At 38.4% G+C, this 288,358-nt stretch overlaps 1 pseudogene; it reads right to left on the minus strand.

The window, feature by feature from the left end:
• Positions 1–35,495: 35,495 nt before the first annotated feature.
• On the minus strand, positions 35,496–231,701 carry LOC149187355 (uncharacterized; annotated as a pseudogene).
• Between the last annotated feature and the right edge of the window lie 56,657 nt (positions 231,702–288,358).

Genomic DNA, 288,358 nt, shown 5'->3' on the forward strand with positions numbered 1-288,358 from the left:
ATTGGACCTCTCATGGTTGTATCACCGCCTGAACCTTACTTCCATATATTAATAAAGCTTTTGAGGTTCTTCTATTCACATGTGTTTCAATGGTGTATTGTCTTACTTGCGTCTTTGATTTATGCTAATCCTTGAATCGATTATGAATGCATGCTTCTTGTAGTTCCCTTTCTTCGTCTTGTTTGCAGGATCTCGTGTAGCTGGGCCCGTGAAAAGACTTGGAGCTGGGAGCAAGCGGCAATCAAAGGAGATTGGATCGACCATTTGCGCAAGACATCGGTAAGTGGATCTCTTCCTTTTATCTCTTGCATGTCATAAAGAAGAAACTTTAGATAGCTTTGCTTTCAGCTGTCGCTAAGGAACTGTCACCCTTAGAGTGGGTTAGGGTCATTCCGAGTTGGATACTTTCCCCCACAACAATCCATTCTTCAAGGAATGTTTTATGAACGGTCTTAAAGAATCCATCAAAGCTCAAGTTCTACTTCACCACCCTCCCACGTGGAAGGAGGCTTGCCAGTTAGCTCGTCGGGTCACATTGCCTAGCAAAGATTTTATTTTTACAGAAAAGAAGGAAACTATGGAACCTAAAGGGTTATTTCCTACTGGTATATCCTCATTGCAGATTCATGGATTGATTCAGAAAGAGAATATCATTGTTTCTATCAATCCTAGTTGTCAACATAATTTTATCAGTGTTAATTTGGCACAAAAATTGCAAGTCCCAGTAAAACAAATTGAACATACACAGGTTGATGATAAGGATGTTCAAATCTATAAGGATTTGAAGCTTTCTATGGATAAGTATGTGTTTCAAGGTGATTTTTATGCTTCAGATATGAATAACATGGATGTTGTTTTGGGATACCCTTGGATGGAATTAGTGGGTACTACCAATATTAATGTGCAGAAGAAATTCCTGAAGCTCTGGTATAAAACGAAGAAAATTACATTACAGGATATTTCCATTAACAAGCAGGTAGAGTCCAAGGAGGCTGAAGCAGAAGATGTTCAAGGGACTGACACGTCAGATGATGAGCCTTTGATGATCAACAATCAAACACAAACAAAGGCTACAGGTGATGATACATCAGAGGAGGGCTCAGTAGTTGAAGTCATATTGAAAAAGAAGACACCACAACAGGCACCACAGCAAGGTGAAGTCAAGCAAAAGCCATCGTGGGTTAAAACTTCAACATATCATCACCCACATCACCCCACAAGACAACCATCATGGAAACCAAGTAGTCACATGATGGATAGAAAGGAGAGACAAACCACCCACAACACATCAACACATAAGAGCTGCCACGGTCAACTTCCATCTCAAGCGAGCGAAGCACCAGCAAGATCGAGGGTTCACCTTTCTCTTGGATGGCTAGATGCACGTGCATGGTATCAGTGGACTACTCTTTTGAGTAGATCTTATTATTTGTGTTCTTCCCATGTTTCAGGGACGAAACATGCTTAGGGGGGTGGAATGTTATATACCTAGGGGGGATAATATGGGGTACCAAGGGAGGTACCCAAGGTAATAATGTAATAATGGGATGGGCCATAGTAATAAATAAGGTGGTTAACCCATGTCATGTAAGGGACCACAAGTAGTTAATAATAATGTAATGGGCCCATGGTATTAGTTGATGGTATGAGGAAACCATGGTAATGATGCATGGTATTGTATGTATGAAGCCTATATAAGGGCTAGAGACTCCATATGAAGATGAAGAGAATTATTATTGTATGAACAGGCATATGGCTTGTGGAGTGTTCTCCTTCCTTAAGGAGTGAATGTATGGTGTTGCCCTACCTTAAGGGTTTTGATAATAAAGAAGCATTTCTATCTATTTGATCTTGTTATTCTTGGGTTATTGCTATTATCTTATATTCTTGGGTTAGATCTATAACAATTGGTATCAGAGCTACAACAATTGGTATTAGATCTACAACAAAGAGAGATTGATAGAAGGGTTCTTTCATCCTCAAATTGGCGTGATAAAGCATCATCTACTACATTGTCATGCCCTTTCTTGTAGATTATCTCATACTCATCTCCCAGCATTTTGGCCAGCCATTTATTTTGCTGTGGCGATGATAAATGTTTCTCCACAAAATATTTTAGGTTTTGATGGTCTGTGTGGATTTGAAAATGTTACCCCAACAAGTATGTTCTCCAGGTGTCTACTGTATTTGAGATGGTCATTATTTCTTTCTCATAAGTAGATTGACCTAGAAGTTTTCCACTCAGTTGTTGGCTACTGAAGGCCAATGGTTGACCATCTTGCATTAATACAAAACCAATACTAGTATCGGAAGCATCACATTCAATCACAAAATATTTGGTGAAGTCTGGTAGGGCTAATACGAGAGTGGAGTGCATCGCTTGTTTGAGAGCCACGAAAACCCACTGAGCTGCATCATCCCAGAGTAATGAATTTTTCTTGATAATATTAGTGAGGGGTCTAGCAATGCGACCATAATTTTGGAAAAATTTATGATATTAGCTAGTGAGACCCAAGAATCCCCTCAAACTCTTCAAGGTTTTTGGTTGGGGCCAATCTTGTATTGCCTATATATTTTTAGGATCAACCCTCACTCCTTCACGACCCACAATGTGTCCCAAATACTTGACTTCTTCCACACCAAAAGAGGACTTGGAAAATTTGACAAATAATTTGTGATTTCAGAGTAGTTGCAAGATCAGGTCTACATGTTGAAGATGTTTTTCCCAGGTTAGGCTATAGATGAGAATGTCATCAAAGAAGACAAGGAAAAAGTTTCAGAGATAGGGTTTTAGTAGGTGGTTCATGAGGCTTTTAAAAGTATATGGAGCATTACAAAGACCAAATGGCATGACCAAGAATTCATAATGACCTTCATGAGTTTTGAAGGTAGTCTTGGGAATGTCTACTTCCTTCATGCATATTTGGTGATAGCCAGAGTGAAGATATAGTTTGGTAAATAATGGAGCACTATGTAGTTTTCGGAAGATCATCAACAACCAGAATAGGAAATTTGTCTTTGACAGTGAGCTTGTTGTGGGCCCAAAAGTCTGGACACATGTGTCATTCTCCATCTTTCTTTAGCACCATGACCACTGGTGATGAATAAGGACTGATGTTGGGATGAATAACACCGGTTTTGAGGAATTCCTTGATGATTTTTCCAATTTCATTCTTTTGGGAAAAAATATGTTAGTATAGGTGCACATTAGGCGGTTGGGTGCCTGGGACCAAAGGGATGTTATGATGATGTTCACCCCTAGTGGGTGGAAGCTCTTTAGGCTTGTCAAATACCTATCGGTGACAGTCTAAGACCTGTTGCATCTCAGGATGAATATGAGGAGCAGTGGATTCAATGGCTTGGATGGAATTAAATTAGGTGATGACTCCGTGATCACCCTTTTTCAAAATATTTTTCATTTGATGCAAGCTGATGATAATAGGAACACTTGCCTGGAGTCCATGTAATGTATGAATGTGGTCGTTCTACTTAAAGCTCATATAGAACTCCTAGAAATCCATTGTGATCAGGCCTAGTGTGCGAAGCCATTGAGAACCCAAGACAATTCCACAACCACCCATTTCAATAGAAAACATGTGGGGCTTTAGGTGGTAGTCTCCCATATGAAGTTTAATATTTTCACAACGGCCTTCACAGTTCATGGTCCCCCCATCAACGATAAGGACTTGGAAATTGGGGATTACCCACACAAAATAGTGAACAACTTTAGCGATTCCCTTATGGATAAAGTTATGAGTGCTGCCACTATCAATCAATACCACTACTGGTCAATGTTTAAGAAAGCCTTCGATTTTGAGAGTTTGAGGCGAAGAAATGTCCGCTAAAGCATGTAGTGAAATAACTGGTTCATCTGTTATAACTATGATATCATTTTCACGCTAGTTTTCCTAAACTTCGTCCTCGACCCACCCAACGGAAGGTGCTTCCTCAGATGAGCTGTTGTTAGTAGCTTCAATTTGAAATAATTTTGGTTCCTTGAATTTATACCTCAGGGAGTATTTGTCATCATAGTAGTTGTTAGCCTCCTCTTGCAACAGGTGTTCATATTTCATGATCGACATTTTCACATGCCAAATATGTCATACTTTGCATGCTGCAGTGTTCCATATTTGCTACAGAGGCCAATGAAGTGTCCATGAGAGTGTGCTAGTTTAAGTGCCATTGTTGTGTTCCATTTTTTGATGACTTGATCCATTTTTTATTAGTTTTCAGTTAAGGGAGCGCCAAACAGCTTAATCTTGACCTCCCTAGGTTTCAATTTCTTGTTTTAGAATATAGAGAATAAACATCTGTCCAAACTGTTTAATCTTGGCAGATTTGTAGATAAGTAGAGAATCTTGGGCGCTCAACAGCTTAATCTGAGCCCCTGGAAGCTATAAGGGCAGATTTAGATGGGAGGATAGCCAAAACAAAAGTCATAAAGTCGGGTTTGCTAGTTCAAGTGCACCCAAACCAAAAGGAAGATAAAATGCTAGGTAAGTAGGCCGGATAGGTAGTTTTGAGGTTGCAGAACCAATGATTGTGATCAATTTTGTGTTTCAAAGTGATATTTTACTTCGGATCACAAGTATGAGGTAGTTTTCCATTTGGAGGAGCTCAAGCGAGGCATGTCTAACTTCCCCCTTCCTCCTCTTCCCCAAATCACTCACCAACTTCCCCTAAAGAGATCAAGATCTTCTTGATATCTCTCAGTCTCGTCATTTTCATATTAGTTGCCTTGGTAAAGCTCTGCTTTACTCAAGGAATGTCCATACTTCCTCTACAAGTCTCTTTTCCCCCTTAATAGCCTAAGAAATCATACTTAGCCCTTTCTCTTATCATTAACATGTTAGCTACTAAATTTACTATGTAACTCCCTATCTATTTCCCCTCCCCCTACTAAAACTATGCTAAATAGCTCCCTTATATACTTATCCCATCCCCCTGGTTGAAAAATAACCATAAGTACACTTGGGAATTACTAAGTTTGCCTGAAGCTTAGTAAGAGCCCTCATTTCACTCATTTAGCCATCTTTCAATGCATTTGGACTTCTTCCATTGCATAAATCCCTCCTTTGATGCATAAAACCCCTCCCAAAGCATAAAACCCTTCCTCCGATGCACTTGGACTCCTTCCATATGCATATAAAACTCCCTCTGATCAAAGAAACCCTTTCCAAAGCACCAAAACTCTTCTCCGATCATTAGAACCCCCCTCCGATTTCCTCTTCCCCTCCTCCGACGCGATATCGCTGTCGGAGGTCTCAAATAGCATTGTTGGCCCTTTTTATAAGTGCTCTGATCCATCTTTGCCGATAGCGATTTCGCAATCAGCAATCGCATTGCTTGTTGGCCCATATAACATGCCCCCGACCCCTCCGCGATGCGATATCACTATTGCACCCGAAAGCGATATCGCTATCAGAATCCATTCATTATCGTATTTCTATCGCATTCCATCTTTCTACCGCAAATGCATGTTTTTCATATATTTTCCCTTTAACTGCAAATACATATATCTCCGCCATATCGCAATTTCCCCGCTTTACCGTTAAACTTAAGTTTTTATAAAACTTAAGTTATAATGTAAAAACCCCACATTTCATATAGCACAAGCCTTATAAAAAATAATCCCGTTGGTAAAGCCCCGATGTAATCATGGCTGCCCATCATCCCGCCCAGATCAAAGGTCCACATTATTTCGGCGATCGCCCATTTCGTCGATCGCACATATGTATATACCATCCGCCCCGCCGACTGCCGAAGTGCCGAAATAATCTCAGCCGCCCATTCAGGCCTGCAGATCAATGGCTCATGTTCTATCACATCGTTCCCATATATATGGCTCCAACCAGCGGAGCCGAAATATTATAAAGGCACGACATATATATTTTTCAGGTCCGTAGAGGCCCTTTGTACAGCGAAAACGGACTGCTCCAATATGGCGGAGCCGAAATAACAATAAAGCAGGCCTAATGTATGTCGGGTCAGAAGAAGGGTGGTATTGTACCCTCCATTTTGTGACCCGAAAAGTAATGAAAAATAGTGTTAAAGGATTTCGGGTCCGCGGACCCGTTCCATTATAAAACCACCAATTTGGGTTCCACCGATGGACCGGACCCGATTTCAAATAAAAAGGGCCTTAATGCAATGGAACACATAAAATATTGCAGAAATATTAACACAGAAAATGCACAAAACAAGAGAGACACAAATATACGTGGTTCACCCAGTTTGGGCTACGTCCACCCCGAATAGCTAGTCCTTCCTTTCTATTATCCAGCAAAATGAAGAGATACAACCTACAACAAAGCCGCTGTAATATACTTTGTTTTCTCTCACAGTCTCACCTCTCTATTTCTCGCTCACACAGAATAAACATCTATCTCACAGCCTCAAATACAATGCCCTCATATAAAGAGAGGGGTTGCCTTCTAGGGCAACAAACCCTAAACTAAACATAAGTTCTACCGTCAGATCATCCGCCTAATGAATGGCCCAGATTGACTAGAAATTACTATACTTTTACAAGGCAATTTTACAGCTGTTTTTAGCTTCGGGGGCACTGCCCCCGAAACCCCCCGCCAAGGGGGGGCTTCCAAAGGTCGTAGCCACCCCCCCCTGGACCCCCCCTGCAACGAATATTTTACGGGTTTCGAACTGGGGTCCTATGTGGCGATACCTTTGAATATAGAAGATAATCAGGCTCCACACCCAACAATCTCCCACTTGGAGACTGATTGTAGCAACTCCACCGCTGCTCCATTTGCTGGACAATGACTCCTCTTTGGACCTGGCTGTTTCTCATCTTCATCGTCATCCTTGAAGACCAACTGAAACTGAGCATATTCTCAGTTTCTCCCTGGTTACAACTTTTGTTAGCATATCTGCAGGATTCTGGCTAGTGTGTATCTTTTCCAGCTTCAAATCTCCATCTTCCAACACTGATCGTATGAAATGGTACTTGAGCTGTATGTGTTTTGTCCTGGAATGAAATGCTGAGTTCTTTGCAAGATGAATGGAACTTTGACTATCACTGTATAACGTGCCCATATCATTCTCCTTACCCAATTCACCCATAAACCTTTGTAACCAAATCATTTCTTTACTAGCCTCTGTAGCAGCAACATACTCTGCTTCTGTTGTTGAAAGTGCAACAACACTTTGGATTTTTGAAACCCCACTGACAGCTGTTCCTCTGACAGTAAATACATATCCTGTAGTGCTCCTCCTATTATCTCTGTCACCTGCCATATCTGCATCAACATATCCTTGTAGGGATATGTTTGAACCACCAAAGCATAATGCCTGATTTGTGGTACCTCTCAAATATCTGAGAATCCATTTCACTGCCATCCAATGTTCCTTTCCTGGATTGTTCATGTACCTACTTACAACTCCCACTGCATGTGCAATATCAGGCCTTGTGCAGACCATTGCATACATTAAACTTCCAACTGCTGATGCATATGGAACTTTAGACATATAATCCATGTCTTCTTGGGTCTTTGGGCACATTTCTTCGCTAAGTTTGAAATGGCTAGCAAAAGGTGTACTAACTGGTTTTGCATTTTGCATGTTAAATCTTTTCAACACCTTTTGTATGTACTCATTCTAAGACAATGTTAATTTTCTATTTTTCCTGTCTCTAGTTATTCTCATACCAAGGATTTGTTTTGCAGCACCCAAATCCTTCATTGCAAATGAATTTGCCAATTTTCTTTTGAGCACATTTATTTCCTGCATGTTAGATCCTGCAACAAGCATGTCATCTACATACAATAACAATATAATATAGCTGCCATCATTTTTCTTTTTCAGATAAACACAATGATCAGAGTGACATCTAGTATAACCTTGTTCAGACATAAACTTGTCAAATTTTAGATACCACTGCCTTGGAGCCTGTTTTAAGCCATACAAGCTCTTCTTCAACCTGCACACTAGTTTCTCCTTCCCTTTCACCTCATATCCTTGTGGCTGCTGCATATATATCTCTTCCTCCAAATCCCCATGGAGAAAGGCTGTCTTTACATCTAACTGCTCAAGATGCAAATCTTCAGCTGCTACAAGACTTAAAATAGTTCTGATTGAAGTCATTTTAACAACAGGAGAAAATATTTCATCAAAATCAATACCTTTCTTCTGTGCAAACCCCTTCACCACAAGTCTAGCTTTATACCTCTGTTTTCCTCCATCTTCTTCCTTCAGCCTGTAAACCCATTTATTCTTCAATGTAGTTTTTCCTACAGGCAACCTGACTAAATCCCAAGTCTGGTTATGCATTAAGGAGTCCATCTCTTCTTCCATGGATACCTCCCACTTCTTCCTGCTTTCAACCCGCATTGCTTCTTCATAACATTCGGGTTCACCAGAATCAGTCAGCAATAAATAATATAATGAAGGAGAGTATCGTTCAGGGGGTCTACTTATCCTGGTAGATCTTCTAACACCACTTTCAGGTGTTTCGGGTGCCTGTCGTTGTTGTGGTGGTTGTTGTTGTTGTGGTTGTTGATTATTATTATTTTTAGGCACCTTTACTTTTTCAGTGATTTCATCAAAAACTGCGTATTCCTTGTTTTCCTTTTCCTATTTCTTTTCCTGCAACTAATTCTTATACAAGACCTTTTCATTGAATATTACATCTCTACTCCTAATGATTTTGTGATTTTCGTAATCATATAAGCGATAACCAAAATCATTAACACCATATCCAATAAAGGTACATTTATTTGACTTTGCCTCAAGCTTTGTTCTATTTTCTTTATCAATATGGACAAAGGCCTCACAACCAAAAGGCTTTAAAATAGAGTAGTTTACCTTTTTACCTGTCCATGCTTCCTCTGGAACACCACCATCCAAGGAACTTGAAGGCCCTCTGTTTATCAGATAAACAGCAATATCTACAGCATCTGCCCAAAACTGTAAAGGCAATCCTGCATGCAATCTCATGCACCTTGCACGCTCCATGATTGTTCTGTTCATCCTTTCTGACACACCATTTTCTTGTGGTGTTCTTGGAACTGTCTTCTCTCTGTGAATTCCATGCTCTGAACAGTACCTATCAAACTCTTTGCTGCAATATTCACCTCCATTGTCTGATCTAAGACACTTCAATTTCTTTCCTGTCTCAATCTCAACCAAAGCTTTCCATTTCTTGAAAGTATCAAATACATCAGATTTATTCTTAATACAATAAATCCAAGTTTTTCTAGTTGCATCATCAATAAAAGTAACATAATAACGAGAGCCACCGAGAGATGATACCTGAGCAGGTCCCCATACATCTGTATGCACAAGCTCTAATTTTTCATTCTTCTTTTCTTTCCCAAATCTGAGAAATCTGACTCTCTTTTGTTTTCCATAAATGCAATTTTCACAGAAGTCCAAATCAACATTCTTCAAACCTGGCAACAAATTCCTTGAGTGAAGAATCTTCATCCCCTTTTCACTCATGTGTCCGAGCCTATGATGCCATAATGCTGCATCTGCTCCTTTGGAAGTTAAAGCATTAACAGAGTTAGAAATACCATTGCATAAATACAATGTACCAACCTTTTCACCTTTTGCTATTACCAGGGCTCCTTTTGTGACCTTCCAAGCTTTATCTGTGAAAGTTGTCACACAACCTTCACTGCCTAACTACCCTATTGAAATCAGATTTTTCTTTAGATCTAGAACATGCCTTACCTCCTTTAATAGCCATTGGTTTCCATTCTGCTGTTTTACAAGAACCTTACCCATTCCAACGATTTTACAGGGTTTATCATCACCTAGACGAACTTGTCCAAAATCTCCTTGAACATAGTCATGAAAGTATTTCTTATCAGGTGTGGCATGGAATGAAGCCCCTGAATCTACCACCCAGGAATCAGTAATATTTTCGAAAGAAAGAATCAAAGCATCTTGTAACACCTCACCTGTCACGTTTGCTTCATGATTGTTTTCTTGCTGTGCATCTCCTTCTTTTCCCTTCCGAGATCTACAGTCTTTCTTTAGGTGTCCTTTCTTTCCACATTTCCAGCACACTATCCCCGATCTGGACTTGGATCTGCCTTTCCTTGATTTACTACGATATCCTGAGCTCTTTCCTCTTTCCATTTTTCTTCCTCTAGACTCTGCACTCAAAGCATTTCCCGATGTCTCACCGAAGCTTTTCCATCGCATTTCCTCGCTAAGGATAGCACCGACAACATCATCAAACTTTAAAGTACTAGATCCAGAAACGGAGTTACTAATGGCCATTACCAAACCATTCCAACTTTCTGGTAATGAGCACAAGAATAACAGAGCTCTAACTTCATCATCAAAGTTTACCCCTACAGAACTTAACTGACTTGTAACTGTATTAAAATCATTTAAATGGTTTGCAACAAATCCACCTTCCGACATATTCATATTAAATAACCGTTTCATAAGAAATACCTTGTTTGAGGCCGAGGGTTTTTCATATAGTTTCGACAACGTCTGCATCAAACCCTCTGTCGTGGTTTCCTTTAAATGTTGAAGGCGACTGACGCAGCAAGGCACAACCGTATTGTTCCGAGTGCCTTTCTATCGAGAAGGTTCTATTCTTTGTCTTTCATACCCGTCGGCATCTTTGTTTTTCCGCCCAATGGTAGGTATAGATCTTTCTGATATAGATAATCTTCCATCTGCATCTTCCACAGCGAGAAGTTTTGGCCGTTAAATTTCTCGACCCTAAACTTACCATCTTCCGCCATTGCTCCCACTCGAACCAGGAACCCTTCTTTCCTGCGCGTTTATTAGCCAAATAGACCTTCGGCTCTGATACCAGTTGTTAGAAAATTATATATTACGGAGCAATGGAACACATAAAATATTGCAGAAATATTAACACAGAAAACGCACAAAACAAGAGAGACACAGATATACGTGGTTCACCCAGTTTGGGCTACGTCCACCCCGAACAGCCAGTCCTTCCTTTCTATTATCCAGCAAAATGAAGAGATACAACCTACAGCAAAACCGCTGTAATATCCTCTGTTTTCTCTCATAATCTCACCTCTCTATTTCTCGCTCACACAGAATACACATCTATCTCACAACCTCAAATACAATGCCCTCATATAAAGAGGGGGGTTGCCTTCTAGGGAAAAAAACCCTAAACTAAACATAAGTTCTACCGTCAGATCATCCGCCTAATGAACGGCCCAGATTGACTAGAAATTACTATACTTTTACAAGGCAATTTTACAGCTGTTTTTAGCTTCGGGGGCACTGCCCCCGAAACCCCCCGCCAGGGGGGGGGCTACCAAAGGTTGCAGCCGCCCCCCCCTGGACCCCCCCTACAGCGAATATTTTACGGGCAGCGTTGCCGCCCCCATTTTGAACTGGGGTCCTATGTGGCGATACCTTTGAATATAGAAGATAATCAGGCTCCACACCCTACAGTATGCCCTCTATATCGCTCATCGCAGGTTTTTATGTGTTGGGACTGCCGATCCGCCGATCGCCGAGTTAGCGCCAGCCATTGGATCGGCCCGCACCGGATCCAACGGCCCAGATTTAATCCAATGAACAGTGATTGCTCTCACCCCGGATTTTTGCGATTTTTGCGTATAAATGGGTTTTTTTCCTGTTTTAAAGGAAATGGCCATTTTCTCACAGGATTTCTTCCAACACCCACGCCCGCACTCCCGATAAAGGAATTCATGCATCCTTTAGCCATTTGTGGATTGCTCCAAGCCCTGTTCTGCTCCAGAAGACCAGTTTCGGCCCGACACAGTTATCAGCATGCAGTCCTCCCCCTGTTTTGCAGTTTTCTTCAGATAAAGCATTATTTTGATCAGCCAAAGTGGCGATAGCATTCCAAAGGCCACGAAAACCTTTGCAGTAGCTATTCTTGCCTTAAAGGGCAGATAAAGGGGGTGATGGGACAGTCAAAGTATATCAATCGAGGGAAAAGGCCCAGATTGAATGCCAAAGTGTATCAGGATGCAGCAGAGAGTATCAGTAAAGGTTTTCAGTGGAAGACTTTAATTCTGAAACGGATAAACATTAGAGAGCCCCCAACAAAGTCAATAATGCAGCTCTGAGCCATAAAGGCTCACCAACTCACAATTTTGGCCACTTAAGGTAGCAGAACCACTTGCAGGTGCAGAAGAATGAATTTAAAGCACAGTTACGGATAAAAGAGCCAGCACAGAGCCATAAGGACTGTATTAATCCATTTTTGAGGCTGTTGCCCCCCAGCGCACCTCATGTAGATATTTTAGGGATTTATTTCAAGCATATGATAGATTAAAGCACTCATTTTCCTCAGATCTGCTTAAGATCTGCTGTAATAGATATTTTGGGATGCCAGCTGCCCTAGCGCAGTTGTCATATAGATATTTCCTGCATTTATTTCTGTAAAAATTAGGTTAAAGACATTTATTTCATGAGATCTATCCCAGATCTGTTGTTTGTAGATATTTTGCCTATATAAACCACCCTCTACATTGTTTAAAGGGTCGGTTGGTTAATATGCTTCAAGAGAGACTCGCACTGTATGTTTGAGAACTACTATAATCAAAGATAGCTGAAGAGCTTGTTGGTGGACCTTCTTTTGGATGTTTTAATGGCTGAAGAGTGACTACAGGATCCTCGTGCTCCCACATAGCTCAATAAGTCTTCCTTGTCTCTGTTTTTCAATTTATATATGTTATATCATCTATATATCATGATCCAAGTTGCAGAAAGAAATATTAGTTTAGAATTTGCCTAGCAGCACTCTATGCTCAGTTTTTGTTATTTATATATGTTTTCTTCTGATTTAGGCATAAATATGAATACCTCATGGCTCATATTTAATCTATTTCATCCATTTATGACTGTTATTTAGGAATCCTTGACTGCTCCTAGATAAATTTCATTCACCTTTCCCTCTGTTAGTTGGATGAAAGATCCTTAATTGCCTCTCATTCCCTAACCTCCATTTCATCCTTGTTCCAGCATTTAACATTGTGCCATGTGTAGCTATCCTGCTCTGTATTCCCCTCTTTCTGCCAAAGAAAACACCCGTTCAGTTCACATTCATTGACTCCATGCCCAATGGTCTGAACTTCTCATCCTTTGCAGGCCAGCTCTATCTAAAGCATCAACTGTCCGACCAAACTTAAATCAAACTGATGCACTCATATCTAGCCTAAAATCACCCCTAAACAAAGCTAAATCCTAAAGAGAGAGCCCTCTCTGACTGCTGGTAGGCTAGGATCTGCAGTCCAAAGATTGGTTTGTGGTTACCTCGGCCATATCCCTTAAGGAGCCAAGGGACAACCTGAGTGTTAACATAATGGTGACTCCGCTGGGGAAAATCCTCAGATAATTTCACAAATCAAGTTGGAAAGCTCCACTCGGAAAGAACCAGACCTTCAAAAGTTTCTTTCTAACCCATATAATCTTCAGAAAATTCCAAAAATAGGCCAGAAGCCGACTCCAAAGAGGAAATCTCGTTTTCTGAAGAAGGTGCTCCTTCCTTTTCTTCAGAACTTTTTCACGTTCAGTTCTGATCTTTTATGGTGGACAGGGATCAGACATACCAAGGTTAAATTATCCACCTGGTGACTCCACATCATTTTTGCAATCAAGACTCCATTGGAGGAACGAACCTGAAAGAGAAGTGGCAGAATATTTTTGTTCAAAAATCCAGAGCTTCGAGTTTCAGAGCAATTCTACAGCCCAGTAATCCATATTCCGAAGCATTGATAGTAGGGCAGGATGATCGGGTTTGTGGAAGATCTTTCATTAGATAAAGCTTTAGATGAATACAGCAAGTTGTTATCCGAATATGAGCTTGATGAAGATTTTTTTAGATTGGTATTGTTAAAAGTTAAAGTGATAGAACAGCCTCAAATCAAAATGTGTTTTCTTGATTTAGTTGTTGAAGAACATGAAAATGAGATTGAACTTTTGCATTCTCAAATTCAGTCATTTGATTTTCATGATCCTAAGGAATTCTTACAACATCTTCCTTCTCCAAGTCATGTGGAAATTGTACTACCTTATGACTTACAGATTGAGGATAATCATGCTTTCAAGACAAAGACTAAAGAATTGGTTGTAGGGTTTATTACTGAGGATACAGTTGTTAAATTAGACCAAGAAGGCCCAGAAGAAACTATCCCAGAGGATGCTTTTATTGATCCTATATCAGATTACATGGAGGATCTTCCCAACTCAAAATTTGTAACATGTTTTCTCTATGAGGACCAAATACATCAGCAGTGGCCTTTCTATGTCACAATTTTGATTATGGGGGCACATAACCGAATTATGCTTCCGATTTCACTGACAAATAGTCAAGCAGTTTATTTGTTTCTATAGTTGCTTAAATGGTTGCACTGGTTGTTTCACTTTACCTAACCATCAAACAAAAGGCTGATTAGAGTAGGTAGGTAGGTAGGATTTTGGTTTTTTGTTTGAACAGCAGCTTGCTGTAGTTGAAGCCCGAAGCGAAGGCCCTAAGCTCCTCAGGTATGCTGTCATGTTCATAAATAAAGCATCACTGTTATATCAAATCAAATTCAGTTAGAAGTGCTACAATCAAGCTTCCAACTTCAGCCAATAATATCAAAAGAAAGAAGCATTTTTAGTTTCACATCTACAACTTTTTCTAGACAGAAGCAAAGGAGTGTACACCAGTTTGTTCCCTATTTTGTGTCTATTTCAAAAGCACATTCTCAGGAAATTGTACATAATATTAAGCACACAGAAGAAAGTAGGCAGTGCTGCTATTGTAAAAAAATTCAATTTTGAGAGTGTTGTGTTCAGGTTTCAAAGTTTCAATCATTTAAACAGCCAGCACAGGAAAATTTTCAGTCTACAGCAACAATAGAAGATCAAGGCAGTGAGACCTGCTGTTCTTGGCTTTTCACAAGGAAAAGCCATCCCCAAGTGGAGCCACTGTTAGCCTCCTATTGCAACAGGTGTTCATTTTTCATGATCGACCTTTTTACATGCCAAATATGTCATACTTTGCATGCTGCAATGTTCCATATTTGCTACAAAGGCCAATGAAGTGTCCATGAGAGTATGCTAGTCTAAGTGCCATTGTTGTTGTTATGAAACCAGCTCAAGAAAAGATAGAAAAGATAGATCAACGCCTTAGAATTCAGCCTCTTCGAGGGGGCAACCTCCTTTACATTACATAAATGAACAATTCTTTGATGATACAAATGAAAAAACCTCATTTCTATATATAGGAGTCTAAGGGGTCACAATATAATCCAGCCGACCTAACAATAATAATATAAAACCACAAAAATAACAATAGAGGGATCCTATGGGGCACAGAAATAACAACATGGGGGTAATAGGGGCACAACAATATAAATAAGGGGTATAACTACAATAGTAATGGGGTAATCACTAGTATTATAGGGACCCAACATGCCCCTCTCCTTCAAAAAAGTGTTGTTCTCAACGCTTGAGTAGTTTTGGATACTTATGCATAAAATTCTCATCCTCCCATGTGGAATCTTCAGCAGATAAGTTCTTCCACTTGATAAGATACTCTGAAATTGATCGATTTAGTAGCTGTCGAGTTCTTGTTTCTGTGACTGCTTCCGGTTCCAATATAATTTTTCCTTCCTCGTCAAGTTCTGACAATATTGTTTGAACTGGGAGCTTGTCACTTATAACCTTCTTTAAACATGAAACATGGAAAACTGGGTGCAATCGAGAAGCTGCAGGAAACTCCAATTTGTATGCCATAGTACCAATCTTTTGCAACACCTTGTACAGACTATAATACTTTGGTGATAATTTATTATCCTTCTTAGATTGCTTTAGGGACATTTTCTTATATGGTTGTAGCCGTAGGAATAACCAATCACCTACATCAAAACTTCTTTCACTGCGATGTTGATCTGCCTGTTGTTTCATTCTATTTTGTGCCAACACGAGGTTATCCTTTAAGAGTTGGAGGACTTGTTGTTGATGTTAGATGTGATGTTCCACTGCCTGAACCTTAGAATTTTCTCTTAAATATGATGTGATGGATGGTGGTTGATACCCATAAAATGCCATAAATGGGGTCATTTTTGTTGATGTATGGAAGGAAGTGTTATACCACCATTTCGCCAGAGGAAACCATTTGACCCATTGTGTCTGTTTATCAGATACAAAGCAACGAAGATATCCTTCCAAACATTTGTTTACTATCTCAGTTTGCCCATCTGATTGAGGATGATAAGATGAGCTATGAGCTAACTAAGTACCAAGACAAGAAAATAATTCTGTCCAAAAAATTCCAGTGAAAATGGGATCTCTGTCACTTACAATAATCTTTGGGTTTCCATGTAGCTTTTGAAATGTTTTCGTAAATGCAGTAGAAATTGTACTGGCTTTAAATGGATGTGATAATGCACAAAAATGTGCATACTTGGTAAGTCTGTCAACTACCACCATGATGACACTCTTTCCCTCAGACTTGGGTAAACCTGTGATAAAATCCATTGAAACCTCCTCCCAACGTTGGCTTGGAATGGATAAAGGTTGTAATAGACCCAATGTCTTAATTGTTTCAACTTTATTTTGTTGGCAAACCAAACATTCCGCCACAAACTTTTGAATATCTGATTTAAGGCCATCCCAAAAAAATTCCTTCTTAACCCTGTGGTAAGTTTTTAAAAATCCTGAGTGCCCTCCTAAGGGAGAAGTGTGCAATTCCATAAGAATCTTTTGTTTTAGCTGGGAATTCTTACAGAGGTATAAGCGATCTTTGTACCATAACGAATCATTTTGCCAGCTAAATGTATCAGAAGTACTGGAATCTTGTTGTAACTTTCGAATAAGTGCCCACACTTCTTCGTCATTCTTCCATTCCTCCCTTGCTTCGTTTATCCAATCTGGTTGGATAATAGAAATGGCACACAACAATGCTTCCACATCCTCATCCTTTCTTGAGAGTGCATCTGCCACCACATTTTGCTTCCCTTTTTTGTAGATGATTTCAAAGTCATAACCCAACATCTTTGTGACCCACTTTTGTTGCTCTTCAGAGGATAATCTTTGTTCTAAAAAGTATTTAAGGCTATCATGATCCGTTTTTACCTTGAAGTGTCTTCCCATTAGGTAGGGTCGCCATTTCTTAAGTGCATGGAGTATTGCCAACATTTCCTTCTCATAAATAGCTTTGCTTAAAAACTTTCCCTTGATTGGACGACTTTCAAAAGCAATGGGTCTTTCATCTTGCATTAGAACAGCACCAATTCCATTTCCTGAAGCATCACATTCCACAATAAAGGTTTTTGTGAAGTCCGGTGTAGCTAAGACCGGTGCTTGGCACATTGCCTCTTTAAGATGTTCAAAGGCCTTTGTTGCTTCCGGAGTCCATGAAAATGAATCTTTCTTCAATAATGTTGTTAGAGGTGCTGCTATTCTCCCATAATTCTTAACAAACTTGCGATAATACCCTGTCAACCCAAGAAATCCTCGCAGATGCTTTATGGATGTGGGGATTTTCCATTCCTTAATGGCTTTAATTTTGCTAGGGTCTACCTTAACTCCTTCATGAGATACAATATGACCCAAATATTCCACCTCCTGGACTCCAAAGAAACATTTGGATCTTTTTGCATATAATTGTTTCTCCTCCAATAGTTGTAGCACCCTGTCAACATGTTCAACATGATCCTTCCAAGACTTGTTGTAGATTAGTATATCATCAAAAAATACTAACACAAATTTTCTAAGGAATGGTTTGAAAATTGAATTCATCAAACCTTGAAATGTTGAAGGTGCATTGGTAAGGCCAAAAGGCATGACCAAAAATTCATAATGACCCTCATGAGTTCTAAATGCCGTTTTCAGAATGTCTTCAATCTTCATTCTGATTTGATGATATCCCGAACGAAGATCCAACTTGGTGAAGTAAATTGATCCATGCAATTCATCCAGTAATTCATCAATAACAGGAATGGGGAACTTATCTTTAATAGTGAGCTTGTTGAGCTCCCTATAATCCGGACACATGCGCCATGATCCATCCTTCTTGTGCACCAATACTACTGGAGCTGAGAAAGAACTTTGACTCGGTTGAATTATACCAGCCTCTAGCATTTCTGCAACCATACGTTCAATTTCACTTTTTTGGACATAGGGATATCTGTACGGCCTGATGTTTGGAGGAACACTTCCTGGAATCAGATGAATAGCATGATCATGATCACACATAGGTGGGAGACCTTTGGGAGTCTCAAATACCTTGGAATGATTGTCCAGGACTTTTTGGAGATCTGGAGAAATAGATGATTCCAATGTGGAAACATCTAGCGAACATAATTGTGCAATTACACCTCTTTGCTCCTTTTTTAGAAGCTTTGTCATGCCATTAGAGCTGATTATCTTTCCTGGTTTCCCTGCAATACCCCTTAATTCAACTTCCTTTCCTTCCACAGAAAATTTCATGAAAAGTTCTTGAAAATTAAAAGCTATTGTACCCAAGGATTGTAGCCATTGGACTCCTAGTACAACATCAGCACCTCCCATTGGAATGGAAAGCATTGGGCTAGTCAATACATATTCTCCCATGGATAGCTTGATATTATGGCACTTTCCAGAACAATTTATTGTTCCTCCATTTGCAATCATCACTTGACACTCTGGTGCTGGATATAGGAAGCAATTCAATTCTTTTGCTACCCTACAATGAATAAAATTGTGGGTGCTTCCTGAATCAATCAACACTATTACCTTTTTCTTCTTGATTTGTCCTTCTATCTTGATGGTTTGAGGAGTGGTAATTCCTGCCAATGCATTACAAGATATGGTCGGATTTATTTGTTCTTCATCTAGGCTTTGTTCCTGGAATATATCCTCTTCTTTTGACCTTTCTTGCTCCTTTTCTTCTTCCTCTTCACAATCTATGTAGAATAATTTCTTCTCAGCACACTTATGACCTTTTGTGTATTTGCTATCACAATTGTAACAAAGCCCTTTTGCTCTTTTTTCTTCCAATTGTTGTGGTGTCAACCTTGTAGGTTGTGGAAGACTATGGGCAACAACACTTCCATCTTTATAGTTGTGAACAGTATGCTTCCTAGTTGCCATAATTTTGCTTTCCATTTTTCTTGCTAACCTGAATGCCTTCTCTAATGAATCAGGTTCCCAAAGGCGCACATCATGTTGGATATTATCCTTTAAAGACCCTATGAACACATCAATCCTATGCTCCTCTGGAATATCTTTTACCCTTATGTTCAATTTTTGGAACTCCTCAATGTGCTCCATTATTGAACCCTTTTGTTTGAGACTTATCAATTGGCTAAAAAAAGTGTTGCTTTTTGTATCCTCATAATGTGCTATCAATTCTTCCGTAAAAATTGCCCAAGTGATAAATTGTTTACGAGAACAAAGCCATTGATACCATACAAACTGATTTGGTTCCAAATATAAAGTTGCCATACGTACCTTTTGTGTGTTTTGCACATTATTGAGATCGAAGAATTGCTCCATCTGTAATATCCATGTGGCGGGATCCTTGCCATCAAACTTCCTCATATCGATTTTTGGAACATGGTGAGTCTTCGATCCAACATTAGAGTCTATGGAATCATGATTAACATTTCTTTTATTCTCATCATGAGTTTCCTTTACTACCTTTTCACCATTAGTGACCCTTTCTTGTAACAACTTCTTCAATTCATCCATCTTATCATCCATGCCATCAAATTTAGCGTCAATCTTAGCTTCCATGCCATCCATCTTAGCTTCCATTCCCTTAATCTTAGATTCCATGCCATTTACCTTAGATTCCACGCCACTTATCTTAGCTTCTGTTAGCTTTTGTGAGCGTGACATTTGTTGCACTTGTTCTTGTAATTTTGATATATCATGTAGCATTTCTTCCTCTTCTTCATGAGTCATGCTAGAGCTTTCAGGTTTCTTACTAGGTGTTTGCATTTTCTTTGCTCGGGGCATCAGTTACTGATAATAAAGTTTTACTATGCCCTTTGAATCCGTTGAACCAAGCTTACACAAAAATTAAAAAAAAAACTACACACCTTTTTTCACTTTATAGAAGCCTGATATTGAATCTGATGTATCTCTGTAATTTCGGATCCTCCAATTCTGAAATTGCTACCTGTAGTAGCCTTCTACGTCCTCTTTCCAATGCCACAAGTCTGAGCCAAATTGGATTCTCCAAGGAAGCGTTATGTGAAATCTCCCACAGTGACTTGCTTTTAGACTGGTTCAGTAGAGCGAACTTGTACGACGTGCCACGAGTCACTGTTTCAACCTTTGAATCTGAAACACACAAAAAAGAAACTACAGTCCGTCCTCTTTTTGTACCTTTTTACGAAATTTCAATCCGATCCTCAGAGAGAGAGTTATGACGATTTTCCCCAGGTCACCTGTTTTGAATGTAATTCAGGAGTCTGCAAAAAGACCAACTTCCTCAGATCATATCTCCGAAAATATCGCGAGAAAAGCTCTGAAATTTGGACCCAAGGTTCAGCGCCAATTCTTCTCAAATGGGTTTTTTTTGCGACTTCTGAAACGTCACAGAAAACAAGTTATAGCGAACATGCCACGATGACCTGTTTGGAGCAGCGAAACCCTAGAATCCAAAGCTCTGATACCAAATGTTATGAAACCAGCTCACAAAAAGATAGAAAAGAGAGATCCACGCCTTAGAATTCAGCCTCTTCGAGGGGGCAACCTCCTTTACATTACATAAATGAACAATTCTTGGATGATACAAATGACAAAACCTCCTTTCTATATATAGGAGTCTAGGGAGTCACAATATAATCCAGCCGACCTAACAATAATAATATAAAGCCACAAAAATAACAATAGAGGGATTCTATGGGGCACAGAAATAACAATATGGGGGTAATAGGGGCACAACAATATAAATAAGGGGTATAACTACAATAGTAATGGGGTAATCACTAGTATTATAGGGACCCAACAGTCGCCATTTCTTAAGTGCATGGAGTATTGCCAACATTTCCTTCTCATAAATAGCTTTGCTTAAAAACTTTCCCTTGATTGGACGACTTTCAAAAGCAATGGGTCTTTCATATTGCATTAGAACAACACCAATTCCATTTCCTGAAGCATCACATTCCACAATAAAGGTTTTTGTGAAGTCGGGTGTAGCTAAGACCGGTGCTTGGCACATTGCCTCTTTATGATGTTCAAAGGCCTTTGTTGCTTCTGGAGTCCATGAAAATGTATCTTTCTTCAATAATGTTGTTAGAGGTGCTGCTATGCTCCCATAATTCTTAAAAAACTTGCGATAATACCCTGTCAACCCAAGAAATCCTTGCAGATGCTTTATGGATGTGGGGATTTTCCATTCCTTAATGGCTTTAATTTTGCTAGGGTCTACCTTAACTCCTTCATGAGATACAATATGACCCAAATATTCCACCTCCTGGACTCCAAAGAAACATTTGGATCTTTTTGCATATAATTGTTTCTCCTCCAATAGTTGTAGCACCCTGTCAACATATTCAACATGATCCTTCCAAGACTTGCTGTAGATTAGTATATCATCAAAAAATACTAACACAAATTTTCTAAGGAATGGTTTGAAAATTGAATTCATCAAACCTTGAAATGTTGAAGGTGCATTAGTAAGGCCAAAAGGCATGACCAAAAATTCATAATGACCCTCATGAGTTCTAAATGTCGTTTTTGGAATTTCTTCAATCTTCATTCTAATTTGATGATATCCCGAATGAAGATCCAACTTGGTGAAGTAAATTGATCCATGCAGTTCATCCAGTAATTCATCAATGACTGGAATGGGGAACTTATCTTTAATAGTGAGATTGTTGAGCTCCCTATAATCCAGACACATGCGCCATGATCCATCCTTCTTGTGTACCAATACTACTGGAGCAGAGAAAGAACTTTGACTTGGTTGAGTTATACTAGCTTCTAGCATTTCTGCAACCATACGTTCAATTTCACTTTTTTGGACATAGGGGTATTTGTACGGCCTGATGTTTGGAGGAACACTTCCTGGAATCAGATGAATAGCATGATCATGATCACGCATAGGTGGGAGACCTTTGGGAGTCTCAAATACCTTGGAATGATTGTCCAGGACTTTTTGGAGATCTGGAGAAATAGATGATTCTGATGTCGAAACATCTAGCGAACATAATTGTGCAATTACACCTCTTTGCTCCTTTTTTCAAAGCTTTGCCATACCATTAGAGCTGATTATCTTTCTTGGTTTCCCTGCAATACAACTTAATTCAACTTCCTTTCCTTCCGTAGAAAATTTGATGAAAATTTCTTGAAAATTAAAAGCTATTGTACCCAAGGATTGTAGCCATTGGACTCCTAGTACAACATCAGCACCTCCCATTGGAATTGAAAGCATTGGGCTAGTCAATACATATTCTCCCATGGATAGCTTGATATTATGGCACCTTCCAGAGCAATTTTTTGTTCCTCCATTTGCAATCATCACTTGACACTCTGGTGTTGGATATAGGAAGCAATTCAATTCTCTTGCTACCCTACAATGAATAAAATTGTGGGTGCTTCCTGAATCAATCAACACTATTACCTTTTTCTTCTTGATTTGTCCTTCTATCTTGATGGTTTGAGGAGTGGTAATTCCCGCCAATGCATTACAAGATATGGTCAGATTTATTTGTTCTTCATCTAGGCTTTGTTCCTGGAGTATATCTTCTTCTTTTGACCTTTCTTGCTCCTTTTCTTCTTCCTCTTCACAATCTATGTAGAATAATTTCTTCTCAGCACGCTTATGACCTTTAGTGTATTTACTATCACAACTGTAACAAAGCCCTTTTGCTCTTTTTTCTTCCAATTGTTGTGGTGTCAACCTTATAGGTTGTGGAAGACTAGGGGCAACCACACTTCCGTCTTTATAGTTGTGGGTGGTATGCTTCCTGGTTGCCATAATTTTTCTTTCCATTTTTCTTGCTAACCTGAATGCCTTCTCTAATGAATCAGGTTCCCAAAGGCCAACATCATGTTGGATATTAGCCTTTAAAGACCCTATGAACACATCAATCCTATGCTCCTCTAGAATATCTTTACCCTTATGTTCAATTTTTGGAACTCCTCAATGTGCTCCATTACTGAACCCTTTTGTTTGAGACTTATCAATTGGCTAAAAAAAGTCTTTCTTTTTGTATCTTCATAATGTGCTATCAATTCTTTCGTAAAAATTGCCCAAGTGATAATGTTTTTATGATATCAAAGCCATTGATACCATACAAACTGATTTGGTTCCAAATATAGAGTTGCCATACGTACCTTTTGTGTGTTTTGCACATTATTGAGATTGAATAATTGCTCCATCTGTAATATCCATGTGGCAGGATCCTTGCCATCAAACTTCCTCATATCAATTTTTGGAATATGGTGAGTCTTCGATCCAACATTAGCATCTATGGAATCATGATTAACATTTCTTTTATTCTCATCGTGAGTTTCCTTTAGTACCCTTTCATCCTTAGTGCCCATTTCTTGTAGCAACTTATTCATATTTATCTTCAATTCGTCCATGTATGTCTTCAAATCTGTCTTCAAATCTACCATGTCTCTCTTCAAATCTGTGTTAGAATCATCCATCTTAGCTTCCATTCCCTTTATCTTATATTCCACGCCATTTATCTTAGATTCCATGCCATTTATCTTAGCTTTTGTTAGCTTTTGTGAGCGTGACATTTGTTGCACTTGTTCTTGTAATTTTGATATATCATGTAGCATTTCTTCCTCTTCTTCATGAGTCATGCTAGAGATTTCAGGTTCCTTACAAGGTGTTTGCATTTTCTTTCCTCAGGGCATTAGTTACCGATAATAATGATTTACTATGCCATTTGAATTCCGTTAAACCAAGCTTACACAAAAATTTAAAAAAAACTACACACCTTTTTTCACTTTATAGAAGCCTGATATTGAATCTGATGTATCTCTGTAATTTTGGATCATCCAATTCTGAAATTGTGACCTATAGTATCCTTTTGTGTCCTCTTTCCAATGCCACCAGTCTGACCCAAATTGGATTCTCCAAGGAAGAGTTATGTGAAATCTCCCACAGTGACTTGCTTTTAGACTAGTTTAGTAGAGCGAACTTGTATGACGTTCCACAAGTCACTGTTTCAACCTTTCAATCTGAAGCACACATACAAGAAACTATAGTCCATCCTCTTTCTATACATTCTTATGAAATTTCAATCCGATCTCCAGAGAGAAAGTTATGACGATTCTCCCCAGGTCACCTGTTTTGAATGTAATTCAGGAGTTTGCAAAAAGACCAACTTCCTCAGATCATATCTCCGCAAATATCGCACGAAAATCTCTGAAATTCAGACCCAAGGTTCAGTGTGATTTCTTCTCAAATAAGTTTTTTTTGAAACTTCTGAAACATCACAGAAAAAAATTTATAGCGAAAATTCCACGATGACCTGTTTGGAGCAGTGAAACTCTAGAATCCAAAGCTCTGATACCAAATGTTATGAACCCATCTCAAGAAAAGATAGAAAAGATAGATCGACGCCTTAGAATTCAGCCTCTTCGAGGGGGCAACCTCCTTTACATTACATAAATGAACAATTCTTTGATGATACAAATGACAAAACATCATTTCTATATATAGGAGTCTAAGGAGTCACAATCCAGCCGACCTAAGAATAATAATATAAAGCCACAAAAATAACAATAGAGGGATTATATGGGGCACAAAAATAACAACATGGGGGTAATAGGGGCACAATAATATAAATAAGTGGTATAACTACAATAGTAATGGGGTAATCACTAGTATTAAGGGACCCAACAGCTGTGTTCCATTTTTTGATGAGTTTTCAGTTAAGGGAGGGCCAAACAGCTTAATCTTGGCCTCGCTAGGTTTCAATTTCTTGTTTTAGAATATAGAGAATAAACATCTGTCCAAACTGTTTAATCTTGGTAGATTTGTAGATAGGTAGAGAATCTTGGGTGCTCAACAGCTTAATCTGAGCCCCTGGAAGCTATAAGGGCAGATTTAGATAGGAGGATAGCCAAAAGAAAAGTTGTAAAGCTGGGTTTGCTAGTTCAAGTGCACCCAAACCAAAAAGAAGAGAAAATGCTAGGTAAGTAGGCTGGGTAGGTAGTTTTGAGGTTACAGAATCAATGATTGTGATCAATTTTGTGTTTCAAAGTGATATTTACTTTGGAATCATCACAAGTATGAGGTAGTTTTCCATTTGGAGGAGCTCAAGCGAGGCATGTCTAACTTCCCCCTTCCTCCTCTTCCCCAAATCACTCACTAACTTCCCCTAAAGAGATCAAGATTTTCTTGATATCTCTTAGCCTCATCATTTTCATATCAGTTGCCTTGGTAAAGATCTGCTTTACTCAAGGAATGTTCATACTTCCTCTACAAGTCTCTTTTCCCCCTTAATAGCATAAGATCTCATACTTAGCACTTTTTCTTATCATTATCATGTTAGCTACTAACTTTACTATGTAACTCCCTATCTATTTCCCCTCCCCCTACTAAAACTATGCTAAATAACTCCCTTATATACTTATCCCCTCCCCCTGGTTGAAAAATAACCATAAGTACACTTGGGAATTACTAAGTTTGCATGAAACTTAGTAAGAGCCCTCATTTCACTCATTTAGCCATCTTTCAATGCATTTGGACTTCTTCCATTGCATAAATCCCTCCTTTGATGGATAAAACCCCTCCCAAAGCATAAAACCCTTCCTCCGATGCACTTGGACTCCTTCCATATGCATATAAAACTCCCTCCGATCAAAGAAACCCTTTCCAAAGCACAAAAACTCTTCTCCGATCACTAGAACCCCCCTCCAATTGCCTCTTTCCCTCCTCCAACGCGATATCACTGTCAGAGGTCTCAAATAGCATTGTTGGCCCTTTTTATAAGTGCTCTGATCCATCTCCGCCGTTAGCGATTTCGCAATCAGCAATCGCATTGCTTGTTGACCCATATAACATGCCCCCGGCCCCTTCACTGATGTGATATCGCTATCGCACCTGAAAGCGATATCGCTATCGGAATCCATTCATTATCACATTTCTATCGCATTCCATATTTCTACCGTAAACGCATGTTTTTCATATATTTTCCCTTTAACTACAAATACATATATCTCCACCATATTGCAATTTCCCCGCTTTACCGTTAAACTTAAGTTTTTATAAAACTTAAGTTATAACGTAAAAACCCCACATTTCATATATCACAAGCCTTATCGCAAATAATCCCGTTGGTAAAGCCCCGATGTAATCATGGCTGTCCATCATCCCGCCCAGATCAACGGTCCACATCGTTTCGGCGATCGCCGAAATGTATATACCATCTGCCCCGCTGACTGCCAAAGTGCCGAAATAATCTCAGCCGCCCATTCAAGCCTGCAAATCAATGACTCATGTTCTATCGCATCGTTCCCATATATATGGCTCCGACTAGCGGAGCAGAAATATTATAAAGGCACGGAATATATATTTTTCGGGTCCATAGAGGCCCTTTGTACAGCAAAAACGGATTGCTCCGATATGGCGGAGCCGAAATAACAATAAAGCAGGCCTAATGTGTGTTGGGTCCGAAGACGGATGGTACTGTACCCTCCATTTCATGACCCGAAAAGTAATGAAAAACAGTGTTAAATGATTTCGAGTCTGTGGACCCGTTCCATTATAAAACCGCCAATTTGGGTTCCACCGATGGGCCGAACCCGATTTCAAATAAAAAGGGCCTTAATGCAATTTCGGGTCCGCCCTCTATATCGCTCATTGCAGGTTTTTATGTGTTGGGACTGCCGATCACCGATCGTCGAGTTAGCGCCAGCCGTTAAATCGGCCCGCGCCAGATCCAACGGCCTAGATTTAATCCAATGAATAGTGATTGCTCCCGCCCCATATTTTTGCGATTTTTGCGTATAAATGGGTTTTTCTCCTGTTTTAAAGGAAATGGCCATTTTCTCACAGAATTTCTTCCAGCACCCACGCCCGCACTCCCGATAAAGGAATTCATGCATCCTTTAGCCATTTGTGGATTTCTCCAAGCCCTGTTTTGCTCCAGAAGACCAGTCTCGGCCCGACACAGTTATCAGCATGCAGTCCTCCCCCTGTTTTGTAGTTTTCTTGAGATAAAGCATTATTTTGATCGGCCAGAGTGCCGATAGCATTCCAAAGGCCACAAAAACCTTTGCAGCAGTTATTCTTGCCTTAAAGGGCAAATAAAGGGGGCGATGGGACAGTCAAAGTATATCAGCCGAGGGAAAAGGCCCAGATTGAATGCCAAAGTGTATGAGGATGCGGCAAAGAGTATCAGTGAAGGTTTTCAGTGGAAGACTTTAATTCTGAAGTGGATGAACATTAAAGAGCCCCCAACAAAGTCGATAAAGCAGCTCTGAGCCATAAAGGCTCACCAACTCACAATTTTGGCCACTTAAGGCAATAGAACCACTTGCAGGCACATATGAATGAATTTAAAGCACAGTTATGGCTAAAAGAGCCAGCACAGAGCCATAAGGACTGTATTAATCCATTTTTGAGGCTGCTGCCCCCCAGCGCACCTCATGTAGATATTTTACGCATGTATTTCAAGCATATGATAGATTAAAGCACTCATTTTCCTCAGACCTGCTTAAGATCTGCTGTAATAGATATTTTGGGATGCCAGCTACCCCAACGCAGCTGTTAAATAGATATTTCCTGCATTTATTTCTGTAAAAATTAGGTTAAAGACATTTATTTCATGAGATCTGTCCCAGATCTTTTGTTTGTAGATATTTTCCCTATATAAACCACCCTCTGCATTGTTTAAAGGGTTGGTTGGTTAATATGATTCAAGAGAGACTCGCACTGTATGTTTGAGAACTACTATAATCAAAGATAGCTGAAGAGCTTGTTGATGGACCTTCTGTTGGATGTTTTAATGGCTGAAGAGTGACTACAGGATCCTCGTGCTCCCACATAGTTCAATAAGTCTTCCTTGTCTCTAATTTTCAATTTATATATGTTATATCATCTATATGTCATGATCCAAGTTGCAGAAAAAAAGATTAGTTTATAATTTGCCTAGCAGCACTCTATGCTCAATTTTTGTGATTTCTATATGTTTTCTTCTGATTTAGGCATAAATATGAATACCTCATGGCTCATATTTACTCTATTTCATCCATGTATGACTGTTATTTAGGAATCCTTGACTGCTCCTAGATAAATTTCATTCACCTTTCCCTCTGTTAGTTGGATGAAAGATCCTTAATTGCCTCTCATTCCCTAACCTCCATTTCATCATTGTTCCAACATTTAACAATGTGCCATGTGTAGCTATCCTGCTCTATATTCCCCTCTTTTTGCCAAAGAAAACATCCGTTCAGTTCACATTCATTGACTCCATGCCCAATGGTATGAAATTCTCATCCTTTGCAGGCCAACTCTGTCTGAAGCATCAACTATCCCACCAAACGTAAATCAAACTCATGCACTCATATCTAGCCTAAAATCACCCCTAAACAAAGCTAAATCCTAAAGAGAGAGCCCTCTCTGACTCCTGGTAGGCTAGGACTTGTAGTCCAAAGATTGGTTTGTGGTTACCTCGGCCATATCCCTTAAGGAGCCAAGGGACAACCTGAGTGTTAACAGTAGTATCACAATCCTTGTCTTCTTGTTTCATCCATTTCTACTGGAGACACCTTTTGAACCTTAAGTGTTTGGGTAGGGACCTGAGCTTGGGTGGGACTCCCCTTGGCTACAAAATTTGGACGAATGGACCGGGAAGATAAGGAAATTTCCACCTCGATGACCTTTTTGCAGGCGTCCATCCACGTAGTTGGTTGGTGCATCTGGACATGGACTTGGATTTCTTCTTTGAGACCACTGATGAAACACTCCAATTAGAAGTCATCCCCTAGACCATCAGTTATGATGGCCAATGTCTCAAAGGCTACAATGTAGTCTTTTACTATGCTTGTCTATTGGAGCTTAGCGAGACAACTCAAAAAATTAGATTCCCTATCAAAGTGGTCACATAGGGATTTTGAGAACATGTGCCAAGTTATGTTCCCAGGATAACATTTTTTATGCCACTATCACCATTTCCATCTCTCGTGGTCCAAGTAAAGGGCTCCCACATGTACTTTAGTTTGATCTTAGTAGATATTATTAAGGGATAAATATTGTTCCATTTGTGCTACCCATACTCTAGGATTAGAGCCATCAAATTTGTACATGTCCAACTTGGGTGGCCAAGGGTAGGAATGTTGGTGATTTCTATGGAAGTGAATGTGATGGCTAGATTCTACTTCAAGGTGTTCATCAACACTATTCTCCTCCTGATGAGACCTTTGCATCATATTGGTGAGCAGTGAAAGCTATGTGGAAATTTGGTCCATATTGCCCTAGAACTCATCCAACCTTTTTTCAAGGCTCTCAATCTTCTCATAGGCCATGACCTAAGATCTAGTACCTACCATACAAAAATCATAGTCAATTACTTAAGAGTAGTCTTCTTTTAATGAGTGTGAGCTCAGGAATCTATTGGTGGGGGTCACTTCGAAAAAATTTGGGGCCGTCGGAAAATTGAGGTTGACAAGTGAATGGTACCACTATGATCATCTTGTCATCTTGAAGCTTATGGGCTAAGTCTCTTGCAAGCATCCCGGGATGGTCTCAGACTCTACTATCATGAATTTATGCACTATATGCATTGATTTCAGTGTATAATCTATGCACTATCATGAATCTACTATCTCTCAAAGGAGTTTTACTCCCTGCTGATCAAGACCGTGGTGGACGAATTACAGAAAACTTGATCCTTCCCAATGTCTTATGAAAATAGGGCTCGAGTTGTAGTAGCAACAAGTATCAATGCACAGAGAGTTTGACCAACACTATGAAACCCAAATTGTTGAATGTGAGTGTCATGGCAGTGGAAGAAACCCAACTGTTGGATATGATTTGTACAACGGTGATAGAACCCCAATTGATAGATCTAATTTTCACTGTGGCAACAAAACCCCAACTACTGGATCTGATTTGCACTGCGGTGGTGGAACCCCAACTGCTGGATCTCAATTTCACTACGGCGGTAGAACCCCAACTGTTGGATCATATTTTCACTGCGGTGGAATTATCCCCACTGTTGGATCTAATCTGGAAGATAAGCTAGTGGGCGATCTTTAGATAAGAGAGGGAATTATGGTCACAAAGGAGTGTGAGGTGCTATAGATCGTAATATACACAGGGATCCAATAATAGTACTTGGCCCAATATTTCAGGGCACTAACTAAGGAGGATCAATTGTACCCTTAGCCATACTACTTGACTACCCTATCGTATGTGTGAGTAATCTTCCCAAGTGTTGTTCTCAATGTATTGTAGCAGCAAGACGACTGATGGCTTATCTAAGACTAGGTTTCAGGTGAGGCTAGGGGTCTTTTGATATATCCAAGGGTATGTGGAAGTGCAGTCCATGCCCTGTTCTATCTAATGCGCTACTACTCAAAGGGGTACCCATAGGGATTACAAGGGAGTCAAACAAGCGTGACCACCACTTGTAGTTCCTGCATGCATGCCTCCCTAAATCTGCAGGTTTATGCACTCAACAACAGATCTTGTGGTTTAAAGATGTCGGAACACATCTCTAGCCTAAAAACCATTATGCAAAAATTGGAGGTACGACCGGCCCTGCAAAGTGATATGATACCACTTGTTATGATCTTGACCTACAAGAAATTCTAGAATAGCAAAAATGCGAAGAAATATAGCCCGGAACACAGAATAAAATGAGAAAAATAGCAAGTATTTTGTTATTCAGAAATAGATTCAATGTTCACTTTCCTCTTTGACGGGGAAACATCCAACAGAGAAGAGCTCGATTACAATAAGACTCGATGATATTTCCTTTACTAAGACTATTTATAGCTAAATGACATACAAAACCCTAACTACTAGTGGTCCCTTGCACAACACTGGTTAACCATTTTATTTATTAACTATGGCCCGTTTAGAACTAATTATGGTACCTTTTCTCTGATGCGGGTCAACCACTTACAATTATTAATGCGAGATTTATTTACTCTCTAACTAACTGTGAATATGACTTGGACCATTGGGATTATTACATAAATAAATTGGTTAGGGTTGGATCCGAACACCTCTTCTCTTTTTGCCAAGAAATTCATGAACTAAGTCTCAAAAATTTCAATCGACTAACAGTTCTATATTATGAACATATATATTTATAGATAAATTTGTATCTATTTGTATTCCTATCCATCGATTTGAAGTTATTTTTTCTTCCTTTCAAGCTTGATCCAAGTGGATGTTACTGGCCACCCGCCTATCCCACTTGGATCCCCACAACTGTCTCTTTCAGTTTTTCAGTTTCCTTATTTGTAGCACAATTTACTATTTTTTGTCGTTTTTCGGGTCCTAAAATTCGAGAGTTGTTTTGAGGCCCTAAACGACGTTTTTTTTTGCGAAAACAGGGACCAATATTAATGATAAATAGATGTTGGTCACTTGAAAGTTGTACTCCTTGGATAGATCTTTCTAACGAGTTATTGTATGCGTCAAACCAAGATTGTACGCAAAATTTACGACCCCGGGAAGTTGATGTACCAATTTACCCAAATGAGGCCCATAATTTGGTGCTTAATCTCCTAGGGTTAGGTTTATAGATGTTTAGGGTTTACCATTGTTTCTCAACAATAAATATGCCTTCAAACCTCATTGTAACGTAGTTCAGAGGCATGCAGCCGTGACATATCTTCTTAGAGATAAGCTACCATCACCCTAGCTAGTTTATTTCCATTTCTGTTTCTAAGCATATTTCAATATTTGATATTAATGGAATGAAGTATTATTTCTACTGCATCTCTGTATTTATGATTATCTCTATGATTTTCTGCATTCCTTTTGAATTCTGGATCAATGGTATCAGAGCGGTCTGCTTGTTCTCTATTTTTCTTTGCATGTCCCCAACGAGGTCTGGATATAAGGAGTTAGGGATTGAACTAGTCGAAGCCTTGCAAGACCAACCTTGCAAATCCTGACAGCCTCCCATGGTGGATGAAAAGAAATATGAGGGGGCATGAGATCCTATCAAAATCTTGCTCAAAGAAGCCCTCGAGCGATAAAGGGATGTGATGATGGACAACTTTGCCTAGATCCTTTATTGGCTACCCATGGGCGACACATCTACTTCCAGCAACTACTCTAGAAATGCCACACCATTTAAGGTACAAATTAACTTTGACATTGCCATATTTTAGGGTCAGATAGATGCAGATGCCATAGATAAATGGTTAAATCTGCTAGAAGGATATTTTTTTGTTCATGATTTTTCCATCTAGGAAAATATTACTTTCGCTCTTCTCGAAGTCACCCCCCACATCAAGGACTGGTGGGAAACCTACTGCAAGCAGAAGGATGAAAGTAGGGCCTCATTGTTTTCATTTGCACCCACTTGGAATTCGTTCCGGGATGCCATCAAGTAGTAGTACTACCCTGTCGGAAGCTATGAGGATAAATACATAAAGTGGACCATGTTGTGGCAGGGAAGGGACCAAGACGTACCAGAGTTTACCAATATTTTTTATACCCTTCACACAAAGTTAGGTATCAAGGATTTTGAGCAGAATTTGGTAGTCAAATACCTCAACTTCCTACACAGTTACATCTAGGACGAGATGGAGTTCCTGGACATCTCCATGCTCGACATGGCGTACCAATACGCTGTCAAGATCGAGCATAATTTTAAATAGAAGAAGTGAGACTTCGGATCCGTGAATTTGAAGCATGAGAAAGGCTTCCCCAAACTGAAAAACCAAGGACAAATCAAGGACGTTGTGATCCAAGAGGGCACATCGAAGCTGCAAGAGAATAACAAGACCACGAAGTCAAAGTGTGAGTTCCATAAGAACCCCACTCATAGCACAAGTGAGTGTTGGGCTAAGCACTCATTGGCAGCCGAGTTGAAGGCTTCAGAATCATATGCATGTTCTAACCATGAGTCAGAACCCGAAAAGATGAATGAAAAAGGGCAGAAGATCATTGATGTGAATCCTAGTGCCACTGTTGCCACCGCCAAGATCTAGAAGAATGACCCCGAAGATCTAGAGGAGGGGGAGCATATTTTCCACTCACAAATGTGGGTGAAGGGTTCGCCACTACAATTCATTGTCGATAGTGGCAGCCAAAAGAACCTCATTTTAGCAGATTTCATTAAGCAGCTGGGCCTACCGACCACACCACACCCGCAGTCATACAACATCGGGTGGCTTCACGAAGGACGAGATGTCGGGTGGCTTCACATATGAGGTATTGTGTGATGTTGCACCTATTGATTTTTGTGATGTATTATTAGGCTGACCATATTTGTGGAAGTGACATGCTGTGTATGAGTCAAGTCCTTGGACTGTTATTATTTCTTTGGGTAATTCATTATACAGGATACCAGAGGTAGCCCCACCTACCACCACCTCTTTGATCTATGCTAAGAAATGTAGTAAGAACATCTCCCAGACAAGGAAAATTAATTTTCTTTCTAGTTCTCTCTCAAAGTAAGGGGAAGATCGTAGCCACATCCATGCCCCCTAGGAAGGGTTCCTCCACGGAGCAGAATTAGTTGGGCATGGTCACGAAAGAAGATAGGAACATCTTCTCCTTACCAATAGGGGTACCATTGAACTATCAGGTCCAGCACTCGTTCGATATAACTGTCAGAGAACCTCTACCCAATGGGCTGATATATCATCTCTACATTGTGGAAAATGCCAAGTACAAGCAACAACATGATCAACATTAGGTTCCACACAAGTTTCAGGTGGGCAACAAAGTTCGGTTGCATTTGCAGAAAGAACACCTTACAAGAGCCCTTTAGAAGCTCAGACCACTCTCATATGGTCCTTAGACCATTATCAGGGTTGTAAGAAACAATTCTTTGGGGAAAAAAATTCTCCCATTCCTTGGCTTGCACTGAGTGTTCAATTTGGACCACTCTCGACTATGCTTCCCACCATTATTGGACACATCAGAGATTGCAGAACAACTCACCAAGGACCAAGTTTAGCAGAAGTTTCCCCATCTCATGGAGGCACTCAACGCAATGGGGGCCATTGCTTCCTAAGGGGGGAGGAATGATCTAGGTGGAAGTTGGTGGCCACCCACCTATCGCACTTGGACCCCCACAACTGTGTCTTTCATTTTTTCAGTTTCCTTATTTGTAGCAGAATTTACTATTATTGGCATTTTTTTGGGTCCTAAACTTCCGGAGCTATTTGGAGGCCCTAAATGATGTTTTTTTGGAAACAAATGCGACCAACATGGGTCTTTGACCCATATTGGTGACTCAAAAGTTGTACACAGATAGATCTTTCTAACGAGGTATTGTGTGCATCAAACAGAGATCATATGCCAAAGTTACGACCCCAGGAAGTTGATGTACCAATTTACCCAAGTGGGGCCCATAGTTTGGTGCTTCAACTCCTAGGGTTAGGTTTTTGGATGTTTAGGGTTTTCTATAGTTTCCAAATAATAAATAGGCCTTCGGGCCTCATTGTAACACACTTCAGAGGCATGTAGTTGTCACATCACTTCTCAGAGATAAGCTACCATCGCCCTAGCTAGTTTATTTCCATTTTTGTTTGTAAGCATATTTCAGTATTTGATATTAACGGAATGAAGTAATGTTTCTATTGCATCTCTATATTTATGGTTATCTCATTGATTATTTGCATTCCTATTTAAATCAGGATCAAAGCTTCACTTAGTCCATTCGTTTCACATACTTCTCAAATTTGGAATCGACATTTCCATAAACAACTTCCTAGCAAGGAAATGGAAATTATTTCAAATGAATAGTATTCCAAAATTATGTTTTTCTTCTATTATGGCTCCTACTTGATGCAGGGATTCAAATTCTATTCAAAAATCTCAAAATTGGTTCTACATGTCAAACATTGTTAATATGTCTCTGCTTCATCATCTCTTAGATGACAACCCTCAGATCCGTCATGAAAAATGCTACATGATTTTCATTCAGTATTGATATGGATGTATAGGGTTTCAAATCACAAATTTTGGTGTTCTCTCTAAGCCTCTGAACTCATGCTGCTGAAGTAATTTTTCTTCAACATCACTCCTTATGCATGACCTAAGATATACATCACTGCCAGACTCCATTGTTAGAAGAAACAACTAATAAAAGCAATATTCTTTACCACAACATGTATCATGGAGTTGTTACTTGCACTACAAGTATATGCATTATCCATAATATCTGAAAACTATGTATAATAAAAATTAACATATATAGAGATGGTTTCTATATGACTAGTTTCATCACCACAAGGCAGAGCCTCATGGGAAATTGATTCAGAGGTCTCAATATGACTAGCATTTTCACCACTAGGCATAAATTCGTTTTCAAATGATTCTCCTTCTAAATCATCTTCAAAATATGAACTTGGGGCATTATTACTATCTTCCTTCCGAAAAGCAGACTTTTCCAAATCATTGTAATTTTTTTCTATGAACCACTTGGTAAAAGTTCCTTATCAAAGAAACTAATGGATTTAGGAATTGATTCAAAGCATGGCTTCATATCATCATTCGAATCTATATTTGATTCTTCTAGCATATCTAACCCCTCAACTATACAGGAATAAAATCCCTTTTCAATGAACTTGAATGTGCAATATACATCTCTATAAAAATACATTTTTGCATTGTGATGAGAGACAAAAACCATTTGTCGAAGGTCAAATATTATGAAATTTTCCTTATAATCAATCATAATAATGAACTCATTGAAATCGAAATGGATGAGGCCATGTTCTTCTAGTTGAACAATTAGGTGAATTATAGTATTAAATGTTTTTTTGGATGTTGTAGCTACTTAAATTGGACCACAGGATAACATGGAACAAGAGACATCAAAACATAATGTTGATTATAGTCTATTGCACTAGGAATTCAGAAATTGTGTTCTTCAAGAGCCTTCAATAAAGGAAAATTCTTTAAGAGCGTCAATTCTTGGTAGGTAGATCCAATTATAGTTGTTTCTATGTCTCAAATATTCATGCTTATATTTAACAATTCTAAATGATGTCCAACCTGATAAGTGAAATTTCATTTCCAATGTTCTACCATCATTTGTGGAAACCTTGAAAATATTTGATTCTTTCCCAACACTTATTTGAAAGACAACAATTAAAATCATGTCTTGGTTTATAAATGTCTTAGTTGCAAGAAGTTCATATCCCATGTCAATTAAGATATAGCTATCATATTTGTATGATTGATTATGTACAAGCTCATGCTTAAGAAATGTCCTCAAATTCTTGTAAGTTCCCCCAGGCTTTAATGAAACATAAATGACCAAACTGATTACAAATATAATACTCTATTTCCTACAATTCCTTAGGTCTTGTTGAAGCCTTGAAAATTGTTGCGACAGCACGAGGGAAAAACACCCGGTGTGGACCTTCGTTAGAAGCTCCTTTTCTGTTTGGTGTAGTGGCTATGACTAGGGATAATGGGACCAGTTTCCCAGAAAAGAGTTTGATAGTGTTGGTGGGTGATATATGATGTAACAAGAAAAACGATTCAGATAAGTGTAATCTAATCTAACTACTAAACACATGCATATATCCTATTTTAATACTATTTAACTATAAATATACCCAGGAATTAAATACAATATGTGATCTACAATGATATCTTACATTAGTTGGTAATAAAGATAATCCAACTACAATAAGAGGATAAAATGTTTAACAATAATCGTTTTGGATAAATAATTATACAAAACGATTGAGAAAAATATATCACATATAAAATCATTCATGTATTCAAAACGGAATCAAAGCTAACATCATACACAAGTGTAATAATGCTAAACTATAATTAAGACTTTTATACATAAAACAATTGAAAGAAGAAGTATTTCTTGATACATAAATAAAACATGATCATAAGATAAAAGTACCATATATGACAAGTCCTGCTCATGTGCTTCAGCAATATTGACCCAATTTCAATCAATCCAACACATTCTAAGAGTACAAAAGTGCATTTCAGTAGAGAATGCTAGATATTTAAAATAAAATAGATCATGTTCCATTCATTTCATCAAAACCTCCTCAAAAGTAAAAGGTGCAATGTTTTGAAAAGTGTTTTTGATAAAAATTTTGGACCCCTCTCTAAATGCATGAGAGGGGTTTAAATACTAAATTATATGTCTTAAAATAGAATATTACAAAAATAGCCGAGGAAGTTTCTGACAACCTTCCTCAGAATATGCAAAAATAAAAATAAAATAAAAACTAAATTAAATGACTAACTCCTTTGAACTTGATCTGTAAGGTCACAAATATCATCCATCGGCTTGAGTTGAGGTGGTTGGTTGATTGTATATTTTAACTGCCCAACAAATATGGCATCTTTTAGTGTTTTCACTATCTTCTATGTAGAGGTTGTTAAACACCTCAAGGTCATCCACTTGCTATGTGGTTTCTGCATGTTTCAATCGAGAACTCCAATCCGTGAACAAAATGTCTTTATGAGATTCCTCCAACTTTGGTAGGTCAACCTTTCTCCCATCCTCTAATTCTTGCGATGTGATAAAGTTAGAAATCCTTTTATGGATTTTGTCATACTTGACCCTCATGTCAATAACCTGGTTTGTTAACTTATCACTGGTCTCATAATAATGACTTGTTTATGAGATTTTATGGCAAAGTACTTCCTTCTGCTGCAGTATTAGGGAATTAAGGTCAAATGCTTCCTTGATGAATTCATCAATTTCTGGATTATCCTTAAACTTATCTGTCATAGCTTGTATTCGTGAATCTCTTTCTGCTAAGCTGGCTTGATGTTGTATTCTCATATGTTCAAATTCCTTTTGGAGTTGGACTAGTAATTCTGCTTATTGATTGGATTTTTCCGGAGTTAATTGTTGTTCTAGTAGCAAAATTTTCTGATACCTTTTCCTTGAGCAGAATTTGGACCTATGTCACTTTTTCAATAGTTGCATGACATAGGCTCCTATGAATTGCAATAGCTTTGTGATATTTTCAGATGGGTCCATGGGCAAGTCCTTCCATATGATGTCCATTGGTTCATTTTCCATAGTCGTAACAGCTACAACATCTAGCTTCCTTTTCTTCCTTTCTCTCTTGACTACAACTTTGTTGGTAGGACTATAAAATACATCTAGCGGAGGTATATCCTCAATTCTCAAAACAATTTCTGAAGTGGGAGTAGCAGGAATGATCCTAACGTCCTGAGTTCCTGTAGCTCCTTCCACTGTCATTCCTGGATTTGACTTGTGTTGGGTTGATTAGGATTTTGTATCTTAGATGTTTTCTCAGGGTTTGTATCTGTGTGGAGATTTTTGTTGAATTGTTCCCATTCTTGTTCCAAGTCAATAATTGGGGTTTTACTTGACTGGGTTGATGTAGAGGAAACTTCTGCTTGTTTCTTTACTAAGGTTTGCTCGGATGACTCTTTTGTAGTTCCAGTTGTTTCCTTTTTGTACTCTTCATTTGTGTTTCCTCCCCCATTTTGAGACTACTTCTCTAAGTGTTATGACTCATGCGTAGATCTCTCTTGGGTTTCTTCTTTAGAGTTTTCTTTGGAGCTGCCTTCCAAGCTTACGTTGGGACTTGGCTCCCTTATTGGTTCAGTCTGCAGTAGTCCAATGGGACCTTAAATAATCTCATTTTCATATATACATGGAAGGATTTAACATCTTTCGAGGTCAAAAGTGCTGATTCCAAAGGTAAAACTTGTGAAAATATTTCTACTTGTAAGAAGATGTCATCAAAGGCATCTTCTTCATGGGTAAACTGCTTTACTTTTACCATAGTAGTAAATTCCTTAGCAGTGCCATTTGGGTCGTATTGCATTCCCCGAACTATAGCTAGTTTTAGATACTTAATTATCTCTTCTTCTTTGCATGCATGTCCAAAATCATGTAGCACAAATGCACCACATTATAATGGAAATGTAGGCCAAATTGCCTTCTTCTTCTCTTTCAATCCTCTGCTTAATTTGCCTTCCCCTACTGTTTGGTAGGCTATTTCTCTGGCCATTAATTTGTCAAGGACATAATATGGGAGAACATGTTGTGAAGAAATTCTCCCAAAAACTCTGATGTAGGTGAATGTCTCTTCCCCAAACCATCTATCTACTGGTAGGATATCTACTTTTGCCTCTTTAGAAAACCTAGGGGAGGTCTAGTTGTACACTTCTTTATGAATGGGTAGCATAAATCCTAGACATATTTTATAAAAATGGGGGTGAAATTGATATTCCATAAAAGCTAATGGTACATATGGATGGGAAGCGAGTCTTGTACAATCCACTTCCATCCTATATTGGGAAATTTAGAACTAAAACAGATTTCATCCATTACAAAAGCACTCATGAAGAAGGGGGGAAATATTCTTAGAGAAGAACTTCTCTTCCTTCTATGTTCTATAATGGCCTTAGCCAAATTGTCCAATAGAATTTGTGCCCAATTCATTATTGTTGCATTTGCTACTGCATCTATTAATGGGAGCCATTCTAGGGAAAACTTTGTGTTATCATGTTTTTCGAACGACCTACATATCATTGCTGCTACGAAACAATGAGGATGATAAATGGATGTCATAGAGTACATACCATTTTATCCCATTTGAGCTTGCCTTCACTTGATTTCCAGGTCTGCGTGACATCTGTCGGGCCCTCATTTTCCTTGGAAAATTGCTCAAGGAACAATTTGTTGTAGAGCTTTTGTGGCTCTGGTAACTAGTACATTAGTCGCAGGTTTTCTGTTGAAAAATACCCCATGACCTCATGTCTGCGATTCTTGAAGGTTTTGTCTATGATGTCTACCTTGTCGATTATCCATTTGACCATATTCGTGTATGGGATTATCTTTGGTCTAGCAGCTATGTGGTGCAGGAATGAACATGTTGTTTCGAAATAGGAGCTGTCAAATGACTATTGAGCATCAATCGTGGCCTTTGTTACTAGTGGCCTTGGGTTTTATTCTTCTAACACATTATACATGGCCTCCGATGTTGAAGTTCCTCCTTCATTGTTGCAAGTAGTATCAGAGAAAAGAGGGATCATTTCTGATTTCTCAAACGCATCTGCCTTTCCCTTCTTCCCCATTATTTGTAACGATGCTCCCTATGGATTTTTCCTAAAATGGAGAAATGTGGAATATATCAGATAAACACATGCAATAATGATAATGAGAATGAATGATACAGATAACCTTAAAAGGTGACAAGAAAGGAGTTTTAAACAAATGCAGGTGGAAAGATATCGTATCACGTCGAGCCACTTTTTAACATAAATGTCATTAACCTATATTAAATAACTACTAATGGTTCCTTATCACTGCCTTTATTACTCATTAATGTATTGCATCACAAAATGGGAAGGAAAAATTTTAAGGTGGCGGTCTGAAGTTGCGAGAATATCAATTTTGCGATTGTGATGCAATATCGCAAATCACATTATCGCACATTTGATTGTGCACTTTCTAAAAGTTATTAAAGATTATACATGATGTGAGATAAGAAGTATATCCTTTATCATTTAGGGCATATATTGTCTGATGGAGTAATTACCTTAGAAAGCTCTTTTCACTATGTGGCAGACTTACTTACAATTTATGAAATTGGCTTCTATCGGGTCTGGGCTTTTATCACATTTCACAAGATCATACAGTTCATAACATTTATAATTTTAAGTATTCTAATGTGATGCAATAAGGTTGACTTGTTCCATCGCAATATCACATCTCACATGTTTCAACATGCTTTGCAAGTTTGTGTCCTTTGTAAATGACGATAGGCGATTTGCGATAAAGGCTTTATTTTATATGAAATGCCTTAGGTCTTAGCTTTTGAATAAAAATTCCAATGATATCTAAGTTAAGTGGAATGATCCAGTTGATCGTAATTCGCAGGTTTTGTTTATTAATAAGGCTTTTAACACACTTAGTCTAGGGGTATGTGAAAAGGCGAGAATTGCTAGTTTTCAAAGGGTTTTGACTTGATATCTTGTTTTATTGTTTAAAAGTTTTAAGAGAAAGCGCTAAGTGCTAAATTTTCTTGGAGGGTTTTTATCAAGGATCCCCATTTATTAAGATAATATTAGTTGTTAAACCAATAAATGGGGGTGGGGGAAATTGTTTAATATCACAACAGTTGGCGATTCGTTGGAAGAACCAATTATTTCTAACGGTTTTTTGAAATTTCTATAAACTTCCAAAATAAAGGTAGTTCAAAAAATAAAAATACATGAAATATAATATAAGTAACATTTATCTAAATAATAAAAGAACAAAATCTACCTAATTATCATCCATTTGACTATCCTCTCCAATATGAAAATTTGTTTTTCTACATCAGTCATTACTTGGTTTTAAATATAAAAACATGGGGCTCTCGCAAATTAGCTTTTAGATGTACTCATTTGTCATAGGTAGGGCCTCTGCGACCAGCAGGCGTCCATAGCCTCGACAAGGTTACCTTTTAACCAACAATGATTCAGTATCCCATCTAGATAAGAGTGCAATTTTTAGAGATAAATTTAGATTCATATACTTAATTTTTTTATATTCTTTTCTAAACAATTCCTCTTTCTTAAAAATTTTATTTCTTCTTCTTAAAAGTCTGTGTCTTGGTTTGGTGGCCAAAATTGACAATGCCATTCACATGTTGTAATTTCACTGAACAAGATGGCTCGTGATGAGACCCCTTGTCTTTTGATTAACATAATTTCAAGCCATCTCCCTGTTTTGATATGCAGTATTGGTAATTTCAGTTTGTTACTTCCCTGTGATCATGGTAAGTTATCTATTAAGGAGACCTCTTATCCTTTAAGTTTAAGCATATTTTAGAATTACACTCTAAAAAGAGAAAAGTTTACTAGATGGGGAGAATAATTGACTCCTTAAGAGTTTCTGGATGACAATTATAGAGTTAAGAATTCTTCTTTGTAGAGATTCCTTGTTTTGTTATAGATACTTTTCTTGACTAATGGTAGAACAGAGGTTTCTTGGCAAAGTTGAGGTTTAGCAAAGGACAAGTAATTTTGGTAGAGAACAAGAAGATTTCAGAGTAATAGAACTTAGCTTATGTTTCAAATGTGAAAATCATCTTCTTAACAGTCCCTACTTATACAAGCGAACAATCAAAATATAGAAGAGATTATTATTGTAAAGGCCAAAAGTAAGTTCTATTTAATTTTTACTTTCCTAAAAATTAAAATCAATGGTGTACAAGGGATAGAAGAGGTTATCTTCTATGAAAAATATTTATTCATAATCTTCCCATTAATAGGCAAAGAATATCTCTTGCAATAAAAGGGTTGATGGGCTAATTTGTTACACAATCTGAAATGGGTCAAGCCACATTATTTGGAATTTGGTATGCTTACCCTCTTCCTCTTGTTCTTTATCCCACCTCAATACCAGGTCTTCAAGCTGAAAGGATTTTGAACTTACATAATTCACATCAAATGATGATTTGACTAACTATTGATGATGTGCATGTGTGATTTTGGCTTTATCTCTTTCTTCTTTGAGCTTAAGGATTTGTGATTGTCTTAATTGCATAAAAGAGGAAGGAGTTTCTTCAATAACTTTCACCAGGGCTAGAGAGGGAATAACTACATTTGTAGTGAGAACAACCTCTTTCCCATAGACCAAATTAAATGATGAAGTGCCTATTGAGGCCTTCTGTGTTATTTGATCTTCCCATAGAGAAAATGTTAAAGATTTGTGCCAGTTTTTCTGACTTTGATCAACGGTTCGTTTGATGATTCTTATGAGATTTTTGTTCATAGATTTGGCCAATCCATTTCCGTGAGTATAATCGTTAGTTGAATATTTAAGTTTAAAACCTCTTTTAAGAGAATATGTTGTCATAGCATTTCTTGTAAAATAATATGCATTGTCAAACATGAGGGCAGATGGTAGACCAAATATGGTAATAATAAACTGGTCAATAAATTCAATGATGTTTTCATAATTGGCTACCTTAAGTGGAATTTCCTCCACCCATTTTTTGAAGTAATCATTTGTTGTAGGGATATCCTTATGCTGCTTTGAAGAGTGAGGAATGATCTTACGTATTATATCCAGTACCCATTGTTCAAATGGTAGTTCAATGTTGACTGGTTGCAATGGTAATGCCGGGTTCCTCTGTCTTCTAGCAACTATTTGACAAATTTTGGATTTCCTTACATATTCGTGTGCATGTTTGAATAAGGTTGTCCAATAACAGCCAACATGCAGGATTTTATGTGTGGTTGTGTCCCCTCCAAAATGCCCACTAGCTGGTTCATCATGGAGTTCCTGAAAACCTTATCTGCCTCATATTTTTCAAGGCATCTAGGCAAAATAGAATCATAATTCTTTCTAAAAAACACATTATTGATGAACTCATATTGTTTAGCTTTCATCCTCAAAGCCCTTTTTCTTTTGTAACTTAGTTGCATAGGGTAATATCCATTTTTCAAATAAAAGATGATATCAACATATTTGGATTCAGCGTTGTTGAGGATTACCTCATATACTTGTATATAATCACTTGAATCTTGTAGTGCTGGTAATTTGGATGCTACTGCTAACATTCTGCAAAAACCTTGACCTTTAACAATTTTAGCTGGTATGATATCAATATCATTTTCTTGCAGTGTTGTTATCTAATTTGCTCTTTTCTCATTTACATCTCTTTGCATTAATAGATTTCTCACTGCTAAGAATGGGACTACTACCTTGGTGTGAGTTTTGAGGAGAAAGGGTCTAAAACGCTTTATTGATTTGAAAATAGTGAAATCTTGTTTTCAATATATGAATAATTTAATTCAGCCCCCTATAAATTGGAGCTAAAGAAGTAAATTGCTGCTTCGTCTTTGTTATCATTGACCTATGTCAATATAGCTACATATGATGTCTCAGAAGCAAAAGTATATAACATGAAATGATTAGAAAAATTCAGAGTCACTAAAGAGGGAGCATTTATGATTGCTTGTTTAATTAAATTAAAGGCTTCATGCTTAGTATGTCCCCATTTAAAAACATATTTTTTCTTAATCATAGATTGGAGAGGTAAGACAATCTGTGAGAAGTCAAGGAATTTTTTTTGACAAAATTTATGTGAGCTAGGAAAGATTGCACGGATTTTTTATTATGAGGTAAGGAGATTTCAGAAATTTCTCTTATCCTATCAGGATCAATGTAAATTCCTTTTTTGGATACAATAAATCCAAGGAGTTTTCCTTGTTGGAAATAATATTGAGAGGGGGGGGGGGGGGGGGGGGGTGAATCAGTATTAGTCAACTCAATAATCTTTTTACAGTTTCTTACTATATACGCTACTTCAATAAAGGAAACCCATGTGTGTACGCAACTATGTTTAAGGAAACAAGCGTATATCCAACAAACTAAAGATTTAGTTAATTCTTCATATGTTGATATCTAATCTTTGCATCAGAACCATATAAATAGTAACCAGGAGCAATAAAAACAGAACAGACAATCACACACATGAACACAAGATATAAGGTGGAAACCCAATGTGGGTGAAAACCACCTACTGCAATCATCTCTATCTTCCTTTTAATAAGAAACTTCTTTTTACAATATTTTGTAATGGTGCAGTCTTATACCAGCACGCAGGCTTCTACCTGTAGAAGGCTACAACCTTCTCTTGTTCTCCAACTTCTTCTAGAAGGGAGCTACAAGCCCCTAGCTCTTGTACTAGCTGATGTATAGTACGTAGGTGCTAACCTACAGAAGGCTACGACCTTCTCTTTCCTTCCAGGGACCACGTTTCATAAATTTTCATACTGGATCCATGAATAACATCAATCAAACGTCAAATATATCTGCATCAACCAATCTCCTTTGCACCAACCAAAACTGAATCAAACAATTACTTCTCTAAATGTTGTAACCAGAATACAATAACAGTAACCATAACCCAAGCCAGAACCCAGAACACTGCAACAACAATTAGAAGTAGCTAAAGCATATTTTATGAGGTGTACGCTACTTCAATATGACGAACCTACGTGCATACTCACTTGTATCAAGGCAAACTTGCGTATATGCACTTTTGAAATGCAGAATTGGCGTGTATACGCACCTTTGATATAATGAACCTACGTAAAGATCTGTAAATAATGATTTTAACCATTACAATTATTCAAACATGAGTTATACCTAGATCATCATATTCACATATTACGACATGCCCCAATTATTAAGATACAAGATCAAAAACCACACAAAGATACTTCTATTCAAGCCTTAAGATCTTGACCCATCAATAGAACTTATCCTTCATCAAGCGCTCACGTTCATCCTTGATTCAGATCCAGCTATGCACCATAACCCAATAACCTATAATCTTAGATCTTACTCTTAATTAGATATGCAATACTTGAGTGCCTTTGCCTAAAGATCTGTTGGAAATAATACTGAGGGGGGGGGGAATCAGTATTATCTAGCAATTTACCAAATCTTCCTTATTTGATCTTTTGAAATATTCTTGCATATCAGTACCATAAAACAATGAGCATGAATAAAGAAAATAGACAGTCACACCAAAGAACACAAGATGTAAGGTGGAAACCCAATGCGGGAGAAAAACCACCTGCTGCAATAATGTCTCTATCTTCTTTCAAGAAAATCTTTTTACAATGATTTTGTACTGGTGCAGTCCTTTACCAGCACGCAGGCTGCAACCTGCAAAGAGCTACAACTCTTTCTCGTTTTCCAGACTTCTCCTGGAAGGGAGCTACAACCCCCTACTTCTTTTCAAAATGATCAACAAGTATACAACAGATACAGTCTACAACAGATATCAGATCAGTAATTACAGAAACAACCCAGAACACCTTATGAACAGAAATATACAGTTAACAGATCATCTTGAGACAGGGACGCATATTTTCTTTCTGTGGCCTGCGACTGGACGCAGTATACCTTATGCTGTTCTGCGTGCAGACGCACTGTTCCTTTTGCTTGTCTGCGACCGACGCACACATCAACACTATCGCGCCGCGTCTTTCGCTTCAGAGACGCACCTAATACCACAGTCGCGCCGCGTCCTTCGCTTCAGAGACGCACCTGATCCTTTACTGTACTGCGTCCCGGCGCACTTTCCCTTCACTGAATCTGCGTCCCTTTAGATATAGAAGATAAGAGGACTTCAGAACCAACCCAAACACTCAGATCCACAGATCTGATCATGCGCCATATAGATCGTAGTCCATTAGAAGATTTACCCTTAAAGATATGGACTAGATCACACCAAGAGATGATCAACCAAGATGATACTTAATCCAAATGAACTCCTTTGCTTTATATAGGCAAGCTTCTCCCCAAAGCGTGGAACAATACCACGAGCCGACACCAGAGAAACACGCAACCGTCGGCTAGATACCACACAAGAAGCCCCCACGAGCTTTTCTCTACCTTGAAATGTGTGCACTGGGCGGACGCACCTTCTGAACGGCTGGCCGGCGTCCCTAGACGCGGGTTCTGTATGGAATACCTGCGGGGACGCGCTTGCTGAACAAAATTTCCTGCGTCCTTCTTGATTTACCACCTGAAGGCGTTTGCCATCAAGTACAACACCTGAATCATAATGCCAACAAACTCCCCCTTTGGACTTGATGGCAACCACATAAACTTTCAGCTTCATCATTCTCCCCCTTTGACATCAAGAGCAAAGGGTATGCTCCCCCTATGCTCATGCTTCTCCAGAATTGTAACCAGAAATCCATCATGAAGAAGACAGAGACATATTGCAGCTATTTCCAAGATCTCCTTCTCCATAATGCCAACAATGCATTATGTGCTCCCCCTGAGCCTATACCATCAATAGGAAGATGGTCAACAGTGAGATGATGCATCAACAACCCCCAGCTTTTGCCTGAGGTATTCAAAAGTGTCCCTGGGCAACGGTTTGGTGAAAATATCAGCAACTTGTTCCTTAGAAGGAACATACTCCAACTTGACCTTCTGTTCAAGTACTTGTTCCCGGAGAAAATGGTACTTGATTGGTATGTGCTTGGTTTTTGAATGCATAACCGGATTCTTTGAGATGCTGATTGCACTTGTGTTGTCACATAAGATAGGAATAGGAGGTGTACAAGTGATTTGATAATCCTGCAAAGTCTGCATCATCCAAAGAAGTTGGGTGCAACAAGATGCAGCCGCAACATATTCCGCTTCAGCTGTAGACAAGGCAATTGAACTCTGTTTCTTGCTGAACCAAGATACCAGTCTAGAACCCATAAAGAATGCACCACCACTTGTGCTTTTCCTGTCATCCACGCTTCCGGCCCAATCTGCATCTGTATAAGCATGAAGAGTGAGATCTGTATCTCTAGGATACCATAGGCCATAATTTTGAGTCCCTTGAAGATATTTGAAGATTCTCTTTACTGCTTGAAGATGAGTCTCCTTTGGATTTGCCTGAAACCTTCCAACTATTCCAACTGCATGCATGATGTCTGGTCGGGTACCTGTCAAATATAGTAGACTTCCAATCATAGATCTGTAGGTTGGTTGATGAACTGCTGCAGATTCGTCATTTGCACTGAGACTACATCCTGTGACCATGGGTGTACATACTGGTTTTGCATCTTCCATGCCATATTTCTTCAAAATCTGCTTGAGATACTTGGTTTGAGATAAAAGGATTCCTCCTTTCTTTTGTTGGATTTGCAAACCAAGAAAGTATGTCAGTTCTCCTAGCAAGGACATCTCAAATTCTTTCTGCATGACTGAGGCAAAGCTTTGACTCATAGCTTCTTCATTACTGCCAAAAATAATGTCATCTACATACACAACAAGTATTAGTAATTTGTCATTTTCAACTTTTATATAAAGATTGCTATCTGCTGAACCTTTTGAGAAACCTTGTTGATGAAGATATTTGTCCAACCGGTAGTACCAAGCCCTTGGAGCTTGTTTGAGACCATAGAGAGCCTTTTTTAATCGGCATACAAGATTTGGATCGTTTCCAAGAATGAAACCATCTGGCTGTTCAATGTACACTTCTTCATCCAAGTCTCCATTCAGAAAAGCTGATTTCACATCCATTTGAAATACTTTGAAGTTCTGACAACTTGAGAGAGCAAGAAACATTCGGATGGCCTCAAGTCTTGCAACAGGAGCAAAAGTTTCTTCAAAGTCTATTCCTTCTTGCTGTGCATACCCTTTACAAACAAGTCTGGCTTTGTTTCTAATTACTTCTCCATTTTCATTCAATTTATTTTTGAACACCCATTTTGTTCCGATAACATTCTTATCCTTTGGTCTAGGAACCAGCTCCCAAGTATTGTTCTTTTCGATTTGCTCAAGTTCTTCATCCATTGCTTTCACCCAACATTCATCTTTGCATGCTTCTTTCACATTTTGTGGTTCAGTAGAGGAGAGTAATGCCAAATAACTTGAAGCTTCTGCAACTGTTCTTCTAGTTTGTATACCTGCTTCCTTTTGTCCCATGATCTGAGATTCTGGATGGTTCTTTTGAACATATCTGGATGGAGTCTTTTTTTCTATTCTTGTTCTTTCTTCTGCTTCTTCGTGAGGTCCGTCTTGAAATTGTTCTTGCGGTTCTTCTTCTTCATCATTCTGTCTTTGAGGGTAGCTTTCATCTTCTTCAATGTCTTCACGATGTATTTGCCTAGGAATGTATCCTTTCTCATCAACCACTACATCAATGCTTTCAACAATTCTGCCAAGTCTTTTATTGTAGCATTTGTATGCTTTGCTATGTGGAGAGTAGCCAAGAAGAATTCCTTCATCTGCTCTAGGATCAAGTTTGCCAAGCTGCTCCTCAGTATTTTTGATATAGCATTTGCTCCCAAAGATTTTGAAGTGCTTTACTGAAGGAGTTTTACCACTCCAGAGCTCATGAGGAGTTTGAGTGCTGTTCACTCGAACATTTGTCTTGTTGAGAATAATAACTGCCGCATGTGCAGCTTCACCCCAGAAGGTTGCAGGAGTTCCTGATTCATCAAGCATAGCACGAGCCATTTGCTGGACTGTTCTGTTCATTCTTTCCACTACTCCATTTTGCTGAGGAGTTCTAGCTGTAGAAAATTCTCTCCTTATTCCATGTTCATCACAGAAATCGAAAAATTCATTTGAAGTAAATTCTCCACCTCTGTCGGATCTGAGGCACTTAATCTTGTGACCTGATTCATTTTCAGCCAAGGCTTTGAAGGATTTGAATTTTTCGAAAGCTTCATCTTTGTGCTTCATAAGTCCCAACCAAACAAACCTGGAGAAATCGTCAATAAATAATATCAAGTATTCCTCTCCTCTAGGTGTTATTTTTCTGAATGGTCCACATACATCTGTATGTACTAGCTCCAGAGGCATACTGGCTGATCCTTCTTTCTCTGGAAAGTTAGTTCTAGTCTGTTTTCCAAACTGACATGATCTGCACATGGTGTTGTCAGGAATTTTGATATCTGGAAGATCGCGAACTGCCTGATATTTGCAAGCTTTCCTTATTTGTGAGAAGCTTAGATGTCCCAATCTTCGATGCCATAACCAGTGCTCTTCATCCTTGCTTAAATAGCATTGTTGTTGTTCTTCATCAAAAATGTATAAATTATTTGAAGTTCTTTTTCCTTTGAGAACTGTTTTACCTGTATCAAGATCACGAACAAGACATCCATTTGATCTGAATATAACCTCGGTTCTTTGATCACACATCTGGCTTACACTTAGAAGATTATGCTTTAGTCCATCAACAAACAAAACATTTCCAGCCTTAACATCTTCTTTTAAAGGAGCAATACCTTTTCCTTTTATAGTTGCAGGAGTATCATTTCCAAAAGAGACTTTCTTTCCCTTTTCTAAATTAGAATAAGATTCAAGTTTTTCTTTATCACCTGTCATGTGCTTTGAACATCCACTGTCAATGTACCATAGATTTTCTTGTCCTTCTGCATAGAATGCTATCCCACATCTTTCTGTTTGAGGTTCCTTTATTTTCCATGTTTTGGTGCCTGAGGTTTGTTCCCTTTTTTGTTCTTGAACCTTTCTTTCCGGAAACCTGCTTCTGCATTCAACATCTTCATGTCCAAAATTATTGCAAATAGAGCATTCAACTTCATTTTCAAGAGCTGAAAAATTGTTATAGGTCCTTTTTGTATTCCCTGTCATGCTTCTTTGTTTTTGAGCTTCCCTAGTCATGATTGTTTTATACGCAACACATTGGGCTGCTTTGTGACCAAAGTTATGGCAAGAAAAGCATTGTCCATTGAAGAAGTTTCTGCGATTATTGAATCTACCAGCCGACTGATTGTAATTTCTATTTTCATCTATTCTTGAACCAAATTGAGAAGGTTTTACCTGTGGCTGGTTGTGACTTTTGTTCACCCTTAAGCTGGATTGCCCCTGATAGTTTGAAGTTTGTCCCTGCTTTACCTGATGATCTTCCTTGTGTTCTTGCTCATTTCTTCTTGCGGCATCAAGATAACTTTTTGAAGTGGAAGCTTGAGAAGTTTCTCCATTGTAGCCCAGACCTGTCTTATTTAGAGGAGATCGCTGCACACTGATAATCTCATTCAACGTTTCAGATCCTTTGACAAACTTGAGATTAATAGTTTTTGTTTTCTCAATTTCTTTTCTAAGACCAACAATTTCACCTTCTAATTTTTCAAGATGTTTTTCCTTTTCATCAATCTGAAATTGTAGAGTATCAATAATCATGTTCTTTTCTTCTATACATCTCTTGAGTCTAGTAATTTCATCATAAAGGTTATCCACATCTATAGCATCCTCATAATTATCATCTTCAAATGCCATTAACAATCTATATTTGTTACCTTGTTCATCTTCATCACTGTTTGATAAGCCATCGCTATCTTCATGGGTGTAGTAGCTTTTCTTATTTGTACCCTGTCTCTTGTTCCATCTAACTGGTTCCTTTCCTTTATCCTTATAAGAGCATTTTGCAGCATAATGACCTACTCTTCCACAAGCAAAACATTTGAAAGGTAGCTTACCTCTGAACCTTCCAGAACCCCTTTGAAGATTTCTGACAAAGTTTGATTCTTCTTCCTCTTCTTCTGGAACATGACATGCTTCATAGTGATCTTCTTTGCCTGATGCTTTAAAAGCAGCTTCCCTTCTATCTGATGGACCTCCCTTTCTCATTTCATAAGCAGTTAGAATTCCATGCAGCTGAGACATAGTGAGAACACGGAGATTTTCCTTTTCTTCTACTGCAGATACTTTAGATTCAAACTTGGGAGATAAAGATCTTAGAATCTTTTGAACTACTATAGTCTCTTTTATTTCTTCACCCAAATTTTTCATACAATTAACAATCTCATCTACTCGAAGAAAATAATTAGCCACACTTTCATCATTATACATCTTGAGAGTCTCATATTGAATCCTGAGAGTTTGAAGTTTAGCTTCTTTTACCTGTTCATCTCCTTCATAGCTAGTGATCATTTTGTCCCATATCTCTTTTGCTGATTTGAAGTGCATGACCTTCATGAACTCTGTTTGAGATATACTTCCTAATAGAGTGCTGACTGCTTTTGCATTTGTTTCATACTGCTTTTTCTCAGCTGGATCTGTAGGAGTAACTGAAGGAAAGGCATAGCCTGATTCTACAATGTTCCAAACTTCTGTACCAAGAGATTGAAGATATGCAGTAACTCTTACCTTCCAATAATTGAAGTTTGTTCCATCGAAGACGGGTGGCCTGATTGATGCTTCTCTCTCGTAGTTGCTCATGATGAACGATCTACCTTCAAGCGATCAAGCTGTTCTGAAGGACCTGCTCTGATACCAATTGTTGGAAATAATACTGAGGGGGGGGGAATCAGTATTATCTAGCAATTTACCAAATCTTCCTTATTTGATCTTTTGAAATATTCTTGCATATCAGTACCATAAAACAATGAGCATGAATAAAGAAAATAGACAGTCACACCAAAGAACACAAGATGTAAGGTGGAAACCCAATGCGGGAGAAAAACCACCTGCTGCAATAATGTCTCTATCTTCTTTCAAGAAAATCTTTTTACAATGATTTTGTACTGGTGCAGTCCTTTACCAGCACGCAGGCTGCAACCTGCAAAGAGCTACAACTCTTTCTCGTTTTCCAGACTTCTCCTGGAAGGGAGCTACAACCCCCTACTTCTTTTCAAAATGATCAACAAGTATACAACAGATACAGTCTACAACAGATATCAGATCAGTAATTACAGAAACAACCCAGAACACCTTATGAACAGAAATATACAGTTAACAGATCATCTTGAGACAGGGACGCATATTTTCTTTCTGTGGCCTGCGACTGGACGCAGTATACCTTATGTTGTTCTGCGTGCAGACGCACTGTTCCTTTTGCTTGTCTGCGACCGACGCACACATCAACACTATCGCGCCGCGTCTTTCGCTTCAGAGACGCACCTAATACCACAGTCGCGCCGCGTCCTTCGCTTCAGAGACGCACCTGATCCTTTACTGTACTGCGTCCCGGCGCACTTTCCCTTCACTGAATCTGCGTCCCTTTAGATATAGAAGATAAGAGGACTTCAGAACCAACCCAAACACTCAGATCCACAGATCTGATCATGCGCCATATAGATCGTAGTCCATTAGAAGATTTACCCTTAAAGATATGGACTAGATCACACCAAGAGATGATCAACCAAGATGATACTTAATCCAAATGAACTCCTTTGCTTTATATAGGCAAGCTTCTCCCCAAAGCGTGGAACAATACCACGAGCCGACACCAGAGAAACACGCAACCGTCGGCTAGATACCACACAAGAAGCCCCCACGAGCTTTTCTCTACCTTGAAATGTGTGCACTGGGCGGACGCACCTTCTGAACGGCTGGCCGGCGTCCCTAGACGCGGGTTCTGTATGGAATACCTGCGGGGACGCGCTTGCTGAACAAAATTTCCTGCGTCCTTCTTGATTTACCACCTGAAGGCGTTTGCCATCAAGTACAACACCTGAATCATAATGCCAACAAGATCTTCGCCTCCTTTTATAGTCTTAGGCCTTGTTCAATACCATTGTCCAAAACCACTTAGAATCAATACCTTGGACCAAATACCTGGGGTCAACACGTCGGACAAGATACCTTGGACCAATACCATGGATCAAAATACCATGGACCAAATACCACAGACCAAAACCAAGCTTTCCAACATGTACGCACCTTTCCTTTCATGAAAGTGCGTGTGTACGCATATGCGCCTTTTGGTCTGCGAACCCATGTGTACATGCAGTTTGATCAAAGGGAACCTGTGTATACCTCTCTTTCTTCCTTCTATGAGCCTGAATTGTGATCTTTCATCTGTGAGAGTTACCATCAAGGACAACACGTGTGTCATAGTGCCAAATCTGTGTCATATTGCCAACATTCCTTCACTTAAAGCAAAGAAATATTTCTTGGGATTGAGAAAAATTCCATACCTTTGACAACATTCAAATATTTGTTTTAAATCCTTTAAATCATTATTGCACTTTTTTGAGTACATAGTTATATCATCCAAATAGATTACCTCTGATTTATTCACCAAAAATTTGAAATCTATGTCCATGTCTCTCTGAAATGTTGGACCAGCATTGATTAACCCAAATGGAATTTTTTGGTAAGCATAGGTTTCCCATTTGGTCTGAAATGTGGTCTTTAGACGATCATCTAGATGTACAAGAATTTGATTATATCCTAAAAATCCATCCACGAAAGACATTAGTTCTGAGCCTGCAATTGATTTCAGTATTTTTTCCATAGGAGGTAATGGGAAGTTATCCTTCTGAAAAGCTTTGTTGAGATTGTGAAAGTCTATACATATTCGAATAGCACCATTGTTTTTCCTAACTGAAACAAGGTTGGAAACCCAACTTGAATGTCTAATAGGAAAAAATATTTTGGCCTTGAGCAACTTATTCAATTTAGATTTGATCTGATTTTCTAAATTCGGGTGAATTTTTCTCAACTTCTGCTACACAGGCTCTTCATCGGATATCATGGGAATGGTATGTTGAATTATGGAAGTATCATATGTCTTAAGATCTTCATAGTTCCAAGTAAAGACATTTTTTTACTCCTTCAACAAATGGATAAAGGTTGATTTTTCATCTAGTGTAAGACCAAGTCCTAGATTGATATTTTGAGGTTTAAGGTCAGTTCCAAGATTAACTAATTCAATCCTCAAAGTTGAACTTTGAAGTTTTGAGTTAGTGGGTTTCTTGAACCTTTCCTTAAGATCATATAAGTATTCCATCTTGACCACAGATTTAGGTATGGAATTTACAGTTGTCTCTTGCTTAAGCTAGCTGTCATGTTGATCTTCATCTATTATCTGGTCATCGTAAGAGCCTTGAGATGTTAGAACACTTATGATATCTAGATCATTATTAAAGACTCTCCAATTGGGGATATTGTTGGGAATAGAAGGCCTAAAAATTAATTCAATATAAAAGCTATCGAGGCTATAATCTCCAGGTGGAATGAGCTTGGATGCAACATTAGCCAAAATATCGGCACTTGCATTTTGAAACCTTGGGATCGGGGAAATCGTAAACGCTGTAAAATGAGAAGTGAGATTCTGGACGAATGATTGATAATGCTTCAAATGTCTATAAAGATAGTGTATAGTATTTCTCACATGTTTAATTACAATTTCTGAATCTCCAAACAATTGAAGATGTTTGATATCAAGGCCAATGGCTTTATACATCCCTTGAAGTAATGCTTCATATTCAACAATGTTGTTTGTGCATTCAAATTCAAGTCTGCATGCTAACATATCTTTTTCCCCTTCTGGGCTAACTAATATGCATCCTGCTCCAGCTCCATTGTTAGATTCAGATCCATCAAAAAATAATTTCCAAAATAAAGAGATAACTACAGGCTTATCTACAAAATTCACATACTTAGAAGCATATATTTGAGAATGATTTTCAATTTGAGGTATAACAAAATTTTCCAAGAAGGGTGAAGTATTTTCATTAAAGTTACCTAAAAATGACTTGACTAAATAATTTCCAATGATGTTGATGCTATATGCAACTAGCTCATTCTCTCCCTCTAGTTCTGTAACGATATACTTTTGATGTCTTTCACGGTCAACCCTTATTTGATTTGGCTTGCCATTATAGGGAAGCCACATATGGGAACATTCGCTTGCAAAATATCCATGAAGTTATTTAGACCAGTCTCTACTAAGGATTAAGCGGTAGAATTTTGGGATATCAGCTACAAGAATGTCAATGACTTGACATACTTTTGGGTTTGATGAGAGTCTAATATTGACTTGATTGAGTTCTCCTATAACTTCGACTAGAGATTGATCTAACTGCACAATGCGAACAACAAATTTTTGGGGCTCCACATTCAATTTCACACAAACTCTTCTTCGTAAAATGTTGGATGAAGCTCCAGAAGCAACTAAACAATTGTGTATATTTTTATTGAAAACTTGAAATGTAAAAAGAAATGGAGGTGTATGGGATTTGGATCTCCCTCCTATTAGAGAAATATCAGTAGGACCAATTCTGTTGAATGAGGTAGTAGGAGGCCTTCCCAATTCCTTAGCAGTCTGTGAGATTACAGCAGCGGGAAGAGGAGAATTAGGGACTGCTTTTAGTTCTTTGAGAAATAGCTTCTGTTGATGTTTTAATTTTCTAATCTCATGGAACGTAATGTTTTCCCTAGTCTTTTTCATATCTTCAATGACGTTGTATTCCATTTCATCAAATACTAGCAGTGTTTTAGCTGGAGGTGAAGAATTTGATTGTGGAGGAGTGGTTTGAGTGGATTTTGGGGAATATTTCTTACCTATTGCTTTGTCTTTGGGAGAAGGAATTGATGTTTTTTGGTTTGGATTTGTTTGTGGAAAATTTACAGTTCTTCTACTCCTAGTTGTGACACGTAATGCTCCTTGTGTTTCTTCATTAGGAAGAATGAAATCCTGCATTCCTTGTAATTCAACTACTTCTTCATCCTCAGTTTGTTCTTCAGTCATTGAGACTTCTTCTTCCTCCACATATAATTCAGCATTTTATATTGCGCTTGGAGTCTTAGGATTAGAGGAAGAATTTCTTTTATAAGGTATGTAGGCTTTCCTTGAGGAAGTCTCAGCTACCTATTTTTTGATGTAAACCATTTCAGTGGACATGGTTTTAAGGACTTTCTGTAGACCTTCAAGATCAAAAGGATCTTTAGGTTATTTTTTCTTGGATACATCCCTAAAATTTACCTTCTTGGATTTTCGTTCTTCTAATGCATTCTTCTTATCTAAAGATAAAATGTGTTTTTCTACAACTATGGCTTCTTTCATGTTTTCTCCAAAAGTTAGTTTGGTAGCCCTAACGACAAAAATAACTATGTTTGAGGGAAGAGAAGAAATGCACCATTCATTTTGGACTTCATCACTGGGCTTGGATGTCATTGGGATTTTATTTAATAATTTATTAGAACATGAATTGAGTTATTCAATCGATTCTCTGGGTTCAACTTTCAAGCTATAGAGATCATTGATAAGAGTAGCCATTGACCAGTCATCTCCAAACTTGGTTAGGAACTGCTCATGAAAGGCATCCCAACTATTATCGAACCAGATGGTAATGAGAAATACCACGATCTTGCTTATCCTTGCAAGATATAAGGGAATAATATTACAACTGCATCTTCTTCTACCACTTCATTGGGATTTATGGACAACATAAAGTTGTGTATGTGTTCTTCATCTGGTAGGCCATCATCAAGGTTGAATTTTGGTAACCACTTTTCTGGATGGGTGGGCAATGGATGTAATGTTCCTGCCATTCAAGAAACTCCTAGATTTGTCCATGGTCTTTGAGCCATTGTGGGTATGTGTGTAGAGGAAGATGTTCCAGTAGTTGAAGGTGATTGGGTAGAGGAGGCTTGGGCTCGAGTACCAGTGCAAATCACGATATAGAGTTGTGAGGTGGATGATTGATTTTGTGATGAAGTGGATGGAATGAATAAAGGTGTTTCAGGTGATGATGAGAGAACCTCACTATGAGCTTCATAGTTTGCTTTCTTAGTTTTCCTTTGGTTTGGTAGAAGGAATTCAAATGGGCGGATCCAAAACATTTCATCTTGTGATCTAGTTAACGTTTGAGAGGAAGGAAACTGAGAAGAAACACTAGCTCTGGATAACTCAGATTCTTATTGAGATAAAGAAATCCCATGTAATTTATGTATCAAAGATTGAACTTCAGGGGTTTATATAGAAGAATATTGATCTGATTTCTTTGAGATCATAGTAGTGGATTCTAAAGGTTTCTTTACAACTTCTCGCTTAGAATTTGGGGATTTAGAATGCGACCGAGAAGTTGGAGGTGATGGTGAGGGATTTATACTCTTAGAAATGCCTTCTTATTTAAATTTATTCGACATTCATAGTTAGGCGCGCCAAAATGTTGAAGCCTCGAAAATAATTATGACAACATGTGGGAAAACCACCCAGTATAGACATTGGTTAGCAGCTGCTTTTCAGTTTGGTGTAGTGGCTCTCACTGGGGATAATGGGACTAGTTTCCCAGAAACGATTTTGATAGTGTTCGTGGGTGATATATGATGTAACATGAAAAATGATTGAGCTAACTGTAATCTAATCTAAATACTAAACACATGAATATATCCTATTTTAACACTATTTAACTATAAATAGACCCAAGAATTAAATACAATGTGTGATCTACAATGATATCTTACAATAATTGGTAATAAAGATCATTCAACTGAAATAAGAAGTTAAATCATTTAACAATAATCGTTTTGGATAAATAGTTAGACAAAATGATTGAGAAAGATATATCATATATAAAATCATTCATGTATTCAAAACGGAATCAAAGCTACTATCATAAAGAAGTGAAATAATGTTAAACTATAATTGGTACTTTTATACATAAAATAATTGAAAGAGGAAGTATTTCTAGATACATAAATAAAACATGATCATAATATGAAAGTACCATATATGACAAGTCCTACTCATGTGCTTTAGCAATATTGACCCAATTTCAATCAATCCAACAAATTATAAGAGTACAAAAGTGCATTTCAGTAGAGCATGCTAGATATTTAAAAGAAAATAGATCCCATTCCATTCATTTCATGAAAACCTCCTCAAAAGTACGAAAGTGCAATGTTTTGAAAAGTGTTTTTGATAAATTTTCTTGACCCCTCTCTAAATGCATGAGAGAGGTTTATATACTAAAATATATGTCTTAAAATAGATTATTACAAAAATAGCTGAGGAGGTTTCAAACAACCTTCCTCAGAATATGAAAAAATAAAACTAAAATAAAAATTAAATTAAATGACCAACTCCTTTGAACTTGATCTCTAAGGTCGCAAATATCATTCATGGGCTTGAGCTGAGGTAGTTGGTTGATTGCAGATTTTAACTACCCAACAAATATGACATTTGTTATTGCTAGCACCATATTTTGTGTAGACGTTGCTAAACACCTCAAGGTCATCCACTGGCTATGTGGTTTCACTAAAAAATGCCAGTACTCTTCCCAATTCAGCCTTTTTATCTTTTTGATTGCCTACTCCTTTTCCTGCGCTTCCTATCTCCACTGCTACTCTAACTGTTTAGCATTCAGAAGAAATTCTGGTATACATTCCGTAGAAAGATTGGCACCTTTAATATTTTCATTGATGGCTTATATTATGATATTTGTTGTTGTCATTGATATAGTTGTTTCCCTTTCTACTTGTTTCAACTGAGAATCCCAATCCGTGAACATAATGTCTTTACGAGATTCCTCTAGCTTCGATAGGTCAGCCTTTCTCCCATCCTCTGATTCTTGCCAGGTGATAAAGTCAGAAATCCTTTTATGGATTTCGTTGTACTCGAGCCTTATGTGAATAACCTGGTTTGTTAGCTTATCACTGGTCTCACAATAAGGACATATCTATGAGATTTTATGGCAAAGTACTTCATTCTGCTGCATTAGTAGGGAATTAAGGCCAAGTGCTTCCTTGATGAATTCATTGATTTGCGATTATCCTTAAACTTATTTATCATAGCTTGTATCTGCAAATATATTTATGCTAAACTGGCTTGATGTTGTATTCTCATCTGTTCAAATTCCTTTTGGAGATGGGCTACTTGTAATTCTGCTTGTTGATTGGATTTTTCCTGTGCTAAGTGTTGTTCTAGGAGTAAAATTTTATGTTCGTTTTCCTTGAGCAGAATTTGGACCTTTGTTTCTTTGTCAATATTTTTTGTGGCATAGGCTCCTATGAATTACGACAAATTTGTGAGATTTTCAGATGGGTCCATGGGCGAGTCCTTCCATATTATGTCCACTGGTTCATTTTCCAGAGTCGTAACAGCTACAATGTTGAACTTTCTTTTCTTCCTTTGTCTCTTGACTACAGATTTGTGGGTAGGACTATAAAATACATCTAGCGGAGGCATTTCCTCAATTATCAAAAAAATTTCTGAAGTGGGAGTATCAGGAATGATCTCAACATCCTAAGTGCTTGTAGCTCCTTCCCTTGTCGTTTTTGGATTTGACTTATGCTGGGTTTGCTTAGGAGTCTATATCTCATTTGTTTGCTTAGGGTTTGTATATGTGTGGAGATTTTTGTTGAACTCTTCCCATTCCTATTCCAAGTCAATAATTGCGGTTTTACCTGACTGATTTGATGTAGAGGAAACTCTTGCTTGTTTCTTTGCTGAGGTTTTCTTTGTCATCTCTTATGTAGTTCCAACTGTGTCATTTTTAGACTCTTTATTTGTGTTTCCTCCCCCATTTTGAGACTTCTTCTCTGAGTGCTCTAACTCATGTGTAGATCTCTCTTGGGTTTCTTCTTCTGAGTTTTCGTTAGAGCTTCCATCCAAGATTAAGCTGGGAGTTGGCTCCCTTATTGGTTCAATCTACAGTAGGTCCAATGGGACCTTCAATAATCTCTGTTTCCTATATACATGGAAAGCTTTAACATATTTCGGGGTCAAAAGTATTGATGCCAAACGAAAAGCTTGTGAAAATGTGTCTGCCTGTAGGAAAAGGTCATCAAAGGTGTCCTCTTCATGGGTAAACTACTTTACTTTTACCAAAGTAGTAAATTAGTTAACAATTCCATTTGGGTCGTATTGCCTTCCTGGGACTGTAGCTAGTTTCAAAGACTTAATGACCTCTTCTTCTTTGCATGCATGTCCAAAATCATGTAGCACAAATGCACCACATTGTAATGGAAATGTAGGCCAAATGGCCTTCTTCTACTCTTTTAGTCCTCTGCTTAATCTTCTTTCCCCTACTGTTTGGTAGGCTATTTCTCTGGCCATTAATTTTTCGGGGACATAATATGGGAGAACATGCAGTGAAGCAATGCTCCCAAAAAATCTGATGTAGGTGAATTTCTATTCCCTAAACCATCCAGCTACTGGGAAGATATCTACTTCGGCTTCTTTAGAAAACCTAGGGGCGATCCTGTTGTACACTTCTTTATGAATGGGTAACATAAATCCTTGACAAATTTTATAAAAATGGGGGTGAAATTGAGATTCCCACAAAATCATATGGTGCATATGGATGGTAAGCGGGTCCTGTATAGTTCACTTCCATCCCATATGGGGAAATTTAGAACTAAATCATATTGCATCCATTACAAAATCACTCATGAAAAAGGGTGGAAATATTCTTCGAGAAGAACTTCTCTTCCTTCTATATTCTATAATGGCCTTAGCCAAATTATTTGATAGAATTTGAGTCCAATTCATTATTGTTTCATTTACTTCTGCATCTATTAACAGGAGCCATTCTGGTGAAAACTTAGCGTTATTGAGTTTTTAAAACAACCTACATATCATTGCTACAGCGAAACTATGATGGGGAGAAATGGATGTCATAGAGTACATACCAGTTTTATCCCATTTGAACTTGCCTTCATTTGATTTCTAGGTCCACGTGACATCTCTCAGGTCCTAATTTTCCTTGGCAAATTACTCAAGGAACTTTTTGTTCTAGAGATTTTGTAGCTTTAGTAACTAGTACATTAGTCCTAGGTTGTGCGCTGAAAAGGACACCATGACCTCATGTCTGTGATTCTTGAAGGTTTTGTCTATGATTTCTACCTCGTCGATTATCCATTTGACCATATCCATGTATGGGACTATCTTTGGTCTGGCAGTTATGCGGTGCAAGAATGAACATTCTGTTTTGAAATAGGAGGCGTCAAATGACTCTTGAGCATCAACCATGGCCTTTATTACCAATGGCCTCGTGTTTTCTTCTTCTAACAAGTTATACATGGCCTCCCATGTTGAAGTTCCTCCTCCCTTGTTGCACGTAGTACCAAAGAAAAGAGGGATCATTTTTTATTTCTCGGATGCAGCTGCATTTCCCTTCTTCCCCATTATTTCTAACGATGCTCCCTACAGATATTTCATAAAATGGAGCAAAGTGGAAGCTATTGGATAAACACAAGCAATAATGAGAATGAGAATGAATGATATAGATAACCTCAAAAGGTGACAAGAAATGAGTTTTAATCAAACGCAGGTAAAAAGATATTGTATCACGTCGAGCTGATTTTTAACATAAATTCCATTAACCTATATTAAATAGCCACTAATGGTTCCTTATGTAAAATGGGAAGGAAAAATTTTAAGGTGGCAGGTGGAAGCTGCAAGAATGTCGATTTTGCGATTGCGATGCAATATCGCAAATCACATTATCGCACATTTAATTGTGCGCTTTGATAGGACCCTATAATACTAGTGATTACCCCATTAATATTGTAGTTGTATCCCTTATTAATATTGTTGTGCCCTTATTGTCCCCATATTTTTATTATTGTGCCCCATAGAATCCCTCTATTGTTATTTTTGTGGCTTTATATTATCATTGTTAGGTCGGCTGGGTTATATTGTGACTCCTTAGACTCCTATATATAGAAAGGAAGTTTTGTCATTTCAATCATCCAAGAATTGTTCATTTATGTAATGTAAAGGAGGTTTTCCCCTCGAAGAGGCTGAATTATAAAGTGTTGATCTATCTTTTCTATCTTTTTATTGAGCTGGTTTCATAACATTTGGTATCAGAGCTTTGGATTCTAGGGTTTCACTGCTCCAAACAGGTCATCATGGCATTTTTGCTATACCTTTTTTTGTGACGTTTCAGAAGATAAAAAAAAAACCCATTTGAGAATAAATCGTGCTAAATCTCGGGTCTGAATTTCAGAGCTTTTTGCGCTATATTTATGGAGATATGATCTGAGGAAGTTGGTCTCTTTGCAGACTCCTAAATTACATTCCAAACAGGTGACCTGGGGAAAATCGTCATAACTTTCTTTTTGAGAATTGGATTGAAATTTTGTAAGAAGGTACAGAAATAGGACGGAATTAGTTTCTTTTATATATTGTTTAGAGCCAAAATTCAAAACAGTGACTCGTGGCACGTCGTACAAGTTCGCTCTACTGAACTAGTCTATAATCAGGTCATTGTGGGAGATTGTGCATAAGTATTTTTTGGAGAATCCAATTTGGATAAAACTGGTGGCATTGGAAAGAGGACACAGAGGGCTACTACAGATCACAATTTTAGAACTGGATGACCCAACATTACAGAGATACATCAGATTCAATATCAAGCTTCTACAAAGTGAAAAAAGGTGTGCAATTTTTATTAAATTTTTGCATAAGCTTAGTTTGAAAAATTAGTTTGAAGGAATTCAAAGGGCATAGTAAAGAATTATTATCAGTAATTGATGCCCCGAGGAAAGAAAATGAAAACACCTAGTAGGAAACCTGAAAGCTCTAGCATGACTCATGAAGAAGAGGAAGAAATGCAACATGATATATCAAAATTATGAGACCAAGTGCAACAAGTGTCACTTGCACAAAAAGGAACAAAATATAAGATGGATGGTTTAAAGAAAGATGTAGAAGCTAAGATGGATGGTTTAAAGAAAGGCATAGAAGTTAAGATGGATTGTTTAAAGAAAGGCATAGAAGCTAAGATGAATGAAGTGGAAGCTAAGATGGACGATTTGAAGATAGATTTGAAGACAGACATGGAAGAATTGAAGATAAATATGAATAAGTTGCTACAAGAAATGGTCACTAATGGTGAAAGGGTAGTAAAGGAAACTCATGATGAGAGAAAAATAAATGCTAATCATGATTCCATAGACTCTAATGTTGGATCAAAGACCCACCATATTCCAAAAATAAATATGAGGAAGTTTGATGGCAAGGATCCCGCAACATGGATATTACAGATGGAGCAATTTTTCGATCTCAATAATGTGAAAAACACACAAAAGGTACGTATTGCAACTTTATATTTGGAACCACATCAGTTTGTATGGTATCAATGGCTTTTCTCTCGTAAACAAATTATCACTTGGGAAATTTTTACGGAAGAATTGAAAGCACATTATGATGATACAAAAAGCAACACTTTTTTTAGCCAATTGATAAGTCTCAAAAAAAGGGTTCAATAATGGAGCACATTGAGGAGTTCCAAAAATTGAACATAAGGGTAAAAAATATTCCAGAGGAGCATAGGATTGATGTGTTCATAGGGACTTTAAAGGATAATATCCAACATGATGTTCGCCTTTGGGAACCTGATTCATTAGAGAAGGCATTTAGGTTAGCAAGAAAAATGGAAAGAAAAATTATGGCAACCAGGAAGCATACCAGTCACAACTATAAATATGGAAGTGTTGTTACCCCTATCCTTCCACAACCTATAAGGTTGACACCACAACAATTGGAAGAAAAAAGAGCAAAAAGGCTTTGTTACAGTTGTGATAGCAAATACACTAAAGGTCATAAGTGTGCTGAGAAGAAATTATTCTACATAGATTGTGAAGAGGAAGAAGAAAAGGAGCAAGAAAGGTCAAAGGAAGAGGATATACTCCAGGAAAAAAGCCTAGATAAAGAAGAAATGAATCCGACCATATCTTGTAATGCATTGGCTGGAATTACCACTCCTCAAACCATCAAAATAGAAGGACAAATCAAGAAGAAAAAGGTAATAGTGTTGATTGATTTAGGAAGTACCCATAATTTTATTCATTGTAAGGTAGCAAAGGAATTGAATTGCTTCCTATATCTAGCACGAGAGTGTCAAGTAATGATTGCAAATGGAGGAACGATAAATTTCTCTGGAAAGTGCCATAATATCAAGCTATCCATGGGAGAATATGTATTGACTAGCCCAATTCTTTCCATTCCAATGGGAGGTGCTGATGTTGTACTAGGAGTCCAATGGCTATAATCCTTGGGTACATTAACTTTTAATTTTCAAGAACGTTTCATGAAATTTTTTGTGGAAGGAAAGGAAGTTGAATTAAGGGGTATTGCAGGGAAACCGTGAAAGATAATCAGCTCTAATGGTATGAAAAAGCTTCTAAAAAAGGAAAAAAGAGGTTTAATTGCACAAGTATGTTCACTAGATGTTTCCACATCAGAATCATCTATTTCTCCAGATCTCCAAAAAGTCTTGGACAATCATTCCAAGGTATTTGAGACTCCCAAAGGTCTCCCACCTATTCGTGATCATGATCATGCTGTTCATCTAATTCCTGGAAGTGTTCCTCCAAACATCAGGTCGTACAGATATCCCTATGCCCAAAAGAGTGAAATTGAATGTATGGTTGCAGAAATGCTAGACGCTGGTATAATTCAACCTAGTCAAAGTTCTTTCTCTGCTCCAGTAGTATTGGTGCACAAGAAGGATGGATCATGGTGCATGTTTCCGGATTATAGGGTGCTCAACAAGCTCACTATTAAAGATAAGTTTCCCATTCCTGTCATTGATGAATTATTGGATGAATTGCATGGATCAATTTACTTCACCAAGTTGGATCTTCATTCAGGATATCATCAAATCAGAATGAAGACTGACGAAATTCCAAAAACAGCATTTAGAACTCATGAGGGTCATTATGAATTTTTGGTCATGCCTTTTGGCCTTACCAATGCACCTTCTAGATTTCAAGGTTTGATGAATTCCATTTTTAAACTGTTCCTTAGAAAATTTGTGTTAGTATTTTTTGATGATATACTAATCTACAACAAGTCTTGGAAGGATCATGTGGAATATGTTGATAGGGTGCTACAACTATTGGAGGAGAAAAAATTATATGCAAAAAGATCCAAATGTTTCTTTGGAGTAAAAGAGGTGGAATATCTGGGTCATATTGTATCTCATGAAGGAGTTAAGGTAGACCCTAGCAAAATTAAAGCCATTAAGGAATGGAAAATCACCACATCCATAAAGCATCTGCGAGGATTTCTCAGGTTGACAGGGTATTATCGCAAGTTTGTTAAGAATTATGGGAGAATAGCAGCACCTCTAACAACATTATTGAAGAAAGATGCATTTTCATGGACTCCAAAAGTAACAAAGGCCTTCGAACATCTTAAAGAGGCAATGTGCCAAGCACCGGTCTTAGCTACACTGGACTTCACAAAAACCTTTATTGTGGAATGTGATGCTTGAGGAAATGGAATTGGTGCTGTTTTAATGCAAGATGAAAGACCCATTTCTTTTGAAGGTCGTCCAATCAAGGGAAAGTTTTTACACAAAGCTATTTATGAGAAGGAAATGTTGGAAATACTACATGCACTTAAGAAATGGCTACCCTACCTAATGGGAAGACACTTCAAGGTAAAAACGGATCATGATAGCCTTAAATACTTTTTAGAACAAAGATTATCCTCTGAAGAGAAACAAAAGTGGATCACAAAGATGTTTGGTTATGACTTTGAAATCATCTACAAAAAAGGGAAGCAAAATATGGTGGCAGATGCACTCTCAAGAAAGGATGAGGATGTGGGAGTGTTGTTGTGCGCCATTTCTATTATCCAACCATATTGGATAAATGAAGCAAGGGAGGAGTGGAAGAATGATGAAGAAGTGTGGGCACTTATTCAAAAGTTACAACAAGATTCCAGTACATCTGATACATTTAGCTGGAAAAATGATTCGTTATGGTACAAAGATCGCTTATACCTCTGTAAGAATTCGTAACTCAAACAAAAGATTCTTATGGAATTGCACACTTCTACCTTAGGGGGGCACTTAGGATTTTTAAAAACTTACCACAGAGTTAAGAAGGAATTTTTTTGGGATGGCATTAAATCAGATATTCAAAAGTTTGTGGCGGATTGCTTGGTTTGCCAACAAAATAAAGTTGAAACAATTAAGACCCTGGGTCTATTACAACCTTTATCCATTCCAAGCCAATGTTGGGAGGAGGTTTCAATGGATTTTATCACAGGTTTACCCAAGTTTGAGGGAAAGAGTGTCATCATGGTGGTAGTTGACAGACTTACTAATTATGCACACTTTTGTGCATTATCACATCCATTGAAAGCTAGTACAGTGTCTACTGCATTTATGGAAATAATTCAAAAGCTACATGGAAACCCAAAGATTATTGTAAGTGATAGAGATCCCATTTTCACAGGAAATTTTTGGATATAATTATTTTCTTGTCTTGGTACTCAGTTAGCTCATAGCTCATCTTATCATCCTCAATCTGATGGGAAAACTGAGATAGTAAAGAAATGTTTGGAAGGATATCTTCGTTGCTTTGTATCTGATAAACAGACACAATGGGTCAAATGGTTGCCTCTGTCTAAATGGTGGTATAACACTTTCTTCCATACAGCAACAAAAATGACCCCATTTATGGCACTTTATGGATATCAGCCACCATCCATCACATCATATTTAAGAGAAAATTCTAAGGTTCAAGCTGTGGAACATCACATTGAACATCAACAACAAGTCCTCCAACTCTTAAAGGATAACCTCGTGTTGGCACAGAATAGAATGAAACAACAGGCAGATCAACATCACAGCGAAAGAAGTTTTGATGTAGGCGATTGGGTATTCCTACAGTTACAACCATATAAACAAATGTCCCTCAAGCAAGCTAAGAAGGATAATAAATTATCAACAAAGTATTATGGTCCGTACAAGGTGTTGCAAAAGATTGGTACTATGGCATACAAATTGGAGCTTCCTGCAGCGTCTCGAGTGCAGCTAGTTTTCCATGTTTCATGTTTAAAGAAGGTTATAGGCGACAAGCTCCCAGTTCAAACAATATTGCCAGAACTTGACGAGGAAGGAAAAATTATACTAGAACTGGAAGCAGTCACAGAAACAAGAACTCGATAGCTACGAAATCGATCAATCTCGGAGTATCTCATCAAGTGGAAGAATTTATCCGCTGAAGATTCCACATGGGAGGATGAGAATTTTATACATAAGCATCTAGAACTACTCAAGCGTTGAGGACAACACCTTTTTTGAAGGAGAGGGGCATGATAGGACCCTATAATACTAGTGATTACCCCATTATTATTGTAGTTGTATCCCTTATTAATATTTTTGTGCCCCTATTGTCCCCATATTTTTATTACTGTGCCCCATAGAATCCCTCTATTGTTATTTTTGTGGCTTTATATTATTATTGTTAGGTCAGCTGGGTTATATTGTGACTCCTCAGAATCCTATATATAGAAAGGAGGTTTTGTCATTTGAATCATCCAAGAATTGCTCATTTATGTAATGTAAAGGAGGTTGCCCCCTTGAAGTGGCTAAATTCTAAGGTGTTGATCTATCTTTTCTATATTTTTCTTGAGCTGGTTTCATAACACGCTTTCTCAAAGTCCTTAAATATTCTGTGGGATGCGAGATAAGCAATATATCCTTTGTCGTTTAATGTATAGTTTTTCTAATGGAGTAATTACCTTATAAAGCGTTGTTCACTACATGGTGGACTTACTTATAATTTATGACATTGGCTATTATCGGGTCTGGGATTTTATCGCATTTTGCAAGAGCACACACTTCATAAGATTTAAACTCTTAAATATTTTGATGCGATGCGATAAGGTTGACTTGTTCCATTACAATATCACATCTCGCATGTTTCAACATGCTTTGCAGGTTTGCATCCATTGTAGATGTCGATGTGTGCTTTGCGATAAGGGCTTTATTTTATATGAAATGCCTTAGGTCTTAGCTTTTGAATAAAAAGTCCAATGATATCTAAGTTAAGTGCAGTGATCCTTTTGATTGAAATTCACGAGATTTTTTCATTAATAAGGCTTTTAACACACTTGGTCCAGTGGTATGCGAAAAGGTGAGAATTGCTAGTTTTAAAAGGGTTTTGACTTGATATCTTGCTTTATTCTTTAAAAGTTTTAAGAGAAAGTACCTAAGTGATAAATTTTCTTTGAGGGTTTTTGTCAAGGGTCCCCATTTATTAAGAGAATATTAGTTATTAAACCAATAAATGGGGGGGTTGTTGAATAGCACAACAGGTCTCTAGCCAACAAAGCTCTGGTTGATAAATGTATTTAGAAAGAAATTATACTATAATTCTATGGTAGAATAGGGAATTCGACAAACCTTTGGCGTTAATGATGAAACCGCCAAAAAAACTAATCTAATATATTCAAAGTTCATTGCTTTCAAATAAGAGAGAAGAAACACACAGTTCCTCACATATATCAGGAACTAAATATTAAACATCATAGTCAATACGTTCCTAAACATTCATAGACACACAAGATTTCACACCAGTCATAAGAATAAAAATGAATATCAAAACTAATGATTCAAATACAAAAATGCAACATGCTTATCTATATCACTTAAACTAGTTGGAAACTACAAGAAGGAGTTACACTCTCCACCCCACCATAGGTTTCCATTTCATTACCTCACCATTCCCAGAGAGACCATTGATGATTAGTTTTACGTTTCTAAACTCTTTGATTCTCTTTGCATAGGTTAGGCCCACCAAAATGGAACTAGATGCATACCCTTTAAGGCAGTCATTCATTAAGTTGAATTTCATTTTCATTTCTCAAATGTTCATTAAATACTTAAAGATGTTGAGCTCATTCTTATCCATCTATCATTCTTGTTAAATTATGAGAAGGATATTAAGCATATTTTTATATCTTTTTCAATATAGCGAAACTGTACGAAAAAGAAAACCTATATGGAAAGGGCCCTCTAGAAAAATAACTTATACTAATCTTAGTTAGGTTTTTTATGCGGTTTTAAGTGATTTGGTGTGTCACCAAATGACATACGTGTTGGAGGGATTAGGTGGTAAAGGTAAAAACCCCTTTGAGTAGTGTACTCTTCAAATAAGGATGTAATTCCCTCTTATCATGATGCCCGAGAAAATGATATGAATACTCATTTTAAACAAGTGATGATAATAGGAAAGGAATGTTCTTCATAAAGAAGGATCCCATGGAAAACGTATGATCCATGCCGAAGAGAAGAGCTCTATGATGGGAAAGAAGATTAATGCACTAGAAATATTCGAGACATTTCTCACCAACAGAAGAGATATGGGAAAACCAAAACGAAAAATAACATTGAAAATCCATTGCTAAAAGCTTACTAAAAGAACTATACGGTTGCATGGAAATCCATATAAATTGAATATGGTTAAGAAACACAATTTTTAAAAATACTAAATTGTAAACTAAAACTTCATAAAAGAGGATCTCATTACATATGAACATATTCAAAACAGGAATTCCCTATATGTCAAATAACTAAACGTCATTTCCATTGTTTCTCAATACGAGGTTCACTTTGTACTAAAGAAATTCATCACTTTATGAAACTCATGTTTATCTTCTGGGTATGATTTAGCACATCTAATAGATATTACACCCTTTACTAATGTTAGTATGTAAAATTCATTGGGGGCTTCACCTGGTTAAACAATATCTTATCATGTTGATTCATGAAGGGAGTTTTAAAATTATGAAAGTATACTCAATATATTTTAGGTGTTAACGTGCGGAGGAGATGTGGGATATGTAGGTTATATAGGTATTGGGGGTATACCAAAGGGTATTTGATAAAAATAGGGGATATTAATTAAGAATACAAACTACGTTTATTAGAAAAATTTATTAGTAAGGGGTTCAAAGAAGGACCTTTTAAGGTTTTATCACATATCTAGTGGGATAGGAAGTGTTCTTTAGTATCCCACAAACACATTTACTATGATATGGATTGACTAATGAAAACTAGATACTCAAATTACAAAAATTTGTACCCGATTCACACAATAAATATGTCTTTTAAATAAATTCTATAATATAAAGTTAATTAAGAAAATATTGACAATTGGATGAGAGACATAAAACCTTGAAAAGTGCAATTGGAAAATGTGATAGAGATATTTAGTTGCATATCTCAAAAATTCCAATTCCCTATATCTCTTAGTAAGAGGTTAAAACATTCATAATAACACAAACAACAATTTCATGTTAACACACATTGGGTTTTGCAAATCAACATAACATTTCAACAACATATTTTAAATTTCATAAAAAACTAAAATACAACTTAATTATTTGATGTTTTTAACGTAGATTAGGAAAACTTACAAATTTTACACTCAATGTACTTCGAAATAAAAGCCCACTAATTTTCCTCTCTTAATTTATGCATGGTATATTTATTTATATAATTTACAATCTTATATGCTTTCTTACTACACTATAATACACACAATCGGTAAACCCTATCCCTAAATAATAAGAACTACCCATTATTTTTCCTCTTTTCCTCTTTATACTTTGTTTTCTTTATATAAATTTTAAAAATAATAAATTATACTAATTGCAAAATCAAAATGTTTGCTACATTAATAAAATTCATTTTCATTTTTTCATATTTATTTAGGAAATAAAATTTTAAGAATTTTCTCTTTAAATAATATGGAAAGATATAATATAATATAATATTTTTCTTGTTGTTTTGAGGCTTTTGCGATTTATACTATGTAGAATTTTCTTCCTGAATTATCACATCCATTGTTTTTAGAATCAATGTTTCGAGCTATCCACCGTGACTCATCATCAGGATAGATCTATAAATGTGAAGGACAGATCTGGGAGTCGGATAAATAGAGAAGTGAGCTATGTGGAGAGTGAAATTTTGTGAGCCAACCATGCCATTATAATTTTAACTAATTTAAATTTTTATTAATTTTTATTAATTTTTCAATAAATTTAAATAATTTTAATTAATGATAATCTTAATAATTTTAATTAATTTTTCTTTTTCCACTTATTAGTTTTGTTTTTAATTATTTTTGTTTTAGAGTTTCGATTAATTCTAATTAATTTTAATTTTATTTTAAAATTTTAATAGGGATGTTTAGATTTCTTTTTAAGATTTTAAAATTATTCATAATGTTAATGTTCACAAATCATATAATTTATGTTGAATTTTGATTTTGAAAAATTCCTTAAAAATTAATGGTAAAGTTGATATTGATTTTAATGTAATTTTGATTGAGATTATTTTAACTAATTTTAATTTAGTTAATTAATGTTAATTTTTATTTTAGACGAATTCTTAAATTTTTAGAATAAATTTGTCTTTCCAATTGATTTTTTGAATTGATTTCTAATTTTGTTAGATTAAGAAATAATTTTTAATTTGCAATAAATTTATAGAATAAATTTTGTCTTTTTTTTTTTAATTTTAAAATTATTAATAGTGTTAATATTCATAATTGTCAGACCAAGCAGTAACTCCTCAAAAACAATTCGTTGATATTCATTCAGGTTGGTCTTTATTATATACATGAGGGAGAGACTGTTCATTTCATCTCCCGGTGACTATTCCTATTCTCTATTATTTATTTACATTAATTTCACTTATTCACCCAATCCTGATGATTATGTGTCAACATTCATCCCCTTAATCTGAAGGGATGTTGGTGAGTCCAAGCATCGTTCTGAATCATTCAAGTGTTTCTCTTCCAAGCGCTTTGGTGAAGATGTCTGCAATTTGCTCATTAGTGGAACAATGGCAGAGATGGATTTTTTTGGCCTCAACATGATGTCGAATTAGATGATATTTAGTATTGATGTGCTTCATTTGATCATGGAACTTTGGTTTCTTGGCCAACTTTATTGTCGAGGTATTTTCAACCATGAGTGGAGTCGATTGTTCTTGTTTTACGTGCAAATCTTCAAGAATTTTCCTGAGCCACACAGTTTCTTTTGTTGCCTCAGCTGCTGCCACATATTCTACTTCTATTGTGGAATCTGGTGGAACTGATTGTTTGCATGATCTCCAAGAGACAACTCTTGATCCAAGACTCATAGCATAACCTGAAGTAGATACCCCAGTTTCTTTGTCTCCATCGAAGTTTGAATTAGAGTATCCAATCAAGCTGAAGTCGTCCACCTGTGTATGCTTGATTCCAAAGTCTTGAGTTCCCTTCAAGTACCTTAGAACTCTTTTTGCAGCATACCAATGTCCCTCACAAGGTTTTTGCATAAACCTGGAGAGGATTCCAATAGCAAACGAAATGTCTGGACTGGTAGTAGTTAGGTAGTTGAGACTTCCTACAAGATGTCTATACTTTGTTGCATCCTCAAATTCTTTTCCTTCAATGGATGTGAGATTTAAGTTTTGTTCCATTGGAGTAGTAAGAGGATTGCATTCTGTCATGCTATTGCTAAAGCTATTCAACAGATCTCCAATGTACTTCTTTTGAGAAAGGAATATGGACTTTGGATGTTGAATTACTTCAATACCAAGATAGTAATGAACATAGCCCAAATCAGTCATTTCAAAACCTTTCCTCAATTCCTTCTTTATGGATGTAATGTAGCTTTCATTATTCCCTGTCATCAAAATATCATCTACATATACCACAAGATATACAATTGTTTTGCCAACTTTCTTGACAAATAAAGTTGCATCATCAAGATCATAATGTTTGAAATTGAGTTTCAGAAGATGCTCAGTTAGTTTTTCATACCAGGCTCATCGTGCTTATTTGAGGCCATACAAGGATTTCACAAGTTTGCATACTTTATGTTCATGTCCTTTCATAGCAAATCCTTCAAGTTGGTACATAAAAACATTCTCTTTTAGATCTCCATTCAATAAAGAAGTTTTTACATCCATTTGATGGACTTTCCAAACGTTCTGGGCTGCTAGGGTAAAGGGTGTTCGAATGGTAGCCCATTTTGCTGTGGGGGAAAAATCTCCTCATAATCGACCCCTTCCTTCTATGCAAAACCTTTTGCCAAAAGCCTGGCTTTGTGCTTATCAAGTGAGCCATTAGCTTTATACTTGTTCTTGTAGACCCACTTGCATCCAATAGGTTTGGTTCCTAATGGAGGATCAACCAACTTCCAAGTGCCATTCTTTATCATGGCATCATACTCCTTTTGCATTGGTTCTTTCCATTCATCATGAGAAGCAACTTCTTTGAAGGAAGTTGGTTCAAAATCTGTAGACACATTCAATTCACAATCATAAGAAACATCCATATCAACAAGTGAATCAGACTCATCTACATCACCTCCATTTTGTCGGTTTGAATTTCTAGTTCTTGTCTCTCCAACCTCATCAGAATGAACACTTTCAAGTGTCTTTATCAGCCACTTTGGAGGACCTTTCTCAGATGGTCCAGGTTGCTCCGTTGATTGAGTTGGGACTGAAAAAAGATTGAGTCTCCCAATTCTATCAATCACATCACTTAAAGCATCATCCGTTGTTGGAGTTTCATGCGGGGGAGGGAGTTCTTTAGAAGAATATTCCACATGTTGATCTAGTACAGGAATCCCCCCTTCAAGATGTGGAATCTGATTATCAAATTCTTGAAATGATTTTTCATTTGTGATTCTATCCAAGCGATCAAGTTGCCGCTCAACAACATTGTCAGTTTTGGATGATTCAAGAAAGATTACATCTCTAGATACAACAAAATTTTTATTGATTTCATCCTAGAGACGGTATGCTTTGGAGGTGTTTGAATACCCCAGGAAGATACACTTACGACTTCTTGCACCAAGTTTGTTTCTATGTACCTTTGGTATCAAGGCATAATAGGTGGAACCAAAGACCCTAAGATTCTTTACCGAAGGAATGTGGCCATACCACATTTCATATGGAGTCTTGTTTCTAATAGCATTAGATGGACATCTATGCTTTATATATACAGAACATAGAACTACGTCAACCCAAAACATCAACTTTATATTTTTGAAAAACATCATCGAGCGTACCATATTTAAGATTGTTTTATTCATTCTTTCAGCTACACTGTTCTGTTGGGGATTATAAGGCACAGTTGTTTTATGTTTGATCCCATGTTGGCGAAGATAGTTTTCAAATTCATTTGAAGTGTATTCTTTTCCATTATCAGTGTGAATAGAGCCAATATGAGATTGTGCATCATTTTCAATCCATGTATGAAAGTTCTTGAATGTTTGAAAAGCATCAGATTTGTTCTTCAATAAATAAACCCAACACATTCTGGTGTAGTCATCAATAAATGTCATCATATATTTATTTCAATTTGCAGAAGGAATAGGCATTGGACCACATAAATCTGAATGAATGAGTTCAAGTTTTCAATGTGCTCTTGAATGTGAATCATGAAAAGGCTGTTTGCTATGCTTTCCTAGAATGCAAGCATCACATTGCTTAAGTTTCCTAGGAATTGTAGGCAAACCAGCAACACCATTTTTCTTCAACAAGTAGAGGTTGTCATAGTTCAAATTTCCAAATCTAGCATGCCATAATAAACTTGATGGAAGTGTACCTTCTTCATAATGAGAATTGTATGAGAAATGTTGTGCACGAGTAGAGGTACCTTGTAGCTTGAGAAGCCTTTATTCTTCTATTCCCCTCATGACAAGTGAGTGGTTAGATGCTTTTCTCACCTCAATCTTGCCATCAAACATATGAATGGAGTGACCTTGCTGGTGGATGTGGACCAAGGACAACAATTTTCTCTTGAATCAGCTGTGGGAGATATATAACATGATGCAGAAGGAAGTCTATAAGACTAGGCAATTTAAACTTGATTGTGCCAAGCCCTGATGGCTTGATTTTTGATTGGTCTGCTCCATTAATACTGCTCCAGGCACACAGTTCTGCTAACTGTCCTCAATTCCATGTTGCTCGGTGTGCTGATAAACTGAGAGCGATGGCTCATTATGTTCAATACTGTGTTGATTGGTATGTTGCAGCCTAACGGTGCTCCCTTTCGACCCTGTGCGCTTGCGCTACTGCCATCCTCCAACGACATCACACCTATCTGCGACGCTTTCCCAGAATACTACGCTGTCCCATTCAAAACAAAAAAACATCGATGTATTAAAATGGATGTGGACAGAGGATAGTATAGCGCTGTTGGTCTCATAACAGCTGTGGACATGAACTCATATGGCCTACAATGTTGAAATGGTGCACCACTCTGAACTCTGTGTACTCACGTGAACCAGTGGAATTTTTTGAAGGGATTCATTTGGTAAACCCAAATACATTGGATTTTTTTAATGATTGGTCCAAAATATTACCGTTCTCTGAATGATTTTTTAATATAATTGTGGTGTAATATTACACATACCACCTGTTCTCTCACATAACTTTTATGACAACATTTTTCTGACATGGTATGAGAGTACTATTTTGAAATAGAGTATTAAAATGAAACGCAGTGGGTATTCAAACGCACTTTGATATCCGCTTTAATACCTCTATCAGAATCATTTTTTTTAGCAACAGAAGTTTTTTTTTATAGTATGCATTCAATCATATCTATTGTGGGAATAGTTCTCACTGGCAAGGAGAATTATCCTGAGTGGTCTCGGATGATAAAACACACCCTCATTTTCAATGAGTTGTGGAAAGGAGTGTGTATTGGAGACAGAGACAAAGAGCCAGAACAGCCTACCTCAGACAAAGAGCTCGCCATTTGGGAAAATAAGAACAACAAATCCTATGAATTAATTGCAGTATCTATAAGTGAAGAGGTGAGTCGCCATATTTCGCCCAATCCTAATGATTAGGTGTAAAAAATAATCATATAATATATGTTGAATTACAATTTGGAAAAATTCCTTAGCAATTAATGGTAAAGTTAATTTTAATATTAATATACTTTGGGTTGAGTTTATTTTAACTAATTTTTCTAATTTAGTTAATTAATGTTAATTTTAATTTAGAATAAATTTTTAAATTTTTTTAGAATAGATTTTTCATTCAAAATGATTGATTTTAATTTTGTTAGTTTAAGAAATAATTTTTAATAATAATATTAATCACTAATAATATTATTAATATTAATCTAAATTTTGAGATTATCTAGTTTAAAAATAATTTTACTCAATTTTAATTTTTAATTTTAAATTTTTTGCTAATAAAACCTTATATTTACAGTTGAAATCTAAATTAAAAACATTTAGATTAGGGTTAGTGATTATTTAGGATGTGAGGTGTAGGGGTTGAAAAGTAAGGATAGGAATGGAGGTGACCAGTTTAGTGAAAAGAGGGGAGGGGGAGATGACAAGAGAGGGCAATCTAGGAGGTTAAAGCAGGAATCCAGCTGTCACTTATTTTCCATCCTTCATCCCGATTGAGGTTGTTTGGGTGTTTACCTATTTCTATGGCTTCTCTAAATTTTCTATGGTGATAATGATCGATTTTAGCCACCACATTGTAGTTTTCTATACAGAAATGATGATTGGTTTTGATGGAAGGTTTAGCTAGGTCTGAGGTGTTAGAGAAGTTGTGTTTTATGTCGGCAGCATGTTCTTGAATCCTGGTAAGTATGGATCGGCTAGTTTCCCCTATGTAAGTTTTTCCACATGAACAAGGAACCATGTACACTCCTTTGTGGCATTTGGGATCAACTGGATATTTGACAAATTTTAGGCAATTCATGATGGTATTCATGGGTTTAAAGGTGGTTCTAATATTGTTCTCTTTCAAAATATACGCAATTTTGTCTGTTGTCCCTGATATGTAAGGGAGGTGAACTTTACCTACATGGTCATTTAGTGGTTGTTTGTTTTTTTGTTTCTCAACATTCTTAAAGGCCGTGATCACTTGTTGTCTATTTTATCCATTCTTTTCGAATACATTCATAAGGTGGTTCTTCTCCTTTTCTAAGTGATCCTGATCCGAAATACGTACAACCCTGGTCGCCAGAGTGTTGAGAACACCAATTTTTTGGGATGGATGGTGGTGGGAGTTGGCATGTAGGTAATGTTTCGTGTCGATTTTCTTACAATAGAACTGGTGGGACAATGTAACATCTTGGTTTCTATTGATTAGGATGTCAAGAAAGGGGGGGCTGCCATTTTCCTCCATTTCCATCGTAAACTTGATGGAATCAGATTGATTGTTTAGGTGCTGTAAGAAATTGATTAATTTTTCTATACCATGAGGCCAAATAATGAAGGTGTCATCTACAAATCTCTTCCAGAGTTTGGGTTTTAATGGGGAAGATTCAATGGCTTTGGTTTCAAAATCCTCCATAAAGAGATTAGCAATGATAGGGGATAGAGGAGATCCCATGGCTACACCGCAGGTTTGTTCATAAATTTCATTTTTAAAGCTGAAGAAAGTTGATTTGAGACAGACTTCAATTAATTTGGCTGTGTCAGGGTTTGTGATTTTTTGGACCACTTTCATGGCTTCGTCTATGGGAATGTTGGTGTAGAGATATTTAACATCAAAATTGACTAATATGTCACCTGAATCAAGGTTTAAATGTTTAATCTCATTGATGAAGTGGGTGGAGTCTTTGACAAAGGAACTTGTGTTACCAACTAGAGGTTTGAGTTTCTTGGCCAGGTATTTTGCAAGATGGTAAGTGGGACCCCCTATGGTATTGACGATGGGTCTTATGGGGATATCTTCTTTGTGTATTTTTGGGGCTCCATAGATCCTAGGGGTGTAGGGGTTGTTTTCTATTAGGTTTTTAATGTTATGTTCTCTACCTATTTTTATCAGATTTTTTATATTTCTGGAGATATTTTTTATGGGATTCTTTTTTAATTTAATGTAACAACCACTGTTGGTGAGGTGGTCTATCATCTTTTCATTGTAATCATTTGTGTTCATGATGACTGTTGCACCACCTTTGTTAAATTTCAGAACCACAATATCAGGGTTTTGGTTTAAGGTTTTGAGCGCTAGATGTTCTTGTTTAGAAATTTTTTTTTGGGAGGGCAGGATTTTTCTTAAGGAGTGTCATGTTTGATAGAGCTGCTTGTTAATTTTTAACTAGACCAACAGTCACTATTTGAAGTTTAACTTCTTCGATAAAGATCGGATCAATGTGATTACACTTGGAGATTAAATTAGATTTAGTTTTATCTTTCCAGTAGAAACATGTTTTAAAAATTCTTAGGCTTGATATCACAAAATTAGTGATGAACAGACCTAGGAGACAGAGTTCTAGTATGTTGTTTTGAAGACATGCAGTCATTAAATGTGGCATAACTTTTTCATTTCACCTCCAAATGGGATGATTTAAGTTGTTTCTTAAACTAGACTTGAGTATATATCTCCCATATAAACATTTTTTGAAAATAAGATGATTTGGTATGTCAAATATGCCAAAGAACAATCAAGACCTAGAATTGTCACCATGCAGATTTTTCGAGACACAGTTAGTATTTCAAGAATAACATTTTCATATGATACCTGATTGAAGTGATTCAAATTGATCTGGAAACTAGATTAAAAGGGTATCTTCCCTATAAATATCAAGTAAAAATGTTTCCATTAGACACCTCAAATATAGGCAGTATTAACTCTGTCCTCAACATTTCACTTGAGACCTAGTTTTGATTTTGATCACATTTTTATTTATGATATAAATTGAAAATTTCAAAATGGATTCCAAAACTAGATTTCAATAGATATGTAAAAAACATGATTTAAACATGATCCTATATGGTTACCCAAAATAGGATTGTTCTTACTCCATTTTTCCATGTAGTCCTTTCAAATGAATATTGAACAATGATTTGAAGAAATATTCATGATAGTTTGAAACAAAATTATTATGGAAGTCTTATTGTGAATTCATTCTACTCATTTATTTATTCTATTATATCCTATTTTATTTTAGAAAAATAGTTCAGTCTCTCAAGTATAAGAGAATTTCCAATGCATCCATTTTCATAACAAGATCATAAGTAAACTCACATCCAAGTTTGAAAAATATACTTTAATGAGTGTTTGGACATGAAAATTTATCTAATCATAAATATTTGATGAGAAAGAATGTTGAAAAATGGAGTAGTGTTGTAAGCTAATGACTAGTTGAAACAAAGTTTTAAGATGATCTTTATTTGCTTGGATCTCATTAATTGTCATAGCACAAAACTCTTCTTGCGGTACTTGTTCAAAAAAAATTATGCACAGGGGATCTTGTGATATACATGCTAGAAATTATTCAATTTCTGGCTCTAATGTTGGATCTTTATTGCATATGATCCATGACTCATTCACGTCCTCACAAAGATAGCTAGAAGAAAGTTCTAGATTCTCTTCCTGTGGATCATCTTCATGGATGTTTTGTTGCTCTTCTATCCTTTGACATAAAAATTCATCCCTAGTGAGCACTCTAAATTGAGGACAAGGACTTGAGAATAGTTTTGTGGTGGCATACCCTCCTTCTCTAAATGATTTCTTTAGCATCATTTTTTTTAGATCTTGTGTTGCAAAAGGATTTTGTAGTTATTTTTTATTTTATTTTTTTGTTGGGGTTTTTTTTTTGGGAATCTACTTTTAGGATCTCTATTTCTAGGCATAAAGAAACATAACTAAGAGAAATGTATCTTAACTAAAAAAATTTATCAAATTTTTAGTGTTTTTGTTTATCTTCTATTTGACTATGTGATCCGAATTGGATCCATAGAAGACTTTCAAAGAACCATGACTGTATCAGGTGGGAAAAAATCTCTAAAGAATTCAAAACAACGATCAAAAACACCCTGAACCAGTGGCCATGGTAGCCATCAAGGAACGATGAGGACCTCGGTCAAAGCACGTTGACCGAGGCCCATGGAGACTACACAGGAGGTCAAAGTAGCCCCTGGGAGCCTCGAATTGGGAAAATAAGGAGTTTTTTGATGCGCGCTCAGCACTAATCAAGCATCGCTAGGCGAACAGGGCCATAATGGAGGAAGCTCGAGCACATGGACACATGGGAAGCTAGAGAACTGCGGGCGAAAATTGAAAGGCACTAAAAGTACAAAGGCAGGACACACGCTCTGGAGAACCGGTGGTATTGATCATGGCACCCTCAAATGCTAAGAGGTTTTGGAGGAGAGAGGAGCGATTCCATTCATCGATCGATGGGTGGCAAGTGGAGGTGAGATAAAACTACCATTGATCGCGTGCTATTAGTTGAGAAAGTCAATCGCGCGAAATGTGCATATGGCGTCGGATCTAGAGGCCCCAGATCGAACGGCTGAGATCGCGCCCGATGGAGGAAGCGGAATTGACGAAGGAATGAGCCGCGATTTAGAAGGATTTGGAATCCGTTTGACCGCCACGGTGGAGGAAAGACTCATCCATGATGTAACTAAAGAAACGAACCGATGAAGCAGGCTGGTGACGTTTAGAGGAGGACATGTGCCCACTCCCTGAGCGCTGATGATGACGCCGAATAGGGAACTCCAAGCGCAACTGCAAAAGGTGAATCGACAGAGGTGGAAGAGGAACCGAATAGGCCTTGGAACGGATGGCTAAAATCCATGAACAGAGATAGAATACACAGTTAGTCGAAGTCGAGTGATGGAGAAGTGGAACAGTGAACCTCGAGAGGAGGACTGAACACAAAAAGATAGAAACAAAAAGAAGGTAGTAAAGCAAAGCAGAAGAAGACAGAGGGCTGAGCTGACCAAAGGCAGCATTGAGCACCAGAGAGCTTGAGAGATTCAAGCCATCCCATAGAGGATTTTTCCGGACTAAGCACAACATTTGGCTCTTTCCACTATAGACCAGAAGGTCACAGAGCTGGTAGGAAGAAGAAGTTTGTGTACTCAAGTGGCTTGGGGAATCCAAGAACCACCCTGCCAAGCAAATTTTTTTCAGGAGAACTCACATGGAGCCCCTGTATTGTAATTCTCTGCTTAATACACAATAAAGCAAGGCCAGCATTGAAAGCTGGACTAGAGATATAGCCCTGGAGAATAGGGTGAACTCCTTATTAATTTCTTGTGTCTTGGCATTTTCTTACTGTATTTCTCTGTTGTCTTTCCATTTAAATGTCTGTGTATTGGCAATCTGATCAATCTGTTGTTTCAATAACACAGAATACACACCAGCACATGAGTCTGTAGTACCTTTATTCAATAACTTCTTAATTGATGTCACTCATAGGGTGAATATCAGATGAAGTGGTATCAGAGCTCTAGGCTGTAAGGTTAGACAAGCTTGTGTTGGCTTAGCTGGTGAATGCTAACAAGATCAAAGCTCAAATTAGGAGAAGGAGAGTTGGTGGAAACTAATCCTAAAATTGGGAGAGTCTATCCTCGGAAGACAATGTCAGAGGAAGGTTCTATGGGACCAGACCCTCAATTCATAGAAAGTTTCCTAGCTATAAAGTCTATGGTAGAAGAAATGTACAAGGACTTCAAAAAGCATAGGAATGAAGATTCATCAGGTTCTAAGCAAGATAAAGAAGATGATGAGTCTCACTTCCATGACCACTGCAAAGGAAAGGGGAAAGAGGAAAGATTTCTCACACCTCCTAATAGCCCTATACATAATAAGAAAGCATATTTGATTAAGCTAGATGTTAAATTTGATTTGCCTATATATGATGGAGAGCTAAATGCTGAAAAGTTGGACAATTGGATTAGACAAATTGATGTGTATTGCAGAGTACAGAACATAAACTTAGACAAGAGTAAGATTCAGCTGGAAAGCCTACGCCTAGGAGGCACTGCCTTGGTTTGGTGGGAAGGTAGAACCCAAGCTAATATGAAAAGACATGGTAAGACCATCTCTGTCTGGAGTGAATTTGTTGCTGCAATAAAAAAGCAGTTCTATCCATTGGCCTACATGCAACAAGCCATGATGAGTTGGCAAACTCTTCGACAGTGGAAAGGGCAAAGTGTGCAAGGGTATACTCAACAGTTCAGAAAGAGAGCATTGATGTTGGGTATCTCATTAGACTCACCAGCGACTCTTTTGAAGTACATTGGTGGTCTACACAACTAAATGAGGCATACCATCCTCATGTTTAATCCCACTAGTATAGATGAGGTATATGTACAAGCTACTCATCTAGAAGCTAGAGGAATGAATGGAAATCCAGAAGTTGGGGGACCATCCCAATCCACTGTAAGCAAGAGAAAGGAGAAAAGAAAGCAGAAGTGGAAATCAAGGAAGACTAACACTGCACAAAAAAGCAAAGCTTCATGCACTCACTGTAAAAAGGATGGGCATGATGATGAGCATTGTTGGATTCTGCATCCAGAGCTGAGACCTAAGAAGTCCGAGGGCAAGAAGAAGAAGACTGCTGCAGCTATTCAAAAATATTTGGGGTCAGACTCAGGAGATGAAACAACTATAGCAACCAAAGGTATAAAAGGTAAGAATTTTGAAGCATCTACTAGTAATTCTACTCAATCTGTTACTGATGAAGAAAATGAGAGAAAAAGACATGAGATTTTCCATATTCAAGTTATTTCCAAAAATCAAAAGATTGATACTTTGTTTGATAGTGTCTCACAAGTAAATATAATTTCTAAAGCAATTGTAAAGAAATTGGGATTAGCAACTACACCTCACAAGATACCATACCCATTAGGATGGTCGAATGATAAAGCACAACTACAAGTGACTAGACAGTGCAAACTCAAGTTTTCTTTTGGGTCAGAATTCGTAGAGAAGGTTGAGTTAGACATAATTCCTTTGGATATATGTGGAATTGTTTTAGGAAGTCCTTACTTGTATGATAGAAAGGCTCTTTTCTATACAGCTGAAAACAAGTATCTACTTGTTAAAGATGGAATCGAATACTTTGTAAGAGCTCATAAGCTCAAAAATAATTATACTCTCATAAACTCAAGACAGATGAAAAGAATGATAAATTGATGCAAACAATTCTTACTAATGGTTGTAAAGGGAAAGAAACTTGATAAAACCAATGTATTTGAGGGTTGTAATGCTGAACAACAAGCTAATATAGATTAGGTTGTTTTAGAGTATGATGTTTTATTTGAGGAACCTAAAGGTCTGCCACCCAAAAAGGGAATAGTACATGATATTATTTTGCAGCATGATGTTCCTTTCCCTAACATTGGGATGTACAGGTGTTTGATTTAGAGAATGCTAAAATCAAGAAGCAAGTGCAGGAGTTGCTCGAGAAGGGCTTCATCAGGCCTAGCACATCACCATGTGGATCACTAATCGTTTTGGTGAGAAATAAAGATGACTCGTGGAGAATGTGCATTGACTACCAAGCACTGAATAAGATAACAATAAAAAATCGTTATCCCCTTCCTCACATAGATGATCTTTTAGGTCAATTAAAAGAAGCTGTTTATTTCACCAAGCTGGATTTGCATAATGCATACCATCAGGTCAGAGTTGCAGAGTAAGATGCATGGAAGACTGCTTTCAAAACAAAGTGGGGATTGTATGAATGGGGGGTTATGCCTTTTGGCTTAACTAATGCTCCTGCTACTTTCATGAGATTAATGAATGATGTACTCAGACCTTTTCTTGATGATTTTGTTATTGTGTATCTGGATGACATTTTGATTTTTAGTAAAATGTGGGGAGAACATTTAAAGCATGTTAAGCAAACATTAGATGTTTTGAAAAGAGAAAAAATTTATGTTAAACTCTCAAAATGTGAATTTGGCAAAACATCTGTAAACTACTTGGGTCATATAGTAGGGGCAGGTGAATTAAAAATAGATCCCTCTAAAGTGGCAGTCATTGTGAACTGGCCTAAACCTAGGTTTGCTACAGAAGTAAGAAGCTTCTTAGGAGCAACACAATATTGGAGGAAGTTCATTTCTAACTTTTCCTCAATTGTAGCTCCCTTACATGCTTTAACAGGATTGGATAAGGTGTTTCAGTAGGGAGGCAAACATCAGAAAGCCTTCGACACCTTGAAAGAAAAGATTAGTACAACACCTATACTAGCACTACCAGGTCTACAAACACCATTTGAGATCCAAACTGATGCCAGTGACTATGCCATGGGAGCAGTGTTGACACAGCATGGTAAACCCATATGTTATCATTCTGAGACTTTTAGTCCTGCAGTAGTTAACTATCCTACATGTGATAAAGAATTGTATGCATTAGTTCAGAGTGTGAAAAAGTGGAAACATTACTTAATGGGCAAAGAGACAGTAATACATACTAATCATCAACCACTTCAATATCTACACTCCCAAACTAAGTTCCAACAATCAAGACATTACAGATGGATGGGTTTTCTACAACATTTTCATTTAGTCATCAGATATAAAAAGGGCATACATAACAAGGTTGCAGACATGTTATCTAGACCCATTATAAATGCATCTACCATACTTAAGCATAATTCAGTGCTACATGAAAGCTACATTGAACAATATGCTCAGGATATTGACTTTAAATATGTATATGAAACTTTGAGTCAAGCCAAAAGAATAGAAGAATTGGACTATCATGTAAAGGACCGACTCTTATATCATTGTGGGAAACTCTGCATTCCACAAACTGAGAGAGTAAAGATAATTAGGGAAGCACACACTTCTCCGATATCAGGTCACTTTGGGGTAAGTAAAACAGTTGCACAGCTGCAAAGATTCTGCTATTGGCTAAAAATGAATGAGACAATTTATAGATACGTAAGAGGGTGTGCCATGTGTGCTAAAAGCAAGCCCAGTAATAGAAAACTAGGCTTGTACACTCCATTGCCCGTTCCTTCTCACCCTTGGGAAAGTGTATCCATGGATTTTGTTGGAGGACTGCCGAAATCTAGGAAAGGTAATGATTATCTATATGCTGTTGTGGATAGGTTCAGCAAAATGTGTATTTTGATACCGTGTAATAAATAGATTACAGCTGAACGAACTACACAATTGTTCTTTGAACATGTATGGGTTCATTTTGGATTACCCACTTCCATTGTATTTGATCGAGACACCCGATTTGTGGGGAAGTTTTGGTCGAGTCTATGGGAACTGATGGACACCAAACTAAAGAAAAGCACAACCTTTCATCCACAAATAGATGGCTAGACAGAAGTAGTAAACAGGACAATGATCCAGTTACTGAGAGGTTATTACAGCAAACATCCTAGGCTTTGGGATGAACACTTGTGTTATGTGCAGCATTCTTACAACAAATAAAAACACTCTTCTACACAGAGATCTCCTTTTGAGACCTGTTTTGGTTTTACACCAAGGTCTCCTTTGGATTTTGTCTCTAGTAAAGATACCATGGTTGATGGACACAGTGATGTGGACAAGGAAACTAGGTTCATTGAACAGATCCAGAAGATCCACCAGGCAATACAGGAACAACTGGAAAGGATCTAGGCCGAGTACAAGGCTAGGCATGATAAGCATCGGATGGAGCATAGTTTTCAAGTTGAGACTAAGTCTGGATGTATATCAGCAAGGACCGAATGCAAGGTGAAGGTAAAATGCTAAAGCCTATCAGGTATGTACCCTTTAGGATACTTGAGAAGATTGGTGAAAATTCTTCTTTCCTTGATCTATCAGCTTACATGCACATCTACTCAGTCGTAAATGCAAATTGCTTAAGATTTTTTGAACCTTCAATGATTGAGGACCCTGAACAGCAAAGTCAATTGCCTTCTATTGATGACCTGCTACCTGAATATCTTAATGAGTTGCAGGAAGACACAGTGCTAGACAAGAAGGTGAGGACGACGCACAGGGGATATGTTGAATACCTCAGGATTGGGCTCAAAGGTTCAAAGCCGAGCAGTGCAAAGTGGATTGAGATTGGACAAGTGAGAAAGCAATACCCTCACTTAGTCGACACTTAAAAACCAACTTTTGGTGGTCCAAAAGCTTTTTCAGTGGGAAGGTCGTAATTCGAATTGGATCCATAGAAGACTTTCAAAGAACCATGACTGTATCAGGTCAGAAAAATCTCTAAAGAATCCAAAACAGTGATCAAAAACACCCTGAACCAGTGGCAATGGTAGCCAACAAGGAACGACGAGGACCTCGGTCAAAGAACGCTCACCGAGGCCCATGGAGATTGTACAGGAGGTCAAAGTAGCCCCTGGGAACCCCGGATCGGGAAAATAAGGAGGTTTTTGATGCGTGATTATTGCTGGGTGAATACGGCCATAATGGGGGAAGCACGAGCACATGGATTCATGGGAAGCCAAAGAACCACGGGTGAAAAGCGAAAGGTGCTCAAAGTACAAAGGCAGGACCCGCGCTTTGGAAGGTTGGCAGTATTGATTGAGGTGCCCTCAAACGGTAAGAGGTTTCGGAGGAGAGTGGAGCGATTTCCATTCATCAATCTATACGTGGCAAGCGGAGGTGAGAGAAAACTGTCGTTGATCACGCACTATCGGTCGAGCAAGTCAATCGCGCGAAATGTGTGTATGGCGTCAGATCTGGAGGCCCCAAATCGGATGGTTGAGATCACGCTTGATGGAGGAAGCGAAATCGACGAAGGAATGAGCTACGATTTATAAGGATTGGGAATCCGTTTGACCGCCACTGTGGAGGAAAGACTAATCCACAATGTAACTGAAGAAACGAACTTACGAAGTAGGCTGGCGACGTTTAGAGGAGAACATGTAGCCACTCCCTGAGCGCTGATGATGACGTCGAACAGGGAACTCCAAGCGTAGTTGCAGAAGGTGAATCGACAGAGGTGGAAGAGGAACCGAACAAGCCTTGGAACGGATGGCTAAAAGCCATGAATAGAGATAGAATACATAGTTAGTCGAAATCGAGAGATGGAGAAGTGGAACAGTGAACCCCGAGAGGAGGACTGAACACAAAAAGACAGAAACAGAGAAGAAGGCAGTAAAGAAAAGCAGAAGAAGACAGAGGACCAAGCTGACCAAAGGCAGCATCAAGCACTAGAGAGCTTGAGAGATTCAAGCCATCCCATAGAGGATCTGTCCAGACTGAGCACCACATTTGGCTTTTTCCACTATAGACCAGAAGGCCACAGAGCTGGTAGGAAGAAGAAGTTTGTGTACTCAAGTGGCTTGGGGAATCCAAGAACCACCCTGCCAAGCAAATCTTATTCAGGAGAACTCACATTGAGTCCTTGTATTGTAGTTCTCTGCTTAAGACATAATAAATCAAGACCACCACTGAAAGCTGGACCAGAGATGTAGCCTTGGAGAATAGGGTGAACTCCTTATTAATTTCTTATGTCTTGGTCTTTGCTTACTGTATTTCTTTGCTGTCTTTCCATTTAAATGTCTGTGTATTGGCAATCTAATCGATCCGTTGTTTCAATAACATAGAACACACACCAACACATGAGTTTGTAATACCTTTATTCAATAAATTCTTAACTGATGTCACTCATAGGGTGAATATCATATCACTATGTTGATAATTGCCTCCTCGGAAATAGCACCAAAATGTTGAGCTAATTTATTAACATAAATTAACACAAGTATTTAATTATCAATCCGAGTTTGTAAAAACTTGGAGGCAAGTCCACAGTATATCGATATCAGATGTAGCCAAACTTAGAAGATAAAATTTGAAGAGTTAAGGAAGTACATATTACATATATAAACCTATTTTAACAATTTCTAATTCACTTATGTAATATGTGAGGGATGAGGCTCCTAACTTAGGAGAACCAGGTTGTCCTTCCCTACAATACTACTTTCATGAAGAGAAATCTAAAAGCACTAATTAACAACGGTTTATGATGCAGAATATGTAAAAGAAGAGGCTCCTAACTAAGGAGGACCAGATTGTCCTTCTTCACAATTCTACTCTATCATAATCACCATTGCTTCAAACCAGAAATGCATGAATAACTTCAAATAAGAAAAGGAAAATGAAATTCAGTTTTAGTTCAAGATAAAATAGAAGGGCAATTTAACTTAAATTCTTGTGTGTCCCTTCATATGTAGATTAGAATTAAACCAATATCCATTAAACGATCATCACACATTAATTCAAATAAGCAAATCTGAAACAAAACAAGTAAACAAATCTAAAGCAACTAGTTCATGAAAATTAAGCCAGTTTAACAATGAAGTGTACTTAGCTTGGAGTGGGGGTCGTCCACCCTTTCCTTTCACACTTGAGGTTTCTATCAAATTTTGAAACTTCAAGCACTCATCCACACTAATGAACAAAAAAATGGAAGTAGAACAAGTTCTATTTAATCTCGAATATTCAGATGTCTCAGCATAAAGTTATATAAAAATTACAAACATAAGCCTTCAAAGTTTTGGCTTAAATAGAATATCATGAAACAAAATGTTCTAAAGTCTCTCTAACAACTATATCTATTCATATCCATCTATCCAAGTCAAATCCATTCAATCCATCACTAAAAATATGGAAAATCACATGAAATCATAAAACTTCCCTATTTCCTAGGGATTTTCTAGATGACTAGTCATGTTTGACCAGCCTTGACCGGGCCTGATTTAGCTTGTTTTGACCGAACCAATTGGAATTTGTTTAGTCCTAGTTCCCAAGCTTTCCATTCATGTATCTAGCTCTAGCCCATGTGTCCTACAAATATGTCATCCACATAGCCATTACGGGAATTTCTGATTCTGTCCAAAAATACTCTTAAAACCCAATATTTGCAAAAATATCTAAAAATTGAAAAACATAATTTATTTGCTTGAATATGCATAATAAGGTCAAAATAATGTGTATATGGATGGTATATGGTGGAAAATCATGGAAATTAGGTGGATTTTAATAAGAAAAATTTGATAAAAAATGAGGGCCAACAATGTAATTTTCTTCTTTTTATATCAACACTTCACGAATTTCTTCTGCACATTAATATTGATAGTACCCACAGATTCAAATTTTGCTAACATCACATAATTAAAATATCTTGGTTAATTGCACTTTCATCGAGGAAGCTAGTGACCATGGCGGGTCATGGAGGAGGGAGTTCTGCTCCCTGCTACAATCACATAGTTGCGAACATAAATAAGGAAATTGATCTGCATCACTTCAAGAAACCAACAAAGGGGATTACTGAGGACACTAACACGGAAAAAATTAAAACTCACAAACAAAGAGAAAATTATGAGGAAGATAGTAGGGAGAAGAGGAAATAGGGCAGCAGTCAGAAATATGCACCTTTGAGGGTGACAAGGGGCTGCAAACCCAAGTCGACTATCACTCCCCAGGTCATTTTAAGTGACCCAGTGCTACATGTGCACAGAGATCACATGGTGTAACATGCAATCATATGAAAATTTATGGGGACCTGGCCAACGGAGAAGGCCTTACATGCATGGATAAGGTACCATTGGAAACGGAAAGGAGAAATAAACCTTCACCTTGGATCCAAGGGTTTCTTCACAGTGGTGTTCGTGAGCTTAGAAGATAAAGACAAAGTGTTCGAGGGAGGACCCTATTTTTACGCTGTTGTAGGCCTATACATGAGGCCTTGGGTGATGAACTCTGTCCCAGAACGAGACACGTTCACTTCAATACCAGTATGGATAATACTTTACTCCCTTCCTTTAGATTATTGGCTGTTGGAGTCTCTAAAGGCTATTGGCAATAAACTAGGGCATTTTGTAAAGATATTAGATGCAACATTAAGAGGCAAATACACTTCCTTTCCCCAAATCTGTGTGAAAATGGACCTATTTGGGGCACTCCTTGATGAGATCATTTTAGAAGTTTATGATAAGGAAGGGTGCAGGCGGTGGACTATGAGCATTTCCCATTTAGGTGCCACAAGTGCCATGAACATGGGAACCTATACAAAGATTTCCCATTAAAAAAACTGGAAACCAACAAAAAAACCACCACAAGAAAAGATCCCGAAGGTTTCACTAAGGTGGAGGGTAAGGGGAAATGAGGAAAGCGGCACCAAAATGAAGTCAACGAGGACGGACCACTAAGCCATAATAGTTTCAAAATCTTAGAAGAAGAAATTGGAAACAACGGGGAAAACCGGAAATCAGAGACTAAGATCAATGAGAAGGATAGGGATACCGGCATGGAGGACATACCAAAAAACAACCAGCAATAGGATGATCTACCGAGCAGTGTGGAGCTCAGTAGGGACAATGAGATGACCCTAAGTGAGGCAGCAACAGAGGATCATGAACTACATGAGATTCTTGAGAAGGAAAACTTGGATCTAGAAACGTTTCTAGAGCAGGGCATTACCAAAGGAGTTGACTCCCTGCCAAAATTGGAGTTTGATAGGATTCAACAAATCTTCCTATGGAGATCCCAATCGAAAATCTCTGGAGTCAAAAGAAACCATGAAAGCCAAGAAAATAGAGGGGTGAAGACAATGGAGGATACACCAGGGCACTCTTCCAAGAACCTGGGTAGGAAAAGAGGAAGGAAAAGATAGAATGAGTTGCTAACAGAATGTGGAAAACTCATGATCAACTTAGGTAAGATGATATATCTCACCAGTTACTCTTTTACAATCCTTTCTTAATGAATTTCACAACTTGGAATATTAGGGGCCTAGGAAGTAAAAGGAAACAAAGAAATCTCAGCAGTAGAATAAAAGAAGGAAAACTAGACATGGTTTTCATTCATGAAACAAAATGCTTGATGGATAAAATCAGAGAATTACATAGCAAATGGTTGAGCATGTATGTGTATCTAGAGGTTAAGGCAGACAACTCGGTAGGAGGGATACTTACACTTTGGGATCCCTAAAAACTTGTAACCCTGGACGCGGAAGCGTCCAAGAATTGTCTTTCACCGGTAATACAACCTGTGGGTGATAAGGAGCATTACATGACTACAAATGTCTATGGACCTGAAAAAATAGAAGACAAACTCAAGCTTCTCACTTCCCTTGAGAAGCTGAAAGAGAGATATCTTGATATTCCCTAGATTCTGGTAGGGGATTTCAATATGATCAAATCTCTTACAGAGAAAAAAGGGGGTACCAGAACACTAGGCAGAGACTCGATTGCCTTCCAGAACTTCTTAAATAACATGAGATTAGTGGATTCTGAAACAATAAATGGCACCTTTACCTGGAACAACAAGAGAGGAGGGGTTTCTCAAGTTTCCTCCAAACTAGACAAATTCATGATCTCAGAGGACCTATTTCTCACAGGCCCTAACATGCGAGCTTCAATCCTTCCTTTTGGAGGCTCAGACCAATAGCCAGTCCAACTTGAAGCCAATTTTATGGGCATACCGAGGAACAGACCTTTCAGGTTTGAAAATGTCTGGCTCTCTCACCCTGACTTCACCAACAATATTGATAAATGGTGGATGGAAGAGTTGCCCTTTCAAGGCACCAAAATGTTCATGCTACAACAAAGACTTAAACACATCAAAGTTAAACTCAAAGATTGGAACAAAAAATAGTTTGGTAACATTTTTGAAGCCAAAAAATACGTTGAACAAAAACTTTAGGGGATTAATCAGCTTATGATCAAAGAGGACTTTAACAAGGAAAGGCAATCTCAAGCAGATAATCTTCGGAAGGAATGGGATGACAGGTGTAGGAAAGAGGATATTTTCTGGAGACGGAAATCGAGAGTATAGTGGATTAAATAAGGGGAAAGAAACACAAAGTATTTTCACAATTAAAATTTGAGTCACAGGTCACACCACATAATTCTAAAACTCAAAGATTCTCAAGGGAAAGAGCTTGTCACCCACAAAGAAATGGAATTTGTCCTAGTACAACACTTCCTCAGCATTGCGAAGGAGCCTCTCTTAGACAGGTCATAGTTCATTAACAAATTCAAAAGGTATATTCCCAAGCTTGTCACAAGGGAAGACAATCATAATCTCAATAGGCCAGTATCCGAAGATGAGATAAGGGAAGTTATCAATGAGATGCAAAATGGGAAAGATCCTGGCTCGGATGGTTTCAATGTGGACTTTTTCAAAGCATGCTGGAAAGCAGTCAAACAAGACATCCTTGAGGTGGTGGAAGACTCAAGAAGATCTAGATCGGTCCTGAAGGCTCTCAATGCCTCTTTTATAGCTTTGATTCCAAAGCAGGAGAAAGCCATCACACGGGACAGATTCAGACCCATAGCTTTATGTAATGTGGTGTACAAAATTATTTCAAAAATAATTGCTAATAGACTCAAGCCCCTTCTTCCAGCTCTCATATCAGAGGAGAAAACTGGTTATGTGGAAGGAATATAGATTCTCAATAATATCATATAAGCTCATGAGACAGTACACTGTATGAAAAGCAACAAGCAAGCTGGTATGATCATACAACTTGACCTAGCGAAAGCTTATGAAAAGCTAAGCTGGTCTTACATCAGGGAAATGTTGAAAGCTTATGGTTCTGACCAGAATTGAATTAGATGGGTTATGACCCTTGTATCCATAGCCAGTTTCTAAATCCTGCTTAATGGATCACCCTCAATAACCTTCATGCCTTTTAGGGGACTAAGGCAAGGAGATCTGATCCCCCCCTTTCTCTTTGTGCTCATGATGGAAGGGCTAGGCAGAGTGATAAAAATGGCAAGTGTTGAGGGAAGAATCAAGGGTTTGAAACTCACCACAGATGGAGTGACCTCAACACACCAACAATTTGTAGGTGAAAATATGTTGCAGGGCATTCCCAAAATCAAGGAAGCCAAAGCTTTCAAACAAATATTGAATGACTTGTTTGTGGCCGCTAGTACAGAGGTAAGCCTTGACAAATCAAAAGTTTTCTTTTTTAACACTAACATTGCTATTCAGAGAAATCTTACCAGAATTCTAAGGTTCCAAAGGGATCAACTACCCTCTAAGTACATGGGAGTGCCCCTCACAGACAAACCTCTAAGAAAAGGAGTGTGGGAGCCAGTCATTAACAAACTTCAGGATAAGTTCAGGAAATGAACATGTAGATCTTTAAATTTAGCAGGGCGCCTTGTGCTCACAAAAGCTATACTGTAGGCCATACCCATTTTCGTAATGTCCACTCTTCCTGTTCCTAAAGGAGTTTTACAACAGATTAGGAAAATCCAAAGAGATTTTCTCTGGGGCAAAGGGGAAGAAAAAAAGAAGTGGGCTTTGATAGCTTGGGAAGAGCTATGCAAACCTAAGGCCCATGGGGGTTTGGGGCTTCATGACCCTGAAACCCTCAGAAGAGTTTCAGGTGCAAATCTTTGGTGGAAGTGGCTCAAGGAGTCGGCTACCCCATGGGCCAAGATTTGGAAATAGAAATATGCAAGAAATTAGAAAGAAATGGATCATATTCAAATGTCTGGGCTTATCAAGGGCTCCCACATTTGGAATCTTTCTTGGGAAAATAAAGGCATTGTCCAGCAGCATAGCTTCTAGGAGATACAAGATGTGAACCTGGAAAGATTATGGGAGGACAACTGGTAGCAAGAACCAAACCTGTTCAGGGAAGAACTAACTGATCTCAAGAATGACACTTAAAACAAAGGTTTATGAATGCTCAGTTACTTCTGGGAGCAGGTAAGGAACAATAGAAAATGGAAAATATGGAAGGATCTAGGTTACAGGGAAGAGAGCCCTTTGAAAGCACAAGTAAACTCTCTTGCTGTGGACTTGGAACAAAGGAAGATTTTGGTTTGATCCTCGCCTGACCAACTAAGATGGGGAAGAAACATAGAAGGTAACTTTAACCTAAAATAAGCCAAACAAATAGCCCAAGGGTTCGATCATCAAAACCCTGATAAGGCATGGAATAACCTTTGGCAGCACCCGCATTGGCTGAAGATAAAGTTGTTCATGTGGTTAGTTCAACATAAGAAAATTCTAACTTGGGAAAATCTTTTGGAGAAAGGCTTTGTTGGCCCATCCAAATGCTATCTGTGTGGCACAGAAGAGGAGATGATGGAATACTTACTCAACCTTTTCCCTTTCACCTCAAAATTGCGGGATTGGGTGGCCTCAATCTTTACGAAAACTGATAGGGATGGCCTCAGTATCACCAACACTTTGATGAATTGGAGAAGGAACTTCTCAAGCAATGAGATCATGAACAATGCTTGGACTATGGTTCTAGGCTTCTTAAGCTAGGATGTCTGGAAAGAACGCAATGGCAAGATTTTGAAGGGAAAAATAGGCTCAACCCAAAACACTATTGAATAGATATCAAGACAACTCAAAGACACATTTGGTGCCTTGTTAGGGAGACCTCCTGAGAACCCGACTCTACCCTAGGACACTCGTATATTGCTGCAGTTGGCTCTCCATTTGATAGTTCTCCAGAGCACACATAGGGATGTGAGCTGGATAAACGTTGGTAAAGACTTTTGGCAACCTCCCCCTCATGGTTTCTTGAAAATTAACATATATGGAGCCTCTAAAGGAAACCCAGGGAAGGTAGGTTTTGGTGGGGTCATTAGAGATGAGCAAGGGTGCATAAAGGACACCTTTTATAGTAATCTGGGAACTACCACAAATAACATGGCAAAGATCATGGCCTTAGAGCAGTGCTTGGAAATACTAATTGAGTCAAATTATCATAAAGTCACGAAGCAGACTCGGAATTGGTTATTAATACGGCCAAGAAGATCTGCAATGGGAAAGCACCTAGAAAAGTATCAAAACATTGGAAACTTTTGCAGGTATTTTAGTTTATTCATTCCCACCTACAAACCCTAAGAACACCTAGCTTCGTTCATATGCAGAGAAAAGCCAATATGCTAGCTGACCATTTGGCGAATGGAGTGATTTGCAAAGAAATTTACAACAGGTATGCATGGGACTCGATACCCTCGGGGAAATTACGCGAGGATTGTCAAAGACAAGCAGACAAATACATGGAAACCTTCCAAACTATCAGGACTGAACAAGAAGGAAGACCAGTGGAAGCAGGAGAAAGCGGAAGTGTAAATTCAAAAAAAAGAAGAAAAGGAGAAAATGGAGAAGATAAATGCTGAAAACAGAGCTTTCCATAGGGGAGAAGCACTGGGTAAACAACAGGTTTCTTCGTGGGTCATTAGCCACAGATATTGACAGCTTGATAAATCTAATGGCCATCAGGTGGAAAAGAAATCGTTGGTTAACCACCAAAGTGGACCTGATGCTCTTTAGTCTAACGATTATAATCCTCATCGACTCCGAAAAGGAAATTATAGACCGTGCAGGTTTCTTCTCCGAAATCGCAAAGGACCGTTAGATCAATCGCCAGGCTCCACAAGTAATTGAAGCTTAAGTTTCAAAACGGACCCGAACTTTCATAAACCAATGGCTCACAATCATTTCGGGTCCGTGAACAGGGTAAAAGGGGCGCATGTTGCCAAGATGAGAGTGTTGATGATCGTTAGATCTCATGAAATCTTAGATGGTTTTGGGTTAGTTTCAGGTTATGTATTTGGTTACCCTTCATAGGGTGAGCCTTGTTGAACCTTACTTTGTAAAACCATGTAACATATGTAATCTTTCTTGCAGTTAATAGAAGGCTCCACTCTTATTTGACCAAAAAAAAAGATAGTACCCATAGATTCCATCCAAGGGTATCCCAAAACAACATCCACATTAGCGATATCTGAAGCATAAAAATCAGAATGCAATACATACTTTTCCATATAGATCTTCAAATATTTACAAACTTGCAGTGCCTCATTATTAACCTGTGTGTGCTCCATTTGTTTTGCTGGAACTTGAAATTTTTTTGCCAAATTGACATTTATAAGATTTTTCTTGCAACTAGGATTTATAAACACAATGATCTTCTCCTTCCGAATATATCCATGAACCTGTAATAAGGAGATACCAGTAGAAAATAACCTCTTACATGTCTCATTCCCCTGTTTTCTATTATGAGACCATTTGTCCAAAAGGACTTTTTCGAATTCTTCATCTGAAAATTTGAACTGTTGGGTTCCAAGTGAGTGCCACCATATGTTAGCCTCTTCTTTCAAAGTAAGCCATAGGAAACTTGTCAAATATTTTGAATGGTTTTTCTTAAGATATTTTCTTAATTCTTCAATAGTAGGACCATTATCTTTTCCTATAAAAATAAGATCTTTGCTAGGTTTTTTGGTTGTCTTGTTTCCAGTATGAGACTATTTGTCAAACAATAGTTTTTCAATTTCATCAGCACTACATAACTCCAAAAACTCATTGTCAAGTGATTTCCACCATATAGCAGCCTCATCTTTCAAATAATACCCTATTTTTTCTGTCCAATACCCTGGAAAGTCACTCTTCTTCTCTCGTATAAAATTTTCAATAGCCGACCCATCATTTTTTCCTAAAAACATATTGTTCATGAAAATTTAAAATGGCCATAGTTCGGTCAATATTTCTTAGAATCCTTATTATGACATGCTTTCGGAAAAAAAATTCTGAAAAAAAAAAAAAGAATTGATTGTAAATCAGCAATATCTCCCTCATCCGAACTCCGATTCGACCGATATTTTTTTTAATTGGGTATTTTTTGCAATGAACCCAGATCTGCAATTAGATTCTACAAATATTGCCCCAGAACATACAAATATGATCTTCAAACTCGTTGTCCCAAAAAATGTCAACAACACAGTTGATTTTTAAATCAGCGATATCTCCCTCATCCGGACTCCGATTCGGCCGATTTCTTTTTCAAATTGGGTATTTCGCAAAAACCCGGATATCCAATTAGATTATGAAAATTTTGCACTAGAACATACAGATCTGATCTGCAAACTCGTTGCCCTGAAAAATGTCTGCAACACAACTAATTTTTAAATCAGTGATATCTCGCTCATCCGGACTCCGATTCGGCCGATTTTTTTTTTTTTAATTGGGTATTTTTTTGCATAGAAACCAGAAATTTAATTAGATTTTACAAATTTTGCACCAGAAATTATAGATCTAGTATGAAAACTCGCCGCCCCAAAAAGTTCCTCCAAAAAAAAAAATCTCTGCTTTGCCCAAGAAAGTGCTCTGATACCACATGTTATAGATTTGACCTAAAAAAAAAATATGAAACGATACCAATATACCCAATAACTATAAATAATCACCAAAAATAACAAGATCTGAATATAGATAGAAATTCTTATTTGTTGATCAAACCCTTGAGGTAGGGTAACACCATACAATCACTCCTTAAGGGAGGAGAACACTCCATAAGCCATATGCTTGTCCATACAATATTCGTTCACCTCTCTCAATTAGGAGTCTCTAGCCTCTATATAGGCCTCAGACATACAATACCATCTATATAATACAATGGACTTATTACATTATTGCTAACTACTTGTGGTCCCTTACATGATACTGGTTAACCACTTTATTTATTACTATGGCCCATCCCACTATTACATTATTCCCTTGGGTACCTCCCTCTGTACCCCACACTATCCCCCCTAAGTATATTACATGGTCCCTCACCCATCTGTCATGATTGTATGTTTGAAGGTGGGCCTCGCGAACCTAGAGTTATGCCTTGTCATTTGGTACTTGAGTATTGTAGTTTTCTTATGATGGATACTTCTGGGCATGAATTAATAGAAGGATTCGGTGGAAAGAATGGGCTAGGCCTATGCTCTTATTGCCTATACAACTTTTGGATGCTAACCTTGGGCCTTAGTACCATGAGATCCCTTTTACTCACTTTTGGGCTCTAGGGATGGTACTACATGGGAAACACTCATCCACACATATCACTCCCCTTCCACTCATTATAACCCCATTCATCATTTATCCCACCTAGGTCCACATAGGGTTAGCCTTCCCCCTCCCCTTTCCCACACCTTGGGTAAGGCCTAGAATGATGCCCCAGAGGTTGATGCAACTAAAAAGAAAAGTAAAATCATAATTCACCACATTCAATAGGAAAATGTACCACAAATGCAGAAGATGGTCAGGACAAACACATTTAGTACGTTGGAAAAAACCAATACATGAGCTCCACCCCATTATCATGATCATCACCCTGGTTGCTATAGGCCCTAGATGAGCCTCCTTTATCATTCAAGGACCATGATTATCCAAACCCCTGGTGAGTAATGAAGAACCCTAACTTAAAGGGGATATCCACTGATATACCTGACACATCATGCTCTTATCCTTTGAGCCCCAAGCAGTTAATCAAAGAAAAATTATAAAAGTCGAAAGGCATATAAAGAAGGGTGGAAAATCAAGGTTAGGGAACCTCATGCCACGATTTCTCCCTCCTATACATTATATACGAGATTCCCTTTTATTAGCTACCCTTGTACCTGAGAATGTAGAAACCCTTATTTCCTTTAAAGGTAGAAACCACCTAATAGGATACTTGGTGAATCCCATTTGGAGGTTGGTGACATTAGCACATGCCAAAGCCCACTGTGGAAGGGCATGCCATTATGATGTGCCCACCTATTTTCCATGGTTGTGTAAGCTCTTTAACTCAATTTCATTAGATGACTTGTTTTACTGGAAGGCTAGGGGATGCGTTCAATCTTATGCAGGATTGCAGATGGTCTCCATTTTGGGTTTGGTCTCCCTATACAAGGTCCTAACCATCCAGAGGGATACATTGACACATATAGTGTGTGTGTAAAGAGACACGGGTCTTCATAGTAGCAAACAACACTCCATGAATCCCCATAGATGGTCAAATATTTTTCTACATTCACCTATTGGATGAGGAAGATGCACCTGGTTCACCATGACGATTCGACCCCACAGTTGTGCCATGCACTTGGAAGATGACCCATGACTTGTATGCTAATTGGACAACACTTATACCATCATCTGGCACCTTACAGATGGTCTACATGCACCTTCGATATACATGGAGAGCCATGAGGTTACTTGTGAGACCTCACACCCATTAGGAGAACCACAAGTTTATTATTTAGAGAACAAGGGGCCAACCCATTATCCACTACTTTTGGGAGTCCTATTCATCATTGTGGCACTTGTGGACTTTATCAAGCTTCTTAAAAGGCCAACGATATGTATTATTGATCATTTGACCTCTTGAGAGGCTTATTATTTTGTTTATGCTCTAGATTGGTGGGCTTGTCACCAAAAGGTAGTTGTTTTGCACATTATTTTATCTTAGGGGATAATGTAGTCCCAAGTAGCTCAATCAAACTCATTAGAAGTGTATAAATAGAAGCGATGATGATTCATTTTACCATCATCACTTGGATTTGAAACTTGTATCTCTTTAGATATTTTTGTTATCTTTCAGGGAGGACGAATTTTTGGAGCATGTGTTATAGACATATGTGGGAACTGCAACCCCAATCACATATGTCCATAAACCAAGGGCTTCTAAACCCCTAAAAGTGTTGTTTCATACCCTAAAGGAATAAGGTCAGCTGATTACATCATCTCCCAGAAGCTCTCCATGAAAAACTACTCAGAACTGGTCAAAACTGGACCATACAGACTGCTCCATGCATAGGGTGCGATGCATCTCACCTATCACACATGGGGGGTGCGATGCATACTGGAAAGCCCTTTTGCACGGTGTAATGAGCGAGAGTAGACAAATGGTAGAAGCAGTGTGCTAGGTGGAAACCCAAATAATCTTCTAGAAACTGCTCATATGACACTTGCCTCTCTGAGTTCGCCTAGGGATGAGTAAGAGATCTAAAATATCCAAGTGGAACCAAGAAATATTAATGAAATGACACTAATCAAAATCACAGAAGCTGACTCACTCTCCTGAAAACATCTATATATGCATCCCTCATCCAAGAGATCCAGAGGCTGGAATTTTGTAATTTGCAAGGAAGTGTTGTTGGTTTCTCTTTGAAGACATTGTTGGGTGATCTTGCTTTGTATGAGGTGAAGAGGGCTTTCATGCTGGGAGGATGATACTGGATTGGACAGGCTGGTTGTAATCCTCTCTTCTACTACTTCTATCAATAAAGCTATTTGATTTTTCCTCCATATGCTTGTATATCTCTGAATCTTGTTTGTATATGCATCTATATGGTTAATGTACATCTGATCCTATATTATTTATGGTTATAGATCTCTATGCTTTGATGGTATTTTGCTGCCTTGACTCTACACGTGTTCTTTGAAGCGGGACAAGCGAGAAAGGAGTGGTGAAAGCTCTATCAAAGGAGAGGGGGAACAAGCAAGGAGACTAGTGAAATAATAAGGTTTCTAATCTCTGCTTCTCTCTCATCTATCTCTCATAAAGGAAAACACAAGTAACTTTAATCTGCTTGTTTCTAAGATAGCTACCTGTCTTAGTGGGACTAGCAGCTCTGAATGGACACTAGTTTTCCCAATAACAAAATGGCGACTCCACTGGGAGTGAATAGTTTGTTTGTTTTGTTACTGTTGTTTTCTTTATAAACCACAGACGGAGCCTGAAGTCAAGCCAGCTAGCCTTCGAACTGTTTTTGCTATGCAACTGCAATGTAGATCAATGCTGCTTCAGTCAATCTCTGGGTTGGTTTATGAACTAAACATCTAGCTTGCAAACATCCTAAGTGCCCTGGTGGTAGCTCAATTAACCTCATTAGATCGGCCCCTATACTTTGTGTTTACTGACAATCATTAGCTTAGCCTGAACCCCTGAATTTAGCTGCAAACTGTGAGTAAAAACCAAGCTCAGTCGTGTCCCTGGACCATCGCACTGTCTCTTCTTAGCAGTCTGGATGCATCGCACCTCCCGTGTGTTGTAGGTGAGATGCATCCTTGTTTCCATGTGTTACAGGTGCGATGATCAGATGAGACTATTTATGCCTCCAGATTTTGGTTTTTCTTCATTGTCTTCAGCTTTATTCAGTAGTTTTACTGTCTTTGATCAGTATATCTCTGTTGAAACCATATTCCTTTGCATTATTCAGCCTCCATCAGAAGGAATTGTGAATGTTTTTTTATGTATTTTTCATCATCTACAGTTCTCCTTTGCAAATAGTAGCTTAATTGAATTATCCTCTTTTGATTTGAAAGTGTCGCAAGTGTCATTTTCAGTAAAGAAAAAGAGTATGACAAATCATTCCTCTTTTAGACAGTCAATTACACTTTTTCCATTGTATTTGATTTGAATCATTAGTATTTCAATTGTCGAAAGCAGTTTAAATTCAAAATCTCAAAGTGTCGTCTTGACCCTACTTTCATTTTTGAAAAGAAAATTGTTAGTACTGTCGCTTTGAAAGAAAATAGTTCAGGTCTATACTTTGTTTTCTTTTTGTCATTCTCACATTAAGGAAACTAAAAAACAATACATGCATGTGCATTTGCATTAAGACTGCATGCTGAAGTTGATTTAGTAAAAGTGCATCTAGTGTGTGCTCTCTGCTCTATGTTGAAAGAATTTCATCTCTCTTTCCTTAGTAGCTAGGATTTTCATTGCAAAAAGAAAGTAAATGATTGTTTATCATCTTATATTGCATATTTAGGAATTATATATCTACATCATGTGGTGAACCTTAAAGGAAAACTTCTTAAGAAAGATCAACTATAAAATAAACCTCAATGAACATAAAAACGCTTTGGAACCTAACACACAACATTTAGAAGTCTAGGCCAGAGACGTATTCCGGCGTCGTCAAGCCTGGTAACTATCGCTTTCATCGTAGGTTGGGTGATTCCTCCTCTTTGAGACGACAAGTGCCAGTACGGACTTGTGCTCCCACGTACTGTCAAGTATATATTGGGAGACCACAATAGGCTACATCATTTATCCTTAGGAAGCTGTATCTGCCGCCCTATCAATCAAAATGCACTGAACAGAACATTCAGGAAGATTGACTTCCGTACTGTAAAAAGTATTCTGCAGTTTTGTGATTGGTTTGGTAATCCCTCTATCTAGATTTCTAGAGTAGTCACTTTCATTCCCTTTCAGACTCCTTAAAAGAAAAGGTCCATTTGAGTGCTTGTCACTTCAGGCTCATTAAAAATCGAAGGTGACTAGAGTCATCTTTAGCTTTTTCTCGACTCTTAAAAATTGAAAAAGCAAGTTGTGTCAAAGCGTCATAAAATTCATTTAATTCGGAATAGATTTTTCCCCTTTTTATTTTGAGTTGATCAAGTAATCTGCAGTCGTGGAAGAAAGTCAATCAAAACCCCATCGTTTGCAGAGAATAACGAGTCAACCGTCTTTGACTCTGGAAATGAAACCATTCCGGGCCAAGAGATCTCATTTAACTGGATCAAAGTCTCCTGGTTTGTTTGAAACTTGTGTTTCGACATCCTTAGAAACTCCAGTTACTCCAACTATTTCTGGTATCCCTGCCCCTAAAGAAGAAGTTCCACAGTTACAAGAGAACACTATAACTGATCCTACTGTAATGGTAAACACATCTATTCCTCAACCAGTTCCATCTAGGATTGATTCGAAAAGTGCTAACCCTCCCACATCTGTCGCTGGAGAGTGTGCACCTTCTTCGGCACCAAAAATATTTTATGGACCTGATGGTCTACCTCTTCCACCTAGACTGATTGTGATAGAAGAGATTGTGGAGGATCTTCCATCCAGTACCCCATTACATTTTGGAACTGGGACCCACCTATATCCTTCTAATTCAGAAGATAGTCAACCTTCATCACAAGTTCCTGTAGAATCGCTAGGAAGTATTTTGGATAGACTCAATATGTCTGAACAACCATCGATATCTAGGACTGTGTCATTCGATACAGCAGTAACAAAAATTCCTACCACTACTTCGACAATGTTTGCTGGTGTACCATCTGTCCCAACTAGCTCTCAACCACTAGATGGAGTCCACCCAGGGACTGTTTCGACAGTATGGTATGTTCCCATTTGTTTCGTCTGGAGTAACATCTGGAATTTTTTATGTTGAGTCTCAGCAAATTGATCCTCCACAACAGTATCAATTTGGGCAGTCCAGTCTACAAGGACCATTTTTTCCTTTGAACACTGGATTGCTGCCATATGGAGGGCAGTATAATTTTTCATTGTTCCCTTGAGGAGAACAACCATATGAGATTTCACAACAAAATTCGGGTCAAGCTGGAATTGCATCCAGTGGTTGGGTGCCAATACTGCCTCAACAGCCAAGAGTTGTATATTCAATGCAACCAAATCTACCTATGTCGAATATCCCCACTATACCAGCTATTGTAACGGTGTCGCAAGTACAAGCGTTGCCTGTTGTATGTCAACCTCAAGTCTCTCAGGTCCCAATACAACAGCCTCTTGTCTCAGTGACTCAACCACAATCACCGATTAATGGCTCCTTAACTGAAGAGACTGAGGCTCAAACGGGTACTATCACCCCTCATCTTGGTCAAGCATCTAGTATTGGGCAACAGCAAATGGCTTCACAACCATGGCTGGTGCAATATCAACAACCGCAATTCCAGCAAGCTTACCTAGGACCTGAGAAACAAAGATTTGCGGGTAATGGGCAACCGTATATTCAAAACGGCTACCATCCATCATATCATAATGGTTATGCCCATCAACCTTATCAAAGTTTTCAGCATCAAGTACATTATGCTGGTATGAAAAGACACACTGCTTAGGTGATCCCATCTTATCCTGGGTATGCTTCGCCAAACTTGAATCAACAGTTTCCCTTCATCGCAATGTTGGAATTACCATATTTAAATCGGCTAAAAAATTATCCAATTGCTTATGCCCCTTGGTGGCCAGCGATTCCTCATAAACTTCCGTCGGATATTCATAAATTCAATGGAAATTCGGGTGAAGATCCATCAAATCATGTGATGACTTTTCATCTATGGTGTTCATCCAAGACTCTCAACGACGATTCGATTAGGCTTCGCCTTTTTTAGAAAACATTAACTAGTCCAGCAGCAAAATGGTACATCGAATTGCCTAGAGCTTCATTCGATAACTTCAGTACCCTTGCCACAACCTTTTTAACCCATTTTCAGATACCGATAAGGTATGAAATAGGAACAAAGCTTCTTACCAATGTTAAGCATACAACAGCCACTCACATATTTGATCATATTCATGAGTGGCGACGTTGTTTCCGAATGGTAAAAACATATGTTCCTGATCAGCTGCTAGTTGAATGGTTTATTAAGTCATTGTTACCTTCTATTACAGAATATGTGGCTAAAGGGGGGGTTGTCACTGAAGAGCAAGTCATTGCTCGTGCGCAATATCTAGACTTGATTTAGACTTAGTCTGGCACGCTCTATGACAAAATCCCTGATGCTCCTAGACTAGAGTTTTCTGTTCCTCCTCCTCCTAAATCAAACAAAGACTCTCATGCCGGTGATGGCCTGATAGGTACAACCATCACAAAAACTGCCAAGGCTACATCTAAGAAAGCTTGCACGGTTTCGGGTCAAAATGAAAATGAAGAACTTCTTGCCTCAAAGGTTAATATTGTGTCAACTGACAAAGGCAAAGAACCAAGCAGCCAAGGGGAAAGAAGAAAGTGAAAAGCAGAAAGAAGAAACAGGATGATTTGTCTGCTAAAAAATCTTCTGCAAACCCTTCTGGGAAAAAGAAACCTCCTTCACCGTGTCACATTTGTGACGAAGACCATCGGATGATTGATTGTCCACATAGAGCTAAGATTAAGAAGTTATTTAAGACCTCAAAAACCTCAACAGTCTTAACGGATCCATTTCCAAACCTAGAAACCAATATGGTTGCTAGCGACAATGCTTCCCCATCCCAAGTGCTTATGTTGTCCATTTCGAAACAGAAAAACGATGCTTTGATATCGACAAGGAATAAAGATTACAGGAATCCACAGGTGTCGAACAACAAGGCTACATATCAACCTAGTAGTTCTACAACAACTTCAATCGAAGTGCCACCCATCGTTCTTGATCTAACAATAAAGCTGCCAAAAGGAGTAGTACACAAATCGACATTTAATCCTCGTTCCCGAGCAACACAGAATTATAATATAGTAGAGGATCTGGCCCAATCGCCATCTGCTATGTCGACACTTAAAGTACTGCAAAATTTCCCCTCCCAAAAGCAGGCTCCATTATCGGCATTAGGTGGGATTGACCCAGTGGATTCAAATCTAGTGGCATTTAACCATAAATGATTTGAACCTCAATTACCAGCTCAACTCGCTTTCCTCATACAAGTGAAAGCCCTCAACAAAATTGTTCATTGAATAATCATTGATGAGGGGGCATATACCTGCATTATGTCAATGAGTTGCTGGAATACTTTAGGATCACCACCCTTGTCAAGATCATCAACGACATTAAAAGCATTCGATGGATGAACATACACCTTGTACGGGATTTTAAGTAAGTTACAAGTTGAACTGGGGGGCAAGACAGTAGAAATTGACATCTAAGTTATCGATGGAAACCTTGATTACAATATCTTACTAGGAAGGCCCTGGATTTATGCCATGGCTGTTGTTATATCAACCTACTTTAGAAAGATTTCATTTCCTTTCCAAGGAGGAATTACAATCGTTGATCAACAAAACTTTCTCCCCAACATTTCACAAGTTACAGGAAGCATTCCAATGATCCATGGAAGCACTCATTCACTTCAAAATGTTAGAGTAGGCCTACTGAAAGACCCTACCTTGATGGTTACTTTTTCCCTACCACCTCCTAATAATCTGGCGGAAGTGGCAATAGTAGGAACTTGCAATATGATATCTTCCATTCAGAAGATTTCTAAACATTTTGTTAGCATGGATCACCTACAGCTTTTTCCTCCAAACCCAATAGAGATTTTGTAATAATCAATTTTCTCAGCCTGGGAGGTAAACCCAAATCAACGCTCATCAAGTGTTTGGGTGGATAGGTCAAAAGAATATGGCACCTCTTCAGATCCTTGGTCACATGTACATTTTGCAGATGAAGGAATTATTCAGTAGATGATGATTGAAGAGGCGCCATGGGAAGATTACCACCATCGTTCCCATCTTCCGGATTACAATGAAGATTATTCCAACGACCTTGATCATCCTTCAGTTTTTTATTTCCTATCAAATACTGTAAATATGGTGGATTCTGAGCGAAATCTATCCAATATTGAAGAAAATATCACCATAAATATCTCAATCAAACCTAATATTGTAGAGAATATTCATGTCACCAAATCTTGTTCTTCTTCAGAACTAGAAATATATAGCGCTCTCCTTCGTGAATTCGGAGATGTTTTTGCATGGTCATACGAAGAAATTCCTGGCATTGACTCGAGCATAGTTGAACACGAAATCAAGCTGTATCCAGATGTCAAACCAGTACGACAATGGCTTCGGCAGGTGCACCCGAAGAAAGTTGTTGCTATCAAGGCAGAAGTTCAAAAACTTTTACATGTTGGTTTCATTTACCCGGTTCCTCTAACTGATTGGGTATTGAATATTGTTCCTATGATGAAAAAGCAAGGAACCATTAGGGTGTGTGTTGATTACAGGGATGTGAATCAATCTTGTCCAAAGGAAAACTACCCTACACCCTTCATCGACCAGATAATTGATGAATGCGTCGGATGCGAAATATTTTCATTTATGGATGGATTTTCTGGGTATAATCAAATAAATATCTGCCCACAGGACCAGTCGAAGACTGCGTTTATATGTCCATGAGGCACATTCGCGTACTGCAAATTACCTTTCGGTTTAAAGAACGTAGGGGCAACCTTTCAGAGGGCTATGAATTATGCCTTCCATGACATCAAGAACATCGTTCAACCATATCTCGACGATCTTCCGGCTCATTCGCAAAAGTGGACTGATCATCTGTGACATTTGAGAGCCATGTTTCTACGTTGCCGACACTACAAGATACGACTCAATCCACACAACTGTCTATTTTGTGTCAGTTCTGGTTGTTTACTTGGCTTCATAGTTTCTAAGGACGGAATTCGACTCAACCCATGTAAGGTTCAGGCAATCATCGATATGCCTCCACCTTCAAATTTTCTTCAGATTCAGAAACTCCAAGGGAAAGCAAACTTTCTGAGGAGGTTCATTCCGAATTATGCCGAACTTGATAAAGGTTATACACGTCTTTTGAAAAAAGAAGTACCCTTCAACTAGGATCAGGTTGCGCAAGCTTCCTTTGATGCTCTAAAGGAATCCCTAATAAAAGCATCATTAATGTATGCTCCTGATTATCAAAAAGACTCTAACCTATATCTAGCTGCAACAGATACAACCATCGCAATGGTTTTAGTTCAAGAAGGCAATGGAATCGAACATCCTGTCTATTATTTAAGCCGAAACTTAAATGATACAGAAAGCAAGTACTCCTATGTTGAAAAGCTCGCTCTTGCAGCTATTCAAGCAGTACAGAGATTTCGACACTATATCCTCTTTTGCAAAATTACCATTTTGTCAAATTGCAACCCTATGACTTACATTATGTCGCGTCAGTTACTTGGCGGCAAATATTCGAAATGGATAGCTATTTTCAAGAGTTTGATCTAGAATTCGTAAAATCAAAATCAAATAAATGTCTAGTTTTCGCGGAGTTATTATGCGACTTCCCATCGTCGTCCAACGATTCAACATCCAAAGCAACAATCGTGGATGAATCTTTGTTTCTAATATCATCAAGCGATCCATGGTACAGAGATATAATCATTTATCTCCAAACCCAAACATACAAGCCTAATGCCTCTCGCGTTGAACAACGACATGCTTGATAACAAACAAAATACTACGTGATCGTCAGTGATACTCTTTATCATCGCGATATCGTTACAGTTCTACAAAGGTGCCTCACCCATGAGGAGGCCGAAAAAGTCCTGAATGATTGTCATTCAGGCATGTGTTGGGGGCATCAATCTGGTTACGCTACATGACAAAAGATTTTATGAGCAGGATATTATTGGCCAACAATGTTCAAAGATTGCATAACCGCAGTCAGAAGTTGCCATGCTTGTCAAATCTTCGATCGCAAAACCAGAATACCACCTGCACCTTTGCAACCAGTAGTTGCTATTGGACCATTCGCCAAATGGGGCATAGATTTCATGACATGTAACCCCACCTCGGCCGGGGGGGCATGGGTATATCATAGTCGCAGTTGACTATTTTATGAAATGGGCCGAGGCGATGCCTACATTAAACAACAACGGTGAAATGACTGCTTTTTTCTTTTTCAATCATGTAGTCTCCAGGTTCGATGTTCCACAGACTATAGTCTCAGATCATGGATCACATTTTCGCAATCACATGATGGTCGAATTGGCTGCCAAACTAGGATTGTCCCACGACAGTTCTACTCTGTATTATCCGCAAGCTAACGGATAGGTTGAGGCCATCAACAAGGTCCTAAAGCGCATGCTGCAAAGGATGATCGGAGTCCACAAACGGAGTTGGCACCTAATCTTGTACTCAACCTTGTGGGTGTACAGAACCTCGGTAAGAAATGCGACCAGGTTTACACCCTTTCAGTTGGGGTATGGCCTAGAAGCCATCTTACCAATTCAGTGTGATATTTCATCTCCCGTCCTGATGTCGCCTTGGCTAACGAAGCCCATAAGAAACGAGTTAAGGTGCAGTTTGAAAAAAATGTCCAACCTCGTGTCTTCTCAGAAGGTGACCTGGTCTTGCTTTACGATCAGGAATCCGATAAATTAGGAGTAGGTAAGTTCCAATATTTGTGGATGGGTCCCTATATTGTTAAATGAGTGTTAGCAAAAGGAGCCTACGAGCTAGTAGATTACAATGGAATTCCATTGGTGCAACCCCGAAACAGGTTGTACCTTAAGAGTTACTATGCTTGACTAAGTATAGTGACCTCTTCATATGCTTTTGTTACATTTTTGTTTTCGTCGAGAGTAATCATTTTGGTTAGGTAATCCATCTTTTGCATTTGTTGCAGATGTCAAGCCTATTGGAATCATTGATTGGATATGCCGACGGAGCTAGTCGTAATACGCGAAACCTATCTTCTGCGTCCTGGGCCATTTTTTATCCAAGCAGCGAGTTAGTGAGTTTCAGAGGAATGTATATTGGTCGATCAATGAATAACATTGCTGAGTATAGCACGTTGATATAAATTCTCTCTAATTCCATCGCACGTGGTATACATTGACCTTTTGTCAGGCTAGACTCACAACTTGTCATCCTACAGCTTACTGGCATATATTCTATTTGGAATCCAGCTATCTATCTATGTTCCTAAGGTTCAGGATTTTGGAAAGGCAGTTTGGTTCTATTCAATATCAACACATTTCCAGAAACTTAAACACATTAACTGATTCATTAACAAATTATGTGTTAGATAGACATTTGCAACATTTATAAAAGAAGTCATTTCAATCAACATTTGCATCAGGATCATATAACTTAACCAAAATAAAGCTCCGAAAATCAAAAATATATATAATTGTTTATAGTTTATCAAAGATGTTTTGTGTCTAAGACAAAATCGGTCACATGACCAAAAAACCCAAAAATATAGAAAAGCACCCTAGACTAATGGTGCTGATGATAAAAAGTCATCGCCTATGCGATCATACATAAGAGCCTAGTCCATCGAATTGGCATGCCAATAGTATGGCACTATAATCTCAGAGGTAACTCGTCGTTCCTCACATCCTAGATACCAAGGGTGAGACCCTCGATATGATCTTGCAAGATTGCAAGGGTCTCGGCTACGTCTAGATCGTGGAGGACAACCCTCCCTACAACCTCTCCTGCTGGAATGGCAGCTGCTACCCTCGAGCACACTGCTTGTCGCACGGGTCCAATATCTGCATGAATATATGAGTTGATTAGTCTTGATAGAATTTAAAAGACATAAGAACATTATAAAAACAATAAACATGCATATGGTCAGATCTTTTACCTATAACACCCCACTGCTCACCAGCTGGCAGCACCAAGTCGTGGTCACCCCAAAAATCCATCCCAGCATATGGATACTCAGCAAAGACCATCTCCTGACGGTCAAACCACTCAAATAAGGCATCAGAGAATGAAATCAGCGACTGACCAGCATGTCTGGCCATAAGATTGACCCATCTATGCATCCGTGGTTCCGTAGGTACTAGCGGTTCGAGTGATATGTACTGTGGCTGCATCAGTGGGATCTTCTCCAAGGCAAAAGTTGTCAGAATAGAACCATAACCAAAGTTCTTAGATCTTCTGTTCTTCACCTTGGTGAGTTGTTATTTTATAACCAGGAGTACTACATCACACCAGTTGAATACCTTTGGTTCAAGGCATTCCAGAGCATATTGCATATAGGACCTGTTGGCCAAATGAAGAGCTGCACTACCACCAATCTAGCAAAGGTGAATAAGATAGTCCTCAAGGACCAATCAGTGACATCTCGAATACTGATCCTGCCATCCCTGCTCGGCTGAGATCCATCTCTACAAAATTGGCGAATATAATCCCTCACGTATTCACCTCCACAGGCGGATCCTGATAGTGAGAGAGGGGCACCGCGCCTCGATAAACCGGTCAAGAAGTAGATATCCTCAACTATCAAAGGGATGGATTTACCTCGAATCTGGAACACTTGGTTGGTAGGATCCCATGCATTGAGGAAATATTGCAACAAATTGATTTGTTGCCTCATGCTGGATATGCAGAAGAATTTGAGCAAACCACAGTTCCGCAAAGCATTCATTGTACCCAGATCATGTAAAGCAGCCATGTCCTCTTCTTCATGCTCACATTCACACCATGTAACAACCATCTTGATCCAATGAATCTATGAAAAATAGACAAGAGAAGAATTAGGATCCTGATTCAGGCAAAAATAGGAAAAATTTCCATGAAAAAATAGTGCATTAACTTTCCTTCTTGCGCCCATCGCAGCCCAGCTGTGTACTCTATGAGATGCATCCTAACTGGCCAATGGCCAGCTCAGTATGCATCACACCTTTCGATGTACATTAGGTGTGATGGGGAGACAACGAATTGTTCAAACCCCAGAGGCCTAGAAGAACAGGAAAACATGCTCAAAATCATATAAAAAAAATGCAATTGAAGAGCTCAAGGTTAGCTCCTACCTGGTCTAGACGGCACCGAAAATAGTCCACAGAATCTCCCGGAATCAGCTGGTGAAAATCAAGGGGGAAAACACCTCCAGAGCTCAAAAAATCCCAAATTTGAATGAAATGGTAAAAATGAGAGGTAAAAACTATCTTTATGTTACTATTCATGTAGTTCGGATAAAATATGGTTGTTTAACTCATTTTTCAAGCATGTATTCACATTTCTAATCAATTTGATCGAGTAATTGAACAGGCAGCATGACCGTCAAAAGAATATAGTGTTAATGGCGAAATCAACATCTCTGACTATTATCACGAGCAGTTTTACGCAAAGTTCAAGCTTGTTAAAAAATAAACCTCGCCATGAGTAGTTTTACGCAAAGTTCAAGCTCGTCAAAAAATAAACCTAGCAATGAGAAAATGTTCCCATAGAGTTTAAGCTCATTAAAAAATGAACACCACCTTCAGTAAATAATCTCTGCGATTGCATAATTATCAGCTTTTGAACCTTGGTCGTGTTCTTAGCATCACCTCCACTCTTTTTAGCCGACCATACGCCTCCATTTGATTGTTTACCCTTTTGAAGAACAGCTGCGACGAGTGATTCTATTAGCCACCTTCTTTACACTGCCATGATTAGAATGTTCCAAACCTTACCTGGAACCAGTTGCTATCCAAAACATCACTCATTCTTTAAAAAATGAGTCTCCTTTAAGCTCTTTTCATCTGACTCATAAAATATGAAAATATTGCCAAGCAATTGGCCTCTCTAGCTTGTTAAAGTGACCAAAAGTGCTATCCCTCCTCTAGATTTTAATCTTTTTGGACCTGAGGGATTGTTACACAAAACGATCAAGTGCTTGTCTTGTTCAGCTCATTAAAACTATCGAAAAGTCATCCCTTTCATATTATTTTACACTTTTTCAGACTTAAGGGATTACATTACGAAAAAGGACCACTGGAGTTGCTTTTCCATCCCTTTTAGACTCTCTAAAATTGAAAAGGACAGAGTTATCTTTGTCGTTAAACTCATTAAAACAATAGCGACAAACTTGTCCATTGTTAAGGGAGATTTTCTCCTCCTTTAGGCCTTCCCATTGAAGCCTTTTTATACTTCTCCCAAGGTAGTTTTTTAGTTGGGAATTCGTTGGGAATAGTTGGGCCACGGGCACTAACAAGTAATCAGCAGATAAAACTTGGGATCTTCGCCCGAAATTAAGGAGTTCTAATTTTTTTAAGTGTTTTAATACATATACGTGGGTTCGGTATACACATACCCGCGTATACACGCATTTAGCTCAGGGCAATGTCACGTATAGGGAATAAAACATTGTTTTTTAAATTTTGGACCAGGTTTGGAAGGAGGGGTTGCCCTAGGCCATGAGTGCAGCATCACAAGCATCAAGAGTGATATTTGGAGCTATAATAAATGCCCCCTAATATATGAGGTCAGAAGGGGTACATGATGGCCGAAATGTATTAAGCAAGTACATGGAAAGGAAATCTGTAAAAAACTGAGAAGGACTTCACCAGAGTTCAGCCTGCCAAGCCACAAAAGGAGATCAGAAAGAAACACTGTATGAGGCGGGCATACCCATGCTCAGAGAAAGTAAAGCATGTCCGCATATCAACTATAAGCGGATCCACTAAGTATACAAGTATAAAGAATTGGAAAATACATAATGGATCATCTGATCATGATCGAACAAGTACATGTCTGAATATCACATATAAGAATGTCAAAGATGCTGAAAGATGTAACGGATCACTAATAACAAAGACTGATCCCAAAAGGTACCAAATGAACATGATGGAGTAAGATAGTACAACACTGCAAACTCAGGTGCCAGCATATAGAATGTCGCCATGAATGACTGCAACATATAGAGTGGAGTGGTATCAACTAGCAGCAACAGGAGCAACTGTCAAGTGAACCAATGAATGTTGATGCAACCTGAGGTCTTCACCGACCGCCATGGTACATTTCTACACCATGGGAATAAATGATCTGAAGTCGACCATGTGAGAAATCATTTGATTATCGGTCATTGATGTATATTATTAACACACGCGAGACTACTCACCGATAATGATAATGAGCGTCAAGGTACCCAGTACAATCTAACAAGTGTGAATAAATGAGCTGGAGTTGAACACTTGTAAGAATCTATCAATCAGGAGAAAATTATGGTTTCCCATTGTCGATAGTGAAGGATCTGCCACTAATGACTGCAAACCCCAAGGTACTGCCAAATGGACTCTAGATCTTTGCCCTAGAGCAATGAGTCGTAGTCGATAGGGAAAGATCCACTAGAAGGAAGGCATTAAGGCATCCTTCATCAATCTAGTGCGAGTGTAACCCGTAGGCCAATAATGTGGAAGGAATCGAACGAAAAAGATGTAGTAACCCGATCGAAGCACATTTCTGGCATACACAAGATGTGGCTAGCGCACGACAGAAACCCTCTGAACCAACCAATAATGAAAGTTGACACAAAGGCAAGGTATCCACCAATAGGGTCAAGTGGAAACCAAGGTACTGCACAAATCCCAATGTGTGATAATGTAAGCTGATGTCGAACACAAGGGAAACCACTCAGTCAAAGACCCATGATATTGATCGATGCTGGGCACAAAGTGACCTATCAAAAATGAAAATAGGGACAGGGTGCAACTCTAGGCCTACCCTCAGAGCAAGATGTCGTCGTCGATAAGGACAAGACCACCAACAAGAAGTCAATGGGGACCTTCTCAAACCAGCACGAGTAAAGGACCAATATAACTGATGTGATGATAGAAAAGACACTGACAACTAGGGATGGCCGACTGAAAAATGAGTCAATAGACACCGCAAAGAGGCCAACTCAGGCTAACTTCCCTTAAACAAAAGCACGACTCAATGTGACTATGTGGTAGCATATGATGACTTTGTATAAGTTCGTCATGCAGGAGGCACAAACGAACCCTCCATATGATTGGAACAGATAACCAATCGCGGGAGAACTGACTCAATAACAAGGTTAAGGTGTACCTAAGTCAAACTAAATCCCACCCAAATGGAGGAGACTTTGTTTTTGAGTGCTTTTTTCAAGGGCAACACGAATGACTCTAGCTACCAACAATAAATGGAAATCTTGTCATGTTCCCGCTCTTTTTAGAATATATAATTTTTTTGTCTTTTTCTTTAAGCTAGAAAAAGAATAAAAGAATGCTATAGTATAGCGGAAAGAACGAGTGTCGGTGAAGCAGATGATCTAGTTCCTGGGATGGGAACATTCCTATGCTCAATGCAGGGAGGCGAAACTAATCAAAGACACTCAAAGGCGTGTTCCTTCCACAGGTTAGGGTGCGTCAAGTTGCAGAAAGCAAGGGCATGCAAGGTTGATTTTGCAGTAGTCATGGTCAAAAGTTGGCTTAAACACGAGTCCAAGTGAAACCGGCTCAAGGCCAAAAGGTGCAAATGGTAGAAATGCAATGCAGTAGTACAATTCAAGACAAAGGAGCCTCTAGGGTATAAGGCCAGAACGAAGCGAAGAAGCAAAGAGGAATGAGTCTTCATCGCATAAGTCATGGCGAGACTACAGAGGACTCCTGAGCCTACTCAAATCGGAGCAGCATGGGCAACAAATGTTAGTGAAGTGCTAACTACAATGCCCATGAAAAGCATGACTCTACCATCGTGTCATGATTAAAAAAAATCGGCGAGTGAAGATGGTTTACTGACCATAACACGATGGGATCAACCCTATGGCAGATGTATCGACAAATGGAGGCTAGTATGCATGATGCAGCAGAAAAAATGGCTTTCCTAACCTCTATGCCAGTGAGAAAATGATACCTGCCATGACGGGTCAGCAGTCATGGGACCGCCTCGAAACTGTCGAAAGAGCGTCGAAAATGACCCGAAAAATCAAACCATTCTCGACATTCCAAGCTCTCAAGGTAAAAGTTACATGAGACCAAACAAAATCAAGTTTTGAAAAAATTTTGCATTTTCAAAGCCTATAAAATAGTTTTTTGGACTCACCATTTTCACCATTTGAGTTTGAGAGCAAAATATTGGAGCAAAAGAAGCAAACTTTCCATACGCCAATTTCAACCATTCAGATCCTTCGAAAATCACCAGGTAACCTCTATACTTGACTTGGATTCAATTGTGACTAGTTTTAGAATTTTTAATCTAAGTTTTACTGTTGAACCTTTTGCCAAAATTTCACCGCGGCGTATACGCGGGTTGGTTTTATGAAACCCACGTACACACGGGCCCTACACATGACTGTGTGTAAAGAGACCCGCATATACGCCGCGAACATTTCAAACAAAAAAACTAACGGTTCAAAATCATTTTTTCTTTAGGATGCCAATCACATGGCGAGAAAGAGAGCATACCTCAGTGGATGATGAGGTCATGAATGATCCCAACGCTTTGGATGCCTTGCGGGGATGTGGTTTTCTAAAATTCTTCAAATTGCCAAATATGAAAGCAAACACACGATTGCTTGAGATGCTCCTTCACTATTGGAGTATCGAGGATGATGCATTTATGATTGACCAGATGCCACTCAGGATGGAAGTGGAAGACATTTATTTCATCACAGGTCTTTCTCGGAGGGGAGAGATAGTACATTCCAGGGCAAGACACGAAGTAGTCTCTCGATCGAGGACTACGTACATATATATTGCTCGGGACATCCGAAAAAGGTTGGAAGACAGATTTCAATCAAACATGTGGCGAGTTTATTGCTGAGGATAATCCTATTCACTATAGCTAGAGTGAACGGATCAGCATCTATGCACAAGGCATAATGGCCAGCCATGAGCCTGGCGGTAGATTGTCTCACTACTGTATTTGACTGGTGTACTCCTCTTCTGACTAGCCTGAAAAGCCAGCTTACTTCCATCAAGAGAGGGCAGACCAAAAACTTTGGATACGGGACCATCTTTTGCTCTTTCTTCTTTGAAAGAGTCGCAGCACTTCATCTTAGAGTGCCAGTTTCAATCAGCACCCCACGAGATCCATGAATGGGTAGGTGGGCTGACCTAATGAAACGTCTAGGAGGTGGGGATGTCCCACGGACTGCATTTGACGATGACTTTCTCTCCTGGTGGGAGCAGCAGACCATTGCCATAGATGAATACCCTTATGCTGGGTTGGATTTTCGAGGAGATTCCGATCTAGTATTACCATCGACCACAGCATGGGGCAACATAGGTAAGTGATTTTTGATTTTATGAATTTTTTTGTGATTTTTCAAATATAATAATGAATTTTAAAAAATATTTTTGATAGGATTCAAATGATTAATATGACGATCATGTTCCAGATATTGGGTCGGCATGACCAGATGGGTTCCCGCGGCATGGACAGCGCGGCTGAGGAGCTGAAGAGGTGGTTACTGATACAGAGTGACTTCTACACACAGTCCAGTGACACTTGGTGAGACTCACTCATGGAGTACCGATGGCGACGGTAGAGGATCTTCCTGAGGATATGCAACGACATGTGGTTGGCATGCCATGTGACTGGGTCCGCACTTTTAGGCGTGTAGCCAATGCGATAGTTACCTACTTAGTTGCTCATCCTGAGCCAGGCCATTAGATATACCGGACATGATTATGGGCATTTGAGTCCCAATTTTGTATATTATTTTTGGATAGACTTAGGTACACTCGAGATGTTTTATGATATATATATATATATATATAGTTCGACTTTTTGATATTTGATTTTATTGTGATGAATGATTGATATGCCAGTCTAATGCTTGATTAGAGATAGAATCAGCTAACCAATTATGAGATCTTGGAATGTGCAAATAATTAATATAAGTAAATAATCTTTGCAACAACCTCACCCTCAAATATTGGCGATATAAACATGGATCCCTTACCCGATAAATGTTATTTAATTGTGACACTATCAATTGTGAATCAGGATAAACTACCAACGAGTTGATTCCGTGAGAAATTTCCTCAGATAGTAAATTAATGATGGCAGTTTACTCAGCCATATTGTTTGAAGTGGGACCAATGCATACTCCCCTTGACACCATCAATTGACCAGTTAGATAGTAGAGTACCCAAGCAGTGGAAGCGAGGTTCCGAGTGTGCCAACTAGCACCATCGACGAATCCAAAATAGACCATGTCATCCATCAACACCTACCATAGCAGACCAAAAGTGTCGATTTTAACAAACTCTCGATGCGATATGTACAAATATACAAAATTTACAAAGAAGCCATTGCCTAATGGCTAAGCAAAGCACTTCTTAAGGTAGAACCCATCAGGGGGCTCCGCCCGCTTTCTCCTAGGGATGTTTATCAGTACAATTATCAAACCAATCAATATATTTCCTTTAGTGAATAATTGTGTTGGAGCCAAAGGGATCGTACAAACATTGCTAGTCAAACTAGAGGACCTAGATTCGACTTCATGCAAAGGAGAACAAAAATGTGAACGATGATGTAAATCTTCCAAAGGTCGATCTACAATCGTCATTGCTTCGAATACCGCTTCGTCAGATGGGAAAACAATATCCAAGCAATCCAACACAGAAGTGGAATCGAGTGTCCGAGTATGAGCCACATCACCATCTAACCCTTTCTCTGAGGAAGGAGTAGGATAATCGTCTGTAGGGTCGTTAGTAGATTCACATCTAAAGTCTGCTGCAGATGTAGAAGATTCTATTTCACCCACCTTGCCACCATCCGATGTGGTCACAGATGGAGATAAGCGTCCAGGATCCAAAAAATAATGAGCTTGAACAAACTCTTTCCGTAAAGGGTCCCTAGAGGATGAAATTGTATCTATTCTAGCTGTAGGAGGGGGAAGGTCAAACGTACCCATCAATGAAGAGTACATCCCGTCTCTTAGATTCTGAGTAGGCAGACGGGGGTTATCCACTAATGGAACAATAGAGTCTGAAGTTGCACAAGGATCAACTGAAGAATAATCCAATTGATCAACCTTAACTATTTTCCCTTCATGAGGAAAGCAAATGACACGAAACAAAGTCGAAACAATGGCGTCCATTTCGTATACCCAGTTCCTTCCTAAGAGGGGATTGTAATCTAGGTTAGCATCAATGACTTCTACTTCGATATCAACGACATTCCCTCCAAAACATATATGGAAGGTTGGGATAATCCCGTATGGCTTATGAGAATGGCCATCAAACGCCGTCAAGAGGGTAGGTGAAGGAACAACCGAAGGTGATCCAATGGCCTTCCAACATGACATAGACATGACACATGTGGAAGCTCCCTCATCTATAACTATTCGAAAAATATTAGTTTTTCAGTAGGTAGACTTTATCTGGAAAGCCATATGATGAGGAAGTCTCTTTTTGACATTATTCATATCAAAAGTGAGAGCTAAGGAATTGTTTGGATCCATTGCCCCCATTTCCGATAGCAAGGCACTTCTTTGAGCAGGACATGACTGGAGAAAATCTAAAGCGGACATAGCACATGGAATCTGAGCCAGATCCTAAACAATGGAGTAATTCTGGGCTGCCCTAAGATTAGGGTTGATAGTCGTGCGTTTAGCGGAACCTTTTGGTATCCATGGTATAGTATCGACAGAAGGTCGCTCAATATGAAGTGGGTTGGTAGTTTCAGGAACTGATTTATGCTTGGAAGTTCCATCTTCACCATAATCGCGTGACCGAGTGGCCACATTAGCGTGAGAAACCATCATGAAAACATTTGATGATTTATCCCCTTCCTGGCTGCCCCCTACAGAGGTACCAGGATTTGAACTCGCACCAGCAAGCATTTGCTGCCCTTGGGGAAAGGGTTGGCTAACACAGCTTGAGAACTAGAAGTCCCTTGCTACCCTAACAAGCGCTGAGCGTCTTGAATCTTTGGGCAGAGATGAGTTAAATGGTCTCCGTTGCATAACTTGCATGGAAACTTGACTTCCTTTTTAGACTCATTTCCACCATCACCAGAATTATTGCCAGTGTTATTTGCATCAGTCTTCCCATCCTGATCCTTTTTCTTACCTCGTCCTTCCTTCTTCCCATTGGAATTTTGATTTCCTTTGGGGTTGGTAGATTGGACGGCATTAACTGAAGAGGGTTGGGAAGATGAAGTGTTAGACGATGTGACTTGGTTGTTAGAAGTAGTTTGTAAAGACAACTATTGCAGTTGACTCAACAGGTTCACTTCATTTGTGTCTATCGATCCAACGATACCATCTGCATGGGGACCTGGCTTCGACTTTGCTATATCAACCTTAGTCCTGGGAGCATCAAGCAAGATTTTTTGTAGAATCCCAGATTGAGAATAAATCAACTCTAATTGCTGGGCCCTAAAAATAGCTTGCTCCTCAGAATGGACTCCGGACAGGGAGACATCCTTAGAGATTTCAGATTGTAAATATTTCAAAAACCATTCGAGATAGTAATCAGGGGCAATTTCGGCCTTAATGAGCCTCTTTCTCCGTCTCCATTCCTGAATGTGGTCAGAAATGTGAGTTGTCGTGTCCTGACGGAAATTGGCCAGAAGTTCAGTTCCGGCATCATAACGGATGGGCAACTGGAAATGATTTAAGAAAATATTAGCTAAGTCGGCAAAAGATGTAAAGCTACCCTAGGCAACTCTATATACCACTTGGCCGCATTATCAATCAAGGTGCGTTGACACAGTCTCAACCTAATCGAGTCATCGATAAGGGAGTTTGATGAGCACCACAAATGGAATGTGGTCACGTGGTCGCCCGGGTCTTCACCGCCGTTTCCCTCGAACTTTGGAATGTTCAAAGGGAGTTTGGTTGGGACCAGAGGCCAGGCTGAATTGTATTTGATTGGATCGTTTGTTAATTTCGTGAGATCTAGCAAGTCCAATGTTGCCAGAAAAGGAAGTCTTGGAGGACCTTGGCAAATCCACCTACACTAGGCGGAGTTCTCAAAGCCCTGAAAAGATTGGTATGGATTTTGGAAGGCACCAGGCTGCCCGAAGTAACCCGCAGAATGAGTTGAACCAAAAGGAAAACCTTGTGATCCAACATAACTTAGAGTTTGACCAACTCTGACCGAAAAACCTCCATAACCGGCAAAGCTCCCTCCTAAAGGATTATAAGGAGTTGATAACCGCTGATAAGGATTCCAAGTAGAAGCTAAGGGAGGAATACTTCGAAACATGCTAACTGTGGAGTATGGCCTATTCCCTTGTTGGCCTAAAAATGGATTCCCAGTTCCTATGCCACTAACCGCAGGGTTAGTCTAACCTTGACAGGGATTATTGCTTTGTCCTGTGGCGGAAAAAGGCATAGATCCTATTGTCGAGTTGGAATGTGGTATATGACCACTTCCAAAAGGAAAACCCTGAAATGAAGCCGATCCACCCATCATGGATGTGGCGGCACTAAATGGAACTGACGGAATACCCTATGAATGGGTGCCAAAAGGGAAAAATCCAGTACTAAAAGCATTGGCTTGGGAATTTCCACTCGTAGAAGGAATGGAGGTAGACCCAACTAAAGATGTGCTAGCAAAAGACCCAATTAAAGGTGTAGAGGGGATGGAAATAGTTCCTCCCCCTTGTACTGATGTTGGAGTCTGCATAGTTGTAGCACTTGTTGTGGAAGCCATGCTTCCAGTAGCAGCCATCGATGGCAAGTGTGTAATATGACCTGGACTTGATGGTCGATGCGTCAGAGATCTAATGTATTGTAATACTTTTGGATGACTAGAAGGTCGGGGAGAATTTGGAGCTGCTAACGACTCTGAAAATTCTTCTACCTCAATGTTATCTTTCGATTGAAAGAGAACTCGAGAAAGAACTGGAGTGTTCCTCTCTTGTTCTGCGGAAGTACCAGGCCTATCTTGAACACTAATGTCCCATGCGAGGAAGACCAATCCCTGATGCGTCAGCTGCCTCGGGTTGAAACCCACCGGCAGTATTACCTCTGTGCCTTCTAGGAGAAGGCTCTAAACTTGGTGGTGCAAGACCACGAAGTCTTCGAGATCTTCTAGGTGATCGGTCAGCCACTTTGAATGTTTTATTAAGATCTAGCTAAAGGCTCAAAAAATTGAAAGCTAGGCCAACTAAGAGCACAGAGCACACACTAAAAAAGATGTCAGCCAGTCAAACAAATTTTGAGTATTTCCACTCCGGGTGATGAGGACCGGACACCAAAATAGAAGAAAGTGAAATAAGGGGCCTTCCGAAGATATTCTAGGATAATGATGGCCCAGTCCTACCAGCGAAGGTAACAGAAGAAGTTACGCTGACCTCCTAACAACAAATTGCACCGATGCAAGCCCCCAAGCTTCGCAAGGGTGCCCTCCAGTAGTATCGTTGAGAGTGATGCAACGTCTACCTCAGGTGCCACACAATTCCCCTCCGCAGCCACCTATGTAGATCCCTAGGAGTAGCAACTAAGGTTACCAACTCGCATCAGAAGTCAGGAGGAACAGTTGTGAGGTTGGATCTGACAAGTAGGAGAGGGGGTATCTCTCTTCCTTATCTTCACGAACCCTCATGCTTAACTCCTAGATCCAGAGCTTTCCTGGTCTTCCTAATGCTATTGGATTTTCACTCACTATTCAGACTCCTATGTTTGACAATTTGAATGGCCTTGGAGAGTTTTCTCTCCACTCACCTAATCCAAGGCCCTAAAATCCTAAAACTTGTTGGTGTGTCTAACTTGACAAAAAAAAAAGTTTTAGTGTATTTTAATTAGCCCTTGATTTTAAATGGGTTGTTCTTTAAGTCAAGGGATTTGTAGAAATGAAACTTGTGGTGTTTTGACACAAAAGAAATTAATAAAAAACAAACTACATGCAAATGCACTTGTTTTCGTTTTTTCGATGAAAGAAATTTCTATTAGGTTAAGAGGAACTTCAAAGAAAGCAACAAATTTTTCTTTTCTTTTCTTTTACTCAAGCTTCACACTCACAAAATTTAACAAAACTATGGATGCCTAAAAAGATGTGCAAATTTATCCTAATGCAACAAGTACATGCTGATGCAAAGCTCAAAACCACTCTTAAATGAAGAAATGAAAGTTACTTGTTTATCAATTTTTAATTTTCCACTTAAAATTCTTAGATGGAATATGAGTTGCTAATGCTCATTTTCTTCTCTACACTAAAAGAAATTTTCAAGACAAACAAAACAATGCACTTTCATTCATTAAAAGAAACTAAATCAAGCACAAAGTTCAAGAAAGAAAAACCAAGTTTTTCAAGAAGTTTTCTTCAAAAGAAAAAACAAAAACGTCTTTTCAAAAGTACTCCCAACAAAACTGAAACTTTATGATTGAGGAATAGGCAACAAAAAATTTTGCAAGTTGACGACACAAAAAGGGATGAAAACTCAAGAAAAACAAATGTGTTTCAAGATGCTCTTAACAATCAAAAACAACAATGAGAGTTTGGCAACAAAGAACAAAAGATCAAAAAGACAATTTTCAAGAAAGTGTCAATCAACGACTTTCATGAAACAAGAAAAGTAGATGGTCACAATGTAGTTTCAACAAGAAAACAAAATGGTCACCAAAACAAGATTTGACACAAATATTGAGATCAATCTTCCTACCCTGATGAATCAGAGCAGCCAAGATTCCAAGCAAGAAATCTTGTGTGCTTAAACAAAAATGATGACGCTTGCAAAAACAAAAACAAGACCAACACTTCTCACAGTTAGAGAGAATTTGAAATCAAATACTTGTTGTAAAAATACAGACTGACACAGAAAAGTAACTGTTCAGGATTGAATCATATTAGCAGAAAGACCTTTAGAAACAAAAAGATTTGAAAAATCTTAAAAATTATAAGATATATTCAACTGTACTCATGTACAGCTACATGTATACGCCACTGTGCCTAAGGAAACCTGTGTATACATGGGTTCAATTAAGGAAACATGCGTATATGCGCTTCTGTAAACATGAAAAACAGTGTATATAACAGACTTCAAGGAAAACAAGAAAAACAGTCTGAAGAAACTGATCAAACTTTCAATGCAGGTTCCTACATGAACAGACTACTTAGTGACAGCAAGCAAACAGACAACTGAGCCCTGATTGGCTTGAACAAACCAAAACTAGGAACAACAATAGTGTTGTCCCCAGTGGAGTTGCCAATTCTGTTAAGGGAGATTTTCCCCTAGGGTCTTAGGTTTATACCCTCGCAGATCGGAGGTTATTTACATAGAGAAACACACATTCCATACAGCCATGATGCTAATATAAATAAAATATAGGAAGAAGGGGTGCACCTTAGGTCCTTCGTTTGAGAAGATCCAATTAGGGTTCAAACCCTCTTTGAGTTTCTTTTAGTCCTTCAACCTGCAAAACCACCAATTCCAAAAAGTGGAGCAGTATATTGACCAAGCATCATAAAGAAATCATCTTCATAGTATATAGAAAGGTCGTTAGTTATATGATTAAAAACAACCATTCACATGTGAATCATAACATTGATATCATAAACATGAAGAAGATTTATATCAGGAACAAGACAAGTGTTTCTTTTATTAGAAATAACTAAAGTACAGAAAGGAATAATTTCACCTGATTCGTCCTTTCGCATGCTCCAAGTGGAACCGTCCTCCGAATTTGTCTAGTCTCAAGCCTTTCACAAACTCCTTCCATGACTTACTCCATGATATCTCAAATGTTATATAGAAATCAACACACAAGGAAACAAGGGCTTCCTGCAAATGGGGGAAGTGCTGGAAGCACTAGGGACTTCAGACCTGGTACAGGGATTATCTCAGCAGCGTGATCTTTCTCTCTATTCTCTCCTCCTTTAGGCCTTCCCATTGAAGCCTTTTTATACTTCTTCCAAGGTAGTTTTTTAGTTGGGAATAGTTGGGCCACGGGCACTAACAGGTAATCAGCAGGTAAAACCCGCGATCTCCACCCGAAATTAAGGAGTTTTAATTTATTTAAGTGTTTTAATACATATACACGGGTTGGGTATACACAGACCCACGTATACACGCATTTAGCTCAGGGCAATGTCGCGTATAGGGAATAAAACACTATTTTTTAAATTTTGGACCAGGTCTGGAAGGAGGGGTTGCCTTAGGCCATGAGTGTAGCATCACAAACATCAAGAGTGATATTTGGAGCTATAACATCCGTGCAGACAAGAGCGAGTTTCACTATTGCTAGGCTTGTTAAAACATAGCGACGGGTTTGCCCGGAGGGCAAATTATAGAACAAGCATATGTTATCCTCCTCAAGCTTGACAAAAATAAAGAGGTACTGGTCAGTAATGACTGGGGAAAAAGGGAAGAAAACTTGAATAGCTTCATTGGTAGCAGGTCACTCTTGAACATGACACTTTCACTTCGTCACCATGATTGAGTCGGGTTGGGTTATTCCGTTCACCAGTCACATCACCATTAGTCCACCGTACCATCCACCTTGGGGTCAATGCTACCAATCCATTTCAGTGTCACCGATATGTTCAAGAGAAGTCGCTCAGAGGATTCACCAACCTAGCTAACGTCTCATCCGCTGCAATACCTTCACTCTCCATTTTTCATGACCGCCACGCTGAACCTTGTATCATCAGATCGTTTTCACCTCCACAAAATCATTTGCTCTGTTCCATGTCGTGGATGTGGGATTCATTAAGGCCCTCCTACGACGAGTCACTTCTTGTCGACATCAGCTCATTATCCAAGAAGTTGACTTAGGGACAACCCTTTCAGTACTTTGAAGCTTGCATGCCTCAATGGCAAGTTTCTCACTTCCGGCGACAGGTTTACATCAATGGCCTTCGACCAAAAGATTTTACGTGGTGTTTGACATCAGATCATGTATTCACACCACGTGAATTTTACTGTAGTGCCTTGAGATTCATCATCATTATCGGTGATTCCTCTTGCGCTTGTTAACAACTTACATCATTGGCTGGTAATCAGGCAATGTCTTTCCATGTTCGACATCAGAACATCTTTTCACATGGATCGACTTGTACTTCGGGAAAAGATTGAACGAGTTTGAAGACCCTGGATCTAGTTTCATCCATCCGGGCTACGATATATTCAGGAAAATAAAGACATCAAATGTACATCATAGCTGCACAGATAATCATCCTAACTAAAGGATGATGGCTCTACCAAAATCATCAGTCTGCCACATAGATGATTGTCTGTCTTATGTACATGAGTATGAATTTATAAAGTCGAGCATGGGAATGGTTGCCTCAACTAGATCATGAAAATATTATGAAGATAATGTATTATGTTGTATCTTATTACTGGTCACCTTTCAGTTTGAAAAACCTCAGATCCTCATTATAAAGCATTTCATCCGACATCAAAAGGATTTACAACCTCATGCTTTAGGGGGCAACTGTTATAGACATATTTGGGTACTGCAACCCCAATCACCTATGTCCATAAACCAAGGGCTTCTAAGCCCCTAAAAGTGTTGTTTCATACCCTAAAGGAACAAGGTCAGCTGATTACATCATCTCCCAGAAGTTCTTCATGAAACACTACTCCGAACTGGTCAAAACTGGACCATACAGACTACTCCATGCATAGGGTGCGATGCATCTCACCTATTACACACGGGGGGTGTGATGCATACTGGAAAGCCCTTTTGTAGGGTGCGATGAGTGAGAGCAGACAAATTGCAGAAGCAGTGTGCTAGGTGGAAACCCAGAGAATCTTCTAGAAACTGCTCATATGACACTTGCCTCTCTGAGTTCGCCTCGGGATGAGTAAGAGATCTAAAATCTCCAAGTGGAACCAAGAACTGTCAGTGAAATGACACTAATCAAAATCTTAGAAGCTCACTCACTCTCCTGAAAACATCTATATATGGATCCCTCATCCAAGAGATCCAGAGGCTAAAATTTTGTAATTTGCAAAGAAGTGTTGTTGGTTTCTCTTTGAAGACATTGTTGGGTGATCTTGCTTTGTATGAGGTGAAGAGGGCTTTCATGCAGGGAGGATGATGCTGGATCGGACAGGCTGGTTGTAATCCTCTCTTCTACTACTTCTATCAATAAAGCTATTTCAGTTTTCCTCCATATGCTTGTATATCTCTGAATCTTGTTTGTATATGCATCTATATGGTTAATGTACATCTGATCCTACATTATTTATGGTTATAGATCTCTATGCTTTGATGGTATTTTTCTGCCTTGACTCTATAGGTGTTCTTTGAAGTGGGACAAGCAAGAAAGGAGTGGCGAAAGCTCTATCAAAGGAGAGGGGGAATAAGCAAGGAGACTAGTGAAAAACTGAGCTTGGTGCTCTCTGCTTCTCTCTCATCTATCTCTCATAAAGGAAAACACAAGTAACTTTAATCTGTTTGTTTCTAAGATAGCTACCCATCTTAGTGGGACTAGTAGCTCTGAATGGACACTAGTTTTCCCGATAACAACATGGTATGAATTTTGATGTTTGGATAATTTTCATCTGTCTTGGAGCTTCTTGGTGGAAAGCTTTTAGATGGTTGGATATATTCTTATACATGTAAGTACATTTTAATTATATTCTTTCTTTCTAATTTTTTTACATACATTGTTGTTGGGATTTCACTATAGTAAGGCTTATTTGTTGCATCTCTTATTCGAAGTTCTGGAAATTTTGTTTCTGGATAGTGAATGCTTCATGTATGGGCCATATATAATGAATGAATGTTCATATTTATGTTTCATTACTAAAATTCATCTTCATAGGACATTTATATTGCAAAATGAAGTATAAAGTCTTTCAAGTTGCTTTTGTTGTTGCCCTAGTGCCAAGCGAAGCTGTCTTTGAGGCCTCCTTGACCTAGAAAATTCGAAGGTCAATAGTCATAATTCTACTTGACCCCATTTCTCCCCAAAGTATTAGGCACTAGTCGACCCAAAGGTGATCACCTTAAACCATTTTCATCTTACTCCCTCTCTTTTTTTAGGTCTCGCCCCATTAGGTATATTAGGGCATCATTTATCTTATAAACCACCCATAAAAAAAGTTTCATCTCTTGACCCCTATTGGGCTGGTGTGTCTCATAGGTACCCTCCAATTTTGAAGTATTTCCAACATTGGAATCTTGAGATATCTCAAGCCCTAGCCTCAACATTGAATCTCGCCCTTGGTTTCCTTAGGCTAGAAGCCTCATTAGGACCCTGACATTGTATTTCATTAAAAAATATTTCTTTGGTCTCTTTTCGCCTCTGGAATAGGTCAAGCATGTCATTGGTTGATAAAACCTACCTCCTTGACCTACCCCGAGGGTCCACTTGGCTCTGTGTGGTCCCATACACTATTAAGGGTAATTCTTTAAGGATCACTAGGAATCCAAGCTTTCACACTAACTTCAAGGCCTAGTAACCTCCATTATAAGATACATACCCTAAACCTAAAGCCTTTAGTTTCCCCTCAAGCCCTTCCTATAGAGCTTTAAACCTTGCCTCCAAAGCAAGTAAGCCACATATTTTAGCCTCTATGCTGAATAGGCTTCTAGGATCACATCTCACCCTATCATTGGTTTATCCATTTAGTTACCTTCATCCTAATGGGTCTTCTCCCATTAGTGAATGTATGTAAAGAGTAGGGAACCTTAGCTAAGGTGACAATGGGCTATTGCTACATTGCTTCCCTTATCCTAGAAAACTGTAGATAGTGTGTTATTTTTATTAGAAAATTGTATTAGCAAAGTGGTTCAATAAAGAGATTTTTTTGAAGGTTTTAACAATATCTAGTGAAATAAAAAATGTTCTTTACTATGCCACAAACACATGTGCTATGACATGGATTCGCTCATGAAAATGAGTAGTAAATTTACAGAAATATATACACAATTCTCTTCATAAACATGTAATTTTAAATAATAATCATAATATATACTTAACCAAGAAAATATTTGACAGTTAGATGCGAGATATAAAGACTTGACAAGTGTAAATAGACAATGTGTTAGAGATATTTAGTTATATATATCAAAATTTTCAGTTACTTATATGTCTAATTAATAAGTTAAAATGTTCGTAGCAACATAAACAACAATTTCATGTTAACACAGTTAACTTATTTATATTTTGTTTTACAAATCAACATAATATTTTAACATATTTCATATTTAACATAAAATAAAATACAACTTAATAATTTCGTATTTTTAACCTACACTTTCCTCCCTTACTTTACGCATGATATAGAGTAAATAACATTCTAGAAATTATAAATTACGGTAATTACAAATCAAAATTTTTTATACATTAAAAGATTATCTTTCATATTTAGTTTAGAAATAAGGTATTTCAAAAATTACTTTTATAAATAATTGAAAAATATAATATAATATAATATTTTTTCATTATTTTTTGGTCATAAATATAAATTTTACACAATAAAATAAAATTATATTTTCTCATTATTTTCTCACATGCATCATAAATGCATATTAGCTTAGATATATTTTAACTCGTGATTTATCAAGGGCTTGGAGGGATCAAATTTCTTTTTACTTTAAAAGAGGTTTGCATCTCAAGAAATTTGATCCTTTTAGATCTTTCTAGATCTCTAGATCTCGAGTTAAAATGGGTCTAGGTTGGTTTAATCATCCCTTTAAATAAGATATATTCCACATGAATACCATGGGACAATACTATAAGTTCACAATACCATGGACATTTTTATTTTATTTTTATACGATTATTTATATTTATATTTTAAATTATTTTATTTTATTTTGACTTAGCTAAAATGTTTGCATTACATTACATTAATCCTTTTAGAGTTTTGATCTGTCTAAGTGCTTAGTAGATTTGGAGTTAAGATGGATCTAGGTTGGTTTAACTTCCCCTTTAAAAGACTATATTCCACATGAATAGCATGGATCAATACTATGGGTTCTCAATACCGTGGGTTGTTTTTGTTTTTATTATTATTGTATTTTTAGTGTTATTTTTATTTTTTTGGGCTGAGAGGTGGTGTCTAGCCCATTATAGAAGAGATGTTGGGATGACCTGTTATGTTATGTAAACATTTTGACTGAGTAAAATAATATAAAAATTAAAATTAAAAGTTAAAAATAAAATAAAATTAGTAACTAAAATAAAATTGATTGTAAAATAGTCAATTTACCCTTGGTGGTTTTTTGGCTACAAGTTTTGACAACCTATGGTTTTCCCCATCATATCCTTATTTATAAAAGATATATATATATATATATATATATATATATATATATATATATATATATATATTTTCCATTATAGGTGGGAAAACCCATCATAACTAAGTTGCCAAACCAGCAGTGACGACAACCATCTCTAGTTGTTATTCGTGAATCCAGACTGACTCATCACCGTTATTCAAGGAAAGCTCATGCTCACTAATCGTCCTTATTCAAGGAAAACCACAACCCAGTGGTGATCCATAAAGGGGCAGGGTTTCACTCGTGTCATCACCCTTATTCAAGGAAAACCACATCCTAGTGGTGATCCATAGAGGGGCAGGGTTTCACTCATGCCAAATGTCTCTTGGTCTTGGGCCGTTAACCTATTTCCTTATGTCCTAAGAAGACCCCTATTTCCTTATGTCCTAAGAAGAATGTCTCTTGGTCTTGGGCCGTTAACCTATTTCCTTATGTCCTAAGAAGACCCCTATTTCCTTATGTCCTAAGAAGACCACCGTTTAACCACAAAAAAGAAACTTTAAAACACACTCTAAACCTATTAAAATGTTTATATTAATGTGAATTTATTTTTATGTAATTTAAATTTGACCAAATATTAAGGATATATTACATTACACTATAGCTTCTATGGACACAATAATTTTGACCCATCAAACTAACTAGTGAGGCTAACCCTACCAATAGGGTCAAGTCATAGTATAAAAAGCTCTTAAATGTTTGATATGAAAACATGAGATGCCCTTCAAAATCCTAGTTGTGTACTTAGAAAGTGTACTAAGGTGAGGGAGTTACTTGTTGTGAGTGAGCCATGGCCGCTGAGAACATACGAAAGAAGGCAAAGTATGACAAAACACAAGATGAGATGTCATCGCTACAATCAGACACAACTATCCACGAGGAAATAGAAGGGGAGATGTCATCGCTGCAACCTGCCCATGAACTCCTTCCACTGGAGGGGACCATGACATCTCTAGAAAATCATTATGAAGATGAAGATGAAGATAAAGTTGAAGAGGAAGAGGAGGAGGAGGAGCGCATGCCAACTACTCCCATTCATTACCTCCAGGGGCTACGCATGAGAGAAATGTGTGAGACACCCAAATTAAGATGGATACCCTAGAGCGCCCAAATATTTTTCGGAATTATCATTGTCGAGCGTACGTCCCTACGCGTGACAATTATCTTTTCTTCATTAAGGATCGCGACATCATATTCATTATGTTTAACGATTTCTATCTTATACCAATCTACTATGATGAGGAATTGTCGCACCTTAGAGATGGGGATGGGTCACAATTCATTGATAACTGTTGTGATGGACACGGAGTTTCATCAGATAATTATTGTAAGCCTGGACATTGAATCGATAAGAGCAGGGGTAACTATCCACAGAAGAAATATTTTTCCACAAGACGCCAACACAATTTCTCTTTGGGATTTTGATATTCGAAATAGCAGAGGCATGATTTGCAATAAGAATGAGAAATCGTTCAATTTTTTGAATTGAAAAATTATGTTTAATGAAAAATTATGTCCAACTATTTACAATACCCAACCGCGATGAGAACTTTGGTTTAAGTGTAGATTTTGGAAGTCTAGGAAATATGGATTTGTCAGTGGTAATGGAAAATAAGAGCTTATCAAGGGAAGAAGTATTTATGAGAATTTATGCGGAACACAGTGGAAAAATACGCAAGCGAATTTCCTTACCTGTTTCTCCACAGCATGAGATTCAGTACTTGGTACTGTGCGACACTGATAGAATTATTATGCAACAATTGGAATGATGTATGCAGATCCTGGATATATCTGGTGAAAAGTCCAAAATAATAAAAGCAACTGATATGGAGATGTTATGTCACCCTTATTATTTATACAGGAGAAATTTTTTCATTTGTGTGACCCAAATTGCGGTCACATTTCAAGACCACCCAATGTGTGTGCACAAGATATTACCTTTCAGATCGGTTCGTACATTACAACTGCACACGATATTCTGATATCTATTTGCTGTGACCCAGAAAATAGTTTGATAGTATCAAATTTATGGAGCATCAATATTAGTAACATTTTAACAGGAAACTGCATCGCCAAGATTACAATGGGTGATGATAATATAAGAAGGATTGCACTGAGATCTTTGGAGCCCAGAGCGTTTACATATGATGAAACAACTCATCAAGTTTTCGTGGGAGATATTGACGGCCATATTTTTATTTGGTCCTATAAATGGCATACCGACCAATGGGTTGGTAGTTCGTATAACCAAATACACAACACAAGCTCTGAGGATGACCACGATGAAGAGGGCTTCGAGGACGACGACGACAACGAAGAGGCATGAGAAAGTAGAGGTTTCAATTCATTTCTTGTTTTGTAACGGTTGACCGAGAGATTCACTCCGTGGGATCCATCCTGTGAGCCTGGCGTTTTTTATTTTCATGTTCCTTTGAATTTTATTATGGTTATTCAATTTATAGTCAAGTTTGTCTTAGTTCTGATATTAATATAAAATACCTCTTGTGTTATGCTCAATATTGCACTGTTAAGAGAATCCATTTTTATAAACTATAATGGTTATATTAATTATTTAAAAACCTGTTGGGCCGAAACCAAAACAACCATCATTACAATATTCAGAAGTATTTTTAGTTGCCGCTATCCATTTCTTTACAAAGGTGTAGATATACTCTAGATTACTGGATGAGGGTCCATGTAGGTTGTTCATCAGTCTTGCTAAATCCTCCTTGACGCACTAGGCATGCCAGGTTTGCTTTTGTGTCTGCTTCTTATTTGAACCATGTAGGATATGGAAAAGAAGGTAGGAGGAGAAATCTAGAAGCACGTATCGCAACCTTTGAAGTGTCTTGTTAAGCGTCGGATTTCTGAAGTGGTCCTCCAAATTTAATATCTTTATCAGAATTTCTAAATCCCCGAAGACTTGTATTTCCTTATTTCCTTTTTCATGTGCTATCTAATAGGAATTTAGCAGCCCAAGGATTTCTGCCTAGTTGTTGGTTCTCTATCCAAGACCCCAGCTGAAGTTATCTTCTCGGATACCATCCAGGGAGTAAATCACTCTGCTTCTGCTCTCCCTGGATTGCCTTTGGAGGCACCATAAAAAAAGATTGTTGTTTTACCCTGTTTCCTCCACCAAGCTTGAAAGTTTGTGTCTGTATCTCGAATCTCCATACAAGAGTTTTACTGGGGCGAGTAATGTCCTTTATCCTGTCTTAGAATATATAAGTTCCCAACCATTTCTTTTCTTCAGGGAGGACCGAGTTATCATTTTTAAAGGGGTGATTGGCCACAGTCTCAAGGAGTAGTGCTTTTGCTTTTGTTGCCACCTTCAAAGGGGAATTCAGAATGTTGTTGAAGATCTAATCATTTCTGGCAAGCCATATTTTCCAGCAGATGTATTTAGGTAATGCTTTCCAGATTCTATTCCATGCTGTCTTTCTTTGGGTCACGTGGGGGTATCACATTCTCTAGGTGCTGAAGAGGGTTACTACTATGACTTGCGATGGGGCAGAGACATTGAGGCCTTGAAGGATGCAGTCCCAAACTTCTTGAGCAAATGAGCAATCCACGAAAAAGTGCTCCATGGTTTCCTAGGCTTTGTAGCAAAGAGAACACCAATGTGGCCTGTAAATACCTCTTTTACTCAGATTGTCGCTAGTTAGCACTTTCCTATGCATTAAAACCCAGGTGAAGAAGTTTATTTTGGGGAGACCAAGAGGGTCCCAGACCTGTTTCCACAACGCTGCAGTGTGGATCAGAGATTGGTGAGCTTGAAGAGAGGCAAATCCATGCATTGCCTTGTACATTCCAGTCTTTCCCCATCCCCATTTTTTCGTCGAATACAAGTGGGCCGGTGCTAGACCCGTTAAAACTTCTTCCAAGAGTATCCTTTAAATGTGCAGTTGCGGAGATCATGGAATATTCCAATCTCTCTAGTTTCCAGAGTTGTCCCATGTTGAAATGTCTGCCAAGGTGAGAATTCCTTGTTGCATGAGCCAATTCATGACTTCTTTGATTACTTCAGACTTTCCAAGAGGTGACTGACCCATTATACTATCTTACCATAGCATCGTGTTTTTTACATTTCCAAGGATATGATACAAGTGCTTTTGGAAGAAATCAATCCCACGATGACAGAGATGCCATATCATCGTCCCTTTGATGCTTTATCAATATGAAGGTTTCTTAGTATGGAGTCATTTAGATATTTTTTCTTTATAACCTGACTGACAGGGTGTTTACTGTTTGAGAAGAGGTTCTAGAGGATTTTGCCTCCCAGAGCCAAACTGGCAAGACCTGGGTCTCTTATCTACAGACCTCCTTCAAAGATAGGGTGCTTGACTATTTCCCAGTTAAAAAAGTGAAATTTTCTTTGATTTCCTCTTCCTCCTCTCCATAGAAAGTCCCTGATCAGTTTGGAGATCTAGTCCATGATCTTCTTTGGAGCCAAAAGAAAGAAAGCCTGATAAATTGGCAGGGAGGATAAAACATATTTAATAAGGATGAGTTTTCTAGCATTGGTGAGCCATTTCCCTCCCCAAGCTGTAATATTGGACTTAATTTTTCTTATTACATCTATCCATAACGAATATTTGTTAGAACCCAAGGTTATTGGTAACCTGAGGTATTTGATTTTATCCCAAGAAGAGAAACCCAAGAAGCGTAATAAGAGGGCTATTCTCTCGATTGAATGTTGATCCACATTCCACCAGTATATTGCACTTTTCCTTTTATTTATAAGAGCTCCTGATATGTTGCAGAATTTTTGGAGAATTCCACTGTAGACTTTGGCTATCTTAATGGAGGCTCTACCCAGAAGAAGAGAGTCATCTGCAAATAAGGAATGGTTGAGAGGCTCTATCCCCTTCATCATCCTGATGCCTGGCACCGTCCCTGTGTTCTTCTCAGCTGTTATTTTTCTACTTAACGAGTCTACCATCAGGATGTACAAGAAAGGGGAAAGATGGCAGCCTTTCCATATTCCCCTCGAGGCTTGAAAATATTTTGCTAGCCCTCCATTAACTAACGGAGCTATCCATGGCTTTTCAGTACAAGATTTAATCCAATTGACAAAGTTAGAGCTGAAACCAAAGGAAAGGATGACTTTGTACAGGAAAGAAAGAATTACCTGATTGAATGCATTTTCCATGTCTAGTTTTATAAGCATATCTTGCTCCTGTCGAAGATAAGTGGAGTGTATGACTTCTTGCACGTGTATTACATTTTCTAGGATATGTCTCCCTTTGACAAAGCCACCTTGGGTGGGAGAAATGAGTTTCCCAAGAAATGGCTTGATGATGTTTGCCAGCAGCTTTTTCAGGATTTTGTATGCTGCATTGCAGAGCAATATTTGCCTAAAATTGTCAAATTTCCTGGATTCACTTCTTTTGGTATTAATGCAAGAAAGGTAGAATTAGTACTGCCTCCCACTTTAGCTTTTTGGTGAAAAGCTTTAATCATCCTCAGTAAATCAATTTTTATTATTTCCCAGCAGATTCTATAAAAATGAATTGAGAAGCCATTTGGTCCTCATGCCTTGTCTAGCTCCATGGACCAAATTACTTTGCAGATTTCTTCCTTGGAGAAAGGTTTCAAGAGACCAGTGTTGTCCTCCTTGCTTACCAAAGATGGAATATGAGAGAGAAAGTTAGAGATGAATTTTTCACAACCATTCCCACCCTCTTTATAAAGATTCAGAAAATGATCTTTTGCTGCCTCTTTAAGCTGTTCTTGACCTTGAGAACAATCCCATCTGAAGAAGTGATTTCAGAGATATGATTTCAGGATAGACGAGCTCTATATTTCTTGTGGAAGAATGAGGTGTTTCGGTCTCCAGATTTTAGCCACAAGATATGAGACTTGAGCCTCCAAAACTATTCTTCTTGGTGAAAAGCGTGGAATGATTTGATTTGGGCAACTTGTTCTTTTTCTAAATTTGAAGAAGAGGTCTCCTTACTTTCCAAATCCATTTGCACATATGATAAAAGCTAAACCGTCTCCTTTCTGTTGCTGGTAGGAGATTTTGAGGGCTTTTTAATCCATTTTTTTGAGCTCTCTTGGTTGCTTTTATTTTCTGCTCCCACATGAAGCTGGGAGATCGTATCACAGGTGTGGACCATGCCCTCAGAACAATTTCCATGAACCCTTCTTTCCCTCAAAGTGGGTTGAATCTAAAAGGGATAGGGTCCAAATTTTCTTCCTCTTCCAGCAGTAAGAGGATAGGTTTGTGGTATGATGCCAGCTTTGGGAGAATTTTCGAGGAGATCAACCTTTTTTCTAGCAACAAAGAGCTTTGCGCTAGGAATCAATCTAGGCGAGCAGAGATGTGATCTACCCCAACTCTATTATTTGTCCAAGTTTAAAGAAATTTCATAGGTTTGAAGTCAAGAAGATCCCAATGAAGTATTAGCTCCTCTACAAATGGAAGCATTTGGTCCCTACCACTATTTCCACCTCGCTTTTCTTTTGGATCAAAGGTGAGGTTGACATCTCTAGCCACTATTATATTCTGAGGGGAGTAAATGTCTAAGAAATCATACGAGGTCTACCAACATTCTCTCTTCTCGATAAGGAGGACTGGAACATAAAGTTTGAAGAGAGAGATGGTGAGATGACTAAAGAGGTGTCAGAGTTCGATGTAAATCTAGTGTTGGGTCTCAAAGGAACTTTCTAACTGAAACTTGTCCTCCAACCACAATGTTTTGAGACCACCAAAGGAACCTCTTGCACTAATGGCCTTTCTTGTATTTTTTTTTTCCATTTTAATTTTCTAATCTCAAGAAGGGTTTCCCCTTCAATATTAGTCTCTTGGAGCATGAGGATCTCAGGATTTTCTATTTTCAAAAGGTCTCTAACTACTTCATCTTTCGTATGGTTCCCCAAACCTCTGCAATTCCAAGAGACTAATCTCATTATTTTATAGGAGTGGAGTGGGTTGGGCCCCCCTTAGGGAGCCTTGCTCTGGTGTTTCTCTCGATGGACATTTCAATGGTGGATTGGCTACCTTGCATTTTTTGCCTCTCCACTTCTTCTTCCCTAGCTTCCTTATGAGAATTCCTCCTAACTGTTTTCGAGGGTATCTCGAATGTCGCATCTTCCGATGACCCAGAGGTATCCGGAGGTTTTTTCCCTATCATTTCTACATAGGTAGGTAGGTGAGGAGGAGGTTCCTGCTGGGGAGTTAAGATGGGTTACTTCTACATTATCCTTTTCTACTTCGGGTGGAGGAACTTGGTGTTCAATCTCCTCTATCACTAATTCTGGAATTTTTGTTGATGTGCTGAGGGTTTCGAATGGGTTTATTGAAGCTCTTGTCCTTGGCTATTCTCCTCTTCCTTCCACTTGTACCATTCCTATCAAGGGATCTCCAGACTCTGATGGTACCTCTTTCCATTTATACTTGTTTCTCGCCTTGGCCAAGACTGTTTTCTATACCTGGGTCCATTTTTCTCCTTTCGACCTCTCTAGGTCTTCCTTCGCCTTTTTTTTTTTGGAGTATCTTGCGAAATTCCCATAGTCATGGCAATGCTTGCATTTGAATGGAGGCTTCTCGTAGTCTAAATCATGAATATAAGACCAGTTTGATATTGTTAGCTTTATGGCTTCAGGTAACCCTATTTCCAAGTCGAGTTTGACGCATATTCTTGCACATGAGTACTGATCCCTTCTCTCTGCTTGGTCTAAGTATTTTCCCAGGGTGTTTGATCCAAAATGGATCCTAAAACTCGCTAAGTCTTCATGAAATCTCTATAACTTATGCCAAAGAGTAAAAATCTTGTGAAGATCAAGCTTATCAGAGGAATCCTCATGAAAGTTACTAACTGCGATCAGCGCGGATCAACAATTGTCGTCGATCAAGCGCATAGAGCGACGGAGCATGGTAATGTGCATTGCCACGAATTAGCAAAGTCAGTGATGGTTTGAGTCAACAAGGTAGGAATCTGATATCGCAGGGCAAACCCCTCGAAGAAGGAGAGCCACATGTGCCTAGACCTGAAAAATCCTAAAATGCAGTGGAAAGTGTTTCAGTTCCATCCGTGGCTGGATTCCACAGAAACCAACAGGATATCGGAAGGGCTTCGAGCGATAAGCGGTTTAGACCCAGTCCCGCCCAATGCCACATAGCGAGTGACACGAGTCCGGCAGAAGAGAGAGAAAACCGCTCACATCAGATAGGTAAACGTCGAGCAAGTTATCTGCCCGATATGTGCGATGACCGCACGATCTAGAGGGTCTAAATCAAAGGCGGAGATGCGACCCGATGGATGACCGGATTTGACGAAGTTATAAAGTAGATTGTGTGGGATTTTGAAGTTCGACATCGACGATGAGTTGGCAGAGATTCGTGTTTCACGGGAATTCTTGGAGTAGACGGAAATAATGACCATTTCAAATGATTGAGTTTTTCCGGTGAACCTGACACACTCATCCGTTAAAGGAATAGGTGGCCACCTCCCCATAAGGCATTATGCAGTTACTATAACCGCCGAAAGAAGGGATTTGAACAGATAAAGGTGGGGAACCAGAAAGCTAAGAAGTGGAAACGAACAGTCAAGAAGCAGATTGGCTTTAAAGCCATAGACTGACAGAGAGGAGAGAGGGCAGCGTAGGAAGTATAAGTAGACCTAGAAGCAGAGAAACTAGATCTGAGTTGACCTGAAGAATCAAAGGCAGCAAGTGAGCCAGTATTAAGACAGAGGCAAAGAGAGTTAGAGAGTCTATGTACTCCAGAGAGACTTGGGGGATCCAAGCACAGTCCTACTGATTGTATCTATTGTGTGAGGCAGAGCCATCAGAGGTTGGAGGTAGAGCCACAAAGCCAGAGAGCTCTAATATACTTCTAAAGAGCCACGAGGCTGCAGTGAAGTTGTAGCACAACAGGAGATCGAATGATCGAGATGTGTCTAGTTGTCTGAGGTGTGTCAAAGACAGGAGAGGGAGTTCCAAAGACAAATGCAAAATTCTGAGGGAGTCAGAGAAGCCAGGAGCTCGAGAAGCTCAGAGCACTAACTGAAGGATTCAAGTCCAGAGAAGCCTCGACCTGTCTACAGAAGAAGGACAGCCAGGGGTAAGATGGCATTCTAATCCCATTGGTTCAGTTGTAAACCAATGGAGTTAAGTGTAGCACTTGTAAGAGAATTGAAGCCATAATCCCAAAGAACCTAATCAAGTTGATTAGAGCTCAAGGAGATGTAGTCCAAGCTATTAGGGTGAACTCCATATTATATTGTTGTCTTATGGTTTTGTTGAATTGCTGCTTTATTTACTGTTATTTGTGTTTCACATCAGCATAAGAAAATGAACATAAGCACTCAACAGTAAAAAACAAATACAAGAATAAACCTATATTTTCAAGCATTTCTTAATTCCGCATTGGTTAATCATTAAGACTTGGGAAAATTTAAAGCTTTAGAAGTGGGAGAGGTTCTTGTAAGTTAGACAAGAAGCCTAAGAGCCCCATTTTCAGAACAGGTGGTATCAGACCTTAATATTGATTAACTCCACCTTCAAAGAAGGTTGTATCAGAATGCTTGATTGACAGGGAAAAGATTGCTTGTCTGAAAGGTGTTTGGACAGTCAAGGATTGATTGCCTCCTTGATTGTATGCTTGGTTGCAGACTGACTATTGTTTGAGTTTGCAGAGGTGAAGAGAAAGCTATTGATAGCTCAGTGCAGGAAGGATAAGAAGGAAGAAAGGCTGAAGGCATTCTTCTATCCCAAAGGACCTCAGGGCAATCCTTGAAGCACAGAAGGATGTTGCAAGAGGTTACCGAATAAGCTCTTTAATAATCATGTTTTAAGTTCTTTTGTGCATTTTGAAAATGACAACTTCTACAAGTGAGTTCACAAATTCTTCTTGTTCCCCAAGTTCCTTTGATGGAGACATGAAGCAAGACTTGTCCACCATGATGGATATGGTGAGAGAAATGTATGAAGATGGAAGGAAAAGCAGCATACTTAGAGAGCAGTTGAATTCTGTGGTGGAAGAGAAGCAGATGCTTTCTGGAAAATTGCAGGAAATGGAGAGGCAACTTCATATTACAAATATGAACCTGAAAAGGATGCATGAGTTGGAGTCACAACTCTTTGTTTCCAAAGAAGCCTTGGCCAAGTATTAGCTTGAAGAAGAGGTAAACCATTCCTATTTGTCTTCAAATTCTTCTAAGAATACTTATATTGGTTCTTTTGAAAAACATACCGAAGGCATAGGTTCCAAGCTAATGTCCAAGATGGGCTATGAAGGAAAAGGATTGGGCAAACATGCACAAGGTATTGTTGAGCCAATAATGGTTTAGGAAAGGCCTAAGTATTTGGATCTTGGTTATGGACAGTCTTATGGAGAGAGTTCCAAAGCTGCCATGAAGGCCATTGAAATAGTTCCAAAAGGTAGTTTCATTGCAGGCCCTATACCTCAAAAGTGTGAGGATTGTATTCAGGAGGAATGCAATAGCTCAAAATATCATTTGCAGGATGCAGGTGTTCAGAAGCACACACTTGAACCAGAGAGTTGTGGAAACTCTGACAACCTTGAAGAAAGTGATGGTGTTGCAAAGGGAGCCACTTCTTCATTTGCTTCACCTCCTCATTAAGGCAATAAAGGTGAAAGAGGCAAGTATAAATCTCGTTCTAAAAACATTCCTTTTGATTTTGTAAGGCATGGAAAAAGAGTTGCATGTTCCTTTTGTGGTTTGGATAACCATTATGTTTGTATATGTTGGAAGAGGATGGCCACATATAGGAAACTTTTGAATGAAAAGAAGCAAGCAGCCAAAGGTCCACAGGACAAGGCAAATCATGCTATCAAAAGGATGCACATGTGCTGCACTTATTACCATAAGCAAGGGCATCTTGCTGAAAGGTGTTGGATTTTGAATCCAGAACTGCTTCCACCAAAGCTGAAGCAGAAGGTGGAAAAAGAAAATGGTAGGGATGGAAATAAAGATTATGTGATTGATGTGTTTTAGGATGATTCACATATTGATGTTGATGTACAAACAAAGGAGGGACCTTTGAAATGGATTGGTAAGAAATGGTTAGAATTCTTATCCAATTAAGACTGCATGCCTATTGATGCATCTGTTTGCATTTCTTTGTGGAATAAATGAAATTTGCAGGATCTTACCAAAATGGTAAATGGAAAGAAGTTGAGTAGGAAACTCACTTTATTACTGCAACAATATGTTCATTTCAGCTTCTAAAGTACAGTGTACTTAAGTGAAAGTTGAAAGATGGAATGCATGCATGAGCATGAGATGCATGTGATGTTGGCTTGAGAGAAGTTAACTTGGTCTCCAAAATGGAGATAATGATGAAGTGTCTCATCTTTTGGAAAAGATTCCTAAAGGTATTTTTCCTACATGCTTGACTTAAAGAGTCATTTGTTGTAAAGGCATGTTTTATTGGGTTGTTATCTAGTCAATCATTTGTATGCAGATATAAGACATGGAAGGGTTCACAAGATGTGAAATCTGTTTCTTTGTTGAAGTAGGAGTTACTCCATCTAGTTGTTGTCTGTATTCCTGCTATTGTTAACAGTTGTTTTTGGCAGCTTTTCAAACAGGTACAAATGAAATTTTTATGGAGTAGATGTACTTCACATTTGTTTGAGTCACCTTGGATCAAGGATCAAGGCAAAGAAGTTCAAACTACCTTCTATAAACTTCACAGCAGAAGTTCTTCATGAAGTCAAGAAGGAAAACAGTTCTTCCCGAGACGACCAACCCATCCAAGAAGGGAAGTGGTCAGAGATTTTGGTTCAGAGGCACTATGCAAAGGCAAGTGTAGGGGGGCTGAAAGAACAGGGGGTTGTTACTCTCATTTACTGATCAGATCAGTATATTAGTCTTTTGTGGACCAAAAGTTCTTTTAATGGAAAGGCATGATCCAAAATGGATCCTGAAACTCGCTAAGTATTCATGAACTCTCTATAATTTATGCCAAAGATTAAAGATCTTGTGAATATCAACCTTATCAGAGGAATCCTCATGACGGTTGCTAACTGCGATTAGCGGGGATCAACGATTGTCGTCGATCAAGCACGCAGTGTGGTGGACCATGGTAACACGACCTGTCATGAATTAGCAAAGTCAGTGATGGTTTGAGTCAACGGGGGAGGAATCTGATATGCGATAAGTTGCTAATCGCATATCGCAGGGCAAACCCCTCGAAGAAGGAGAGCCACATGCTCCCGGACCCAAAAAATCATGAAATGTAGTGGAAAGTGTTTCAGTTCCATCCGAGGTGGGATTCCACAGAAACTGGTAGGACATCGGAAGGGTTTCAAGTGGTAAGCAGTTTATACCGAGTCTCACCCGATGCCACACAACAAGTGATAAGCATCTGGCGCAAGAGAGAGAAAACCACTCACATCGGACGGGTAAACATCGAGCAAGTTATCCACCTGATATATGTGATGACCGTAGGATCTGGAGGGTCTAGATCAACAACAGAGATGAGACCTGATGGATGACCGGATTTGACGAAATTATAAAGTGGATTATGTCGGATTTTGAAGTCCAACGTGGACGATGAGTTGGGAGAGATTCATGTTTCGTGGGCATTCTTGGAGTAAACAGAAATAACGACCATTTCAAACAATCGAGTGTTTCCGGTGAACTTGACGCGCTCATCCGTTAAAGGAATAGGTGGCCACCTCCCCATAAGGCGTTATGTAGTTATTGTAGCCATCGAAAGAAAGGATTCAAATGGATAGAGGCAAGGAACTAGAAAACCGAGAAGTGGAAACGAACAGTCATGAAGCAGATTGGCTTTAAAGCCACAGACTGACAGAGAGGAGAGAGGGTAGCCCAGGAAGTAGTAAGTATACCTAGAAGCAGAGAAACCAGATCTGAGCTGACCTGAAGAATCTGTTGGATACCTATACCAATAGGTTTCATATTTCATGATTGGCAAAGAGAAAGGCCAAATATGCTCTGCTTTGAGTTCACAAAGATCCCATATTTCCTAGAAAGCAAGAGGTGGGTAAAGTGTTTCAAGTATTGAGGACCTTATTTCAATTTTGTGGATGATTCAACAGTCTAATCTGGATCATGCCATCTTTCAATTTTGAGTTATAGAATAGAGAAAGAAGTCTGTCCAAACTGCTTAATCTTGGCAGACAACTAGTTTAGGTAGAGAAGCAAAGGTTCCCAACAGTTTAATCTGGGACCTTGGAAGAGATAAGGGTAGAAGTAGATAGAAAGGAAAAAGAAAAAGCCAAAGAAAAGAAAAGGCAAGTAAGGGTTTGCAAGTCCAAATGCACCCTCTATGGAGAAACAAAAAATGCTAGGAAAATAGCTGGGTAGGCAGTTGTGGTTGCAGAAAGGGTATTTTCATCATTACACATATGTCAAGAGGTGTTTTGCCAAAGCAAAATCTATCAATGAACAAAGTGGTTAATCCCATCATATTACAGCAAGGAGCATAACTAACCTCCCTCTTCCCCTCTATTCCATTACTAACACTCCCTTTCTTTAGCTGAGATTTATGAAGAGAGATCATGGTTTTATGGTGGTTCTAGTTCATTCAGAATCCACATTTCTTGTCTAAGATCTTTTCATTTTGATCTACTCTCAAAACCAAGTCAATTTCAGATAAACTCAGTAAAAACCCCTTCATTTGCTCCCTTCATTCATATTAACCTCTAATTGTACTATATAGCTCCCCTATTTTACCCTTTCCCCTAATAATACTAACACTATGGTGTATAAAGCCCCAAATCTTATAAATACTCCTTCCCCCTGGCATTATAGCCATATGTTCTTGAAAAGGGACCAAACTGACATCTGGTCACTTTGGTGAACCTGTCCCATCCCATTCCCCCTTGCTGCAAGTCAAACTGCTCCTCAAACCACCATTTGCATTGGAAAACCCTTATAAAACCCTCTTCCGCCTTTAAATCCTTTGCAAAAGTTACCAAAGCCAAAAAACCCGCCTCTGGCGCATTTCCAAAGGTTAGCGCATTGTTTGTTTTAAATAATAAACAATGAATAAACAATGAAAAACCAACAAAAACCCTCTACCCAAAGTTTTCCGCCCGCATACAACCCGAGCATCTTCCTGTTCCGCCCACCGTCGGATCAAGGCCCGAAGATCCGACGATCCACGTCAATATCGGAGCGGCTCCCACTGCTGTCCTTTACCGCCCGAGAAGGTGACGTTGCGTCACGTCAGTACCTCTCCACGTGTCAAACGCTAAAGCCTCTCGGAGCAAGGCCTGACACATTCAGCGTCGTACCTAAACCGCCCCGAGAAACCGTAGCGGTTAACCCTAACCGTAACCGCTATGGTCCTAACCGCCACCTGTTTTCCGCCAACGGATCGCCACGTCACATCCACCTGTACTCGCTCCCGCTATTCGTCCACCTGGCCGCTGACATGGCTGCCACCTCATCGCCCCCTTGGACCAATAGTCTACCGCCACGTCACCCGATGACGTCAGCTGACGTCACCTCACCTTGACCCACCAATGACGTCATGCTGACGTCATCACTAAAAAGCACCAAAATGGTAAAAAAGTCTATATTTACCCAAAAAACGTGTTTTTTCCCACTTTTCACTCCTGTCGCTATTGTTCTCTCTGCATGACCGTTTACGTTCGAATTTCCGCCAACCTGTTGATTTAACCCGGGCGACCTCCTCAGCAGCAACCGTGCACACCTGCGCAACCTCTGTTCGTCAATTAACAGGTATTTACCATTGTTCTGCCCTCCATACGACTGTTATTGAAATTTAAGTTGCTCAGAAGGCTTAAGACACCTTGAAACTACATTTATACCGCCCATTTCCCTCTGCACGTCCACCATTGTAACTGTGAAGTCCAAAAAACACCGGCCGAGCCTTAATACCTGTATTTTCGCCCAGAAAGCAACACTCACTGCGTATTCTCGGCTAATTCCTAGTTGGTCTCAATTTACCCGCAAAAAGAGGACATAGTCAGACCTTAGAGAAGCTCTGCTCCTAAAAAACAAACAGTATTTCAATTGCTGTTGAGTAAATTCCCCTCTGGTATCCAAAATACAAACTGTCTTTACAGAGAATCACCTCTATTCTGTGTTGCTTCCATTTTGACTATTCACCTACAACTGTTGCACTTTGAAGAACTATGGAGACTCCTATTGCTCTAAATATCAAGCCCCTCAATGCTCCTCACCAGGAATTAGCATGGAAATCCCTGGGAGACATGGATTACCAAATGCTGGACTGGTTCCCTATGGGAACCAAATACAATATCCAGATGATGAATGAGTTAAAAGCCCAGCACCTGAGTGGGGCAGACATCTTGGGAATTTGGGACTCAAATTTGCCCATCTACAACCTTCCCCAAGTAAATCCTATGCCAGAACTGATCTACAGCTGCCAGGAATGCTATGACCCAAGCCAAAGAGCTGTCATCAGCCCCACAGGCTCAATCCTGTTCCAGATTACCCCAGAGAGTATAAATGGAATGCTGCACTTCCAAACTGCCAAGCAATTGACTCCCCTCTTTATGCAGAATTTGATAAACAAAGGGACCAAGCTGTCAAATGACCAAATCATTAAAATCAATCAGTTGTTTGTAAGACCAGGCTCTGAATCAGTCAGAACCCCTCCTATTGGGTATCACTATTTGAATGAATTGGGCAGGATGTTAGTGGATTTAATCAGTTATGTCCTAGGATTCAGGGGGATAGAGGATGTGGATGATAGCCTAATGGCAATGCTGTCTATATTCTCTCCTGGTAAACCCCCAGCTGTACATTATGACTATGCAACCTACATTGCAGATAAAATCCATGAGCAGTTTATGAGCTTGAAGAGGGAAAGACTATTCAGGTATACTTCATATATATACCATCTATTCTTGTTCTATCAGCCAGCCACCTTCTCTGTTCCTTTGAAGCCACTCAATGCCCAGGGAATTCCAAGGTCAGTTGTGTTCTGGACTTCTGTTTTTCATCATACCTCTGTATCACCTTACACATACACTGAGTTCATTGACTTATTCATCTATCCAGTCATGACAGTATTGCATGGTACTCCTCCTCCTAGACTAACTGATGACATGAGGAGAATTCTCCATTTGAATAAGTCCTACAGCATTGGTAATTGGTACTTCTACCAAAACCACACAGTCATCAGGATATATGGCTGTGAGTTGAACCCATTTGGGTTGCCAAGGTATGTCCCCATGAGGCTTTTTGCCTTGGAATATTTCAGACAGTTTGGGAACTCAGACTATCTTCATTTTCAGAGCAACAACAAGAAGTCACAGTTGAAGGTAAGGAACCAGCTGGGTCCTTTCCTATATAACAAGAAAGAAGAGGGATGGAAAGAGGCAAACACTATCCTGGAAGGCCTCAGACTGCAAACCAGCTTTGAATGGATACCCTATGACCCCAATCATGCTATCTCCCTCAGGAGGATTAGATACAAATTGGGTAGCTATGCACACAAGAGAGAACCCGAGATTGAACAGTATGCCAATGCATCAAATTGGGAAGAGGGTACCCTAGAGGAGGAAATTACTAATGAAGAGTTACTTGAGAGAGAGGCTAGAAATATGCAAAAGGAAGCTGACTTGGAAACTTGTGGACAGGTGCCCCTCTCCTACAAAAAGCAACTTGGAGCAGCTGCTACATCATCAACAGCACAACAGCAAACTGCCGAGAAAGCACCACAGACAGCAAGCAAGGATAAAGGGAAGCAGGTGGAACAGCCACCTCCATTGACAGAAGAACAAGTGGACACATTGCTACAGCAGCAAGAAGAGATGGAGCAGCAGGAACTTGGGCAGCAACAAGAAGAGGAACAGTTTAGTGAACAGCAGCCCTTGCAGCAAGAAAAAGTGACTGATCCTCCAAGCTCCACTGAGCAACAGGCTCAGACAATGGTGCCTCCTAGAGCAGAAACTACTGTTGATACCTCGGTCCTCCAAACCCCACAAAAGGAGGACTTTACCAGAAAAAGGGATAGAGAGACTCCCCTGACTTCATCCATTAATCGGGGAGAGAAAAGACAAAGACTAAATGACTCCCAAGAGGATGACATAGCAGTGAGGCAAGCAATGGGTATGGGCCCACCCAGTGGAGAAGTTCCAGCCAGTTCATTTCAGCATGAACATGATAGAACTATAGGAGGAGAGGTCAGCTCCTCCAGCCAGCATAGAGAAGGACAGTCAAGCATCAAACAGCAATTTATTGACATTAAGAGGAGGAGTGATCCTATTAAAATACAGCTGTACGATCATTTGCTGAACCTGGCTCCTACCAATCAGCAAAGACTCATGTCCGCCTTTGATGTAAGTGAAGGCAAGATGATCATGAGTCACTTCATGCCCACAACGCTGCATCCTCAATCTACCTCGGATTACCTAAGAACCAACATGGAGGTTCTGGCCAAAGACATACACCCTATGGATAAGATTGAATTACATAAACAAACTGGTGAAATGGTGTATGCCTCCTTGGCAGGTGAGACATTGGAGAACTACAAATTGAAGAGCAGCCTTGATAATACAGCCTCTCAGCTGGAATTGGAGAGAGCATCATCACAAGCCAAGGACAACAGGATCAAGTCCTTGGAAGAGGTAATTATAGAAATAGGACATGATCCTAAAGATGTTAAGGGTATCCAAGAACTCCTGAAGATAAGGGATGCAGACATGGCGGCTTTAAGAAAGAAAATCAAGCTCCCAGCCACCATCCACCCACAAACAGACGAGGTTGCCCAGCAAAGGCAGGAAAAGGATGCTACAGACCTGCTGGTATCCCTGTACAAGGAGCTGGTTAGGACTCAAGACCAGCTAGGACAATCAGAAGCTGCAAAGGCAGCACTACAAACAGCAATGAAGCAAAGAGAAGAGGGCCAACCCTCCCAGCCTCCTCCTGTGATAATTAATCTTGAGGAAGTCCCTCCAACAACTACTCCTCCTCCTCAGCAAACGGGAACTACAGCACCATCTACAGCAACAACTACACCAACACCAGGACAGACTCCCAGTCTGGATATGCAGAAGCTACAAGCTGAGATCCAAGTTCTTGAGTCCCAAATGAAAGAGCTTGATGAAGTCAAGAAGACTTTGGCCAAGGTGAATGAAAAATTTGACAAAAGCAAGCAGAATGAAGCAACAAAGGAGAGAGAGATAAAAGCTCTAAAAAAGAGAATAGCTGAACTAGAAAAGGAGCTTGCACTAGAGAAGGTAACAACAGAACTAAAAGCAGTCCTCTGGAGTAACATCGGTCGATCCATCACCAATCAGTGGCAGTACATTGAGACTATGGATGAGCAGATAGTACTCATCACAAAGGCAAACAAGGAAATACACAGAGCAAGAGCAAGCCTTGGCCACATGCCAGATGCTGCCAGCAGAATGGTCAATGTTTTAAATAACAAAACTAGCTCTCAACTAGCTGCCATGGGAATTACTAACAGGACTGAAACAATCTCAGTAGTTAAACGAGTCCTGACACTAAGAAGCCTAGTTGGAACACTGGAGAGGAGAACACAAGACATGCAGACTGGAATCAACAAATTCCTGGACAGATTCCTGGCATTACAGAACAGGGGCCTCCCCAGCATTTTAAGCAGTGTAGGAAGACTGCTCACCCTAGAAAATTACAACAAAAGGATTGATGCCCATGCAGTAGCACAAATTGCAAAACAGCCCAGTACTTCAGCAGACACAGGGCCAGCATCGGGGCAGAATCTGTATGATAGGGTGGATAATCTGTTTTTTATTATGAATGAAATTGATCATCTGTTTGATACACCACCGAATTTCTTTAAGTATACTGAGGCAGATGAGACTATGGGGGCAATCATAAATCATCAATTGCCCACACAGGAAGTATGGAGGAATTTGACACAGATAATTTTGTCAGGCCAGAACCTGTAGCGCTAATTTTCTCCAGTACATGAGCAGTCATGCGCAGGCACAATTTTGATGAATAAAATCTACAAGGAAGAGGCAGAGGCTGAGCCAACTCAGCAGAGCTATTCTCTCACCACAGCAGCAGTCACAATCACAGGTGACAAACACAGCATACAGCGCACAAGCCATAAAGTCGGGTTCTCCAGCATTTAATCAAAGTATCTCAACCGACTCAGCAGATCCCAAAGGCCAAAATATCTTCTGACAGAACATTAAAGCGCCTTTATCTTGTATTCAATGCTGTAATAAATTTCTGATAATAATATCTCAAAGTTGGTAAGAACATTAAGTCTGAGATAACTCAGGACTCAGATATTTTTGTAAACAACCGCAAGTATATATTGGCCCCTCACAGAAGCTTAAGGGTTGTTGTTATTTTCCTTTTGGAACTCTCACTTGCTGTAAAAATTCTCAGAGAAATAATACAAAGGGAGAATGGAATTTCCAAAGCTTGGTGTATTTGATGCGTTGTGATGAATGGTGAACGTTGCAGGATTCCAGAGTGTTTCATAAAACAATAAGTTTTCTTAAATCTTTGTATTACATGTTTTCGAGTCTTTTGTTCTCTTTTGTTGTCTAAATATTTTACACTTAATAGCAAAGTAGAAGAATAGTTCCAGGATTTAATCACTGATTACCCTGAACTCAAACTGAGCTATTATCCATGTTTTCTTCAGATACAGTAAAAGAAGTGTAATTCTTAGTTGCTGCACTTTAAAACTATATCTTTTACAGTGATAGATATTCCCAGGGATTCAAGTTTTCCCCTGAGACATTCATCCATTTCTTATAACCAGTTTGGTGAAAATACTTAAACATTTAGTGAAAATCCTTGAATGCTCTCACTGCTTGTTTTTCCTGTTCGTGTTATAAATCAAAATTTGTTCTATGAAGTATCCAAATGGCCCTGTAAGTTTCACCAGTTCATCTCAAGGTTTCTAAACACCTACAGCCATAGACTCCATTGCCCAATGATATTTAACTCTTTGAAAATTACATCACAAGAGATCTGAAAGAAATTCTTCAACCAAAACATAAACAAAAACCTGTGCATAATAGCTAGCCTAAAACCCTATCATAAACAGTTACAAATCATAAAGAGAGAGCCCTCTCTGATCACAGTTTGGCTAGAAACAGTGATCCAAAGATTGGTTAGTGGTTACCCCGGCCGTATTCCCTTGGGAGTCATAGGGAACAACCTGGGTGTTAACATAATTGGCGACTCCGCTGGGGATTTCTTAAAGTTTTTTCAATTACTATCTATCTTCCAAAGCTACCATCAAGCCTGAAACTAGCCAAGAGGCCTTAGGACTGTTTCTGTAAACACAGGGACAGCTCTAGGGAAGAGCTAACTAGGGAATCTTCATCCTAGCTTTGAAACATATATAGTCATTCCTGAATTCTTACCTAGTCCTTGTACATATAAAGCCTCCTGTATAAAGTTCTAAAAGAATATTTAGAAGCTGGCTCCCAAAAGAAACCCAAGGCACACTAGGGCAAACCCTGACCCTAATCAACCCATCGTTGTTGATAATCCAAATATCATTCCAAAGAACATTAGGAGACAGCAAAAGCAGGAGAAGCTTGCTGATTCAGATATAAGTTCAGACCAACCTATCCTCATTCCTACTCCTTGCAAAGTCCTTTTTCGGTCCACCCCTAGTTCCCCTAGTTCATCATCAACACCTCAAAGCCCTCCTCTCCCATCTTCACCATCTGCACATACTCCCTCAAACAGTTCCCCGCTTATTACCCATCCTATTAACCCTGTTACACCTGTAATCCCTGCTGTCCCATTTGTTCCTATTAACCCCATAAACCCCATAAACATGGCTAACAGATATGCACCTCTGCAGATACCAGCCAATGCTCCAGCTTTACCCCAAGACTACCAAACCAAAATCTCATTTTTTGACTCCCATGGCCCTTTGACAGCTGTCCAGCATGCTAAGAAGATGCAAGACCACTTTGAGACCTATGAAATAGATGATGACAGTGTCAGGATGAGAATTTTTGTTCAAAGCTTAACCGGGGATGTCAGAACTTGGTTTAGATCCCTGAATGCAAATTCCATTGCAACCCCTAAGGTCCTGTACCAAGAGTTTACCAACAGATGGGAGAAGAAGAAAGATCCTCTACATATACTCGGTGAATATAACACTATTAAAAGAGGTCCCCAAGAAACAGTTTTGGAATATTGTGCTAGGTTTAACAATGTATATAATGCTATCCCCCAGAACTTAAGACCCCCTCCTGATTTGGCCCTGTATAACTTCCCTGACGGTTTTGACTCCGATATGGCCTATCAGCTGAAAGAAAGAGATCCTCCAACCCTTGCAGAAGCTCAAAGAGTTGCAGTCACTGTAGAGGCCAACCTAATTGCCAAAAGAAACAGGGCAAAGCTGGAAAAGAAGGCTGGCTTCAGAGAAGAGCCCTCAGGTTTTGATCAAAAGTTGGATGCTATACTAAACAGCATGAAGAGACTGGGTGAAAGAGTGGAATCAGTTGAAAGAAAATCATCATGGGAGGCCTCACAAAGCAACCCTCCTAGAAACCCAAATTTTAGGAGAACTCAGAACCCAAACATAGGAAAAACAAGTGCAGACCAAGATATCAGACCCCCTTTTCAAGAGAACTATGCAGAAACTTCCTCAGCCAATCAGCTCAATGAAGACCCCGAAATCAACTTAATGGGTCTGGATGGTAAAAGCCATGTATTCTTAACACAAGAAGACCATGAGGAGGATGAAAGCAAAACATTCCAAACTAAATCAGGAGAATCCTTTGACTTTAAACAAGGATATGATACTGCTGTCTATGAAGTCCATAAACAATACAAACTAAGGAGTAGGACTGTGAATGTAAATCAGCCTAAAAAGACAAAAGAGAAACAGCAGTCTAGAGAAACCTCAGTCACAGAACTTAATGACAAAACAAACTTGCCTACAAAAGAAGTAGTGGTTGAGGAGGTTACTGAACTACTGTCCCCACTACAACAGCCCATGGCGACCTCGTCCTCTCACCCTAACCCAAACATTATCCCTCAAGACATGAATGTAAGGGGCAGGTTCCAAAATCAAGATGAAATCCAACAAGAAGATTTAATCAACAGAGAAAGGACTGCTACCCGTGACTCCAAAACCCAAGTTGACAAACCCTTTGACCTAGGAGCAGAGATCGGCAAGTTAAAGGTAGCAATTCCCCTTTCAGAGCTAGCCAAACATGACATATATAAGCAACAGATCAAAAAATCCCTTCAGCTCACCAATAGCAAAGATGATGTAAATGTGCTAGATGACACTCCAGAATTACTGTTTGGCCCCGAGGTAGATGGAAAAACAGTAGTCACAGGGGTTTTACCTTTTTATGTCAGCCTGCATGTTCATGATAAAATACTGCATAATGCAATGTTTGACTCAGGTGCCTCTCACAACCTTATGCCAAAAGCTGTCATGGAAAGATTAAACTTGGATATAACAAGGCCATACAAAGACCTGTTTTCCTTTGATTCCAGTCAAGTCAAATGTTTAGGCCTAATAAAAGATTTATGTGTGTCCCTGGTTCAATTTCCCAACAAGACTATTCTAATGGATGTTGTAGTTGCTGATATCCCACCCAAATATGGGATGCTGTTATCGAGATCATGGGGAGCCAAGCTCCAAGGCTCCTTGCAATTGGACATGTCATATGCAACTATCTCTGTCTTTGGGCAACCAAAAAGACTTTACAGGGAAACACTCATGAAGTATATGGTCAGCAGTGAAGAAAAGCCTCAAAATTTTCCAATATATGCTGTCCATTCGGACATAGACTCCTTCATCCTCTTCAATGACAGCACAAGCCTCTCAAACAATGACATTAGGACCGAAGCACTCATACAAGAACAAAACATTGATCAAACAAGTAGCACCTGCCAAACATCAATCAGCCCAACAATACACATTCACCCTCCTCTAGTTGTTAAAGATTGTCAAAAAAGTGATGAAATTGTCCTAGAAAACAAATGGGAAAAGAAACCCCAACTCATGCTCACATTGCCATCCCATGAACAGAATTTTAAATCTCCTGTTCAGCAACACATTCTGTGGGTCCTAGAGTTTGATGGCTCAGTCAACAAGTTAGGGGCAGGAGCTGGAGTATGGATACATAACAAAGAGAAAGGCTATGCAGAAGGCAGAGCTTACAGATTGAATTTTAGATGCACTAATAACATGGCAGAATATGAAGCTCTGTTCCTGGGCCTAAAGCTAGCAAAATCATTACAAGCACCTAGCCTCTCCATCATGGGGGACTCTGACCTAGTAATTCAACAGGTAAAAGGAAATTTTGTCACCAATGACAAGAGATTGAGGTCCTACAGGTCTGCTGTAATTGAAATATTAGAGACCTTCTCTGAGTTTGTTATCACAAAAATTTCAAGGGGCCACAATCTCCATGCACACAGCCTGGCAACATTTGCCAGCACCTTCAAATTCCCATTGGAACCCAACAATTGTTTCACAGCAGAGGTCAAATACAGACCCTCTATTCCAAACAATGTCAAAGAGTGGCAAGTATTTGAGGATGACATGCAAATAAACAATTTTTTGACCTTGCAACAAGAGTTCACAGGATTAAATATTGATATTGATGGAGCATGCCAATCACAAATGCTTGAGTCAGCATGTCAATCACAAATATTTGAGGGAACAAGTCCATCACAAATACAGTTTCAACAGTCAGCTCACCCAATGTCACCTAGGACAGCAAAACAATTACTGACTCCAACCATTTTCGACAATGAAAACATTCAGCAAATTCACCAAATTGACTGTGAAGAGGTGAGCAACGCTGAAGATGAAATCATACAACTCAAAGACAATTTCCTTCCAGCAGGCCTTACCCCACTAGAGGACATTTTTGACTCAAATGATGTCCCCAGAAAACCAAAGATGCAGCCATTAGATGCAGCAATTGAAGAATGCAACATTGGTACCACTGACAAGCCTAAAATAATAAAGCTATCTGCTGCTTTGCCCCCTGATCAAAAACCCAAATACATTGATCTCTTTAAAGAGTTTCAAGATGTCTTTGCTTGGGGTTATGAGGATCTAAAGTCCTATGATACCTCTGTTATCCAGCATACTATTCCCCTCAAATCTAATCAAAAACCATTCAAACAGAAATTGAGAAGGATCAATCCTATGCTCCTTCCTTCCATTGAAAAAGAATTACAGAAAATGTTCAAAGCTGGTATCATAGCACCAATCAGGTTCTCTGAGTGGATTTCAAATTTGGTCCCTACAAGAAAGAAAACTGGTGAGATTAGACTTTGTGTAGACTTAAGGAATTTGAACCAAGTGTCACTCAAAGACAACTACCCCTTACCCAAAATGGATCACATTCTTCAAAGAGTAGTAGGGGCTTCAAGGATATCATTGCTGGATGGTTTCTCAGGTTTCAATCAAATCCTGGTACACCCTGATGATCAAGACAAAACTGCATTTACTACTCCATGGGGAACTTTCAAATATGTCAAAATGCCCTTTGGATTGAAAAATGCAGGGGCAACGTTTCAAAGAGCAATGGACATTGCTTTTGCAAAAGAGATTCATGACTTCTTGGTTATTTACTTAGATGATCTTACACCCTTTTCAAAGTCTGACCAAGAACACTTGAAACATTTGAGACAGATTTTCATAACATGCAGAAAATATGGCATTTCCTTAAACCCCAAGAAGTCATTATTTGGTTTAGAAGAAGGGAAACTTCTAGGACATATTATTTCAAAAGATGGCATAAGAATTGATCCAGATAGGATACAAGCTATCCTACAAATGCCCCATCCCAGGAATGTCAAGGAGTTGCAAGGATTTTTAGGGAAAATCAACTTTTTAAGAAGGTTTATCCCGAATTTGGCAGAATTAATCAGATTACTAAACAATATGCTAAAGAAAGATTCAAAGGTCAAATGGACTGTTGAAGCAAAACAAGCCTTTGAAAATATAAAGTTAGCCTTGACTCAAACCCCAGTGTTAACCAACCCTCAGTTTGACAGAGACTTTATCATTTTCTCCTTTGCCTCCCAACATACTATTGCTGCTGTATTATTACAGAAAGATGACCAAGGGAATGAGAAGCCTATTGCCTTCTTCAGCAGAGCTCTTAGAGATGCCCCCCTAAAGTATCAAATAATGGAAAAACAAGCCTATGCTTTGATCAAAGCTATTAAAGACTTTAGGATTTACATCCTTTACTCCCATGTTGTGGCTTATGTACCAAGTCCTATTGTCAAAGACATTCTCACCCAAGAAAACTTAGAGGGCAGGAGAGGAAAATGGATTGCCAATATACTAGAATTTGACATTGAAATAAAACCCACAAAGCTAATAAAAGGGCAAGGTTTGGCCAAATTAATGACAGAAGCAAATTTCCAAGCCTTAGACATCAACCAACTGGACAGTGAAACAGAGCTGGCGACTCCAAAGATCAATGTAGCCTTTGAACAATCTCCTTGGTACTCTGATATCTGTTATGTGTTACAAAACCTGTGTGCTCCCCCAGGACTGTCCAGAACTAAAAGTAGGTTCCTAAAAATGAAAACATCTAAATTTTGTGTAATAGATGGAAATTTACTTTGGAAAAACCATGAAGGTATTTTGCTGCACTGTCTAATAGAGAATGAAACTAACAATATCATGCAAGATTTCCATGCTGGAGACTGTGGTGGACATTTGTACTGGAAGTCCACTGTGGACAAGATATTGAGGGCTGGTTATTACTGGCCTACTATGTTCTCTGATGTTAAGAAATTTACAGCCTCATGCCACAAATGCCAACTGTTTGAAGGCAAAAGACAGTTGCTGCCACTTCCTTTGAAGCCCATTGCAACAGAGAGACCTTTTCAACAATGGGGCTTGGATTTCATTGGGGAAATTCATCCCTCATCTTCAGGGCAACACAGATGGATTCTAACAGCAACAGACTACTTCACCAAGTGGATTGAAGCTGCCCCATGCAGACAAGCAAATGATTCAGTAATCATTCAATTTTTGGAAAACAATATACTGGCTAGATTTGGCTGCCCAGACAAGATAATAACAGACAATGCTGCTGCCTTCAGATCCAAGAAGATGGTGAACTTCTGCCATAAATTTCACATTACTTTGGGCCATTCTACAGCTTACTATCCTCAAGGAAATGGCCTTGCCGAATCATCAAACAAAAGTTTGATAAATATCATAAAGAAAGTGCTGGAAGAGAACAAAAAGAACTGGCATAAGAAACTAGTAAATGCTTTATGGGCAGACAGACTAACAACTAAAAGATCAATTGGGACCAGCCCATATGAGTTAGTCTATGGATTAGAGGCCAGATTTCCTTCATCACTAGGAGTGCCGGTTATGAAACTTCTGCAAGAGAGCCAAGCAGAGCCAAATGACATGCAAAGAAGGATTAACCAGATAATTTGTTTACAACAGACCAGAGAACAATTTTTCAGCAGAGTGCAGATACTACAAGAGAAACTGAAAAGGGCTTTTGATAGAAGAACCAAAGCAGAAGATTTCAATGTAGGGGACAAAGTTTTAAAGTGGGATGCAAGAAGAGAAGAGAAAGGGAAACATGGAAATTTTGACTCTTTATGGAAAGGACCATTTGCTGTCCAAGCAGTACAAGGGAACAACACCTATTTCCTCAAAAGTCTTACTGAAACTGATTTGGATGAAGGTCCTGTCAATGGCAGGATGCTGAAGCACTACTTTGACTATTCCCCATGAGTGGAACCTAAGGATTCATTGTATATATACAGATGTACATATTATCTTCTGTTTTAGATTGTAAAAAGTAGTTTTCCCAAGTGATTCACCAACCAGCAAGAGGCTGATAGACTCAGAAGTCTTCCAAAAGAGAAACACACCATTTTGACACATTGAGGCAGCAAGTTTCAAAGATTGGTATGAACAGCTAAAGAACAAGGCAATCTGACCTGCTGTTCTTGGTCTTTCAAAAGAAAAACCATCCCCATGTGGAGCCACTGTTGGATACCTATACCAATAGGTTTCATATTTCATGATTGGCAAAGAGAAAGGCCAAATATGCTCTGCTTTGAGTTCACAAAGATCCCATATTTCCTAGAAAGCAAGAGGTGGGTAAAGTGTTTCAAGTATTGAGGACCTTATTTCAATTTTGTGGATGATTCAACAGTCTAATCTGGATCATGCCATCTTTCAATTTTGAGTTATAGAATAGAGAAAGAAGTCTGTCCAAACTGCTTAATCTTGGCAGACAACTAGTTTAGGTAGAGAAGCAAAGGTTCCCAACAGCTTAATCTGGGACCTTGGAAGAGATAAGGGTAGAAGTAGATAGAAAGGAAAAAGAAAAAGCCAAAGAAAAGAAAAGGCAAGTAAGGGTTTGCAAGTCCAAATGCACCCTCTATGGAGAAACAAAAAATGCTAGGAAAATAGCTGGGTAGGCAGTTGTGGTTGCAGAAAGGGTATTTTCATCATTACACATATGTCAAGAGGTGTTTTGCCAAAGCAAAATCTATCAATGAACAAAGTGGTTAATCCCATCATATTACAACAAGGAGCATAACTAACCTCCCTCTTCCCCTCTATTCCATTACTAACACTCCCTTTCTTTAGCTGAGATTTATGAAGAGAGATCATGGTTTTATGGTGGTTCTAGTTCATTCAGAATCCACATTTCTTGTCTAAGATCTTTTCATTTTGATCTACTCTCAAAACCAAGTCAATTTCAGATAAACTCAGTAAAAACCCCTTCATTTGCTCCCTTCATTCATATTAACCTCTAATTGTACTATATAGCTCCCCTATTTTACCCTTTCCCCTAATAATACTAACACTATGGTGTATAAAGCCCCAAATCTTATAAATACTCCTTCCCCCTGGCATTATAGCCATATGTTCTTCAAAAGGGACCAAACTGACATCTGGTCACTTTGGTGAACCTGTCCCATCCCATTCCCCCTTGCTGCAAGTCAAACTGCTCCTCAAACCACCATTTGCATTGGAAAACCCTTATAAAACCCTCTTCCGCCTTTAAATCCTTTGCAAAAGTTACCAAAGCCAAAAAACCCGCCTCTGGCGCATTTCCAAAGGTTAGCGCATTGTTTGTTTTAAATAATAAACAATGAATAAACAATGAAAAACCAACAAAAACCCTCTACCCAAAGTTTTCCGCCCGCATACAACCCGAGCATCTTCCTGTTCCGCCCACCGTCGGATCAAGGCCCGAAGATCCGACGATCCACGTCAATATCGGAGCGGCTCCCACTGCTGTCCTTTACCGCCCGAGAAGGTGACGTTGCGTCACGTCAGTACCTCTCCACGTGTCAAACGCTAAAGCCTCTCGGAGCAAGGCCTGACACATTCAGCGTCGTACCTAAACCGCCCCGAGAAACCGTAGCGGTTAACCCTAACCGTAACCGCTATGGTCCTAACTGCCACCTGTTTTCCGCCAACGGATCGCCACGTCACATCCACCTGTACTCGCTCCCGCTATTCGTCCACCTGGCCGCTGACATGGCTGCCACCTCATCGCCCCCTTGGACCAATAGTCTACCGCCACGTCACCCGATGACGTCAGCTGATGTCACCTCACCTTGACCCACCAATGACGTCATGTTGACGTCATCACTAAAAAGCGCCAAAATGGTAAAAAAGTCTATATTTACCCAAAAAACGTGTTTTTTCCCACTTTTCACTCCTGTCGCTGTTGTTCTCTCTGCATGACCGTTTACGTTCGAATTTCCGCCAACCTGTTGATTTAACCCTGGCGACCTCCTCAGCAGCAACCGTGCACACCTGCGCAACCTCTGTTCGTCAATTAACAGGTATTTACCATTGTTCTGCCCTCCATACGACTGTTATTGAAATTTAAGTTGCTCAGAAGGCTTAAGACACCTTGAAACTACATTTATACCGCCCATTTCCCTCTGCACGTCCACCATTGTAACTGTGAAGTCCAAAAAACACCGGCCGAGCCTTAATACCTGTATTTTCGCCCAGAAAGCAACACTCACTGCGTATTCTCGGCTAATTCCTAGTTGGTCTCAATTTACCCGCAAAAAGAGGACATAGTCAGACCTTAGAGAAGCTCTACTCCTAAAAAACAAACAGTATTTCAATTGCTGTTGAGTAAATTCCCCTCTGGTATCCAAAATACAAACTGTCTTTACAGAGAATCACCTCTATTCTGTGTTGCTTCCATTTTGACTATTCACCTACAACTGTTGCACTTTGAAGAACTATGGAGACTCCTATTGCTCTAAATATCAAGCCCCTCAATGCTCCTCACCAGGAATTAGCATGGAAAGCCCTGGGAGACATGGATTACCAAATGCTGGACTGGTTCCCTATGGGAACCAAATACAATATCCAGATGATGAATGAGTTAAAAGCCCAGCACCTGAGTGGGGCAGACATCTTGGGAATTTGGGACTCAAATTTGCCCATCTACAACCTTCCCCAAGTAAATCCTATGCCAGAACTGATCTACAGCTGCCAGGAATGCTATGACCCAAGCCAAAGAGCTGTCATCAGCCCCACAGGCTCAATCCTGTTCCATATTACCCCAGAGAGTATAAATGGAATGCTGCACTTCCAAACTGCCAAGCAATTGACTCCCCTCTTTATGCAGAATTTGATAAACAAAGGGACCAAGCTGTCAAATGACCAAATCATTAAAATCAATCAGTTGTTTGTAAGACCAGGCTCTGAATCAGTCAGAACCCCTCCTATTGGGTATCACTATTTGAATGAATTGGGCAGGATGTTAGTGGATTTAATCAGTTATGTCCTAGGATTCAGGGGGATAGAGGATGTGGATGATAGCCTAATGGCAATGCTGTCTATATTCTCTCCTGGTAAACCCCCAGCTGTACATTATGACTATGCAACCTACATTGCAGATAAAATCCATGAGCAGTTTATGAACTTGAAGAGGGAAAGACTATTCAGGTATACTTCATATATATACCATCTATTCTTGTTCTATCAGCCAGCCACCTTCTCTGTTCCTTTGAAGCCACTCAATGCCCAGGGAATTCCAAGGTCAGTTGTGTTCTGGACTTCTGTTTTTCATCATACCTCTGTATCACCTTACACATACACTGAGTTCATTGACTTATTCATCTATCCAGTCATGACAGTATTGCATGGTACTCCTCCTCCTAGACTAACTGATGACATGAGGAGAATTCTCCATTTGAATAAGTCCTACAGCATTGGTAATTGGTACTTCTACCAAAACCACACAGTCATCAGGATATATGGCTGTGAGTTGAACCCATTTAGGTTGCCAAGGTATGTCCCCATGAGGCTTTTTGCCTTGGAATATTTCAGACAGTTTGGGAACTCAGACTATCTTCATTTTCAGAGAAACAACAAGAAGTCACAGTTGAAGGTAAGGAACCAGCTGGGTCCTTTCCTATATAACAAGAAAGAAGAGGGATGGAAAGAGGCAAACACTATCCTGGAAGGCCTCAGACTACAAACCAGCTTTGAATGGATACCCTATGACCCCAATCATGCTATCTCCCTCAGGAGGATTAGATACAAATTGGGTAGCTATGCACACAAGAGAGAACCCGAGATTGAACAGTATGCCAATGCATCAAATTGGGAAGAGGGTACCCTAGAGGAGGAAATTACTAATGAAGAGTTACTTGAGAGAGAGGCTAGAAATATGCAAAAGGAAGCTGACTTGGAAACTTGTGGACAGGTGCCCCTCTCCTACAAAAAGCAACTTGGAGCAGCTGCTACATCATCAACAGCACAGCAGCAAACTGCCGAGAAAGCACCACAGACAGCAAGCAAGGATAAAGGGAAGCAGGTGGAACAGCCACCTCCATTGACAGAAGAACAAGTGGACACATTGCTACAGCAGCAAGAAGAGATGGAGCAGCAGGAACTTGGGCAGCAACAAGAAGAGGAACAGTTTAGTGAACAGCAGCCCTTGCAGCAAGAAAAAGTGACTGATCCTCCAAGCTCCACTGAGCAACAGGCTCAGACAATGGTGCCTCCTAGAGCAGAAACTACTGTTGATACCTCGGTCCTCCAAACCCCACAAAAGGAGGACTTTACCAGAAAAAGGGATAGAGAGACTCCCCTGACTTCATCCATTAATCGGGGAGAGAAAAGACAAAGACTAAATGACTCCCAAGAGGATGACATAGCAGTGAGGCAAGCAATGGGTATGGGCCCACCCAGTGGAGAAGTTCCAGCCAGTTCATTTCAGCATGAACATGATAGAACTATAGGAGGAGAGGTCAGCTCCTCCAGCCAGCACAGAGAAGGACAGTCAAGCATCAAACAACAATTTATTGACATTAAGAGGAGGAGTGATCCTATTAAAATACAGCTGTACGATCATTTGCTGAACCTGGCTCCTACCAATCAGCAAAGACTCATGTCCGCCTTTGATGTAAGTGAAGGCAAGATGATCATGAGTCACTTCATGCCCACAACGCTGCATCCTCAATCTACCTCGGATTACCTAAGAACCAACATGGAGGTTCTGGCCAAAGACATACACCCTATGGATAAGATTGAATTACATAAACAAACTGGTGAAATGGTGTATGCCTCCTTGGCAGGTGAGACATTGGAGAACTACAAATTGAAGAGCAGCCTTGATAATACAGCCTCTCAGCTGGAATTGGAGAGAGCATCATCACAAGCCAAGGACAACAGGATCAAGTCCTTGGAAGAGGTAATTATAGAAATAGGACATGATCCTAAAGATGTTAAGGGTATCCAAGAACTCCTGAAGATAAGGGATGCAGACATGGCGGCTTTAAGAAAGAAAATCAAGCTCCCAGCCACCATCCACCCACAAACAGACGAGGTTGCCCAGCAAAGGCAGGAAAAGGATGCTACAGACCTGCTGGTATCCCTGTACAAGGAGCTGGTTAGGACTCAAGACCAGCTAGGACAATCAGAAGCTGCAAAGGCAGCACTACAAACAGCAATGAAGCAAAGAGAAGAGGGCCAACCCTCCCAGCCTCCTCCTGTGATAATTAATCTTGAGGAAGTCCCTCCAACAACTACTCCTCCTCCTCAGCAAACGGGAACTACAGCACCATCTACAGCAACAACTACACCAACACCAGGACAGACTCCCAGTCTGGATATGCAGAAGCTACAAGCTGAGATCCAAGTTCTTGAGTCCCAAATGAAAGAGCTTGATGAAGTCAAGAAGACTTTGGCCAAGGTGAATGAAAAATTTGACAAAAGCAAGCAGAATGAAGCAACAAAGGAGAGAGAGATAAAAGCTCTAAAAAAGAGAATAGCTGAACTAGAAAAGGAGCTTGCACTAGAGAAGGTAACAGCAGAACTAAAAGCAGTCCTCTGGAGTAACATCGGTCGATCCATCACCAATCAGTGGCAGTACATTGAGACTATGGATGAGCAGATAGTACTCATCACAAAGGCAAACAAGGAAATACACAGAGCAAGAGCAAGCCTTGGCCACATGCCAGATGCTGCCAGCAGAATGGTCAATGTTTTAAATAACAAAACTAGCTCTCAACTAGCTGCCATGGGAATTACTAACAGGACTGAAACAATCTCAGTAGTTAAACGAGTCCTGACACTAAGAAGCCTAGTTGGAACACTGGAGAGGAGAACACAGGACATGCAGACTGAAATCAACAAATTCCTGGACAGATTCCTGGCATTACAGAACAGGGGCCTCCCCAGCATTTTAAGCAGTGTAGGAAGACTGCTCACCCTAGAAAATTACAACAAAAGGATTGATGCCCATGCAGTAGCACAAATTGCAAAACAGCCCAGTACTTCAGCAGACACAGGGCCAGCATCGGGGCAGAATCTGTATGATAGGGTGGATAATCTGTTTTTTATTATGAATGAAATTGATCATCTGTTTGATACACCACCGAATTTCTTTAAGTATACTGAGGCAGATGAGACTATGGGGGCAATCATAAATCATCAATTGCCCACACTGGAAGTATGGAGGAATTTGACACAGATAATTTTGTCAGGCCAGAACCTGTAGCGCTAATTTTCTCCAGTACATGAGCAGTCATGCGCAGGCACAATTTTGATGAATAAAATCTACAAGGAAGAGGCAGAGGCTGAGCCAACTCAGCAGAGCTATTCTCTCACCACAGCAGCAGTCACAATCACAGGTGACAAACACAGCATACAGCGCACAAGCCATAAAGTCGGGTTCTCCAGCATTTAATCAAAGTATCTCAACCGACTCAGCAGATCCCAAAGGCCAAAATATCTTCTGACAGAACATTAAAGCGCCTTTATCTTGTATTCAATGCTGTAATAAATTTCTGATAATAATATCTCAAAGTTGGTAAGAACATTAAGTCTGAGATAACTCAGGACTCAGATATTTTTGTAAACAACCGCAAGTATATATTGGCCCCTCACAGAAGCTTAAGGGTTGTTGTTATTTTCCTTTTGGAACTCTCACTTGCTGTAAAAATTCTCAGAGAAATAATACAAAGGGAGAATGGAATTTCCAAAGCTTGGTGTATTTGATGCGTTGTGATGAATGGTGAACGTTGCAGGATTCCAGAGTGTTTCATAAAACAATAAGTTTTCTTAAATCTCTGTATTACATGTTTTCGAGTCTTTTGTTCTCTTTTGTTGTCTAAATATTTTACACTTAATAGCAAAGTAGAAGAATAGTTCCAGGATTTAATCACTGATTACCCTGAACTCAAACTGAGCTATTATCCATGTTTTCTTCAGATACAGTAAAAGAAGTGTAATTCTTAGTTGCTGCACTTTAAAACTATATCTTTTACAATGATAGATATTCCCAGGGATTCAAGTTTGCCCCTGAGACATCCATCCATTTCTTATAACCAGTTTGGTGAAAATACTTAAACATTTAGTGAAAATCCTTGAATGCTCTCACTGCTTGTTTTTCCTGTTCGTGTTATAAATCAAAATTTGTTCTATGAAGTATCCAAATGGCCCTGTAAGTTTCACCAGTTCATCTCAAGGTTTCTAAACACCTACATCCATAGACTCCATTGCCCAATGATATTTAACTCTTTGAAAATTACATCACAAGAGATCTGAAAGAAATTCTTCAACCAAAACATAAACAAAAACCTGTGCATAATAGCTAGCCTAAAACCCTATCATAAACAGTTACAAATCATAAAGAGAGAGCCCTCTCTGATCACAGTTTGGCTAGAAACAGTGATCCAAAGATTGGTTAGTGGTTACCCCGGCCGTATTCCCTTGGGAGTCATAGGGAACAACCTGGGTGTTAACAGAATCAAAGGCAGCAAGTGAGCCAGGATTAAGACAAAGACAGAGAGAGTTAGAGAGTCTATGTACTCCAGAGGGTCTGTGTACTCCAGAGAGACTTGTGGGATCCAAGCACAGTCCTACTGATTGTATCTATTGTGTGAGGCAGAGCCACCAGAGGTTGGAGGCAGAGCCGCAGAGCCAGAGAGATCTAATAGACTTCTAAAGAGCCATGAGGCTGCAGTGAAGTTGTAGCACAGTAGGAGATCGAATGATCGAGATGTGTCTAGTTGTTTGAGGTGTGTCGAAGACGAGAGAGGGAGTTCTAGAGACAAATGCAAAGTTCTGAGGGAGACAGAGAAGCCAGGAGCTCGAGAAGCTCAGAGCACTAACTGAAGGAGTCAAGTCCAGAGAAACCTCGACCTGTCTGCAAAATAAGGACAACCAGGGGTAATATGGCATTCTAAGCCCATTGGTTTAGTTGTAAACCAATGGAGTTAAGTGTAGCACTTGTAAAAGAATTGAAGCCATAATCCAAGAGAACCTAATCGAGTTGATTAGAGCTCAAGGAGACGTAGCGCAAGCTATCAGGGTGAACTCCATATTATATTGTTGTCTTATGGGTTTGTTGAATTGCTGCTTTATTTACTATTATTTGTGTTTCACATCAACATAAGAAATGGAACATAAGCACTCAACAGTAAAATACAAATACAAGAATACAACTATATTTTCAAGCATTTCTTAATCCGCATTGGTTAATCATTAAGACTTGGGAAAATTTAAAGCTTTATAAGTGGGAGTGGTTCTTGTAAGTTAGACAAGAAGCCTAAGAGCCCCATTTTCAGATCAGTGTTGCTAATCGATTCTAGTGGCTTCGGGTTCCAGTAGTGTAGTGGTAGATGTGGGAGGCACACCCACACTAGAACTTCTAACGGCACATCTTGTGTTGGATTGAAATCTAGTGACCATGACTTTAAACACAAACCCTAAGGGCCCATGAAATATGGTACATTTGTAAAAATGACATTTTTGTCTTCTATCGAATCAAAAACAAAGACAAAAAATCCCTTATTAACCAGAAAACTTCTAATGTCTTCCTTGACTAATGGTTGCCAATTCCTCTCTACCCACGCCTCGACAGCCTTGGGGGAAGGCCATAGGCCTGTAAATTGACCGATGAGCCCTCTTTCAGCTATGTTCATAGCAGATCTACAAGAATCTTCAGCGGGCAAGGCAACTATGGGGATGTTGTCTAGTTTCTTTACAAACTTGCACTATGTTTCCCTTGTTGGGCGTTTACTGCTAGAGTCGATCAGCTTTCTAAATGCAAGGATCTCTAGTGGAGGAGGCGGAGGAGGAGGGGCCTCGGGGCCCCCTCCTTGGGCCATGGTGAATGAGGTAGAGACTCTGGTCGCACCAGAGCTATATGCGCGCAAAGGAGCAGAATTGGCAATTCATGTATATGTTCATGCATCTTTTCTAAGAGAATCCATTTCAACAACCCCTAGATAACATAAAAATTTACAAATGTAAAATTATTTTACTGTTTGTCAAACTCCTACCTCCATCATCAATATCTCTGGCACTAAGATGATTTTATAATTAAAATATTTCCTTCTATTCCATTGTTTTAACAATAGCCGAAAAATCGTTCTAAATACTCCATGTGCGTTCTAAGATTTTTTTAAGTTATACACATAAATGAATCTAATATCAGAGTGGGCTTCGTCTATGTTTTATAGGGATGGTAGTATGAATAAATAATAATAATTATAAAAAGGGAAATGCTAGAATAAATAACTAATAATAAAATAATGTACTTTTGTCAAACATTTTAAGAAATTTATATTATTTCATATTAAAATGCTAGTTTATTAAAATGAATATTGTTATTTTGTACCCTCGTGAAAAAAAACTTATTAATCTATTTTTAAAGTACTTTCATGCTTTTATATAAAGTTTTAGTTATTAAAATTCATATTATTTAGTTTATGATTATTATATAAATATTGAATTTGATAAATTAGTTTAAATTTATTTTAATTTAGGGTATATTAAGTGCTAATGAGATTATCTCTTTTTATTTTAAAAAATATTGTCACTCAAGAGACTTAATTTCTCTTGACCATTGATAACTCCAAAATTACGATGAATTTAGGTTATTATTTTAATTTGTTAATGTCAGAATTTTGTTGTGTTATATTTAATGACTATTTAGATAAGAATTTCCCCAATTTTAATTAATATTTAATTTTAAAATTTTAATAAATAACTTTCTTTTAAGAGGAAAAAATGTCAGCTTATAAATATCAATATTAGTGAATTCATTTTCTAGTTTTATTTTTTATTTTATAACGTTTGAATAGATTCATATTGATTATGAAGTGATGTTTTAATAACTTTGAGGAATAAGGTAGTCAAATATTTACTTGATACTATATATTGACTTATTCATAGTTTTCAGAGAGAGAAAGATGGTCATTTAATTCCCCAACTCGTATTTAATGGTAAATTCCTTAATCCAAGAAAGTGCTATAATGGTCACCTTTGACCACGCTCACTTAAGAGACTGATTCACTCACTTTTGGTTAGAGACGTGTATATCTAGGACTTATTTTGTGTTTTTTTTGTATTAAATATTAAAACTGAGTGCTTATATAATTTTTTCCCAAGAGGCCAAGTAAGGAGATAAATTTCTAAATGATTAAGATACATGGAGCTATTATACAAGCTATAATTGATCTTAACTTAACGTTAAATGATGAAGGAATGTATTTAGAGGGATTCTTTAAGTTTTTATACTAAAAAATGATCCCTAAACTGTCATGAATATTCCAATGGACACTTTGTCACAATATACTTGATAAAATTATACTTTAAAATTCCAAAATATACATCATTACAGTTATAATCTCTTTAGATTTAAAAATATGTAGATTAATGTTAATAGTGTATCAATGCAAATTAAAATTATGAAAAAAATAGAGAATGACAAAATGAAAGCTCACGAACATATTTAACACAGGATATGACATGGGAAACCATTTCAAGAGAAAAAAATAGCTGGAAGGTGAGGTTGCTCTAATCTCTTTCTCTGAATAGAAATATGGTTGCAAGTACAAAGAAGTATGAATTGTGGCCCATGAGCTACTATAGTGCAGAAATCCTCTCTATTTGCTCTATCTCCTATTCCTCTTGGTTATTTTTGGTCAACTAGGGAATAAATGCACTCAAAAGAATGAAATCCCTTTTCCTCCTAGTAGCCTAGATATAACATAACCTGGTAGCCTACTAGGGGTTAGGTTTGACTACGTCAACTCTTAACCAAAGTTACAATATAGAATATTATGGAGTTTCTTTCATGATAATCATGTGGCTAGCCATTTTTTCATGAATAATTGGGGCTGACATAGCATCCTCTCTAATTATGGTGGTGAAAATAGGAAGGTCAACTTTAGAGTGACATAACTTTCACATTTAGACTCATACTAACGTGATTCTTGCGTCATTGGAAAGGCCTTTGTGCGTAGAATAGGAAAAAAATGTGTGACACTAAATCAAACAATTTTTACCCCCAAAAAATATCATTTGATGCCTTAAAACATTCCTGAAAGATTTGATACCTTGTTTTTCCAAACAGGGCCTCTTTGGTAAAAATCATGCCATGAGATGATTCCTCCACTTTTTACACTTTGAAAGCATCGAGACAAATGGGAAAAAATATAATGATCTAATCTAGATCACACCTCCCAATTTTGGGAGAATTTCAATATCCAAAAGCTTTTACTAAATGAGGTGAAGAAAATTTTCCTCCACCTTCTCTCGAGTGTGCCATTCAAATTTTCCTAGAAGTTGTCCTTTCAATGAAATTTTCTAAAGGTCATATGACCCTTGTCTTGTAGTTCTAGACCTCTTCTACAAAATTGTATCTTCTATCAACTCTGCCTCAACATTTGGTGCCAAATCCTCCACAAAATGTGGGACATGTTCCTCTTCATGATCTAACATGGAAGGCTCATAGAGTTTCATATTCTCTACATTCATAACTGAGTAAATGTGCATGTATGGTGGTAATGTAACAATCCTCATGAAAATTCCATGTAATAAAAGTAAATAAAGGCAAAATAATAACGACGGTTGATGGGAAACTTATTCCAAGCTGAATGTTGGGAAAAATCCTAGTGATGGGGATCACTTGTGATTGTTTATGACTAAGGAAATTGGCAAAGGAAATGGCTAAGGGTTTGGAAAGGCAAAATGAAATTTTTTTCCCATTTATTTATGAAAATAATAGAAATTAGGAGAAAAATGAAGTGAAAGGTCACATGTTGAAGTGAGTAAAATGAAGGAAAATAATGGAAAATGAAGAAAATAGAGGCCTTATTCATAAAAAGGCTTCTAAGGATTAGTTAGTAACCTTTTGTCAATTCAATGTTAAATATCTCTCTCATTATTCTCTCTCTCTCTCTCTCTCTCATACTCTTGGATACTTAGAGTTTTCTTGGAGCACTCTTGGAGGGTGCGACATACTTGGATTTTTGGAGAAAGAAGGCAAAGGAAGCACAAGAAAGGGCAAGAGGGCATTGGGATTAGGAACTACATCAAATTTTCTTGCAGGTACCAAGTTACATGTATGTTGCCTTCATTATTTTTAGAAAATGCATGGCATATGCATGTGGATTATTGGTTGTGATCTGTCATTGGCATGGAGCATGGTCGGGATTGATAGTGGATTGCCTATTCTTACCATTTCCTGGATACCATGTTGATTTCGGGTTTATTTCTATTATTTTGTTTTGTTTGGTTCTCATGTTTCCTTAGCTTGGATTTAGTTACTAGTCTTGGAATCCTTGGTTGGACAAATGCTATGGAAGCCCTATAACAGCTTGGGTTGAGTTACTAGTCCTAGAAGCCTTGGTTGCACAAACCCTCTGGAAGCCCTTGGTGGGTTGAGTTACTAGTCTTGGAAGCCCTCGTTGGACAAACACTCTAGAAACCCTGTATAAGATGTGGGTTGAGTTACTAGTCCTGGAAGCCTTGGTTGGAAAAACACTCTGGAGCCCTGAAAGGCTTGGATAGAGACCAATCTGATGATGGTTTTATGATATCCAATGCTGAGGTGGAAGAATTGTTTAATGGGTTGTGGTGAATGGCCTCTGGAAGCCCTAAATGGTTTTTTATTGATGTGTTCTATGGGATACCACATTCGTGCTTGGAATATGGCACAAAGGTGAATGGCTAAAGTGAGATTTGGCTCAGTCATTCTATAGTAAGGTGGAACGTGGAAGTCCCATCATGGGTTTGGATTTTGCATCATTAATGAAAGGTTATTTTGCCTTGTATTTCTATTAGAATTTTTATGGATTATATGTGGTCTATATGGTTGTACTTTCATGTTTATTTCTGTTGCTATTATGTTGGTTATGTATGTCTTTTATGACAACAACTATGTATGGATTTCACCATGTTTTTACTTGTAACTAAATGATCAATGTATCTATGACCTAATGGATGGAATGGAAATTGATGTGTTGAGGTATAAATGGTCCTTAGATATCCTCAACTAAGTATGAGACCACTATGCTCATAATTGTTCTTTATACTTATAGCTTACATATTCATGATATGTTTAATGAAATTCCTATCATGGCTAGAAGTGGTCTATGCAAGGTCTTAAACAAGTATTTTCATTAGTACTGTCATTTCCATGTTATTTTACTATTCTGGAGAGATGATTCAATTATGGGCAGTGACATGGGCTTTGGGCTTGAAAAAGTGCTCAAATCCTGGGAACCCTAGCACAACGCTAACAAAAAGAGTTGCTGGACCCTAGCAGGAAAGCCTGTGAGAGCGACTGGAGGTCCTTGGATGTTGTCATGCTTATAGCATGATAGCAACTAGGGGTTTTCCCCAAAAGCTCAGTGGGACCCAAGGGTAAACTGCCTGAAGTGTTGGTATGGTTCCCAGGGGTCCTAAAGCTAATGTTGGATGTCTATATAGTGTGTTTCCATTAGTTCCACTTCCTTAACGTGACTTAGGAGGTTTAATGATATTATAGTGACTTCTCGTCACATGTTTACCTTAGTTGAATGGTTTCTTCGATATATGTGGGAGGAGGGTGTTACATAGTGGTATTAGAGCATGGTTCACCCCTCAGACTGGATGGGCTATGTGTTGGTCATGCATGCATGTCAGTTGCATGAGTGTATCTCACACTTGCATTCCATGTGTCTGTTACATTTGCATGATGTGGATCATTGTTGTACAGATGTCATTATCTAGAGTTGGTGTGTTTTACTATGGGATGCATTGTTGTTGTGTATGACTAGCTATATGTCGTTATATGTTTCTTACAAGTATCATTTGGTATGCTTGGTTACATTCTTGTATGTTCAGTCACATGTATCATTCTTATATGATTGGTTATCTTCTTGCACACATGCTTACATGTTGTTACAAGTGTTGTTCGTTTATGCTTGATTATATGTTTCTATGTGTGTGTGGTCCATATTTATGCTTGAGTGCTATCTGCATGTAGGCTGGTGTATTTTCTACATTTTGGTTGTGAATTGTCTATGTACATTGGTATAGTTTAGGTCATCATGCATAAGGTCATGATATGTGTGGTTATGTATTTATTATGCATACTGTTACATAGTATTTTGTCACCGGTCCTACATCCCCTGATCTTGGATAGAGTTGGTCCCTGAATGACATATGCTCTTTGTCATATACCAAAATATGTGTCGAAACCTTCCATATTACAAGAAGATTGCCTAAGCTCATTAACCTTGAAGTTGACCCCTTTTTACCCATGTTTCAAAATCGTCTCAGGTCATTAGTATCCCGCCTGCGACAATAGCCCATAATGAACTAACACCTCACGAAGTCATCTATGAGTCTCAGTGTTTGACTGTGACCATCTCTGAGTCTCAGTGTTTCACCCGCAACGACCCAGATGTGGCGAATTAGTTCAAACAAAATATTTCTAGGTGGTTCTGGAGCTGGTTGTTGGGTCAAAGAAGTTCTCCTCTCCTCATTTGAGATGTTGGTTACACCTTTTGAGTAACCTCATATGAAGATAAGCTTCCTCTCCCCTAATTTGTGGAGGCTCCTCCTCTTATAAAAGAATCCTCCATGGCTATGATCAGCTAGTTCTGGGTAGTTCTTAGTTAGCTAGTTCTTGGTTTGTTGGATTGATGGCTTACAGTTTGGATTGCTGATAGCCTAGCAATAGCTTGTGAGGTATGAGAATAGCCTTTCATGTTGTGGATTGATAGTATGAAATGGTTTTGTAAGAAGGAAGCCTTGTTGTGATTACCTTGGTTTCATACTTATGCTTTTGGGTGAGAGAGAGTCATCAGTCTTTGTGGGAGACCTTTGAGAGTGAATGCTTATGGAGACATACTGATTGGACCCTTCAAGGAAGCTTGCCACGTCAAGGCATGGTTGTAAGATTTACTGTTGTTTATATTAATACAATCAATGGTTATTTCCTATATCATGTATGAAATGTATGTTGATAGCTTATGGTTCCTTGACTCTATAAGTACATAGTTCATTGTTATGCTCTATTATGTGTTTTGTTATTTTCATATGTTGTTTCAGGTGAATCATTCATTAAGGAGAAGAAAGCGATATCTGAAGTGATGTGACGAAGACTTCATCGAACATCGGTATAAGGTAGGCGTCTTCAACGATAAGTATTTAAGGAATTAGCTATTGTCTTTCTCTTGCTGTGACTAGACCCACTCTAGGGCTAGAGGGGTTGTCTCTGTCCGCAGAGGGAACTTACCTGGATCACACATACTCATGGTTGCATGTGGTCAAATGTACTGTGATGTAGTGGTTGTTGTCATGCATGAGGTCATGGTGTGGGTTGCCATTAAGTGTCATGCAGTGACGAGTGGACCCTAGCTAGAATGGCAGTTGCATGGTTATATGCTTAGATTTTATGTTTCTATTTGTTGTCATGATTATGTTATACATGTATCACGTTGATTTGTTGATCTTGTAGACAAGGTATCCCACCCGAGATATTCTAAGGTACGTTGGTTTATTGTGATCTGGTTTAGCTAACATGATATACCTTGCAAGAAGAAATATCAAATGGCTAGCAAGATGGTTGACTACAAAGACTCTCCCTATCAATCAGAAGAGAAGTATGGTGTTGGGAACTCTTTTGATTTGGTAGTTACATTGAGAAACTTAAAGGAAGAAATAAGGAGTTGTAAGGAAGATAATGAAAGAATCATGAGGCACATAAAAAGCTAGCAAAGGTAAATGAAGTGATACTTCAGAGCTTTTCATATTTTCAACAACAGGGACCACTTCAGATCATCCATGAGTAGGAGGATAGAACGAATGGGGCATTCACAGGTCATATAGTGATGACATAGTCAGAGATGGAAGATTGTTGGACACTTCGGATAGGAGAAGGGATAGACAGAGGTACCATTCTAGTTCTGGCTCTGACAGGCATGATGATTGAAATCATTATGATCCCTACAGGAGGAGTGGTAAGGGGTATTTTCCATATTAGTTTAAAAAAGAGAAGCCACCTGCCTTTGATGGAGAGGTAAAGAAATTACAGGATGCAGAGGCATCGTTACTAGGCATGAATAATTTCTTCAAGTTGCATGACTATTTAGAGAACATGAAAGCTTGAGTAGCTACATTCAATCTCAAAGGTAAAGCATAAATTTGGCGGGAAGATGTGAAGAATTTTAGTGCTGTAAATGAGGAAGACTTGACTTGGAGTGAATTTGAGCGGCTATTCAAGAATAAGTATCTATCGGAGATATACTTTGATGACAGGGAAAAAGAATTCCATGAGCTAAATATTGGATCTATGACATATTATGAGTACATTAGCAGGTCCTTGGAGCTACTGAGGTATGTGCCTTACCTCAAGGAGGAGAAGGCTACAATTTAGAGATTCATTAGTGGATTACCGGTTGCATTCAAAGATAGGATTGAGTTTGATTAGCCTAAATAATTGGAGGAGGCTATTCAAAAGCTAAAACATTGATATGAACAATCAAATCGTAGATCTAAGACTAAGCTGGATTGTAAAGGTAATGCCAAGAACAAAGGAAAATGGGACAAGAAACGAGAAAGACCGCAGGGTCTAGATAACAAGCAGAATGTTGCACCACCTAAGAGGTTCAATGCATAAGATAAAGGACAGGGACATTGATCTGAAGAGCAGAATAAGGACAGGAGATGGAAGCCTATCGAGTGTTGCACTTGTGGAAAAAATCATCGCAGGAGTGATTTTCCATAGAATTAGGGTGGTAGGCCTCATATATACAATGTGTAGGAGGCAAAAATTATTGGGGATATTGGTCAGAGTGTTCGTCATATTTATGCAGCATTGGATAACAAGCAGGAAGACCATCAAGCATGTATCATTGAGATGGACGATAACATTTGTGATCAAGTTATTTATATTTTTATTGACCCTATATCTAATTATAAATATGTTAGTCCTGACTTGGTAGATAAGTGTGGTTTGAGTAAGGAATTGCATGCACAGTCTTGTTTAGTGTAGTTGGCTACAAGTATGAAGAAGCGAGTCCATCATTGGGTAAGACCTTGTGCATTTAATTTGAACGATATTCCTCCCACAACACATTTGAATGTACTATTGTTGGGTTAATAAATTATGTTGTTGGGCATGGATTGGTTGTATCTTCATAGAACCAAGGTAGAATGTCATGAGAAAGCCATTGAGTGTGTTGATGACAATGAGGAACCAAGAATATTACAGGGTAAGAAGAAAGCTACGTCAGTTAGGATGGTGACAACTATGCAAGCAAAGCACAATCGAAAAAAAGGGTGTAAGTTATTTGCCGTGCACATTTATAGTGATAAAGGTAAGGATGTTGAGAGTACAAATGTTTTGAGTAGGTACCCAGTTCTACAACAGTTCAAGGATGTATTTATTGAGGATATTTCAAATTTTCCACCTCACATGGAGGTAGAATTTTCTATTGAGTTAGTACCAGGGGCAGCTTTAGCGTCAAAAGCACCTTACAAGATGAGCACACCTGAGTTGGTAGAGTTGAAGTTATAGTTGAAGGAAATGTTGGACAAGGGATACATTAGGTCAATTGTATCACCATGGGGTGCACCGATATTGTTTGTGAAGAAGAAACATGGAACTCTCAGATTATGCGTTGAGTACAGGCAGTTGAACAAACTAAGCATCAAGAACATGTATCCATTACTGAGGATTGATGACTTGTTTGATCAGTTAAAAGGAGCATCAGTGTTCTCTAAGATCAACTTGAGATTGGGATATCATCAGGTATGCATCAAAGAGGAGGACATTTACAAGACAACCTTCCGAACCAGGTATGGCCAATATGAGTTTATTGTAGTTCCATTTGGCTTAACAATGATCCAGCTACATCTATGTATTTGATGAATAGTTTGTTACGTCTGTACTTGGATAAGTTTGTTATTGTGTTCATTGATGACATATTGGTATATTCTAAAAATGAGGAAGAGCATGTCGAACAGTGTTGAGGTTTTTGAGAGAGCATCAGTTATGTGCTAAACTCAGTAAGTGTAGTTTCTTTTAGACTAAGGTAGATTACTTGGGGCATGTTGTCTCCAAGGAGGGAATTGCAGTAGATCTAGAAAAGATATGGTCCATCATGGAGTGTGTAGCTCCTAATAATGTGGATGAGGTGAGATCCTTCATGGGGTTGGCAATCTATTACGAGAGGTTCATCGGGAAATTCTCTCAGATTTCTTATCATATTACATAATTGGAGATGAAAGGTAAGAATTTCAAATGGACAGAGCAGTGTGAGGCTATTTTTGAGTAGCTCAAGTAGTTGTTGAGACATGCACCAGTGTTAAATATTATAGATCCGGACAAAGAGTTTGTGGTATGCACATATGCTTGCAATAGAGGACTTGGTGGAGTTCTTATGCAGGATAGACAGCTGGTATGTTATGAGTCACAAAACCTAAACGCGTAAGAGTAGAGATACCCCACACATGATCTTGAGTTGGCAATGATTATACATGCATTGAATATGTGGAGACACTATCGTTTGGGCAAGAGGTTCACATTGATGAGTGATCACAGTGGTTTGTGATATCTGTTTATCTAACTGAAACTGAATGGTAGGTAAGCTCGTTGATTGGATATGATTAGTGAGTTTGATTTTGAGATCTGATATATCAAAGGTAAAGAGAACAGAGTGGAAGATGCTCTAAGAAGGCTGATATAGGTAAAATACTTAGCAATTATGAGCTCCTATGAGACAAACTTATAGGATAGGATCTTTTAGGCAGGTCAGTAGGATGTCAGGTATATGAAAATTGTGCATAGGTTGTAGCAAAGTACATGTATAGGTATAGGTATAGGTACATGTGATAGTACATGCACAGGGACATGTGATAGTACATGTACATGTACAGGTGATGGTACAGGTACAAGTATAGGTACAGGTCATGGTACATGTGCAGGTGCACATGATGTAGATTATTTCTTTATAGCATATGGATTGGTTAGATTCAGAGACATGATATATGTGTTAGATAGAAGTGATCTCAAGAAGGTAATCTTGAGGAAGTTTCATGAGAAACCATATTCAAGTCACCCAGGTTATTATAAGACCCTGACAATAATGAATAAGTTTTATTATTGGCTGAATCTAAAGAGGGATGTAGCAGAGTTTGTGGCTAGATGTTTTTTATTGTCATTGTGTGAAGGGAGAATGTAAACATTGAGGTGGAATTCTACATCTGACTGCGATTCTAGAATGGAAATGGGAAGTCATTTCCATGTACTTAATAATAGGATTACCGAGGACAGTTAGAGAACATGATTCGATCATGGTTGTTGTGGACGGGTCTACAAAGGTTGAAAATTTCATTCCATTGAAGTCTACATTCTCATCTAGTGATGGGGCACATATATTCATTAGATATGTGGTCAGATTGCATGGTGTTCCAAAGAATATCATGTCAGAGAGGGGTGCGAAGTTAACTTACAAGTTTTCAAAGGAGTTATTTGTAGGTTTGGGCATAGAGTTGGCCTTTGGTACATCTTATCATTTGCATACAGATGGATAAACATAGAGGGTCAATAGGATATTGGAGGACATGTTGAGGATGTATGTGATTCATCACCAGCGAAAGTGGTAAGAGTATCTTACATTGGAAGAGTTCGCATAAAACAATGGGTTTCAGGAGTCATTGAGGATGATTTCTTTTGAGGCATTGTATGGGCGGAGTTGAAATACTACTATCAGTTGGAGTGATCCAGTTAACAAGGTGCTGATTGGACCAAATATGTTGGAAGACATGGTATAGGAAATGCAGGTGATCAATAAAAATCTAAAGGAAACACAGGATAGGAAGAATAGTTATGAATATTAGAACAGGTTATTCAAGGAGTTCCAGGTTGCGAAACAAGCGTACTTTCACATCAAACTGAAGAATATCTCCTTGCGGGTTCGATCATGTACCAACCTGGCACCACAATTTTGTGGCCCCTTCAACATTGTTGATAGGATTGGGTCAGTATCCTATAGAATTGCACTGCCTTCGACAATGAAAGTCCATGATGTTTTCCAGTTATTGTTGCTTAAGAAGCATGTTAAATATGTTAGGTGGAACCAGATGGGGAATTCCAGCCAAAGCCTCAGTGCATATTGCAAAAAAAGGTGATCGTGCTCTAGAACCAAGATATTGAGAAAGTTAAAGTGCAGTGGAATCACTTTGGGCCCAATTAAGCTACAAGGGAGGTGGAGGATCAAATGTGGGCTATGTATCATTCCTTGTTTTCCAGTGGAGGCAAAGGAATTTTGGCTTGGTGTTTCGGTGTGATTTTGTTATATGATTTGGTATATGTTATGTTTCATGTTTCGGTGATTTTTATATTTGTACATATGTAATTGGATGTAAATACTTCCATGAGTTATGTTATAAAGATCCATTAAGTAGTATGGGTGTCAAGTCATTATGATGTTATGCTTGTTATGTTTCATGTTAGTTTTCTTCTCAGTAAGTTTATCATTGTAAATACTGCATCAAGCTAAGTTATAAAGATCCATTGGCATTATATTTTTCTTGCAACAAGCTTGTGGTTATAGGTGTTGTTGAACACCGAGGACAACGTTCCCCCAATGGGGAGGGTTCTGTAACAACCATGGCGAAAATTCCATGTAATAAAAGTAAATAAAGGAAAAATAATAACCATGGTTGATGGGACACTTATTCCAAGCTGAAAGTTGGGCAAAATCCTAGTGATGGGGATCACTTGTGATTGTTTATGGCTAAGGAAATTGGAAAAGGAAATGGATAAGGATTTGGAAAGGAAAAATGACATTTTTGGCACATTTATTTATGAAAATAATGGAAACTAGGAGAAAAAGGAGGAGAAAATTCAAGGGTTGCGCATGTGAGGAGGAAAATGAAGGAAAATAATGGAAAATGAAGAAAATAGAGGCCTCATTAATAAAAAGGTTTATGAGGATCAGTTTGTAACCTTTTGTTAGTTTAGTGTTGGAGCTCTCTCTCATTATTCTCTATCTCTCATACTCTTGGAGACTTACAATTTTCTTGGAGCAAGAAGGAAAATGAATCATAAGAAAGTGCAGGAGGGCATCGAGATAAAAAATTACATCATTCTTGTAGGTACCGAGTTGCATGTATGTTTCCTTCACTAGTTTTGGCATGCATGTATGTGGATTATTAGTTGTGATCTGTCATTGGAATAGATGATGGTTGGGATTGATAGTGGAATACCTAGCCTTGCCATTTCTTGGATAACCATGGTGATTGTGGGTTTATTTCCATTGTTTCTTTTGGTTTGTTCTCATGTTTCATTAGGTTGGGTTGAGTTACTAGTCTTGAAAGCGTTGACTGGACAAACGCTTTAGAAGCCCTGTAATAGCTTGGGTTGAGTTACTAGTCCTAGATGCCTTGGTTGGAAAAACACTCTGGAATCTCTTGGTGGGTTGAGTTACTAGTCCTGGAAGCCCTAGTTGGAAAAACGCTCTGGAAACCCTGTATAAGTTGGGGGTTGAGTTACTAGTCCTAGAAGCCTTCGTTGGAAAAAATCTCTGGAGCCCTAGAAGGCTTGGATAGAGACCACTCTGATGATGGTTTTGTGATGTCAGACCATGAGGTGGAATCAATATTTGATGGGTTGAGGTGGATTGCCTCTAGAATCCTTGGAATTCTATGATCGGGTGGAACGTGGAAGTCCCGTCCCGGATTTGGATTTTTCATCATTAATGAAAGGCTATTTATCCTTGTATTTCTATGAGCATTTTGATGGATTGTATGTGCTCTATATGGTTGCACTTTCATGAGTATTTCTATTGATAATATGTTGGTTATGTATGTGTTTTATGACAATAGCTATGTATGGATTTCACCATATTGTTACTTGTAATTGAATGATCAATGTATCTATGACTTGATGGATGGAATGGAAGTTGATTTGTTGAGGCAGCAATGGTCCTTAGTGATCCTCAACTAAATATGATACCCTTATGCTCAGAACTATTCTTTATACCTGTACTCTACATATTCATGATATATTTCACAAAATGCCTATCATGGCTAGTAGACATCCAGTCAAGGTATTAAACAAATATTTTCTTTAGTACTATCATTTACATATTATTTTATTGTTTTGAAGAGATGATTCAATTCTGTGCAGTGACCTGGGCTATGGGCCTAAAAGCGTGGCTCAAATCTTGGGGATGCTGGCACAACACTGACAAAAAGAGTCTCTGGACACTGGGAGGCAAGCCTATAAGAGAAATTGGAGGTCCTTGGACGTTGTCATGCCTATAACATGAGAGAAACTAGGGGTTACTATTGTGGGGAAAAGTATCCGACTCGGATGACCCTATCCCTACTCTAAAGGTGACAGTCTTTAGCAACAACTGAAAGTAAAGCTTTGATATTTTCCTTTATGAAAGTACAGAGAGAAGGAAGAAAAGATTAACCAACCTGGTGTCTTTCGCTTAGTCGATCCTTATCCTCTCTCTTTGTCTCTTGTTCCCAGCTCCTTGCTCTCTTTGCCGGTCCAGCTACACACAGATCCTGCACAAAACAAGAGAGGAAACTACAAGATACATGTACTCATAACTGATGCATGGATTAGAGTGAATCAAATATACAAGTAAATACAATACATCAATGCAATACAAGTATATAGGAGAACATGCAAAACTTTATTGATAGAAGTAACAGGGTTCTGAGAAGGTTACAACCATTGATGGCTCCAATCCAGCAGCACCTCCCCAGCAGCAAGAACTCTCCTCTTCACCTCTAGTAAAACAATCACCCAATAGCTCTAACTGTAAACCAACAGCACCTCCTTGCTTTACACAAAATTCCAGCCTCCTCATGGGTAAGGCACCTCCTCAGAACCGTATCGACACCACGACGGTAGAGTGTATCACCGACGATCATGTAGTCTTTAGATTGGTATCGTATACGCTTCCGTTCCGAGGTATTAGGCCTAAATTTTTGGGTTTGGAGATAAACAATGATGTCTCCATACCACTCATCGCTTACTGATATCAGAAACAAATGTTCATCCACGATTGACTCTTCTGATGTTTCATCGTTGGACAACGATGGGAGATCACATAATAATTCCGCGAAAACTAGAGCTTTCTTCGATTTGGATTTTACAAAATCCAAATCAAACTCTTGAAGGATGGCTATCCATTTTGAATATTTGCCCCCAAGCAACTGTCGCGACAGTATATACGTCATGGGGTTGCAATCTGACAGAATGGTAGTTTTCCTAAAGAGGACATAATGTCGAAACCTTTGAATCGCTTGAACAGCAGCAAGCGCTAGTTTTTCAACATAGGAATATTTACTTTCTGTGTCATTTAAGTTTTTACTTAAATAATAAATAGGATGTTCAATTCCATCAGTCAGTAGGGATAGGGTCATCCGAGTCGGATACTTTTCCCCACAACAAACTGGCGACTCCGCTGGGGAGGTGCTGCTGGATTGGAGCCATCAATGGTTGTAACCTTCTCAGAACCCTGTTACTTCTATCAATAAAGTTTTGCATGTTCTCCTATATACTTGTATTGCATTGATGTATTGTATTTACTTGTATATTTGATTCACTCTAATCCATGCATCAGTTATGAGTACATGTATCTTGTAGTTTCCTCTCTTGTTTTGTGCAGGATCTGTGTGTAGCTGGACCGGCAAAGAGAGCAAGGAGCTGGGAACAAGAGACAAAGAGAGAGGATAAGGATCGACTAAGCGAAAGACACCAGGTTGGTTAATCTTTTCTTCCTTCTCTCTGTACTTTCATAAAGGAAAATATCAAAGCTTTACTTTCAGTTGTTGCTAAAGACTGTCACCTTTAGAGTAGGGATAGGGTCATCCGAGTCGGATACTCTATGAGTCAGCTTGAGGCTGGCATAGAGCTGACTAGTGTCCTCTCCCTCTTCAGTTAATCTTCAGTTCTTGAGTCCACTTGGAGATCCTTGCTTACACATGGTGATCAAGTACCTCTTACTCATTACAGGGCGAATCTCATGAACCAAGTGTCAGTTTGGAAGCTTCCTGGGCAGTTGACACCTTGCAGAATGACTGTGCCACTTGGCCAATCTCGCCCAGCGCAGGTAGCCTTCATTAGATTTGACTTCCAGCGCAGGTACAAGGAGGAGCAGTTGCATTCCAGCGCAGATGCTCAGTGGAGCAGCTGACATGATCCAAAATTAGCCTGTTTTGAAGTGTTTTCAGGTGGAGAACTGATTGGAAGTGCTGTTGTTTGATGACCTTGTTCTTTTAGGGGTAAGAACAACATGTTTAGGGACTGAGGACCCCTGTAATTATTGACATTTCATGCTCCATGTCGCGAGGCACAAAAATGTCTATAACAGTTGCCCCCTAAAGTATGAGGCCGTTTATCGGGTGAGATGCTTTATCTAGAGGGTCCGAAGTTCATTCCAGTGCTAAGGAGGCGCCCTGTAATACAATACAATACAATACATTATTTTTCATTCTGTTTTCATGATCTAGCTGAGGCGGGCATTCCCATGCTCAGCTTTTATAAATACATTTTGGTACATATGACAGACGATCGTCTGAAGGTAGACTGATAATTTTCTGCTGAAATTATCATCCTTTGAATAGGATGATCATCTGCTGCAATGATGTACATGGAAAATGCTTTTATATTTCCTGAATATATGTCGCAGCCCGAATGGATGAAACTAGATCCGGGGTCTTCAAACTCGTTCGATCTTCACTCTAAGTACAAGTCGATCCATGTGAGAATTTCGCTGAAGTCGAACATGGAAAGACATCGCTTGATTACCGGTCAATGATGAAAACCGTTAACAAGCGCGAGAGAAATCACCGATAATGATAATGACCCTCAAGGTACTGCAGTACAATTCACGTGGCGTGAATAAAGGACTTGGCGTCGAACGCCACGCAAAATCTTCTGGTCGAAGGTCATTGATGTATACCTGTCGCCGGAAGTGAGAAACTTGCCATTGAGGCATGCAAGCTTCAAAGTACTGATGGGGTTGTTCCTAGATCAACTTCTTGGATAATGAGCTGAAGTCGACAAGAAGCGATCCGTCAAAGGAGGGCCTTAATGAATCCCACATCAATGACACGGAACGGAGCTAATGATTTTAGTGGAGGTGAAAACAAACTGTGATATATGATTCAGGGTGGCGATCATGAATGGATGAAGGATAATGTATGGCAGTGGATGGGACACGGTTGACACTTTCAGAATGACCCCTCTTGAACATATAACGACACTGATGCGATGGATCGGTAGCATTACCCCAAATGTGGATGGTTTGGCGAAGACCATGGTGATGAGACCAGTGAATGAAACAACCCAACCCGATGTGGTACGGAGGAAAAGTGTCATGTTCAAGAGTGACTTGCTACCATTAAACTTTGATGTTCTCCCAATTTTTCCCCAGTCATTTCTGACCAGTACCTCTTTATTTTTGTCAAGCTTTGAGGAGGATAACATATGCTTGTTCTATAACCTGCCCTTCGGGCAAGCCCATCGCTATGATTTAACGAGCCTAGCGATAGGGAAACTCGTTCTCGTCTAAAGACAAGTTTGTCGCTATTTAATCATTTTAACGAGTCTAACGACAAGGAAAACTCGGTCCTTTTCATTTTTAGAGAGTCTAAAAAGGTACAGAAAGTTAACTCCATAATTTCTTTTTCGTCAGCTAATCCCTTAAGTCCGAAAAAGTATAAAACAATACAGAAGGGATGGCTGTTCGGTACTTTTAACGAGCCGAACAAGACAAGCGCTCGATCCTTTTGTGCAATAATCCCTCAGGTCCAAAAAGATTAAAATTTAGAGGAGGGATAGCGTTCCGGTCATTTAACGAGCTGGAAGGCCAAAACTCGGCAAACTTTTCATATTTTACGAGTCAGTGAAAAGAGCTCAAAGAAGACTCGTCTTTTGAGGAACGAGTGATAAACAGGGATAGCAGCAGATTCCAGGTACAGGTTGGAATTTTCCGATCACGGCAGTGTCACAAGGATGGCTAGGTGAAATCACTCTTCGCAGCTGTTTCTCAAAAGAGGTAAACACACAAATGGAAGTGAATGATCGGCCAAATGAACAGTGGAGGTGATGGATGAAAACACGATCAAGGTTCTTATGGCTGATGAATTTACAATCTCAAAAGGTTATTTACCGGGATAGGTTCATTTTTTCCATGAGCTTGAACTCTGGGGGAAACTTTTGCTCACACTTTTCTAGTTTTTAACGAGCATAAATTCAGTCATAAAACTGCTCGAATTTTGCGTTTATTTTTTAACGAGCATGAACTATATGCTAAAACTGCTCGATATACCAGTCATAATAAGAACGCCTCCTATGAGATAACTATTTTTTAAGGAGCTTTATCTCACAAAGCTATGCTCCAATTTTGGCAAATTTTACCTTTGCCCCACAGGCTTTCTTCATGCAAGGTCGGAAACGGCTAATCCTATGAGTTTAAAGGGTTAGACCTACAGGTTTAAAGGGAGGACCTAAAAATTTAAAAAATAAATAGTCGTCCCTTGCTTGCATTCCAAAAGTTTGCATGCCCCCAGGTATAGGATAGAATTTCGAGGCTGCCCCTCCTCTCCCCTACCTCTGCTTTTCTTTGGGTGTTCACGGTTATTTGTCATCTTGCTAATCTAATGTTAACGATACTTGTCTTCTCATTATTTTAAGGGGTCTTACGCAGTACTCAGGCTTCCCGTCGGCCCACTTTTAACAAACAACTATTTGTGACAATAGAAGAACATTACTCAAAGACAAAACATTGGTATTATTGAGGGAGGCTTGCCTCTTTCTTATTATCCGAAGAGGGTTCTATTCGCTGCTGCAAATCAATCTCTTTCTTCGGCGGTGTCTATCATTGGGTTGTCCAAAGATGGTTACCCTCTGTCACAACAATATAGTCCCCTACTTTGTAGGCTGCCCCTGCTTATCCTTCAAAACATATGTTTTAATGGGCGAGGCTTGAATTCAAAGATGGTTACTATTCGTTGCAATAAGGGAATTCCTACTTGGGCATTGCCCACTTTTTTAGACAAAGGTGAATGACTCTTTTGCCAAACACATAATTTTAACAAAAGAACACTATTCCAGAACAACCCCACTTCCTTCCACGGACGGGGTACGGACTAGTCATATTCTCTGCGGAAATTCTTCCTTATACCCGGGGTTTCTTCTGCCCGAAGCAGACCAGGGTGCATGCCCCCTGGGTTCCAGTCTTTCTTTTCGAATCACTCGCACTCATCAGGAAGGAGGACTGGGGGCGGAGGCGAATCTTGAGTGAACAGACCATTTAGGAATGGTATTTGACTATTTGCGATGCGAGATCCCGGAAACGAAAGTTGGTCTACGAGCTTGACCACCCTTCCTTCGTGTGGAAAACACATTACTCTAAAGAGTGAGGAGACTATCGCTCCCATGCAATAAATATAGTCACGTCCAAGGAGTAGGTTATAATCCAAGGGTCCCTGGACGACCAACACATTCATATTAACGGTCTTCCCTTTCAATGTAACAGGTACATTGGGGAGGATTCCTAATGGTCGACTGGTTCCTTTATCAAAACCTGAGAGATTTCTCAACTCAGGTAAAAGCGCTGGGGAACCCAGTGCTTTCCAAGCAACAGAGGAAAGGATACTCACAGACGCCCCTTCATCAATGATAGTACCAGCCATAATCATTCTATAGATCTGGACAATGATTCTGAATGGTGTACTGGCTGGTAACCGGGGTCTGCCTAGTTGATTCCAATCAAAGGATACAACCAGGTTGCTCGGTGGTGGGACCGAATATACGGCCGGATATGACTCTGATGATGTTCCTTCCTGCGATAAAGGAATGGGCGCATTGCCCTGATGCTCATCGGAGTCGGTGCTGATGAAAGGAACCTGGATGGTGTCATCCTTATTCTCTTCAGTGAGGGTGTCGAATGAAGATGACTCTTCGGCGACGGTGTCATTTGAAGACTGGTCTTCAATGACGGAGTCATTGGACGATAGAACCTCTGAAGGAAGAACCGGGCCAACTGCCGTTTCGACCTTTAGACTTTCGTCTAGTCTGGATTCAGTAGGTTCATTCTCAATGAACGACACTTCAGCTGACCACTTGAGCGGGTCAACTGGATTTTCAACTATCGAGGGATTAGGCGCGAGTTTTCGGTATCCAGGAGGAAGTTGCAACGGTGAAACCGGGCGATCTTCCAAAACTCTCTTTGCCTCATCTAAGAATGGACATTTGTGGATGGCATGATTGCCTTCACACAATAGACAGGGTGATCTTGGTCCCCTTCTTCGTCCTTCACTCTCGTTAGTTGACGGATTGCAATCAACATGACCACCAGAGGTTGATGCTACCGGATTGTGCAACCTTGGGGACCAGTCCCTTAGTATCCGGGGAATACAAGGACAATCACGATGGAAGTGGATCCCTTTGCAAATGACACATGGCGATTTAGGCCCGGTCGGTGCAGTGTGTGGGTTTTTGTCAGCTTTCTTCTGCTTGCCCCCAGTCGCCTTCGCCAGAGGCTCCTTCTGCTTCTTTTCTCTCTTCTTCTTTTCCTTCTTCTCCTTGGGAGGCTGACTTTTTCCAGCTCTACCTTGCGAAGATGAAGGATCAGAGGAAGTATCATAAGAAGTGGAGGGCTGGTGGGTAGTTCTAGATTGTTCTGACTGTTGATTCGACTGCTCAGGATTAGTGGCGATCTGGACTACATTAGTTGAAAAGAGCCATACAGGGAGGCCGATTGTCAACCCTGGAAGTGACAATGTAGCCATATGAGGCGCACCAACATCTCCCCAAGAGGAGAAGGGGTTTGGACTTCCGCCAAGGTTACTTCCTTGGTTGGTGGGCTCCATACTTTTCAACTGAAAGATCAACGTGGGAATAACAGGTGATTATGTTCCGCTTAAAATAAATTTTATTAACGACGCTTTTAGACACAAACTTGCTTTTTCATGTTTTAAGAGTCGAGAAAAAGCTAAAGATGACTCTAGTCGCCTTCGATGTATTAACGAGCCCGAAGTGACAAATGCTCGGTTGGACTTTTTCAGTTATAGAGTTTGAAAAAGGCCAAAAGAAACTGCTCTGGAGATCTAGGCAGAGGGTGTGCCAAACCTTTCGCGAAACCACAGAATACGTTTTACGGTACGGGTGGTCGATCTTCGTGAATGCTGTGTTCACTGCATCGCGATCAGTAGGGCGGCCGACACGGTTTCCTAAGGATAAAGGATAAAAGCCTATAGGGGTCTCCCAATATACGCGATGGTATGCGGGAGCACAAGTCCGTGTTAGTGCCACCGACTCTCAGGAGGAATCACCCACCTTCGTAGAGATCGACAGTCACTATGTTTAACGACGCCGGAACACGTCTCTACCTAGACCTCTAGATGTTTGCGTTATGTTACAAAGCGTTGTTATGTAAATTGGGTTTATTTTAATGTTGATCTTGCTTAACAGTTTGTCTTTCAGGGTCGCCACGAGATGTATATATACAACTTCCTAAATGCAATCTAAGATGAGAAGCAAATCTTTTCAATCTTTCAACTCTGAAAACCTTAATCTACTGAGGGAAAAGAAAGACACAACTTTTTCCACAGATCATAGAACACACACTAAAACGCACATTTTCCTAAATCGTCAAACACACAGTCAAATGCAAAATGCACAATGCATGTATTTCTTTTTGTTATCCTTAATGTTGATGTAAGACAGAAAGGAAACTGTTGTATAATTTTGAATCTAATTTCAAGTAGAAATAAACAAGCTTGTCCAAAATAAAAAAGACACCTTATGATCGACTTGTTTAAACACAGGAAATGTATAGATCCAAACCATAAAATGAAAAACAAACAAGCTCAAACAGCCATGAACAGTAATAAAACTAGCTCTTAAGATCACAAAGACACTTTTACAGTTCAGGATCTAAGAGGCCACAGCTATACTGGTTCGCTTTTCACAAAGGGAAACTGTAACTGAAACAAGAAATACTAAAAGAACATTCACAGTTTCATCACACAACTGAGGCAGAATAATGTCAAGGAAAGTTGGTTTACAGCAAGTACAATGACAAGCAATCAGCAGCAAAACCACAGTGAAAACAGGGCTAAGACACAGTGGGAAACCTCAGGAAGACATAGTCTAACTGGATCAGTGCAGGCTCTGGTCTGTCAAATTGACTCTCAGCGCAGTTCCCGAAGGGAGTACCTGCGCTGTAATGCAGATTGCCTGTGGACAGCCTGCACTGAGACACGAGAGTTGCATTTACAAGGAATTCCGGGTCATAAAAAGCTCAAAAATGCACTGTTTTTGCTGAAATAAAAAGCTATAGGTCAAGTACAGGCTAAGGGATGATCAAGAGGATGAAAAGCTATCACAAAGAGTAAAGAGTCTTTTGTAGATAAGCTCTTCAAATCTTGAATTTGCTCAGCAAATGAGCGAGAGTAGCAGTCCCTCTACTTCGCTTTTGATATAGTCAAAAGCTTTTCGATTTGGTACTCTTTTCTTCAAGAAATGAATAGCAAAGATACTACAAACACCAAAAAGATACTAGGCTCCCCAGTGGAGTCGCCAGTTTGTTGTGGGGAAAAGTATCCGACTCGGATGACCCTATCCCTACTCTAAAGGTGACAGTCTTTAGCAACAACTGAAAGTAAAGCTTTGATATTTTCCTTTATGAAAGTACAGAGAGAAGGAAGAAAAGATTAACCAACCTGGTGTCTTTCGCTTAGTCGATCCTTATCCTCTCTCTTTGTCTCTTGTTCCCAGCTCCTTGCTCTCTTTGCCAGTCCAGCTACACACAGATCCTGCACAAAACAAGAGAGGAAACTACAAGATACATGTACTCATAACTGATGCATGGATTAGAGTGAATCAAATATACAAGTAAATACAATACATCAATGCAATACAAGTATATAGGAGAACATGCAAAACTTTATTGATAGAAGTAACAGGGTTCTGAGAAGGTTACAACCATTGATGGCTCCAATCCAGCAGCACCTCCCCAGCAGCAAGAACTCTCCTCTTCACCTCTAGTAAAACAATCACCCAATAGCTCTAACTGTAAACCAACAGCACCTCCTTGCTTTACACAAAATTCCAGCCTCCTTAGACCTCATAGAAGAGCTCTATATATAGGAGAGAAGAAGAGAGGATGAGTCAGCTTGAGGCTGGCATAGAGCTGACTAGTGTCCTCTCCCTCTTCAGTTAATCTTCAGTTCTTGAGTCCACTTGGAGATCCTTGCTTACACATGGTGATCAAGTACCTCTTACTCATTACAGGGCGAATCTCATGAACCAAGTGTTAGTTTGGAAGCTTCCTGGGCAGTTGACACCTTGCAGAATGACTGTGCCACTTGGCCAATCTCGCCCAGCGCAGGTAGCCTTCATTAGATTTGACTTCTAGCGCAGGTACAAGGAGGAGCAGTTGCATTCCAGCGCAGATGCTCAATGGAGCAGCTGACATGATCCAAAATTAGCCTGTTTTGAAGTGTTTTCAGGTGGAGAACTGATTGGAAGTGCTGTTGTTTGATGACCTTGTTCTTTTAGGGGTAAGAACAACATGTTTAGGGACTGAGGACCCCTGTAATTATTGACATTTCATGCTCCATGTCGTGAGGCACAAAAATGTCTATAACAGTTACGCTATCCAAAAGCTCAGTGTGACCCAACAGCAAGCTGCCTGAAGTGTTGCCATGGTTCCCAGGGGTCCTGAGGCTAATGTTGAATCTCTATATGGTGTGTTTCCATCAGTTCCACTTTCTTAACATGAATTAGGAGGCCAAATCATATAATAATGGCCTCTCGTCGCATGTTTACCCTGACTAGACAGTTGCTTGGGTAGATGTCGGAGGAGGGTGTTACAAGTAAAATGAGCCGATAAGCATTATGACCCATATTTTCCAGTATCTCGGAGGGACCATACCTCAAAGCCTTAATTTTATTACCATGCCCCTATAGCCTCTCCTTGTTTAAATGTATCCATCCCCAATCTCCCACCTTAAATGATTTCTCTATTCTATGTTGATCATTCCTAACATTATATTTCTCCTATGACTTTTGCAGTGTCACTTGTACTTGTATATGGATCTTCCTAATCTTATCTATAAAAACTTTAGCCCTTAAGGTGTCTCCTCTAATATCTTCCCTCACTCCTCCTTACTTCCCATATGAAATTTCTAAAGGAAAATGCATTAAATATCCAAAACTTATGATATTTGGTAAAACTAACAATGACCTCACTTGAAATGAAGCAATATGGTGGGATATTCCAATCGGTTTACCCTATGATATATGAAGGTTTGATGGAAATTTTGCATAAAACCTCAAATTAATATCACCACTTATGATTTGTGCTGTTCATCCAACTCTGTAGTAGGTGATAACATTCAACAATGGATTTTCTAGAGTTCTTTGACGAATGATGCCACCAAATGGTACATTGAACTTGGCCATTCATCAAATTTTGATTTTCATTATTTGACTATAATGTTTTCAATTTATTTATAGTTACCTATTCATCAAGAGATTGGAACATATATATTATCCACAATCTAGCAGTATACTACCACTCATATATTTGATTATTTCTATAACAAGAGAAGACAATAGAGTAACATTTGAACCAAGATTCTACATCACTTATTACATGAATGATTTACCATTTTCTTCACCACAAACAATTAATAATGTCATTATGGTAGTGGTTTCAACCAAGAAGTAGGCTATCTTCCATGCACAACACCTTGATTTGATTTATTCTCAATTGGGAACATTATATGGTATTATTCCTAACATTCCTCAGTCTTTGAATGATCCTCACTAACCTAAACCACATACTCATGTTGTGGGGTGAAAATGTGAAGTTGGGTTACACTTTTGGCCCTTTTTTGAGAAACAAATATCATTTTTAGAAGTTCTTTCAACTTTTGGTAAGAAAAAGTAATTTTTCTATTTATAATTTCATTTTACACTAAAAAAAAACATTTCATAAATTTTATTAACTTTCTATTGATTTTTTATAACAAAATTTTACATTTGATATTTCAACTTAGCAATTGTTTGAGTGTGTTCTTTAAAAATCAAGGGATTCTTAAAAACCATCTATTTTGGCTCCAACGTATTCTTTGTTAACCTTGAATTTTTGAAAAAAAAATGTGCTACAACAATCTAAACAGACTCTACTTCGGTATGGCTACATTTACGAAACCAACAGATGCATATCATAATTACTGGAATTTTTTGAATTGAACCAATATGAAAAAACTACATATTTTGAAGACGTTTAACAAAACACCATGTTTCTCATCATATTAGTTAAAAACTAAAAAAAATAAAAACTACCCATTAAAGAGGGTGTAGTACACCATGAATTTTCCATATGTTTTCACAGTGCATTTTAGAAGATACCGAATTTTGATTTCATTGAATCATAATGACCTTCAGAAAAATTTTGCACACATTTTGCTAGAAAATGAGTTACAATTATCAAATATCTATGAAATTCCATAAAATTTATATCTAGTGAAAGTAGATTTAATTCTGCAAACGTTGGTGTTGGTTCCGAAAGTAAATTCACAATATTTGATGGAGTTTAACCATTATCAAATTAGAGAAAGGTGAATAGAGCTAAGTTGTTGCAGAGTTGTAGGTTTTCGGATGATTTTCTTTTTAGCTGAAAAAGTAAATGTTTTCAACCGATTTTTTTCTTTTTTTTTGCGAACAAATGTCAAATTTTACCGAAAAAGGTTTTCGACCGAAAATCTAAAATTTCGGCTGTAAAAGCTATCCATTTTTTCCATTGGTCATCGAATCGAAACGATGCGACCCCTTGATGTAATTGTTCCGACCAAAAGCTATAAATAAACTTGGTCGAAAAGTCATTTTCTCACTCACATTCCTCATGTGAAACTTTTGAATAGCAAACTTCTTTGAATCTATTTTTTAGATAGTAAATTTTTTTGGTTGGATTTTCAAAGTGAATTTTTAGGTTGGATTTTGTACATGACTTTTTTGGTATTGATTTAAAAAATCTATATAGATTGAATTATCATGGGGAATCAAAGAAATTGCAAGAGAAGATATGATTAAATTAGAGACGTTGAGGCTCGTAGAGAATACTCAAGAAATGATTACAAAAGAAAGAAGGAAGAAGGCTTAAATATTGAAAGGGAAAACCAATTTTAACAAGAAGTTGAACGAGATATTGTTATGAGACCAACTCACAAAAAGATAGAAAATATAGTTGAACGCCTTAGAATTCAGCCTCTTCGAGGGGGAAACCTCCTTTACATTACACGAATGAACAATTATTGGATGATACAAATGACAAGACCTCCTTTCTATATATAGGAGTCTAAGGGGTCATAATATAATCAAAGCCGACATAATAATAATAATATAAGGGCACAATAATAACAATAGTGAGCTTCTATGGGGCACAGTAATAACAATATGGGGACTACATGGGCACAACAATATAATAAGGGGGCTGTACTAATAACAATAAGGGGTTGCACTAGTAGTATAGGGACCTAACATGCCCCTCTTCTTCAAAAAGTGTTGTCCTCAACGCTTGAGTAGTTCTTGACGCTTCTGTACAGAATTCTTGTCCTCCCATGTGGAATCTTCAGTGGGTAAGTTCTTCCACTTGATGAGATACTCTGAAATTGATCAATTTCGTAATTGTTGGGTTCTTGTTTCTGTGAATGCTCTAGGTTCCAATATGATTTTTCCTTCCTCTTCAAGTTCTCGCAATATTGTTTGAATTAGGATCTTCTGCAACTTTTGAATGAGTGGCCATACTTCTTCGTCATTCTTCCATTCCTCCCTTGATTCATTTATCCAACCTGGTTGGATAATAGAAATAGCACAAAACAATGCTTCCACATCCTCATCCTTTCTTGAGAGTGCATCTGCAACAAAATTTTTCTTCCCTTTTCTATAGATGATGTCAAAGTCAAAACCCAACATATTTGTGACCCATTTTTTCTATTCTTCTAAAGATAACAGTCATTCTAAAAAGTATTTAAGACTATCATCATCCATTTTTACCTTGAAGTGTCTTCCCATTCGGTAAGGTTGTCATTTCATAAGTGCAAGGAGTATTGCCAATATTTCCTTCTCATAAATAGGTTGCTTGGGATGTAGCAGTAAAAATACCCAATCACTTACATCAAAACAATTTTCACTACGATGTTGATCTACTTGTTGTTTCATTCGATTTTGCACCAAAGTGGCGTTATCCTTTAAAAGTTAGAGAAATTGTTGTTGATGCTCGATGTGATATTTCACTGCTTGAACCTTTTTTTTCTTGATATGTCCTTCTATCTTGAGAGTTCGAGGAGTGGTAATTTCTTCCAATTCTTTACAAGATATGGTCAGTGTTATGAAACCAGCTCAAGAAAAGATAGAAAAGATAGATCAACGCCTTAGAATTCAGCCTCTTCGAGGGGGCAACCTCCTTTACATTACATAAATGAACAATTCTTGGATGATACAAATGACAAAACCTCCTTTCTATATATAGGAGTCTAAGGAGTCACAATAGAATCCAGCCGACCTAACAATAATAATATAAAGCCACAAAAATAACAATAAAGGGATTCTATGGGGCACAGAAATAACAATATGGGGGTAATAGGGGCACAACAATATAAATAAGGGGTATAACTACAATAGTAATGGGGTAATCACTAGTATTATAGGGACCCAACATGCCCCTCTCCTTCAAAAAAGTGTTGTCCTCAACGCTTGAGTAGTTTTGGATAATTCTGCATAAAATTCTCATCCTCCCATGTGGAATCTTCAGCGGATAAGTTCTTCCACTTGATAAGATACTCTGAAATTGATCGATTTCGTAGCTGTCGAGTTCTTGTTTCTGTGACTGCTTCCGGTTCCAATATTATTTTTCCTTCTTCGTCAAGTTCTGGCAATATTGTTTGAATTGGGAGCTTGTCACATATAACCTTCTTTAAACATGAAACATGGAAAACTGGGTGCAATCGAGAAGCTACAGGAAGCTCCAATTTGTATGCCATAGTACCAATCGTTTGCAACACCTTGTATGGACCATAATACTTTGGTGATAATTTATTATCCTTCTTAGCTTTCTTTAGGGACATTTGCTTATATGGTTGTAGCCGTAGGAATACCCAATCACCTATATCAAAACTTCTTTCACTGCGATGTTGATCTGCCTGTTGTTTCATTCTCTTTTGTGCCAACATGAGGTTATCCTTTAAGAGTTGGAGGACTTGTTGTTGATGTTCGATGTGATGTTCCACTGCCTGAACCTTAGAATTTTCTCTTAAATATGATGTGATGGATGGTGGTTGATACCCATAAAGTGCCATAAATGGGGTCATTTTTGTTGTTGTATGGAAGGAAGTGTTATACCACCATTCAGCCAGAGGCAACCGTTTGACCCATTGTGTCTATTTATCAGATAAAAAGCAATGAAGATATCCTTCCAAACATTTGTTTACTATCTCAGTTTTCCCATCAGATTGAGGATGATAAGATGAGCTATGAGCTAACTGAGTACCAAGACAAGAAAATAATTATGTCCAAAAATTTCCAGTGAAAATGGGATCTCTGTCACTTACAATAATCTTTGAGTTTCCATGTAGCTTTTGAACTGTTTCCATAAATGCAGTAGAAACTGTACTGGCTTTAAATGGATGTGATAATGCACAAAAGTGTGCATACTTGGTAAGTCTGTCAACTACCACCATGATGACACTCTTTCCCTTAGACTTGGGTAAACCTGTGATAAAATCCATTGAAACCTCCTCCCAACGTTGGCTTGGAATGGATAAAGGTTGTAATAGACCCGGTGTCTTAATTGTTTCAACTTTATTTCGCTGGCAAACCAAACATTCCGCCACAAACTTTTGAATATCTGATTTAAGGCCATTGCAAAAAAATTCCTTCTTAACCCTGTGGTAAGTTTCTAAAAATCCTGAGTGCCCTCCTAAGGGAGAAGTGTGCAATTCCATAAGAATCTTTTGTTTTAGCTGGGAATTCTTACAGAGGTATAAGCGATCTTTGTACCACAACGAATCATTTTGCCAGCTAAATGTATCAGAAGTACTGGAATCTTGTTGTAGCTTTCGAATAAGTGCCCACACTTCTTCGTCATTCTTCCATTCCTCCCTTGCTTCGTTTATCCAATCTGGTTGGATAATAGAAATGGAACACAACAATGCTTCCACATCCTCATCCTTTCGTGAGAGTGCATCTGCCACCACATTTTGCTTCCCTTTTTTATAGATGATTTCAAAGTCATAACCCAACATCTTTGTGACCCACTTTTGTTGCTCTTCAGATGATAATCTTTGTTCTAAAAAGTATTTAAGGCTATCATGATCCGTTTTTACCTTGAAGTGTCTTCCCATTAGGTAGGGTCGCCATTTCTTAAGTGCATGGAGTATTGCCAACATTTCCTTCTCATAAATAGTTTTGCTTAAAAAAATTTCCCTTGATTGGACGACTTTCAAAAGCAATGGGTCTTTCATCTTGCATTAGAACAGCACCAATTCCATTTCTTGAAGCATCACATTCCACAATAAAGGTTTTTGTGAAGTCCGGCGTAGCTAAGACCGGTGCATGGCACATTGCCTCTTTAAGATGTTAAAAGGCCTTTGTTGCTTCCGGAGTCCATGAAAATGAATCTTTCTTCAATAATGTTGTTAGAGGTGCTGCTATTCTCCCATAATTCTTAACAAACTTGCGATAATACCCTGTCAACCTAAGAAATCCTCGCAGATGCTTTATGGATGTGGGGATTTTCCATTCCTTAATGGCTTTAATTTTGCTAGGGTCTACCTTAACTCCTTCATGAGATACAATATGACCCAAATATTCCACCTCCTGGACTCCAAAGAAACATTTGGATCTTTTTGCATATAATTATTTCTCCTCCAATAGTTGTAGCACCCTGTCAACATGTTCAACATGATCCTTCCAAGACTTTCTGTAGATTAGTATATCATCAAAAAATACTAACACAATTTTTCTAAGGAATGGTTTGAAAATTGAATTCATCAAACCTTGAAATGTTGAAGGTGCATTGGTAAGGCCAAAAGGCATGAACAAAAATTCATAATGACCCTCATGAGTTCTAAATGCCGTTTTCGGAATGTCTTCAATCTTCATTCTGATTTGATGATATCCCGAATGAAGATCCAACTTGGTGAAGTAAATTGATCCATGCAATTCATCCACTAATTCATCAATAACAGGAATGGGGAACTTATCTTTAATAGTGAGCTTGTTGAGCTCCCTATAATCTGGACACATGCACCATGATCCATCCTTCTTGTGCACCAATACTACTGGAGCTGAGAAAGAACTTTGACTTGGTCGAATTATACCAGCCTCTAGCATTTCTGCAACCATACGTTCAATTTCACTTTTTTGGACATAGGAATATCTGTACGGCCTGATGTTTGGAGGAACACTTCCTGGAATCAGATGAATAGCATGATCATGATCACGCATAGGTGGGAGACCCTTAGGAGTCTCAAATACCTTGGAATGATTGTCCAAGACTTTTTGGAGATCTGGAGAAATAGATGATTCCAATGTGGAAACATCTAGCGAGCATAATTGTGCAAATACACCTCTTTGCTCCTTTTTTTGAAGCTTTGTCATACCATGAGAGCTGATTATCTTTCTTGGTTTCCCTGCAATACCCCTTAATTCAACTTCCTTTCCTTCTGTAGAAAATTTGATGAAAATTTCTTGAAAATTAAAAGCTATTGTACCCAAGGATTGTAGCCATTGGACTCCTAGTACAACATCCACACCTCCCATTGGAATGGAAAGCATTGGGCTAGTCAATACATATTCTCCCATGGATAGCTTGATATTACGGCACTTTCTAGAGCAATTTATTGTTCCTCCATTTGCAATCATCACTTGACACTCTGGTGCTGGATATAGGAAGCAATTCAATTCTTTTGCTACCCTACAATGAATAAAATTGTGGGTGCTTCCTGAATCAATCAACACTATTACCTTTTTCTTCTTGATTTGTCCTTCTATCTTGATGGTTTGAGGAGTGGTAATTCCTGCCAATGCATTACAAGATATGGTCGGATTTATTTGTTCTTCATCTAGGCTTTGTTCCTGGAATATATCTTCTTCTTTTGACCTTTCTTGCTCCTTTTCTTCTTCCTCTTCACAATCTATGTAGAATAATTTCTTCTCATCACACTTATGACCTTTAGTGTATTTGCTATCACAACTGTAACAAAGCCCTTTTGCTCTTTTTTCTTCCAATTGTTGTGGTGTCAAACTTATAGGTTGTGGAAGACTAGGGGCAACAACACTTCCGTCTTTATAGTTGTGAGTGGTATGCTTCCTGGTTGCCATAATTTTGCTTTCCATTTTTCTTGCTAACCTGAATGCCTTCTCTAATGAATCAGGTTCCCAAAGGCGAACATCATGTTGGATATTATCCTTTAAAGACCCTATGAACACATCAATCCTATGCTCCTCTGGAATATCTTTTACCCTTATGTTCAATTTTTGGAACTCCTCAATGTGCTCCATTACTGAACCCTTTTGTTTGATACTTATCAACTGGCTAAAAAAAGTGTTTCTTTTTGTATCTTCATAATGTGCTATCAATTCTTCCATAAAAATTGCCCAAGTGATAAATTGTTTACGAGAGCAAAGCCATTGATACCATAAAAACTTATTTGGTTCCAAATATACAGTTTCCATACGTACCTTTTGTGCGTTTTGCACATTATTGAGATCGAAGAATTGCTCCATCTGTAATATCCATGTAGCCGGATCCTTGCCGTCAAACTTCCTCATATCGATTTTTGGAATATGGTGATTCTTTGATCCAACATTAGCGTCTATGGAATCATGATTAACATTTCTTTTTTTCTCATCATGAGTTTCCTTTACTACCTTTTCACCATTAGTGACCCTTTCTTGTAGCAACTTCTTCAATTCTTCCATGTCTGTCTTCAAATCTATCTTCAAATCTGCCATGTATCTCTTCAAATCTGCCTTCGAATCATCCATCTTAGCTTCCATTCCCTTTATCTTAGATTCCATGCCATTTATCTTAGATTCCACGCCACTTATCTTAGCTTTTGTGAGCGTGACATTTGTTGCACTTGCTCTTGTAATTTTGATATATCATGTAGCATTTCTTCCTCTTCTTCATGAGTCATGCTAGTGCTTTCAGGTTCTTTACTAGGTGTTTGCATTTTCTTTCCTTTGGGCATCAGTTACCGATAATAATGCTTTACTATGCCCTTTGAATTCTGTTAAACCAAGCTTACACAAAAATTAAAAAAAAAACTACACACCTTTTTTCACTTTATAGAAGCCTGATATTGAATCTGATGTATATCTGTAATTTCGGATCATCTAGTTCTGAAATTTCTATCTGTAATAGCCTTCTGCATCCTCTTTCTAATGACACAAGTCTAAGCCAAATTGGATTCTCCAAGGAAGAGTTATGTGAAATCTCAAACTTTTTCATCTCGATTTTTCTTGATTTTATGAGCTCGAACTTGAAATGACTGTAACTCTGTACTTTCAGATCTTTAAGTTCTAAAATTGTGACCTGCAGTGACTCTCTGCATCCTCTTTCCAATGCCACCAGTCTGATCGAATTTAGATTCTCCAGAAAGAGTTATGCACAATCTCCCAAGATGACCTAATTATATACCTTTTCAGAAGAGCGAACTTGTATGAAGTGCCACATGTCATTGTTTTGACCTTAGGATCTGAAAAATGTACACAAAAAACTACGGTCCGTCCTCTTTCTATAACTTCTGGCAAAATTTCAATCTGATGCTCAAAACAAAAGTTATGACTATTTTCCCCAGGTCACCTGTTTGGAATGTAATTTGGGAGTCTGCAAAAAGGCCAACTTCCTCAGATCATATCTCCACAAATATAGAAATAAAATCTCTGAATTTCAGACCCGAGGTTCAAAACGATTTCAACCCAAATGGGTTGTTGTTTTAGCGTCTGAAACATCGCAGAAAAAAAGCTATAGCGCAAATGTCACGATGACCTGTTTGCAGCAGAAAAACCCTAGAATCCAAAGCTTTGATACCAAATATTATGAAACCAACTCACAAAAAGATAGAAAAGATAGTTGAACACCTTAAAATTCAGACTCTTCAAGGGGGCAACCTCCTTTACATTACACAAATGAACAATTCTTGGATGATACAAATGACAAGACCTTATTTCTATACATAGGAGTCTAAGGGGTCATAATATAATTAGAGCCAACATAACAATAATAATGTAAGGGCACAATAATAACAATAGTGGGCTTCTATGGGGCACAATAATAACAATATGGGGACTACATGGGCACAACAATATAATAAGGGGGTTGTACTAATAACAATAAGGGGTTACACTAGTAGTATAGGGACCTAACAGATATGTAAATGTAGATATTATAAATGATATTTAAAATTTTAGTGTATTGTGCAATTTAATTTTTATTTGATGAACTAATTTGAAAAATATTCTGCAATGTAAATAGAGAGATATTTTCCTCATAACATTGATGATGAGATTGAAAGTGTTGAAAGACAAAGTGAAGAAGAAAATGAACCAACCATATATATATATATATGTGTGTGTGTGTATATATATATATATATATATATATATATATATATATATATATATATATATATATATATATATATATATATATATATATATATATCATCTATTATTGAAATTATACATAATTATTAGTTTCAATTTCATGAAATATATCTTTGAATTTAATTATTTAATGTATATTTATATTCATTTAGATTAAATTATCATATGTAGAGATGAAATCAATATCTATGATGAGATGTTAGAAAATTTTGACACTGGCACATATGGAGATAAAAAAACTGATCATGTTATATGATATTATGTTAAGCCCATTATTGATAAGTTCTTCAAAGATGAAAATGTGACAGTTAAAGCCCAAATATTTAGAGGTCTCTTAACATCGAAGAAATTAAAAGAAGCTAGAACATTATTGGGAAGCCCAAAATATAAGTGTTTCTCTAAAATCAACTGGAAGATCTAGAAAGAAAAGTGATCTAGATGCACGTAGATAAACACAAACAACAATGGTTTCCATACACTACGAAAGCAAATCAATTGATAAAATCTATGGAAAAGGAATTATGGACCTCAAGAAAAACATTGCATAAGCATATGAAATTCTGATTGCAAATAGATGCAAATAATGGGCTTACTCGCTGGATAATTATTTGTAGGAAACCATACAAAGATAGACTTATAGAAAATGTTAAAAAAATGATATATGAATATTGGCTGAAAAATTCATGTGTTACACCAAAAGAAATGGATGTGATATGGTAAATAATAGCATGAAATAAATATTAGGAACGTGAAAAACATATCTTGGGCACCACTTGGATAGAGTTGTTCAATAAGCTCAAAGAAGAGAATCGTGGAATTAATGTCTCAATCAATATTTTTGTGCAACAAAAACCATGGTATGTTAAGCCTATCACTGTACATGACACTTACTATTGTCATTATCATGTTTAGCTATGGCACATTCCTTAATTTTGGTAAAACATTTTGGAAAAACTCACCTCGTCCTTCCACTATCCATGATTTCATATCCAAAATTCTATGTGGAAGAGAAAAACATGAAAAGTTTTGCCAAAAGAAATGTATTGGTGGTAAAAAATGTGATCATTGTCGAAATTTGACTTTGTTTCACAACAAATATCCTATTTATATGTATGAATGATTAATCACTTTCCAACATAAAAATGGAATGGAAGAGATATGAATATATCCATACATCAATTGATGCAAGTAGTAGCACAAGTGCTAGAAGGATTGATTTTCAGGAAGAAGAAATTTATGTGATAGAGTTTTTGAAGAAGTTTGAGACAAAAATGTATAAATACGCTAATCATTCTCATAGAGCCTGATGGCGGGACCTGCAATTCAAAAAATCTCATGAAAATTTTCCTCTAGCCATTTTGTCGATAATTGATTTTACATAAAATTTCACATTTTTTGCACAAAATGAAATACAGAGTGAATATTATCATTCTGACCAAATCTCTACAATTTTCCATGTTCTATATAGATATGTTGAACATAATGTTTATCATATAGAAAGCACCAGTGAGAATCGACTTATTATTAAAGAATATAATTTTTATTGGTGATGATCGTACACATGATACACATTTTGTACAACATTGGTTTAATAAGATTTATGAATCATTGAAAGGTCATGGAATAAAATTCATTGAAGATTTGATATGGTCATATGGATGCATAGGTAAATTCAAATCTTCATGATGATTCTTTTGGTTGTGTCGTCTTCATATGAAAACCAACATTAAACATTCTTGGTATTTCTTTAAGACTGGTCATGGAAAAGGAGAACATTATGGCGTAGAGGCATGTATAAAACAAGCACTTTGAAGATATCAAATGGACCACTCTTAAAACCGACTTGTCTCAATTGAACAAGTTAGTCAATTGTTCATTTTTGCACCAAGCCATGAGACTAGCCCATCAAGGGAGGTATGAAGGTATGCACATATATATTAACTTGTGTATATTTCTAATATATGGTGATTTTTATTAAATTTTAAATTTTTAAAATTTAAAAAATATAGTTTAAATAACTAATCAACGATGATCTTTGATATATAAATTGTATTTTAAATAACATATTTCAATTCTTGTTTAAATTTACTATAAGTTTTTTTCGGCATATTGGAGTCCAAGATGTAGATAGATCGATTCCATATGAGTGTTGGCATTATGATTCTGATATGGCTCTATGTTACAGATGTTGTACTTGATGGCAACACCCTCAAGTGGCAATGCTCTGATCAGGCTCTCAAAATGTTGAAAATTAAGAAGTACGCAGGAGAACAGTTCAGAAGATGCGTACACGCAGGTACACCGTGAAGGGACCGCGCCCAGACACGCAGGTCATCTGTTTAGAAGGTGCGTACCCCCAGTTTCACTTACTTCAAGGCAGAGAAGCGCATTCACGTGGGGTTTCCTATGTTTGGCCCGTGGTATTCAGCCCGCCAATCTTGATTCTATGGTTTTGGCCCGTGGTATTGTTTTATATTATTATTATTATTGAGCCCCATGTTTTTGGGCCCCTTGTATTGGTTATCTATGGTATTGATCCATGATTCTAGGAGGAGCTTGCTTATATAAAGAAAAGGAGATCACTTGGCTAAGTATCTTTTGCAATTGAATATCTTCAGATCTGAAATATTGGGTTATGGTCTTAAAAGCTTGATCTATATGTAAGTGAAGTTAAAAGCGAATCTGTGAAGGGTGATCTCTCGAGCGCATGATCAGATCTGGGCATCTGACTAACTGTGCCACACTGGTGGACTGCCAATTCGGCCCTAATCAGAAGTACGCAGGTGATTAACGGTACAGGTGCGTGGGTACGCAGAGCAGAAACAGGAGAGCTGCGTGGGTACGTAGAGCAGAAGAAGGGGTACTGCGTGGGTACGCAGAACAGAAGAAGGAGAATTGCGTGGGTACGCAGTGCGACAAAGGTTCAGGTGCGTACGCACAGCAAAAGTACGTGACGCGATAGTATCTTTGAGTGCGTGGCTTCAATAACAGTACGCGGCACGATAGTCTCTCTCGGTGCATACCTACAGTAACAGTACGAGGCGCGATAGTGTCTTTGGGTGCGTACCTACAGTAACAGTACGCAGCGCGATTGAAGAACCAGTGCGTGGGTACGCGGTGTAGCAGAAGGCTCTCTGCGGGTATACGTAGGGAAGCAGAAGGTGAAGTGCGTAGCGACGCAGGCCAGAGAAAGAAATACTGCGTATCTGTCTTAAGATCTTCTGTTTACTAAATTTTTCTGTTGATAAGGTGTTCTGGGTTAGTTCTGTTACTGTTGATCTGGTTACTGCAGTTGACTGTGTAATTTACATGTACTTGATGATCATTTGATGCTTATGGATCCAGTTTGAAAATTTATGAAAAGTGGTCCTTGTAAGAAAAGAAGTAGGGGGTTGTAGCTCCCTTCCAGGAAAGACTGGAAAACGAGAGAGAGTTGTAGCTCTCTGCAGGTTGCAGCCTATGCACTGGTAAAGGACTGCACCAGTACAAAATCATTGTAAAAGGAGTTTCTAATTTGAAAGAAGATAGAGACATATTGCAGCAGGTGGTTTTCACCCACATTGGGTTTCCACCTTACATCTGGTGTTCTTTTGTGTGACTATCTGTTTTTCTTGTTCATACTCATTATTTTATGGTACTGATATGCAAAAATAATTCAAAGTATAAATAAGGAAGATTTGTTAAAAGAACTTGATAATACTGATTCACCCCCCCTCTCAGTATTATTTCCAACAATTGGTATCAGAGCAGGTCCTTCGGAGAAGCTTGATCGCTTGAAGGAAGATCTTTCAACATGAGCAACTACGAGAGGGAAGCATCAATCAGGCCACCAATTTTTGATGGGACAAACTTCAATTATTGGAAGGTAAGAGTTACTGCCTATCTTCAATCTCCTGGTACAGAAGTTTGGGATATCATAGATACAGGCTACACTTTTCCTTCAGCTACTCCTACAGATGCGGCCGAAAAGAAGAAATATGAAACAAATGCTAAAGAAGTCAATACTTTGCTGGGATGCTTATCTCAAACAGAATTCGTAAAGGTTATGCAATATAAATCCACAAAAGAAATATGGGACAAGATTGTCTTGAGCTACGAAGGAGATGAACAGGTAAAGCGTGCTAAACTTCAAACTCTCAGGATTTAGTATGAGAATCTCAGGATGTATAATGATGAAAGTGTGGCTAACTATTTTCTTCGGGTAGATGAGATTGTTAATTGCATGAAAAATTTGGGTGAAGAAATAAAAGAGGCTATTGTGGTTGAAAAAGTTCTAAGATCATTGTCCCCCAAGTTTGAATCTAAAGTGTCTGCAATAGAAGAAAAGGAAAATCTATGAATTCTTACTATGTCTCAGCTTCACGGAATTCTAACTGCTTATGAAATGAGAAAGGGAGGTCCTTCAGATAGAAGAGAAGCTGCTTTCAAGGCTTCAGGCAAAGGAGATTATTATGAAGCAAGTGACGTGCCAGAAGAAGAAGAAGAAGAATCAAACTTTGTCATAAATCTTCAAAGGGGTTCTGGAAGGTTCAGAGGTAAGTTACCTTTTAAATGCTTTGCTTTTGGAAGAGTAGGTCATTATGCTGCAAAATGTCCTTATAAGGATAAAGGAAAGGAACCTTCTAGATGGAACAAGAAACAGAGTGCAAATAAGAAAAGCTACTACACTCATGAAGATAGTGATGGTCTATCAAACAATGATGAAGATGAACGAGGTATTGAATATAAATTGTTAATGGAATTTGAATATGATGATTATATGGATGCTATAGATGTGGATAACCTTTATGAAGAAATTACTAGACTCAAGAGATGTATAGAAGAAAAGAATATGATCATTGATACTCTACAATTTCAAATTGATGAAAAGGAAAAACATTTTGAAAAATTAGAAGGTGAAATTGTTGGTATTAGAAAAGAGATTGAGAAAAAAAAAGCTATTAATCTTAAGTTTGTCAAAGGATCTGAAACTTTGGATGAGATTATCAATGTACAACGGTCTCCACTAAATAAGACAGGTTTGGGCTATAATCGAGAAACTTCTCAAGCATCCACCTCAAAAAGTTATCTTGATGCAGCAAGAAGAAATGAGCAAAAGCACAATGGAGACCATCAGGTAAAGCAGGGACGAATTGCAAACAGAGACTATCAGGGGCAATCCGTCTTAAGGGTGAACAAAAGCTACAACCAGCCACAGGTAAAATCTTCTCAATTTGGTTCAAGAATGGATGACAATAGAAATTACAATCATTTGGCTGGTAGATTTGATAACCACAGAAGTTTCTTCAATGGACAATGCTTTTCTTGCCATAACTTTGGTCACAAAGGAGCTCAATGTGTTGCATATGGAACGATCATGACTAGAGAAGCTCAAAAACAAAGATGTTTGACCGGGATTACAAAAAGGACCTATAACAACTTTTCGGTTCTTGAAAATGAAGTTGAATGTTCTATTTGCAATAACTTTGGTCATGAAGATTCTGAATGTAGGAGCAGGTTTCAGCAGACAAAGGAACAAGCCTCAAGCACCAAAACATGGAGAATAAAGGAACCACAACCAGAAAGATGTGGGATAGAATTTTATGCAGAGGGACAGGAAAATCTATGGTACATTGACAGTGGATGTCCGAAGCATATGACAGGTGATAAAGAAAAACTTGAATCATATTCTGCTCTAGAAAAAGGAAAGAAAGTTTCTTTTGGAAATGATACTCCTGCAACTATAAAAGGAAAAGGAATTGCTCAGTTAAAAGAAAAGGTCAAAGCTGGAAATGTTTTGTATGTTGATGGATTGAAACATAATCTTCTAAGTGTCAGCCAGATGTGTGATCAAAGAACCGAGGTGATATTCAGATCAAATGGATGTCTTGTTCGTGATCTTGATACAGGTAAAACAGTTATCAAAGGTAAAAGAACTCCAAATAATCTATACATATTTGAAGAAGGACAACAACAATGCTATCTGAGCAAGGATGATGAACACTAGTTATGGCATCAAAGGTTGGGGCATCTAAGCTTTTCACAAATAAGGAAAGCATGCAGATATCAGGCAGTTCGCGATCTTCCATATATCAAAATTCCAGACAACACCATATGCAAATCATGTCAGTTTGGAAAGAAAACCAGAACTAACTTTCCGGAGAAGGAAGGATCAGCTAGCATGCCTCTTGAGCTAGTTCATACAGATACATGTGGTCCATTCAGGAAAAGGACACCTCGATGAGAAGAATACTTGATATTATTCATTGACGACTTCTCCAGGTTTGTTTGGTTAGGACTTATGAAGCACAAAGATGAAGCATTCGAAAAATTCAAATCCTTCAAAGCCTTGGTTGAAAATGAATCAGGACACAAAATTAAGTGCCTCAGATCCGACAGAGGTGGGGAGTTTACCTCAAATGAATTTTTTGACTTCTGTGAAGAACATGGGATAAGAAGAGAATTCTCTACAGCCAGAACTCCTCAGCAAAATGGAGTTGTGGAAAGAATGAACAGAACAGTCCAACAAATGGCTCGTGCTATGCTTGATGAATCGGGAACTCCCGCAACTTTCTGGGGTGAAGCTGCACATGCTGTGGTTGTTATTCTCAACAAAACAAATGTCCGGGTGAACAACACTCAAACCCCTCATGAGCTCTGGTGTGGTGAGACTCCTTCGGTAAAGCACTTCAAAATCTTTGGGAGCAAATGTTATATTAAGAATACTGATGAGCAACTTGGCAAACTTGAACCTAGAGCAGATGAAGGCATTCTTCTTGGTTATTCTCTACATAACAAAGCATACAAATGCTACAATAAAAGACTTGGCAGAATTGTTGACAGCATTGATGTAGTGGTTGATGAGAAGGGATACATTCCTAGGCAAGTACATCATGAAGACATCGAAGAAGATGAAGGCTACCCTCAAAGACAGAATGATGAAGAAGAAGAACCTCAAGAAGAACTAGAGGAGCAGACAAGAATAGAAGAAAAGACTCCATCCAGATATGTTCAGAGGAATCATCCAGAATCTCAGATTATGGGGCAGAAAGAAGCAGGTGTACAAATAAGAAGAACAGTTGCAGAAGCTTCAAGCTATTTGGCATTACTCTCCTCTACTGAACCACAAAATTTGAAAGAGGCATGCAAAGATGAATGTTGGGTGAAAGCAATGGATGAAGAACTTGAGCAGATCGAAAAGAAAAACACTTGGGAGCTGGTCCCTAGACCAAAGGATAAGAATGTTATCGGAACAAAATGGGTCTTTAAAAATAAATTGAATGAAAATGGAGAAGTAATTAGAAACAAGGCCAGACTGGTTTGTAAAGGGTATGCGCAGCAAGAAGGAATAGACTTTGAAGAAACCTTTGCCCCTGTTGCAAGACTTGAGGCCATCCGAATGTTCCTTGCTCTCTCAAGCTTTCAAAACTTCAACGTATTTCAAATGGACGTGAAATCAACCTTTCTGAATGGAGACTTGGAAGAAGAAGTATACATTGAGCAGCCAAATGGGTTCATTCTTGGAAATGATCCAAATCTTGTATGCAGATTGAAAAAGGCTCTCTATGGTCTCAAACAAGCTCCAAGGGCTTGGTACTTTCATTTGGACAAATATCTTCATCAACAAGGTTTTTCAAAAGGATCAGCAGATAGCAATATTTATATAAAAGTTGAAAATGACAAATTGCTAATACTTGTTGTGTACGTAGATGACATTATCTTTGGCAGCAATGAAGAAGCTATGAGTCAAAGCTTTGCCTTGGTGATGCAGAAAGAATTCGAAATGTCCTTACTGGGAGAACTGACATATTTTCTTGGTTTGCAAATCCAACAAAAAGAAGGAGGGATCTTTTTGTCTCAAACCAAGTATCTCAAACAGATTTTGAAGAAATATGGCATGGAAGATGCAAAACCAGTATGTACACCCATGGTCACAGGATGTAGCCTCAGTGCAAATGATGAATCTGCAGCAGTGCATCAACCAACCTACAGATCTATGATTGGAAGTTTACTTTATCTGACAGGTACCCGACCGGACATCATGCATGCAGTTGGAATAGTTGGAAGATTTCAGGCAAATCCGAAGGAGACTCATCTTCAGGCAGTGAAGAGGATTTTCAAATATCTTCAAGGGACTCAAAATTATGGCTTATGGTATCCTAGAGATACAGATCTCACACTTCATGCTTATACAGATGTAGATTGGGCCGGAAGCGTGGATGACAGGAAAAGCACAAGTGGTGGTGCGTTCTTTATGGGTTCCAGACTAGTATCCTGGTTCAGCAAGAAACATAGTTCGATTGCCTTGTCTACAGCTGAAGCGGAATATGTTGCTGCTGCATCTTGCTGCACTCAACTCCTTTGGATGATGCAGACTTTGCAGGACTTTCAAATCACTTGTACACCACCTATCCCCATCTTATATGATAACACAAGTGCAATCAGCATCTCAAATAATCCTGTCATGCATTCAAAAACCAAGCACATACCAATCAAGTATCATTTTCTCCGGGAACAAGTTCTTGAACAGAAGGTCAAGTTGGAGTATGTTCCTTCTAAGGAACAAGTTGCTGATATTCTCACCAAACCATTGCCTAGGGAGACTTTTGAATACCTCAGACAAAAGCTGGGAGTTGTTGATGCATCATCTTATTGTTGAAACTCTTCTGATTGATGGTTGTACGCATGATTCATCTGGGGTATATGCATACATGTGCTGGGTTGCGGCACAGGTTTAGGGGGAGCATATAATGCATTGTTGGCATTATGGAGGAAGGAGATCATGGAAGCTGGTCTGAATATAGCTGCAATATGTCTCTATCTCTTTCATGGTCATGGTTCTTCTTTGCAGATCTGGTTCATATTCAGGGGGAGCATGTTCTTAGGGGGAGCATAACCCTTTGCCCTTGATGTCAAAGGGGGAGAATGAAGATGAAGATTTTGAGGTTGCCATCAAGTCCAAAGGGGGAGATTGTTGGCATTATGATTCTGATATGGCTCTATGTTACAAATGTTGTACTTGATGGCAACACCCTCAAGTGGCAATGCTCTGATCAGGCTCTCAAAATGTTGAAAATTAAGAAGTACGCAGGAGAACAGTTTAGAAGATGCGTACACGCAGGTACACCGTGAAGGGACCGCGCCCAGACACGCAGGTCACCCGTTTAGAAGGTGTGTACCCCCAGTTTCACTTACTTCAAGGCAGAGAAGCGCATTCACGTGGGGTTTCCTATGTTTGGCCCGTGGTATTTAGCCCGCCGATCTTGATTCTATGGTTTTGGCCCGTGGTATTGCTTTATATTATTATTATTATTAAGCCCCATGTTTTTGGGCCCCTTGTATTGGTTATCTATGGTATTGATCCATGATTTTAGGAGGAGCTTGCCTATATAAAGCAAAGGAGATCACTTGGCTAAGTATCTTTTGCAATTGAATATCTTAAGATCTGAAATATTGGGTTATGGTCTTAAAAGCTTGATCTATATGTAAGTGAAGTTAAAAGCGAATCTGTGAAGGGTGATCTCTCGAGCGCATGATCAGATCTGGGCATCTGACTAACTGTGCCACACTGGTGGACTGCCAATTCGGCCCTAATCAGAAGTACGCAGGTGATTAACGATACAGGTGCGTGGGTACGAAGAGCAGAAACAGGAGAGCTGCGTGGGTACGTAGAGCAGAAGAAGGGGTACTGCGTGGGTACGCAGAACAGAAGAAGGAGAACTGCATGGGTACGCAGTGCGACGAAGGTTCAGGTGCGTACGCACAGCAAAAGTACGTGGCGCGATAGTATCTGTGAGTGCGTGGCTTCAGTAACAGTACGCGGCGCGATAGTGTCTTTGGGTGCGTACCTACAGTAACAGTACGCGGCGCGATAGTGTCTCTGGGTGCGTACCTACAGTAACAGTACGTAGCGCGATTGAAGAACCAGTGCGTGGGTACGCGGTGCAGGAGAAGGCTCTCTGCGGGTATACGCAGGGAAGCAGAAGGTGAAGTGCGTAGCGACGCAGGCCAGAGAAAGAAATACTGCGTATTTGTCTTAAGATCTTCTGTTTACTGAATTTTTCTGTTGATAAGGCATTCTGGGTTAGTTCTGTTACTGTTGATCTGGTTACTGCAGTTGACTGTGTAATTTACATGTACTTGATGATCATTTGATGCTTATGGATCCAGTTTGAAAATTTATGAAAAGTGGTCCTTGTAAGAAAAGAAGTAGGGGGTTGTAGCTCCCTTCTAGGAAAGACTGGAAAACGAGAGAGAGTTGTAGCTCTCTGCAGGTTGCAGCCTGTGTACTGGTAAAGGACTGCACCAGTACAAAATCATTGTAAAAGGAGTTTCTAATTTGAAAGAAGATAGAGACATATTGCAGCAGGTGGTTTTCACCCACATTGGGTTTCCACCTTACATCTGGTGTTCTTTGGTGTGACTATCTGTTTTTCTTGTTCATACTCATTATTTTATGGTACTCATATGAAAAAATAATTCAAAGTATAAATAAGGAAGATTTTTTAAAAGAACTTGATAATACTGATTCACCCCCCCTCTCAGTATTATTTCCAACAATGAGACTGAAACATTGAAATGGACTCGAAAATTGCATTCAATTAAAACAAAAGAGTATCGAAATGTGTTTTCATTTGATAAAAGAAAATAGTTTTGCTTTTGTCTTGTTTTCATAGAGGACACACAATTGAATGATGTTTGTGAAAACAACATGTATGTGAAAGTTTGACTACAGATAGCTCAAAAAAATGCATTTTAATATGTTTGTCTTATACATGCAGTGCATACACCATCTATATGTGCATTGCATAATCTCCATTATATGAACCTATTAAATCTAACAATGTATGCACCACACATAGTATTTAATATTTGAAAATTTCATTTACTTTAAGACACAAGTTAGGCCTGCATTGAGATTAATACAACTTTTGAGATTAATGAAACTTCGTTTGATTCAACATTGCAATTTTTAATTCTCAATCTCTAAGCTTTCTCAAATTTCATGAAAAATACAATAGTAAAAGACTTTAAAATAAATAAGGTATTTTAAATTTAGAATGTTTATATTTAAAAAGCTTAATGGAATGTCCTTTTGTACAAAACACATATCTCATTTGTATGTACCATAAATCATGCATATACTTATCACTTGATGCATTCTACTTATCATTTAAATTGAAACATACATCAATTGAAAAGTTGGTATGGGGAAATTGTAACTATTACAAAGTACCAACTAAATGCAATTTTACTTTCATTTCTTCATATTCATGAAACTAAATGTAAAATATTTAATAATAAAGCCATGAATCATGCAAAATGTACCATGTTTTATAATTCTCATTGTTGATTAAACTCACAAACTATGACTTGAAACCTTACATTGAACACAGAGTTCGAAGTTAAATAGAACAACTAAGCAAAGGTTGATCAATGAGAACTATGGTGGGTAATAATGGCATCCAAAATTTCACTTATATGTGACTACATTTCTTTACAATTTTGATGCATTCTACCTATCATTTAACTTGAAACATACATCACTTGAAAAGTTTCCATGGCGAAAATGTAACTATTACAAAGGGTATCAAAAATTGGGTTCTAAAACTCTACATATGTGAGTCATTCAAAGTACCAACTAAATGAAAATTTACTTTCATTGCTTCATATTCCTGAACTTAAATGTAAAACATTTAAGTATCAAACCATGTATAATGCAAAATGTACTATGTTTTATACTGTTTATTGTTAATTAAACCCACAAACTATAACTTGAAACCTTACATCAAACAAAGAGTTGGAAGCTAACTAGAACAAATAATAAAATTTTGATCAATGAGAAATTTGATGGCTAATAATGGAATCCAAAATGTGACTTATATGTGACTACATTTACTCACAATTTTGATCTATTCTACTTATCCACATTTTAACTTCATGCATTCTACTTATAATTTAACTTGAAACATACATCACTTACAAGCTTGGTATTAGGAAACGGTAACTATTACAAAGGGCATCAAAAGTTTGGTATTAAAATTCTACCTATGTGAGCCATACAAAGTACCGACTAAATGCAAATTTACTTTCATTAGTTCATATTCATGAACCTGAGTGTAAAACCTTTAAGCATCAAACCATGCTTCATGCAAAATGTACCATGTTTTATAATGCTGATTTTTTATTAAATTCACAAACTATAACTTGAAACCTTACATCAAACAAAGAGTTGGAAGTTAACTATAAAAAAAAAGAAAAGGTTTATCAATGAGAACCTTGGTGGGTAATAATGGCATCCAAAATGTGATTTATATGTCATTACATTTGTTCACAATTTTGATGAATTCTAGTTATCCACATTTTAACTTCATGCATTATGCTTATCATTTAACTTGAAACATACATGACATGGAAAGTTGGTATGGGGAAATGGTAACTATTACAAAGGGAATAAAAATTTGGGTTCTAAAACTATACATATGTGAACCATACAAACTACCAACTAAATGAAAATTTACTTCCATTGCTTCATATTCATGAACTTAAATGTAAAAACTTTAAGCATCAAACCATGCATCATGCAATATGTACCATGTTTTATAATGTTGATTGTTGATTAAAATCACAAGATATAACTTGAAACCTTACATCAAACAAAGAGTTGGAAGTTAACTAGAACAACTAAGCAAAGGTTGATCAATGAGAAAATTTGTGGGTAATAATGACATCCAAAATGTGACTTATATGACTACATGTTCTCACAATTTTGATGCATTCTACTTATCCACGTTTCAACTTCGTGCATTCTACTTATCATTTAACTTGAACATATATCACTTGAAAAGTTGGTATAAGGAAACTATAACTATTACAAAGGGTTTCGAAATTTGGGTTCTGTTGACGGTGTTGGACCCACCAACATGTTAGGGGATCTCCCCGGTAAGAAGTCCCAACTAGACCTCAGATCGTTCGCTGTAGGAGTCCCAGTAGTGGGGTAGTGCAGTATTTCCTTGACCTTGGTTTCGTGTAGAGGTGAGTAATATGTCTTTGTTGGTAGCAAGGATGTGACGTGCATGACAAGCCAAGGAAGGTGCATGAAGGGTTCTAACACACGGAGAGTGGAATAAGTGTGCCCCTTGGAAACTTCTGGAAATACATGGCTTGGAAGGGAACAGACGAGAAAAGATACATCACAAGTGGGAAGGAAGCGGAACTGACGATCCAAAGTGATGGTTAAAGCAACAACACATCTCAATAAGATTCATACATACATATATAGAAAATTCCATACAGACATGTGTAAGAAAACATATACATATATCATTAGAGTAACTAAGACAACTGAAATACAATGACATATGCATGAAATGTGCTAGCTCCATTATATTAAGAAAGTGAATGTTCCAATCATACATACAACCATGTCCAATTACTAGTCCGACAATGGAACATTACAGTCACTTCCGCCTTCTCCTCCAAAGAGATATACTAGCTCTGCACTTGGGAGAATCCAAGGCTCATTACAATACACTCCAAGCTTTCTCTAAGATACACCTATAGGAAGCTTGGCTCCCGAAAGCCTTTATAATGAGTTATGAGGTTCTATAAATAGAAAAGGGTAGGGTGACCCTTGACATTCCCCTTGTGACTCTTCACCTACCCTTATAACTCTTTAACTACTATATGATTGTTACATTCTACTATCGACACTTGGTCTTTCACTTTTACAAGATGTTACATTACAATCTGCACATATACCCATGTGAGACAAAATAGGCTTGAGAAAGCCATGGAAGACATTACTAAGACTCATATAGTTGTGGGAATACCAACTCTTCGACATCCTTATGATGATCGGCGATGGCGAACTAATGCTAAGATTCGTATTTTGTGATGGTGTCTGCGTGCTCAATGGTGACATCCTACTGAAAGTGAACTCTCGCCTCCATTGCATCTGGGTACACTGATTTGGAATTTTTGTCCAAATCATTTGATAACATGTGCATCATAGTCTTGAGTGTAGTTGAACTAGCAACATATTGATGCATAGTGTCAGCGCTGATCTCCAAGTCTGCACAAGTGGCTACACGCATCAACTCATCAAAGTACATGTCTAGCTCTAGTTGGACTTGGTTCTTTGACTTCACCTCAGTGAGTGTGCCAATAGATGGGATAGCATGCATGTGCACAATGACATCCATGCTTCTAAAAACTCGTGCATGTGAAGTTTTCAAACTGGTGATGAGCTGCGAGAGTTCCTCATAGTTTCGGATCTGACTCCGGATGTGTGCCTTCAACTCTATCGCCCTTGGCTTCATCACCTTTGGAATATGAAATGGGGCTCTTTTGTACCTCATTGTACATCTTTGTATGGGATCGACATTAGTGTGAAAATGTGATAAGATGTGTGCTCTCCTATCACAACGCTGCTGCCAACCATTGACATGGACAACTGACTTATGCACGATGCTAAATCTAGAATACAAAATTCGTATGATTGTCTCCAAGGACGATACTTCATCCAGTATTTCTCTCTTCAACTATGCTCTTGTGGATGATGTAGCCTATTATCCTCCCTGCTTGCTTGCTTATAACTCCTTAGCCATGCGCTTGTTCTCTACTATCAAGAATCGAACACTCGAGATGGTGGCTTCGGCATATGTTCTGGTAGCTTTAGCCAATTCCAATGGATGTTTGTGCACATTAGATATAATCACTTTCTCTTCAAAATGCGCATGAGATATGTGAACATCCAGAGTGGGTACTCTGCACGAATGCACAAATCTGTGTTGCGACTCATCGAAAGATATGTTGTGAATCTCTGCTTCTGGATTAACCTCAAGGATTTCTGTGTCTCCTTGATCACTTAGGACTTGATCTGCTTCCGGATCCAGTGAAGACGATGGTGTGACCTCTTGGTTTTGAGGCATGAGGTAAATATCCTGATCTGACTTTGGTTGAACCCTATCTGTATCCATCTGTTCTAACATATGTTCAATCTCTTGAGCTAAGTCCTTCTCCTGCAACTTCTCACCCTGTTTTCTTTGTGACAGCTTCTCGAATGAGTCGATAACCTACATGAGCACAGTTTTATCAATCTATACATGTTCCACATCCTACTGTGTCTATCCCTAGTGCACTTCCTTCTCCCTTTTTCGCAGCTCATGTTCTTCCTGGAGTTTCTATTTCAACTCTTGCAACTCCTTCTATGTTTCCTCCATATTTCGTTTCTCTCTTTTCCTTTGTGCAATCCTCTTGTCGCATTGTCATCTCATAGCCTCAATCTCCAAAGATGCTTTCATCACAAGTGGGTCTGCTTTGAAAACTTGCAACCTTTTTCTGCCTCTATGTTGTCAACAACTTTTCTCTTTCCTTTGTCATCCACATGTATTTTACCCTCTGTTGTTGTTAATGATGGTGCTCTCTAAGATGCCTCTTCTCTCTACTTCATTAACCATTCTACAACTGTGTTGACTAGTTCATTGAGTCTGGAGAAATGGTAGCAATATCTCCATGGGTCTTCCTCAAGCCAATGACATGCCCCGTGGATATAAGGAAACCACACTCTCGCATAGTGGTCCTTCCCCAAGCAGTGCGGGTCATACGGATTGAAACTTCTAGTGCCGAAGGTGAATCTTTTGAACTCCTCCATCTCGGCCTCAACATGCTTGAGATTTTGTATCTCATACAACCCAACCTACAAAGGAAGAGCAGGCCAAGGTGCCTTCTTCTTCTTGTGCAGTCTCGCTGAGAGCCCTATCGATATGTGATATGACACCTCTTGCATGACGAGCTTGTCCATGGAAAACTTTGGTAAAACATTTGGAGCTTTCTCTGCACTATACATCCATATGAAGGTGTCAAGGGGTGAGGCATACTAATCTGCAATGTCGATCAATTCCTCCATCGCTGCCTGTCACATGCAAGGTGGATCCTACTCAAATATCATTTTGTGCATTGGAGTGACAAAGTGGCATGAAAACTATGTGATAACTTTGCGGAAGCTGCATTCGCAGAACAATCTACAATAAGTGTGCATAGAGGTTTCCAAAGTTGTCCATGCCAAAATAAAACATGGGAACTACTGATGAGAACATACTGCATCCAGAATGTAGGCGGACATGTATATCTTCACTTGCTGACCCTTGGGCATATGCCAGGCTTCTATCACCTATTCCTTCAACATGAGAGTCAACATGTCAGACCAGTTGCAAGGTCTTCCTTCACTGGCTAATTGCTCCAACGTGATCACCCAACTCTGTGGGAAGCTCTCTATGCTCTCTTAGTTGTATAAGCGACATGAAAATATGACCAAGTACTGATATTCCTTCTGCAATTTCTTTGTCTTGTAAACCTGGCTGGGTGTTGTTATGAACTTGGCTCACTCTTTCTCCCATCTGTTCAAGATATCTCTTGAGTTTACACTACTGCTGGGTTTGTTGAAGGGTTTCTCCATTGTGATCACCGACTATGATATCCTAAAATTTATTTGCCCTTAAGGTATAAATATCTATCCCACTCACGCTACTTAACATAATTGTCTCAGGATCAATGTGTGAGGCGATCTAGTGGATCATGTTCGCACATGGAAATGCGGGATACATGCATGTAATCCGGTACAAGCCAGACTTGTGAATGTTGACATAAGCCCTGACGTCTTCCATATTTTCCTAAAATGTGCCTAAGAATATATCATTGATGTCCTATCGTTTCATCTTGATGTCCTTGTCTATGAACAACTTGGTTTCTTCGTAGATAGGAAAGCTCATAGACACTTGTTCAACTGCATTTCCAGCTCACTTTCGGCAGTGTCCTTTAACCATTCTCTCTTGGTGGCCATTGTACATGTATTGCTAAGAGCTAAACGAACAATTTATATACCTGGAGACATAGCAACAGTCATGGAAAGAAATCTAAGAGTTGAAACCCAAATCAAATTTGAGGACTAACATGCAACATACCTAGGTGACTGACAGTGAAGGTTGTGCAATTTTCATCAAAAGGCTGGAAGATTGACTGTCAAAAATATGCAAGGCATGGTCCAGGCTATCAGGAGGCTAACTCACTGCTTCAATTGCGTAATTCACAAACCAGCCTAGCCTTTTGAGAACTGTAACTGCGCAATGCATAGTTTCTAGGGTCGGCTGGGTACTACCTCCCAGAATTCTGCAGAACAAGCTTGGGGGTTAGTTTTGGCTAGATTTGCACATTTTCTTGAGGGAAGGTAGAGCCTTCACTCTCAAAAATGCACATTTATGTCCAGGCAAGGCAAGGCAAGGTTCGAACCAAGGTAGCCTAGACCCACCGATGGGCGACTGAAAAAATGAAAAGGTTTGAATGCACGGTGAGACTAAATGTAAGAAAGAGTGAATGATCATGCATGCAAACAGTGAGTGAAAGATTAAGAAAATAGGAAAGAATGCATGTGTGTGAAACGAGCCACCAAAACGGCAACCGTCAGTGAAAAAACAATGTCATGCATGCAACAATAGTGAAATGCAATGAAAAACTTGAAACAATGCTTCTACAAGCTAACATGCATTAAAATGACACCAGGTGCTCAAAAAAACCAACCAAACAAAATTCATAAAAAGACAAAATACAAAAAGCGATAGAAAAGCAGCGAATGACGTGAAAAACAAACTTACCTGGAAAAACTTAAGCTGAATGTGCTAAGACTCCTAGATGCGATGTGGGATGTTAGAGATCCAAGATTGATGTGAAGAATGAGCTCTGATCATCGAATAAATAAGTTTGATAAGGTTGAGGCTTATGACGTACATGCCATAAATCTAGGAAAAAGCGAAACTTGGAGGGAAGTTTCTAAACAATCTTTTCATGTAACCTCTAACTGCTAAAAATAGATCCCTAAACTCTAGGGATGCTTTTTTCTTTTTATGGAAAAGCAGCTCATGTATGAAAATCATGGTTGCTCAATCCTGGAGGGAACCAATCACCCTAAAAGAACATGCAACAGTCTACAAGCCTGGGAATGGGATTTGCGTAGATTTTGGGCTGAGAGAGGGTGGTTATCCCTCAGGCATTGCACAATTTCTGGAGTTAGTAGGTCATTGCCTCCTAGAATTGCACAATTTATGGGTTGAAGCCGAGTGTCGGGCTAAAGCCCAGTGTGGGGCTGGATTGCACAATTCTGGAGCCCAGCAGGATTGCGCAGTCTCTGGAGGGAAGTTTTGTTCCCCTCCAGAATTCTGCAATTTTCTAAGGGAGTATCTCAGCCAGAAAAATGACTAAGTTCGTAGTGATAGGCTACAGTGGGAGACAAATAAGTTGACATGCACAGGCTGGTAGGCCACTGAAACTCAGCTGAAGCCTATGTACTTGAAAGCGCAAGACATGTTACTAAGGATGGTTGATGAGGAGTCTCCAAAAAGAAGGTAAGGAAAAATTTTGGAGGGTGGTTGTAGCAACTACAACAGGTTCAAAAACTCTACATATGTGAGGCATGCAAGGTACCAACTAAAATGAAGATTTATTTTCATTGCTTCATATTTATGAACTTAAATGTAAAACTTTTCAGCATCAAACCATGCATCATGCAAAATGTATCATGTTTTATAATGTCGATTGTTGATTAAACTCACAAAATATAACTTGAAACCTTACACCAAATAAAAATATGGAAGCTAACTAGAACAACCAAGAAAATGTTGATCAATGAGAACTTTGGTGGGTAATAATGGCATCCAAAATGTGAATACATTTGTTCACAATTTTGATGCATTCTACTTATCCACATTTTAACTTCATGCATTCTACTTATGAATTAACTTGAAACATACATCACTTGAAAAGTTGGTACGGGGAAACTGTAAAAAGGGTATCAAAAGTTGGGTTCTAAAACTCTACTTATGTGATCCATACAAGGTACCCACTAAATGTAAATTTACTTTCATTGCTTCATATTCATGAACACAAATGTAATGTCTTTAAGCATAAAACCATGCATCATGAAAACTGTACCATGTTTTTTAATGTTGATTGTTGATTAAACTCACAAACTACAACTTGAAACCTTACATCAAACAAAGAGTTAGAATTTAAATAGAACAATCAAGTGAAGGTTGATCAATGAGAACTTTGGAGGGTAATAATTGCATCCAAAATGTGACTCATATGTGACTAGATTTGTTCACAATTTTGACGCATTCCACTTATCCACATTTTAACTTCATTCATTCTACTTATCATTTAACTTGAAACACATGTCACTTGAAAAGTTGGTATGGGGAAACTAAAACTATTACAAAGAGTATCAAAATTTGGGTTCTAAAAGTCTACATATGTGAACCATATGAAGTACCAACTAAATGCAAATTTACTTCCATTTCTTCATATTCATGAACTTCAATGTAAATCCTTTAAGCATCAAACTATGCATCATGCAAAATGTACCATGTTTTATAATGTTGATTTTTCATTAAACTCAGAAACTATAACTTGAAACCTTACATCAAACAAAGGGTTGGAAGCTAACTAGAACAACCAAGCAAAGGTTGATCAATGAGAATTTTGGTGGGTAGTAATGACATCCAAAATGTGACTCATAAGTGACTACATTTGTTCACAATTTTTATGCATTTTGTTTATCCACATTTTAACTTCATGAATTATACTTATCATTTAACTCAAAACATTCATCACTTGAAAAGTTGGTATGGGGAAACTATAATGATTATAAAGGGCATCAAAAGTTGGCTTCTAAAACTCTACTTATGTGAGCCATACAAAGTACCCACTAAATGTAAATTTACTTTCATTTCTTCATCATGAACTTAAATGTAAAATATTTAAGCATGAAACCATGTATCATGAAAATTGTACCATGTTTTATAATGTTGATTGTTGATTAAACTCACAAAATATAACTTGAAACCTTACATCAAAAAAAGAGTTGGAATTTAAATAGAACAACCAAGAAAAGTTCGATCAATGAGAACTTTGGAGGGTAATAATGGCATCCAAAATGTGACTTATATGTGACTATATTTGTTCACAATTTTGATGCATTCTATTTATCCACATTTTAACTTCATGGATTCTACTTATCATTTAACTTGAAACATACATCACTAGAAAAGTTGGTATGGGGAAACTTCAACTATTACAAAGAGTATCAAAATTTGGGTTCTAAAACTCTACATATTTGAGACATACAAAGTACCAACTAAATGCAAATTTTCCATTTATTCATATTCATGAACTTAAATGTAAAGCCTTTAAGCATAAAAATATGAATTATTCAAAATGTACCATGTTTTATAATGTTGATTGTTGATTAAACTCACCAACTATAACTTGAAACCTTATATCAAACAATGAATTGGAAGTTAACTAGAACAACCAAGCAAAGCTTGATCAATGAGAATTTTGGTGGGTAATAATGACATCCAAAATGTGACTCATATGTGACTATATTTGTTCACAATTTTGATGCAATCTACTTATCTACATTTTAACTTCATGCATTCTACTTATCAATTACCTTTGAAACATCCATCACTTGAAAAGTTGGTATGGGGAACTGTAACTATTAAAGAGGGTATCAAAATTTGGGTTCTAAAATTCTACATATGTGAGCCATACAAAATACCAACTAAATGCAAATTTACTTCCATTGCTTCATATTCGTGAACTTAAATGTAAAACCTTTAAGTATCAAGTCATGCATCATACAAAATGTACCATGTTTTATAATGCAATTTTGAGTAATGATTGTTTTAGACATCTACACCATGATAAGATTCATGAATACAAAATCTACCATATTTTGTAATTTCCAATTTTACTATTCATTAAACAACTTCACAAAACCTAAGAATCAACCCAAATCCATATTATATTCTACTAACATTATAAGAATCGTCATGCAAAATGTATAAACTGCAAGATTTGCATATTAAAGATCAATTTGTAATAAAGAGTTCTATTTAAAATATGTCCAAAATTTATATCATTGTAAAAGAAAATATAATAAAAAGAAGTTGTCAAATAAAAATATGCATCAAAGATATCAATTCATAATAAAGAGTTTTACTTAAAATATGTACAAAATTTATATCATGATAAAATTAAATATATTACAAACATTGTTAGATAAAAATATGCATCAAAGAGAATCTCAACACAATATATGATCTATCATCATCCTCACCCTCATGGTTGCCCTGCACAATATGTGTAATATGTATATATACATAAGATTGTGTACTTTTAAATTAAATTTTAATGTATTAAAATTAAATGCAAATTTTATCATTAAAACAAAATTATAAAAGGTTTCAAATTCCATGCAATATCGTGTGGTGTTCCCCCTCCATTGTGCCCTCATGAATCCATGTACAATAAATCCCTATATTTGTCCTAGGTTTCAAATTCCATGCAATACCTCGTGGTGTTCCCCCTGCATTGCGCCCTCATGGATTCCCTATACAACACATATACATGTATATATTAAAAATTTAAAATTTCACATGGAAATGCATAAACTCACAATATTAAAAAAACAATTAACACGTTTTTCCAATTATCTATATGATCCTATCCCCATAGATGAATCCATCATTAATGTCCTTGGAGAAGAGAAATTGTCTCTACAAACCTAAAATTTGAAAAATTTGAAATTGTAAGATATAGATCTCAATTTTTAACTAAACTTGCTTCAATTTATAACAAAACAAAATTGAAATATTCAACTTATGACAAGAAAATATTTGGCACATCTCCTAATAGGGAGGAATAGAGTTGTGTTGCATTGAAAATGCCAAATGGAATGGAAATTTGTTAACATTTAATTATGTAATTATTTATTTTACAAATATGTCTTCACAATACTGATATAATAAAAGTAAGTTAATATTATCAACATGTTCTTAAAAAAACTAACATATATCAACATATCTTCAATTGACTCTGGACCCAACAATGTCATATTATCAAAGTTTTCGTTCAACAAACAACTTAACTACAAATGGTGAACATATGATACATTCATGTTAGAATATATCTGAAATCTTTTACAAAATGTATGTGAATCAACATTAACACATAGTGGTTGCATGCCCTCTTCCTCATGACCACTTAGGTCTTGCCAACCATCATGAAAATTATTTACATACACGTTAACCTCTTCCATATTCATATTATCTATCTCCACATTTGATTTAAATACGAAATTAGCATGTGCATCATCTCGTGCTCTTTGTCGATCTAGATCAACATCATTTCCATTCAATGCAGTTTGTATATTGTCTATAATGGCAATCCTTTCTTCTCTACCAATCAGAGAAGTGGCATCTATCTCTGACCAAAAATTTACTAGACGTGGAGGTTGGGGTACCAAAGGAGGTAGAGGACGAGGCAATTCAATATCCCTTAATGCACCCTTACCTTCATATATCCAACCTTTTCTAGCACCATAAAATTCATATGGAAGGTCAATATAATTAGGTTTCATACCAAAAACAAATCTGCATAAAATAATCGAGCAAAAGAATGTTGAACCTTATCATTCCATGACATCTTTCCATAAGCTGCAAGGAACCTATCATACAAATGGTGGGTTCTTTCAAGGTTCTTGAAATATATCACCTTCAACATCTTTCTTTTCATCCCTTATTTGAAATTAAATATAGATTTGGCATGTGCTTTCGTAACTCTCCTACTTACCTCAACCCATTTATTGGGACCCATCATTGTTTCCTTTCTATGTCATCATATCTATAAAGCCATTAGTTGTTGGCCAAAGTTTCTTGTAAATATAAAGACATGTACTTAGAGAGTGCAAAACTATTTCTAAGCTTTCTCAACTCTCCGCAGGGAGCTCCAACCTCCCAAGATCATTCTTCAATTTTGAATAATGAGTTATGCACCCCTATAATGTACACTGTTGGATGTTTCTTTCCCAAGGAATCTCATCCAAAATATTAGATGTATAGGTGGTAATTCGTGTATGGTCCTCTTCTTGAATCGCCCTCCTTCTCCTGTGTCGACTTTGTTCAACATTTTCATTCCCTCCTTCAATATAATTACATAAATATTAAAACATGTCAGTGTATGTATTGATGATGATGTGAATGATGGTCCTCCGTTGATTGATTTGATACTCTCATTGACCTAGTGAGAGAGACTCCTAAAAAGATGGAATTTATTCTAGATTAATAAAGTTAAATTGACAAAAATCAATTTCAATATGTATGTACATGGTGCTACGAATATCATTTAAGTTTTCACATAAAATATATATACCATGATAATGATGTAATGAATGATGGAACTCCCTTGATTCATTGGATACTCTCCTTGATCCATGACCAATCTTGTCGACATGCATAGAAAATCTCCCTCTAGTAAATGTTGAATTTGATTATGAAGCTAAATTATCATTTCGTGAGGATTAACTTGCAAAGCCCAAGTATGGTGAAGATGAAAGTATGAAAATTTTGTTACTAATACAATAATAGGAGGAACAAAAAATATAAAGACAACAATCAAAATTGTTGAAGCTTATGAAACAATGGAAGAGAAGTTGAGATATTACAACTATCTAGAGAGTTGCAATAATTACTTCCAACAATCAGTGTGCCAAGGTGTTGTAGCATTAGCACTTAGGACATGTTATAACACCCATTCTCTAGTAATGTTACAACATTGGTAATGTTGTTGCCACAACACAAATGATGATCATTTCTCTAGTCATGTTGCAGCATCCATGTTCTGGTCATGTTGCAACATCGATAATGGTCTTACAACAACACAAAGGTATTGCAGAACTGTAATGTTGTTGTAACACTGATATGTTAGAGGTGGGATAATGGTGTAGTAACAACATAGAGGTTTTGTAGCAACACAAAGATATTGCAAACACAAAGGAGTTGCAACACTGATGTATTTGATCCTTCACCAACACCTATGAGCTTATCTTCAATATTTCTCATGCTCATTACTAGTTGGCATAAAAAGTCGATTCTTTCCTTAATGCATAATAATGAACACTAAAGATGATATAATCAAAGAAATATTATACTGTGGTAAAAAGTGCATTTTTGTGAGAAAATGGGTTAAAATATGGTATGGGGATGGGAAAAAGGTATAAAAAAAGGTAACTAATGGATGCTAAAATGATGCCAATTTAGGCACCCATGAATATGATATAGAGAGAAAGAGTAGAGGAGAATAGGAACAACGGAGGATTGACAATCCGTTCAAAAATGGACAACTGTTGTTTGATTTGATAAGTAACATTTTCATTGCCTAGAATGTATGATCCCAAGGGTTTCATATTTCCATTCCTTTCACAAAATGTCAATACAAATCATATTTCCTTCCATATTGATGTTTGGGTCATAAACTATGGTCTTGTACTATACTTGGAATAATTGACAATAGGTACTAATGAGAGACAGACACCTTAAAAACAAAGGAACCCCTTGCATAATATCTTTTATCTACAAATATGCATTGTGAATTTTAATTCCTTCATAATCTTGAAATAATAACAAAATAAATATCATTTTCTTTAACTTCAATCATCATTAGTTTTAGTAATCAATGTATTTATGTAAAGGTTGAATAATGTTAGTAAACTTGGTTTATTTTATTAATTTTCTTATTATCTTTTGAAATATCAGAAATTTCATAATATTTCAAAAATACTTTTATAAATTCTCAAAAGATATACCATTTCACATGCACCCATTTTAAACAAAATAAAGGGAAACATTTTTCAATAATCCATTTTTTTAAAATATTATACATTTCGAGCTATTTCAATTGTTTTTTTTTAATTATAAGATAGTAATTATCTCACCTATATAAAACTCTAGTAATATTCCAAAAACCTCTTCCAATAACATTAAAATAAAAAATATCAACCATTTCACAGTATTAAAAAGGATTAAAACTTTTCAATGATTACAAAAATTGAAGATATATGGAACTAGATATTGAAAGCAACCCAACAGTAAACATAATAAACTCTAAAATATGCCTAGAAATAATAACCCTAAAGTCTGGAGAATGGATCAAAATGGAGGCAAGTTAAATTTTAAAATTTTTGTTTTTTAAACCAAATTTTATGTAATCTAAATTCCATGAAGTGTTTTTTCACACATATGACTTAAAGTCACATCACCAGCCTATAAACTAGGACATGATTGTTATGAAACCAGCTCACAAAAAGATAGAAAAGATAGATCAATGCCTTAGAAATAAGCCTCTTTGAGGGGGAACCTCCTTTACATTACACAAATGAACAATTATTAGATGATACAAATGACAAGACCTCCATTTTACATATAGGGGTCTAAGGGATCATAATATAATCAGAGCCGACAAAACAATAATAATGTAAGGGCACAACGATAAAAATAGTGGGCTACTATGGGGCACAATAACAACAATATGGGTACTACATGGTCACAACAATATAATAAGGGCGTTGTACTAATAATAATAAGGGTTTACACTAGTAGTATAGGGACCTAACATGCCCCTCTCCTTCAAAAAGTGTTGTCCTCAACACTTGAGTAGTTCTCTATGCCTTTGTATAAAATTATCATCCTTCCATGTGGAATCTTTAGTAGGTAAGTTCTTCCACTTGATGAGATACTCTGAACTTGATCAATTTCATAGTTGCCGACTTCTCGTTTTTATGAATGCTTTAGGTTCCAATATTATTTTTCCTTCCTTGTCAAGTTTTGGAAATATTGTTGGAACTGGGATCTTCGACAACTTTTGAATGAGTTCCCACCTTGCTTCTCCATTCTTCCATTCATCCCTTGCTTTTTTATCAAATTTGGTTGGATAATTATACCAACATCTACCATTTCTGTAACCATATGTTCAATTTCACTCCTTTGGGCATATGGATATCTATAAGGCCTGATGTTTGGAGGAACACTTCCTGGAATCAAATGAATAGCATGATCATGATCATGAATACGTGGGAGACCTTTGGGAGTCTCGAATACCTTGGAATGATTGTCCCAGGCTTTTTGGAGATTTGGAGAAATAGATGTTTTCGATGTGGGAACCATTAGTGAACATAATTGTGCAATTACGCCTCATTGTTCTTTCTTTATAAGATTTGTCATTCCGTTAGAGCTAATTATCTTTCACTCTTTCCCTATGATACCCCTTAATTCAACTTCCTTTCCTTCCAAAGAAAATTTCATGAAAAGTTCTTGAAAATTAAAATCTATTATACCCAAGGATTGTATCCATTGGACTCCTAGTACAACATTAGCACCACCCATTGGAATGGAAAACATTGGGCTATTCAATACATATTCTCCCATGGATAGCTTGATATTATGACACTTTCGAAAGCAATTTATGGTTCCTCCACTTACAACTGTCACTTGACACTCTAGTGCTGGATATAGGAAGCAATTCAATTCCTTGGTTATCTTACAATGAATAAAATGATGGGTACTACTCGAATCAATCAACACTATTACATTTTTTGTCTTGATATGTCCTTCTATCTTTATAGTTTGACAAGTGGTAATTCCGACCAATGCATTACAAGATATGGTTGGATTCATTTCCTATTTCTTTGGGGTTGGTTCCTGGTGAGTATCCTTTTCTTTTGATGTTTCTTGATACTTTTCTTCCTGATATTTCATTGCTTGAACCTTCTTCTTCTTCATATGTCCTTCTATCTTGACAGTTTGATGAGTGATAATTCCTACCATTGCAATACAAGATATGGTCAGATTCATTTGTTCTTTCTCTAGGGTTGGTTCCTAGTGTATATCCTCTTCTTTTGACGTTTCTTGATCCTTTTCGTCATTAGGAAGCCTTTCTTGTAGCAGCTTTGTCCCACCTTCCTTCAAACCTTCCATGTCTTTCTTCAAACCTTCCATGCCTTTCTTCCAATATGCTTTCATACCATTGATATCAACTTCCATGGCATAGATAAAAATATTTTTCTTTTTCTTCTCTAGAATATCATTTACACTTATATTTAATTTTTGAAAGTCCTCAATGTGCTATGCCATTGAACCCTTTTGTTTGAAATTTATCAATTGGTTAAAGAAGGCGTTTCTCTTTGTATCCTCATAATGTGCTATCATTTCTTCCGTGAAAATTGACAACGTGACAAGTGGTTTACGAGAACAAAGCCCTTTATACCATAAAAATTGATTTGTTTATAAATAATTAGATGCAATACGTACCTTTTGTAATAGTGGTATAGCATGTAGATAAAAATATTTCTCCATCTGTAGTATCCAATTTACCGGATCCTTGCCATAAAACTTCGTCATTTCGGTTTTTCTTGATTTTAGGAGCTCGATCTTGAAATGAATGTAACTCTGTAATTTCGGATCTTTAAGTTTTAAAATTTTGGCCTATAATATCCCTCTAAATCGTATTTCTAAATCCACAAGTTGGATGGCAATTGGATTTCTGAAGAAATATTTATTCCCAATCTCTCGTGATGACCTAATTATAGACTAGTTCATTACAGTGAACCTGTACGACGTGCCCCATGTCACTGTTTCAACCTTAGGTTATGAAAATTATACCCAAACAAAATAATTTCGTCCTCTTTCTGTAATTTCTTACGAAATTTTTATCCAATGTTCAGAGAGAAGGTTATGATGATTTTCCAAGGTCACCTGTTTAGGATGTAATTCGGGAGTTTGTAAAATCCCTCAGTTCCTCAGATCATATATCCTAAAATATATTGAGGCAAGATCTAAAATTTGGACCTACAGTTCTGCACCACTTCATCTAAAATGGGTTTTATTTTTAGCTTCTAAAACGTCGTAGAAAAAAAATTATAGCGAAACTTCCATGATGACCTGTTTGCAGCAGTGAAAACCTAGAATCCAAAGCTCTGATACCAAATGTTATGAAACCAACTCACAAAAGGATAGAAAAGATAGATCAGGGCCTTAGAAATAAGCCTCTTTGAGGGGGAAACCTCCTTTACATTACACAAATGAACAATTCTTAGATGATATAAATTACAAGACCTAATTTCTATATAGGAGTCTAAGGGATCATAATATAATCAGTGCTGACATAACAATAATAATGTAAGGGCACAACAATAACAATATGGGTACTACATGGGCACAACAATATAATAAGGGGGTTGCACTAATAATAATAAGGGGTTACACTAGTAGTATAGGGACCTAACAATGACAGCCAATCCATCTTGTATACCATTTTAACCAAGCACACATGTTAACATACTATCACATCAATATCATATGTTCTAAGTTGTCACTTTACTAAAATATATTTATTAATTTGAGGTTTTATGGAAGCATTGGATAATATTGGTAATCTTGTTTAGATTAATGTGGGAATTAGATTTGCACTCGAGGTATATCATATGTTTATTATCCTCACTGTCTATTCACCATTGTATTTAGTGTACTCGTTGTCACTGATATTCTGCTAATATCATTTGCATTAACTATGCACTTATGCTTTGGTTGCTTACTTTGCAATGTACACTTAGGGACTTGGTGAGGGGCCTACGAACTTGTTATTATTATTATTATTGAATATTCAAAGGTTTTCATATGTAAATATATTTAGAAAACAACTCATTCAATGTAGTTTAGTATGCAACAAGCTATTAACTAGGTTATGGGATGGATTGTGAGGATTAAAAGTGTAGCAATGTTAAAATAAATGCATAACTTTACTGAATGGGAATTTATTTAGCAGGTGGGTGATTTTTAATTGATATTGTTACTATAGTTTGTATTTCATCAAATTATAATTTGATTATGGTATGGGCCTAAGAGTCTAAGACCAATTGAAAAAAAAAATCCTTCTTCTTTTCTTCTTTCTTCTTCTTTTTTCTTTATCTGTAATATGGAAGTATTGATGTGTTAATGGTGTTTGGTGGTTCATTTGCTTCTAGAGTTTATATCAACCTATCTGGTGCATTGTTGTGATTGGATCATTACAATTAGCAAAGGACTAGATCATGTTTGGTTACTATTTTGATACTAATATGTGTCAATTCAAATAGTTAGTTCACATTGAAGTTCTTGGTAGGTGATAAAAATATGGTGCCTACTGAATTCACTAAAATGAGGAGGCATAGGTGTATTAACATCCAATGTAAATTCTGTTTTCTAGTAAGGTGGCCATTCTCCATAGACCACTATATAGGATGACCTCCTATTATTAGCATTCATAACTAAAATTCTTATTTAAAGCTAATTTCATGACTATACAAACCATTATAGGAGATGAATGATCTCATTATTGTTATCATTCATAACGAAAAATCCTTTTTTAAAGTAAAGAATGACATTATAGTGGAGTGTTAATCTCTCATTATCATCTATATGTAAAATTGTATTATCATTCCCTACTAGCCTAGAAAATACACTTCTATATGGATCACTATGACTTGAACTATATTGTTTACATCCCTTTATTGCAAGAGAAATTGAGAAGTCAAATAAGAATTTATAGCTTTCATTAAGATAGGAAAAAATTATGTTTCTAGTTCATATGCTCATTGCACCTTACTCCATAACACCTTGACAACATCTCAATAACATCTTGAGACAAATTACACAAAAAAATCTCGTTATGTGTTTTTTCGCATATTTAAATATCATTTTTTTAGGATGTCGACAAATAATCTATCATCGGAGACACCAAAATACATTTTCTCTTTCCAATTTTTGTGGCATTTTTATCACAATCTTTAGAGCTATAGATTTGTTTAATTTTCAAATATATAATCATAGAGTCCACAAATATCGAAATATTACAATTACTAGCTGTAACCGAAAGGACACTCCAGCGCCCTAATTTACAGGCTCCAACATGAAGGATGCTCCAACACCTTGTTTACCAACTGCAAACGAAAGGATGCTCCAAATGCAAAATGGTTCATGACTATTCCAATACATTCATTGGTATATAATTAAGGAACAATGTTCTAAGGTTACACCACCATGAATTAATGGAATCTAGATGAATAATTTGAAGTGTAAGTCTTGCAAGTAGTACAATACCTATTTTTTTACTATTGTGCAGTCGGATTGGCAAGAGGATGAGGCACCCGAAAAAGGAATCTACAATGCCAACAAATTCTTCTAGTGTCAATGACGTGTAATAACTCCTCTAGCACCTGTTGCCGCTCAAACTAGAAGGGGTACTAAAGGGGGATCCTTGAAGGGTTACTACTAGGAAAAGGGAAAAAATGGAGCAATAACCCAATGTCACTTCAGCTAAGGCTCCCTTTTATTTATGGAATTTCACCCATGGGATGAGACCCATTATGATGAAGATCACTAAATGGATAGACCAATGATAGGGTGGGGGATGATCCTAGAAGCCTATTCACAAGAGAGGATAAAATATGTGGCTTGTTTTCTTTGGAGGTAAGGTTTAAAGCTCTCTAGCAAGGACTTAAGGGGAAACTCAAGGTTCTAGATTTAGGGTATGTATCTTATAATGGAGGATCCTAGGCCATGAAGTTCTTGTGAAAGCTTGGATTCCCAGTGATCCTTGAAGAATTACCCTTAATAGTGTATGGGACCACATAGGGCCAAGTGGACCAAGGGAGTAGGTCAAGGGGGTAGGGTTTAGTAACCAATGATATGCTTGACCTATTCCTAAGGGGGAAAGGGACCAAAGGCATAATGTTTAATGCAACACAATGCAAGGGTCCCAATGAGTCTTCTAGCCTAAGGAAACCAAGGGCAAGATTCAATATCAAGGCTAGGGCTTGAGATATGTCAAGATACCACTGTCATAATTTCTTCAAAATTGGAGGGCACTTAGGAGACAAAGCATCGTAGTAGGGACCAAGAGATCAAACTTTTTTATGGGTGGTTTGCAAGATAAATGATTCCCTATAAGACATAATGGGGCTAGGCCTAGAAAATGAGAGGGAGTATGATGAAAAGAGTTTAAGATGATTACCATTGGTGGACCCATGCCTAATCCTTTAGGGAGAAATAGAGTTAGGCATAATTATGAATATGCACCTTCGAATTTTCTAGGTCAAGGAGGCCTCAAAGAGAACTTCGCTTGGCACTAGGGAAGCAAAAAAAACAACTTCAAAGAATTTATACTTTGTTTTGCAAGATAAATGGATTATCGAGATGAATTTTGGTAATGAAACAGCCCTAAGAAAATTCATTCATTATACACGGGCCATACATAAACCATTCACTATCCATAAAAAATAAATTCCACAACTTCGCATAAGAGATGTAATAAATAATTCCTAGTATAGCGAAATCCCAACAACAATGTATGTGAAAAAATTAAAAAGAAAGAATAAAATTAAAATACACTTACATGTATAATAATATATCCAACCACCCAAAAAATTTCCATCAAGAAGTTCCATGACATATGAAATTTATCTAAACATCAAAATTAGTCCTCCAAAAAGCATAATGAAAATCTCTAAAGAGATACAAGTTCCAAATCCAAGTGATGAAGCTAAAATGAATCCTCATCACTTGTATTTATACACTTCTAATGAGTTTGATTTATATACTTGGGCCTACATTATCCCCTAAGATAAAATAATGCACAAAAAAACTAACGTTTGGTGACAAGCCCACCAAACTAGCTCATAAAGGGGATAATATGTCCAAGGTACATCCTTCAAAGGGTGGTGGCATGTGATAAAGAGAAGAATGGAGTAGGGAATGAAAGAGGAAATCCTTAGCCACATGTTGGGGGACCAAGGTAGCTAATAAAAGGGAAGCCCACACTTGGGTATATAATGTATAGGAGGGAGAAAGTGTGGTGCATGAGGTGCTCTGGCCTTGATTTTTCCACCCTTCTTTATATGCCTTTTTCCTTTTATGAATTTTCTTTGATTAACTGCTTGAGGCTCAAGGGATAAGAGCATGATGTGTAAGTTATAGTAGTGGATATCCCCTTTAAGGTAAGATGTTTCATTTCCCACTAGGGGTTCGGACAATCATGAGTTCCTGAATGATAAAGTAGGCTCATCTAGGGCCTATAGGAACCAGTGTGATGGCCATGATAATGGGGTAGAGATCATGTATTGGCTTTTGCACACGTGGTACATTTTCCTGTTGAATGTGGTCAAATAATATTTTTACTTTTCTTTTCAGGTGCATCAACCTCTAGGGAATCATTCTAGGACTAAACCAAGGTGTGGGAAAAGGGAGGGGGAAGGCTAACCCTATGTTGACCCAGTGAGGAATGTGGACGCGGGTGGGAAACATAATGAATGGGTTTATAATTAGTGGAAGGGGAGTGCTATGTGTGGATGAGGGTGCAGGACCACGCAACTAAATAAGGGGTTTCCCATGTAGTACCATCCCTAGAGCCAAAATGTCAATAAAAGAGATCCCACACCACTAGGGTCCAAGGCTAACATCCAAAAGAGGTCTAGGGAACAAGGGAACATAGCTAGCCCACTCTTTTTGTCGAATCTCCCCATTACTCCATGACTCGAAGTATTCATCATAATAAAACTATAATACTCAATTACCAAATGTCAAGGCATACGTTTAGGTTCAGGGGGCCCACCTTCAAACATATGATCATGAAATGTGGGTGGGGGGGAAACATGGATGGCTCTAGTGTTCAAAGAAATGTCACAACGAGCTAGTTGGTTGCTCCAAGGGGATATTGGATGTCAGTTTAGGATCATCTCAAAGAATTTTTTTCTATTAGGGATATCACCCATAGAATGGTGGGTAACATCTGGCTCCAACTGGGATGTGATCTTTGAAAAAGTGGATGAAACTACTTGAAATGGAGGTCACGATAACTCCACCAATCTCTTGGTTACAACAAATTTATTACTCGCACATATGATAGATGAAAAACATGGGGCAACATGCTTTCGTGATGTCTTAAGATCACAAATGCTTGGGTTAAACACATAAAATTGACTCATATAAATAAATTTTCAAATGCAATCTTTAAGTGTAGTTAATCTATCATTGGAAATATCATATGAAATTAGTTCTAATGCAAAAATCATAATGCAATGCATCCTACTCTAACATTCATATAGTGCAAAACTAGTACTAATTGTAATCATAAATCTAGGGAAACCAACATATCATCAAAACAACATAAATATTCCAGCCTATATGATTACTCATGTAGAAAATGCCAAAGCAAATGTGGATAGAATCACATGGATGATAAGGTTAGTGGGAGGAATGAAAATAGAATTCCAACAAATAGGTAATCATGCGAGAAGAGGTAAGAAAATGATTTAATCTAGTCCATGAGATCCTCTCTCCTAACCAAAATATAGAGATGTCAATTATTAGGCTCATAAAATTTTGATGGATGGAAACCTCGGGCATATTATTATGGTCCTTATTATTTATGACATTATTCATGGCCTCTACAGGGTTATGATTAGTAGGGAAGGGAGATTGATAAGATGGAGAGAAACAAGTAGGTTTCCCATGACGATCACACTGTAAAGGGGAGATTATAGATTGATCATGATCTTGAGGGGGAACCTAAGGACATAAATAATATTCAGCAAGTGGTTCTTCCTCGACACTACACTCAGAAAGTGGAAAGGGATCAAGGTCACTTGAGATCATATGAGAGCAAGTCTGGAATCACTCTCAAAATGATGAAGAATAAAAAAAGGAAAAGGCGAGGGTGGAGTGTTATCTCCAATAGGTTTCTCTTCCCCAAAATCATTATCTGGAGGCTTAGGTGACATTAATATGGAATCACGAGGAGGATAGGTGGGAGCCTTATTTGTTTCCTTACTATTGACATCAAAAATTTTGTTTTCCTTAAAGAGAGAATCAATTTCTTCCAACTATCCCTTTTCATGCTAGGGAAAATAATAGTTCTCCTTCACAAGGGTATCAATGGATATGTGATCCTAAATAATACCCGAGATAGAGGGAGGACCAATTTCAACCTCATCCTACTTGTCGGTGTCATAAATGGGAGCATAATCAAATTGATTAGGACCAACAATTTCCCATTTCTCCTTTTCAATATGGAATTAATCTCTAGTGTCATATTCTAACGGGAAAATGGGATCACCTTCCTCAAGGTTCTCAAAAGGATATTCATCAGTACTAATATCCTCGAGAAAGGTAATATTGGTCTCAACATCATCCTTTTTTTCATGTGGACCTGACGAGGACTCATCTTCATTACTTAGATTCTCAATGTCTTGATGATGGTCAATAAAGGCTTCCTCTTGGATACTTAATGTAGGGCATACTTGAAAATGTCTAAGAAATCCATCAATGAACTCCTTAATAGATGATATTCTCTTAGGTTCATGATCATGCATCCATGAGTTATGAACACAGAGAGATCCCATGAACAGCAACATAAGTACATCTTGGTGAACAATCCCTTCTCTTGAAGCATGTGCATTAAATATTTCTATGTAGTCAATAGAAGAGAGTGGATCAACATCAAACAAGGGCACCCCACTTACCATCCTTCTCGTGACATGATTAGGGTGCCCAGGGATGCTATCAATGTCGAAAGTTATAAATTTATCAAAGAAAGACAACCTATTTCAGATATACATGCAAAATATGTAGGAGTCGCCAGGGTAAATTTAAATATGCCTAGAAAAATTCTTGCTTCACCCTACAAGAATCAACCTTAAAGTTCAATGAAGAATTAGGGGTTCATTCTTCCAATGGATTCTCCAATAATCTTATGTCAATATTTCGTATGGGGAACAAAACACACGTTTTGTTTCCCAAACAATGACACCAAAAATGTTACCACTGAAACTAGAAGGTGTCCTAAAGGGGGTCTGTTTGAAGGGCTACAATTTCATTTGTTAACATGAAATTGTTCGGTAGGAAAATACTGTATATATTTTAGACAACATTTCAAAATGTTAACAAACTTTTTTACATTACACCTATACATCTACTATATAGTGGGCTATAGAGTGCCTCTTGGTGTAATAAGTTAATTGTGCTAACATGAAATTGTTGTTTGTGTTGCTATGAATGTTTTAACTAGTTATTAAGACATATAAGCAATTATGTTTTTTTATACACGCAGCTAAATATCTTTACCATGTCTTCTAATTGCATTTGTCAAGCTTTTATGTCTCTCATCTAGTTGTCAAATATTTTCTTGGTTAAGTATATATTATGGTCATTTTATAAAATGACTTGTTTATTGAGTGAGATGGGTATATGGTTTTGTAATTTGAATACCATTTTTTTATTATTCAATCCATGTCATAACACATGTGTCTGTAGGATATTAAAGAACACCTCTTATCTCTCAAGATATTGATAAAACCTTCAAAACAAATCCCTTTGTTAAACCCCCTTGATAATACATTTTTATAATGAAAATAACCCCCATTTTTAATTGACGTTCCCTATTTTTATAGAGTACCCCTTTTTATACTCTTAATACGTGTAAACTCTCCATACCTCGCATCTCCCCCTACCTTAATACCTAAAATATATTGAGTCTACTTTCCATAACTTTAAAATTCCATGAATCAATGTGATAAGATATTGGTTAATAATATAAAGCCCCAATGAACTTGACATACTAACAGTAGTATGTGATGCAATATATGTTTATGTGCTAAATCATACACATAATATAAACATGAGGTTTGTAAAGTGATGAATTTCGCTACCACAAAGTGAACCTTATATTGAGAAACATTGGAAATGACATCTGGTCATTTGACATCTAGGGAATTCCTATTTTGAAGATGCTCATACATAATAAAGTTTTCTCTTATGAAATTTCGGTTTACAATATTTTTTCCAACAATTATTTTAGTATTTTTGGAAATGTTTTGTTTCTTAACAATATTGTTTTTTTGTGGTTTTTAGTGAAACCCTATAGTTATCTTAGAAATTTTTTAGTAATGGATTTCTAGTCTTATCTTTCTTTTTGTTTTTTCCACAACCCCTCTATTGGTGTGTAGCATCTCTAATATTCCTAGTGCATTAATCTTATTTCCCATCATAGACCTCTTCTTTTGGACATGGATCATACATTTTCCATTGGATCCTTTTACATGAAGAATCATCCTTTCCCAATGCCATCACTCATTTTAAATGATGATTTCCCTCCTTTTCCTTCGGCACAATGATAAGAGGGAATTAAATCCTTATTTAGAGATTACAATACTCAAAGAGTTGTTACCTTTACCACATAATCCCTACAATGCAAATTCCATTTGGTTCCACACCAATCACTTGAAACCACATAACAAACCTAACCAATACTATTGCAAGTTATTTTGCTAGAGGGCCTTTTCCATATAGGTTGTCTTTTTTCATATAATTTCACAATTCTAGAAAAGAGGTAAAAGTGTGCTCAATATCTTTCTCATAGTTTAACAAGAATGATAAATGGATAAGAATGAGTTCATCATCTTTGATCATTTGGTGAACATGAGAGAAACTAAAATGTGGTTCAAATTAAATGAATGAGTGGCTTAAAGGGAATGCATATAGTTCCATGTTTGTGGGCCTAACCTATGCAAGGATAAGTAAAGAGTTTGGAAAGGTAAAACACTCATCATAGCGTTATCTCTGGGAAATGTGAGGTCACGAAATGGAGGCAAGACTAATGCAAATGGAAATGGGTAAAATGTGACTATAGTGGCAATAAGAAAATAAAACAATGGTTTAGAAGTATGAACTGACACAATAGCAATGATATGTAGATGCAACCATTAAGAATAATAAAAATTTTAGGAGCATCCTTAGGATATGGCCAAAATCTATATGAAGGAATAAAAATGAGCCTCAAATTAGTGTCTTGGTGGTTATATAGGAGATTCCTATATGTACAAAATTTCATGGCATGGGCATTAAAGCTATAAGTGGGTGCTATTGTAGGGTGTGCATGAAGTGTAAGCCTTATCGCTCATGTTACAATATGTAAAATGAGAAGGGATAATGTCTCAAAAAAGTGGGATATAACCTAAATAATATCAATTCTGGTCAATAATGAAAATAACAATGTAAGGAAAGGATTATCCTCATATGTTTAGATCAAAGATATGCACCTCAAGTTTAGTGGATGTCAACATAATATTTCCACTGTCTCGTAAATACCATCGAAAAATACTAGACCTATATTTAAATCACATAGCGAAAGAAATAATAAGCAATGGATCAGGTATAAAAAGGATCATGTTCATATTTTTCAAGATTTTGTAACTTTATTTTTGTATTTTTAGACATGATGTACTAAATATGCATGGTTTAGTTCTTACTTATTAATTCTAATAATTTGAGAAAAATGCATATTTTAATGTGAATGCATGCTTGTATTAATGTTCAATTGGTATGAAGAGTGTCAACATAGTTATAGAACTAGCGTATGTAACCTCTTGGTCTCACCATGGTTTTTCTATAACAAGCACAAGGGGATGTTCCTAACAAATGAAAGTGAATAACTAGGAATGATAAGAATCAAATAGAAATAACCCACACACAAAATAAAGGAAAATACTCGTGTCACACACCAAAATCTATAATACACAATATACAAAGTGTGAAGCCACTTGATACGTCACACAATGTATGGCTTACTGTTGAGATTAGGCTAATAATTCTTATAGTCATAGATGAACTCATGGGATGTTTTTGGAACCAAATATTTTTAAGGAACTACTTGAGAGCATAAAGAATGACATATCTTGTGAGATGATATAGCACCTTGATGATGGCCATCACGACAAAATGTACGTACAAGAAACTCATTGATTTTGAGTTTGGAGTGCGAAACTTGGTGGTAAGTTCAATTTAATAAATCTAATACTTCACTTACTTTAAGGGTGGAACTTCACTACATGACCTAGGAAATGCCCCCTGGCCTAATTCAAGATTTATGATTCTAAGATCCACTATTTCCAAACTAGGGAGAAAAGAAGCATCATGAAGTGATCATTCCTAGGATTATCATTTGAAGACATGACCTCTAGGATGGCTTCATCTCAAGGAAAAGTAATATTGAGGAATTCATGCACTATATGTGAACTAGTGGCCCATGTGGGAAAAGTAGTCTACTCATGATCCATTTCAAAAAAGAAGTTCTTAAAAACATTAATAGGTGTTGATGGGATCATTGGAGAGGAAATATACTTCATAGTAAGTGGAATTAGACTAATATTTAATAGTGATGCAATGATTTGAAAATCGACCATCCTCTAACACATTGTAAGTTTTGTAAATTTTGGGTCTTCAAAGGTTAACTTAGTTCGTAATGTGTTCAACCATGAATAGTTATATTTATCGAACTTAAATATGAAAAAAAAAAAAAATCATATGCAATACAACATGGTAAAAATGAAGAAGAGAATAACCAAGTGATAATGAAGTTCATCCAGTTTGGACTATGTTTCTGGGCCCTGCACCAATGTCTAGGTCACTTTATTGACCTTAGCAACAAAAAGAGTACATTACAAATCTTTGACTCATAGAGTAAACCTCCTTCTAGAGTGGCATTTTTTCTCCTTCAAAGAAACATTCTCCTTCAGAGAACTCTCACTCACAAGTTGACTCCTTTTAGCAAAGAAATGGTTTCAAAAAGAAAATGACTCTCTCACTAAATGTGTTAATAGGTCCTAGTACTCATTCTAAGAATAAGAAGCACAAAATCAACTGCTTCATAATGAATTCTTTAAATGGTCTTTTCTCAAAATCATACTGAGAATATACTAAAAAATGGATTCTCTAATGAAGAAACAGTTGTTTCACATGTGTCTAGAAGGCTCGAAAGCCCCCATCTAAGCTATTTTCATGCTAAAAGAGTTTCCATATTTTCTCAAAAGCCAAAACATAGAGCCTGTCTACATCAAAAAAGGACTTGGCTCTCTAAATTGTTCAATATATAATTCTCAAATAATAAAAAAAAATAGTTTCCATTGTGTTTAGAACACAAAAAAACCCTTATGTGAGCTCTTCTTGGTCTCAAAAAGACTGAAATATGAATAAGTTAAGCCTCCTGGAACATATTTCTGCTATCTATCCTACGAAATCACAAAAATTGGCTAACTAGGCAATGAACCCCTTCTTTTGGCTGACCGCTAAGAAACAAATTGGCATGGGAATGGCAGAAATATCATCGAAAAAGGTTCATATTGTCGCATCCTTAATCACACCAATAACACCTTAGCACCAATTTTCCAACCCCGATCTCAGGCACGTATTCACCATGTTTCCAGAGGTCGGGCCACATGCCCTCCCCTTCAATTTCATGCCCTCCCCTTCAATTTCATGCCCTTTGGTTCAGAGTTGGTCATATGGTTTGTTAATATGAATCGGTGTAGGGAAAAACTTCCCTCTCCTTTTTAAAATTTAAAAACTCTTGCTTGTGCTCCATTGTGGTCACGTGGTGAGTCATATGGTCATGGGTCGAACCTCACTTCAGCTCCCTTTGTCATCAACTCTAGTTTTCATCATGTGGATTACCCAAGACTGGTGGTTGGGCTAATTGCTTGCTCCTCCTACCTATCGCCTTGGTCATATGGTGTTCCACATAACCAGGGGTTAGGGCCATGTGTCATGCCCCTCTCTCAACTGCTAAAACAATTTGTCATTAAATAAAATTGTTGTTTTATATGGATAAGAACCATGATGCAGTGTAATAGTAGAGCATCTGGTTATTTGGATGGAGGTCATGGGGTCAAAATCCGTCGAGTCAATTGACCGACCAAACAAATTTAGGCCATGTGGCACCTCCTCATTGGTCCACATCAAAGCACAACCAACCAATCACAATTTGACACCTCATATTGTACGTCCATGCCACATGGTAGCATGTGATTGACCCATACTACACACTATACCTAGCCAGTCTATCTCTGTTGATATACAAGCAAAATTGATCTTCCACTTGGAAATCATGATCAACTTGATGATTTCCATGCCTTGCTTTGTACTTTGATTTTATTTTCTCAAGATACTATTGTACTCCTTGATGTACTAGCTACATTTGTTCGATTATATGCTTGGCTTTGTCCACATCGCTATGTCCATTCACTACAAAATCTTTACCAAAGATAAAATACAAAGGAGACAGTGGAAAATAACCCAAACAAGCTTCAAATAGAAATATGTGCGTAGACGAGTGCTTGACATGGTTGTAGGCATGCTTGAAGTAATGAACATGTTCATCCAAAAGTTTAGGATGCTTACCACAATATCCATGAAGGAAATGAATTTTTACAATATGTCATAAATTCGACGCTCAAATTCCGATACAAATGAACTCATCAATAAGCCAGAATAACATAAAATTCCAAAGAAGACATTGTTGCATATAAGGGATTTTTTCCCAACATCACTTTTACAAAATACCCAGCTATGGGGACATGCAACATGTGGCATCCAAAAGAAGGCAGTATTTAACTAGACAAATAGTCCAACCATTTCTTACCCAATCAGGCTAGGGAGTTTTCTTTTTTCATTTCACTTTCTTCTGGATCTGCTTCAGGGATGGTTATGGTTTTCCTTGGACATTCTTCTTCCTTCTATTTCTTAGGTAATTTCACGATCTCTTTGTCCTTATTTGGGTGAATATGTGGATGTAGCTTCCAACATTTTGTGATCCAATGCCCACTTATGTTGCAATGGGTAAAAATGTTTTTGTGAGCATTTCTTGGAAAAAATGTCTTTGAAATTGGAAGAGGATCTTCCTTCTTGGTCTCACTTCCAATCGACATATTTATTTTCTTGACTAATGATTTCCTTTTTTGGCACCTGGATACACAATGGTTAAGTGCATGACAAAAAGTGTAAGGAAACACATTCCACAATATTTGATGGGCTTCTAAATTAGACATAAATTAAGCCCCATGCCTATAATTTAAAACATAAATTAAGGCCTATGGCTATCCTTCAGCACATTAAACCTCTGTTTTGCATTAGATAATTTATTTTTAACTTTAATATTCATTAGGAAGGTTTATGAATAATTGAATATTTGTGCCTAATATTATTTATTTATTGTGGGATATTACGAGAATAAGGCAGATTATGAAGAGTTGGAGGAGGAGATAATTTAGGGGCTTATTCCCTACTACTCGAGGATTAATAATAAATAATAAGTCAACACGATATTATGGAATTATGGCACAAATTGTGGAACTCCAATGATTGAGAAAATCTAGGAATGTGTTCCACCAATCAAGGGGACTAGATCCACTATTTAAGGGATTTTGGTGGGGAAATCTTCCTCCATTCATGGGGAATGATTTCTAATAATTTTGTGTATGTACCAAGTCGAATTTGCCTCTAGGGGGATTTTTTATGAGTTTTATTATGGAGAGAACTCATATTTTTGCAGCTCCATTGTATTTTGTTGCAGGGATGTAATTGTTATGATGAAAATAATGAAGATTGGTGTCATGTTCAACTTCTAAATATTGTTCTCCTCCATCGGTCTCCGAGTTTCCTTGGGCTTGGCCATCCCAGGAGCCTCAGAGCCCTTTTGTATCATTTTATTTCCTTATTTTCATCACTTATTCACATTCATATCTAGTTTTATTTCTTTCTATTTCTGCATTTAGTATTAATGATTTCTTGTTGTAAGATTGATTTCATCCTTGGAAAAGCTTTGGAAGTTCATAATAATCATTGAGTTGCTTGGATTAGTCTTCTTATTCCCAAATCTAGATTGGTGGATCTCTCGAATTTATCTTTTCTTTAATTATAGTAATAATTAGATCACTGTATTATTTTTATACTAAGGGATGAGTGTTATTATAGATGTGTATCAGAGCTTGAGAATAGGGATTTAATGGTTGGGTGATAAAAATAGAGATTGAGCTTTCAATGCAGTAGGATAGGATTTGATTCATAAAAGAGGAAAGAATCTAATGACAGAGAGATTAGATGATCGAGAATAGAGTGAGTAAGCGATAGGTGTGACAGATATAGGGTTTGAAATTGAAACAGAGGTCAGACAAACTGTTATAATCGAGCCAAGAGGGCCAAGACTCTGTAATTTCCAGTTTGTTGAATAATTGATTGAACTGTGGTAAGGACGCTCTATTCTGGTGTAGAAATTCATTTGTATCTATGTATCGGCGTTCTGGACCCTAATTGGGTATTTTCTATTAATGTAATTTATTGGTAAAATCACAGTTGATTAGCGTTAAGAGTTAACACTGAGATTAAGTGCTAAACACTTGTTAAGTGTCTTTCTTTAAGTTTTGTATTGAGCACATGGGCAGTTTTCCAAAGATGTTAAGTGGTATCTAGCGTGCCCTAAAGGTGGGAAGTGGTATTCCTAAATTTCACATGACTACCCTTAGTGGGCGACACGTAGCACGAGAAAACAACTTTTCTCACGTGCTTTCGAAGTATTAACCGTCGTACTAGTTGGAGTGAAATATGGCATGATAGCCGTTAGATCATGCGGGATTTATTGATGGTGGAGTTCGGCCATCCTAGTTGGTGATCGGGTTATGCGATAGCCATTGGATCGGACGGGTCAGATCTGACAGTAATCTCGTCGGACGATGAACATGATTTAATCCAGATTTCAGACGCGATATTTTATGGACGATGATTTAAGCTAGTTGATTTCTAGATCAATCATAGTCATTCATTATGAAGGGAAGAGATCCGATGGTGATCACGTCGGAAGATGCATGCGATTTAACCTAAATTTCACACATGATAACGTTATGAACTGGGGTTTTAACTCTTTTTAGTTCCGTGGAAAAATTGAAGGTTTTCCATGTGTCAGGAGCGGACGACACAATATCTTTTGGATCTGGAGAAGTGAGATTAACGATGCAGATTGAAGTGCTTGATAAAAGGAGAATTCAACAAGGGACCAACAATGATTGGTTAGATAAGGGGGACCCTCAGGGTGAAAATCCACGTACAGAATCTATTTGTGCACAGCTGATTGGTTACAAATTTAACTCGTAGTCGAATTATAGATTACCACCTCATTTTCATCAAGACAAAAAGACAAAAAGAAAAACAAATTTATTTTATTCATTTACATGGACAGCCGTAGAAGGTTTAATGGTTTGAATCTCCATGCTTAGGACAGTAGGATTGCATACATGTTAACTTAGCATTCTTTTCAAGAAAAGCCTCTTAGGAGTTAGTTAGAAAATGGTGTGGTTTAGCATTTGATGTCATTCTCTTTCCTTGAACTTTATTTCTTACAATAGGTTAAGGTTCCATTTCGAGCATTTCATTTTATGTAATTAGCTTAGGATTTGACATCAGTACATGCACTCCATTACATTATGACAGCAAAGGAAGGACACACTGTATGCTGCACATATAGTGTTGATACGTCTTAAGTTTGTATGAACCCCGGGTTGATAATTAAATTCGGTAGCCTTGGAAGTTGCAGCATTCTTGTTGCAATACTGAGGCTCATCACTTTTTGGCACTGTTTCCGGGGAGGTGTCAAAGTATGCATTTTTTTCTTCCCTAGTTGATTCATTTCCTTTTAATTTTTTGCAAAAGCAAAAGAATATATACATTTTCATTACGCATATTTAATTTCAAAAGTAGAAAATTGCATTGCATTATAGTTTTCATTCATTCATAAAAAAATCAAAATTCTCCAACACCAACCCACCCCCCATTTGATCACATGGTGCAGTAAGAGCCATATCACCATCCACTTTTGCATGTATAAGAAGAAGGAGATGGCAAAGAATGTAGAAGAAATGGATGGAGATGATGACAAAGAAGAAGATCCTCTCAGGTTTCCCATTCAAGATACTGATGGTAGTGTGCACATGAAGAACATACCTCCCTCTTTTCTTCCAAAATTTTATGGTCTAAGGTCAGAGGATCTAGAAACCTTTCTCTTTGAATTTGAAATTGGTTGTAGATCTTATGGCTACTTAATAAAAACTCAAAAAATGAGATTTTTTTTGGCAACTTTGAACTATAGATCTCTTAAATGGTTCATGAGTTTAGGGACTAATTCAATAAGATCAAGGAATGATATGTAAAATATATTTATAGAAAAATAAAAATATCATGATCTTAAAGAAGAAATCTTTAGAATGAATCAAAGAGAATATGAGAGTTTAGAGGATCTAATAGAGAGGTTCATGTATAATGTTAAGAGGGGAAAACTACATCATTTAGGATCTGACACACTAAAAACCCTCTTACTTAGAACAGATAGGGATGTGTGGATTGATCTCCTTAATCTCATGAGTAGAGGTGATGTATACCAATTATCATTTGAGGAAATTTGTGAAACATGCAAACACATATCAAGGGGAAAAGAAAGGGTAGGTAAATCAACATTAAGATCGGTAAGTCAAGCTAAACTTGGAAATTTTCTTGATGATTTTAAAACAAAAATTCTTAGTAATCTAACAAAACAAGTAGAAATGTTAAGAATACAAGATGAAGGAAAAGAAAATGCTAATATTTGTGTTGCAGAATCACAGGATGTTAAACATTGTCCATCACTACCAAGGTTTAAGAAAGTTCACCAAGAGGACAATGGAGCAAGTCAATTGCCAATGCATCAATGTTATGTAGCTCCAAGAGGACCATGACAACCTATTCAGCTAGAGATGGTGCAAGAGCCTAATTCACAATTTCAATATTATGCACATCCACCTCAAAGTAATTGGAACACATCATTTCCTTGCCAACATTGGCCATCTCAACCCCAAAACCAATATTGGCAACAAGGTTGGCAAGGAACTTATGGGAGCCATCCACAATCTCCTCAGTATTTTCCTCAATATCCTCCATAGAAAACTCCATTTTATCCTTACCATTCACCTCCACCTCAACCACAACCCCATCCACATCCATCTTAAATATACACTCCCACTCAACTACCTATACCACCATTCCCAAACCCACACATTGAAGTAGCTCAACCCACTTATAATGCTGAGGCACAAAACTTCCAAACAACTCCTCTTGAGCTCAATGGTATTCACCATAGCTCAGGAAGAGTATTACAAAAAGGAGATTATATTTATATCATTGAAGGACCACATCCAGAAGAAGAAGACTCAAAAGAGAAGATCAAAGAACCATCGGCTGTGATTCCTGAAGAGTGGACATCAAAATCAGAGATTGAGAGAACTCCCTCATGGTTACCATCAAAATCTCCATGTATTCAAAAGAACAATCAACAAAAAGAGGAAGATTTGAAGGTCATGGTAGAAGAAGACATGAAGAATGATCCAAATCAACACGTGGACTAGGGGCATCACAACTATATTGAAATATGGTTCTAGACAGTCACTAAGTTGTAGCATCACTCTCTTCCTCAATTATGCTTGATCCTTTCAAAGTCAAATCATTTGGTCTCTGAAATCCAAGTACATTTCAAAGCATATATTTCAAGCCTCCACGTCATTTTGTCTATCATCTTGATGTGCACATGGCTCCACTGGAAGTATTATTATACTTGAAAGTGATTTTTTTTTCAAGTAGGGTAGGGTAGAAGAAAAAAAAAAAAAGGAAAAATAAGTGAAAAAAAAAAGTCGAAGGTGAAAACCTCCTTGGAGTCACCTTAGATTGGCTCATTGATTGAAAACCTCCATGAAGCAGTCAATGGGTTGGAAAAAAAGAAAAAACTAGAAAAAAAGAAAATATCCTAGGTCAAAACCTCTTTTGAGGCGCCTAGGTAGATCTACTAGTTGAAAACCTCATTAAGGCAGCTAGTAGGCCTAAAATAAATAAATAAATAAATCCTTGCTCCATGCATCTCTTTGATAAATGCATGTACTCCCCAACATCTATAAGCAACCAGAACAAGTTGGTCAAGCCTAGTCAAAATAAGTCAAATTTTGACTTTCTCCTCCTTTGTTCAAATGCTCCAAGAAGGCCAAGGCCATGCCAATCCATCACCCTCAGCTATTTCCACCATCCACCCAACATTCTCAAGCTTCTACCATTCAATTTTCTTGTTGTCCTAAAAAAAAAAAACTACAGGATGCTTTGTTTTACTACAGGATACAAAAATGCATAGAGCAGAAATTTATTTATGCCATAACTTGAAAACCATGCATCCATTTTCCAAGATGTTTTAGGGGAGATGCATATGGATGATGGTACCATGATCAAGCAACTTCAGCGAATTCCAGTGCATGGTTTCCAAGAGATCGACCTCCATCACCTTCAGCCATTTTTAGTTTTTGTCGAGATATGTGCATCCATTGACCAAAATGTATCTATGGGGAGGTGCATAACGATGATGGGAACATGCTCAAAAAGTTTCAGGTCAATACAGTCTACCGTTTGGGAGATATGGACAAAACAAGTCACTGTCCTGTAAACCTACAAGATACAGAACAACACCTACAGGATTGGCAGTGAGCATTTTTAAAGGAAAAAAAAAAGGTCGGCTTTATTAGAGTGTGATAAGGAGCACAATGAGGATCATGAACATCACCATACAACACCTGGACATCAACATCAACTAAGCCGCAACATGCATGTCTCTCCAACAACCATTAGGTAGGTACATGTATGCAATATTCTTGACCCCTTCTCTTGAGTATATTATAGTTAGAAATTTATTGTCAATGCATGAGAGATGAGGTTTTATAAGCTAAGGATGGGTCAGTAGTCTCATCTACCTCCAACTAGTTGATTGCATCTCACTCCTTCACTCATGCAATGTTGAAAAGTCAAATTATGAAGGGTGATGATTTCAAGGAAGGAGGATAACAGTTAAAAGAATAAATTTTTGCAAAGGCCAAGTCACCACAGCACTCCAAGGCATCCATCCACTTCATATTCACTATCTATTCATCATTCATCCATCCCATGTCATTCTTGAAAGGAAAAAACAAACATAGCATCCTCTCTATTTTCACAAACCTACACTACTCCCTTTGAGCCTGTTGAGGGCCCCGAAGTCGGGTCGACAACAAGGGGGATACCCACCCGGTCTGGAACCTGGTTGGCGGCTCCTTGCCCATTTGGAGTAGCGGGTCCGACTGGGGGTAATGGGACCAGTTTCCCAATGTGAAGGGTGTGCGTGTGTGTGTAGAGTTTGATGGTATTGATCTAAAGGTTTCTCTAAACTAGTCTTAATCTTAACTGCTAAACTAACTCTATGCTAATGTAATCTAATGAAGAGAAACAATACATCTAGTCTACACTAACCCGAGGTGTTTTCTTTTGTTATGCGATGTAGAAAGATTTCAAACAACAGCTGGTAATAAAGATCATTCAACTGTTATCAGAATATAAATCAATAAAGATAACCGTTCTGCATAAGAAGTTAGGCAGAGTAGTTGTGAACAGCATATCGCATAATCAGTTTTCTATATATAAGGCATAAATAAATGATCCCACCGTACAGAAGTGCCAAATGGTAATACAGACATTCATACAGTAACATATAAAGAACTTAGCTGCATATCACTTTAGGGATACTAGCAGAATTTAGTCAAGAGATAAAAGTACCATTTATGACTAACTTCACTAATAAACTTCAAGCAATAATGATTTATTTCTACTTGTTCTAATATCTGCTAAGAGTACAGAAGTGCAACATCAGTAACAGACATTAAAATTCAAACATAAATAAATCTCGATCCATCCATTCATCAAAAACCTCCTCTGAGGGTGCAGAAGTGCATGTTCTGAGGACAAGTTTTTTGACAGATTTCCGGACCCTTCTCCAAATGCCATGAGAAGGGTTAAATACTACTAACTAATTAATCTTAATTACACAAAATTAGGGAATCGGCTTCAAATGACCGCCCTTTACTAAAAGCAAATTTATTTCTAAAACTTTAAATCTAATTTCTGACCGTTTCTGTATATTCTCTTTAGTGCTGTCAACAACGCAACGTTTTCCTGGGAACAGTCGGCTGACCGCCTTCTTCTTTCGCTTGGGAGATAAAAGTGGAAATAACAAGAGCTGGCACTTCCTTCTGACAGACCAGAAGATATTTTCGAAAACCTTTCTCTAGCTGGGTGTATTCGCCGCGTGTATACTTAGCACAACCCAGGTTCTTCTCGAACTGATTTTGCTGTTGCTATTCTGGTTTCTGGTCGTGCGAATGACTGAGTGGGTTAGGAGTCGCGCTATATGGACAATCCCCTGTTTCGAGAATTGTTTCCGCTCTTTGTTCCAGGCTTTTCTGGAGCGTCCTCCTTCTTTTGCGTTTCTCTTTTTGCTTTACCCAGTCTGAGCTTCAAGATCTTTTGTGAACACGTTGCTTTTGTGCGCCTTTGACTCTGTGTCCTGGATAGTCTAATTTCATCAGTGTCGGTTAGCTTATAGTCTGGAATCCGCGGTCCTGCTGCATGCGGTATCCATTTGTGGAGGCATCTTCTCTCTGCTGTCTGATTGGCGCTTTCCCTTTTCCTTTAGATATTTCCTGCATATAAATTTATATTAGTTGCGTGTCTTGCAGTCTACGCAAAGAAGAAGGGAAATGAAAAGATTGACATGAAAGCATTAAACTCTAATGAATGCATAATCCTGACATTCATCATGACTTGACTCTTCGAAAAATGCGATGCAATCATTCCTTGATACTCAAGCATGCGGTCATTAATTTCCTTTAAGGCGCGCGCTCAATCTTGGGTCTATCGGGTATGTCGGAGAATTCGTGCGATGAGTCTTTTCATATCGCAGATCGCAGATTGCGGTTCGCCGATATCGCAAATCGCAGATCGCTGATTGCAGATTTTATTCAATGGTTTATGCCGCCTAGCGCGACGTTTGCGATGTGCGATGTCGCATATCGGCGATCGGCATTTCTTGAAGGTCTTCTTTTTAGAGAGCGCTTGGGATGCATGCGATGCAATGAATTTCGCATCGCTTTTTCGCAGTTTTGTTTTCCGCGCTTGGGTAATGCTTCAGCCTTCCCTTGCGATGCGATTTAAGCCTTAGGGAGAAAAATACAAAAAATTTTAGAAAAATATTTTTGGGATTTTTCTTTCAGGGTCCCCCCTTTGCTCGATGTTATTGCTAATATCGAGCAAAGAGGGGGGGTTGTTGGTGACCACAACAATGGCGATTCACTGTGAAGAACCAGTTATCTCTGCTTGTTCTATTGCATTTTGACTTCCAAAACAGAAAAAAATTTCTTATGCCTAAATTTTGTTATGGACAGATAGAGTATTACCCCTTATCCCGTCAATGATGTTTCGTCACAACTTTTATTTCATTCCGATTGTTTGCTCCCTCTGGGTTATTTCTTGTATTCACACCTAGACATTACTCAGTGCTTTTCAAAGACAAAATAAGGTCTTCTCTGCGTACTGGCTTTGTAAAATATGTTCATTTGTCGTAGGTAGAGCCTCTGCTGCCTGCAAGCGTCCATAGCCTCGACAGGGTTACCATGTTATCCAGCAATGATCATTTTTCCTGTTTAAGGTTATTTACAACATACCAGAGAAAAATCCTTTTGACACTTTTTCTTTCTTTTTTGATTTTTTATTCTCTAAAGAACAGTGTCTTGGTTTGGTGGCCAAATTATGACACAGTCATTCACTTGATTTACACTTTTGTTGAACAAGCTGGCTCGTGATGAGACCCCTTGTCTTTTGATTGCAACAATCTTGAGTCGTTGCCCTGTTTTGGTAGACAATAGTGGCAAAGTCAGCAAGTTATAATATATGTGATCATGATAAGCCGTCTCGTGATGAGACCTCTCATTCTTTGAGATATAGTGTTTTCTTGGATTGTTTCTCTGGATGCTGCGATTTCTTTAACAGGGAGGAAGTCATTGTTTTTCCTTAAGAAAGCTCTGGACGACAATAATAGAGTTTAAGAACAACAGTTTTGCAGAGAATAATTATTTTGCTATTGATGATACTTTTCATTGCGTTGACATAAAACAATTTTTTTCCAAAAGTTACTTTCATCCCAGATTTCTTCGTGAAGTTGAAACTAACATCATATTCAGGCTTAAAGTTAACTCTATCTGTCAATAATAAAAGTCAGATTTTTTTCGAAAAGTTTTACTATTTATACAAGTCAAATCAAAATCTGATAGAGAAATGGTATGTTTCTTCATGAATATAATTTATGATCATTCACAACCAACCTTATTTATAAGAAATAAAAACTAAAATAAAAAAAATAAAAAATAAAAACTAAAATTATCCTACAAAAATAGAAGGATGACCTTCTATGGAAAATACATTTTGAGGATTTGTCCATTCACAGGCAGAGAATCTCTCCTGCCTGTCAAGTCCTGCAACACAAACATCGACGGGCCTATGACCTCTACGATCTGAAAAGGACCAAGCCATAGCTTCTGTAATTTCGTATGTTTGCCCTTTTCTTCGTGAGCCTTATCCCATTTGAAAACTAAATCTCCCATCTGAAAGTTTTTTCTGGTCATTATCTTCGAATCAAAAGAGGATTTTATCAGCGCTTGGTGGTGAGCATGGGTTTTCTTGGCCTGTTCTCGTTGTTCTTCTAGCTTGATTATTTCCATTTGCCTTAGCTATAAGGGAGAAGTAGATACTTCATCAATGTATTGTACTAAGGACAAGGAGGGAATGACTAAGTGAGTAGGAAGAACTGCTTCTCTCCCGTAAACTAAATTAAAGGGAGAAGTGCCGATAGAGGCTTTCTTTGTAATTCTATCTGCCCATAAGGCGTTTACCAGCGCTTTATGCCAATTCTTTTGGTTTTGGTCGACTGTCTTTTTGATAATCCTGATTAGGTTCTTGTTTGTTGATTCAGCCAGCCCATTACCTTGCGGGTAGTAGTTGGCAGAATACTTCAGTTTGAACCCTCTTTTGAGCGCGAACTCAGTCATGGTATTTCCAGAAAAATATGAAGCATTATCAAATATTAAGGCCGTTGGCAATCCAAACCTAGTAATGATAAACTGATCTATGAATTCAATAATGTTTTCAGAATTAGCTGCCTTGAGAGGAACTGCCTCTACCCATTTAGTAAAATAGTCAGTTGCCGTGAGGATATACCTATGCTGTTTAGAGGAGTGAGGAACGATCTCACCTATTATGTCCAGGCCCCATTGGCTGAACGGCTGTTCGATGTTAACCGGCTGTAGTGGCATGGATGACTTCTTTTTTTTTCCTGCAGCAGTTTGGCAGACTTGGCATTTCCTTACGTGATTGTACGAGTCTTTGAACAGCGTGGGCCAGTAGTATCTTGCACGTAAGATTTTGTGTGCGGTGGCTTCTCCAGCATAGTGTCCACCTGCTAGTCCATCATGGAGTTCCTGCAAAACCTTTTCGGCTTCAGTTTTCTCAAGACATATAAGAAGCACAGAATCATAATTTCTTTTAAATAGGACATCATTTACGAGCTGGTATTGTCTAGCTTTTAATCTCAGGGCTCTCTTCTTGATGTGATCCAGGTGAAATGGAGCATGCCCGTTTTTTAGGAAATAAATGGTGTCAGCATATAATGATTGTGTGCCGTTTAGGCTTACCTCATACGCGTGTACCTCTTCAGATGATTTTTCAGGGATTTGCGATGCTCCAGCTAACATCTTGCAGAAGCCTTGGCCTCTTACGATGTGTGTCGGTTTGATCTCCAGGTCGTATTCTTGCAAGGTGGTGATCCAATTCGCTCTCTTTTCGCCCACATCTTTCTGTATTAGGAGGTTTCTTACCGCTGGGAATGGTACTATGACCTTGGTATGGGCCTTTAGCAAGAAAGGTCTGAAATATTTAATTGCTTTGAAAACGGCGTATGCCTGTTTCTCTACGTCCGAATATTTCAGCTCAGCACCTTGTAAGTTGGAGCTAAAGAATGCGATCGGAGCTTCTACCTTTTCTTGATTTGCTTGAGTCAAGATCGCAGCATAAGAATTCTCTGAGGCAAACGTGTATAAGACAAAGGGCTCTGAAAAATTTGGGGTTGCTATAGATGGAGCGTTGATGATGGCTTGTTTGATTAAGTTAAATGCTTCGTGCTCGTCTAGACCCCATTTAAAGTTTGAATTCTTTTTTATCATTTTTTGTAAAGGAGAAATAATACGTGAAAAATCTGGGACAAATCTTTTCACAAAATTGATCTGTCCTAGGAAAGATTGCATGGTCTTTTTGTTATGAGGCATGGATATCTCGGAAATTTCTTTGATTCTGTCAGGTTCAATGTGAATGCCAGATTTAGACACTATGAATCCTAGCAATTTTCCTTCACTTAACGCGAAAAAAGATTTCTTCGGGTTAAGCGAGATCCCATACCTTAAACATCTTTGAAAGATTTGCTTCAAATCTTTGAGGTGGTCATTAAGGTTCTTGGAGTATACAGTTATATCATCCAGGTAGATCACTACCGATTTATTGACTAAACCTTTAAACACAATGTCCATGGCTCTTTGAAAAGTAGCGCCGGCGTTGATCAGACCGAACGGCATTTTCCGATACGCGTAGGTACCCCATTTAATTAGGAAGGTGGTTTTTAACTGATCATCTGGGTGTACCAACACTTGATTATATCCTGAAAATCCGCCTAGGAAAGACATTAACTCTGAGCCTCCGACTGCCTATAATATTTGCTCCATAGGTGGGAGGGGAAAATTGTCTTTCTGACAGGCTTTGTTGAGATTCCGGAAGTCGATGCAGATTCTAATATCTCCGTTTTTCTTCCTAACAGGTACCATGTTGGATACCCATTTGGAATGTCTGACCGGAAAGATTATTCTGGCTCTCAACAATTTATTCAGCTCAGTTTTTATCTGATTTTCCAAGTTGGGGTGGATTTTTCTGAGCTTCAGTTGGACAGGTTTCTCGTTGTCAATCATAGGGATAGTGTGTTGAATGATAGAAGTGTTGTAAGTCTTCAGCTCATCGTAATTCCAGGAAAATACGTTTTTGTACTGTCGTAGAAGACGGATATATGCTGATTTTTCTTCAGGAGCTAAGCCTTGACCTAGATTAACGTTTTGCGGCTTCTCATCGGTTCCTAGGTTCACTGATTCATAGTTCAGAGTTGAACTGTAAAGTTTGGCGTTAGATGACCTTTTGAACCGACTTTTCAAGTCGTATAAGTCTTCTAGTTTGACCACCGATTTGGGTATAGCATTATCAGTGCTATTTTGTTGTATCTGGTGATCATGACAGTCTTCGTCGATTATCTGGTTTGAGTAGGATCCTTCGGAGGTGAGGAAACTTACGATGTTTGGGTCGTCGTTGAATACTCTCCAGTTGGTGATGTTGTCAGGGATAGATGGTTTAAAAATCAATTCTATCGAAAACCTATCTGGACTAAAGTCTTCGGAGGGGATGAGTCTGGAGGCTACGTTAGCTAATAGGTCTGCGTTTGCATTGTGAAGTCTCGGGATTGACGAAATATTGAACGCTGTAAAATGTGCAGTGAGATCTTGTACTAAAGATTGATAGTGCTTTAAATGATTAGACAGGCAGTGTATGGTGTTACGTACCTGTTTGACGACGATATCAGAATCTCCAAAGACTTGAAGATATTTGACGTTGCAGCCGATTGCTTTGTATAGGCCTTGCACCAAGGTTTCGTATTCCGCTGTGTTGTTCGTGCAATCGAACTCCAGTCTGCATGTGAGCATGGTCTTATTTTCGTCTGGGCTGATCAAAACGCATCCTGCTCCCGCTCCCTCGTTGGATTTAGAGCCATCAAAATATAATTTCCAAAATAAAGAAGTATTTACAGGGTTATCTAAGAAACTAACACATTTTGAATCATCAGCCTGGGAAAAGTTTTCAACTTGGGACAAAACTGAATTTTCTAAATATGGTGATATGTGAGCATTGAAATTTCCGAGGAAAGAGTCTACCGAGTAGTTGCCTATGATGTTGTTTTTGTATGCTATGGCTTCGTTCTCTCCTTCCAAATCCGTCACTATGTATTTTTGGTGCAATTCCCATTCAATCTTTATTTGATTTGGTTTCCCGTTGAAGGGTAACCACATGTGCGACCAGTCGGTTGAAAAGTATCCGTGGAGTTTCTCGGACCAGTCCCTGCTAAGAATCAGACCATAAAATTCAGGGATGTCAGCCACTAGAATGTCGATAACCTGACATACCTTGGGGTTAGACGACAGTCTTATGGTCACTTGATTAAGTTCGCCTATCACTTCGACTTGCGATCGATCAAGTTGAACTATGCGCACTGCGGATTTTTGCGGTTGAACATTAAGTTTGGCACATATTGACTTGGGTAGAATATTGGTTGAAGCACCAGAATCGACCAAGCAGTTGTGCACGTTTCTGTTAAAGATTTCATAGGTGAGGAGGAAAGGAGGAGTATGAGATCTAGATCTCCCTCCAATCAAAGCGATGTTATTTGGATCGATTTTATTGATCGTGTTGATTGGAGGTCTTCCTATATTATGGGAAGCTACGGCTGTAGGTAAAGGTGTAGTAGGTACGGCGTGTAACTCTTTCATCATGATTTTCTGTTGGTGTTTCAATTTGCTCAACTCGTACAGAGTGATATTAGCCCTAGTCTTTTTCATGTCATCGATGATGTTATACTCCATTTCATCCGACACTATTAGTGGCTTTAATGGAGGTGATTGCTCTGATTGGACTGGGCTAAATGAGGTCATTTTAGCAATTGTTTTCTTTGGTGCAACCTTTTCTTTTGCTGCAGGGCTTGCACCCTTCTGTTTTGGGGTATTCTGGGGAGGATCAAGTTTATTTCTGCTTCGTGTGCTAACCGGAAGTGCTTCTTGATCTTCCTCTTGTGGGAGGATGAAATCCCACATTCCTTGCAGTTCCACCACTTCTTCATCGTCGGTCTACGTTTCGATGATGCTCTCCTCTTCTTCTTCTTCTTCAGATTCCACATTTGAGACCACATTGGGTGGCTTCGTCTCCATGGGAGGGTTTCTTTTGAAATTCCTAAAAGGCTTTCTTGGGGACGATTCTACTACTTGTTTTCTTATGTCAATCATCTCATTAGACATGGCCTTTAATACCTTTTGTAGTCCTTCCATGTCGAAAGGATTTTTCGTTTGCTTCTTCTTGGTGTCTTCTTTGAAAGAGATTTTCTTAGATTTACGCTCTTCGATTGTAGATCTCTTTTCTAGGGCTAGTACGCGTCTTTCAACTACTAACGCCTCAGCCAAATTTTCGACTAAGGTTGTCTTGCTCGCCCTATCTACGAAGATGGCCAAGTTTGAAGGTAAGGCCGTGATGTACCACTCACATCTTACTTCCTCACTGGGTTGAGAAGCAGCGGGGATTTTGTTGAGGATCTTGTTGAATCGTAAGTTAAAATCCTTAATGGGTTCCCTATCCTCAGCTTTAAGATTGGATAAATCGTTGATCAGTGTCGCTGTCGATCTATCATCGCCGAATTTGGTGAGAAATTGATTTTGCAAAATGTCCCAGATGGTGATAGATCCGGAGGGCAGCGAAAAGTACCATGACCCGGCTGTCCCTTGCATTGTATAGGGGAAAAGTCGAACCACGGCATCTTCGTTGGTAACTCCATTGAGATTAACCGAAAGCATGAAATTATTGATATGTTCTTCAGCTAGCATTCCTGTTTCTAGATTGAACTTTGGTAGCCATTTCTCGGGATGGGGAGGTATTGGACTTAGGGGTGGAGGCATTAAAACCGCCCCAGGATTGTTCCATGGAGATTGGGCCATCGCTGAGTTGCTAGTCAACAAAAGTGTAGGAGATGGTCTTTGATGTTGAGAAGATGGAGGTGTTATGATCTTCGACGATTGCGGAGGAAGGGTTGTGGAAGATGGATGAGTGACTTGAGGTGGAGATGTGGGTGGTTGACTTCGCAAAGAGGGAGTTGAAATGGACGAAGTGGATGAAAGAGTCTCTCTGTCAGACTTTGGGAGTGCTTTCCTTGCTCTTTTCCTAGTGGGGAGAGGGATTTCAATTGGCTGGACGCCAAACTTTTCACTCTTCAATCGGGTCAGGGGATGAGCAGGATTGTACTGCGAAGTCAGGCTGCCTTTAGATTTATCAGATTTCTGGGTAAAAATAGAGAATCCCTGGAGTTTACGGATCAAAGTTTGAACTTCAGGGGGATCGATAATAAGTTGGTCTGATGTATCAGTAAGTATAGCAGCGGTAGATGTCCGAGCGGCTTCTAGTTCCGAGATTAGTCGTACTGGGGAAGTCTGGGAAGTTGGTGAGGGTGATTTGCTCTCAGAATGGTATTTGGATTTTGAATTATGCGCCATTCATAGCTCGGCCCTCCTTCTAGCGCCAGAAATGCTGAGGGCCCCGAAGTCGGGTCGACAACAAGGAGGATACCCACCCGGTCTGGAACCTGGTTGGCGGCTCCTTGCCCGTTTGGAGTAGCGGGTCCGACTGGGGGTAATGGGACCAGTTTCCCAATGTGAAGGGTGTGCGTGTGTGTGTAGAGTTTGATGGTATTGATCTAAAGGTTTCTCTAAACTAGTCTTAATCTTAACTGCTAAACTAACTCTATGCTAATGTAATCTAATGAAGAGAAACAGTACATCTAGTCTACACTAACCCGGGGTGTTTTCTTTTGTTATGCGATCTAGAAAGATTTCAAAAAACAACTGGTAATAAAGATCATTCAACTGTTATCAGAATATAAATCAATAAAGATAACCGTTCTGCATAAGAAGTTAGGCAGAGCAGTTGTGAACAGCATATCGCATAATCAGTTTTCTATATATCAAGCATAAATAAATGATCCCACCGTACAGAAGTGCCAAATGGTAATACAGACATTCATACAGTAACATATAAAGAACTTAGATGCATATCACTTTAGGGATACTAGCAGAATTTAGTCAAGAGATAAAAGTACCATTTATGACTAACTTCACTAATAAACTTCAAGCAATAATGATTTATTTCTACTTGTTCTAATATCTGCTAAGAGTACAGAAGTGCAACATCAGTAACAGACATTAAAATGCAAACATAAATAAATCTCGATCCATCCATTCATCAAAAACCTCCTCTGAGGGTGCAGAAGTGCATGTTCTGAGGACAAGTTTTTTGACAGATTTCCGGACCCTTCTCCAAATGCCATGAGAAGGGTTAAATACTACTAACTAATTAATCTTAATTACACGAAATTAGGGAATCGGCTTCAAATGACCGCCCTTTACTAAAAGCAAATTTATTTCTAAAACTTTAAATCTAATTTCTGACCGTTTCTTTATATTCTCTTTAGTGTTGTCAACAGCGCAACGTTTTCCTGGGAACAGTCGGCTGGCCGCCTTCTTCTTTCGCTCGGGAGATAAAAGTGGAAATAACAAGAGCTGGCACTTCCTTCTGACAGACCAGAAGATATTTTCGAAAACCTTTCTATAGCTGGGTGTATTCGCCGCGTGTATACTTAGCACAACCCAGGTTCTTCTCGAACTGATTTTGTTGTTGCTATTCCGGTTTCCGGTCGTGCGAATGACTGAGTGGGTTAGGAGTCGTGCTGTATGGACAATCCCCTGTTTCGAGAATTGTTTCCGCTCTTTGTTCCAGGCTTTTCTGGAGCGTCCTCCTTCTTTTGCGTTTCTCTTTTTGCTTTACCCAGTCTGAGCTTCAAGATCTTTTGTGAACACGCTGCTTTTGTGCGCCTTTGACTCTAAGTCCTGGATAGTCTAATTTCATCAGTGCCGGTTAGCTTATAGTCTGGAATACGCGGTCCTGCTGCATGCGGCATCCATTTGTGGAGGCATCTTCTCTCTCCTGTCTGATTGGCGCTTTCCCTTTTCCTTTAGATATTTCCTGCATATAAAATTATATTAGTTGCGTGTCTTGCAGTCTACGCAAAGAAGAAGGGAAATGAAAAGATTGACATGAAAGCATTAAACTCTAATGAATATATAATCCTGACATTCATCATGACTTGACTCTTCGAAAAATGCGATGCAATCATTCCTTGATACTCAAGCATGCGGTCATTAATTTCCTTTAAGGCGCACGCTCAATCTTGGATCTATCGGGTATGTCGGAGAATTCGTGAGATGAGTCTTTTCATATCGCAGATCGCAGATCGCGGTTCGCCGATATCGCAAATCGCAGATCGCTGTCATCGCAGATTTTATTCAATGGTTTATGCCGCCTAGCGCGACGTTTGCGATGTGCGATGTCGCATATCGGCGATCGGCATTTCTTGAAGGTCTTCTTTTTAGAGAGCGCTTGGGATGCATGCGATGCGATGAATTTCGCATCGCTCTTTCGCAGTTTTGTTTTCCGCGCTTGGGTAATGCTTCAGCCTTCCCTTGCGATGCGATTTAAGTCTGAGGGAGAAAAATACAAAAAAATTTAGAAAAATATTTTTGGGATTTTTCTTTCAGGGTCCCCCCTTTGCTCGATGTTATTGCTAATATCGAGCAAAGAGGGGGGGTTGTTGGTGACCACAACAGAGCCCTAATTTCATCCAATCGCTCTTCATCATTTATCATCACTCCCATACAGTTAGAAGACTCTGAAGGAAGAAGGAATGACTATTACAAGAAGGCAAAATGATGCTACAAGAAGGAAGAAAAGAAAAAACTGCTCTAAAACCCAAAATGACATGGCCTAAGAGAGACCTAATCAAAACAAAGAACTCCAAGGCCATTAGGCAATCATCTAGGCCACAAGGGAGAAGAAGAAGGCAACAAAAAGAAATAAGGCATTCACCATCAAAATATAAATCAAACTGTAGTGATGAAAAGAGGTGTTCCAAAAGGTCTCCAATATCTTTCTAGCTTTTGTCCAAGGCCTAAAAATGGGAGAAATGCATGGGAGTCAAGTTGAGGGCCTGCCCTAACCCCAGTTTATCATTTATGCTCAAAACTGGTTTCCTGTAGTTTTGACAGGAATTCCTACAAGATGTCCTAGTTCTCATCTAAATGCATTTTGAGGGTGTTAGAGGTGTTCAAATGGCAGAACAAGGTAGTAGAAGGTTGATAAGGGTGTGGAAGACCTTGCCAAATTGAAAAATATTCAAGAACCAATCTTGAATAAGGGGAAGAAGGCAAGCTAACGGTCTCAAGAAAAAATGATTTTTTTGTGCACAAATATGTTTTTGGGCTTGTCCTTGCAGAACTGGCAGCCAATATTCTTAATGCAAAAGAGAGAGGCCATCAGGGCCATGGATGAGGCACAATGAGGGCACTAAGTTGCTGAGAGGATGAGTAACACTTTCAGTAGGGGGGTATGACAAGCCTCTAAATTAGACATAAATTAAGGCCCATGCCTCTAATTTAAAACATAAATTAAGGCTTATGACCATCCTTAATCACATTAAACCTCTTTTTTTGCATTAGATAATTTATTTTTAACTTTAATATATTCATTAGGAAGGTTGATGAATAATTGAATATTTGTGCCTAATATTATTTATTTTTTGTGGAATATTATGAGAATATTGGGCAAATTATGAAGAGTTGGAGGAGGAGATAATTTAGGGACTTGTTCCCTACTACTGGAGGATCAATAATAAATAATAAGTCAACAAGATATTATGGAATTATGGCACAAATTGTGGAACTCCAATTATTGACAAAATATAGGAATGTGTTCCACCAATCAAGGGGACTAGATCCCCTAATCAAGCGATTTTGGTGGGGAAAGTGATCCAGGTGGATGCTGGTGGCCACCCACCTATCCCCTTTGGACCCCCACAACTATCTCTTACAGTTTTCCAGTTTCCTTAATTATAGCGCAGTTTACTATTTTTAGCAGTTTTTCGGGTCCTAAACTTCCGGAGCCGTTTTGAGTATATTATAGTTAGAAATTTATTGTCAATGCATGAGAGATGAGGTTTTATAAGCTAAGGATGGGTCAGTAGTCTCATCTGCCTCCAACTAGTTGATTACAGCTCACTCCTTCACTCATGCAATGTTGAAAAGTCAAATTATGAAGGGTGATGATTTCAAGGAAGGAGGATAACAGTTAAAAGAATAAATTTTTGCAAAGGCCAAGTCACCACAGCACTCCAAGGCATCCATCCACTTCATATTCACTATCTATTCATCATTCATCCATCCCATGTCATTCTTGAAAGGAAAAAACAAACATAGCATCCTCTCTATTTTCACAAACCTACACTACTCCCTTTGAGCCCTAATTTCATCCAATCGCTCTTCATCATTTATCATCACTCCCATACAGTTAGAAGACTTTGAAGGAAGAAGGAATGACTACTACAAGAAGGCAAAATGATGCTACAAGAAGGAAGAAAATAAAAAACTGCTCTAAAACCCAAAATGACATGGCCTAAGAGAGACCTAATCAAAACAAAGAACTCCAAGGCCATTAGGCAATCATCTAGGCCACAAGGGAGAAGAAGAAGGCAAAAAAAGGAAATAAGGCATTCACCATCAAAATATAAATCAAACTGTAGTGATGAAAAGAGGTGTTCCAAAAGGTCTCCAATATCTTCTAGCTTTTCTCCAAGGCCTAAAAATGGGAGAAATGCATGGGAGTCAAGTTGAGGGCCTGCCCTAACACCAGTTTATCATTTATGCTCAAAACTGGTTTCCTGTAGTTTTGACAGGAATTCCTACAAGATGTCCTAGTTCTCATCTAAATGCATTTTGAGGGTGTTAGAGGTGTTAAAATGGCAGAACAAGGTAGTAGAAGGTTGATAAGGGTGTGGAAGACCTTGCCAAATTGAAAAATATTCAAGAACAAACCTTGAATAAGGGGAAGAAGGCAAGCTAACGGTCTCAAGAAAAAATGATTTTTTTGTGCACAAATATGTTTTTGGGCTTGTCCTTGCAAAACTGGCAGCCAATATTCTTAATGCACAAGAGAGAGGCCATCAGGGCCATGGATGAGGCACAATGAGGGCACTAAGTTGCTGAGAGGATGAGTAACACTTTCAGCAGGGGGTTATGACAAGCCTCTAAATTAGACATAAATTAAGGCCCATGCCTCTAATTTAAAACATAAATTAAGGCTTATGACCATCCTTAATCACATTAAACCTCTTTTTTTGCATTAGATAATTTATTTTTAACTTTAATATATTCATTAGGAAGGTTTATGAATAATTGAATATTTGTGCCTAATATTATTTATTTTTTGTGGAATATTATGAGAATATTGGGCAAATTATGAAGAGTTGGAGGAGGAGATAATTTAGGGACTTGTTCCCTACTACTAGAGGATCAATAATAAATAATAAGTCAACAAGATATTATGGAATTATGGCACAAATTGTGGAACTCCAATGAATGACAAAATATAGGAATGTGTTCCACCAATCAAGGGGACTAGATCCCCTAATCAAGGGATTTTGGTGGGGAAAGTGATCCAGGTGGATGCTGGTGGCCACCCACCTATCCCATTTGGACCCCCACAACTATCTCTTACAGTTTTTCAGTTTCCTTAATTATAGCGCAGTTTACTATTTTTAGCAGTTTTTCGGGTCCTAAACTTCCGGAGCCGTTTTTAGTATATTATAGTTAGAAATTTATTGTCAATGCATGAGAGATGAGGTTTTATAAGCTAAGGATGGGTTAGTAGTCTCATCTGCCTCCAACTAGTTGATTGCAGCTCACTCCTTCACTCATGCAATGTTGAAAAGTCAAATTATGAAGGGTGGTGATTTCAAGGAAGGAGGATAACAATTAAAAGAATAAATTTTTGCAAAGGCCAAGTCACCACAGCACTCCAAGGCATCCATCCACTTCATATTCACTATCTATTCATCGTTCATCCATCCCATGTCATTCTTGAAAGGAAAAAACAAACATAGCATCCTCTCTATTTTCACAAACCTACACTACTCCCTTTGAGCCCTAATATCATCCAATCGCTCTTCATCATTTATCATCACTCCCATACAATTAGAAGACTCTGAAGGAAGAAGGAATGACTACTACAAGAAGGAAAAATGATGCTACAAGAAGGAAGAAAAGAAAAAACCGCTCTAAAACCCAAAATGACATGGCCTAAGAGAGACCTAATCAAAACAAAGAACTCTGAGGCCATTAGGCAATCATATAGTCCAAAAAGGAGAAGAAGAAGGCAACAAAAAGAAATAAGCCGTTCACCATCAAAATATAAATCAAACTATAGTGATGAAAAGAGGTGTTCCAAAAGGTCTACAATATCTTTCTAGCTTTTCTCCGAGGTCTAAAAATGGGAGAAATGCATGGGAGTCAATTTGAGGGCCTGCCCTAACACCAGTTTATCATTTATGCTCAAAACTGGTTTCCTGTAGTTTTGACAGGAATTCCTACAAGATGTCCTAGTTCTCATCTAAATTCATTTTGAGGGTGTTAGAGGTGTTCAAATGGCAGAACAAGGTAGCAGAAGGTTGATAAGGGTGTGGAAGACCTTGCCAAATTGAAAAATATTCAAGAACGAATCTTGAATAAGGGGAAGAAGGCAAGCTAACGGTCTCAAGAAAAAATGATTTTTTTGTGCACAAATATGTTTTTGGGCTTGTCCTTGCAGAACTGGCAGCCAATATTCTTAATGCACAAGAGAGAGGCCATCAGGGCCATGGATGAGGTACAATGAGGACACTAAGTTGCTGAGAGGATGAGTAACACTTTCAGCAGGGGGGTATGACAGGCCTCTAAATTAGACATAAATTAAGGCCTGTGCCTCTAATTTAAAACATAAATTAAGGCTTATGACCGTCCTTAATCACATTAAACCTCTTTTTTTGCATTAGATAATTTATTTTTAACTTTAATATATTCATTAGGAAGGTTTATGAATAATTGAATATTTGTGCCTAATATTATTTATTTTTTGTTGAATATTATGAGAATAATGGGCAAATTATGAAGAGTTGGAGGAGGATATAATTTACGGACTTGTTCCCTACTACTGGAGGATCAATAATAAATAATAAGTCAACAAGATATTATGGAATTATGGCACAAATTGTGGCACTCCAATGATTGACAAAATATAGAATCTATTCCACCAATCAAGGGGACTAGATCCACTAATCAAGGGATTTTGGTTGGGAAAGTGATCCAGGTGGATGCTGGTGGCCACCCACCTATCCCATTTGGACCCCCACAACTGTCTCTTTCAGTTTTTCAGTTTCCTTGATTATAGCGCAGTTTACTATTTTTAGCAGTTTTTCGGGTCCTAAACTTCCGGAGCCGTTTTGAGGCCCTAAACGACATTTTTTGGGAAATCTACCTCCACGATTTTTTAGGTAAAAAATAATCTTTTCCGTCGTATTCCTCGGAGAAATATTTCCAACGGCCTATCATGCACGTCAAACGAAGATCGTATGCCAAAGTTACGACCCCGGGAAGTTGATGTACCAATTTACCCAAACGGGGCCCATAGTTTGGTGTTTCATCTTGTAGGGTTAGGTTTTGGAATGTTAAGGGTTTTCCATTGTTTCTCAATAATAAATAGGCCTTCGAGCCTCATTGTAAACAGTACACATCTCTTCTCAGAGATAAGCTACCATCACCCTAGCTAGGTTATTTCTATTTGTAAGCATATTTCAGTATTCTCCATTAATGAAATGAAGTATTATTTCCGTTGCATCTCTGTTTTTATGGTTATTGCATCTCTGTATTTATGGTTATCTCTGTAATCTATTGCATTCCTACTTAAATCCGGATCAGAAAGCTTCCTCCAGTTATGGGAATGATTCCTAATCATTTTTCATAAGCACCGAGTCAAATTTGCCTCTAGGGGGATTTTTATGAGTGTTCTTGTGGAGAGAACTCATATTTTTGGAGCTCCATTGTATTGCAGAGATGTAATTGTTTTGATGAAAATAATGAAGATTGGTGTCATGTTCAACTTCTAAATCTTTTTCTCCTCCATACGTCTCTGTGTTTCCTTGGGCTTGGCCATCCCAGGAGACTCAGAGCCCTTTTGTATCATTTTCTTTCCTTCTTTTCATGGCTTATTCACATGCATATCTAGTTTTTATTTCTTTCTATTTCTACATTTAGTATTCATGATTTCTTGTTGTAAGATTGATTTCATCCTTGGAAAAGCTTTGTAAGTTCATAATAATCATTGAGTTGCTTGGATTAGTCTTCTTATTCCCAAATCTAGATTGGTGGATCTCTCAAATTTATCTTTGCTTTAATTATAGTAATAATTAGATCACTATATTATTTTTAGACTAAGGGATGAGTGTTAGTATAGATGTGTATCAGAGCTTGAGAATAGGGATTTAATGGTTGAGTGATAAAAATAGAGATTGAGTTGTCAATGCAGTAGGATAGGATTTGATTCATAAAAGAGGAAAGAATGTAATGACAGAGAGATTAGATGATCGAGAATAGAGTGAGTAAGAAAGAGGTGTGACAGAGATAGGGTTTGAGATTGAAACAAAGGTCAGACAAACTATTGTAATCGAGCCGAGAGGGCCAAGACTTTGTAATTTCCATTTTGTTGAATAATTGATTGAAGTGTGGTAAGGACACACTGTTCTGGTGTAGAAATTCATTTGTATCTATGTATCAGCATTCTGGACCCTAATCGGGTATTTTTCTCTGTTTATGTATTTTATTGGTAAAATCACAGTCGATTAGCATTAAGAGTTAACACTGAGATTAAGCACTAAACCCTTGGTTAAATGTCTTTCTTTAAGTTCTGTATTGAGCACATGGGTAGTTTTCCAAAGATGGTAAGTGGTATCTTGCACGCCCTAAAGGTGGGAAGCGGTATTCCCAATTTTCACACGATTACCCTCAGCAGGCAACATGTAGCACGAGAAAACAACTTTTCTCACATGCTTTCAGAGTATTAACTGTTGTGCTAGTTGGAGCGCGATATGGCGCGATATCCATTGGATCATGCGGGATTGATCGACGGTGGAGATCGACAATGCTAGTTGGCGAGTGGGTTACGCGATAGCCATTGGATCGGCTGAGTCAGATTTGACGGTAATTGTGTCGGAAGATGCACTTGATTTAATCCATATTTCGGACGCGATTTTTTATGGACAATGATTTAATCCAGTTGAATTCCAGATCAATCATAGTTGTTTATTATGAAGGGATGAGATCCAACGGTGATCACATCAGAAGATTCATGTGATTTAACCTAAATTTTGAACGCGATAAGGTTATGAATTGGGGTTTTATTTACTTTTGGTTCCGTGGAAAAATTGAAGGTTTCCCAAATGTTGGGAGCAGATGATATGATATCCGTTGGATCTGGAGAAGTGAGATCAACAACGCAGATTGAAGCACTTGATAAAAGGAGAGGTCAACGAGGGACTGACAATGATTGGTCAGATAAGAAAGACCTTGAGGGTGAAAATCCACGTACAGAATATGTTTATGCGCCGCTGATTAGTTACAAAGTTAACCTATAGTCGAATTATAGACTACCACCTCATTTTCGTCAAGACAAAAAGACAAAAAGAGAAACAAATTTATTTTTTTCATTTACATGCAAATTCATAGAAGGCTTGATGGTTTGAATTTGCATGCTTAGGACAGTAGGATTGCATACATGTTAACTTAGAATTCTTTTGAAGCAAAGCCTCTTAGCAGTTAGTTATAAAATGGTGTGTTTTACCATTTGATTTCATTCTCTTTCCTTGTACTTTATTTCTTACAATAGGTTAAGGTTCCATTTCGAGCATTTCATTTTATGCAATTAGCTTAGGATTTGACTTCAGTACATGCATTCCATTACTTCATGACAGAAAAGGAAGGACACATTGTATGTTGCACATATAGTGTCGATACCTCTTAAGTTTGTATGAACCCCAGGTTGATAATTAATGTCGATAGCCTTGGGAGTTGCAGCATTCTTGTTGCAACACCAAGGCTCATCAATATTTTATTCAAATCATCATGATGCTTATATTCATAGAAAGCCTTTGAATAATCAGGATGTTTATACCTTTTATGATTGTCCTTTTTATTATCAGTATGGCGAGGAAAATTTGATTGACGAGAAGAACATGACTGAGTTCTTCCTTTGAAGTGATCATCTCTCTTTGGAGATACTTTTGTAGCATTCTCCAACTTCCTCTTGAACATATCCAAATCCTTCATGCCGAGTTTTTACTCTCACCTCAATAGGATTTATGATTATGTGATTATGGATTCCAATACTCTTACCATTTTATCCCATTTTAGTCAATAATTTCATACGAATACCCTTGGTATGTTTCTCAAATGATGCAAAAGAAGCATTTTCATTGTTAAGAGAATGAATTTAATATGAAGTATATTTTACCTCATTTTCTGCTTGCGACTCTTGGCCCTCTTCCTAAAGCATAGCCATCTCCTCTATCTTCTCTTTTGTAGAATAAGTGGTGGATGAAGAATCAAGAAAACCACTCTTGTTATTTAACATATAAGCATTGTTCTTCATCTGAAAAATGGTACAAACATTAGTCATCCCATGACCACAAACTTGTCACACTTTGGGGAAAGCTTCGGTAGCTGAACATTTCCCAGTTTGATCTTCAATGATATTTTGCAATGTCAGGTGCAATTTATTCTTATCATCATTTTCTACCTCGAACAATCTTCTCAATTCCATGTTGTACATTTGGAGAGAATAATTCATTTCTTTCAGTTCTAGGAGCCTTTCTTGTTGCAAAGTTTCTCCCTTGATTGCAATATTGGAGGAACCTGCTCTGATACCAGTGATCTAAAAATTGATCATCCTTCGATAGTTTGCATGTTTTGAAAACTTTGGGTCTTCAATGGTTAAAATATTCCGTAATTTGTTCAACGATGAATAGTTATTTTTAAATGAACTTAAAGATGAAACAAAATCATATGCAATCCAACATGGTAAAAATAAAGAAGAGAACAACTAAGTGATAATGTTGTTCATCTAGTGTGGAATATGTCTCCAGGCCCTACACCAATGCCTAGGCCAATTTATTGATCTCAACAACAAAAAGAGTGCATTATAAATCTTTCACTCATAGAGTATACCTCCTTCTAGAGTGGCATTGTTTCTCCTTCAAAGAAGTGTTCCCCTTTAGAGAATTCTCAATCACAAGTTGACTTCCTTTAGCAAAGAAAAGATGGTGTCAAAAGAATATGACTCTCTCACTGAACGTATTAACATGTCGTTGTACTCATTTTGAGATCTAGAAGCACAAAATCAATTGCTTCATAATGAAGTGTTGAAATGGTCCTTTCCCACATTCATGTTGAGAATAGACTCAAAAATCCAAAACACAATCTTTGTCTACAACACAAAATCACTTGGAACTAAAATCATTTCAACACATAATGCTAAAATCATAAAAATAATATTTCCATTATGCCTAGAACACCCAAAAACACATGTGTAGGCTCTTTTGGTGGTCATGTGGGTTACCTGGGACTGGGTGTTAGACTAACCATGCACCCCTCCCTCCTAGCACCTTGTTCATATGGTATGTTGCATAGCCAGGGGTTGAGGCCATGTGCCCCACCCCTCCCCCCAATCACTGAAATTGTTTTTCGTTAAATAAAATGCCTAGGTTATATGGTTAAGAACCATGATGCAATGTAACGATAGAGAAACTGGTTAGTTGGATGGAGGTCATGGGATCGAACCTCGCCGGGTTGGTCGACCGACCAAAGAAAACTTGGCATGATTTATGAGAACCACATGATTCCCTTCCATTGGGCCATGTGGCACCTCCTCATTGGCCCACATCCAAACACAACCAACCAATCACAATTCGACACCTCATCTTGTATGAACATGCCACATGGAAGCATGTGATTGGGTTGTAACGCACACTATACTTGCCCAATTAGTTGTTGACATCAGTATATGACATGCCCAGTGAGCAGCCCATTCAACCTTGCAAGTTAACTTTTTTTTATGGGAAAAATCTTCACAACTCAATAACTTTCACATATAATGTCAAATTGAGGTAATTCAAGCATCGTTGGAATCATAACAAAGAGATCTATGCTTTGGCACTAGTTTTGGGCGATTTCAAGTACTTTGATTTTTGAGAATATTTTGATCCCTTGGATCATGCAGTGTTATAGACATTTTTGGGCCCTACAACCCCAAGCATGAAATGTCCATAAACCAAGGGCTCCTAAGTCCCTAAAAGTGTTGTTCTAACCCCTAAAGGAACAAGGTCAACAGACTACAGCTTCTCCCAGAAGTTCTCCATGAGAAACTGCTCAGAATTGGTCAAAACAGGATCATTGCAGCTGCTCCACTGGCTAAGTGCGTTTCATCTCACCCAAATACACTGTGAGGGTGTGTTGCATTTCAAAAGTCCCTTCTGTGGGGTGCGATGGGCGAGAAATGACAAATGGTAGTGTCATTCCACGAGGTGGAGAGGCAATGGAAGATTCCAAAATCTTCTCCTGTGACACTTGCCTCACTGAATTCAACCAAGGATGAGTAAGAGGCCATCAGTCTCCAAGTGGAAGCAAGAACTATCAGAGAGAAGACACTAATCAAATCACAAGCTGACTCATCCCTCTTACAGATATCTATATATGGATCCCTCATCCTAGAGATCCGGAGGCTGGAATTTTGCATATTGTAAGGAATTGCTGTTGGTTTCTTGAGACAAACATCAAATTGTTGGGTGATCTAAGCTTTGTTTGAGGTGAAGAGGGGCTTCTTTGCTGGGAGGTTGATGCTGGGTCAGAACAACTGGTTGTAACTCCTCTTGGCTCTTTTCTTGTTTATCAATAAAAGCTATTTGAGTTTTCCTCCATGCTTTTGTGTCATTGATACTTGTTACATTTGTATGGTCAATTTACATCTGATCCTAGATTGTTTATGATTATAGATCCATTTCTTTGTATAGTGTTATGCTTCTGTGATCTTACAGGCACTTTGTGAAGCTGGGCATGCAAGGGAGCAGGTAGCTGAGGACTATCAAAGAAGAGAGGGATCAAATCAGGAGATTAGCGCAAGACAGAGGTTGGTCTTTCTGTTCCTCTCTATCTATAATTCATAAAGGAAAAACAAAAGTAGCTTTTCTTTGTTTGTTTCTAAGGCAGCTGTCACACCTTAGTGGGATAAAGAAGTTCTATATAGACACTTTTCCCTGTAACAAAATGGCGACTCCACTGGGGAAGTATGTTAGTTTGTTTGTTTATCATTCTTTGTTGTTTGTTTCATAAACTTACAAGTAGCATTCGAATTGCATTTGCCATAACAAATGCAAAGTAGACAACTGCCACTTCAGTCCATCTACTGGATCTGTTTATGATTTAAACAACTGATTCACAAACTATCTGATTGCCCTTGTGATAGGTCTTAGATCCTCCTTAGATCTACCCCTGATTGTTGCATTACTGATTGCTTTTTGCTCGGCCAAAACCCAAGAACTGAATTGCAAAATGTGACCCGAAACCCAAACAGAGTATCGTTTCTGGCCCAGCGCAGGTACTGTTCAGAGATTCTGAATTTCAGCACACTTCCCGAGTGGACAACCTATGCTGCATTTCAGGTTCTCTGTGTTACAGGTGCACTGATCAGACTAGCTCTGTGCAGTTGTGGCTTCTGTGGTTCATTCTTTCCAGTTCTATTCCTGAATTTTGCTGCCTGTGATCAGTATATGTCTGTTTGAAACCCTTTTTCCTTACTGTTATTCCACCTCCTTTGTACAAAAGAACTGTAGATGTTTTTTGTGTGTTTGTTGAGTCATTTACAGTTCTCCTTTGCAAAAGTAGCGTAATCGTACTGTCGTCCTTTGATTTGAAACTGTCGCAAGTGTCGATTTCAATCATAGGAAAGAGTTTAATTGCTGTTGATGGTCGATTATCCTGTTACTATTGCTTTTGGTCTGAATTTGTAATTTTCTAGTATCAAGAACAAGTATTCAGTTCAAAATCGTAAAGTGTTGTGATCATCTCCATTTTTTTTATTTCGAAAAGAAACTTGTTGATATTTGTCGCTTGAAAAGAAATTCATATTTTTGCATCAACTTTCTTTTTAGCATTCATATACTAAGAAAGTAAAAAAAAAACACATGCATTTGCATTTGCATATAGACAGTCTGATTGACTTGATTTAGGAAAGTGCATTTAGAGTGTGCTCTTTGCTCTTTGTGAAAAGATTCTGTCTTTCTTTTCCCTAGTAGCTAGGATTTTCATTGCATAAAGGAGATAAAAATTTTGCTTATCATCTTAGATTGCATTTTAGGAATTACATCTACATCTCGTGGTGAACCCGAAAGGCAAACTTCATAAACAAGATCAGCTTAAAATAAATTCAGTGAATCTAACAATGCTTTGGAACTTAACGCACAACATTTAGAAGTCTAGGCTAGAAACATATTCCGGCGTCGTAAAGCCTGGTAACTATTGTTCTCACTGATGGTTGGGTGATTCCTCCACTTTGAGACGATAAGTGCCAGTACAAAATTGTCCTCCCACGTACCGTCGAGTATATTTTGGGAGACCCCAATAGGCTTAATCCTTTATCCATAGGAAGTCGTGTCTGCCGCCCTATCGATCGCAATGCACTGAACACAGCATTCCGGAAGATTGACTGTCGTACCATAAAAAGTATTCTGCATTTTTGCGATTGGTTTGGTAATCCCTCTACCTAGATTTCCAGAGCAGTCCCTTTCGTTCCTTTTCAAACTCCTTAACGTAAAATGTCCATTTGAGCACTTGTCACTTCAGGCTCATCAAAATTGAAGGAGACTAGAGTCATCTTTTGTTTTTTCTCAACTCTTAAAAATCGAAAAAACAAGTTGTGTCAAAGCATCTAAAATCTATTTTAAACGGAATATTCATTACCCTTTCCTACGTTGATCTTGGGCTGAGAAAATGGAATCCACCAACCAAGGAATTCCCCTTGGAGGAAATCCTAGTCCCTTCCCCTCTTGGGGAGATGTTGGTGCACCCCATATGGCCACATTGTCACTTCCAGGACTGACAATTGGTTTACCTGTATGGCTCTTCTCAACCTCTGTCATTCAGAACACCACAATTCCTGAACAATTGAATCAGCAACTAGACGAGTCCAGAGTTACCCACCAAACTTCTACTTCCTCTAATTCTTCCTCTCCTCCTTCCTCTTCGCTTGATGGGGCTGGTAAAGCCAAAATTCAAGTACCTAAGGAGAAGAAGGAAAAGAAGAAGAAAGAGAAGAAGAAGAAGGAGCCAAAAGCGAGTGGGGGAAAATGAGTGTCGTCCAGCGAAAATCCACACACTGCACCGACCAGGCCTAAATCGCCATGTGTCATTTGCAAAGGAGACCACTATCACAGAGATTGTCCTTGCATCTTGTTGTGGCCAACAACAGCCCCCCCTGTTCATTTAAGTGTTGTCGAAAATACTAAATGAATGGGGACCCTTAGTTAAATTTTAGAAAAAGAGCAAGAGTTTCCTTTCTTCAAAATAAGGTTACCATCGTAAGCTTAGAAAGGTCCTTTGAATATTTTTTAACCTAAGTCTATGATAAGGGAAATATCTTTAAAGCCGCGTTGCAAAAAAGATAGGAAATGCCTCCATTTCTCTATAATATCGGTATGCGCAAGACTCTCGTGTTAAGCATAATATCGCATCGCAATAAAGTAATACTCATAAGAAGAAAACTTCAAGATTTACCGATCTGCGATAACACCGATCGCAAGATCGCACATCGCAGAAATGAGCTGACAAGGTTTGGCAAACATTAAACTTCAGTGACCTGCGATATTGCGATTGTTACGGTATTATATTCGTATGTTTGTGCGATCTGCGATGGCGCGATCTGCGATGTTACGTAAGCAAATCATAAATCACTTCATCACGAATCCTTCGGGCATGCTATTCAAAGAAAAGCCACTTACCATAATCTGACTCAAGATCATGCGCTTTTAATGATAGTAAAGGAATTAGTTGTCAGCTATTAAATGAAATGAAGACGCGTGCTTTTGTAAAGAATTACTTCACATAAGGTGGCATATTTGATATATCTGTTGCATTTAAAACTCTCCCATCACCTTTCTTGATCAATCATTTCCATTTCACTCGTAAGCTACAGGAACGAAGAACTAAAGATGATTCAAAGCCAAACGCAGGAAGAAATGGGAAAGAAAAATAAAGCTCAAGGCTCTGAGGCGAAGGAAAAGACGAAGGAGATGGCGCCTTTGTATACAGACACAGCCTGTAATAGAGACGCAGGGATATCGACATGGGAAAGCCTGTACAGACTGCTCGAAGAAGAGAATCCCAGAATAATGAAGATTGCTGTTGTCGCAAGCTCACAACGCTCTTCCGAGGCGTCCTTAGAGGAGCTAGCATGTTCATTTCTTCATCGGATAGCAGCAAGGCCCAAAATTCTACCATATACGGATATGATCAAGTGGATACTTGACAATGCAGAGATGAACAAGAGCCAATTCAAGATTCAAGGACATGGGCTCATCGGATCATTCGCTACACAAGATTTAAAGCTTATGTATCATCTTCCTGAACCACAGACGACTTACAATGCACAATTCGTTAAGAATTTGTGGCAGAGAACCCAAACCTAGCAGAGACCACCAAAGATTGGTCCAGAAAAGAGGAGCCGCTCAAAAAAGACAAAAACGGTATGTACAACACTGATTCCCTCACCTCTCCATATTGTTTTGTTGCGGCCATGCTTTGTAGATTATTTGGGATGCCGGATATCAATAAGTTTTCGTCTGAATGGCTACCATTAATAGATGTTGCCACAAATGTTGATATTATGGATTGGTCCAAGACCTTTTCTGATAATCTATACATGGCTATTATCAATTACCAGTCTAAAAGATCCTTGTCTCAAAGGATCTATCCTCCTTTTTATCTGTTCGCATATGTTATGGATTCTATTTGTTTTGTGTCTAAATTTCCCACTATGGGTTGGAAATGGTCTACTCAGGACCCATTGCCTATCCATGTTTATCATAAGGTGTTATGGGATTCTCAGTTCGTCCCACACTTCTACCAGATTTGTCACGAGCTTATCTTACCCTTGTATAAAATGATATGTGATGAAGATCCCCCAAGGTGCTCACCCGAGGCACAGATAGATATCATCGCCATCACAAGATGGTTCGGGGAAGAATGGTTCACCTATATTAGAGTGTTTGGAAGCACTGTACCTCCTCATGTCCTGCCTCTGTATATCCCCGATAAACTTTTGGCTCGGGAAATTGCATATCAAACATGTTCAGAAGGCAGCCTGCCCAAAGACCTAAAAGACAAAAAGAAGGCCATATGGCCTCAGTTTCCTGTAGCTTGTGGGGCCTTTTCATTGTTCGATGTAGGACACGCTTTCACCGAAGTGGAGAATGTGAAGTGTCTACAATTATTTAAATTCCCAGCAAGGCCATTCGACCTAAATGATGTTGCCCAAGATTTCACAACGAACGTCAAAATAAAAGTATTCGTTGGAAAGAAAGATTTGTTCGATGATTTATTTCAGAATAAAGGCTCACTCCAGGAAATTTTGCGGGAAGCTCAGTCAAAGTTGTCTCCAGATGACCTCCAAAGATTCATGTTATACAAGGAAAGAGACTGTGTAAATGAGAATTTACACAGTGCCAATTTAATCGAAGAGACCACCCCGGGGTACCTACCAAATAAACTATGACTGGGAACAGAATGGAAGCAGAAGGTGCAGGAAAAGGGAAAGGCGATCCAAGCATTAAACAGGTTAAATTGGGTGTGTTACTGGGCATACTTGGTCAAGCCGCATAGTCAATGGATGACTGTGTAATGCATCATAAACGTAGCCAAAAAAGTAGTGCCAGCTCTCATAGATTCTGTTTTCGCAGCCCAGCTCAGCGCAGAAGTTAGCCAGCCGACTCTCCTCAAGCCCATGATGAACACTTGCAGCTTTAAAGACCAAGTTCAGAAGTAGCCTTATTTTAGAATGTTGTTTTTTTCTTTAAAATTAGATTAGAAAAAGGACGGTCATTTGAAAACTGCATCCTAAATTTTGTAAATACACTATTATTAGAATTAGGAAGTAGTATTTTAACCCTTCTCATGCATTCAGAGAAGGGTCCAGAAATTTGTCAAAAACTTGTCCTTAGAACATGCACTTCTGCACCCTCAGAGGAGGTTTTGATGAATGGATGGATCGAGATTTATTAATGTTTGCATTTGATGTCTGCTACTGATGTTGCACTTTTGTACTCTTATTAGATGTTAGAACAAGTAGAGATAAATCGTTTTTGCTTGAAGCTTATGAGTAGGATTAGTCATAAATGGTAATTTTATCTCTTGGCCATTTCTGCTTATATTCTTAAAGTGATATATAGTTTTCAGTTGTTTATATGTTAATGCATGAATGTATGAGTTACCATTTGGCACTTTTGTACGGTGGAGTCATTTGTTTATGTTTGATATATGAATAACTTATTATGCGATATGTTGTTCACAACTATTTTGCCTAACTTTTTATGCAAAGTGGTTTATCTTAATTGATTTCTATTCTTATGATAGCTGAATGATCTTTATTACCAGTTATTGTTTGAAATCTCTTTAGATCGCATAATAGAAGAAATACACCCCGGGTTAGCATCGCTTAGATGTGTTGTTTCTCATTAGATTACAATAGCATAGAGTTAGTTTAAAAGTTTGAATTAAATTAGCTTTAAGTATTCTTAGATCAACAACATCCAACTCTGCACACACACACATACACTCTTAGATTGGGAAACTGGTCCCATTATCCCCAGTCGGACCCGCTATACCAAATGGATAAGGAGCTGCCAACCAAGGTCCGGACCGGGTGGGTATCCCCCTTGTTTTCGACCCGATTTTCGGGGCTTCAACACATCCCTCGGATCTTAAGGGACTGGTCTCCTCGTTTTCACAACCCGGTGTCATCAACCTCTGATGATCATGTTGAAAACACACCGTCAACTAGTGAAAGTGAAGCCCCAGGACAAAAAGGAAAATATAGATTTCCTTGTAAACTGTGCGAAGGCGATCATGCTGTCCACCATTGTCCCTTTTGAGACGAAGCTAAAAGAGTTTTGGACGATCGTCCAGTTTCACCGTTACGACTTCCTCCTGGATATAAAAAACTCTTGTCGAGTAATCTGGCTGGCCCACTCAAGTGGTCGGCCGAAGCATCTATCATTGAAGATAAACCATCTGAACCCATACCAGACAAAAGTCAAAAGGTCGAGGCAGCAGTTGACCCGGTCTTGCCTTCAGAGGTTCCATCTCCAGATGATACAATCACTGAAGAGAACAAGGATGACACCGTCCAAATTCTTTTCATAAGCATAGACTCCAACGAACATGGGGGCAATTTACCCGTTCCTTTACCGCAGGAAGGAAGTTTGTCAGAGTCGTACCTGGCCGTCTATTCGGTCCCACCTCCAAGCAACCTAATTGTCTCCTTCGACTGGAATCAACTAGGCAGAACCCGTTTACCAGCTAGTATACCATTCTGAATCATCGTTCAAATATATAGAATGGTTATGGTTGGTACCATCATAGATGAGGGGGCTTCTGTGAGTATCCTTTCCTCGACTGCTTGGAAAGCGCTTGGTTCACCATCGCTTTTGACTGAGATGAGAAATCTAACAGGTTTTGATAAAGGAACCAGTCGACCATTAGGGATCCTTCCCAATGCGCCCATAACATTGAGAGGGAAAACCGTTCACATGAATGTCATGGTAGTTCAAGGACCCCTGGATTACAATCTACTCCTTGGACGAGACTATATTTATTGCATGAGGGCCATTATCTCATCACTCTTTAGAGTGATGTGTTTTTCGCACGAAGGAAGAGTGGTCAAGCTCGTAGACCAGCTTTCATTTCCCGGATCACACATAGCAAATAGTCATATACCATCCCTGAATGGTCTTTTCACGCAAGAAATGTCTCAACCCACAGTCCGTCCACCCAATGAGCACGAGTGATTCGAGGGACATGACTAAAACCCAGGGGGCATGCACCCTGGTCTGCTTCGGCAGGAAAACCTCGGGTATAGGGTAGGTTTCCACGAGAGTATATGACCTCCGTACTCACATCCGTGATTGGAAGAGTGAGTTGGACTGGAATAAGATCCTCTTGTCAAAGTTATGTGAGTTGGCGGGCATCGCCACCCACCTTTGTTTATCTCGGTAGACATCGCCGAAGAGGTGTTTTGTTTATGCCGTAAATAGAACTATCTTTGGTAACCTGTAAGAGGTAGGCCTCTCTCGGTAAAACAAATGTTTAACAGACTAAAGAAGGGGTAACCTTGAAACTCTGTTTTATACGTGGGGGCATGCAAGCCTTTTGGTGTGCAAGCGAAGAGCGACTATTTATTTTTTAAATTTATAGGACCTCTAACCCTTTAAACTCGTAGGATTGGTCATCTCCTAACTTGCATAAAGAAAGGATGTGGGGCAAAACCCTAAAATTTGTCGTTTTATATGAGGCATTCTTATCACACGACTGGATTAATCGAGCAGTTTTAGCACATAGTTCAAGCTCGTTAAAAAATAAACATAAGCCATGAGCAAATGTTTCCCCCCGCGTTTAAGCTCGTTAAAAAATGAACTATTCCCTGGTAAATAACCATTGTGGATGTAGTACTTCAGCCATTAAAGCCTTGGTCGTGTTTGCACTGTCACCTCCACTTTTTCATTGGCCGATCATTCACCCCCATTTGATTGTTTACCCATTTTGAGGAACAGCTACGAAGAGTGATTTCACTAGCCATCCTTGTAACACTGTCGTGATTGGAAAATTCCAAACCTTACCTGGAATCAGCTACTACCCATTTTATCACTCGTTCCTCAAAAGGCGAGTCTCCTTTAAGCTCTTTTCAACTGACTCGTAAAATATGAAAATATTGCCGAGCCATTGGCCTCTCCAGCTCGTTAAAGGGACAGGGAGTGATATCCCTCCTCTAGATTTTAATCTTTTTGGACCTGAGGGATTATTACACAAAAAGATCGAGCGCTTGTTTTGTTCGGCTCGTTAAAAGTATTGAAAATTCATCCCTTCTGTATTGTTTTATACTTTTTCGGACTTAAGGGATTAGATGACGAAAAAGGAATTTTGGAGTTACCTTTACGTTCCTTTTAAGACTCTCTAAAATTGAGAAGGACCAAGTTATCTTTGTCATTAAACTCGTTAAAAAGATTAATAGCGACAAACTTGTCTATAGACGAGAACGAGTTTCACTGTCGCTAGGCTCGTTAAAACATAGCGATGGGTTTGCCCGAAGGGCAAATTATAGAACAAGCATATGTTATCCTCCTCAAGCTTGACAAAAATAAAAAGGTACTGGTCAGCAATGACTGGGGAAAATTGGGAAGAAAACTTGAAGAAACTTTGTTGGTAGCAAGTCGCTCTTGAACATGACACTTCCACTCCGTGTCCGAGTCGGGTTGGGTTGTTTCATTCACCGGTCACATTACCATGGTCACTCCATACCATCCACATTTGGGGTTAATGCTACCAATCCATCACATCAGTGTCACCGATATGTTCAAGAGAAGTCATTCAGTGAATTCACTTGTGTCTCACCCACTACCATACATTATATTCCATTCTTTCATGACCGCCACCCTGAACCTTATATCACCAGATCATTTTCACCTACATTAAAATCATTTGCTCCGTTCCGTGTCATTGATGTGGGATTCATTAAGGCCCTCCTGTGACAAATCACTTCTTGTCGACATCAGCTCATTATCCAAGAAGTTGATCTAGGAACACCCCATTCAGTACTTTGAAGCTTGCATGCCTCAATGGAAAGTTTCTCACTTCCGACGACAGGTTTACATCAATGGCCTTCGACCGAAAGATTTTGCATGGTGTTCGATGCCAAGTCCTTTATTCAAACCACATGAATTGTACTGCAGTACCTTGAGGGTCATTATCATTATCGGTGATTCCTCTCGCGCTTGTTAACAGTTTACATCATTGACTGGTAATCAAGCGATGTCTTTCCATGTTTGACTTCAGAGCATTTCTCACATGGATCGACTTGTACTTCGAGTGAATATCGGGCGAGATTGAAGACCCCGGATCTAGTTTCATCCATCCGGGCTGCGATATATATTCAGGGAAATAAAGACATTAAATATACATCATTGCTGCATAGATTATCATCCACTCAAAAGGATGATGGCTCTATCAGAATCATCAGTCTACACTCAGACGATTGTCTGTCCTATGTACATGAAAATGGATTTATAAAGCTAAGCATGGGAATTCCGACCTCAGCCAGATCATGAAAATACTATGAAGATAATGTATTGTATTGTATCTTATTCCAGGTCTCCTCCCAGCATTGAAAGAACTTCGGATCCTCACAATAAATCATTTCACCCGACATCAAAATATTAACGACCTCATGCTTTAGGGGGCAACTGTTATAGACATTTTTGGGCCCTACAATCCCAAGCATGAAATGTCCATAAACCAAGGGCTCCTAAGTCCCTAAAAGTGTTGTTCTAACCCCTAAAGGAACAAGGTCAATAGATTACAGCTTCTCCCAGAAGTTCTCCATGAGAAACTTCTCAGAATTGGTCAAAACAGGATCATTGCAGCTGCTCCACTGGCTAAGTGCGTTGCATCTCACCCAAATACACTGTGAGGGTGCGTTGCATTTCAAAATTCCCTTCTGTGGGGTGTGATGGGTGAGAAATGACAAATGGAAGTGTCATTCGGCGAGGTGGAGAGGCAATGGAAGCTTCCAGAATCTTCTCCTGTGAGACTTGCCTCACTGAATTCGACCAAGGATGAGTAAGAGGCCATCAGTCTCCAAGTGGAAGCAAGAACTATCAGAGAGAAGACACTAATCAAATCACAAGCTGACTCATCCCCCTTACAGATATCTATATATGGATCCCTCATACCAGAGATCCGAAGGCTAGAATTTTGCATATTGTAAGGAATTGTTGTTGGTTTCTTGAGACAAACATCAGATTGTTGGGTGATCTAAGCTTTGTTTGAGGTGAAGAGGGGCTTCTTTGCTGGGAGGTTGATGCTGGGTCAGAACAACTGGTTGTAACTCCTCTTGGCCCTTTTCTTGTTTATCAATAAAAGTTATTTGAGTTTTCCTCCATGCTTTTGTGTCATTGATGCTTGTTACATTTGTATGGTCAATTTACATCTGATCTTAGATTGTTTATGATTATAGATCCATTTCTTTGTATAGTGTTATGCTTCTGTGATCTTACAGGCACTTTGTGAAGCTGGACGTGCAAGGGAGAAGGTAGCTGAGGACTATCAAAGAAGAGAGGGATCAAATCAGGAGATTAGCACAAGATAGAGGTTGGTCTTTTTGTTACTCTCTATCTATAATTCATAAAGGAAAAACAAAATTAGCCTTTCTCTTTGTGTTTCTAAGGCAACTGTCACACCTTAGTGGGATAGAGCAGTTCTATATAGACACTTTTCCCTGTAACATGCAGGGGAATAGATCCCACCCCAAACCAAAATTGATTCCCAAAAGCCTCTAGAAGGAGCCACATCCAAATTATAGGAGGAAACAATTTCGTCTCATTTTTGTAATATTGTAAACACATATTTTCATGAAAGCTTCCAAGAAGATTAGCGTGGTAAGATTATTCATTTATTTTAGGGTTTTATTTATTTTATATGAGAATTTTGTGATGTCAAAGGGGCATCCAGTACAATGTAAAACTAGACCAAGGAAGTGGTCCAGTACAATGTAGGAATCAAGTTAGGGAAGGTGGTTGGGTTCTCAGAGGTCATGCCATGTAATCTTGTTATTCTTAGTCCATGTTCTTGGTGTGTTTCAAACCTACATGTGTTTCCTTTTATTTTATTTATGTGTGTTATGTTTGATTATCTTGCAATCATATAAACCTTAGAATACCAAAGGGAGGGAGGCGAGAGTGAGATAATCATTGGTGGTTACAAGTAGTTGTAGTCCTAGCTCGTTTGGTTCAACAACCGATGCATTTGATGCCTAGTTTAACCAAGGCATAAGGTAAATTTGAACCATAATGCATGGAATAAAAAATAAGAGTGAAAAACAACATCGATCACGACATCTGACTTGAGGTAGCGAAAACAAGGAGGACCCCGAATAGTCGAACCATTCAACCCTTTTCAAAAGTGGCCATCAAATATATTGTTTTAACCCCTGAAAAAGGTTAAGTCCCCGACTAGGAGTGCTATCCAATTAGCTTATTCAATCCTTGATTTATTTGGCAGTTAGGGAGAAATTAAAAACGAAACTTGACTAGATGACCCCCAAACTTCATAGTGGGTCCCTTTTTCAATCAACGTCTGGCCAAGTGGAGCGAAGCGTTATGGAAATGGTCAATGTTGGATTTGAGTCAATGTAGCCATAGGTTGGAAGATATTGGGATTCAGAATTAGCTCAAGGACTCAATCAAGAAGTTTGTGCCAAGTAGTTAGGAGGTTTTGATCTACGACATCTACCAATCTTGGAACGTTGAAGGTTTGGGGATTTAAGGAGGCAATAGTCCATTGCTGCAAATTAATGTGAGAAAGTTGAATATTATGGGCCCATAACCAACAATATCATGATATTTGAGCCATCCTAAGGTTGAAATGTGCAGACACTGGAATCATTATTCATCAAGTGGTAAGAGAGTGGGGGAAATATTTCCTGTAGAAGAACAACTTCTGGCTACGGTTTGGTAGAAGTTGTTGGGGCAATTCCACAACTGCAGTTCTGGGTAGAATTATCGAGGGATTTGAGAAATTATACAATATCCAAAGGAGCAGAAGGAGCTCCTAAAGGTTCCAAAGCAGATGAACCCATGATTCCAATATACTGAGTAGAGGAGAGAGCTTGGTGCGATGTTAGTGAGGCTTGGTTGCAACTCACTCAATGACACACAGAGAGAGAAAGAATACTAACATGGAGATAGACAAGATGCAGCAATGAAGAATATGATCATGAGATCATGGATATTTTCAACTATGGGAGTATGATACAGGCGCCTAAACTCCACCCCAAACCGAAATTGATTCCCATAATCCTCTAGAAGGATCCATGTGGAAATTGTAGAAACAGAAGATGATTTCATCTCATTTTTGTAATATTGTAAACAAATATTTGTCTAAAAGTTTCTAGAAGGCATAAAATGGAAATATTTGTATTGTTTATTAGGGTTTTGTTTCTTTTATATGGGCACCCTATGATGCCATAGGGGCAACCAGTGCAATGTAAAAATAGGCTAAGAAAGGGGGCCAATACAACGTAAAAATTACGTCGAGGAAGGCAGCCCGGCTCTAAGAGGTTGCACCATGTAATCTTATTTTTTTTAATCCAATTTTTTAGTGTGTTTGAAACCTACAGGTGTCTCATTTTATGTGATCTATGTGTGTTGTGTTTGATTAGCTACCGGTTACCTAAGCCTTGGAAGACCTAAGTGAGGTCGGAAAGAGTGAGAAAATTGTTGGTGGTTACGGGTAGTTGGATCAGCAAGGTCAACAACACATACATTTGATGTCTTCTTTAACCAAGGCATAAGGATGAGTTGAACCAAAATGCATGAAAGAAAAATTGAGAATGAGAAAAACAGGGTCAAACCATTCAACCCTTCTTAAAAGTGGCAATTACGATATTTTCCCAACCCTTGAACAAGGTTAAGACATTGAATTGGGGTGGCATCCATTCTACTTATTTGGGCCTTGAGTTAGTCAGTAGTCAGGGAGTAAATAAAAATGGAACCTGACCAGCTGAACCCTCAACTTTGTAGTGAGCCCCACTACCAAGAAAGGTCCGTCTAGGTGGAGTGAAGCACTATGTAAAATTGTTTGTGATGTGTTTGAGTCAATGTAGCCACAAACCAATGGAGATTGGGAGTCGAACCTAGCTCTAGGTCCATCAAGAAGTTTGTGCCATGCTATTAAGATGTTTTGGTCTACAGCACCAACCAATCCAAGAATGTCAAGGGTTTTGGTATTTAAGGAGGCACAAGTCCATTGCTACAAATTAAACTGAGAAAGACAAATATTGTGGACCAATAATTGACAGGCTCATGACATTTGAGCGACCCAAAAGTTTAAATGTGTAAACCCTAGAATCAGTATTCATCACATAGAAACCAATTGGGGAATTTTTTGTAATATAGTTATCGCCTTCTATAATTATAATCTAGGGGGAAAGGTACATCATGCTCAAAATAACCACATATATCACGTCATGTGATGGCTATAATGCATAGGTAACTATGGTTAAAATATTTTCTAGAAAGTATGATCACCACATTCTTGGAGCATGGTGCTAGATTGTACGAGTGCTAAAAAACCAAGATCTCTTCAACATGATTTGGACATTTTACAAGTAGATGCTCCTTTTTCAACAAGTAGGTGATGGACATTATTCCCAAGAACCATGACTTGGATTTGGAAAGAAGTTTGGTTGGGAAAACTATGTTGACTTGTGTCCATGTAAAATGTAATGAGATACATATCTAGTTCATCCACCACCTTTATCACACTCAACAAGGATTTGCACTATGTAGGTCAACTTTGAAAAATATCCAAGGAAAACATGGAAAATGGTGTATGATCCAAGTCCCACACATTACTTCAATTATGGGTAGGTTTGCATTGGGATTATGGGTTGATCAATGGAGAACACCCTTTCGAGGGTGTATCATAATCTTCGATGACTAACCTATGAGAGAGGTCCATTGGGCTATGATGGGATAATGGGGATCTTAGAAGAAGAACCACTTTTAGGATTAAAAAAACTATTATATATAATTTTTTGGGATTCAACTGTGTTAAGAAAGTCATTCATATATGACCATTTCCATACCTCTCATGGAAATGGTCATAGATGAATGACTTTCTTGATGGAGTTGAATCCAAAAAAATGATATCTAATATAATGCACTGCGAAAGACTCTCGATACTTAAGTATAATAAATTTTAACTCATGTATATAATAACACCACCTCTTTCCACATGAAAATACTATGTCTGTATACATGGATTTCCTACCATGTCCCCCTGTGGATGAGTAGGATGTTGAAAAAACATTTTCATTTGTTGGGAGTGGAAAGAATTTAGTAAAACATTAGGATTCTATCTAGTCCAATTTTTGGTAAAGTAGCAATGAATCTAATCCATCCATGGTTACTGATGTATGAGATAGTATTCTTTAAAAATATTGCATGGAAAACAATTTTCCTCCTTTTTATTGATGGTACCCAAAACCACACTAGCTTGGGCTTATTTATTCCATTGCACATATTTTAAAATATTTCTCTATTTATTCTTCCTTCTTTGTTCCCAAGTTGTTGAGAATTCTGAAATGACATGAACTATATCAAATTCAACTTAGATGTATGTGAAGGGACAATGGAATTTTGAATAGTGATGTAGTAGCTGGGGGGTTTTATAAGAAAATCATTTGACATTATTATATAGCTAAAGAGCTCACAATTACACTGAATGTGTAACTAACCACAAGGGGAAAACAAGAATATGGGTTACACCTTTGTGAGAATCGCTTGCAAAAAAACATTTATTGCACCTTTTCAACGGAACTAAAATATTTTTTGGTCAAAATAGATCCTTTTCAGCCGAACAGTAAAACTTAACTCTCAGTCAAAAATTTGACCATTTAAATTAACGACAACCTTTCAATGAATTTTTTGGAAGTGGGAAAAAATCATGCCACTATGTTTTTCTGTGGAAAACTTTTTTCCACTTGATTTTTTTATATATATATGTAGTCTATGAGACCGTTGCAAATTTTTGGCAGTGTTGTTTCGTCTGCATGTTTTGATAGTGTTGTGTTTAGATGTGTGTTTGGCAGTGTTGTTCCATCTACATGTTTTGGGAGTGTTGTGTTCGACTGCATTTTTTGGAACTATTGTGTTCATATGCATGTTTTCGCACTATTGTGTTCATATGCATGTTTTGGCATTGTGGTGTGGGTTTGAGATCAGAGGTTCTCTCCATTTTTCTGAAATTATATTATATTTTTATAAAATTTCGTAAATGATGTGAACTCCATATTTGGGATGTTTTTTAGTTTTTACAGGTTGGGTGTTATTAGCCACCATTTTGTGGGTGATATCCATAGGAGAAAAAAATTCTCTGAGATGGTCCTCAGCTGGAAGCCAACAACCCCTTCCAACCACCAACTAGCTCATTGTGCCATTTCTCCGACGCTTGAGCCAACCATGTGGTCCCTCATCCATATGTGATGATCGTATGTTTGAAGGTTGGCCTCCTGAACCTAAAGGTATGCCTTGTCATTTGGTAATTGAGTATTGTAGTTTTCTTATCATGGATAGTTCTTGGCATGGATTAATGGGTGGATTTGATGGAAAGAGTGGTCTAGTTCTATGTTCTTGTCCCCTAGATCTATTTTGGATGTTAACCTTGGACTGTAGTCACGTGGGATATATTTTATTTACCTTTGGGCTCTAGGGACAACATGGGAAACCCTGATTTTGGTTGTGTGGTCCCACTCCCTCATCCACACATATCACTCCCCTTCAATTCATTATAACCCCATTCATCAATTTTCCCACCTGGGTCAACATTCTTCCACTGGGTCCACATAGGGTTAGCCTTCCCCCACCCCTTTCCCACACCTTGGGTCAGGCCTAGAATGATGCCCAAGAGGTTGATGAAGTTGAAAATAAAAGTAAAAAACATAATTGGCCACATTCAACAGGAAAATGTACCACAAAATGAAAAATATGGCTAGGACAAAAACATTTATCACATGGGAAAATCCAATACATGAGCTCTACCCCATTTTCATGGCCATCACCCTCATTCCTATAGGCCCTAGATGAGCCTCCTTTATCATTCAAGAACCCATGATTGTCCAAACACATGGTGAGTAATGAATTTCCCTACCTTAAATGGGATATCCACTGCTATATCTTACACATCATGCTCTTATCCCTTGAGCCCCGAACAGTTAATCAAATAAAAATCATAAAATGAAAAAGGAATATAAAGAAGGGTACAAAAATCAAGGCCAGGGAACCTCATGCACCATGATTGCTCCATACTATACATTATATACCCAAGTGTAGGATTCCATGTTATTAGTTACCCTTGTACCACAACATGTGGCCGAGGGTTTCCCCTTTCATTCACTACTCCATTCATCTCTTTATCACTTTTCACCACCCTTTGAAGGATGTAACTTAGACATACTATCCCCTTTTAAGGTATAAATCACCTAATAAGATACTTGGTTAACCCCATTTGGAACTTGGAGACATTAGCGCATGCCAAACCCCATTATGGAAGGGCATTCCATTATGAAGTTCCCACCTATTGTTTATGGTTTGTAATATCTTGAACTCGATTTCATTTGATGAATTGTTGTATTAGAAGTTGAGGGGATGTATTGAATCTTATGCAAGATTGCATATGGTCTCCATTTTTGGTTTGGTATCCCTATACGAGGTCCTAGCCCTCCATAGGGATATATTAGCACATGTAGGGCGTATTTAGAGAGTCATGGGACTCCATTATGTTATACAACACTGCATGGAACCACAAATGTGTTTGGAGATTACTCGCGATTCACCTATTGGACATGGAAGATGCACTTGGTTAACCATGCCCAGCTAACCCCACAGTTGTACCATGCACTTGACGGATGACCCGGGACTTGTATGTTGATGTGGCATCACTTACACCATCATCTGAGCCCTTAGAGATGGTCTAAAGGCATCTTCGATCTACTTGGAGACCCATGAGGTTACTTGTGTTCCCTCACACCCATTGTTAGCACCAAAAGTTTATTATTTGGAGAACAAGGGGATAACCCCTTGTCCACTACTTTTGGGAGTCCTATTCATCATTTTGGCACTTCTTGAGAAGCTTATTCTTTTGTTTATGAGCTATTTTGGTGGGCTTCTCACCAATAGTTAGTTGTTTTGCAAATTATTTTTATCTTAGAGGCTAATGTAGGCCCAAGTAGCTAAATCAAACTCATTAGAAGCATATAAATAGAAGTGTTGAGGATTCAATTTAGGATAATCACTTCGATTTGGAACTTGTATCGCTTTAGATATTTTCGCTATCCCTCTCGGAGGACTAATTTTTAGAGCATGGAATGAATTTTGATGTTTGGGTAATTTTCATATGCCTTGGAGCTTCTTGATGGAAATATTTTGGATGGTTGGATATATTCTTATACATGTAAGTAAATTTTAATTATTTTCTTTCTTTCTAATTTTGTCACATACATTGTTGTTGGTATTTCGCTATACTAGGTCTTATTTGTTGCATCTCTTATGCGAAGTTGTGGAAAATTTGTTTTTGGAGAGTGAATGCTTCATGTATGGGCCATGTATAATGAATGAATGTTCCTAGGGATATTTCATTACTGAAATTCATCTTGATAAGCCACTTATCTTGAAAAATGAAGTATAAATTATTTGAAGTTGTTTTTGCTAGTGCCCTAGTGCCAAGCGAAGTTGTCTTTGATGCATCCTTGACCTAGAAAATTTGAAGTTCCATAGTCATAATTCTACCTAAATCAATTTATCCCCAAATTATTTGGCACTAGTACACCCTAAGGCGATCACCTTAAACCCTTTCAATCCTACTCCCTCTCTTTTCTTAGGACTAGCCCCGTTAGGTCTCCTACGTCATTATTTATTTTTCAAACCACCCATAAAAGAAGTTTGATCTCTTGGTTCCTAATGTGCTGGTGTGTCTCCTAGATTCCCTCCAATTTTGAAGAAATTTTGATGCTGGTATATTGAGATATCTCAATCCCTAGAATCGAGATTGAATCTTGCCCTTGGTTTACTTAGGCTAGAAGCCTCATTGGGACCCTCACATTGTCTTGCATTAAAAAATATTTCTTTGGTCACTTTCCTCGTCAAGAGTAGGTCAAGCATATCATTGGTTGCTAAACCCTAGCCCCTTGACCTACTCCCTAGGTCTACTTGGCTTCGTGTGGTCCCATACACTATTAAGGGTAATTATTCATGGATCACCGAGAATCCAAGATTTGACAAGAATTTGAAGGCCTAGGAACCTTCAATATAAGATACATACCTGTTATCGGGAAATCTAGTGTCCACTCGGAGCTGCTAGTCCCACTAAGACTGGTAGCTATCTTAGAAACAAACAAACTAAAACCACTTTTGTTTTCCTTTATGAGAAATAGATAAGAGGGGAATGAAGGACACCAACCTCAGTCTTGCGCTTGGTTGCTTTCTCAGTTCCTCTCCCTTCTGACAGATCCTTGCCGCTTCTCCTTCGTCTACCCAGCTTCAAAGAGAACCTGTGGAATCAAAGCAGCATAATACTATCGAAGAACAGAGATCTACAATCATAAACAATATAGGACCAAATATATATTGACCACACAAATGCATATATCATCAAACATACAAGAATGTGGAGGAAAACTTGAATAGCTTTATTAATATCAAGAATAGAAAAGAGGATTACAACCAATTATTCTGACCCAGCGTCATCATCCAGCATGAAAGCCCTTCTTTCACCTCATGAAAAGCTTAGATCACCCAACACTATGATATTCCAACAAGAAACCAACAACACTTCCTTACAAGATACAAATTCCAGCCTCTGGATCTCTGGGATGAGTGATCCATATATAGATGATTGCAAGGGGGTGACTCAGCTTGTGGGATTTTGATTAGTGTCCTCTCTCTGATAGTTCTTGATTCCACTTGGAGATTGATGATCTCCTACTCATCCTTGGGTGAATTCAGAGAGGCAAGTGTCATAGGAGAAGTTTCTAGAAGATTCTATGATCATCCACCTCGCAAACTGTCTCTGCCATTTGTCCACTCTCACCCATCGCACCCTATAGAAGGGCTTTTCAGTATGCATCGCACCCTTTTCACTAGGCAGGTGGGATGCATCTCACCCTTAGCACTGAGCAACCTCTATGGTCCAGTTTTGACCAGTTCTGAGCAGTTTCCTATGGAGAACTTCTGGGAGATGATGTAATCAGTTGACCTTGTTCCTTTAGGGTATGAAACAACACTTTTAGGGACTTAGGAGCCCTTGGTTTATGGACATGTATGATTGGGGTTGCAGTGACCAAAAATGTCTATAATAGTTTCCCCCTAAAGCATGAGTTCGTTAATCTTTTGATGTCGGGTGAAATGCTTTATCATGAGGATCCAAAGTTTTTTTCAAGCTGGAAGGTGACCTGTAATAATATACAATACATTACATTATCTTCATAATATTTTTCATGATATAGCTGAGGCAGGCATTCCCATGCTCAGCTTTATAAATTCATTTTCATGTATATAAGACAGACAACCGTCTATGTGGCAGACTGATGATTCTGATAGAGTCATCATCCTTTGGCTCAGATGATCATCTGTGTAGCAACAATGTACATTTGATGTTTTTATTTTCCTAAATATATCGCAGCCTGGATGGATGAAACTAGATCTGGGGTCTTCAAACTCGTTCAGTCTTCACTCAGAGTACAAGTCGATCCATGTGAAAGATGTTCTGGAGTCGAACATGGAAAGACATCACCTGATTACCAGCCAATGATGTAAGCTGTTAACAAGCACGAGAGGAATCACTGATAATGATGATGACCCTCAAGGTACTACAGTACAATTCGCATGGTGTGAAAAAGGACTTGGCATCGAACACCATGCAAAATCGTTCGGTCGAAGGCCAATGATGTAAACCTGTCGCCGGAAGTGAGAAACTTGCCATTGAGGCATGCAAGCTTCAAAGTACTGAAGGGTTGTTCCTAAGTCGACTTCTTGGATAATGAGTTGATGTCGACAAGAAGAGACCCGTCATAGGAGGGCCTTAATGAATCCCACATCTATGACACAGAATGGAGTAAATGATTTTGGAGGTGAAAACGATCTGCTGATACAGGGTTCAGGGTGGTGGTTATGAAAGAATGGAGTGTGAATGTATTACAACGGATGAGACACAAGTGAATTCTCTGAGCGACTTCTCTTGAACATACCGGTGACACTGACATGGATTGGTAGTGTTAACCCTAGATATGGATGGTGTGATGGACCAATGGTGATATGAGCGGTGAACGGAACAACCCAACCCAACTCGGATGCGGAGCGAAAGTGTCATGTTCAAGAGCGACTTGCTACCAATAAAGCTTCTTCAAGTTTTCTTCCCAATTTTTCCCCAGTCATTGCTGACCAGTACCTATTTATTTTTTATCAAGCTTGAGGAGGATAACATATGATTGTTCTATAATTTTCCCTTCGGCCAAACCCGTCGCTATGTTTTAACGAGCCTAGTGAGAGTGAAACTCGTTCTTGTCTGTACGGACAAGTTTGTCACTATTCGGTTTTAACGAGTTTAATGACAAAGATAACTCGGTCCTTTTCAATTTTAGAGAGTCTGAAAGGGACGTAAAAGAAACTCCAATAATCCTTTTTCGTCATATAATCCCTTAAGTTCGAAAAAGTATAAAATAATACAAAAGGGATGAATTTTCGTTAATTTTAACGAGCCGAACAAAACAAGCACTTGATCTTTTTGTGTAATAATCCCTCGGGTCCAAAAATATTAAAATCTAGAGGAGGGATAGCACTTCCAGTCGCTTTAACGAGCTGGAGAGGCCAATTTCGTGGCAATCTTTTCATATTTTTCGAGTCAGGTGAAAATAGCTTAAAGGACACTCGTTTTTTGAGGAACGAGTGATAATTTCATGTAGCAGCTGATTCCAAGTAAGGTTTGGAATTTTCTAATCACGGCAGTGTCACAAGGATGGCTAATAGGATCACTCTTTGTAGTTGTTCCTCAAAAGGGGTAAACAATCAAATGGAGGTGAATGATCAGCTAAAATAGAGTGGAGGTGATGATGAGAACATAACCAGGGCTCAAAAGCTGACGATAATGCATTCACAATGGTTATTTACCAGAAATTGGTTCATTTTTTAATGAGCTTAAACTCTGGGGGAAACATTTTCCATTGCTTAGGTTTAATTTTTAACTAGCTTGAACTCCACATAAAAATTGCTTGTGCTAGTCGTATAATAAGGATATCTCATCTGAGATGCCATTTTTATGGAGCTTGCACCTTTCAAAGCTTTGCCCTAGATCCTTTCTTTATGCAAGTTAGGAAAGACCAATCTTACAAGTTTAAAGGGTTGAGAAACTACAAACTACCAAAATAAATGGTCAATCTTCGCTTGCATGCAAAAAGGTTTGCATGCCCCCAGGTATAGCGAAAAGTTTCCAGGTTACCATATGAAAGCTCTCCGTCCACATTGCAGACAAAATGCTTCCTTGGCGATGTCTACCGAAATAGACAAAGGTGAGTGGCGCGGTCGCCTCCACTCACATAACTTTGACGAGGGAATCTTATTCCAGTCTAATCCCATTTTCCTAAACGGACGGGTGTGTCAAACTAGTCATATATCCTCCGCGGAAACCTACTCTATACCCAAGGTTTTCCTATCGAAACAGACCAGGGTGCATGCCCTCTGGGTTTCAGTCATGTCCTTCCAAATCACTCGCGCTCTTCAGGTGGACGGACTGGAGATTGATGAGACATTCCTTGCGTGAAAAGACCATTTAGGGATGGTATTTGACTATTTGTTATGTGTGAGTTGGGGAACGAAAGTTGGTCTACGAGCTTAACCACTCGTCCTTCATGCGGAAAACACATTACTCTAAAGAGCGAGGAGACAATGGCTCCCATGCAATAAATATAGTCACACCCAAGGAGTAGATTATAATCCAGAGGTCCTTAGACTACCATTACATTCATGTGAATGGTTTTCCTTCTCAATGTTATCGGCACATTGGGAAGGATCCCTAACGGTCGACTAGTTCCTTTGTCAAAGCCTGTCATATTTCTCATCTCAGGCAAAATCGATGGCGAACCAAGCGCTTTCCAAGGAGTTGAGGAAAGGATACTCACAGAAGCCCCTTCATCTATGATGGTACTGGCCATGATCATTCTGTATACTTGTGCAATGATTCGGAATGGTACAATAGCCGGTAAACGGGGTTTGCCTAGTAGGTTCCAATCGAAGGAAACAACTAGGTTGGTTGGAGGTGGGACCAAATAGACGGCCAGATATGACTCTGACAAACTTCCTTCCTACGGTAAAGGAACGGGTAGACTTCCCCCATGTTCATCGGAGTCGGTGTTTATGAAAAGAATTTGAACAGTGTCGTTCTTATTCTCTTTAGTGATTGTGTCATCTGAAGATGGATCTTCCGAAGGCAAGATCGGGTCGACTGCCGCCTCAACCTTTTGACTTTCATCTGGTATGGATTCAGTGGGTTTGTCTTCAATGACAGATGCTTCGACTGACCATAATGGCGTGTTAGTCAGATTTTAAACTAGCGACGGACTCAGCAAGAGTTTCTTATATCTAGGAGGAAGCCGTAGCGGTGAAGCCGAACAGTCATCCAAAACTCTTTTAGCTTTGTCTAAGAAGGGACAACGGTGGACGGCGTGATCGCCTTCACACAGTTTACAAGGAAATTTACATTTC

Source organism: Pinus tabuliformis, chromosome 3_1 (assembly GCF_031772625.1).
Source record: "Pinus tabuliformis cultivar Carrire ecotype Pingquan chromosome 3_1, CPIR1, whole genome shotgun sequence".
Classification (NCBI taxonomy): Eukaryota; Viridiplantae; Streptophyta; class Pinopsida; order Pinales; family Pinaceae; genus Pinus; species Pinus tabuliformis.